Source organism: Heptranchias perlo, chromosome 23, assembly GCF_035084215.1.
Source record: "Heptranchias perlo isolate sHepPer1 chromosome 23, sHepPer1.hap1, whole genome shotgun sequence".
NCBI classification, from domain to species: domain Eukaryota; kingdom Metazoa; phylum Chordata; class Chondrichthyes; order Hexanchiformes; family Hexanchidae; genus Heptranchias; species Heptranchias perlo.
The window spans coordinates 10,485,860-10,739,960 of NC_090347.1; the positions used below are offsets into that span (position 1 = coordinate 10,485,860).

At 41.7% G+C, this 254,101-nt stretch overlaps 2 protein-coding genes across 5 annotated transcripts; both read right to left on the minus strand.

The window, feature by feature from the left end:
* Positions 1–2,182: 2,182 nt before the first annotated feature.
* On the minus strand, positions 2,183–168,503 carry rnf213a (ring finger protein 213a). 4 transcript variants are annotated; one of them, XM_068003995.1, is made up of 69 exons: positions 168,370–168,503; positions 167,212–167,332; positions 160,586–160,821; positions 157,052–157,690; positions 147,600–148,238; positions 143,162–143,800; positions 135,397–135,668; positions 131,574–131,735; positions 130,323–130,522; positions 125,222–125,508; positions 120,928–121,187; positions 118,267–118,485; positions 116,823–117,015; positions 114,015–114,070; positions 112,534–112,693; positions 111,995–112,153; positions 103,330–103,428; positions 102,275–102,397; positions 101,982–102,171; positions 97,813–97,986; positions 97,557–97,694; positions 96,470–97,086; positions 95,119–95,278; positions 93,056–93,273; positions 91,168–91,305; positions 89,229–89,393; positions 87,290–88,484; positions 85,383–85,573; positions 84,101–84,256; positions 77,616–81,215; positions 77,035–77,171; positions 75,803–75,898; positions 72,764–72,882; positions 68,446–68,568; positions 64,092–64,147; positions 63,522–63,675; positions 62,891–63,026; positions 61,470–61,658; positions 59,644–59,774; positions 58,035–58,192; positions 56,901–57,113; positions 54,855–55,033; positions 52,395–52,515; positions 51,685–51,785; positions 50,776–50,958; positions 49,747–49,919; positions 47,951–48,050; positions 46,757–46,871; positions 45,661–45,868; positions 44,915–45,111; positions 41,009–41,131; positions 38,429–38,539; positions 36,670–36,912; positions 28,020–28,101; positions 27,889–27,923; positions 27,669–27,766; positions 26,146–26,299; positions 20,593–20,758; positions 20,376–20,470; positions 15,863–16,111; positions 14,214–14,346; positions 14,041–14,124; positions 11,663–11,846; positions 10,739–10,940; positions 10,489–10,566; positions 9,361–9,558; positions 5,870–5,959; positions 3,746–3,924; positions 2,183–2,953 (listed from the first exon to the last, which is right to left on the minus strand). In XM_068003995.1, exons 2-69 carry the CDS (start codon positions 167,327–167,329, stop codon positions 2,794–2,796), a joined length of 16,956 nt encoding a protein of 5,651 aa, XP_067860096.1. In that variant the 5' UTR covers positions 167,330–167,332; positions 168,370–168,503; the 3' UTR covers positions 2,183–2,793. The 4 variants fall into 4 exon arrangements, with proteins under 4 accessions (XP_067860096.1, XP_067860094.1, XP_067860095.1 ...); XM_068003993.1 differs by having other exon boundaries at positions 160,586–160,824; XM_068003994.1 differs by lacking the exon at positions 168,370–168,503 and adding an exon at positions 167,674–167,771 and having other exon boundaries at positions 160,586–160,824.
* A 32,076-nt stretch (positions 168,504–200,579) lies between these two features.
* Positions 200,580–210,302, minus strand: btbd17b (BTB (POZ) domain containing 17b). Its single transcript, XM_068004490.1, has 5 exons — positions 210,218–210,302; positions 206,908–207,189; positions 206,597–206,608; positions 202,648–202,918; positions 200,580–201,660 (listed from the first exon to the last, which is right to left on the minus strand). The coding sequence occupies exons 1-5, from the start codon at positions 210,300–210,302 to the stop codon at positions 200,580–200,582; spliced, it is 1,731 nt and encodes a 576-aa protein (XP_067860591.1).
* Between the last annotated feature and the right edge of the window lie 43,799 nt (positions 210,303–254,101).

Here is a 254,101-nt window from a genome sequence, read left to right on the forward strand (position 1 = left end):
GATGCTGAGAGGATGTTACCCCTCATGGAAGAATCTAAAACTTGGGTGGGGGGGGCATAGTCTCAGAATAAGATGGAAATGAGGAGGAATTTCTTCTCCCAGAGGGTCGTGAATCTTTGGAATTCTTTACCCCAAAAAGCTGTGGAGGCTGAGTCATTGAATGTATTCAAGGCTGAGTTAGACACATTTTTGATCAGCAAGGGAGTCAAAGGATATGGGGAAAAGGCAGGAAAGTGGAGTTGAGGTAAAAATCAGATCTGCCATGATCTCATTGAATGGCAGAGCAGGCTCGAGGGGCCGAATGGCCTACTCCTGCTCCTCTCTCTTATGGTCTTATGGTATCACTTTTTTGTGGACCAGCTGCATAGCAACACTGTTCATTTTTGTACCAGTGATTCTCTAGAGCAAGAGCTACCACTTGCTGATTGTGAGAATGAGCACATAGCTTTTTGTTATATTTCCAAATTGGTAATTGGTAGCTTACAGAGAAGTCGTTCTTATTGGGTGATCCTGATTCTGCTCATACCTCACCTACTTAGAATGTGTTTTGTATTCTAGATTTATGAGCCAACAAATCTATCACAAAGTGGTAGCATGACTATCAGGAGCCATTTTGCCTTGCAATATATGAGTAATTTGAGACATGACATGCGGTAACTGCAGCATGCTTGGGAGGAACAGGCGACTTTGGACCTACGCTTCCCAAAGCTCTCCACCACTGCAGTTTTCCTTGCATCCTGCCTGGGTCTGTTATAGACTAATTGATAGAGATTGATTGCTATGATTAGCCAACCAAATCAATTATCATTGTATCATGCAGCTTCTAGAAGGCAAACTGGTCTTTTTCATCTAGCAACTCCTATTTCAGAAGATTGTGGTTTCAAGCATCACTATGCAGATGACCGCATAATCTAAGCTCCAATATTTCTGTGCAGTAGTGAAGGAGCACTGCTCACCTAGCTCTACTTTAGTACAGGCCTACAAAAAAAGGACCTATCATCTGGCCCCACTGGTCTCCATTCTGTAGCACAATTTCAATTTAATTTACATGGCCTTGCTCCACCCTTCAACATCCTATGTCTTTACTTGCACCTGGTTTACTGTTGTTTTGTTCTACCATTACTGGTAGGACCTTTGGCCATCTTGTCCCACATTCTGGAATTTTCTCCCTCTACTCCTTTATCTTCAAAAGCCTCTTGGCACTAGTCATGGCTTTGGCCACCTCTCCCCAATTCATTCCTACTCCTTAGGATTAACGTCCAATTGTTTGCTATGTTAAAGGCACTATATAAAGGAAGTTGATGTAACCTGAGGAGATAGTGGAAAAGGCAAGAATGTTGTGAAGGGAAAATAATCACAAGTATTAGTTATATTAATAATTTGCACGATTTCAAATTTTTCAAAATCTATTAATAAAATGACTTATGGAAATAAATATAAATCACTAGAGCAAAACCAGCACAATAAAAACTTGTAACTAAAAAATATCAAATGTGTCTGTCACAAGGATTTCAAAATGCAGTTCTGCAGTCTTTTGTTATCTTTGTGTTTATAGTGCCACCTGCTGCATCTTCAGCTGTATTACTGCAGTGATGTTTATCCTCAGTGTGCAAATGCTAATGTTAGATTGTTGGCGAGATTCAAATATATTCAAATTGGATATGCTCGGACAACATGAGTTTATTGGGCCACACTTTCAATGACTGGAAAAGGCAGGGGACAAAGGCGAGGCTTCTCCAGTATCAAATCTGCTTTAGTACAACAGGGCTTAAATATGGCATAGAGCATGAAATATGAATCTAACATATGGCCATTCAGGCTTGGTGAAGTGAACCACTGAAGTATGTAACAACACGGTGTGTCATGTAAGTTGCTATCAAATCTTATATCGTTCTCTCAACAACATTGCTTTAAGTTAGAGGGCAAACATAGAAACATAGAAAATAGGAGCAATAGGCCATTTGGCCCTTCGAGCCTGCTCCGCCATTCAATATGATCATGGCTGATCCTGTGTCTCAATACCATATTCCTGCTCTCTTCCCCCATACCCCTTGAATAGCCAAAAGCACTTTTTGTCATGATGTTACTTGCAGGTGATGTCAACATGTTTGCAATATGATTTGCTGTAACATTGTTTGCAAATAATAAAGGTTTGCCACTTTGTTGAAAATCATATCACCATTTTTAATTAACATGCTTTATTTGATTTCAGTAGAAACTTACAGCAAGACCTAAAATTAAAAGCAAACATTATGTTTTCAAAATTTACTGAAAGGTTTTCCAAAAAAATGAGCACTTGCAAGTCTTTTATTCAAATATAGTTTCATTATAGAAAGCAACATTCAAATTTCTAAGCAGCTTTTTAGCAGAAAGGCATCTCAATGAATATAGTAGATTTTATACGTTTTTCTTTATGGCACGTAGAATATATTCTAACACCCGTATTCACAAATTTATATGCAGTGCACAGCAGAATTGTAATTTCATGATGTGTTACAATGCTTCATCGACCTTGGACTAAGACACCAAGATAAGCAATGACTGACTGTAACTTTTAATAATGTAATCTGTATTTTGTAAACTTCAAACACCTCTTTAAAGTAACTTCAGGTGTAAGACAAAGGCAGTTATATCTAACAGTCCTTCATAAATCATTGCTTCAGTGATAAGTAAAAACATTTAGATTGAAATCTCTTTTAAAAAAATTCTCTATTTTATATGATCTCTATTTTATACCAGAATTATACATTTATCGCTGTGAAACAAAGATTTTGTCTAAATGGTTCTTCAAAATTATCTTGAAACCTGTGATCGTTCCCATTTGAAAGCCACGGCTGCTTTCCAGGTTGCCACACTCCTTGACAACAGAATTTTGTCTGGGAAAAGGTCATCAAGTTCTGGCAGATTATCCACTTCCTTTGTATCCATCATACTTCTCAGTGACTCTTTCAAGCTGAAAAATAAATAAAAACGAGCTTTAGATATTGGGAAACAAATCAGATTTTCCAACAATTCTTTTTTTAAAACAACAAGTCTCAAGATGCTTTGAATTAAGAAATATTAAACTGGGCCTCTCTCTTTCCCCCCACCCTAATCCATCTTCAAAACCTTTGTTATCTCCCTTTCCCACCACTAGTCCCCTCCTTTGAAATTGGGAGAGTGTAGATTATGAGCATTTCTATGCCCATCTTGACTGAGACTCTGGACAGGCCACTGATAAAATGCAGCAACTTGGCTTGCTCTAATATGTTTATTATCTGCAGAACAATAATTATGTAACCAGTTCACAATAATTATGTACATTGACACAAAAGGCTCCACAACCGCTGTTTTAAAAAGTTTCATTTCAGATTCTCTTGTTTTGCTAGTAAAGTAGTTCCCAGGTGCCACGGTCAGAAGATGGGATTTGGGAGACCCTGGTACATGACCATATCGCCCCCCTCCTCCCCAGAACGAGTAACAAAATATGGCACAGACACGATGGGCCGAATGGCCTCCTTCTGTGCCGTAAATTTCTATGATTCTATTCTATGCAACCCATCACAATTTAGCATGATCAGAATTTGCTCCATGAAGATGTCTTCTGCTCATATATAAATCGCAAGTCTTGTATTTTATCAATGTGTATATTCTACTATAAACTGTATTTTATTACAGTTTAATTATCGACTGAAAAATTGACAGTAAGAAGTTTTGACAAGAAGAGGTGATTTATAAGTACAAGTTTTATAGCACGTGTTCATACCTCCACGATGAGTTGAGAGAATCTGATGCTCGAACATTTTTGCATTTAAGGATCAACATTTCATGCAGTTCCAGTATGAATGTATCTACACTTGCTTGCAAGAAGAAGGTATGTAATTGTTTCCTTTCTTCCCCAGTGAGGTCCATTTTATATTCTTCTTTAATTCCTGAGAAAGGGTCCTGAAAAAACACACACAAAAATAATGAAGAATCTACACTTCAATTGGTACATTTTTGTCTCTCTGATTTAAGGAAAGGTTTCTCTCACTGGGGTGTCAATCAAGTTACAAAAACCTAAATGGTTGTAACCATGTGGTGTTTGAGTAAATACGAACAATAGTTAGCTATTTGATCATTCATTTTTGTCATCTGTACTACAACATTAAATATCTAATTACTCGACATTTTATGATGCACTCTGGCCTTGGACTCTCCCACTAATTAGATGCCAAATTATTTCTTGATAAATTTACAGTGACTTATCGCAACTATTAACCCTGTAGTATCAGTGTCAGGACCCTGCCATGTGAAAGTCATGACCTATCCTTTATTTTTAAAAAAGGGTATTCCTCGCCATCCCACTGTTCTTCACACCACATGGTGCATTGAGGGTAGCTGGCTAACCTGCTTCCAAACCTCGGCCAATGCCAATTGAAGCCTACTGCTAGAAGACATGCAACAATGGACTGGGGTTAAACTCACCTTCTGCAAGGAAGTGCCTTGCATCTACTCGGCTCTTCCCCAAAGAGGCGAAGATCAGCAACTCAACAGCAAGAGGAAGACTGAACCCAAAGATCATTACTGCTGTGGCAAGGCATATTGGTGCTTCAGTATACTGTGCACTGGTCATCATGAGTGAGTGGTGTGCAGTACACTGGAAGCTCCCACCAGAACTGAAAAATCTTACAATTGAAAACCGTGCAATAGGTTGGAGATCTATGTTATATAACAGACTGCTCAAAAATTGCTCTTATAGTTTAGGATGTCTTGGGACCCTTAAAATCTAAATTACGGCCTTGTAATCATACTCAAGTACCCTTGTTTACAAATAATAATCATGTAAAAATTCCTATGATTGCTAACATTACTCTGTATATCACTATCATGCATTTGGTGGTTTAACCATTTAGCCATTATTTTTTCTCTAAGATACGTTTGCCCATGAGCTCTCCCAGTGCTATGCACGCTTAGCTTTCCAAGAGGGCATCAAGGAAATCTGCCTCCAGGCACTGCATAATACTGCTCTGAATCTGACCATGCGGTGGCAAACGGGACTGCACATAGTGACTGCTCCCCAGGATTTTGCCTGCCTCCTTGTGGGGAAGCTTGTAGCCTCAGCCCTGCACCTTCACATCGTGGCCTGGCTTAAACTGTGAATCAGTCAGATGGGGAATCACGGAAGTCAACCAGCGTTTAACTACTTCAAGGCTCTGTTCCATCATATTGCTGTTTAGCTATTACACCCGATCATTTGTTAATTCATGTTTTAACAATTGATTACAATGCTTTCTCTTTGATAACATAACTGAATATGAAATTTAACTGGAAACAGACCATAAAACAAATACTTTATATATTATTGGAGAATAATATTTAAGTATCCGTGGCCATTCACAATTATGTAAATTCAATACAGTCTATGTAATGATGGGTGCAGTTGCAAAAATACTCAAGAAGCCCATCAACATCCAGGACTAGCAGTCCACTTGATCAGCACCCCTGCTGCTGAACTCAATATCCACCCCTTCCATCACAGGCTCACTGTGGCTGCTGTATGTACTATCTACAGGATACACAGCAGGAACTTGTCAAGCTTACTTCTGAAGCACCTCCTGACCCCACTACCTCCACCACCAGGAAGGTGGAGGGTAGTAGGAACGCCATCATCTCTAAATTCCGCTCCAAGTCACACACCATCCTACTTGGACGTACACTGCCATTCTTTGTTACTGGGTCAAAATGTTGGAACTCCCTACCCAAAACCATGATGGGAATGCCAGAACAAGAAATGCAGCATTTCAAGGAGAGGGCCCATCACCTCCTTTTCTAGGGAATTAGGGATGGGCAATAACAAACCCCAAGAACAAATAAAAGAATTCTTGCTGGTAAAGGCTCCAATTCATACCCTCTTCAGACGAAGGAAGCATTCCGATTTTCTTGCAGAAAGGAGTTGCCAAAGTGCTTGGATGTGCTTTAAACTGCACCTCCTCAATGCCTAGAGTAAAAAACAAAAGTATTTAACTTCCTAGAAACACTTGCAGTGCCTGCCCTCACAGTACCAAACACTTCATGTGAATAGCTTCAAACAATACAAAGATTAAAGTTGGACAAGTCTGCTAACAATAAATTTCTGATAATACTATAATGCATGCAGTCCCAGTGGTGCACCATGCTGATATGTGAGCACAGTATCCCAATGGTAGAAGATGGATTCTCCCCTGGGATTCCCCACATTGTGAGGTATCATTCTCAATTTAGTTGCCAAGAAGGGGCACAAAATAGAGGCACTTTGTTGCAGGAAGGGAAAAATCGGCCACAGAATCTACCCAGCTGCTCTTGTCGATCTACTAGTGGCCATAATCAAAGTAGCATTAGGAGGGGGGTCAGCTAATCACTTTAGTGGTAAATGCAAGGGAATCAAAACATATATTGGGAAAAGTTGTTTTTTCAAAAAAAACTCAAAAGAATACAAAATCAAATCTTAATGGTCCAGATAGCTCCCCTAGCATGGAAAATACTTGTTTTAAAAAAAGACTGATTTTCAATCAAGAATCTGTGTAAAATTCACAGTGGAGACTATCACTGCTAAAGATGGGCTTTATAGTCCAAATAAAGATGGGATTTAACAACTTGCATTTAAATATCACCTCATCACTTATCTCAAAGGTGGTCAACCACTTTACATACAATGAATTAATTTGAAGTGCAGTTACTATTGTTATGTAGGTAAATGCAGTAGCCAATTTGCTTGCAGCAAGGTCCCACAACAGAGATTAACTGATCATTCATCTCATTTGTTTTTGATGGTGTTGGTTGAGCGAGAGAATCTTAACCAGGTCACCGGGCGAACTCCCTGCTCTTCTTCAAATAATGCCATCAGAGCTCACCATTCACCTGAATCATCTGAACAGGCAGGTGTCTTGGTTCAGTGTTGATCCAAAGAATCTTATCTCCAACACCATAGTACTCCTTCAGTATTGCACTGAAGTGTCCACCTAAATTAAGTGCTCATGAATTGCAACAGTTATACATTCCTTTCTGGTGCAAAAACACAAAAGGAAAAGTGGCCCAACCATGGCTAACAAAAGAAATTAAGGATAGTATTATATCCAAAGAGGAGTCATATAAAGTTGCCAGAAAAAAGTAGCAAGCCTGAGGATTGGGAGCAGTTTAGAATTCAGCAAAAAGGACCAAGAGATTGATTAAGAGGGGAAAAAAGAGAGTATGAGAGTAAACTTGCAAGGAACATAAAAGTGGACTGTAAAAGCTTCTACAAGTATGTAAAAAGAAAAAGATAGTGAAGACAAATGTAGGTCCCTTACAGTCAGAAACAGGAGAATTTATAATGGGGAACAAGGAAATGGCAGAGCAATTACACAAATACTTTGGTTCTGTCTTCACGGAAGAGGACACAAATAACTTCCCAGAAATGCTAGGGAACCAAGGGACTAGTGAGAAGGAGGAATTAAAGGAAATTAGTATTAGTAAAAAAAAGTGCTGGAGAAATTAATGGGACTGAAAGCCGCTAAATCCCCAGGGCCTGATAATCTGCATCCCAGAATACTAAAAGAGGTAGCCGTGGAAATAGTGGATGCATTAGTAGTCATCATCCAAAATTCTATAGATTATGGAACAGTTCCTGCAGATTGGAGGGTGGCAAATGTAACCCCACTATTTAAAAAAGGGAGAGAAAACAGGGAACTACAGACCGGTTAGCTTAACATCAGTATTAGGGAAAATGCTACAGTCTATTATAAAGGATGTGATAACAGGACACTTTGAAAATATCAATGGGATTAGACAGTCAACATGGATTTATGAAAGGGAAATCATGTTTGACAAACCTACTGGAGTTTTTTGAGGATGTAACTGGTAGAATAGATAAGGGAGAACCAGTAGATGTGGTTTATTTGGATTTTCAGAAGGCCTTTGATAAAGTCCCACATAAGAGGCTAGTGTACAAAATTGAAGTAAATGGGATTGGGGGTAATATACTGGTATAGATTGAAAATTGGTTAACAGACAGGAAACAGAGAGTAGGAATAATGGGTCTTTTTCGGGGTGGCAGGCGGTGACCAGTGGGGTAGCGCAGGGATCAATGCTTGGGCCCCAGCTATTCACAATATATATCAATGATTTGGATGAGGGAACCAAATGTAATATTTCCAAGTTTGCTCATGATCCCACCTAGTTTTGTGTCGTCAGTTGTGAGGAGGATGCAAAGCAGCTTCAAGGCGATTTAGACAAGTTGAGTGAGTGGGCAAATACACGGCGGATGTGGATAAACGTGAAGTTATCCACTTTGGAAGGAAAAACAGAAAGGCAGAGTATTATTTAAATGGTGATAGATTGGGGAATGTTGATGTACAAAGGAACCTGGGTGTCCTTGTGCACCAGTCACTGAAAGCAAACATGCAGGTGCAGCAAGCAGTTAGGAGGGCAAATGGTATGTTGGCCTTCATTGCAAGAGGATTTGAATACAGGAGCGAGGATGTCTTACTGCAGTTATACAGGGCCTTGGTGAGACCACACCTGGGAGTATTGTGTGCAGTTTTGGTCTCCTTACCCAAGAAAGGATATACTTGCCATGGAGGGAGTGCAGTGAAGGTTCACCAGACTGATTCCTGGGAATGGCAGGACTGTCGTATGAGGAGAAATTGGGTCGACTCGGCCTGTATTCACTCGAGTTTAGAAGAATGAGAGGGGATCTCATTGAAACACATAAAATTCTGACAGGGCTAGACAGACTGGATGCAGGGAGGATGTTTCCCCTGGCTGGGGGGTCTAGAATGAGGGGGTCACAGTCTCAGGATACGGGGTAGGACATTTAGCACTGAGATGTGGAGAAATTTCTTCACTCAGAGGGTGGTGAACCTGTGGAATTCTCTACCACAGAAGGCTGTGGAGGCCAAGTCACTGAATATATTTAAGAAGGAGCTAGATAGATTTCTAGACACAAATGGCATTAAGGGGTATGGGGAAAGAGCGGGAATATGGTATTGAGATAGAGGATCGGCCATGATCATATTGAATGGCGGAGCAGGCTCGAAGGGCTGAATGGCCTACTCCTGCTCCTATTTTCTATGTTTCTATGTCCTGGAGTGGGACTTGAACCTACAAGCTCGGACTCAAAAAGCGAGAATGCTATCAACTGAGTCACTAAGAAACACTGAGCATCAGCAAGAATAGGCTTGAATATTACTGTGGTGCACTTTAGGCATCTTTGCCAATTATGGATAAGAAGAAAGTTGAAATCCATTTATATTTGCAGCTTTAGTATAAAAATAGAAATAATTTCCAATGGGTTCAAGGGCAAAAAACACTTAGTGTCTGTGTTAGATTAACACAAGAGATCCAGAGCAATCTATTATGCAATCAGCATAAATATGTACTTACTTCCATTACGTGAGGTGCAGTTTGGTCTCCCATTTGCAATACTTCTTTCAAATAGACCACCAGCTGTAGATTAGGGTCCCCCCCTGCCATGGCCAAAAATCCTAAAGTGACTTCCACGGCAGCAAATGCTTCGCATACATCACTGTACGACTGTAGCTCACCACTCATGGTGTTAATAACAGAGTTTGGCAGTAATTCCTAAAAGGGAAGACATTAATAGATATGAGTTTAATATGAAGATGGGCTGACAGGTAACTGGGTGAGGAAAATGCTACAAATTGGACAGGATTAGGGCACCTTTTATTTGGGAGGGGAAGAAGGAGCGTTGAGGTCTGTTGCCTTTTCATTTCTCTCATGGTTTCACAGATACTATTCTATTACATCAGGGTGACCTCTTATGTGGGAAATGGAATTACAAAAATGTCAAGTACTACAGCCGTTTCTGGGAGCATGGAATTTATTAGGGAGTACAGTTTATTTCCAACGCAGTTCTAAGTTAACACTATTTTGCTGCCTTTTCTACTCTTCTGTGTTCTTCTAAAGAATGAATTTTGCCAATAGAGAAGGCACTTCCAAAGAGCAATGAACAGAGCTCTTGAGTGCAAAACTATCAAAAAACATCTGGAGCAGTGAGACAATAAGGACCCACAACAATGAAGAACAAAACTTGAAATCCATTCTTAAATTGTTCAGAGATTTATTTTAGGTAGCTACCCTATTCATGGTTGGATTCAAACTTTGGTACAAAGTGAAAGACAACACTGTGCAAGACTCACCTCCTCTGGACAAATCTTTTTGTTTCTTTATTGACCCATTACCACTCCCTTTTGCCTTGCACCATCATCCCTTTTGTCATTTAATCACTCCTGCCCCTCCACACTATCACAGACCTTCCTTTTTGTTCTTTCCTCCCTCACCCCTTTTTCTCTGGCTCTGTATTTGCTTATAAACTGTTAAATCTCTAACTTCTTCCAGTTCTGATGAAAGGCCATCAACCTGAAACGTTGTTTATCTGTCTATCTCTCCACAGATGCTGCCTGACCTGCTGAGTGTTTCCATCATTTTCTGTTTTTATTATTGTGCTAGACTATCCTTCCAGCCCACTTGAAACATCAAAATAAGAAATACCTGAGACAGCTTGTTCTTCACATCTTTAAAGATGATTTCATAATTTCTGTCTTGTTTGTAAATCAGTGTTGGTATTCCCTGAAAAATTGAAGAAAAAGTATGTCTATGCAGAGCACCATATTATCATTCACAAGGTCTATTATTAGGGTGTAGTTTTCACAGTTGATGTAAGGCTAAGTACACGTAGGTTTATTTACAAAACTGTAGTTATAAGGAACCATTCTCACTTAAGGTTGCAATTTTGACTTACCGTTAAGCTTATAAGTGGTTTTCCTTTTAAGAATCTGTTAGTAAGTTGCTGTTCAATTCTCTTCAGGTCATACTCTAACACAGTTTCCCCTCCCTTTTCCATAGAGTATTGGCAGTTGGATGAAAGGAGAGGAATCAGGTCTCGTCCAACCTCATACTTGATTACATGCAAATCAGCTACATCCAATGGACTGACTGAGTATCTATAAAAGTCAAGAAATATGCAGTTTAACAACATGAACACAAGACTGAAAACATTTATATTTTTAAATGATTGATGATGGGTCATGTAAAACTCATGGGCTAAGAGTTTTACTCATGTGCTACATATCTGCAAACATGAGAATACAATTCACTTTTGAGACACAAATTGGGTTTTTAATCTTTATTCCATGGAACAGATATTTGCATTCTGTATACCTTCCATTATTGTGGCCTCCCAATGGTATTGGCAAATTTTCACCAATTAGTTCCAAATTGGAGGGTACTTTTTCTTTTCTAGATTTCTGAGGTCATGCCCACTGGGAAGTGACCAACCTGACTATAAATTTTGATGTTTTGCAAATTTTGGGCATGAAAAGACCCTGATGTGTTTCGCTACATTACATATAAAATTTAAGTCAATACTCCCATTTGCTATACAAATGTAAGTTGCCCTCAATTCACCCCAACTCTCAAAACCACATATATATCAATCAATTCTATTTTTTATTTCTCCCTTAGGTTAGAGGTTTCTGATATTCATTTGTCTTTTTTCAAATAAGGAAAATGAAAATTTGATTTTACATTGTTCAATGGAAACATGAGATAAGGAACAGTTGGAATGAAAGATGACCAGTCACTTTAACAGGGCAACTCCTCTTATAAGACCATAGATATAAATACATGGGTTAGAAAGCACCGGTATACGTAGAAATAAACTCACGGTGTAGATTTGCTAGTGTACTTCTCCACAGTATAAACAAAGTCATTTTGAAGAGCTATGAGGTAGCTGACTAACGCAGTGGAGCATAAGCCAAGATCCTGTCGACGGGGGAGCAGAACTTCAAGTTTGCAGTTCTGCATGTCCAAATCGAAAGCACAGTAATCCTCACGAATTTTAATTGCACCTGTAAAATAGTTTGAGATTTGCAAAAAAGCAATAGGAATCCATTATCTTCATAATTAAAAATACTGAAATCCTGGTACATGGAATTTTAGTATTTTTTGGACGCGATTAGTAATTTCATTCTGAGGTCGTCCACCTCAGAAGTGCCTAAACTTTGTTTTTGTGGGCTGCTTAGCCATATACTATGGTGCCTCAGGTGCAACATACAAAATTTATGATGTGGAGATGCCGGTGATGGACTGGGGTTGACAATTGTAAACAATTTTACAACACCAAGTTATAGTCCAGCAATTTTATTTTAAATTCACAAGCTTTCGGAGACTTCCTCCTTCCTCAGGTAAATGTTCAGGATCTCATGTTCAGATCCTGAACATTTACCTGAGGAAGGAGGAAGTCTCCGAAAGCTTGTGAATTTAAAATAAAATTGCTGGACTATAACTTGGTGTTGTAAAATTGTTTACAAATATAAAATTTAAGTCAATACTCCCATTAGCTTTGCATATATCTCAAGCTGCAGATAAAACAAATTAAATATTCTGATTTAGGATTTATCCACCAAACCTTCAGGCTCAGAAAATTGAAACCACCAAGTAATGTCTCACGAATTTGATTGAGTTTTTTGAAGGGGTAACCAAGAAGATAGATGAGGGCTGTGCAGTAGACGTGGTCTACATGGACTTCAGCAAAGCCTTTGACAAGGTACCGCATGGTAGGTTGTTACATAAGGTTAGATCTCACGGGATCCAAGGCGAGGTAGCCAATTGGATACAAAATTGGATTGACGGCAGAAGACAGAGGGTGGTTGTAGAGGGTTGTTTTTCAAACTGGAGGCCTGTGTCCAGCGGTGTGCCTCAGGGATCGGTGCTGGGTCCGCTGTTATTTGTTATTTATATTAATGATTTGGATGAGAATTTAGGAGGCATGGTTAGTAAGTTTGCAGATGACACCAAGATTGGTGGCATTGTGGACAGTGAAGGTTATCTAGGATTGCAACGGGATCTTGATAAATTGGGCCAGTGGGCCGATGAATGGCAGATGGAGTTTAATTTAGATAAATGTGAGGTGATGCATTTTGGTAGATCGAATCGGGCCAGGACCTACTCCTTTAATGGTAGGGCGTTGGGGAGAGTTATAGAACAAAGAGATCTAGGAGTACAGGTTCATAGCTCCTTGAAAGTGGAGTCACAGGTGGATAGGGTGGTGAAGAAGGCATTCAGCATGCTTGGTTTCATTGGTCAGAATATTGAATACAGGAGTTGGGATGTCTTGTTGAAGTTGTACAAGACATTAGTAAGGCCACACTTGGAATACTGTGTACAGTTCTGGTCACCCTATTATAGAAAGGATATTATTAAACTAGAAAGAGTGCAGAAAAGATTTACTAGGATGCTACCGGGACTTGATGGTTTGACTTATAGGGAGAGGTTGGATAGACTGAGACTTTTTTCCGTGGAGAGTAGGAGGTTTAGGGGTGATCTTATAGAAGTCTATAAAATAATGAGGGGCATAGATAAGGTAGAAAGTCAAAATCTTTTCCCAAAGGTATGGGAGTCTATAACGAGGGGGCATAGATTTAAGGTGAGAGGGGAGAGATACAAAAGGGTCCAGAGGGGCAATTTTTTCACTCAAAGGGTGGTGAATGTCTGGAACGAGCTGCCAGAGGCAGTAGTAGAGGCGGGTACAATTTTGTCTTTTAAAAAGCATTTGGACAGTTACATGGGTAAGATGTGTATAGAGGGATATGGGCCAAGTGCAGGCAATTGGGACTAGCTTAGTGGTATAAACTGGGCGACATGGACATGTTGGGCCGAAGGGCCTGTTTCTATGTTGTAAACTTCTATGATTCTATGATTCTATAAGAAATAAGTGCAAATAGAACTGAATTTTCTGAGCCTGGTGGGCCAGATTGGTGGGGCTCAGGGACAGGAAATGGCCTATGGGCCATTATTTGGGTACTCCGGTCTACCTGGAGTATTTAATGAATTGTTATCCCACACTTTGATCAGATATTTATACTGACAATATCATCCACAAAACAAACAAACTATGTTTTGACTAAAATACAATATTCTGTCTTTGTAGGATTACTTTCTATCAAATAACTTTGCCATTTATTTTTATTTATTTGGTGAGGCAAATAGTTAAAGATGCATTTTGTAGTTTCACATAAATTTCATAATACCAGTGACACTTACCGTTAGTAACGAGGAATGTTCGAAGCTGATTCCACACATACAGGAAGCATGAGATTCGGGATGCAAATGTACGCTTTACAGACTCTGAAGAAACCAAAGCATGTGTTGGAATAAGGACAGATACTTTGCTCAAAAAGGACTCAAGTCTGAGCCTCTTTGTAAAAGATAATTACCTGGACTAAAGTTCTGAAGAAATTCATGAACAGATTGCTCAGCTACATCAGTTGCATTCTGAAATCGTTTCACCAAGTCGTACTGAAGTGCCAGTAATTCTGGCAGGAACTTTACCAGCCTTAACTGAGCTTCCTGCACATTAGGAGATTGTTAACAGGTTACAGAAGTGCCATAGATTGTACCTAAGATACAACTTGTATCAGAGAGTTACAGTTCACTACTTTACATATAAGGAAGACTTGTACTGTTAATGATGACATGAACAGAGAAAACATCATGAAATGAGCTGTGCACATTGATATTGGAATATTCCAATTAATTGCCACATACTATAATCCTAATGTTACAAACGGTGAAACATTCGTACTCAAATCTTTGCTTTATCACTTTCAGACGACTATTCCAATGCTCTCCTTCCCGGCCTCACGTTCTCCTCCCTCCATAAACTCCAACTTGTCCAAAACTCTGCCACTCAACCATTCCCACACCAACTCCCATTACTTCAATCCTCACTGACCTTCACTGATTCCCCATCCCCCAGCAGATTAAATTTTAAAATCCTCATGTCTATCTATAAATCCCTCCAGGGGCTTGCTCCAGTCCTATAATCCCTCCCTTATGTTTTCTCCCTCCAATGCCAGCCCTGTATTCATTCTCCCATCTCATCACCCCACCATTGGCAATGCAGCTTTTAGCTGTCTGGGTCCTACTCTCTCTCTGGATCTCTCCACATCTTTCTCCATCTATAAAAACTTTCTCAAACCCCTTCCGTTTCCCAATAATTCTATTCTGACTCTATATCCATTTCCAACACCTTACTGTGAACCACTTTGGGACTTTATGTTAAAAGTACTATACTTCGTTAAAAGTACTATACTTCAAGCATTCCTCATAATTCAAAGTCTTTTTTGTGGTAATTGAATTATCTAATCATTTAAATTATGCATTTAACACATTAAAGTGTGACTTTAGCAGTAAAAGCTGAATTGTGAATTTTGAATTAAAAGTAGACTCTACAAAATAAAGTTGTTTTTGATATGTACTCTAAATGATGTATTTCAGCTGCCCCCTATTCCAGTGTTTTATGCCATAAATGAGTACTTTGAGGCAATTTATGAATAGATCTTTTGTGTAGAATTCCACCCTTCTGTGCATCATGAAGCAATACTTATCCAGCAGACTTATGACCGGTGCAGAAGCAACTTTAAGACTTAGCACGTTTGAGATTGGTGCATGGTCCCACCAAGAGGTACTTAGCGTTTTTAAAAAAAATGTAGCCATAACATTGAAAATACTTGCCAGAGATTTTAGAATGTACAATTTTAAAAAGAATGAGCATAAAGTATCTCTCTATAAGAGTCCCAAGTCTTTAGAGTTATCCTTATCCTAAGTATTGGAATGAACAGGGAAATTTCATGCTAGTTAGCAATACATTTTTCTTTCTGATGCAAACAGTGTGCACTCAGCAACTGGATTCTTTCAGCTTACACCAAGCTTCCCCCCCCCATAAGAATTTTTATGCTCATGAAGATGAAGGATGCCATTACTGTGGAGCTAGTACATCTCTCAGTGGATAAAAGAAATAGCACTTAATAAATAAATATGTATATATAAAAAAATGAGACTAAAAACAAGTTGCACCAAGTACCTTTTGTAGAAACCGCCACAGGATGGGTACAGTGTCTTTCCCATCCTTCTGTTCCACTATGTGTCTCAAATGTTCAATGGAAATTCTCTTCCTGCAGCTCCATATAGTAGAACAGTGCAAGACACTCTCTCGAGGTAATTGAAGGAATGTATGGGGGTCCCCGTACACAATTTTGACAATAGGATTTGAACTTATTCTCTTATCCTGACTTATCCGGTTGTTAACATCCACGAGCTTTCTATCCAGGTTCTGTTGAAATAAAATTCCACAGGTGAAATGATGACAAGTTGTAAATATTTTGCCACACCAATCTATGTGCATATTTCTGTGCAACACTTAAAAAAAAAAAGTACTGAAACAAAAAAGGCCAATCATCTGCAATGCAGAGAGAAATCCCTAGAATCAAAACAGAACAAAAGAATGAACTTGCATTTAGGTAGTGTCTTTCACATCCTTGGGACATCCTAGGTGCTTTGCAGACAATGAGTTACTTTTGAATTGTTGTCTTTGTTATTTTGTATGCCAACTTTATTAATACAGCATCAGAATGCCTGTGGCTGGTAAGTGACCTTAGCAAGCACATTATTTTTATTTTAAAAAAACATCCTGGAAGCTAATCTGCACCCTAAAATTTTCAACAACCTTCCAATCTGCAAACATCCATTACTAAAGAGCAATTAAACTATTATTGACTTCACCCGGTAAACTTTATAACCCTAAAGCAAACAGTATAATTTTAGCAGCAGAATAATACATTGCGCATTATATAATATAGTCATTATAAACCAGCGATTATCCAACTTACCATGAGCAATGTCAAGGGAGATTCACTAGTGTATATCATTTAATTCATTAAAAACAGTACACAAGCACACGTTTTCATTACTCTTGTATACAAATTTCTTGTACCTGACTGGCTCAATGAGAACTCTAACGATGAAGTGTTGAAAATCTACCAATGAAAAAGCAGAAACTTAACCTATCAAATCACTTAAAATCACGTGTCATGTTTTTTCCCAATGAATGCAAATATTCATGGCTCAAAATAAGGTTCCTAACTTAACATAAAAAGTACATATATTTTGCAATAATATGATTAAACCTAGCTATAAAGTGGCCGTTTCTGTCTGAGCCCCTTTAGAGATAATAATCCAGGACAAAATAAATTGGCACTTGGAAAAGTATGGGCTAATAAATGAAAATCAGCACGGATTTGTTAAAGGAAAATCATGTTTGACTAACTTGATTGAATTCTTGGATGAAGTAACGTGAGGGTTGATGAGGGTAGTGCGGTTGTTGTGTATACGGACTTTCAAAAGGAATTTGATAAAGTATCACATAATAGAGTTGTTCGAAAAATTAAAGCCCATGGGATCAATGGGACAGTGGCATCGTGGATACAAAATTGCCAAGGGGACAGAAAGCAGAGAGTAGTGGTGAACGGTTGTTTTTCAGACTGGAGGGAAGTATGTAGTGGTGGTACCCAGGGGTCGGTATTAGGATCACTGCTCTTTTTGATATATATTAATAACCTGGATTTGGGTATCGTGAGTATCATTTCAAAGTTTGCAGATGACACGAAACTCAGAAATGTAGTAAACAATGTGGAGGATAGTAACAGACTTCAGGAGGACATAGACAGACTGGTGAAATGGGCAGACACATGGCAGGTGAAATGGGCAGACACATGGCAGATGAAATTTAACGCAGAGAAGTGTGAAGTGATGCATTTTGGTAGGAAGAATGAGGAGAGGCAATATAAACTAAATGGTATAATTTTAAAGAGGGTGCAGGAACAGAGACCTGGGGGTGTATGTACACAAATCTTTGAAGGTGGCAGAATAGAAGGTTGTTAAAAAAGCATACGGGATCCTGGGCTTTATTAATGGAGGCTTAGGCTTGATTTTAGGAGGAAGGCGGGTTGGCAGTGGGGGGGGGCGGTCGACTGGGCGCGTGGGTAACCCGCCCAGTGAATTCGGGGTGCTCCGCACGCGATCGCAGCCTAATTGAAGGCACTTACCTTGGCTTCTGGGTTTCACGCTGGTAAGCTGCGCAGCGGGCGGACTGCGCAGCCGCATCATAGGCGATCAGCTGGAGGAGCCCTATTTAAAAGGGCAGTCCTCCACTGACTGATGCTGCAGAAAGGAGCCAAAATAACAGCATGGAGCAGCCCAGGGGGAAGGCTACTCCCAGGTTTAATGATGCCTCACTCCAGATTCTACTGGATGGGGTGAGGAGGAGACGGAGGATTTTGAGAGCCCCCCCGCCACGAACCCGCTGTCTCAGACGTCCGAAAATCGAGCCCATAGAGTACTAAAGCAAGGAAGTTATGCTAAACCTTTATAAAACACTGGCTAGGCCTCAGCTGGAGTGGTGTGTTCAATTCTGGGCACCACACTTTAGGAAGGATATCAAGGCCTTAGAGAGTGTGCAGAAGAGATTTACTAGAATGGTGCTCGGGACGTGGGACTTCAGCTCTGTGGAGAGACCGGAGAAACTGGGGTTGTTCTCCTTAGAGCAGGGAAGGTTAAGGGAAGATTTGATAGAGGTGTTCAAAATCATGAACAGTTTTGACAGAGTAAATAAGGAGAAACTGTTTCCAGTGGCAGAAAGGACGGTTAGCAAAGGACACAGATTTAAGGTGATCGGCAAAAGAGCCAGAGGCGACATGAGGAAACATTTTTTTCTTTGTAATGATCTGGAATGCACTGCCTGAAAGGGTGGTGGAAGCAGATTCAATAGTAACTTTCAAAGGGGAATTGGATAAATACTTGAAGGGAAAAAATTTATAGGGCTATGAGTAAGAGCAGGGGAATGGGACTAATTGGGTAGCTCTTTCGAAGAGCCAGCACAGGCACGATGGGCCAAATGGCCTCCTCTTGTGCTGTACCTACTATGATTATTAACATTTATACTCAGAGGTCTCAACCTCTCTCAAAAGCCTGTGCTCAGCATTCATGTGCTTCCCAGAATTGTCTGTCACCAACTATGCCCATGCTTTTATTTCCCAGGAAGCCACAATCTGACCATGTGCAGTGTGGAGTGTTTTCCAGCATCAGTAGCATTCTCTCAGTGCAAATGGAGGCACACATTTCCTCAGCCTACAACATTATTTGTGAACTTATTTATCCAAATGACATGGAAACAAGCTGGAGGGTGAACTTCTAATGCTTTTTGAGGTATGAAAGCTATCACGTGCTTATTTTACTTTTAAGAGAGACAGAGGGAGAGAGAGAGAAAGGGAGACAAATGATTAGAGCACCAGTGCTTCATTTTGTTTGTACTAAAAATTTGCACACACTTACTGTTTGCATCAAGATTTATTTATTTTTCTGAGTGCAAATTTGAGACGCATCTTCCCTCAGGCTAGTGTCATTTATGGGTTTGTTTGTTTTTCCATGTAATTTGAAAACAAAAAGAAAGATGAATCTCAAATATTTTGAAATAATCTATCAAGTGTTCATTAGAGAGAGAAAAAGAGAGACTAACATTAATAAACAGATAGACACTACCTGAGAGACAGACCAGAGCATTTTGCTTTATTTTGCTTACAAAAAATTCAAAAACAATTATTTTCACATTGAAACTAATCAATTTATTTTCCAAGAACCTTCTCTGGGCAAGAAATCTTAGAAATCTCTTTCCAAATTCTCCCACTACATTGTGTGTCCCTCCCCCGCTTCCACATTTCAGCATCACCTCCTTCCCATTGCAACAACGTTATCTCTGACTCACCATAAGCATTGCCCCAAGTCCGGTGCACTCAAGAGAGCAAAAAGTATTTTTTTAATAAAACAACCTTTTCCTACAGGTTTCTATTGACTGGGAAATCATAAGAACCTATGAATGTTCACATTTCCCTTATCAACAGCATCTAAGCTCTAAATGAGCTCCGGATGTGCCTATTCACAGATATTAACACTATCTAAACTTAAATTCATAAGCCATATAAACACAGCTACACTGTAGCAGCAGAATACGACATGTGACATACATGATATAACACCCATGAAGCTAGAAAAAAAAAGCACAGCATCCAGATTCAATAGACTGCATACCTGATCTTGCATGAGGTTAAATGGGTGTTGGGTTAGTCTTTTAAGGAGTACTACCCTAAAAAAAAGTTTTGCATCTGGCACATGCCCATCATATTCCAGACACCACACTTAAAAGGTGACAGTTTGTAAAGATGCAAAACAATATTAAAAAGAGAAAGAAAGGTGATTTCATGCTGCGCTCTCTTGACCTGGAGCCACAAGTTTACAAGCTGCATTAATTAACCCCAGGAGTTTACAAGAAGGAATCATTACTTGAGTTTGCCTTTTTAGACCTACCAGGATACTTGGGCAGTAGCCTTCAACGGCCAGGTTAAACATAGCTTTTAATACATTTGTGGTACTTTATTTTATAAGAAATTTGCATTATTAATTCCTCCAAAGAATCATACCCACCGTTAAAACTTGATTATACCAATTTACTTTAATATATGCACACACAAAGAAAATGACCTCACCTCCATTGTAGGGGTTATGACATTTTCCAAAATAGATTTCTCCCAAACATTTCTTCCTTGTTTACTGGAGAGTTTTGCATTTCCTGAACCAGGGACTAGATAATAAACATTTAAGAAAAATATATAGAATTTCAGTGACATGCACAAAAATTAGCTAATTATTGTTTTAAGTATTTGTGGAACTTATTTTGCTACTTTTGAAAAAGCAAATACTTACACTGCTTTTGCTGAATGAGACGGCAGAGAACGAGATGAACAACTATGGCAGTTTCATCAGCACTCTTTCCCAGGGATCCCTTGAGTTGTTCCATGTCTTTTTCAATATGACGCCAGAGAAAGGCCACTGGATTTTGAACCTGCGGTTTTATAATGTGGGCTACAGACTATGAAGAAGTAACAGAACAAATTAACAGCTGGTGTAATTTTTTGTGAAAATGGTACTTTACATGCTCAAATTATAAGTCTACTTTTGGCAGGTAATCTTGTAATTGAAACTAGGAATCATTTTGAAGGGCGTGCATTGTTCTTGCAACAAACAGGTCCCTTTCATACTGGTGCATGAGTTAATATTGTGCCATATTACAGAGGAGCACGTAATGCACGGGTGAAATACGGCTGAGCGGAACACTTAAAGTGCGAGTAAGAAGCACTATAAAACAAACGCAGCAAAAAATCTGGGGAAAAAAATTCTGAATCTGAAAGTGAAGTCAGAGCAGAGGGAGGAGCGGCAGAGCCCGAGGAATTACAGCAAAGTGTTTAATTTAGCACATAATTGAGCCAAGTGTTTAATTTATTAAATCCATCAACTTTAAATAAATAAATAATTAAAACAATCAGAATAATTAATTTGAAATCAAGCTAAATCCATCCACTAAATAGAATCTAGATCTCAAGTGATTCTATTAGCTCTAGAATAAACTACTGCTAACAATAAATAAATGAATAGTAGTGTCAGCAAAGGCAATGTGTCGGGACTGCAGTATGTGGGAGTTTGTGGACAGTGGGACTGTTCCAGGTTGCCACATCTGCAGGACATGTCTCTACCTTGAGACACCCCAGCTCAGAGTCGTTGAGCTGGAGTGCGAGTTAGAGACACCCTGACACCAAGGAGGGGGAGGAATTTCCGGATAGTTTTCTCCAGAGTACAGCCACAACTCAGAGGAAAGCACAAGAGTCCAGAAGGGTGTGTTACCTACCTGGTGCAAGGGTAAAGGATATCTCTTAGAGCAATTGGAGAGGAACTTGGAAAGGGAGGGGGAAGATCCAGTTGTCGTGGTCCATATTGGGACCAATGACATAGGAAGAGGCCCTGCTAAGGGAGTATCAGAAGCTAGGAACTAAATTAAAAAGCAGATCCTCATGGGTGGTAATCTCAGGATTTGGCTACGTGCTATTTGGCATTGGGAAAGACAGATCAGGAAGGTGAATGCATTGCTGAAAGATTGGTGTGGGAAGGAGGGGTTCCATTTCATGGGACACTGGCACCAGTACTGGGACAAGAGCTGTACTGCTGGGACGAGCTCCACCTGAACTGGAATGGGACCAGAGTCCTAGCAGAAAGTAGAAATCGGACTTTAAATCTGTAAGGAGGGGAGAGAGATCGTGCGGAAATAACATGAGCCTGAAGCTAAAAGAGATAGGAGATGAGAGGAAAGGTCGGACCAAGGAAAGGAATAAGAGCGACATAAACCGGCACATACAGTTGTAGAACACAAGCATAAAATGAGAGTTAAAAATAAAGAATGGTTAATATAAACAAATTAAATTGCTTGTACAGCAACGTGCACAGCGTCCATAACAAAACGAGGGAAGTGGATGCAATAATTCATAGCGAGGAGCCAGGTGTAGTAGGGATTACTGAAACATGGCTGCATATAGAACAGGACTGACAGTTAAATATTGTAGGATATAACGTATTTAGAAAGGATAGGGAAGGAAGGAATGGGGTTGGGGTAGCTGTACTAATTAGAGATAACAATGGCAGTAGAAAAAAAGGGACATAATTAATATTAAGATAGAAACAGAATCCATATAGATTGAGATAAAGGGTAAGACGGGATCGATCACATTAATAGGTATATTCTAAAGACCACCCAACAGTGGAAAGGAAGTGAAGGAAGAAATATGTAAGCAAATCTATGAAATGAGTAAAAGACACAGAATAATGATCATGGGAGATTTCAACTACCCCCAAATAAACTGGAAAGAGGTAGGGAAATGGGAAAAGGGAATTGAATGTTTACAGTATTCAGGACTCCTTTCTTACCCAGTACATAACAAGCCCAACCAGAGAGGAATCACTGCTGGATCTAGTAATTCAAAATGAACCACAGCAGATAAGAAAAGTAAGTGTAGGGGAACATCTAGGCAATAGCGATCATAACATAATAAGGTTTAAACTAATGATTGAGAAAAACATAAGTAAAACAAAGACCAAAGTAATAGATTGAAAAAAGCTCATTTTGAAGGGATGAGAAAGGAACTAGGGAAGATAAACTGGAAAATAATTTGGACAAAGAGATAGAACAGCAGTGGGAAATATTTAAAAAAGTGATCAAGAGTTCAGAAGAAATATATTCCTCTAAAAAGCAAGAACAAACTAGCCAATAATGAAACACCATGGATGAATAAAGAGATAAGGGTAAAATTGAAACTAAAGAAAAAGGCAAACTCAGTGCGTAGACAGTAAAAGAGAGGATGACAAAAGGGAATACAAAGAGGTTAGGAAAGAAGTCAAAAATACAATTAGGAAAGCAAAGATGAACTACGAAATTAAATTATCAAGGAATATAAAAATAGTGAAGTATTTTACAAACACATGAACAACAAAAGAAAATTCAGGATAGGGATAAGGCCACTAGGGGATGCACGAGATAAACTCACAGGTAATGACAGCAAAGTGGCAGAAATATTGAATAGTTAGTTACTTTGCCTCAGTATTTACCAGGGCGCCTAATAAGGCGGACAAGACACTAGAAGAGATCAAAAGAGATATAAAGACATTTAATATAGAAAGGGGGGGACGACGAGATAATTCATAAACTAATCAAACTTAGGATAAAACCTATCCTAAGGTAGGATAAAACCCCTGGTCTGAATGGATTGCATCCATACATATTGAAAGAAGTTAGGGAAGAGAAAGCAAAGGCACTATTACATATATTTAAAAAATCATTAGAAAAAGGAATAGTGCCAGAGGACTGGAGGACAGCTAATGTTAATCCTACATTTAAAAAGGGAGATAGAACAAATCCAGGGAACTATAGACAAGTTAGCTTAACGTCAGTGGTAGGAAAGATAATAGAATCTTTACTCAAAGACGTAAGAGAAAAACATCTAGAAGCAAAAAATATAATAAATAGCACGGATTTCAAAAGGGAAAGTCATGCTTGACCAACATTATTGAATTCTTGAAGTAATAGAAAGAGTAGACAAGGGTAATACAGTAGATGTCATATATTTGGATTTTCAAAAGGCCTTTGAAAAGGTACCGCATAGTAGACTCACGACTAAGGTCAGAGCATGTGGAGTCAGGGGACATGTAGCAGAATGGACAGAAAGCTGGCTACAAAATAGAAAAGAGTAGGGGTTAAGAGTAGCTACACAGACTGAAAAGGTGTTCCACAGGGATCGGTGCTGGGACCATTGTTGCTCACAATTTACACTAACTATTTGGATTCGGGAATCGGAAGTACAATTTCAAAATTTGCAGACGACACCAAATTGGGGGGGTTATAGTTAATACTGAGGAAGAATGAGCAAAATACAAGACGACATTAATAAACTTGCAGAATGGGTGTGTAATTTGTAATGAATTTCAATACAGATAAGATGAGATGGTGTATTTTGGTAGGAAGAATAAGGAGGCCACACATTGCTTGGATGATAAGAGTCTAAATGGGGAAGAGCAGTAAAATGGGGAATAGGAGCAAAAAGTAGCGACGCAAGTTAATAAGGCGATAAAAGACCAAACCAAGCACTGAGGTTTATTTCTAGAGGGTTAGAATTGAAAAGCAAAGAAGTTATGTTAAACTTGTACAGAACTTTGGTTAGACCACACTTGGATTGCAGTGCGCAATTCTGTTCTCCACACTATAAAAAGGATATAGAAACATTGGAGAAGGTGCAAAAAAAAAATTCACAAGAATGATGCCAGAACTGACATGATATACTTATCAGAAAGGCTGAATGGGCTGAGGTGCTTTTCCCTAGAAAAGAGAAGGCTGAGGGGTGACCTGATAGAGGTCTTTAAGATAATGAAAGGGTTTGTTAGGGTAGATGTAGAAAAAAAGTTTCCACTTGTGGGGGAGTCCAAAACTAGATGTCATAAACATAAAATAGTCACTAATAAATCCAATAGAGAATTCAGGAGAAACGTCTTAACCCAAAGAGTGGTAAGAATGTGGAACGCACTACCACAAGTAGTTGAGGCAAATAGCATAGATGCATTTAAGGGGAAGCTAGATCAGCACATGAGGGAGAAAGGAATAAGATATGCTGATGGGGGGGGGGGGGGGCAGGCTCATGTGGAGCATAAACACTGGCATAGTCCAGTTCAGCAGAATGGTCAGTTCCTGTGCTGTAGACTCTAATTCTATGTAAAATTTGTACACGATTGTCAAAAGAGGAGACTTCCATCTCAAAACTCTAGAATGAACTTGAACACGATCCTCACAGGGAAAACACCCACTGCATCACCAGGTACAGGATCTGGAATTAGAACTTGCTGCTATTGAGTGGTTAATTCAGGGACATTAAACTTGCACTATTTAGTCATATATTCGTTTATTTATTTACTTTCCATTTTCATCTTTAGTTCCTGATTTACCTCTCCTTCGTCTATGCAACCTATATTGCTTTTTTCTACGTACGACACCACTGCCAGTCTTCACAGCTCATGCATTTTATCGTATGTCTTGTGGCAATGCTGTCATGTGGAAAGCTACCACACTCCTACATCACCTCAAGTTCAGTTTAGTCATGGGTCAGACTTGTCTTGAAGCCAAGCAGCGATTTGAAGGGACAACAAATCCCTTTAGTGTTGCATGAAAGAAGGGATTTACAGAATGTATATTCTAATGTCAAATATGTAGCTCTTGCAACTATTGAATACCGATGTAACCTGCTCTCTACGAAATCTGAGTGTGACTATCAGAAAAGGTTCAGAATTCCCAAGTAGAACTCCAATATGGAAATATTTAAGTGAAAAATATGGAACTGAAATAAGAACCAAGAAACATGAACCATAATCAAGGGATGTGGGGATCGGTGAGAAAGTAGAGTTGAGGTCGAAGATCAGCCATGATCTTAGTGAATAGCAGAGTAGGCTTGAGGGGTCATATGGCCTGCTCCTGCTGCTATCTCTTATGTTAATCATCTCCTACTTTTAATTCATTCTTTCCCAGGACTGCAAAACCACAGATTTCCTTAGCTCTTCAGTCTTTTCTTCCTCTTACAATGGCTCTTACAGGCTTTTAAAACCGAAGTTTTATAACACCTAATCTCTAATTCCTGATTTGCCTCATCATCTCTTCTACTATGTGCAGCTTTATTGATGTCCCCAGGTATGTATTTTGGCTTTTAAGCAAAGTTTCTCAATAACAAAAACTGGCACTGCAGAGGAAAGTGTACACGACATTCTGGTAGCAGTTATAAAAAAAAACAGATTCTGAGAAGAAACTTGTAGTAGTGTTTATGTAACTGATGAGCTGGATTATATCAGGCACTAATAAACTGAAACCAAAATACAACTATTAAACAAATTAAATACCTGGGTATCCTCCATTGTTCCTAGAATCATAGCCGTGTGCGTCATTAGACGAATAAGTAGAAATGAAACAGAGGACATCTGTCTGTCAGGAGCAACGACTGTTTCTCTTTTGCTTGAATCTCCTAGAACATGCCCTGCTTGTGTTCTGTCCCCCCTATAAATCAGATAAATTGACTTGGAATACATTCTTCATACAAAGAGATACATTTCGGTCTGAAGAAAAATCCCTTTAGATGGGATAAACTGTGATCATTTTTTTCAGCAAAATTAACAAATTTCATTTTGGAACAAATGGAATTTAAATACAAGCTGTGCAGTCCAGTAACACAATCATTAATATTACTTCACAAACCCTGTGGTCAATAGGTTCAAACTATAAGACTGCCTGTCACTTAAAAATCTTCCAGCTATACTTACGACTTACATCAATAATCAATAAGCCGGCTGAGTGGGATGTCTTGCAAGAGAAGAATATCTAACGTCCTTTAGGAAGGAAACCGGTCATCCTCACCCAGTCTGGCCTACATGACACCAGTCCCACACCAATATGGGTGGCTCTTTACTGCCCTCTGACATGGCCTAACAAGCCTCTTAGTTGTATCAAACTGCTACAAAGAATTTACCACACGGACTGCAGTGGTTCAAGAAGGCAGCCCGCCACCACCTTCTCAGGGCAACTAGGATGGGCAATAAATGCCCACCTTGCCAGTGACACCCACATCCAGAGAATGAATTAAAGGAAAAAAAAACTTACCCCACAAAGGGGAAACAGAAACAGTAAAGTTTTTCCACAAGTAGTGGTTGGGCTAAAGTTTCTATAGCCTAACCCAACTGATTAGATTTTGCTCTTCTCATTCTCCATCTAAAGTCTGCAACAATCTTCATGTGTTAACACATGACATATGACAGCAGGTTTTACAGCCTGCAGAAAATCTACTCAATGTTCATATATGCTAAAAGGTGAAATGCATTTTACTACATCTGTACCACATAGGTATTTAGGGCCACAATTATCCTCTTCATACATAAGACAAGTGATTTGAATGGGCTGCAGCTTCTGAGTTGTTCTGAACCATTGTCTCTGCATCAAGGCAAGAAAAACTGAGTACTTAAATAAAAGTTTGGAAATTACTGTGCGCAGTGTTATCTTATCAAATTCTTCTCTCTACTATTTAATGTTTATTAATTGATTATTTTAAATGGATCCTACCCCCATTAAATAGAAGAGAGAGGAATTTAATACGAATGTGCGTATGATAACATCATTCAGTAATTTCCAGATTACAGACTTTAAAAATGGTGGACATTTTGGGATCTTCCCATCAAACTTTGCTTATTGGCAGGGGATAGGACTGAGCTATTTTAATCTGGTACATTGCGTCTACTTTTCTGTTCAAGACAAAACTAAGGGAAAGAGACCACAGGCCTCAGTGTCTGTAGATTAACACATTTCTTATCCATAATAGCTTCCTTAGTTTTAGGCAAGGCTATTCTTTATTTGACCAGTATGAAAATGTTCTTACTGAAGAGCATGACTGAATCCAGTAACTCCTCTGTGGTTATGTCCTCCAATTTCAGCTCTGCATTCAATACAGCGAGCTATTTCCATTGGTTGTCCACACTATAATTAGAAAACAATAATGCACCCAGTTCAAATACACGTTTTATTATATATATATATATATAAAATATGGCTAAAATATTAACCAAATGCAAACCAGAAAAAAATAAATGACTTCTTACCTCTCCTACAACACATGGATGTCCATTTTGGCACTCTGAGAAGGAAAGTAAAGAGATTTACCAATGATTCCTTAATAATTAAACATTTTTCAAACTAATAAATAAATTCAAAGGCAGATTTCATCACTTACGATACCACGTTAGATTCTGTAAATCAGTCCAGCCCCTGGCTTCCACAGTAATGTCCTCAGGCATTGTGGGCAAGAATGCATTCTAAATTTTAAAAAAGTAATGAGAAGCATCAGGCTTTTTTTTTCCCCAGTAGAGTTGAACTTGAATGTAACTTTTTCCCCTCTAGGTAGTGAATTTTTATACCCATCACCAGCAATTTTTTCTTTCCACCTTCAAACCTGACCAGAATGAAAACATGTTCTGCACACGGAGAGATTCTAACCTCACTTGCAACTTTGGGAAGAAGTATTGAACAGAAGTCAGGTACTTTCCCACAGGGCTGGAAAGGAGTTTAAGTCATCCTGGATTCCTCCCATACAGCTTTAAGCATTCAACTCAAGAGCACTGGCCAAGACCTGACAGTAATTCACGTGCCCAGCTGCTTGATGGGGGATATAATATGAGGAATGGGAGCCCTGCATAAACAAAGATTGGGATGCATCGAAATTAAGAAATTGCTAGTAATTGCACTTGGTTTTGAACTGCTGGCTAGATGCTGCCTGGGACCAGATGTTTTGTTCAACTATTAGTTCTGTAGCATCAAAGTCCAGCTAAAAATGGCCAGAATCCACTTTCCACATGGTTGCAGCAGTGGGTGATCTACAGAATATGGATTCACTGGCTATCTCCAGCCAGCAGTCCTAGAGGAACTAGTAAGTATGCAGGTATGCAGTATTAAACTCAAGGTCATGGAGCAATTCAGTAATCCATACATCGGTTTGTGGAGGTTTTTTTCTTTCTTACTCTCAATATTGTTGTACGAGGTAGACAGAAAAACAAAATGTTTTATTGATTTAATCTGATTTAAAAGAGGGACGATTAGCATTTACAGCAATAATCACGAATATACACAGTTCTTCCAGAAAATTTTAATACTTTGTACAGGTTGGTAAAGACAGAGAGTGAATCGCTAACAGAGTGAGGACTTTCAACTGGGAATTTGGTGAGTGTGGGACTTAGATACAGAGGGGAAAGGAGGTGCTAAGCGATTTAAACCAAGGGGCTAGAAACTAATTTATCAACTTTTAAAACTTAAATAAAGAATACATAAAATTAAAAAAAGACTAAGTCATTACTAATTATTTTGAAATCAAGCTAAACCCATTTACTAAATATATAGATCTCAAGTGATTATTAGGCCTACAAATAAACTACTGATTAAATAAATAAAAACTAGAGATGGCAGTACAGGCTATGTGTCGGAACTGTAAACTGTGGGAGTTTGTGGACAACGAAACTGTCCCGGATTGCCATATCTGCAGTAAACGTCTCTGGCTTGAGACGCTCCGGCTCAGAGTTTTTTTTAGCTGGACTGCGAGTTAGGGACATTCCGACACATCATGGGGGAGGAGGTAGAGAAGTAGATCCCGCAGACATTGGTCCTACCTAACAGTACAAGGTACTTGATACCTATGAGGATGAGGATGAAGGCTGCAGGGCGGATGCCCAAAATGCTAACCGTGGCACAATAGAGCATGAGGCTGTCCGGAAAGTGGAGGGGGGGGGGGGGGGGGGGGGGGGGGGAGGGGAGAGAATCAGAATACAATGGTTGTAGTCACAGGGGATTCTATAACCAAGGCGATAGATAGCGTCCTCTGCAGTCGCGACCGAGAGTCCAGGAGGGTGTGCAAGGGTAATGGACATCTCTGAGCAACTGGAGAGGAACGTGTAAAGGGAGGAGAAGGATCCAGTTGTCATGGTTCATGTCGGCACCAATGACATAAGGAAGAACAAGGAAGAGGTCCTGCTAAGGGAATATCAGAAGCTAAATTAAAAAGCAGGACCTCATGGGTGGTAATCTCAGGTTTACTACCCAAGCTACGTGCTAATTGGTATAGAGATAGGCAGATCAGAAAAGTGAATACGTGGCTAAAACAGTGGTGTGGGAAGGAGGGGGTTCCATTTCATGGGACACTGGCACCAGTATTAGGTCAGGAAAAGCTGTACCACTGGGACAGGCTCCACCTGAACCGGAATGGGACCAGAGTCCTAGTGGAAAGAATAAATAGGGCGGCACATAAGGCTTTAAACTAACAAGCTGGGGGGAGGCATCTGGTAACAATAACAAAAGCTTAAAGATAAAAGAAACAGGAATGTAAAGATCAGACCAGTGTATGGAATAAAGATAACAAACTGTCAAGGAAAAAATACAGTTATAAAGCAGAAGTATAAAAGGATTTTTAAAAATAAAGTAAAAGGAACAACTATTAAAGATGAATTAAATTGCCTGTTCAGCAATGTACACAGCGTCCAAAATAAAACGGAGGAACTGAAGGCAATAATCCAGTGAGGAACCAGATGTACTGGAATAACAAACGCGGCTAAGTAAAGAACAGGACTGACAACCAAATACTGCAGGCTATAAATAATCAGAAAGGATAGGGAAGGAAGGGTGGGTGGAGTAAGCTGTACTAAATAGGGATAACATAATGGCAGTGGAAAAAAGGGACAAAACTAACAGAAGGGTAGAAACAGAATCCATATGGATTGAAATAAAAGATAAGGGATAGATCACATTAATAGGGGTATACTACAGACCACCTAATAGTGGAAAGGAGGTGGAGGAAGAAATACGTAAGCAAATATGTGAAATGAGTAAAGGATATAGAATAATAATCATGGGAAATTTTAACTATTCCGAAATAAAGTGGCAAAAAGAGGTAAAGGGGTACATGGATTGGAGTTTTTACAATGTGTGCAGGACCCCTTTCTTACTCAGTAGGTAAAAATCCCAAGAGAGGAAGCACGGTTGATCTAGTAATGGGAAATGAATCCGAACAGGAGTGTAGGGAAACACCTAGGCAATAGCGATCACAACATCATAAGGTTTCAGATAAAGATTGAGAAGGACATAAGACAAAGACCAAAGTAACAAATTGGGAAAAATGCTGATTTTCAGGGGATGAGAACGGAACTAGGGAAAATAAACTGGAAAACTTTACTGATAAACAAAGAAACAGAATAGCAGCGGGAAACATTTAAAGTGGTGGTCAAGAGTGTCCAGGAGAAAAATATCCCACTAAAAAGCAACAAACTAGCCAGTAACAATACACCATGGATGAATGAAGAAATAAGGGCAAAATTGAAACTAAAGAAAAAGGCTACACTAAGTATATAGACAACAAAGGAGGATGGCAAAAGGGAATATGAAAAGGTTAGGGAAAAAGTTAAAAAAAAATAGGAAGGCAAGGAGAAACAATGAAATTAAATTATCAAGGAATACAAAATAAAATAGTAAAGTACTCTACAGACACAAATAACAAAAGAAAAATCAGGATAGGGATACAGCCACTAAGGGATACACACGATAAACTCACAGGTAATGACAGCGAAATGGCAGAAATATTAAATAATTACTTTGCTTCAGTATCTACCAGAGAGGCTAACATGGTGGGCACGACATTGGAAGAGATCAAAAAAAAATAAAGACATTTAATATAGAAAGGGGGGAGATAATTGATAAACTAATCAAAATTAGAGAGGATAAAACCATCTGGTCCGGAGGATTGTATCCACACATATTAAAAGAAGTTAGGGAAAATATAGCAGAGGCACTATTACATTACATTATATATATATAATGTAATAGTGCCTCTGCTATATAATAAAGAATATAATATAATAAAATATAATAAAGAATAGTCAGCATGGATTCCAAAAGGAAAGGTCATGCTTGACCAACCTTATTGAATTCTTTGAAGTCCTCAACATTGACTCTGGACCCCATGAAATCTCATGGCATCAGGTCAAACGTGGGCAAGGAAACCTCCTGCTGATTACCACCTACCGCCCTCCCTCAGCTGATGAATCAGTCCTCCTCCATGTTGAACACCACTTGGGAGGAAGCACTGAGGGTAGCAAGGGCACAGAACATACTCTGGATGGGGGACTTCAATGTCCATCACCAAGAGTGGCTCGGTTGCACCACTACTGACCGAGCTGGCCGAGTCCTGAAGGACATAGCTGCTAGACTGGGCCTGCGGCAGGTGGTGAGCGAACCAATACGAGAGAAAAATTTACTTGACCTTGTCCTCACCAATCTACCTGTCGCAAATGCATCTGTCCATGACAGTATTGGTAGGAGTGACCACCGCACAGTCCTCGTGGACAAGAAGTCCCGTCTTCGCACTGAGGATACCATCCAACGTGTTGTGTGGCACGACCACCATGCTAAATGGGATAGATTCAGAACAGATCTAGCAGCTCAAAACTGGGCATCCATGAGGTGCTGTGGGCCATCAGCAGCAGCAGAATTGTACTCCAGCACAATATGTAACCTCATGGCCCGGCATATTCCTCACTCTACCATTACCAATAAGCCAGGGGATCAACCCTGGGTCAATGAGAAGTGCAGAAGAGCATGCCAGGAGCAGTACCAGGCGTACCTAAAAATGAGGTGCCAACCTGGTGAAGCTACAACTCAGGACTACATGCATGCTAAACAGCAGAAGCAACATGTTATAGACAGAGCTAAGCGATTCCACAACCAATGGATCAGATCAAAGCTCCGCAGTCCTGCCACATCCAGTCGTGAATGGTGGTGGACAATTAAACAACTAACGAGAGGAGGAGGCACTGTAAACATCCCCATCCTCAATGATGGCGGAGTCCAGCACGTGAGTGCAAAAGACAAGGCTGAAGCGTTTCCAACCATCTTCAGCCAGAAGTGCCGAGTGGATGATCCATCGGCCTCCTCCCGATAACCCCACCATCACAAAAGCCAGTCTTCAGCCAATTCGATTCACTCCACATGATATCAAGAAACAGCTGAGTGCACTGGATACAGCAACGGCTATGGGCCCCAACAACATCCTGGCTGTAGTGCTGAAGACTTGTGCTCCAGAACTAGCTGCGCATCTAGCCAAGCTGTTCCAGTACAGCTACAACACTGGCATCTACCCAACAATGTGGAAAATTGCCCAGGTGTGTCCTGTCCACAAAAAGCAGGACAAATCCAATCCGGCCAATTACCACCCCATCAGTCTACTCTCAATCATCAGCAAAGTGATGGAAGGTGTCGTCAACAGTGCTATCAAGCGGCACTTACTCACCAATATCCTGCTCACCGATGCTCAGTTTGGGTTCCGCCAGGACCACTCGGCTCCAGACCTCATTACAGTCTTGGTCCAAACATGGACAAAAGAGCTGAATTCCAGAGGTGAGGTGAGAGTGACTGCCCTTGACATCAAGGCAGCATTTGACCGAGTGTAGCACCAAGGAGCCCTAGTAAAATTGAAATCAATGGGAATCAGGGGGAAAACTGTCCAGTGGCTGGAGTCATACCTAGCACAAAGGAAGATGGTAGTGGTTGTTGGAGGCCAATCATCTCAGCCTCAGGACATTGCTGCAGGAGTTCCTCAGAGCAGTGTCCTTGGCCCAATCATCTTCAGCTGCTTCATCAATGACCTTCCCTCCATCATAAGGTCAGAAATGGGGATGTTCGCTGATGATTGCAGTGTTCAGTTCCATTCGCAACCCCTCAGATAATGAAGCAGTCCATACCCGCATGCAGCAAGACCTGGACAACATCCAAGCTCATAAGTGGCAAGTAACATTTGCACCAGACAAGTGCCAGGCAATGACCATCTCCAACAAGAGAGAGTCTAACCACCTCCCCTTGACATTCAACGGCATTACCATCGCCAAATCCCCCACCATCAACATCCTGGGGGTCACCATTGACCAGAAACTTAACTGGACCAGCCATATAAATACTGTGGCTACAAGAGCAGGTCAAAGGCTGGGTATTCTGGGGCGAGTGACTCACCTCTTGACTCCCCAAAGCCTTTCCACCATCTACAAGGCACAAGTCAGGAGTGTGATGGAATATTCTCCACTTGCCTGGATGAGTGCAGCTCCAACACTCAAGAAGCTCGACACCATCCAGGACAAAGCAGCCCGCTTGATTGGCACCCCATCCACCACCCTGAACATTCACTCCCTCCACCACCGGTGCACAGTGGCTGCAGTGTGTACCATCCACAGGATGCACTGCAGTAACTCGCCAAAGCTTCTTCGACAGCACCTCCCAAACCCGCGACCTCTACCACCTAGAAGGCCAAGAGCAACAGCCACGTGGGAACACCACCACCTGCACGTTCCCCTCCAAGTCACACACCATCCCGACTTGGAAATATATCGCCGTTCCTTCATCATCGCTGGGTCAAAATCCTGGAACTCACTTCCTAACAGCACTGTGGGAGAACCTTCATCACACGGACTGCAGCGATTCAAGAAGGCGGCTCACCACCACCTTCTCAAGGGCAATTAGGGATGGGCAATAAATGCTGGCCTCGCCAGCGACGCCCACATCCCATGAACGAATTAAAAAAAGGCTAGACAAGGGTAATGCAGTAGATGTCTCATATTTGGATTTTCAAAAGGCCTTTGATAAGGTACGCATAGTAGACTCATGACTAAGGTCAGAGCATGTAGAGTCAGGGGACAAGTAGCAGAATGGATAGGAAGCTGGCTGCAAAGCAGAAAACGGAGTAGGGGTTAAGGGTAGCTACTCAGACTGGCAAAAGGTGGGAAGTGGTGTTCCATAAGGACTGGTGCTGGGACCACTGTTGTTCACATTTACATAAACCATTTGCACTAGGGAATCAGAAGTACAATTTCAAAATTTGCAGATGACACCAAATTATGGGGTAGAATTAATACCGAGGAGGACTGCGACAAAATACAGAAAGACATTAATAAACTTGCAGAATGGGCGTGTAATTGGCAAATTAATTTCAATTTAGATAAGTATGAGGTATTACATTTTGGTTGGAAGAATAAGGGGGCCACATATGCTTGGATAATGAGAGTCTAAATGGGGTGAAGAAGCGGAGGGATCTGGGGGTACGGATACACAAATCACTAAAAGTAGCGACGCAGGTTAATATGGCCTTAAAAAAAAGCAAACCAGGGACTAGGGTTCATTTCTAGAGGGATAGAATTGAAAAGCAGTGAAGTTATGTTAAACTTGTATAGAACCTTGGTTAGACCACACTTGGAGTACTATGAACAGTTCTGGTCTCCATATTATAAAAAGGATAGCAAGGCACTGGAGAAGGTGCAAAAAACCTATCAGGAAAAATTGAGCAGGCTGGGGCTCTGGAGAAAAGACTGAGGGGTGACCTGATAGAGGTCGTTAAGATTATGAAAGGGTTTGACAGAGTCGACGTCGAGATGTTTCTGCTTGCGGGGGAGACCAGAACTAGGGGCCATAAATATGAAATTGTCACTAATAAACCCAATAGGTAATTCAGGAGAAACTTTTTTTAAAACCAAAGAGAGTGGTTAGAATGTGGAACTCGCTACCACAAGGAGTAGCTGAGGCGAATAGCATAGATGCATTTGAGGGGAAGCTCGATAAACACATGAGGGAGAAAGGACTAGAAGGATATGCTGATAGGGTTAGATGAAGTAGGGAGAAGGTTCGTGTGGAGAATAAACACTGGCATGGACCTGTTGGGCCGAATGGTCTGTTTCTATGTAATTTATGTAATTCTATGTAAGAATAACAACTGCTACCTAGTGCAGACTTGATTGGAAGACTGCCAATCACCACTCGGTTAAAGACCTCGCTATAGTTTTCAAAAAGTGGGCAAATTCTTGATACAACAGAGAGTAGGAGATTTAAGTTTAAAAATTACTGTTGGCAATATTAGCACACAAAAGCCTAGCACTTTCAGCCAATATTCCTCGGTCAGCTACCTTAATGGAAACATTAACTCATTTAAAATAAAACAGGGTAACTGCTGTTAAAATAGCAGACGGAGGAAATGTTGTGAAAATGCATTGTTCACCTTTTAATATTACTGCTAATCATCTCTAGGCAATACAGGTTTTGAAATGAATACAGTCTAAGCAGTGACTTAAATGGCAGAATGACCCAAGCCAATTGGAAGAGTCTTTTCTTATGCCTGCGTTTTTGTATATCAGATAATGAATACATTTACTCCATCATGCCGAACACAACTTTACAACCTGTGCAGTTAAAAGGCCGAAAGCAGAATTTAATTCTGAAATGCACCAGCTACTTTTATTCAATAAGCAACCATTTAAAAATGTTGATTTAAAAAAACATTTTTTAAGACACATTTTTGTTCATAAAAAGTTAAATATATAAAAATAAATGCATCAGCTCCCATGGTGACTCAGCTGAGTTAGGTAGTGAACCTTACAGATCAGGTCCCAAATTTTATCCCCGGGCTGTGCTGAGTTAGCTCATCTTAGTTGGGGCAGCAACTGGGATTCTACAATTAGCCCCAGCACACCATGTTTAGGAAGCAGAAGAAACAGTCTCAATTTCACTATCCAGTGATCACTACTGGAAGTGTGCATGTGGAGGACATCAGGCGAGGCCAGAATTAGACCATGGTTCCTCCCATGGTGGAATAGCCCAATACTCGCTCACTCTTTCCCCGTAGCCCTGCAAATTTTTTCCCTTCAAGTATTTATCTGATTCCTTTTTGAAAGCCATGATTGAATCTGCTTCCACCACCCTTTCAGGCAGCGCATTCCAAATCATAACTACTCGCTGAGTAAAAAAAAATTTCCTCATGTGGCCTAACATTTGCTTCTGAAAACGTTTAAACAAAATAGGAATAGAAACCGTACCACCATAGTAGCAGGATTGAGTGCCAGATTTTGCAGTGGAGCCAGGATATTACTGTTCCCGCAGAGGAAGACTGCTGCTGCATGAATGATTATCTCCATTATTGTCCGCTGCAGGCTACTTTGCTCAGGATTGATCTGAAGTCCAGGAATGTCGTTGTTGACTAATCTAATGGCAAACTTCTTAGATATATCAGAATCAAACAGCTTTTCATTCTTGATGTACTTTTCAATAGTGTCACATTGCTGAAAAACATAAACAATGAAATTCACATGGGAAGCTGGAAAATGGAATGTGATGGAATGCTAGTGAAAGAAGCCAAGTCCTAAAGCTTGAGGACTGCAGTAACATTCCTCCATCTCAAGGAAACATGAGTTGGTTATCTAAAACAGAGGTGTGCTTGCATACTCTGCTTCTGAGTTGTGTGTTAAAATCAATGTTAATCAACAGTAAACACTTAAGATGCAAGAAATAGACAGCCGCACAATAATAGTTATATTTAGATGGTACGTAAAATAAAACTTTATTCCTCATCCACACTCCTTGGTAGAGAGCAGGCAAACAACTTGTTCGCAGCCTCTGGTAATGCCACTCTTTACTAGGAGCTCTGCAACAATGAATTAGTTCAATTCCTAAGAAGGCTTCAGATTTAAAATTAACTTTATCTAGCAATGATATGCACTCTACCTACATTTAGAAATGCTGTATTTACAGAGATTAAATAGCCTAGAACTGCTGGTTATCTAGTAGATCTCACTGTTCTTCCACTCCAAATGTTTGTATTGCATCTCTGAATGTGACCGTATAGAACGTTAAAAAAGTGTTTAGACACACACCTTTATTATTGTCCAGTTAATCACTGTTCAGTATAATTGTAGATGAAATACCCTCCCCTAAATCTACTTTTGTCTCCTTTGTTGACTGTATGGGACACTCCATTCTCCCCAAGTACATTCCATGTTGCTCTCTAGTAGATCCGATAGGTGTGCTTGAACAATATAAAAACTGCCATTCTCTCATCCATAAGTGATCATGTCAAGAAATGGCAAATTTACTGTGTAGTTGAAACCCAACTGCAAATGCCAGATGGCATAAGAATTTGAAGTCGGCTCACAGACAAGAATTTAACACTCTAGAATCAGAGCGTTCAATTTTCGTTGCGGATTGTGATGAATCAAAAAAATGCTAACAATCCTTCTGAAGACTTCTCTGTTCCTTCTGCATCATCATGTCTAAATAAATGAAACATTGGGGTTTTCCTTTATATAGCATGCACAACATTAAAGTAACTTGTGTGTTAGAACATTATCCTTTTATCTTAGGGACCTGGGGTTTAATCCATCCCAAAACTGACAATTTCCCTGAGGGCTGCAAATCTGATATGAAATAAATTTGACCAGTTTGAACCAGATTTCCAGTAGGAACAATTTTGCAAAATCAAACAACAGATAATTCATCAGCAGTCTCAAAGAGGATACAAGGATGGCTGGTGTGGGAACATTTTAGATTCATACAATGGTACACATTAAGACTGCTCTTGAGGATTGGAGGAGTTTACTCTGTATCCAGCCAAGCTGTACTTGACCTGGGACTCTGAATCTGAAAAAGCGTGCAAAAGGAGGTGCTCCATTCCCTACCACTAACGCCCTTTAAGCACTAAAATTTACCAGAAGAATAAAACAGCACTCCGTCCCTGATGCTTTACCAAATACTAAAATCATTTTAGGAATAAAATACTTCATACTTATCATCCTGACTTACAGCTTGCTTTGGATGGGCACTGGAGTTGCTTGATGCATACAAAATGGTGATCTCCCGGAATATTGCGAGGATCATGTGAACTTCTTGCTCAATGAAAGAACATTTGCAATTCTAAAGAAAAATAATTCTGGTTAAGGTTATCTTAAAGCAGAATAAAACATAGCACAGATCTGTAAGAAACGGTTAATAAATGTTTTATAGCTGACTGCTGAGTCTATTGAGAAGAAATTTTGTTCATACTGTGAAGACCCAGATTAGCACCAGATAACAAGAGCCCGGAATTTCCTGGAACATATTGGCATAACCAGGGTGCAAGAGTAGCGTTGCACCAATTCTTTGAGGAAATTTGCAAGTAAGCGATTTACATCAATTTTATGCCGGAATATTGGTAGGCGGAATTGCCATGATCGTTTGAGCCGCTTCGGGGATAAGTCTGCGAAACCCTCTGCCACTCATTAATATAACTCCACTCTCATGGAAAAGGCCAGGTCAGATGAGTTTCCTGCACTTACGCCAGTAACGTGCTGGTGTAGATTTATGTCCATAAATTTAGGCGCAGCACGGCCTGAACTCACCTGATAATCGGCGCAACTGAGATTTCAAGAGTTTGATGGTGGTTTTCTTCATGATTTTTTTTTCTTACTGAGACCTGCACTATACTTAACCAAAATGCTGTTACGTCTCAAGTGCACCTGAAATTTTATGGACCCCTACCCCCTCTCCACGCTTCCGGAAGGACTAAACAGCTGGATTAGCCTTCACAATGGGCATACCCTTGATCTGCATAATAATGGTAGCAGAAGAGGAACAGCAGAGGCAGGAGGCTGAGAGTAAGGTGCCATGACAGACAACAGCCCACCCGTAATTACCCTTATTGGTGGCGCTGAATTTCCGCTTGTTTTACATCAGATTTTACATTCAAGCGTAGGCAAATGAGCTCCGCAGGAAACTTTGGCATAAGTCTCTATCGGCAAGATCGGCACAGAAATCGGTGTAAATTTCTGCATAAGTGCGATCCAGGAAATTCCGGGTCAAGGTCTTCAACTTCTTCCAGACAAAACTTGAAACATGGTTGTGTATATATAACAATGTATTAAGAATGACAAGTCAGCAAGTGCAACAGCAGTTTACCTTCTACCTGCCTGCCTCTCCCTTCCTCTCCAAAGGATCTTCTGGACTTTGACTTAAAAATCCAATCCTCTCCTCCTCAGGGTGGGTAGAACCAAACCCAGTCCCCTCTTCCTAAGGGTGGGAAGCGCCATAATTCTATTTTCTCATAGCCCAGCCCCTCCAGATTACAACATGCATGTTTATGTTTGATTTGACAACGTTAACAGACATACATAATCCATCTGATTTTTTAAGTAACTGACTAAAACTAAGAACAAACTGTGGACACCTATGCACACGTGAAGTATTTGGTTTTCAATACAAACCCATAACAGTGAAGTATCAACATAAACATGCATTATAGCATTATACCGGCAACCAGCCATCACTCCACCAAAAGATACCACGTAAATTCTACACAATACCATTAATACAGAATAGTAAATCTATTAAAATAAATTGCTTTATATTGCTACTTTTTCCCCACTCCCTACTCCTTCTGGTGGTTATGACTCAAACATGATCACAGTTCCATGGATGCTGGAACTGTCCTGCATTTCAGCCATTCCTCGTATGTGGACTTTGATACTAGGACTGTACATTTTCCTGGACTGCACAAAGTCTAAAGTTCACTGAATTCAAAGTCGATGTGAAACACTAAACTTTATGTATGTACTTCACAGATCCCCCTCGACATCATGAATTCCCCTTAACCCAAGGAAATGTAAAGCCTAACAATGAGAGTCAGTTGATTATTTGACCATCATAGCCAACCCCAATCTTCTCAGTTGATGTCTACCTATAGAGACTTCCTGTCTATGATAGGGAAGTTTCAACCAACTGTAGCGTCCCACCACTTTCCTGGCTAGAAATCATAAGCTAACTCAGCGTAAATCGGGAACTATAAGCCAGTCACGTAAAAGCTGTTTTGCACCAGTGATTTTATGCCCGTCAGATGATCAGTTTCAGGATATTAAACTATCAATTCCTTATTAAAATAAGGTGAACAATTACAAAAGATAACAGGCATGAGTTTTCCAATTGTTTTAAATCTTTTTGCAAGGTATTCAGTTATTTATATAAAAAGAAAGTGGCCTTCAAATTACATTGTGGGACAGTAGTGTATGAAATTTTCCCTTTGCTATTTTAGTGGAGGCAATAACTCATTGATTTTAAACAGGTTAGTGCCGCAACTAAAATACTGGGCAGAGAAATTTCAGGCGAGTGTGTTAAGCATCCATCCATTATTAACAGATAGTGTAATTTCCAAGCCAATGGGTTGAATTGACTGAACAGGAAGTTGAAAGCTACCAACTAAATTCTCACATTTATCAAATACTAACTGACAGGTAGCTTTCTGTAATGTTAAACTACCAGCTTTGGGTGCTATTAGTTAGTTCATTCAATTAAAGGCAATTATTGTCCCTGGCTTCAGAGTGTTGTCTTGTTTTCTGGTGTTCTGACTCATACCTTTAGAGCTTCAGCGATACTTCCAGTCTTGCATTCAAGAATGGCCCTGGCTACTGCTTCGCGAATAAGTTTATAATTTTCGCCACACACAAGGTAACGATCAATTTGTCCAGGGCGATCTCTCTGAAAGCAAGTTCAAAAGGACAGAACAGAACAATGTCATTTTTTGCCTATGAAGCAACACTTCATGTTGCACTTGTTACTTCTATTTTTTTTTCAATGTAATCCCCTTCTCTCAAAGGCATTTCCATGAGAATCGACAGTCCTCTGGAACCTCATCTAGGTGGCTGTTTGTTAAGTGTGAGCGTGGCTGTTGGCAGGCTATTTGATCACGAGCAATACCATAGCCAAGCCCAATCCTGTCCTCACCTGACATCCACAGACATGCACTTTCCAGCAGGAGCAAATGAGATTATTTTCTCACAACTTTACACTATAGAAAGGACAAACTTACATTTACATAGCATCTTTACACCCTCAGGACGTCCCAACACGTTTCACAGCCAATGATGGACTTTTGAAGTGTAGTTGTTAGGAACGCTAACACAAAAGGTTTTATTAAAGAATGCATTTTAAGTTTAGGACTCCATTTTGTAGTTAAAAGACAGTTTTTGTGCAGAATCTGTTGAAACAGGCAATATCTGGAGATTGTTCCAAGGTGGCTCAAATCACCAAGGCTTAATTTGCAACTCCGTAACTGTCGTATTATAAACTAGCCTTGTGTAGTTCTAAACTTCTAACAGATACATCTATCTGTTTAATGACTATATGTTTAACTTTTCTGTACAAGGATAGCTTTCTTTTGAGACCCACTCTCTGGAATGCTGAGCTGATGTAAGTTAGCTAAACCAAGAGTGAAGGTCATGGAATAGTTTAATGTAATGGCTGAGGATAAAAAGTGAGACCATCGTAAAGAAATTAGGGAATACCCGGAGGGCTAATCGTATTGTGACCAAACTCAGCAACTATAACATGAGGTTTCCCGCAGCCTTTGCATCATTGTGTGTGTTGTCTGTGAGTATAATTCCCTCTAACAAATTCTATAAATGAAGACGCTGCGTTTTAGAACCTTAATTCCAGACACAGAGACAACAACTCCAAGCTGGTGTCTCTAGCAGTATTAATCAACATAGTCACCATTTTAATGAATGGAAATGTGGCACCACAAACAGCAGTGAGATAAATGACCAGAAAATCTGTTTTACTGATGTTGGTTGAAGGATAAATGTAGTCCAGAACACCAGGAGAACTCTCTTGCTCCTCTTTGAATAGGGCTATGGGATCTTTTACATCCATTGGAGGGGCCAGACAAGGCCTTAGTTTAACATTCCATCAGAAAGACAGCACCTCCAACAGCGCAGTACTCCTTCAATAGTGCACTGAAGGGTCAGTCTAGATTATGTGCTCAAGTTTCTAGAGTGGGTCTTGAACCCATGACTTACTGACTCGGAAGTGAGCGTGCTACCACTGAGCTAAGACCGGCATAATGCAGCCCAAAGCAGTTATTGGTTCACAAAGAGCAACAACCAATTCAATTAACTCCTCCCCTTCCCTGTCCACTGTGGCTTAGGCTTAGTGTGTGTCCAAAGAGCAGCTCCTTGTTTCCACAGGGAGAAAAGGCAGAGAAATACCGCAAATATCTCCAACTGGCTACCACAATCACGGGACACTAAACTGAAATCAAAAGAAAGTGCCACTCATCTACTCGTGTGCAAATCAATGGGAGTGTAAGAGTTTTCCTGGTTCTGATATGCTGCATTCTCAACCATTAGTCACGCATCAGTTCATGATACATTGGTATTATTTTTCATTACCTACACATTTTTAGATTTTTTACCTGAATCATGAACATTAAAAAAAAACAAAAATCGTAGGGCATTGGTGAATCATGGGCACTGTGACACTGAATGAAGAACACGTCTATGTAATAATGCTGCATTCCAAAAAAGAAATGGTTGTGGATTGAGTATGTTTGACACATCTAACTGCAGAAAGGTATCATCTTGTCTGTTGCACACAGACAAAAGCAAGTTCTTCCAGGGGAAGAAATGATTCGGAAATAAATATGAAAGCATTTTGTTGTAAGCGTGTCTTTGGCTGTTGTGTTTAATCATAACTGTCTTGGAATCAAAAGTAGCTGTAGTGGGCAGATTGCTCCCAAAACGATTGGGCATTTGACTCTTAAAGCAGCCAGGATTACCATTTCAATCCAAGGATATTAATACATCAGTTATCAGAGTAAGTGAAAGTAAATAAAAATACTAAAATGTTTTATCAGGGATTCTACCTTAATGGAATATAGTGGATTACCCCTGCAACTGCAATGTAGTAAAACTTGTTTTAAGATTAGAATACTGATTTTAGAAACCATGTATACAACATATAGCTGCTTCATTTGGAGCCAATGTTGCAACATCAACTTGATGAAGTTGTTATCACACATCCGAGTGAAGGGGTCCACTTTTTTCGGATGTGGGAGGACAGGGGAAAGTGTTCTCATTTTACCTTCAATTTTCTCCAGAACTACACCAACTATCCCAGGAAACATACAGCCCTTTCTGGCCAAGACAGTCCAGGTTGCGCTTTCTCCAGTTAACACAAATGCTGGCCTGTGACTGGAAAGCAAGAGGCATGATTGAACAGAACAGCCAGTCTGTCCTGCTCCTTCTCTGTATCCATGACATACTCCTTCTAGCAGTCCAGCCATGAGTTCACACAATTGCCAAATGAGGGAAGCAAGACAGAGAGAAAGGACAGCCTGATTCAAACTAGTGAGCTGCTGATTGGCTAGTTACTGCTGAAGTCAGTGATCCCACCCATAATGAAAAAGAATACTGGCCCAGATTTGGTGCCAAAATAATGGTGAGTTTACTGGCGCACGCTGTTGTTGTATAAATCGTCCAGCAACTTGTGGCAAGGAAAAGATACCCCATCAATTACGAATCTCCACAAATCGCTGGACAATTTGCACCTCCCCACCGTTAATCTTGCGAAAACAGCAGCTCGCTCTCAACCACCACATGAGTTTTAAGAAATTGCTGCATTTGCAACTTAATTGCTAATTAAACTTGCTACAGAAAGTTAGGGCTGGAACATCGCAGAAGTACTTTTTTTAATGGGCAAGATTTATGTTCCTGCAATGCCACTCAACCTCTCTGGCCCAGAAAGGGAACAATTTAAACTTTGGAGTCTCATTCCTACAGGTAGTAAATTGTTAAGAGATTTTTACATTTTTTTTTCTTACTTTTCCTTTGTCACTCTTTTTCTCTCTCTCTTAATCCAACTTTTCTTTCCCACTATTTCTCTTGCTGTACCTGATTTGACTCTAATTCACCCTACTTCCTTCTCTGGCGTCCCTCTGTTTCTTTCAGTCCTTAAATCTCATTGGTTAAGGAGATAGACTGTTGGTCCAATCGTTCACCAAGGTTCCAGATGCTGCGTTGCCCTCGCTGCAATCAGCTCGCAATTCCAGAAACTTGCAGGACAAAAAATTTGAGCTGAAAGGTGAGGAGAAAAGTCTAACTGACGGCGTGAGATGCCCCGCTCCAGCAAACTCTGGGCCATTATAATACCTATTTTCAAAAATATGCCAGGTTTTGTGTGACTTTATTCTCTATGGTCCTACACTGAACTGAAAACAATTTATACTTTTGATATTTTATTTGGGAGTTGGCGAAAAAGAAATCAGTGATATCTACATTTATAGTTTCAATATACAGTTTCATGGGAACATTTATGCCAGAAAAGTCTTACTATTTATCAGCAACATTTCAAGGCATGCAGATAACTATAGAAAAGCATTTTTAGCTTAGAGGACAAAGACGACAATTAGAGCTTGATTAGACTCATGTGATCTTGACCAAACCACCACTGACTCAAAAAATGAACAGATTACTGGTTTTGTACCTGTTGAATAATTTCCTCTGGAAACAGCCATAGAAATTGATCGTCCATCGAAAGCTGCTGGACAAACTCCATTCCATTTAGACTGCATAGCTTTCGCACAAGGTAAACCCGGAACCAACCGTTTCCACGATGAAGAATCACACGTTTTATCCACTCCAGAAAAGTTTCTTTTGCATGAACATATTGTGAATCCATAGCTGGAAATATGAATTAGCAAACATCAAATTTCAACATGGGCCAATACAAGAAAGCATTTACACCTGCCAATCACTTTTATTCTTATGTCAACAACAGTACAGTATTCAACCAAGTCATTCTTCAGATGTGAGCCTAGACAGTGAGTATCAGCAAGTTATTCACCATGGAGGGCATCACAGTTAAGCCCAATCCTGTCCTCAAAGTAACGAGGAGCAGCTACTGTGACTGATGTATCCTCATTCTAGCCCTGGCACGCTGAAGCCAACTATAATATCCTTCTTGCCATTGCTTACCCAGCTGATATCAGGTAACTTCCTACAGGCCAGAGATGACAATCCAGGCCGTTCCTGGCCTGTACATCACAGTATCATGTCATGCAGGGCTTTACTGACTGACTGATTTGGGGAGCACAGATTAGGCTCATTTGATTATTTTGTCCTGTTGACTAATCCAGTTGGATAACAAAGTACACATGTTCATGGAGGGAGGAGGAAGGTTAAAGACAGAATACTATACAAACATTATTTAAATTAAGAAACTAGCATTACCAAGTGTGTCATGTGATTCACAAAGGAGCTGAGAAGCCATGTCAAAACAAAGTCGGATTCTAGCAATTATCTGTAAGGTTTCTATTGACGTCTGATCATGCTTATGTGATCTACGTTTAATACACATCTGAAGGAAATCTTTCTCTTGGGCCAGATAATCATTTTTTTCTTGCATCGTGCAAAACTGGGATTTTTCATATATAGAATCCTGAAAAGAGGAAAAAAATAAAACTGGTTAACATTAATGTTTCTGAAACATTGATTATTTTCATTAATCATTTTGTGCTTACTTAGACATAGGGCTGCAACACTAGTACCAATTCTCTAAACTGTGTTCCCTTCGAGTGAATTTATCCTTTAATTCTTTTATTTTTCTGAAAAAGAACTGAAGCACAAAAGAAAGACTTGCATTTATACAGTGCCTTTCACGACCTCAGGACATCCCAAAGTGCTTTACAGGCAATGAGGTACTTTTGAAGTGTAGTCACTATTGCATTGTAGGGAAACGTGGCAGACAATTTGCACACAGCAAGGTCCCACAAACAGCAATGTAATATTGACCAGATAATCTATTTTACTGATGTTGGTTGAGGGATAAATATTGGCCAGGACACCCAGCAGAACTCCCTTGTTCTTCTTCGAAATAGTGCCGTGGGATCTTTTACGTTCACCTGAGGGGTCAGATGGGGCCTCGGTTTAAACTGATGCTGACTACTAAGAGAATTAAAAGTTTGCAACTATACCAATCAAGTCTCATCCAAAAGATGGTACCTCGGACAGTGCAGCACCTCCTCAGTACTGTCCTGAAGTGTCACCCTAGATTACGCACTCATTACCTGGGTTGTGGCTTGAACTCACAATCATCTGACTCAGAGGCAACAGTTAGCTAAGATAACGCAGAAAATAATCTTTGCATTCCATAGGCACCAACCTTAGATCCCAGCACCACACTCGCATGCAACTCTTCCCATTATATTTATGAGAGGTTAAAGAACTAGGAACTCATTTCAGAAGGTGTACAGAATATTTAGGCAATGAAAAGTCTGACTGTGATATAAGCTGCTTTAACTTAATACCAATGTTTAACCTAACATACCTCCAAACAACTCAAAAACAGTGCGTAGAGTTCAGTCTGATCTTCCTGATCAAGAATGTTTGTTTTTTGAACTGCAGAAAGGTACTGTTGCAAATAATCCTTAATGTCATCAAAACTGGAAGGAAAACATTTACTTCAGTTAATTTAACACTGAAAAGGTAGACTCTATGTTAAAATAGAGGAAATTTAAATCATTGCTCCAGTGGGTGAGATTGAAAATTATGGCGATAGAACTAAAAAAAAAATGGCAGAAGAAGCCATTACTGAACTTCATGGGAGCGACCACAACTTGGAAAGGAAATCACACAATGACAAGCCTACATGTTAGATCTGACATGCCTACATGTTACAACTCACTAAGAATGCTCAAAAATTGAGATAAAATGAAAATGACGCTCAGCTATTTTGGATGCTGCCATTGAAATAAATAAATACATTCAAGTTATTATGATTCTAAAAACAACAAAAAAAGTCATCTTGGGTTTTCCCTGGAATGACAACTTTCAGGAAACCTGTTCAAGGGAGGAAGCAAGGCCATGAAATCTGGTACAAGTCCATGAAACTGTGACATAGAAATGAAACTGCCAAAGGACAATGGAGAGATGGACAGTTATTGAACAAGCTCCCTGACCATTCCACTCTACTTTGATAAAGAATTAAAGATCATCTGCTGATGTTTTCAGTGTTAAGAGGGAGACCTTACTTAAATAGAAAATTCTGAAAAATACTCAAAGCAGAATCTCTACATTCATTAAACTGATGCTGACTACTAAGAGAATTAAAAGTTTGCAACTATACCAATCAAGTCATGACAAATACTATACCCATTGTTAAATTAAGACAATGCAATGGATCCAGTGAACTGCACTTGATTTTTTTTTAAACTTGTCAAAAATTGGAGTTGTGTTCAGAGATATTCTAATCCATTCACTAATACCCACCATATATCCATTTTAAATTGTTCACTAAAGAATGTGATTGTGGTTAATTTACTAAAGCCCTTATTCACTGCCCATAGTTCTCATACAGACTCAATTCGGAATTATTTGGGACCGGGAGCTGTAGTGAGAATAATGGCAGAGTGCTGAATTAATGTGCAACACCATTCCTCTTGCACAGTTATTTCCGGTTTTACAACACAGAAAACAAATGACCAAAATGCGACAAGCTCTTTAACCTATCAAGAGATTGTACCTGTACTTTAACAGCAGTTTAAGTACTATGGAACGGACAACAGGGTTTCGATCAACTGAGTCATCAAACGGTGAAAGGGTTCTGGTATGATACCGACGATCTAAAGAAAAACAAAAGAAAAATAACTGACGTAAAAAGAAAAGAAAGCTATCAGTGGAATGTTTGAGACAGATACAAGGCTTATAATAGATTTTACAATGCTGATGGTAAGATGGTATAGTTGGACAATTAGAGCATTTGCTACCCAGCAAGCTGACTTTTGATTGGAGTTGAATGTTGCAGGAGAAAGGAGTTTTGGCAGCTTTCTACCAGGCCAGTTGAAGCACCTAGCCAAATCGATTGCTTTACTGCAGGAAGAACTAACCTACAATGAAAATGGTTCCACAGCCAATATGACAGCACCTCTTGAAAGGGTGACTGCAAACAGCAAAATGCTTAACAGGCAACATTGTCAGACTCAGTCATGCACCACACCATCTCTATGGAAATGAGTACCCACACTATCAAATCTTTTACAAAGAAAGTACCATTTGAAAATAGAACAATTGTTCACATTTCTCTACACTTTCATTGTATATAGAGCACAGCCAGTCATTCTTGCGACTATTTTGAAATAGACCAATGGAGTGACTTATGTAAATCAAAAGCAAACTACTGCGGATGCTGGAAATCTGAAATAAAAACAGAAAATGCTGGAGAAGCTCAGCAAGTCAGGCAGCATCTGTGGAGAAAGAAACAGAGTTAACGTTTCAAGTCGAAGACCTTGCGTCAGAACTGAAAGATGTTAAAGAGTTAAGTTTTTAAGCAGGTACAGAGCAAGGGAAAGGGTGGGGGGGGGGGTAGGGAAGGGAAGAACAAAAGTAAAGGTCTGTGACGGGGTAGAGGGCAAGAATGATTAAATGACAAAAGGGATGATGGTGCAAGGCAAGGAAGGTTTAGTTTAGTTAAGAAACTAAAGATTGGTCAGAAGTAACTGTAAATTACAACAGAAGAACCATTACCAGCACTTGGTGTCTGAAAAAATGTCCCAGTTACTAAAAAGGGTTCCTCCCAACTCCTAACAAACTCACCCCCTATTGTCTAGTTATCTATCCCTCTTCCTTTGCTTTTCAAGGTGAAGGGTGTTACTGTTGGGTAACAGAACACTTTCCATTTCAGGCACACACCGTCAGCATCGAACACTACCAAGTCAGGTAGAGCACAGATAGATGCAGAGGAAAGCTCCCTCTACACTGTCCTAACAATGTGTCTCACCCCAACCTCAGACATGCACCCACTATGACCGTAGCTTCCTACTTCTCAACCCAGTCGCCTCTTGGCTTCCCTAACTGTGACTATAAATTTAGTACCAAATTAAGGGCAGTATTGTGCTATGCTCTCATGACCACTAGAAACTGTACTGGGACTGGCCAAACACATTTCACATGTGAAATCAGTTTCCTCTATCACAAGCACACCTCCTGTTACCATGAAGCAACAGTGACAATGGTTATTGAAATGAAAGGGAGAGGCCTCCCGTGATGGCTCAGTGAGTATGAGCCACACAGATCAGGAAGATCTGACGTTTGATTCAAAGTCTCAGCCGGTTGGGCGGTGGGGAGAAACGGTAGGGGTTGGGTTACAAGTGATCTCAGGAGCCCTGTGGTGGGGAGGGGAAAATTAACTAGGGCTCACGTCTTGAGCACTACTCAGTGATCACTGCTGCAAGTTGTGTGCGTGGATGACCACCACCCCCCCACCACCACCACCACAAAAAATAGTAGGGAAAACGGGATTTTTCAAGAAAGTATTCTGACCTGTGCTTGAAATGTTGCAAAACACATGTTTTTCAATAACCAGTAACGACAGAAGTTCAGCAACCACTTCTTTTGTTGGTGGAGAATTATCTTTGAAGCAGACCATGGAAACCAGAGCTATGAAAAATGCATCGCACCTCTTGCGAAACATAGCATTTTTCCCAACACCTTTTCTGTAATAGAAATGAGCACACATTAATGAAAATTCATGGGAACATAAATGTGCAGCTGCAAATGTAAGCAGCAGCATAATGGTCCCCATTATATCATTTCCCTGCAGCAGTACCTATTACAAGGAGCCCATAAAATGGTATTTTCTTTCAAGTTACATGTGAATTATAATGTGGATTGTAGCAAGAGAAAGTGCTGAAGTGAACATAACTGCTGCCTTAATTGGTATATTAAGGAGGCATTGCTTTGCATCGTAGATCTTAAAATGAATGTAAATTATTGGGGTCTCAAAATGTTCGTTTGAATAATACAGCTTTGGGCTCTGATAAGTAATTTTCCTTCATTAGCAAAAAATTTTGTGCAGCCACTGGGGTGGGGGAAAATCAAACAAAAAGACTTAGCGCATTAAACAGTAACAATTGACTATTAATTTTAATTAAAAATCATTTTAAAACAGAAATTTTGTATTTTGTTGAAGTGATGTTTCACATCAATGAGATAGATACATGCACCTTTAATTAGGACGTTAAGTCTCAGTTACACTACTGAGGACTAAGTATATACAAGGATAAACAAAGTGCCAGAAAGGCAGCTATAAAGGTTCCTTAAAAAGAAAGCAGCTTATTGGTTAAATGGTCTAAACCATATGCTGCAACAGGTTTGTGATCTGGTTCTAGTTTACCAGTCCAAGCTAGCAACTGCAAAATTGTAATGACAACCAGAATATCATGAAATTCCTGACCCACATACATCAATACCTTAATACTACAATCTAGATGGCTGCTCTCCATTTTTTAAATTGTTCCAAATAATAAAAATACTGAAGTCATACTTTTTTCTCCAACCTCTTAAGCATACCTTATTTCCTCAGATACCTCCACTGTATAATCATCAGGCAGATCAGTTAAGCAGACTGGGCAGGACATCTGTCCTGGAGCAAGCCATTTCTTTATACAGTCAAAACAGTAAATGTGATTGCATGGAAACAACACAGGATTGTTGAGCTCTCCTAAGCAAATTGGACATGCATTCAGACCATATCTGTAATGAAACAGAAAGACAATATTAAAATTAAATTAAATGCCGACCTGCAGAGAGCTGTTAAGAAAATAACTGAGTGAGGTCCACGCTAATAGCTCTGAAACAATTCCCTTCTGTTGGTTATTATTTGTAATATAAGCGCTGACATTTCGGTTTCTGTCATTGGTCTGGATGCTGTCTGAAGTCAGGCAACTGGAAAATGGTTAGCAGAAGCACAACTCTACCTCCAGGTTAGATAGGGAACTCTGCTAGGGAAATCCCAATCTGTTGACCAAACTAGCTGAGAGATTACTGCTAGGGAAACCATTTGGAATTTTTCTTTCTTCATTTATTTGTTTTATCCCACAACATTCCCAATATTGGGAACACTAAAAACCTGACTCAGAAGTCCCTTTTTTGATGATTCCTTTTTTGGATTCCTTTTTTGGAAGGAGGAATCCAGTGACACAGACTTTTAATAAGTTTTCTACCTGATTTAATGAGAGGAATATCTGACTTAAATCTACCCAATTTAAAATGAGGAATACCTGACTATACCAAGGAAGGAATGCTTCTGAAGTTGTGGGGAGGCTCTCCAAGATGGAAATATAGCCCCCTTTGGATCACCTCACTGATCCATGACCTTGAATGACCCAAGACCAATGGTAGATGTGGGAAAGACATCAATCTATAGTCACTTGTAGCTTTAATGTACATCCCTCATCATTATTGTACAAAATATCTTACCTAGAGTACACCTGTCCTGCATTAGCTTTACATTCCCGTAGAACCTTAATTACAGCCTGAAAGGGACCTTGAGATCTTACATCTGAGTTACTGTGCAAACACTGTAAAAGTAAAAAGAGAAATCAAGTACAAGTCACTCAGGAAGAAAAGGATGAAGAGGCCCTCACGGTATTTATAAATAAAGGTGGCCCTATTTCCACTGACTTACATAAACTGAAATTTTTAAATAATCAATCAAGTTGAGTATTTCTCAGCTGCATTTTCTGTGCAAACAGAAATTAGCATAGGAATCAGGATGTTTTGAAAAATATATCTGAAGCAAATATCTGTTAGAAAATATGTTGAACATTAAATTATATTTTCAGTGCTTCGTTAGGTAAATTATTATAAAATCCTACCCAAAGATAAGACATATTTAATATAGAGATTAAATATCAGATTAACGTCCAGATATGCATAAATATTGTGCTAGTCACAGGCGATCCTTTGCCTTGATGAATTGATGTAAAGAGCAATACTTTTAAGTCATTAGCTTCTCAATGTAAAGGATGCTGTGCAGCTTTGAATTTAACTGTGCTGCACAGTCTTCATGATTTAGCAAAGGGAAACTGCAGATGCATAAACTTCCACAAACATAACCAAGTTATTCCTGTAATCATAGGTACATAAAACACAACGTGATCGATACATACATAAAACACAGCAGATACCTTTCTAAGCCCACCAGCACATTTTTCAACCACGTCCTGCAGCCTCTTGTCTATTTCTTCAACTCCCAGCACCACATGCTCCACAAAAAGTGACAATGAAAATATTCGATTCCATCCCACTCTGAAATACAAGCACAGGCACTTGAATGGGTAACAGTACAAGATTTTCTTTCTGAATGCTGTACATACCCATTAAAGTTTACAGTGAAGAGACAGATAGTATCCTCTTAAACAATACAAGCTAATCATTTGTAAATATTATTCTTGCTCATCAATGAACCTCAAAACGTTTTTTTTTTAAAAACAGGAACTTTATATTTCATAAATACTTCAAATTCTAAGGACTAATTCTTCAATAGTTCCTCAGAGTGACCTCCAACGACTCCACTGTTTTCTACGGAGACTGTATTCTCTGATGGGCCATCTGGATTCTATAATCTGGCCTGCTGCTGCGTCCTCAGTTTCTGCTCCCCTACTGGGAATTTTTCACTCTATACTGAGCTAGCTCTCTTCAGTTCCTGCTGGTTCCTGTTCTGGATTTTGCTACACCACTGGCAAATGACTTTTGCTGCAACTTTCCGCCTGATTCTCATTGTCGCTGATGTACCTATGCTATTGTACTGGACCTGTTGGTGGGCACGACACATCACCAAAGCCACTACTTACCTCCGCTGGACCCCTGCATCAACCTATGCGGGCTCATGGTCGATCTTCCACGGCTCTTCGGCTCTCCATTTTCCATGGGATAATCTGAAGCATTGCGTCCACTGATACTCTGCTCCTCAAACAGCTCCTGGACTCACTCGCCCTCCACACCTGTCTTCGAACCTGGATGTGGGCTCGTTAGTGCTTCAGGTTGGCTCCACCATTTCTACAAGTTAACTTCATCCCACCACTGGACCTCTGACTTTAATTTTGGACTCTCTCTTATTGCCTCCTCCGTGTCCTCTGTTTACAGCCAGGACATATCTATCCTAATCTTTGCCATGCCTACGTAACCTAAATTTCTTCTGTGATCATTTGCCTGGGTATTTTGGCTGCCACCTGGGACCTCAGCCTATTACTTCTAGTTTCCTTTTTCTTTCTCTTCTTTTTACTCCTCTTGGGCCCTACTCTCTTGGCTCCTCATTTTCCGACATTATCATGAAGGGTCTAGATAGAGTAGATAGAGAGAAACTGTCCCCATTGGTGGAAGGGTCAAGAACCAGGGGACATAGATTTGAGGTGATTGACAAAAGAACCAAAGATGACATGAGGAAAAAAATTTTTACACAGCGAGTGGTTAGGATCTGGAATGCACTGCCCGAGGGGGTGGTGGAGGCAGATTCAATCATGGCATCAAAAGGGAATTGGATAAGTACCTGAAACGAAAAAAATTGCAGGGCTACAGGGATAGGGCGAGGGAGTGGGGCTAGCTGGATTGCTCTTGCATAGAGCCGGCACAGACTCGATGGGCCGAATGGCCTCCTTCCGCGCTGTAACCTTTTTATGATTCTATTCTATGATTGAAAACGCTATATAAATGCACGTTGTTATGGTGGTTGTTGTATATATTCAGTGAATTACTGGCCTCATACTGAACTGAGATGTTTCATTTACTACTGCAGATCGCTGCTTCATGTACACTAATTTGGGGCAAAACGTGCTTGAGTTGTAGTATCACAGAATAAAATCCCACAAGATGAGAGGAGCACAGGCCACAGTCTTATTTTCTTCCATTTGGGAGAAATTAAACAAAATGTATCTTTTTCATTTCATCCTTTTTTGGGGGACTGCCACAATGGCTAATTTATTTAATAACAGCCTTTTCTAACACTTAATAACAACATTAAATTTAGCAACAACATACCTAGAATTGTGGGAGAATGCCCCTTTAAATACTATGCTTTAAATTCAGATTTATTGAGTCACTGATTTAAAACAAAATGTTTGAGTATTTCTTTATGAAGAGGTACAACTGAGAATGTTTCAGGCAAAAATCTTTCAGAGTTGATTATAGGAGAAGAGGTTGCTGAGCAGGAGACAGGAAAGATTAAGGAGGAGGAGAACTGAAAGCACAGCTGAAGAGATGTATTTTTAAAGAGGCATGTGAAGGAAATGAGAGAGGTGGCAAAGTGGAATGGTTTTGGGAGAGAATTCCAAAAAAGGCTGCAGTGACTAAAGGATCAGCCATCTAGTGAAATGGAAAATGAGAAATAATCTGGTGTCAAAGGACCACAGGGTGCGAGCTGGTACACGTAGCTGGAAGAAATTGCTCACTATTACATTATAATAAACTTCACTGCTGATAGTTATGACAGTAATGTTATAGCACCTTATTACATCAAAACATAACCTTGATATGCGATCACAAATCTTAAAACTACTTTGCAATATTTCCTGCTTATGTTAAATAACGTTGCATCTTTCTCTATAAATCTGCAAACTGCACTCTAATTAAAAAAAAATATTTTTACTTACCGGACACCTTCTACAATTGCAGATTTGATTCCTTGGCATTGCAGAAATTCTTCAGTGCAGATCAGCTCGATGGGCATTTGCAGACTGTTCACCTCCTGCAGCCAGGTCTGACATGATACTTCAGTGTGTGCAGATTCCAGCATTTCAACACAGGCAGCAGCAGCATAAATATCTACGACCTGCATCAAGATAACAAAAATTAACTGACCAAAAGTTTTTAAATGGGCGAAAAAGTCCCATAGAGGCAGTCCTGCACAAATATACGGGAAACCATTAAGCAAACCACTTCTACCCTGAATGAATTAAGATCAACAGTTTAGAGAGGGAGAACTGCCTGGGGTAGTCCCCCTCTTATAGAAGTAATAGACTGACTAGATTTCTTCAAAGATGTTTTTCAAAGTTTTATTTGACCAGTGACATCCACAATGTGAAGCATTCCAGATGGGTGTTGGGAGTGGAGCAGCATGACAACCAGCCTGCATGCCACCTGACTCCAGAGAATAATCCAAGTTTCAAAATCTGCACCCCAGCCTGTAGTATGGTTTTGGAGCAACACGGAGGCCAGTTTTTAGTCCCAGCCTTGGCTGTTCGCAGAGTGGGTTGCATAACCGAAGTCACCTAACAGGGAGGGAGACCCTACCTAAGGGTCTTTATGCCAATGATAAAATTGAACCATTATCTTTTAAAAACAAAGAAGATATTTATACTTTCCTTTTTTTAAAAAAAACTCCCTCTAAATTTTCTTTTCTCCTCTAAGGACATAATTATGCTGGAGATAATACAGTTTTCAACAAAAACTTGCTCTCAAACAAAACTGCAGTTGTCACTGCAATCATTGTTGATATTTGATCTAAAAACTGGCCCATGGGGCAAATTTCTTTCAAGAAGAATGTGTTCTTAAGAAAAGGGACTCAAAACCAGTACTCACTTTTAAACATATTAGGCAAGTTTTGATTAACTATTTTTCTTTGTTGATTTTCTGAATATTTATGTTTAATAATGGATGCTGATGACATCATAACAGCTAGCTGGAAGAGTTATTCAACTCAACACTGTGACAACAGTCATTTTGCTGGACATTTCAGCTAATTTCAAACTAATTCAATTGTGTGCATTAGTTCAGCTCCTTCAACCTGTTACACCTAGTAACGCCTTGAAACTAGTTCCTCTAACAATGCTATCAGAACTCACTGTGATGTTACCCTGTATGTACCAATTCATGTTTAACATGGGATGAAACGCAGTAAAGCAGTGCAGCAAAAAGCAATGACACTTGCACTTGTCAACTTCAATCCACACATCGCTGAGCTCCCAATTTCAACCTTATTGTTATGGAAATAGGGCAGTCCTTCTCCTGCATCTCTCAATAGGCTGTTTTTCCAGTAGCATTGGTACAGCTTAGAAGCAGTTTGCCTGCCCTCTGAGCTGCTGTTTGCATGTGGCCAGGGGAACATGTGGGAGGAAGAGATTACTTGTAAAAGGATTCCTACCAGAAAAATAATCACATCGCATACGACATTATTTTTCCATTTTGAGTTCCCCACTATACTAAATGCACTACAGATATTCAGATAGTAAGCTTAAAGACAATCCAGTACAGATTGTTTTACAATAACAAATTGCTGAAACACATTCATTAATATTGGAAATTTCATTAAATGAACCCATGCACCATTTAAAATGTGGATGAAACATTTGAGGTATACACCTATTTCATGTCAGATTTTTAATTTTTAAAAAATGGAATTTCAATTCAGAGTCGGAAAGGTGATATAAAAATGTTGCTTTTATGTGGTCTATGGTACAGGACTCACTAGAATGGAATTCAATATGGAATATTATTTCCTTCTGCCTATGATAAACTTAAAGCTTATTGACTACAGAATAATGACTGCACTTCAAAAATAATGTGGTTTAGGATGCCTGGAGGATAATGATAAGGTGCTATATGAATGCAAGTTTTTTCTTCTTTATGGTTTGGAAAAACTCAAATTATGTTGGAAAATCACTCTGTAATTTAACTGAAATATTTATGAGTACTCGCACCATCTCTCTGTTTTCAGCTCTCTGAATTTCATCTTTCATCCCCTGTAGCAGCGTCAGAACTGAAGGATGCACTGCAACAATTCGTGAAAAATTCTGCAGACGATTTTTGAAGTGTTGATATGCAAAGTGCACCCAAACCAAAGACACATCATCTCCAATATTACATTGTATTTTCAGCTCATTTACACAGGACAGCAGTGCTCCTCGAAGGAACTAAATGAAACATGCAAAAAATAAGCACAAGTTAGCAAGTAACATAGTATGTTTAATAAAAATTTTCTCAAACATTTCTCAGGCTTAGCTGTACAATACTGTACACAACACAAATTAGTTCTCTGCTAAAACATTCTGGGGTAGAAATTGGACCTTGTTGCACCCATTTTATAATGATGGTCAATTCAGGGGACCAACTTCAAACTTCCCAAAGTACGCCTGAAAGATGTTTGACTCAATATTGGGTTGGGCCATTTTTCAGGCATCAGACTGCTGCCTAAAACAGGCGTTAGCCCCCTTACATATATAAATGAGAGGCCAAACACCAGTTTTAGGCCCCCTCTGAGAAATTGGATCGTGATGATCAGAGCAGGAGCCGGGGCTGCTCCACTCAGGGCACTTCAGTGGCCACCAACAAAAGGTGAGGCAAGTGGCCCGATATTTATCATCTTAAAATGGGCAAGCTGCCTGTGGAGACGTGACAAGCACTGGCAGCTCGCACAAATAATATTAAGGAGGCCCAAGGCCCAGTTTTGGGTGGGCCTTAGGTTTCCAGGTTGGAGTATGCGTGGCTCCCATTTCGGGCCTAAAAATGGGCCTAAAGGAATTATATTTAGTTATTTGAGATTAATTACAAAGCTCTGCATTTTACTGCCACTATACGTTATGCAGTTTTAATATGTTTTATCTGAGTCATTGAGTTAGATTTTCACTTTACTGCTTGTGCAGAATACAGAGAAGAAATACGGGTCGGCTCCATTATGGGTGAGAGATCCTTCCTGCCCGATTTTCTTCTCTGCTTCTGCCCAAGTGATGTTTAATGCCCAGGTGGTAAAGATCAACCTCATTTTGAACAGTTTATGTGCAACTACTTTCCGTTGTGAAAAGCTCGAGGCAATTACCTGGACTGGAACACTTTACCTCAAATTCAGGTTCGGATGAAATGCTCATGGTCATCAGTAGGAAGTCATCCAAGTACCTTAAGAAAAAATGCTGTCGCCATTCTTCACTCACATTTGAAAGGTACTTTCCAAATCCAGTTTTATTAAATATCTCATTCAGCTTTTGCTCAGTTTGTCCTGTTCATGCATTTGGGAAATAGAACAAGTAATAATTAATCCAATGGAATTATCTCAAGATTCCCATTTATTCAGTTCTGTTGTCTGATAAAATTTGATATTCACATTAGCTGCACTATACTGTGGCCAGAGATAACAATACTAAACTGAAAGGGCAGATGACTGGTGCATGTGGTATCATGGTTTCCAATGGCCCATTCTATTAGCTCAACTCTGAAGAAATTTTCACCCGAGTGTTGAAATGGAGAATTCTTATTCATGTGGTAGCTCACCTATTTCTAATGCAATACAGTGCCACAGCACTGTGCAAATATTTATGAACTGTGCAATACAAGGGTTACAAAGTAGAACTTTAAATGACTGCAAGTTCCTGCTTTCCAGTCACTCTTCTGTCAAGGGCCACCATGCTGAGCAGCAATTTGTTTGAATGCCATTCTCACAGACCTACCGTAAAGTATCTCCACCTGCTTTTTAAAAGCAAACACTTTATGGACTCTTGCAAGTAGCTGAACTTCACAAACTACAGCGGTCCCATGTTTGATCCCAAATCTCTCCCGAGTCAGCTGGTCTCAGGACACTACAATTGGCCTTTGTGAACATAGGTTACATAGAGCAAACTCAGCCACAGTTCCCACTTCGGTTGCTATCCAATGACCTCTTGAGAGCGCAGATATTAAGAGCATCACCATACTGAAATGTGATCAGGTTCAGACTGTGTGGTTATAACTTAAAATCCACAGAAGTGTAATGTGCACCTGACTTAGCACAGTGTAACTAAAATTAACACTATACATTTATCAATATTAAGGCTTGGATTAAGAAATAAATAGGACTGAATAAGTATGTTGTTTGAAATAATAACAGAAAATGCTGGAAAAGCTCAACAAGTGAGGCAGCATCTGTGGAGAAAGAAACAGTGTTAACATTTCAGGTCGAAGATCTTTCGTCAGAACATGAAGTATGTTGTTTGGTTGCTTTTAGTACCACTGCAGTTCCAAAGTACTGCTCCCTGAAGTGGTAGGAGCATGTGCAGTTCAGCACCTATGCTGCCTATTCTGTTCTCAACTGTGTCACTTTGGGAAAATGGAACACAGCCCACAGGGAGGATGGAAAAATCATAGTGACAATAAACACTGGCTAACCTCGTGCCCTGCCTGCAGACTGGTTACACAGTGCCATTGGTCCAGGTCTGTGAGTAAGTCTCAGTTCTTTGCTAGCAGTTGAGGAAGGTAAGTAGCAAGGGGAGATTTAAATAAATAATGTTTTCATATAAAATCCATAGATTCTCTTGTTATCATCTGATACTTCATTCCCATTTTCCAGTCATAAGATCGGCAGTCCATTTTTTGAGACCCTACCAATTGCACATATTTAGTGATATCACAGCATTGGCGGAGATATTTAACTTTGGCTGACTCTCCACATGAACACAGATAATTGTTATCAAATACCTTCCATGTACTGGGCCTGAACCCACAACTCATCCAGAAAGTCTTTTATTCTCCAACTGAAAGGCAGTAGATTGCCAATTTCCAGTATGTCCATCTTCATGTAGTTGTGGACAACAATTTCAGATTGTAAACTGTCAAAAGAGAAGTAAACATTTCCCTCAAAGATTATATAGAAAATGCAGACAATTTTAATGCAGATTTAACTTTTCACATGGCAGGTAAAAGGTAGGTTAGGGAAGGGGGTGGCAGAACAAAACTGCTGTTCCGAAAGCCTTCTGTGGTGCTGTTGTCAGCACCAGAACTGAACCCTACTACCAGATAAGTCTCATACCTTCTACAGTATATATCTGTTTAGGGTGTTCTCCTATTAGATACATCTGAAATCTTGTCCTCATTAGGTAAGCCAGAAAACATTTTTCTTTGAACATACTAAGGGTAAAATCCTATCTGTTCCCCATTCACCAAAGGGGACATAAGGAAAAGCTTCTTTTTTTTAACACAGCGAGTGGTCAGGATCTGGAATGCATGCCCGAGGGGGTGGTGGAGGCATATTCAATCATTGCCTTCAAAAGGGAACTGGGTAAGTACTTGAAAGGAAAAAAATTGCAGGGCTAAGGCAATAGAAGTGGGACTAACTGGATTTCTCTTGCATAGAGCAGGCATGGACTTGATGGGCTGAATGGCCTTCCATGCTGTAACCTTTCTATGATCTCTCTAACCCAGGCTCAGAAACAGGTCAATACCTGTGGCCAAGAAAGGGGAGGCATGCAATCTGTTCCCGAGTCTCTGCCAATTCCAATCTGTGCCAGGCACCAGGTAATGTGCAAGGTCCTAGAGATAACTCTATAGCCTTCCCTCTCATTAGCTGGAGGTGCCTGATTTTTGCTTAGTGTCTTTATAGCAGTGCAGATCAGTAGAGGAATTGAACCTGCATCTCACTACTCCAAAGAGCCACAAATTGGTGCTCCAAATTGTAATGCACCAGCCCAATTTCAAACATTTCTGGAACTGGGCCACATCAATGGTCCTCTGCACTCCACGAGCTGGTGAGACAAATGCCTACAGTAAAACATGAAGTCTGTTTTGCAGCAGTTTTTTTATTTGCAAGTTAATTTGCATTTTCTCTATGTCTGCCTACGATAAAAGAACATCAGCTGACAGCTTAGGCAGTAAACCTGCTCCCAGGCCTCCACCAATACAGTTTCATAACCTTCTGGTAGAAGATGCCATGAAGTGGCCTGGGGATTAACTCCTCCTCCCTGTTAATTGTATCCATGTGATTTAAATCAATTAGTGTTAATTGTATTCCGGTGGTGGATATCAATTAGGGACTCTTGTATCCATTTATAGGAGGGAGTTTATCTAAGGGGTGCACGGTGTGTAAGGGGGGATCTGAAAATAAAGGCTTGGAAGCAATTGAAGACCAGGCTCTAGTACTCTGTCTTTCACCACCTGGCTATCTGACTTTTTACACTCCCCAAATATTAAGAATCTAGGCTATGCTCAGCACTCTCGTGGCTGAGTTTGGAAACTCGTTGTGCAAGGAACTGCAGTGACAAACCCTATGGCACCCAGCAGATCTGAAATTTGGTAGTTACCACCAGGAATTAAAAACTAGGAAGATAATGAGCCATTCTGGTACTACCCAGGAGTGGGAAATCCAACCCTCTGTGTGATACATTAATGTGTTATAGGCAAAAGATGTTCTACTGCTGCAGTAGTGGGGAGGTGGGAGGGAGCTATATTCAACAAGCATTATATCTCAGGTAATGATCAATGGGGAATCTTTATAAAGAAGACCTACTGTACTTCAGAAAAATACTTACTTGAAGGTATCTCTGTTGTAAGGAACATCCAGCAAATTTGGGTCACTAAAAATGTCCATCCATAATTTCCGTACAAATGTAGGAGTATCATCAATTAACAAGTTTAGGTTACAGTCCCGGTCTATAACAGAGATAATCTGTGCCAGGAAAGGTGTTACTACTGTTTGAACTCGTTTCCAAAGTGTGTGCCTGTGAAATAGAATTTTTTTTTTTGTTAAATTGAAAAATCTAGTTGAAGAGCCATGGCCCACAATGCAAGGCAGCACATGAAGTATAGGAAACATAAGATAAATCAAGAAGTAGTAGTTAGTGAAGCCAATCTTGAGTTTTAAAAGCATGTAGATTGTTGGGGGAAGGGAGGACAGACAGTAATATTATACTACCACTTGTGTCAATGCCAATACAAAGTGGCATAATGACCCAAGACCATTCGTGCAATTAGGAAGTTAAATCCTCATCGGACTCCCAAGCCAGGAAGCAAGAGACTGCTCCTAGTAGATTGCCTCATACTGTTTGAACTTTGCAGCATGTGTAGTATAACTCCATCCAAGTATAAAGTCATGCTTTAGAAGCGTCCACTGAACCTCCTGGCACCTTTCAAATCAGAGCATGGAATTTTTTTTTTTAAATGAGAGAAATATAGCTCCATTCTCTGAACACTGAAAATTAGCAACCTATCACACATGCACAGAGCTCTTTTCTTGTTGACCCGAGTGTGAAGCGCAGCGAGGCAGATCAATGTGCTGGTACGCAGAAGTGAAGAAGGATGAAACAATAATGGAAATAGGGCAAGGATGAGGGACAGTCTGAACTCTGGTAAGATGCAAGAAAGACTAAATTAAGTGATGAAAAGTTTTGAACAGTGGGAAAGTTTCACAAAATTACATGCGATACAAGGGTAAATTCACTGATCCTGCGCTCCCAAAAGGGCCTCATGTTCAAAGGGAGATACCACAATGCTAATCGAAGAATGGGCACAACAACACCGTGGTGCTGATTCACCAACCTATGTTCTCTGAGTGAAACACTACACTGGCAGCACAGGATTAGTGAATTTACCATGTACAATTGAGTGTAATTTACAAGTATGGATCTCCATTCCATCGTGTCCTCCGGTATGAATTCAGCTAGGTGTCCTGTAATTAAAGTTAGCACCTGTGTACTTTAATTTTATACATGAAATAAACAAAATTTTGTTTCATGCTAGTATTGTTTCAGAGCAAACCACAGTGTATCATTTAGTTCTTCTGGCATATGCCTGGTGGAACACAAATATAAATTGTTCACAATTGCTTAAAATGCATTTCCTGACTACCACTAAGCTTTCAATTTCCTTGAAAAAAAGTGAGTCTTTCAACAATTTATTTCTTTCATATTTAAAAAATGGGCCTTCTTAGAACAAGGAGTAGTTTTGGGTGTACCTGAAAGTGCCACCTTCCTGAAGTGCTTCAAGGTTTGAGGCTTCCCGCACCATCCACTCAGTTGCATTGTGAGACTCTTCATCTCGCTTCAGCAGAAGAGAATGTAGCCTTTGTTTCATCATTGCCAGGAATGAAGCTAAATGAGTAAACAATATGAAAATGGATGGAGTTTAGTGAATCCACTGACACATTGTGCCATTCTCCTGTACAGTACAAGCATCTTCCAATCGATCATTGCTCATACTGTCCATTCTTGCAATAAAGAGACATAGTAAATAATGTGTACTAGATTATTATTTGAGGATCAGTTTGAAGGGTTATTTCAAAATGTCCAAATACTGAAATGAGTGTATGCATGACCAGTGTAAATGAAATGCTTTAAGCTATGCATCCTATATTTAAACAAGTTATTTAAAAATTCTAGTTATTGAAAAAGCCTAAAACCCAAAAGGTCTTTGAGCTTACAATTTCTAATGATATTTCATGATCAACATCAGCCTGTGCATGAATTTCTCAATAGCTGCAATATACTTTGTTCTACTCTGAAGCCTGATAGATATGACATTGTTAATTTGCAAATTGCTACTTTTAGACATAAAACTTTAATCAATGTAAGCAGTTAACAACAAACCTTTGAACTCAACGTCTTCTGTTAACAGTGAAAGCAGGATTTCTACTCGTGTGGTGCTGCGACTGGAACTCTGGTGCAGGTCCCTCAGCATGCCAACAGCAGACTGCACACAGCTCCTTATGAGGGAGGTCGTATCCAGTACCTTTCCTTCATCCTTTTAAAAAGGTCATTTTACAACCCAGTTTGTAAATTAGCACAGTATATATAACTGCAAAAGACACGCAGTGCAACAACAATGCAGCATAAGCTCAAATCACGAATGGCCATCAATCTTACTAATACAGGAACAACTTCTACACTTTAATTCACTAGCAAAACAAAAGTACAAATTTCCAAAGATGTTTAAGCTATTTTTACTGTTACATTACTGTACGTTTCCTTTTCTTCACAGGAATTTTGAAATGCCAACTCAAACCTGCTAAAATCTGCTTATAATCATTCATTGTTTTTAAATGATAATGCAGCTTAATTTCAGGATTTGCAGAGATATTGCTCAACATATAGTACTGCAGGCACTGTCTGTAGAAAATTTAGCGAGACATGTGATTTCAAATGAATTAAAACACTTACAAAAGGTGGTTCAGGCAAAGGTTCTTCAATCATCTCCTCCTGGTCTACAATCATGGCTGGAATACAAACAGATAGCTGTTAAGTACACAAATTTTACTTTCACAAAGCCAACTTCAGTGAACTATCACTAGCTCATTGATCAATTAAACAACTACCAACAGTTCATTTATACATGAACTGTTGGTAGGTAACTAATAAGTTAATAATAATCCAACATTCCAAAGTATAGGTTACAGCTTTATTGTACCAGTTAAGGGATAATAATTGTATCAAAAAATTGTAATTATTGAACCAGACACCTATCAAACAGATCCTTTTATTCGGAGTGCTGGAAAAAGGAAATTTAATTCATTAACTCAATTAAGATTTGACTATCAAAATCCTAAAAATATATATTTTATATATACTTTAAGGAAAAAAAGGAGGGGAGGGTGGCAGTATTGATTAAGGAGAATATTGCAGTGCTGAATAGAGAGAGGATGTCCTCGTAGGATCAAAGACAGAATCTATTTGGTTAGAGACAATAGAGTTGCCATTATACCACTGGGTGTATTCTATAGGCCACCAACTAGTGGGAAGGATATAGAGGAACAAATTTGCAGGGAAATTACAGAGAGGTGCAAGAACTATAGGGTAGTGATAATGGGGAACTTCAACTATTCTAATGTAGTCTGGGTTAGTAATAATGTAAAGGGCAAAGAAGGGTAGGAATTTCTGATGTGTGTTCAAGAGAACTTTCTTGATCAGTATGTTCTGGCCCAACGAGGAAGGAGGCATTGCTGGATCTGGTTCTGTGGAATGAGGTGGGTGAAGTGGAGCGAATGTCAGTGGGGGAACATTTACGGAACAGTGATCATAGTATCATAAAGGTTAAGATTAGTTATGGAAAAGGACAAGGAGCAATCTAGAGCAAAAATACTTAATTGGAGGAGGGCCAATTTAGGTGGGTTGAGAACGGATCTGGCCCGGGTAAATTGGAATCAAAGATTGACAGGCAAAACTGTAATCGAACAGTGGGTGGCCCTTAAAGAGGGCAGTTTAGGTACATTCCCACAAGGGGGAAACGTAGGGCAACCAAAGTTAGAGCTCCCTGGATGATGGAAGAGATAAAGAGTAAGGTGAAGCAGAAAATGTCAGGTTGATAATACAAGTGAGAACCAGGCTGACTATTGAAATTGCAGAGAAGTGAAAAGGGAAATAAGAGGGGCAAAGAGAGTGTATGAGAATAGACTAACATAGCTAACATAAAAGGGAATCCAAAAGTCTTCTATAGACGTACAAATAGTAAATGGGTAGTAGGAGGGGTAGGGCCGATTAGGGACCAAAAAGGAGATCTACACATGGAGGCAGAGAATATGGCTGAGGTACTAAATGAGTACTTTGCATCTGTCTTTACCAAGGAAGAAGATGCTGCCAAAGTCACAGTAAAAGAGGAGGTAGCTAACATACTGAATGGGCTAAAAATTGATAAAGGAGGTACTAGAAAGGCTGGCTGTCGCTAGGTCACCCAGTCCAGATGGGATGCATCCTAGGCTGCTGAGGGAAATTGCAGTGGTGCTGGCCATAATCTTCCAATCCTCCTTAGACATGGGGATGGTGTCAGAGGTCTGGAGAATAGCAAATGTTACACCCTTGTTCAAAAAAGGGTGTAAGGATAAACCCGGCAACTACAGGCCAGTCAGTTTAACCTCGGTGGAGGAGAAGCTTTTAAAAACGATAATCCAGGACAAAATTATTAGTCACTTGAACAAGTGTGGATTAATAAAGGAAAGCCAGCACGGATTTGTTAAAGGCAAATAGTGTTTAACTAACTTGAATGAGTTTTTTGATGAGGTAACAGAAAGGGCTGATGAAGGCAATGCAGTTGATGTGATGTATATGGACTTTTAAAAGACGATTGATAAAGTGCCACATAATAGGCTTGTCAGCAAAATTGAAGCCCACGGAATAAAAGGAGCAGTGGCAACACGGATACGAAAGTAGCTAAGTGACAGAAAAAAGAGTAGTGGTGAACGGTTGTTTTTCGGACTGGAGGAAGGTATACAGTGGTATTCCCTGGGGTCGGTACTAGGACCACCGCTTTTTTTGATATATATTAATGACTTGGACTTGGGTGTACAGGGCACAATTTCCAAATTTGCAGATGACACAAAACTTGTAAGTGTGGTAAAACAGTGCGGAGGATAGTAATAGACTTCAAGAGGACATAGACAGGCTGGTGGAATGGGCGGACACATGGCAGATGAAATTTAACGCAAAGAATGAGGAGAGACAATATAAACTGAATCGTACAATTCTAAAGGGGGTGCAAGATCAGAGAGACCTGGGGGTATATGTGCACAAATCTTTGAAGGTGGCAGGAAAGGTGAGAAAGCGGTTAAAGAACCATACAGGATCCTGGACTTTATAAATAGAGGCATAGAGTACAAAAGCAAGGAAGTTATGTTGAACCTTTATCAAACACTGGTTCGGCCACAACTGGAATATTATGTCCAATTCTGGGCACTACACTGCAGGAAGGATGTGAAGGTCTTAAAGAGGGTGCAGAAAATATTTACTAGAATGGTTCCAGGGATGAGGGACTTCAATTACGTGGACAGACTGGAGAAGTTGAGGTTGTTCTCCTTCGAGCAGAGAAGGTTAAGAGGAGATTTGACAGAAGTGTTCAAAATCATGAAGGGTGTAGATAAAGTAAATAAAGAGAAACTGTTCCCATTGGCGGACGGGTTGAGAACCAGAGGACACAGATTTAAGATGAATGGCAAAAGAACCAAAGGCGACATGAGGAAAAACTTTTCTATGCTTCGAGTGGTTATGATCTGGAATGCGCTGCCTGAAAGGGTGGTGGAAGCAGATTCAATCGTAGCTTTCAAAAAGGAATTGGATAAATACTTGAAGGGAAAAAATTTGCAGGGCTACAGGGAAAGAGTGGGGAATGGGACTAACTGGACTGCGCTTACAAAGAGCCGGCATGGGCTTGGCGGGCCGAATGGCCTCTCTCTGTGCTGTAGCCATTCTATGATATTTTGAAATTATAACCTCCATATTGGTCAAAATTCAATATTATATATTGATGCAAGTATTTGGGGGTACTGGTGGATAGATCATTGAAGCTATCAGCACAGTTGTGCTGCAACAGTAAAAATAGTAAATAGGATCTTGGATGGTATAACCAGGGCAAAAGAACACATATCACAGGGAACTGATTGAGTTTGTAGAGAGCACTGGACCTGCCCCACCTGCAGTACTGTATAGAATTCTGTTCAACACATTATGAGAAAGACATCTTTGCATTGGAGGGTGTGCTGCAAAGGGCAACTATATTGACAGCTAGGATTAGGCATCTGAGTTATGAAAAAAGGCTGCAGAAACTGGGAATGTTTACACTGGATAAGAGTAGGCTCAGGGTGATGTTTATCTTGTCAATGCCCTATAACATGAGTATGTTTAACATAGTCAGTTACAGACTGGTATCATGGGATTTGGAGTGCTTAGACACTAGGACTGGCCAGATGGTGACAGTGGTTCATTCTGTTCCTATATATTCCTATATTCCTTTGTGTGGCAAGCATTCTGTGCCACAGGGCAGAATATTGTTCACATCTGCAATGCCCTTTAAGACAAGGGACGAAGAATCGAAAAGATAAGGTACTTCTCAGAGGCAGAGAAGGAAGATCGGAGGGTAGGAACAACATAGACTGGGGTGCAGGTCACCTGCTAGCCCTTTTGGTCTGGGAATAGCACATGGCACATGGACCTAAAAGCGGAAAAAATACAGGATCAAGATGCTACTATATAATTCACTAAATGCATTAAACTAGAAGGCTGTACAACCTTGAGCATTTTAATTTATCTGGAAGTTAGATAAACCATTAAAAATTATTGATTGAATATTCAATTATCTAATAATCAATTGGACTGAATAAATGCGTCAATTAAATTGGCATTTAATATAATAGATCTGACATTTTTAAATGGTATTTTCCCCAAAGATGCTCACGTCCTGAAAATAACTCAGTACTCTGCCAAAAAATAGACCTGGATCAGTGATTTTAATTTTAAGTTTGAATGCATGCAATCCCTACCCCAGTAAAATGATTACTGCATGCACTAAACCATTTTACAGCACAAGGTGAGAAAAGCACACAGGCTTACTAGTTACAAAATTGTGATTGTTTTCTGCTCAATAAGAAGCCATCGAAAAGCAAATAAACCAAACACATGGGACAGTTTTCAAACCTTTCCGTTACTGCTGAATTTCTTTTAAATCAAAACTAAAAACAATTGAATGTTCATGGGGATCACGTTGAAGGGATCAGGCTCCAGAAAAGAACATGAAAAATATAATACATACATTCAGGCTCCCCAGCCTCTTTGCCAAACAGCTGGCTAATAGCAATGCCTTTGAAAGCAGTCACATCTGCAACCATGTCTTTCGACTTCCTGAGGTCATCAATATGAACTGACTGCCATGGGTCTAAAAAGAGATAGAAAAGTTTTACTTTTATATCAAATGTACAGATAATCTGAGCTACATTTTGATTAAACATTACATATATGTAACAGACAGAGTACACACAAACTCTGAATCACATATTCCATAATTTATAATTTCATAGTCACTGCTCTGATGTTGCAACAGTTTGCTCAGACATTAAGGGTATCTAAATTCAGCAGCTCAAGAATCGCTGGAATTATTAACTTTTAAATAAACTTGCTGATCTGCATAAATTTGAACACTTGTTGTCCCACTGTCAGCTCTATTGATCATGTGACCATCTGCGATTATCGAACAAACCCCTTTGCTTGTACTATGTGAGTCTATCACGGCAAAAATACTTACTACCCATTTATGATTTTAAAAGGGTTCTATAAATGGATGGGAAGCACCTGCTCCCCTGCCCCCCAAATAGCTCCCTATAGGAAAAGCAAAAACCAGCTTACCATACGGTGGCTAATTGTATAATCATTGTCATCTTCCGAGTGCTCCCAAGGCTCGAACTTTGAAATGTAGTGTTTCTTTGTTTGGCCTGCACCCCATCACCCTGTATTGTTCCACTGAAATCAATGAGCACTGTTGGGTGGGGGGTGGGCTGAAGTAACCGTGAACATCACATTACTTGTTGGTTAAGTGGAGCAATTTCTCCATGATCAGGTCATTGTAGAGACACATTCTGAATGATTCCTATAAATTAAAGATGCCAGTAGCAAACGCTCACACGTATTTTGTGGGGAGATTCAGGGTAATGTGGTTAAAAGCCTGCTGGATTTAACTATGGAAGGAGGCCATTCGGCCCATCAAGTCCATGCTGGCTCTGCAAGAGTAATCCAGCTAGTCCCACTCACCCGCCCTATCCAGCTACAACACTGGCATCTACCTGACAATGTGGAAAATTGCCGAGGTACGTCCTGTCCACAAAAAGCAGGATGAATCCAATCTGGCCAATTACCGCCCCATCAGTCTACTCTCAATCATCAAAGTGATGGAAGGTGTCGTCGACAGTGCTATCAAGCGGCACTTACTCACCGATGCTCAGTTTGGGTTCCGCCAGGACCACTCAGCTTCAGACCTCATTACAGCCTTGGTCCAAACATGGACAAAAGAGCTGAATTCCAGAGGTGAGGTGAGAGTGACTGCCCTTGACATCAAGGCAGCATTTGACCAAGTGTGGCACCAAGGAGCCCTAGTAAAATTGAAGTCAATGGGAATCAGGGGGAAATCTCTCTAGTCATACCTAGCACAAAGGAAGATGGTAGTGGTTGTTGGAGGCCAATCATCTCAGCCCCAGGTCTTTGCTGCAGGAGTTCCTCAGGGCAGTGTCATACACCCAACCATCTTCAGCTGCTTCATCAATGACCTTCCCTCCATCATAAGGTCAGAAATGGGGATGTTTGCTGATGATTGCACAGTGTTCAGTTCCATTCGCAACCCCTCAGATAATGAAACAGTCTGTGCCCGCATGCAGCAAGAACTGGACATCATCCAGGCTTGGGCTGATATGTGGTGAATAACATTCGCACCAGACAAGTACCAGGCAATGACCATCTCCAACAAGAGAGAATCTAACCATCTCCCCTTGACATTCAACGGCATTACCATCGCCGAATCCCCCACCGTCAACATCCTGGGGGTCACCATTGACCAGAAACTTATCTGGACCAGTCACATAAATACTGTGGCTACAAGAGCAGGTCAGAGGCTGGGTATTCTGCGGCGAGTGACTCACCTCCTGACTCCCCAAAACCTTTCCACCATCTACAAGGCACAAGTCAGGAGTGTGATGGAATACTCTCCACTTGCCTGGATGAGAGCAGCTCCAACAACACTCAAGAAGCTTGACACCATCCAGGACAAAGCAGCCCGCTTGATTGGCACCCATCCACCACCTTAAACATTCACTCCCTCCACCACTGGCGCACAGTGGCTGCAGTGTGTACCATCCACAGGCTGCACTGCAGTAAATTGCCAAGGCTTCTTCAGCAGCACCTCCCAAACCCACAACCTCTACCACCTAGAAGGACAAGGGCAGCAGGCACATGGGAACACCACCTGCACTTCCCCCTCCAAGTCACACACCATCCCGACATGGAAATATATCACCGTTCCTTCATCGTCGCTGGGTCAAAATCCTGGAACTCCCTACCTAACAGCACTGTGGGAGAACCTTCACCACACAGACTGCAGTGGTTCAAGGCGGTGGCTCACCACCACCTTCTCAAGGGCAATTAGGGAGGGGCAATAAATGCTGGCCTTGCCAGCGATGCCCACATGCCATGATTGAATTAAAAAAAATCCCTGTAGCCCTGCAAATTTTTTCCTTTCAAGTACTTATCCAGTTCCCTTTTGAAAGCCACGAATGAATCTGCCTCCACCACCTCCCCCCACCTGCAGTGCATTCCAGATCCTAACTACTCGCTGTGTAAAAACGTTTTTCCTCATGTCACCTTTGGTTCTTTTGCCAATCACCTTAAATCTATGCCTCTGGTTCTTGACCCTTCCGCTAATGGGAACAGTTTCTCTCTATCTATTCTGTCTAGGCCCTTCATGATTTTAAATACCTCCATCAAATCTCCTCTCAACCTTCTCTGTTCCAAGGAGAACCCTAGCTTCTCCAGTCCAACCACGTAACTAAAATCCCTCATCACTGGAATCATTCTAGTAAATCTTTTCTGCACATCTGAGGCCTTCACATCTTTCCTAAAGTGCAATGCCCACAACTGGACACAATACTCCAGTTGTGGTCGAACCAGTGTTTTATAAAGGTTCATCATAACTTCCTTGCTTTTGTACTCTATGCCTCTATTCATAAAGCTCAGGATCCCGTATGCTTTTTTAACCGCTTTCTCAACCTGCCCTGCCACTTTCAACAATTTGTGCACATATACCCTCAGATCTCTCTGTTCCTGTACTCCTTTTAGAATTGTGTCCTTCAGTTTATATTGCCACTCCTTGTTCTTCCTACGGAAATGTATCACTTCGCATTTTTCTGCTTTAAATTTCATCTGCCATGTGTCCGCCCATTCCACCAGCCTGTCTACATCCTCTTGAAGTCTATCACTATCCTCCTCACTGTTCACTACCCTTCCAAGTTTTGTGACGACATCTGCAAATTTTGAAATTGTGCCCTGTACACCAAGTCCAAATCATTAATATATATCAAGTAAAGCAGTGGTCCTAGTACTGACCCCTAGGGAACACCATTGTAGATCTCCCTCCAAAACAAAAAACAACCATTCACCACTACTCTCTGCTTCCTGTCACTTAGCCAATTTCGTATCCATGCTGCAGCTGCCCCCTTTATTCCATGGGCTTCAATCTTGATGACAAGCCTATTATGCAGCACTTTATGAAATGCCTTTTGAAAGTCTGTATACACATCCACCGCATTGCCCTCATCTACCCTCCCTGTTACCTCATAAATAAACTCTATCAGGTCAGTTAAACACAATTTGCCTTTAACAAATCCGTGCTAGCTTTCCCTAATCAATCCACACTTGTCCAAGTGACTGCTAAATCTGTCCAGGATTATTGTTTCTAAAAGTTTCCCCACCACCGAGGTTAAACTGACTGGCCTATAGTTGCTGGGTTTATCCTTACACCCTATTTTGAACAAGGGTGTAACATTTGCAATTCTCCAGTCCTCTGGCAACATCCCAGTATCTAAGGATGTTTGGAAGATTATGGCCAGTACTGTCGCAATTTCTACCCTTACTTCCCTCAGTAACCTAGGATGCATCCCATCCGGACCGGGTGACTTGTCTCCTTTAAGTACTGCTACCCTTTCTAGTACCTCATCTTTATCAATTTTTAGTCCATCCAGTATCTGAACTACATCTTCCTTTACTGAGACTCCTGCAGCATCTTCTTCCTTGGTAAAGACGGATGCAAAGTACTCATTTAGTACCTCGGCCATGCCCACTGCCCTCTAAAATAATTTTCCTCCCATAAAATGTCCCGAATAAAATGGTTCAGTAAGAATTGACAGTATTAGCAGTGGAATATTACATCAAAGAACTGGATGGCAAACCCACCACAGTACACAAATGATATACCTGCTCCAACAGCAAGGGCACTTTAGGCCCAGGAATTACAAGCTTTAGTTTTGCTTCAAATGTAAATCTAAAATATGAAGAAAAAAAAAATCAAACTGCTATAAAGTATTTTTTTTTACCTCCATGAAATCCTACGTATGTTGATCCGCCTTCCATTCTTGGCAATTTAGTGATGAAATACACATAGACTGTTCCATCATCAATTTTGCTTTTGTTGATTTCATTTATAGTGGAATACCTACCCAACGAACAGGATTTTGTATTAAAACATGTACAAACTAAAACATTTCAGTTCACTGAATAACTTTCCATATATTAAAATTTTCTCTGTGCGCTCAAGCTGTGACTGTTACGTCTATGTGCCAATTTTCCCTTCCTCATTGTAACTTTTCTTAATCAGTTAGATGTCTATTTCTATCTTTTCCAATTAGTACTTTTGGTTATTTTCTACTTTCTTTATTCATCAGTCAGTCTGGAAATATACAGGAAACCATCTTTACAAATGTTAAGAAATTGAAAATGCGTTTATTATGAAACAAGCAAAAGAAATTCATAACACAATGAGCCAAGTTAAATTAAACCAATTTTCTACCAAACACAAGTACCTAAAAACAGAATGACAAAGAGATTATTCTTTTTCAGGTTTGGGAATCGTCTAATTCTATCATCTTTTCTAATTTAAATTTATTTTTATTGTAAAGCAACAACAGCTTAAAAACAAGTATTATTGATGGAAATATTCATTTCAAATGTGAATAGCAGTAAATTAATTAGATTGCAGCTGTCCAGACATGCAGTGGGTGCAATCACAAAATATTAATGTATGACTGAACTCCTAGCATTGTGTATTCCTGCTCTTCAATGCCAGGAGAGCACAGGATTGCAGCACACAATGTATACTGAGGAAGAAAATCCTAATTCCTATTGCTAAATCCATTTTTATAAAGAAGGATATTATGAAAGGACCATTTTTAAGCCAATTCTGATGAGGTTTGGTTGCACAATACATCTGTAGGCTTTGTCACGAATTGAGACCCAGTTTAGCACTGCAGAAGTCTTGGATGGAGTCATTTCTCAGGTGAGTGAGTTTCTAGCCTTGGCCAGGCCACAAGCTGCAGCACTCTCTGCTGACCAAAAAAAGTGGGTGCAGATCAGCACACTCTCCACCTTAGGTCACACTTGAACCCTTTTTCTGCCTCACCACAATATGACATTGGTCCACAGTTGCCCCTTAGGTGCATTACCTGGAAAACTTTATCTTACCAATGCAGTGAGTATTACTAGTTATATGTTGCTGTGTGAGCCAAGACCACATAGACCCACTTGTGCACCCAGCCCTAGCCCTGACCCAACGTGTTTCTCTTGTATCTCTCCTCATGTGCTTGCTGAGCACATCTTGTCCAGGAGATCCACCTCCTGCTCCCTTCACCGTATTCCCTAGTAAACTGCTGACTAACCAACTTCTATTCATGGCCCACATGCTAGTTGACATTGTAAATAGTTCCTTCTCCATTTCAAAACAGCCATCATCAAAAAAAACCTATCTTTAACATCTCTGTCCTTGCAAACTACCGGCAAATCTCCAAACTCCAAACTTTCCTCTCCAACGTCCTTGAACGCGTTGCCGCCTCCCAAAAGTTCTTGAATGTGTTATCGTCTCCCAAGTCTGTGTCCATCTTTCTCAACAAACTCCATTTTTGAGTCTCTCCAATTATGTTTCTGTCCCTACAATGACATCCTCAGTTACTGTGGTGCATTATCCCTCCTCAAACCTTTGACGTGGTCGACCACACCATCCTCCTCCGATGTGCCTCTGTCATCCAGATCTGCTCTCACTTGGATCCACTCTTATCCATCCAACCATAGTCAGAGCATCTCTTCCTGCCCTGTTACCCCCAAGAACTTAATCTTAGCCTCCTCCTCTTCCTCATCTACAAACTGCCCCTTGGCGATATCATCCGCAGGCATGGGGTCAGTTTTCACATGTATGCTAAAAACACCCAGTTCTACCTCTCCACTACTTCCCTTGACCTCTCCACTGCCTCTATGTTGTCAGATGGCTTGTTCGACATCCAGTCTTGGATGAGCCACAGTTTCCTCCGGTTAAAGATCGGAAAGACCGAAGCCACAGCCTTCTTCCCCCGCTACAAACTGCGCCCTAAGCATTGATTCCATCGTTCTCTGCAGCCAGCGTCTCAGGCTGATCCAGACTTTTTGCAACCTCAGCATCCTATTCAAACTCAGCTGAGCTTCCGACCTCATATCCTCTCAATTACAAAGACTGTCTACTTCCAGTTCCGTAATATCACCCGCCTATCTCAGACCATCTGTTGCTGAAACCCTCATCCATGCCTTTGTTACCTATAGACTGGACTATTCCAATGCTTTCCTGGCCGGCCTCCCATCTTCTACCCTCCATAAACTTGAGCTCATCCAAGACTCTGCTGCCCATATCCTAACTTGCACAAAGTCCCGTTCGCCCATCACCCTGTGCTCGCTGTCATTGGCTCCCAGTCCAGGGATGCCTCAATTTTAAAATTCTCATCCTTGTTTTCATATCTCTCCATGGCCTCGACCCTCCCCATCTCTGTAACCTCTTCCAGCCCGACAACCCTCCGAGATCTCTGCACTCCTCCAATATTTGCCTCTTGCTCATCCCTGATTTTAATCACACCACCAATGGCGGTCGTGCCTTCAGATGTCTAGGCCCTAAGCTCTGGAACTCCCTCCCTAAACCTCTATGCCTCTCTCTCCTCCTTTAAGACGCTCCTTAAAATCCATCTCTTTCACCTGACCTAATATCTCCTTATGTGACTTGGTGTCAAATTTTGTTTGGTAACGCTTCTGTGAAGCGCCTTGGGACGTTTTACTCTGTTAAAGGCACTATATAAATGCAAGTTTTTGTTGAATGGTGATTTCAGATAATTAAAACAGACTCACTTTTCACTCAGTATCATTCATTTTTTGAAGTGCACAAGGTATAGTATGTCTACAAGAAGTTGTGAGAGGGAAGTCATATTGCTTTGTAGCTGTAGTAACCTGCTACAGGACAGCAGAAGAGCTCATAATTAGATCCACATTGTTTTAATTTATGACAACAAAGGAAGATAAAAAAGAAAACCATTGCAGCGAAGGCAGAACACAGACATGGTACTCACTTTGCAGAAGCAATCAAATTTGCACTTTGCGAACTGTTTTCAAAGTCTGTTTGTATGAGCAAGGTTTTGTTCCCTTGGCTCGAATCAACACAGTGCCTAGAGACAAAGAAAATATTTGAGGACATTTAACTAGGTCAATATTTTGTTTACATTTGAACTGTGGGGAAGCATGGATTAAGGAGGGCGCCCCTTGAGGAAATATTGACCAGTACACCAGTTATCTGATGACCCTCAGTAATTGTGTTGTAGGATCTTTATTATCTACCAGAGAAATAAGACAGGAAAACTTTGATTACATCTCATCTAAACAACAGCCTCTACATCTCATCTAAACAACGGCCTGTCCAATAACAGAGTCCCCAGAACATGTAACAGTTGTTACAATGTACATTCATTTATTACCAGCTACTTTTTAGGACACATTTCTATTACAATTATATTGTTTGCATATTCATCAGCAATATGACATTTTAAGGAAAAAATGTTTTGCGTTTTTATTCTGATCATTCATTGCACTAGTTCCCCAAATATCAACACAATTACCCTTTCACTTTAAAAGAAGAATCAATTATGGATTACACAAAAGTTTTGACTGAAGTGGAGGGATATAGCTGTTAACTACTGACCTGAAGGGCTATATGTAGAGACCCAATGACAGTGAAAGGGAATCTATTGTAATGCTTCAAGCCAAAGACTTGAAGGGGCATCTTGAAATTCAAACCAAGCCGGTTAAAAGCAAATTCAGAAAGAAAAGGTCTATGAGAACATGGAATCCATTCTATATTACAGCATAAATCCAGCACCAATTGTATTTAAATGGGAAATAAATACTTACTTAGGAAGTAAGGGTATTGAAGGATTTGGAAAAAGGGTAGAATTGTGATTAAAAAGTTAGATTTGCTATGACAAAATAAAATGGTACAAAAGACTTGATTGGACGAATGGTCTACTCCTATTTGCCTGTGGGGCATTTAGATATTTCTCAAGACCCCTTCTTAATCTCAAAGGAAATCATTTAAATTATTTTAGCTAAAAAAAGTCAATACTTGGACTAAATTTAAAAACTCAAAATGTCTTCATCCATTTTGTGCAGAATACAACTTGTGCTTTGTGACATTGGCAAAAAATGACCTTTTTGTTGCTTACTGCCACCCAGTGAAGGCAACTGCCAATTAGCAGCTAACAGCAAAACTTAATTTCTAATTTCATTCCAGTACCAGCTGAAGACAAACCTTATCTTCTTCAGAAACGAATGTTCTGTGTCGAACTGCTGCAGTGAGAGAAAGAAGACACTCTGAACACTGTCTCTTAGTTCCCTTTGCAAAAACTCATTGTCAGAAGCTGTTAGAAGCCGTGAATAAGTTGTAACCTGAAACAAAGAATAGGCAGATAACAGATAAGAGTACAGCGAAGATAAAGAGCCTCCTGTTCTGTCCCAATAAAACCCACGATTACATAGGTTTAGATTTTTCCACTTTTTACACCAGCCACGGCCCTACTAAGCAAGACTGAGATTGCCAATTTAATGCCAAATTGTGGACACGGTTAAAGTTAAATGTAGAAATCTGAGTCAGTTAAATCATCATATAATGAAACCTAATTAAGAGGTTGCCTATATACAAAGATCAAACTCCAACAATATATTAAAAGGATTCCAACTTTTAAAACTGCCTCAGTCAACAACCAACAGTCTGTCTCAAAAGTGATAATAAAGGGATTTCTCTAAATCTATTATTACTAAACTAGGAAACTGTAACCCAATAACTGAAGCTACTGTTATAGCACAGAAAATGACTTATTAAAAGTAGATTACCTCAGTAAAAACTGCTCGATATTGAACTTTGGATTTGGTGTGAGAATAGATGAAATCTGCAAGGGAATCATGATGCTGGTCTGCAAAGTACTTATGCATTACTATGTCAGCTTGATATGCAACAAACTGAGAACTAGTTAAACGAACCACAGAATCTGGGGTGGCACAATTCAACAGCACCCACTTTGCTTCTTTGAGAATTTCCTCCGAAGAACCCAGGGCGTGCTTCAACCTTTGTGTTATTTGTAAAACAACAGATGCACAAGTGTCAGAGTGATAGCCAACGAACACATCAGATGGACTGTATCTCTGCTGTCTTCCATGGATTGAAGCATGTCTGGGTGCTATGAAAGACCGCACCCACTGCTTCAAGTCTTCGACAACATCCCTTTGCTCTCTAACGAGGACTGTGTTAATATCGAGGTAATGCTTTTCAAGCCTATTGATCAGTGGAATTGGAAACTCTTTGTAGACCACCTCCTTCTCTTCAATAACTATCAGTCTGAAATTTGGATGGACTCTGCATTTGACCCTATGAGTTCCCAAACCTAAATCTACGTACTTCTGTCCTCCAAGGTACACGTAATATTGATTCAACGCATCATACAGGCTTTCGTAAAGATTCTGTAGATTTAACAGAACCACCATTTGTCCAGTTTCCATGCATATCTTCACACGGTTGATGTTTCTGCAAATCTGAGTATATTCTTGATCTTTGGGAAAACTGGACCCAAAGATTATCTCAGGCTGATGTTGATTGGAGAAAAAGATCTGCTGAAGTATTTGAAGAGCTGCATAGTTTTTGGTTAGAATGAGCAGGTACCGGCATTCACTTTCAGGAGAATCAGCGTATATGTTGTGACGGATCAGTTCCAAAGTGTTGATGCTTTCATGGGAGGCATTCTGAAGTACAGACTTGAAAACGTCCATAACATTAACATCATCGCTTCCACTAAAGTTGCGCAGCACAACTTGCACTAATTGCTCTGGGGTTGGTTCTGATTTGAAGGCTTTTGAGAGTGAAAAAACCATTTTTATTAAACTATAGTAATCGCGTAGCCCGAAAAACTCTTTATTTTGCTTTCTGCAAATATCTAGGTAAGCTTCTGCAAAACTCTTGAACAAACCAAGCACTTTTTTCTGTATCACAGGATCAGAAGAACAGATCCCTTTGGCACTTTCAATCAGTTCTTTTTTGTCAGGATCCCCTCGTGACACAAAAATTCCTCTATTCATTTTGGCAGGATCTAGAGCCCAGTTGGATATTCCAATGAAACCAACTTTTTTGTGTTTAACAGGGTCATCATCGATACACCCATCTTCCAAGAGCGGATGAAGAGTTTTCAGTGGCATTTTTGGAGAATCTTCAGCGAGGCCAATTTCATCCAAGACAACAACTGAAACATACTCATCAAGATTCTTCCCTTCTTGGAAGCGTGCACACTGCTTAAATGTATTAATAATTCCTTCAGGGGTAGAATGAGGACTGCACTGAAATGACACTAAATGGATCTGTTTTAGGTCTTTATACAGTTCAGAATGAGCTGCTTGTCCTTGCATGGCATCTGCTACAATTGTTTTTGCAAGGGATTTTGAACTGCCAGGCTTTCCAACCAAAAACAGTGGGATTTTAAGTTCAATGCAAATGACCATCATGAAAACGTTTTCTTTCAATGCGGAATTTCTTGCAATTGTTTCTCGCAGCGGTACGCCACTCAATAAAAGATCCTGGAGGAGCACAAGTTGCTCCAAGAATTTGGCAGGATGATTGTATGGTGGAGGGAGACGAGGACAAATGGCTTTCCGATATGCATTTTTCTTTTCCAAACATGCATGATAACAAACTCCTAGTGCCAACACAAAGGCCCAAATCACATCATTCCTTAATGCATTGAGTACATTCTTATTGACAAATGCAAGTTGTTGTTGTTCTAAGAATTGTTTCAATTTGTCTGACAGCATATGGCGACGGCTGTAAAACCAAACAAACACTTGCATACACCTTTCCACATCTCGAAGACTGACAAAACTGCACTCATCTTGCTGATGTCTCATGAAACATTGTGAAGCTGACAAAATATCCACTATGCATTGAATATTGGTAGAGGGAACTGAAATGGACTCTGTCAGCCTTTGGACAATTTGCTGGATGTACATCTTCTCAGTGATGTCATTAAGTTGTCCAAAATCCCACACTAATGGTATCATACTTGGAGGCAAAGCTTGTACACGATAAACAAGTTGCCTCAAAGGAATAGATCCCAGTTTATCTTCCGTTTCATCTGCTCGAACACGGTAGCCTAGTCCAGCTGACTCTAAACGCTTTATCATCGCATCTGTATGTTTTCTGTAAGGATTGCAGGCTGCAATTATCTGCAAACCTGTATTGGAAGTTAAAGGCACCCCTTCAATCATCTGGTCACAAAGAACTTCCTTAATGCAGCTTACAGCTTCGGTTGTATTGGCTTCGTCAAAAAAGAGAATGGTGTCAAAATCAAAATTCTGCTTGTTGCACGTTGCAATAGCTTCTGCATCTTTAATTTTTGAATAGATCATGTCTGCAGTTGTTCCACCGTGAACTTTCACTAGTTTCATGTTCTCAGTATTTGCACCAACTTTCCGCAACTCACACAAGAATTTGATCAGCCTGGTCTTGCCACAGCCAGTCTCTCCCATGATGATCACAGGAATGCCACACCTAAAACGCATGTGAATCGCAAGAATTTTTAAAATATTATCTGTGGTGAGCTCGTAGGTTTCGTCGGGGTCCATTGGCCACTGAATGCCCAATACTGTGCAAAGCCGCTCAATCTTTTCGCCACGTGGAAGCTGGTCAAAATCTGTGTTGAATGGGACTCTTTGTAGCAGTAAACCTTGGTACAGCGCACGTGTCATTATATTTGATTTAATAATCTTGCCATTTGATGGGTTTATAGCATCAATCCCACCATGGCCATTTTCTTGAAGGTGGAAACCAATGAAGGTCATAGATGTATGGTCATCATTGAAGAAAATGTAAGGATGTGGTTCAGATTCCCACTTTTTTCTTATAAGAAATGGTGCAAGATCTTCTTCTGTAACACCTTCTAAGTTTGTAACTTGCCTTCCTGGGCTCTGGTCTGAGATACTCAGAGAAGGTGTTGCAAAATCCCTCGCCATCAAAATCATGAAATTAACAACAAAATTTTTGAAGCCTTGCAGAGTATCCTTGATAAAATTGAAGTCACAAAACACAGAGGTTTCACAGTCCTTCAACTGCAGGTTAAGAAACCAGGCAAAATTTCGCAACTCAGACCAAGAGGGATCCATCACCCCACAATAGATCAAAAACAGCTGCAGGCACTCTACATGGCTGCCTTCAATAGTCCCCTCCAGGTAACTAAAGGTATCCAGGTTCTCTTGGTTTTTGAATCTTCTGAGATACTGATATGGTCTTTGAAATGCTTCACCTTGAAATTCTTCATCATCCACAAGAGGATCAATGTCATTCCATGACAGATTTTCAGATTTTCTTACTTCCTGTTCAAGTACTTCTTTTGGTGGGCTACAGTATACTTTTGGAAAAACATCCAGAAAGCTGTGCTTTGGCACTTGGGCCCCCTGAAATTTAAGAACAGATAACTGAATGAAAACATTATTCTGAATCATTAACTGTAAATACTCTGCTGTCTTTTTCACCTGCTCATTTCTTTGGCTTCTAACACAATTTCCAACTTTTTACAGAAAGGTACCTGAGAATAAGTAACATTTACAATTATATTTTCCTGAGGAAATAAATTTTGATATATATATATATTTGTATTTTTGAAAAGCAGGTCTTCAAATATCTTTTTTTTTTAAAAAAAAAAGTCCTATAGTATGGATATCACCAAGATTGAAGAATAGGGGAAAAGATAACATAAATCTGGTAGTGGTTAAGTAACACTATACTTGAGTTCTAAAAGCCTGTGGACTGCAAAAGAACTGAGGGAAGAAAGTACTTTTGCCATCCTGGAAAAAAATTTGTTTAGAAGATGGGACAAAAATTAGGATTTCAACACAGTGTGGTTACAGAGAGGAGGAAAAGAGTATGTATGATGGGGTATTTGGAGCAATGGAGAAGAGTATAGTGGTGCAATGACCACACATCATAGGAAAATGTCCCAGGTGCATCACAGGAATGTAATCAGACAAAAATTGACACCAAATTGAGCAAAAGGCAGCGATATTAGAAGGGGTGACTACAGGCCTAGTCAAAGAGGTAGATTTTAAGGAGGATCTTCAAAGAAGTGGTGGAAAGGCAGAAGTTTAGAGGGGGAATTCCAGAGCCTAGGGCCTAGACAATTGAAGGCATGGCCGCCAATGGTGCGTAAAATGGACTGGGGGATGTATAAGAAGTCAGAGTTGGAGTAACAGAGTTTTTGGAAGTTACAGGGCTGGAGGTTATAGAGATAGGGTCGGGTAAGGCCATGAAAGGATTTGAACACAAGGATGAGAATTTTAAATTGAAGGTGTCAGTGGACTGGGAGCCAATGTAGGTCAGTGTTCACAGGGGTGATGGGTGAGCGGGACTTGGTGCCGGTTAGGATACGGGCAGAGTTTTGGATGAGCTCAAGTTTATGGAGGGTGGAAGAAGGGAGGCCAGCCAGCTAGTATCAATTGCCGTTTGCGGAAGAGAGTTCCAAACTTCTACAACCTTTTGTGTGTAGAAATGTTTTCTAATCTCGCTACTGAAAGGTCTGGCTCTAATTTTTAGACTGTGCCCCCTACTCCTAAAATCCCCAACCAGTGGAAATAGTTTCTCTCTATCCACTCTATCTGTTCCCCTTAATATCTTCTAAACTTCGATCAGATCACCCCTTAACCTTCGAAACTCCAGAGAATACAACCCCAATTTGTGTAATCTCTCCTCGTAACTTAACCCCTGAAGTCCGGGTATCATTCTAGTAAACCTACGCTGCACTCCCTTCCAAGGCCAATATGTCCTTCCGAAGGTGCGGTGCCCAGAACTGCTCACAGTACTCCAGGTGCGGTCTAACCAGGGTTTTGTATAGCTGCAGCATAACTTCTGCCCCCTTGTACTCTAGTCCTCTAGATATAAAGGCCAACATTCCATTTGCCTTCTTGATTATTTTCTGCACCTGTTCATGACACTTCAATGATCTGTGTACCTGAACCCCTAAGTCCCTTTGGACATCCACTGTTTTTAACTTTTTACCATTTAGAAAGTACCCTGTTCTATCCTTTTTTGATCCAAAGTGGATGACCTCACATTTGTCTACATTGAATTCCATTTGCCACAGTTTTGCCCATTCACCTAATCTATCAATATCGCTTTGTAATTTTATGTTTTCATCTTCACTGCTTACAATGCCACCAATCTTTGTGTCATCGGCAAACTCAGATATGAGACTTTCTATGCCTTCATCTAAGTCGTTAATAAATATTGTGAATAATTGAGGCCCCAAGACAGATCCCTGCGGGACTCCACTAGTCACATCCTGCCAATGTGAGTACCTTCCCATTATCCCTACACTGTCACCTTTCGCTCAGCCAACTTCCTAACCAAGTCCGTACTTTTCCCTCGATTCCATGGGCTTCTATCTTAGCTAACAGTCTCTTATGTGGGACCTTATCAAATGCCTTCTGGAAGTCCATATAAATAACATCCATTGACATTCCCCTGTCCACTACTTTAGTCACCTCTTCAAAAAATTCAATCAGGTTTGTCAGGCACGACCTACCTGTCACAAATCCATGCTGATTGACAGCTGCAGAAGTATCGTGGCAAATTGAAGGCCAAAGGCTAGACACTTGGGAGTTTTAAAGTGCCGTTGGAAGTGACTTGGGGGAAGAGTTCTTTACAGGGGCGGACACAGAAGGAAGTGGGGTTGGAAGGGGGAAGGAGGATGTAAGTGGTGAGGGATACAATGAAGTGATCAGAGTTGGCCTGGTCAGTGATTGACTTGTTGGGAATAGAAAGGCCACGTAAGATAGCAAAGACACAGGGGTGGCCGTGAATGTGGGTAGGAGAACTCACATGCAGGGAGAGGTTAAGGGAAGATAGAACTGGCAGTGAACTCAGGAGAGAGGGTTAAGTGAGTTGAGATGGAGGTTAAAATCAAGGACGAGGAGTAATTCAGTGCAGAGACTGAGGGAAGAAAGGAGTGAGGATATTTTCGTGAGAAACTTAGGGTGGGTCTTTGGGTGAGCGGTAGAAAAAGAGGATTTTAAGGGAGAGGCAAGAGGGGTGTAGCAAGGTGAACTGATCAAAGCAGGAGAAGATGCCAGAGGAGGGGGGGGGGGGGGGGGGGTGGGGGGGAAAAAAGAGACCACAGTGAGATTTGGTGATGAGGACCACATGGCCATCACATCAGTTTAGGCAGGGCAGGTGGTGGCCGTGTGGCAGGGAGGTATTAGGAAAGGGCAAAGTGACAGTAATTGTCGATCCGCTGGCAGAGTCCATCGTAGTATCAATGAGATATATATCTCTCTATTATACTTACTTGTCTTGCGCGTTTCCTCGAAAGGAATCCAGATCCCTCAAGCATTTCTATTAAATACATATGGCATGGTTTGCACTTCCACATTTTTCCATCAGTGCCCATCAAGTACTGCAAGATGAGCAGTTTGAAAAGAAATTCACACAATCCTTTCTGTACCTGAAAGAAAAATACTTCCGTTACCAGTTCGAAACAAAATACTAATGTTTAGGATATGCAAACAAAGTGTTTTTTTTTAAATGTGAAACAAGATAATTTGCCTGCCCATCATAACTACATTTATTAAAACATAAATTTTAAAAATCTGATTGTCTGTGGAACAAACATAAATCATTAACTACAAAAAACAACTAGCCCTTGAATATTCTTAACTGATCTCATTTCATAATATGGCATGGAAAACTGGTAATGCAAATTTAATATATCGCCTATAAGCAGAAAACATTAAAAGCATACTGAATAGCTTGAGTAGGCACTATAGAAGCTTTTCTGCAATAGGTAACTTGTAATAGCGGTCAATTATTAAGTAAGAGGATAAATGGCTGAGAAAATATCGCATTTTTTCACCACAATAGTCCTATTCCTTAAGTACTAATTTTCAAGTAATGGAAGTAGTTAACATAATTATTTAGAGCAGGATTTACAGAATAATTGTGACTTATGGTAATGAAGTCGTACTGCAACTGCCTTCATTTATGACTGGAACATGTATCAAGTTTGTCAATTTATAGTTTATGCACTACAGAATGAACCTGCAACAATTGCTTCACGTATGTGAGATTTGTAAGTATTGGTTTTAATAAGACATGCCATGTCAGGCTGGTTAATGTTAAAAAAAACAATTGTTGAGAAAGTAGTGCAGAAGGACAGACAGACACCTGGTTTGACTTGTCCTTTTGATTTTTGCCCACTATTTCCCAGACTTGAAGTATGATTATTTTAAGACTGCAGAAAGAGTGAAAAGTTAGACAGCTTTATGCTATGGATGTCAGTCTACACAGATCCAGATTCCAAAACTCAATTTACTCAGAGCACGTCAAAGTCACCACGGAAATTCCTGTTAGCTAAACTCAGGACCAATAAGGAAAAAAATTCTATTTTTTTTAAATGAGCACAATCACAAACCATTAAGGTATTAGTAATGAAAAAAAGCTTTAAAGGGAAAAAATGTTACAACTGTTGCAAATCTGAACTTTCTAACTTGGACATACATCACACATTGAGACACAAAGGCATCATCAGGTGTGGATTCTGTGATCAGTTCATTCTTTGAAACCAAACTTACAGAAGAAGTGATGTCAAAGTGAAATATCATGGGCTCGTTCTCATTTGATGATTTTATAAATGACAAAACAGTCCTGAGAACTTTATTCTCATCCACTCGCGGCTCTATCAGGCGGACGGTTTTCAACAAGTTATCCTTCCCAGTTTGTTTCTTTAATGTTTCATGTAGTCTCTTCACATAAAGTGATTTTCCTTTTGAAACAAAGCGATTTTAAATCAGTCTCCATTTAAAAAAAACCTTCCATTTATCCTTACAATCTAATCCAGAAACTATTTAAGGACAGATCAAAGTCAGGTCATTAGCAACAACGCATCCATCCAGTTTAGGAGAGCAGGCCTGCCATTTAATCAATTACCCACAATAATGAAATTAATACTTACATTAAAAAGTAGACAACACACCAGCACATCTTCACTTCATGCAAATTTTGCATAATTTCAAAAGAATTTTGTTCCTTTTATCAATAGAAAATATTGTTTGTTCTATGCTTTGGTTCTTAATGTATTTTATTCACGGTACGCTACTGAATAGTCTGTACGTCCCTTACAAAATAAATCAACTGCATTAATGAGTATGCAGATCATAACTATATCGGCAGCAATTCACTTAATGTTTCACGCAATTAAGAGTTGCTTTTGAGCTTGTACACATCCATACTCAAACCAATGAGCAACTGTATAAATATTCAGTTCATTCCTTGCTCACTATTTTGTATATGTGCACATAGAGCACTTTATTCCTTGTTTTTCATTCTTTAAGATGTCTGGTAGGTTACAGAGGTGGGATTACAAAATAGGAAAAGAGACCATGTGTAATGGATGAAGAGGTCCAAGAGCAAAACAATAATGAGCATCTAACATCAGAATTTTAGAGAACATAATGTGGATGTTCTATGTACAAAGTTTCTAAGTATATTTCAACAAAGAGGGATACATTACTATATATATCTATACTATATTAAAAATCTTATGTCTGTGTGCACTTCCAGGTTACAAAATTCTATTGTCATTTTTTTCACACTTGTGTGCCATTATAAATTCCTAGATCCATATTTATAATGGAAGCTACCTATGTAAACTTGTCACATTGTAATTCTATCCTCTCACCAATGGTGACACTGTAGTACCTAAGTTTTGCTTCTTTCAGCAACTTAGCCTGTACTGCAGAAAATTGACTTTGCTCCAACCAATTTACTTCTCTGCTTCCCAAATTGCCTAAGTTTTACTATTTAATAATATCGAAGTATTGTACAAAAATAAGGACATAATGTAGGTCTTTAAAATGGGGTCTAAATTTCACCTGCTCACCCTGGTCCAATTATCCCCTGCCCTCTAACCCCATTTCATCTTAAAACTACACTTGGTCTTGACTCCCAATGTGTAACATTATGGCTGATTATCAGTTAAATGTAAAAGTTACAGCACTCAGTAAAACAATGAACATAGGTATGCTGTAACTAATAAGGGATGCATAAAAATAAAAATGCAAGTTTTACAGTACATTTTTAATTCCTTATGTAAAAGGAGACACTGTAACCGTAACAATTTTATTTTTTTAACTGAATATTTGTAATATTCTTGGTGAGGGATATCAATTCTCAGATGGAACACTTTTGACACCGTATTGAAGTAAAACTCCCTCTGCTCCACCTCAACCACATATTATTAGCAGCCTCAGAAAAGCATCCATTCACTAGTATGAATGTGTCTATTTCCCACCATTATTGCCTCTCAGTGAGACAGTCAACCTAGGCCTTAAAGTTAAATTGTGAATACTATTGTGCTATAGATGCACATCTAACAATTTATGAGACTACCCAAGCTCACTTCACTTAAAACTTTATAGCTAGCAAAAATAGGAAAACTTCAACATGTTTAATCATAAATCTTTATTATATAGGAACTTACCAACTCCAGCTCTCTTTGAAGATATGATCCTTACAAACATCCTATCTTTAAACACAGAAGCCGCAGATGAAACAGCTGGTGCTATTCTGTAGTGCTTCTCTAGGTAATTCTGGATTTTATCTAAAGGCTCATGCGGAATCACAGGCACTTTGTATCGACTAAATGCAGATGGAATGTAGCAGTGCTCCCTCTCACAATTGCATAATATGACCATCCTGTAATCTGACTGACTCTGCAACTCCAGAATTTTGAACTGTTCTTCACACCTTACACTGATGTCATAAGTCAGCTCATCTGCATATAGTAGTGCATATATCTTGGAACCTTTATAACTACCAGTCAAGCACCGCCGCAGAAATAACTCTACTTGCTCATATGTAGTTTCAGCTGTGCAAAGCAGTACTTCGTCATAAGCAGGCAATGGCTGATCACTGGAGTGCATATAAATGCACAGAGCAGATGTAAGCAATTCAGATTGTGGACAAAGAACAAGGTTAGGATGACCTTTCTGAAAGCCAGGTGGAAGAGTTCTTGCAACAGTTTGCTTTGTGTCAGCAACAATATCAAGAAGTTCACCAAGGGTGCTGACATCCAGACAGCTAGACAGAAAATAAGTCATATTCTTCATATAGTGCTCCCACAGCAAGTCCATCTTTTTCTCCATATCTCTTTCCTTGACTATGTCTTGGATACCTGCTTTTGTCTTCATAAAAGTTTCAATACCACTCTTGCCACCAGCTAAAGGCAGAATTTTTGTGCTCATATTTGCTCCAGGAAGTTTCTGCAGAGCTATTTTTAGGTCTTTAGCAGTGCAGTTGGGCTTAATGAAGGACAACATCATCAGGACATGCTCCTGTAGTCTGGTGCATTTCTGGTCAAATAACTGGGTGCTGAGGTAAACAACCTGTTCAGCAGTGTAGAAGTTTAAATAATAATATTGGGACCTTTGCTGATCCATATATTGCTTCCACATTTCCAGGTAGGTTTCCATCTTTTTACAGAGAACGGGAAGCTGTTCAGTGACATTTCCATTCGCCTTAATCTCACTAACTTCCTTTAAATTGAAATTCATTATCATGCAAGCCTCATTCTTCCTTGAACAATACACTTCTGCTTTCCAATTCCTAAATAGCATGTTGCCAGCAGAAGACAGACTGATGAAGGACGAGGCAAGCCTTTGGACATTGGCAAATACCTGCAAACAGAAGAATTTATTTATGGTCTGCAACTGAAATAATGGTAAGATTACATGTGTATATGCACAATAAAATAGCTAAACTCCCCAAATGTTATCCTTTCCTTTATATATAATTGACATGTTATAGTAAATAATGCCACCTTATCAACAGAGTCCCTCAGCAAAGACATAAGTAACAGCTCAACTTTCGTGTTTGGCTCTACTAACCATTGGTGTGAAGGCCTTGGTACCTTGAGAATTGTGATCTCAGCTATCTTGTAATTGTTTAAAAAGTTATCACAATATATGTTTAAAATTCATTAATAGAAAACGAGGCATAGTTTTAATCATGGACCTCCCTATAAAGTACATTTTGATTAGGATAGACAAATAGTTTTATATAAATCAATGTATCACTGTATAGTGCAATGTTATAATCACTGCATTGCCGATGAAATTCAGCTTTCTGCCATAGAACCAAGTCCTTAATACTTCTCACCTCACATTTGTGTGGGAAATGAGGTGTTCCCACCACTAGCCTAGCTGAGAATGGATAAAACCAACAAACCAACCAGATTTGACTGGAAAGTAGCCTTACGATTCAAACCACAACCTGGATTTTACCTGGCTGCTTACGAATACACTTCAGCATTCAAAAACCAATGACAGTGTCTCAGCGACATGCTTCCTACTCTCCTCGAAACTTAAAGATAAATCACTAAACCACATGGATGTAGTAAATGCTTTAAGGTAGCTGGTTACCTCTACAAATCTTTCCACTTCTTCCCGTCCATGGTCTCCCTTGCCTGACATCAGCATGAGTTTGTTCTGCAGTTCTTTCAATTCTTCGAATGTGTAACCTCGCACTTCCTCACTGTCATCGTGAACTTCGGACAAATTTAATGCGATAGCTGACCCTAATGAAAGCTGTGAAATAAAAGATTAGAACTCACCTCAAAACAGCCTTCACCTGTTGCTTTAAAACCTATTAAAAGCAACTTTTAATGGCTAATTCCCATACCCCAGGATATAGCGATATGATCTATATCTGGCGATATAGATCATATCACCAGATGTTTGCATTTGCCAGGCTCAAGATTATTAAAAATGCAACAAACAGCTTTTAAATGGTTAGATACTAATCTTGCTCTTCTAATGCATGGTGCATTTCAATCTCAAGAATGTGCAAAATTTGGGGATTGGACAGATTTAGGTCAAGAGATCTCAAACATTATCTTTAAAATCCAATTAACAAGTGAGTTTTATAAAAATAAAATTAAAACATTTTTGGTTGTACTTTGAGTGGATTGGGATACCATTAAGGAAGCAAGTAGTAATTGCGAAACGAAAGTAGCAGAAGCCGAGAGAGCAGTATGTAGGACATAAGCTAATGGCCCAGAAGTTACCACCATTGAGTCCAATTAGAACCAGACATTTTTTTTCTCTCATTTGCTCTCTTGAACACTCTCTCTAAAGTCCATGTAGGAAAAAAATACTACAAAGCATAAAAGAGATTGATTTCCCAATTTAAGGTAAACAATTATTGTTCAGATGCTTCGGAAGAGTATTTGAATCAGCGGCAGTGCTATATCAACAGAATGCCTATGCTTTAGACAATTTTTTTTAGATTATTCAGATGTACATCAGCATCTTATGCTAGGCAAATTTTACCGTAGCACACGACAGACCACATGTCCACATACTATGTACTGACCACAGGTGCTAACAACAGGGTCATCATCACAGTTTTTGTCATTGTTAGTGTAACGTAGACTAAAATTTTGGGTCAACACCCAAGCCCACAAAGTTCCACAACAATGGCAACTTGCTTCATGCAATATCTTGTATCTTTGTTTTTGTAGATCAAAAAAGAGAATATCTTAAGATTTGTAATTTTAAAGGTCTTAAAAAAAAAAGCAAGAAGAAAACAGCAATTGACCTGAGAAAGGTTACAAAAGCATAACTATACAATCATAGAACAATGTAGCACAGAAGGAGGCCTTTCGGCCCATAGTGCCTGTGCCAGCTCTTTGAAAGAGCTATCCAATTAGTCACACTCCCCCTGCCCTTTCCCCTTAGCCCTGCAAATTTTTCCCATTCGAAATTTATCCAATTCCCTTTTAAAAGTTATTATTGAATCTGCTTCCAGCACCCTTTCAGGCAGTGCATTCAGGATCATAGCTTGCTGCGTAAAAACATTTCTCCTTATTGTTCTTTTGCCATTAATTTCTTTGGAATTTTATATTAAGACTACTACAATAAGCCTAAAAATAAGTTTGTTTATTAACTGGTTTGTAAAATCAAGTCAACAAGACCAATATTCCCCTATTTTCAAACTGCAGAAACTTAAGTAGCCACACAGGTAACATTTTTAGATGTGCTCTACTTTTAAGAGTTGATGAAGTAGCCAACAAAAGCTTAAAATAAGTTAGTTCAGTCCCACTGCATACTTTTGACCAATCTTTAAAATGGATATTTTGGCCAGAAATACAAGTAACTTTGGTCACTAAAATATTGTTAAGCCTAGATTTTAAAGAAACAATGCCAACACTAATAATGAGCACATCACTATAAATCACTGGGAAAGAGAATCCTGCAAGTTGCAACAACCTGACAGTACAATGGAGTTAGACTATAAAAGTTATTACCATGAAACTTGTCAAAATAATATTTTACTCCAGCACCTCCACCCCTACTGTACCTTGTTTTTCTCCTGAGAACTGATAATATAAATCCCATTGCTGTTTATGGCTGAAGCCAGCGAGAGGGAGGACAGCTCTACAGAGCCATGGCTTTCCTTCACAGTTTTTAGCCACTCCAAATGACGAGCTGAATCTCGCTGAAAGTGGAAGAAAAAAAAAATGCCCTCAAAACTCGTTTGCAAACACAGTGACATTTTTGGGCAGGACACCATTGGTCCATCTCGCCTACTCTTCCAAAACCTTACATCAGTTTCCTTGCTGTGATTCAGGAACTAATAAACCAGTATCCCCTTTCTAAATACAAATTCATCGTGCTTTTTCAAAAAATCTGCCATGGTTTTCTGTTCCACCACCTCTGCTGATAATTTGTTCCCCAATTATATCAACCTCTTATTGAAAAAAAAATGCTGCCTAAATTTCCTTTCAACACCCTCAACTTTAAAGTGTGTCACCTAGACCTCAAATCCTGGGACTGATTGGAGAACTTGCCTGGATCCAAATTCTCTATAACCAATAAAAACGTTAAAGACCTCTATCAAATTCCCCCCCCCCCCCACCAATTCATCCTCCCCTTCACCAAAGAGTAAAACCAAAGGTTATACCATCTTTCCTCATAATTCAACACTAGTCAGCGTCGGCTCAGTGGTAGCACTCTCGCCTGAGTCAGAAGGTCATAGGTCCAAGACCCACTCCAGAGACTTAAGCACATAATCCATGCTGACACTTCAGTGCAGTACCGAAGGAGTTGGCGTCTTTCAGATGAGATACAAGACTGAGGTTCCATCTGCCTTCTCAGGTGGACGTAAAAGATCCCATGGCACTATTTGAAGAGCAGGGGAGTTCTCTTGGGTGTCCTGGCCAATATTTATCCTTCAATTAACACCACTAAAAACAAATTATCTGATCATTTATCTCATATCAGTTTGTGGGACCTTGCTATGCACAAATTGGCTGCCTCTTTTGCCTCCACTGCAACAGTGACTACACTTTAAAAGATTTTTTTTAATTTAAACATTTATAGTACTGCCTGTGATCTGTGACTTGACAAAAATTAACACCACAGTCAAGAGGCCATAAGAACTGGTGTGAGAAATGGAATGACCGCTCCTGGTGCAACAAAGGGCACTTTTGCAGGGTAAAGAGGAGCTCCATTTAATATTTGGTCTCTTTCACCTGACCTGTGAGTATTTGGAAAAGTGTTCCTATCCACAACATAAACATCCTTCAACTTTACATCAAAGTATTCCTCAAACCACCATTCCAAGTGAGCCAATGCATATCTATTTCCAACCCAGGGGTGGTTTTTAAGGTCTACTGGATAAGTATTATGAACATACGAAATTGTCAGGCAGGAAAAGACCAGCTGTTCCAACAAGCCTGCACCATACCACGATGGCTGGATCAGGATGGCTGAACACTTCTTCCCTCCCCTGATCTCATCACCCCCGCTTTACACCTATTCCTGCAGCCATGTAATCTGGAGGCAAAAAACAGAAAAAAATCCAGGGCCAATAAGGGAAAAAATACTCTAAAATTCCTCTCCAACCCCCTCAGGCGATCAAATTGGTGGAATTGTTTGGTTCATGGGCAAATAAAAGTTTGATTAAAAGAAGCTTGGGTATCAACAGAATTTAGTACACCTAAAACTCTTAGAAAAAGTATGCTCGTAACTACAAGATAAAAATCTTGAAATCACATTTTGGAAATACCCTAAGGCTTCAGAAGCAGTGGTAGCCTTGTGCAATAGACTCAGACCCATGGCTCCAAACAGGAAAAGGCTCAGAAGTTGTACTTAAATCTTACTATCATTCGCTCTTTGAGTTAGGTTTTCCATCATCTATACAATGAACCAAAATCAAGATTGTTGAAAGTTAAGATTTGATTTACCAGCTTCTTAGAAAGATCTGGATCATTTTCTAAAGCGTTCCACAAATTCTGCAGGCAATACATGAAGTCACGGAATCCGGCTGTTGGCTTTAGTTCAAAAAGTAATGTTGAGTAGCCTAATACAGCATCATGAAAGCAAGCCACACGATCTACATCAAGGTCATTTTCACCAGCTGAGATTGAAGCCAGGTCAACAAACACTTTCAGTTCATTTATGTCTGGTAAAGAAGAAACAATGGAGAAAAAGGCATCAAGTATCTTTTATGTTCATCACCAGAGGAAATTAAGCATGATAAAATACATAATAGTTGCTCAAAGCTTTTTTCATAAAAAATGTGTTTTATTCTACAGCTGAAGAAACCCTAAAAAGTAATGAAATCATGAACAGGTCACACATATTTCAAATCCATACATCAGCACATTTTCAACTATTCAGCTCATATTACAGAAAATAGGGCTTTGTGCCAGGTGCTCATTGGGTAAAGGCTTGCAGCCCTGTCTTCTCGGAGCAATGCTTCCTGTGAACACGCTACGTCCCTTGTCTCTGGCTCCCGCAGTCCAAGATCTTCTGTTTTGATTGGCTCCTCCCCTAGTATGTTAAGATCCAGACCTTCCATCATGGCCTTGTTATGCAGGGCATAGCACCTGATGACTATCCTTGCTACTCTCCCTGGGGAGTATTGGAGGACACCCCCAGACCTGTCCAAGCACCTGATGCGGCTCTTCAGCACCCTGATGGTCCTCCCAATTATGTGCCTGGTGGACACATGTACCTGATTGTACCTCTTCTCTGCTCTGGTCTATGGGACACGAAAAGGCATCAGCCACAGTAGCAAGGGGTAATCCTCATCACCGATTATCCATCTTTCCACTGGCCCCCATTCTCGAGCATGAGTGCGATGACTGAGTTGTGCACAATGAACGCACCATGACAGGCCCCCACAAGCTGCGTGTTCACATGCAGGATGTGCAGATCATCTGAACGTTAAGGGAGTGGAAGCCCTTACCGTTCATGTAGCTTTGTGGATTCTGAAGGGACGTCTTTATTGCGATGTGAGTTCCATTGATCACCCAACACTCTGAGCAAACCAGAAATCCTGCAGAAACTTAATGCCCTTTTTGCCTTTGCTCTACCGCATTCCAAATTTGATGAACTTCCCAGCCCTATGGAACAGGGTGTCGGTGACCTGCCGAATGCAGGCCCTCTCTGCCCCTAAATTAATCCTGAACAGATCCCCTCTGACTGACTGGAAGGATCCAGGCACTTAGAAGTTGAGGGCTGTAGTCACCTTCATTTCTTCAGTTAAGGCTCTGCTGCTTGCGAACAAGGGCTTTAAATCATCTCGCAGCAAGTCGCAGGGTTGAGCAATGACCTCCTTTGTAAAGCACAGCCGTCACACAGTTATCTCCTGAAACATTAATTGAAGCCTATACATTGTCTGGGCCAGTTATTTGTATGTGGGGTTGCAGTCTCTGCTTGTGATGTTTCACTCTCTGGGCCTTCTATCTCTGGCTCTCTTCCTCCCATTCCTCCTCCATTATAATAGCAAGCAGGGGTATAGCAAAAAAAATACCATTTTTATTTCTCAAATTGACTGTAAAAATCACTGTCTGAAGAGGATGAGAATGGCTTCAATGCTTCTTGGAGCAGCTGATTTGCTCCTGCTTCAGGCGACCTGAAAATTGGGTTGCAATTTGAAGATAACCTCTGAGCAAGTGCAATTGCAGGAAAATCACATCTGTATGTTGGGGGCGTGGCCATTACTATGGGCAGAGATGCATTTGGGCAGAGGGACTGATCGACATTCGTAAAAGATCGAGGAGATTTGGGCATATTGTATATCGCCCAAAATTTCTTTCAGGTGGCATATTTGCTTTGCGCCTCAATTGTGCGTCCCTAGGCGTAAATACACAGGAAATTCCGGGCCATGAAGTGCAAAGATGATAGTACAATTTACTTAAAATAACAGCCTGTTCACCCTAAAATTCAACCAGCTCACCAAAAACTACACACAAAAATCAAACCCATTTTCAGCTTGCAAAACTTTTACTTTTTTTTTTACCTTCCAACGCTTCTTTGACCCACTGTACAAATTGCTGTCTTAGAGTAAGTTCTTTCAAACATTCCCTGCGAGGCTCTGTAATTTCCACAAGACGGTTTTTGGCAAGTACAAGTTGTTCATCTATGCAGTCCAACCTTTCATTCTTATGGGATTCATCGGTCTAAAATAAAAGGTAAAATTATGTACCTGTGCTACTATCCATCTGATTTTAAATTAAACTATATATCCCATTTCCAACTGTTGTTGACAGGTGATAGCACTAATTAGAGTTCAGTGCACGATTTTAGGATTAAATCAGTTTTGCCAAGGAGAATTTTAACAAAACAAGTAGTACATTAGAAAATTAAATGAACATTTTGCAAAAGTCTCAAATGAGAACATAGTGCACAAGAAGTTTCAGAACTAGTAAATGCCATTAGTCCAGTTCCTTTTTGTTAGATCTCAACAACTTACCATATCCCTCAATTCCTTCTCTCTCCAGGTACACATCTAATTTCCTCTCAAGCACACACATGCTGTCAGTTTCACTTGTTACTTATTCTACAACTCTCATCCTTTATGTGAAAAAGTTGTGTCTCACTTCTCTTCCTACTTTTTAAACCTGTCCCATGGTATTCAAACTCGTCACCATAGTGAACAAATTATCTGGTTCAACTTTCTCAATTCCTTTCATGGTCTTGAAAACTTCAATTTAACTATCTCAAAGTTTTGTCTTTTCCAAAGATAACAAGCCCAACTTCTTTAACCTTTCCTCATAACTTAAATACATTAAAAATGTTCATAATGCTTCATTGGTTCACTAGAAATGTCCCAGATTTGATGCCAAGCAACAGTGTTATTGCTGCTATCGGCATCAGTGCGTTTGGGCTAGGGAGGAGAAAATTGAATAGGGCTCTGACTCCTGACTGTTATATTTCTGTGCAATGACAGTGCTGGGAATGTTCTTGTGTGGACATTAGGCGAGAACTTGATCAGGCATGGTTATGATGCTCTCCCTCTGCCAAACTGCCTATACTCACCTTCAAGGCTCAGACACAAATATGACAACTACATCCTCTTCTGCATCAGCTTTTTCCACCACTTTAACTTCAGCAGTTGGGCACTGTTGTTTCCAAACAGTTGCTTAAAAAAATATATTTTTCCAACTTTTGTTTGGGTTGCAGGATATAATCTTTTTGAATTATCAACTACTTGGCAACATCACAGCCACAGCACACATGAACAGTGGCCACTTGGATTAGGTATTGGAGAGAGCCTGGTTCTTTGGAACCTTAGTCTAGTGAGGAGTCAACACCTTTAGGAGAGGAGGGGAAATTAACAGAAAAGGCAAGGTTTAAATATTCACACTTACCACGTTTAGTAGTGTTTGCAGAATACTGAAGTCTCCAGTAAGATTCAACACACTCTGGGCTTTCATGATAACTTGAGCAGATTCAACAGCCAAATGTAGCTGGTGGTATTCCCGAATTTGTTGGATTCGTTTTTCTATCCAGTTGCATCTAGTACTTGTCTCTATTCTACTCATAATCTGGAAATCATTCCTTAGATACTCATATCGATCACGGTAATCTTGAAAGATGGCACTGACCTCTTCAAATGTAAGACTTCCCTCCTTCACCTTATTAAAAATTGCTTTGTACTTGTCCAAACATGGCTCCCATATCATAGTATGAACTTCTTCGAGAGACAGTACTGAAGTCAACTCTGCTGCATCATCATCAGTAGTTGGATCTTCCACATACAACTCTTTGGCCTCTTTTTCCCAGCACATATGTAAAATATGGCTATCTTTAAATCTGTGAATGTTTTTTGCCATTTCTTTCAGTTTTTCACTTAAGGTGAAGTAAGTAACCTTAGTAGGGGATGGTACCGAACATTCAGTACCAATCAGCTTTACGGTCACCACTTCATTCAGTGCTTTTAATCTAATATCGGCCGCAAGCAATTTTTCAGGTTCTTCAATTGCCACTATAATTAGAGAGAAAATTAGATTCATATTTTGCAGAAATACAACAGAAATTCTCTTCCCACATTGAAGCTTAATCATCCTTTCCAAAAAAGTGTGTTTTTTGCTCAGCAAACTAATTGTACAACGCTTTAAGCATCATTATGAAAATAATGTGGAATTTTAGAGAGATTTTTCCACAAGCAACAAAGACTGGAACTACTGCAAGCAAATTTACAACGTGTTTTTAAAAAAATGTGGGAACAATACCCTATGAAAACACATACCTCCTATGGTTATAGGTGGAAAAGCATGCAGCCTGCTCCCACTGGCCAGTCACCAGAGACTAAGATCAGCCCATTAGCACACTTCATGCAAGATGTCTGCCCTCTGCTATTGCCTCTCCACACAGGACTGCTGAGGTTGGAGACCCTGAAACCCAGTCCTCAAGTTTTTTTTTAAGATTTAAATAAAGAGTTCAAAAAAGTGGTACCTTTCATGTCATTGATTTTTCTGCACATTTTCAAGAGACTGTCCATCCAATTTTTTTCCTCATTGAGTGCATCTAGTTCATTTTCTCGCCAAGTCAACACCTGATCCAGGTTTTTCACTTTGAATGGCCCATTTCGTTCTGCAAAAAAAACATTTGCATTAAAAAAAATTCAAAAAGTGTCCTTTAGGTATTTTCATATGCAAGTTTTTTGTGTGTTTTTTTTTTAAGTGTAACAGTTTATACAAAAACAACTTACTTGTGTCGTGCAGAGCTGTAAAGCTTTTCTTATTATTTAAAATCCACTCCAAATGTTTTACTCTTACGGAGCCATCTAGAAGTTTGCCCATCACATCAATGAATACGGAATCTGCCAATGCCATCAAATGTCTAGCTTCATATGTCAGCTGATCAATGAGCTTGCTATCCATTCCTATTCACACAAATATTGTATGAAATTATACCAGATGAAGGACAGAGACACAAAAATTAAGGTTGATTTCAATTTAAAACAATAAAATTAGCAGGACAATTCGGTAAAAATGAATGTGTTGGCACATTTAGTTTTGTTCAGGAATACTGCTACCTCAATTCCTATCTGAAGTTAAAATATAACACATGAAATACACATAAAACTGTTTAGACAACAGTTTTGCAGGCATTCGAAGATAAGGACAAGCATTTTGAAATTGATGCAGAGGTGCACAGGGAGCCTGGTGAGAACTAGGGTGATGAGCGTTCAGGGTTTTGAGCAAATAAGAGCACAGCACCAGATTTCTGATTAAGTTACAATTTATGGAGGGTGGAAGCAGGTTTGGAGAACGATAGAGAAGTTGAGCTTTGAAGTGATAAAAGTGGGGTTAGAGTCTCAGCAGCAGCACATAAGAGTTGGAGGTGGGCAATGTTTCAAAGGTGGAAGATGGTCTTGGTGAAAGAATGGATGTGGGGAAGAAATCTAAACTCCACAACCAGCACCAACAGCCTGAGCTTGAGGTGGCAATCAGGGTGGTTGATGTAGTTAAGAGAGGCACACAAGTGGAAAAAAAGCTAAAAAAGAACATCTTCGGTTTTGCCTACATTGAATTGGAAGAAATTTTGATTCATTCGAGACTTGATGTCAGACAGACAGTTGGATAGTTGAGAAATAGCTTTGAAAAGAGTGAGTGGAAAAGTTGCATGTCACCAGCACACACAAGGAACCTTGCTTGTGGATGATGTCACCAAGGGGCAGCATTTAGACAATGCTGAGATGGGTGACGAAGGATAGAACCCTCAGGTACACCAGTGGTGATATGCAGGCAAGAGAAGACACTCTACTAAGATACATTTAGTCATCCTTGGGATAAGTATTTTAAAAAGAGACTTTGCAGGAGGATAAGAGTGATCAATGATGTCAAAGGCAGCAGTTACATAGACACAGAATAAAAAGGGACAAAAAAGTAGTTACCATCACAGAAGAAGTCATTAGTGACTTTGACCAGACCAATCTGTTGTATGGGCAGGACAGAAACTAGCTTACAGTGACTCAAACGGAGTAGCAGAAGTGGGCACAGTACATCAAGGCAATGTATTCCAGGACTTTAAGAGGAAGGCAAAATTTGAGATAGGCAACGTTTAAGGCAGGTTTCTCAGGAGGGGTTGATGACAGCTAGTTGAAAGAGGTAAGGATGATACCAAAGGATAGAGATAGATTGATGATTGTGACAAGCGGAAGGCAAGTGGATGAAAAGTTGGAATGTGTGAGTCAAGGGAGCAGATGGTCATCTTCAAGAACAAGATGGTGAGAAATAGGAGGTAATGGGAGAGAATTCTGGAATAAGACTAGAGATGGGGATGATTTGGAAGAGGGAAGGAGCAAGGGATTGGAGCCAAGGGATAGGGGGAAGATGGCTTCAATTTTGGATATAAGTCAACCATAAGTTCTTCAGACATAAGGGGTAACTAAAGTAGTAGACGGGGAATGTCTACGGATGTAGTTTATGTGGACTTTCAGAAGGCATGCAATAAGGTTCCATATAGAAGACTGTTAGCTAATTGAAGGCAAATTATTGACCTGGTTAGGAGATTGGTTAGGCGGTAGAAGACAGAGAGTAGGGATATTGGGTATGTACTTGAATTGGAAGGAAGTGATGAGTGACGTCCCACGACGATCAACTATTCACTATATTTATTAATGACATTGATGGTAACACTAGAGAGCCAAGTATCCAAGTTTGCCGATGACAAAGATTGGTGGCATAGTTAAGTAGTGTAGATTGGAGTACAAAATTACAAAGAGACATTGATGGATTAAGTGAGTGGGCAAAACTGTGGCAGATGGATTTTGGCGCAGGTAAGTGTGAGGTCATACATTTTGGACCAAAAAAGGATAGATCTGAGTATTTCTTAAATGGTGAAAAGCTAGGAACAGTGGAGGTCCAAAAGATTTAGGGATCTATGTACACAGATCACTAAAACGTAGTCAGGTACAAAAAATAATCAAAAAGGCTAATGGAATGTAAGCCTTTAAAATTAGAGGGCTGGAATATAAAGGGGAGGAAGTTGCTATAGCTATACAAAGCCCTGGTTAGACCGCATCTGGAGTATTGTGTACAGGTCTGGGCTCTGCACCTTAGAAAAGATATAATGGCCTTGGGAGAAGTGCAGAGGAGATTCACCAAAATGTTACCAGGGCTCCAAGGGTTAGATTATGAGGAGAGATTACATAAACTAGGCTTGTATTCCCTGGAATACAGAAAGTTATGGGGTGACTTAATTGAGGTTTTTAGGATTTTGAAAGGAATTGATAAGGTAGAGATAAACTTTTTCCGCTGGTGGGGGAGTGTAGGACAAGGGGACGTAAGCTTAAAATCAGAGACAGGCCATTCAGGAGAGAAGTTAGGAAACACCTCTTCATGCAAAGGGTGGTAGAAATATGGAACTCTCTCCCACAAAAAGAAGTAAAAATTAGTTCAATTAATAATTTTAAATCGGAGATCGATAGATTTTTGCTAGTCAAGGGTATTAAGGGATATGGAGCCATGGCGGGTAAATGGAGTCAGAGTACAGATCAGCCATCATCTCACTGAATGGCGAAACAGGCTCTAGGGGCTGAATGGCCTACTCCTGTTCCTAGGTTTCAATTTTGCGCTCCCAGTATGCAAGGCTCCCCACTAGAAACTCAAAGTCAAAACATTATCCCATAGGAATGCGATAAGATGGAGGAAGGAGATGACAATGCAGGAAACAGTTGACAATGGAGAATAGAAGAACTAGCTCCCACGAGCAGAATTGGCATTAGTGTGACTGTGAACAGCTGAAGTAAAGAACACCGGCCATTCCACAAAATACCTGAAAAGGGGAAATCACAATTCTAGATTTTAAAAATCTCTTACATATATCAGGTGCCCTGTGGCTCACAAGTAGGATCTGCCCTGTACACCGTCAATTTTAACAGCCAGGGCACAAAGCAAGGGTAAAGGCCATCCATGATTACTTAGAATCATAGAATAGTTACAAGCAAAGGAGGCCATTCGGCCCACCGAGACTGTGACAATTCTTTCTAAGAGCAATTCAGTTAATCCTATTCCACCACTCTTTCCCTGTAGCTCTGCAAATTTTTTCCCTTCAAGTATTTATCCAATTCCTTTTTAAAAGCCACGATTGAATCTGCTTCCACCACTCTTTCAGCCAGCGCAGTCCAGATCATAATTACTCGCTGCGTAAAAAAGTTTTACCTCTTGTCGCCTTGGTTTCTTTTGCCAATCACCGTAAATCTGTCCCCTCTGGTTCTCGACCCTTCCGCCAATGGGAACAGTTTCTCTTTATTTACTTTATCTACACCCTTCATGATTTTGAACACTTCTATCAAATCTCCTCTCAACCTTCTCTGCTCTAAGGAGAACAAACCCAACTTCTCCAGTCCGTCCACGTAACTGAAGTCCCTCATCCCTGGAACCATTCCAATAAATCTTTTTTGCACCCTCTCTAAGGCCTTGACATCCTTCTTATAGTGCCGTGCCCAGAATTGGACACAATACTCTAGCTGTGGCCAAACCAGTGTTTCATAAAGATTCAACATAACTTCCTTGCTTTTGTACTCTATGCCTCTATTTATAAAGCCCAAGATCCCGTATGCTTTTTTAACCGCTTTCTCAATCTATCCTGCCATCTTCAAAGGTTTGTGCACATATACCCCCAGGTATCTCTGTTCCTGCACCCCCTTTAGAATTGTACCATTTAGTTTATATTGCCTCTCCTCATTCTTGCTGCCAAAATGTATCACTTCTTACTTATCTGCGTTAAATTTCATCTGCCATGTGTCCGCCCATTCCACCAGCCTGTCTAAGTCCTTTTGAAGTCTATTACTATCCTCCTCACTGTTTACTACCCTTCCCAGTTTTGTACTTGTTTTTAAGTAAATTAAACAAACCAAAATTGTTGCCATACCTTGCAATTTAAAGATAGTTTTTGCAGCTGACCAATCAAGTAAATGGCGGACAACTGAATCACAATCTTCTGAAAAGCTTCCATCATGGTCTTTATGCCAGGATTTTTCAATTATTGTTGATAACAATTTTCCAAATCTGCTCAAATCGTAATGAATCAATTTATCTAAAAGTTGAGCCTCAGACTTGTCCTAGAAGGGGTAAAATATAAATGTAATGTGCAAAGTATGAGCCAGTCTTTGAAAGATTCAAATACTAACCATATTTTTAAGAACTGTTATATACTGCTGATACCTGACATATAGAATGGACGGCATCAAGTGCACAGTTCTCAAAACGTTTTGCAACCAAAGGCTGCAAGCTGCTTAACTCTTCAATCTCTTTGCAGTAGATTTCTATCTGCTGGTGCGGTGTCTCCTGATGAAAAGAAAAGGAATATTATTTATTTTTGTCTCACTCAATCTGGAATAGGATTGCAAAAACACAAAAGATGGATAAATGGCAATTCATGCTAACCAAGTCCCTGTATAACATTTGAGAATATTTCAGCTCTCAAGAATCTGCACAACAAAGTGGGTGCGACATGGATAATGCATTCCTCCAAAAAAGAATTAAGAGCCTGCTAACTTTTCAGGAACAGTTCCCCAATTCTATTCCTTCCAATCAATAAATATTATATAAACTGTTTCCAACAGATTAATCAGGACAGCTGGTGTTCTGCGAAGCTGATGTAAATGTTACTCATCAGCAAGTACTAACAAATCACACAAGAGCATGAATATGAAGTGCAAGACTTCTGCACAGTTAAGATTCTTTCCCTTTCCAAGTATGTGCTTTAACCATGCAGAGTTCTCACAATGGCTCCGTAGCTAAATGTACGCATGTGATATGCTACAAAGTCATACAAACCAGGAATGCCTCAGGTTGAATCCTTGGTCTGTGTTGAGTTACCTGGCCTCTGTCAGTGCAACACGACAATAAGCCACAGGGTTTCCTAGGCTAGGAAGGGGATTTTCTTTTAATTAAATCAGCCAGCATTTTGATTCCAATTTCTACCTAGTGACACTGTTGGGAAGTGCATGAGAAATATCAGCTGAGAATAGGGTCCGGTTTCATGTTATGCTCCCTCCCTTCTCATTACAATTGAATAGCCTGACAACATTCTTTGTTCATGCTTGCACCTGGGCAAGATAACAGAGGGCTACTGGCACTAATGGAATTTTACCCAAGCATTAGTCACTGTTAAGGAAAGGAGGGGAGAAAATTGGAGAAGATAATTATGCAAGTTTAGCAAACTATCTTAACAACATTCGTACATTTGACCTGCATTTAGATAGCTGATACACTACCTGCTTTATCCGCCCTTCCAGATCACTCAAGAGTCCTTCACTCCAAATGGAAGCCCATTCTTTATCTCCAAAGTCTAAGGTTATAAGCGTGACCCACACCTTTTGTAAATGAGTAAATAGAGAATGCTTAATTCAAATATAGCTTTATTTTGCAAATGTTTAAAAACAAGTCACTGCAAAGTAAATCACTGAGTGACAACAGACTGCGTAACCAAGAGGGCATGTTATCATGCAACAACTTGCATTTATATAACATCTTTAATGTAAAATGTGCCAAGGCATTTCACAGAGGTGTAAGGGAAAAAATGGACACTGAGGCAAAGTAGGAGATGTTAGGAGGGAGTGATCCAAAGCTTGGTCAAAGAGGTGAATTTTAAGGAGGATCTTAAAAAAGGAGGAAGGTGTCAGGGTTTAGGGAGAGAATTCCAGAGCGTAGGGCATAGGCAGCTAAAGTCACGGCCAACGATGGTGAAGCAAAGGGAGCCCAGAGTCAGTAACAGAATGTTTGTGTGTGTGTGTGGGGTGGGGGGGGGGGGGGGGGGGGGGTGAGTGAGTGACAGAAATAGAGAGGAGAGAGGCCAAGAAGGGATTTAAACATGAGGATGAGAACATTAAATTTGAAGTATTGAAGGATTGGGACCCAACTTACGTCAGTAACACTGGACAAACAGGGGGCTCTAGGGGGGGAGGAGCTAAATACGATTAAAATCACTAAGGAATTGGTACTCAGTAAATTAATGGGACTCAAGGCGGATAAATCCCCTGGACCTGATGGCTTACATCCTAGGGTCTTGAGGGAAGTGGCAGTAGGGATTGTGGATGCTTTGGTAATAATTTTCCAAAATTCTCTGGACTCGGCAAAGGTCCCGGCAGATTGGAAAACTGCCAATGTAACACCCTTATTTAAAAAGGGTAGTAGGCAGAAGGCTGGAAATTATAGACCAGTTAGCCTAACATCTGTGGTGGGTAAAATTTTGGAGTCTATTATTAAGGAGACAGTAACAGAACATTTGGATAAACATAATTTAATAGGACAAAGTCAGCATGGCTTTACTAAGGGGAAGTCATGTCTGACAAATTTGCTTGAGTTCTTTGAGGATATAACGTACAGGGTGGATAAAGGGGAACCAGTGGACGTAGTGTGTTTGGACTTCCAGAAAGCATTCGACAAGATGCCACATAAAAGACTATTGCTCAAGATAAAGAATCACTGGATTGGGGGTAATATTCTGGCATGGGTGGAGGATTGGTTATCTAACAGGAAGCAGAGAGTTGGGATAAATGGTACATTCTCGGACTGGCAACCTGTAGCCAGTGGTGTTCCGCAGGGGTCGGTGCTGGGTCCCCAACTCTTTACAATCTATATTAACGATTTGGAGGAGGGGACCGAGTGTAACATATCAAAGTTTGCAGATGATACAAAGATGGGAGGGAAAGTAGAGAGTGAGGAGGACATAAAAAACCTACAAGGGGATATAGACAGGCTGGGTGAGTGGGTGGAGATTTGGCAGATGCAATACAATATTGGAAAATGTGAGGTTATGCACTATGGCAGGAAAAATCGGAGAGCAAGTTATTATCTTAATGGCGAGAAACTGGAAAGTACTGCAGTAAAAAGGGATCTGGGGGTCCTGGTGCAAGAAAATCAAAAAGTTAGTTCGCAGGTGCAGCAGGTGATCAAGAAGGCCAACGGAATGTTGGCGTTTATTGCTAGGGGGATAGAATATAAAAACAGGGAGGTATTGCTGCAGTTATATAAGGTATTGGTGAGACCGCACCTGGAACACGGCATACAGTTTTGGTCTCCATACTTAAGAAAAGACATTCTTGCTCTCGAGGCAGTACAAAGAAGGTTCACTTGGTTAATCCCGGGGATGAGGGGGTGGACATATGAGGAGAGGTTGAGTAGATTGGGACTCTACTCATTGGAGTTCAGAAGAATGAGAGGCGATCTTATTGAAACATATAAGATTGTGAAGGGGCTTGATCGGGTGGATGCGGTAAGGATGTTCCCAATAATGGGTGAAACTAGAACTGGGGGGCATAATCTTAGAATAAGCGGCTGCTCTTTCAAAACTGAGATGAGGAGAAACTTCTTCACTCAGAGGGTAGTAGGTCTGTGGAATTTGCTGCCCCAGGAAGCTGTGGAGGCTACATCATTAAATAAATTTAAAACAGAAATAGACAGTTTCCTAGAAGTAAAGGGAATTAGGGGTTACGGGGAGCGGGCAGGAAATTGGACATGAATTTAGATTTGAGGTTAGGATCAGATCAGCCATGATCTTATTGAATGGTGGAGCAGGCTCAAAGGGCCGATTGGCCTACTCCTGCTCCTATTTCTTATGTTCTTAGAACAGGGGTAATGCTGAAGGAAATGATACAGACAGCAGAGTTTTGAATGAGCTGAAGTTTTTGGAGGTTGGATTTGGGAAGCCAGCCAGAATAGCATTGAAATACTTCAGTCTGGAGGTGACAAAGGCACGGAGGACAGGGTTTCAGTAGCAGATGGACTAAGATAGTGGTAGAGGCAGGAAGTAGAAGTAGGCAGTCTTTGTGATGGAGACAACATGGGGCTGGATGCTCAGCTCGGGATTGGATAGGATGCAGAAGTTGCAAGGCAGTGGAGGAGTCAAAAAGTGTTGGAGAAGGTTGGATGACATTAGTGTATGTGTAGAAGCAGACCTCACGTCTGTGGTTGATGATGCCAAAGGGGAGCGTGTAGGTGAGGAAGAGGAAGGCTTAAGGATGAATCTTTGGGGGACTTTCGAGGTGACAGTGTAGATGTGGGAACAAAAGCCATTGGTAGAGATCGTCTGGTTACAATCAGATAGGTAAGAACCAAAAGAACAGTCCCACCAAGCTGGACAATGAACAAGAGACACCGGAGGAGGATGGTATGGTTGTCAACGGCTGCGAAGAGGTTCGAGGAGGGATAATGCAGCACTATCACAGTCAAGTGAATGATGCAGCCCAATATCAAATTGTTTTGCACTGAATTGCAACTTACAAGTGTTACATATCTTACTTAAGCCACAAACTGTATAGTTTTGGGGTTCAAATTTTCCAAACAAAATTATTTTATACCTGCACCATTTGTATTGAATGCATTGTAGCAGAGGCAGGAGAACACATAGCTTAACACAGGTCTGATAGTGAGGGAAATGAGTATAGGACACTCTAGTCAACATCAGGCTTCATTTTGATGTAGGCAGTGTAGAACAGCTCAGCTGAAGGGTACCCTTTGTGGGCAGATAGAAAGAGAATGGTCGATAAGAGATGGTCTTGGAAGAAGTCAAAATATTCAGTGATTATGTGACAGATGACAATTATATAGACTGAAGAGCAGATAGGAGGAACAGGTTAAGAGCAGTGCAAAGACAAGAATACTATCAATCAGAAACAGAGCAACATAATAGCCACGCATCGAATATGAACCATACAACTCTATCTAGATATAGAATCATACAAATTTTATGCATGAGACGACCATTCAGCCCATTGTGCCTCAGCCAGCTCGCTAAAAGAGCTATCAACCAAATCCCATTTCCCTGTCCTTCCCTATATTCTTTGCATTTTTAATTTTTCAAGAAGCTACCCACTTCTCTTGTAAAAAGCTAATATGGATTCTGCTTCCACCACTGTTTGTGGTAGCCATGATGTGGAGATGCCGGTGATGGACTGGGGTTAACAATTGTAAACAATTTTACAACACCAAGTTATAGTCCAACGATTTTATTTTTAATCCCACAAGCTTTCGGGGGCTTTCCCCTTCCTCAGGCAGTGTGGAAAAGACAATTTCGAATCCTTTGCATTTTAAGATCACAGAACAAAGCCTGGTGATTACTGCCCGTTGCCAAGGCAATCACAGTGAGCAGACAGAGAGGTGTCATCTAAAAGGCCACTGAATATACAACCCCGGCATCACCTTAGTGAATCTCTTCTACACCTTCTCGATGGCCTTTACAACAATGATTTGTATTGGTTTGGTATCACTGCTTTGCTTTTGTGCTCAATAAACTATTTATAAATTTAGGATCCCATATGCATTGTTTTATAGTTTCATCAACTTGTCCTCCCACTTTTAAATATTTGTGTAACTGAGCCCCTAAGTCTCTGATTCCTTACTCTTCTTAAAATTTTACCATTTAGTGTATATATTCTCTTCTTCATCCCAATCACCTTATATTTCTCCATATTAAACTTCATCTGACGTCAATGGCCCAATCTATTAATTTGTCTATGTCTTCATGTGGCTTCTTCAAAATTGGATCATTTATAAATATTAAAAAGTACAATGGTCCCAACACGGACCCCTGGAGGACACCACTGTTTACATCCTTCAAGTGCAAAAAAAATCCAATAATCACTTTTGTTTTCTGTCCTTTAACCAGCTTCCTATCCATGCAGTGTCACTCCCTATAATACCATGTGCCTTCTATGCAGCACCTTACCAAATGCTTTTTGAAAATCCATATACACAACATCAACTCCATTTCCTTTATCAACAAGCTCAATTAAATTTGTCAGACACAAACTGATTTTTACAAATCCATGCTGGCTGTCCTTAATTAAGCCATGTCCTTTCATGTATTAATTCTATCCTGTATTATGGGCTTTAGAAACTTACCAGTGAATGTTAGTCTGACAGTTTCCCGGTTTACTCCTTTCTATCTTTTAGAGCACAGATGTGCATTCGCAACCCTTCAGTCCTCCAGCACAACTTCCATAATGAAAAATGTTTGAAAGATTTTAAATCAGAGTCTTTTTGTTCTGACTTCTTTGGCACTCTAGGATAAATGCCACCGGGTCCCGGTGCTGTCCCCACTTGGACTTCCATCAATATTTTCAGTACTATTTCCTTATCTATAGTTATCCACCAGGAATATTTGCAGGGCTTCTCCTGATTTCCCACTGTAACTTCGGCGGAAACCCTGCAAAAATGGCACAAGTGTTTTCATGCCATTTCTCCCGGATTTCCACTCTGGATCTCCTAAGATTTCCGTGAAAACTCTACTCCATCTTACCTAAATGCTTCACTTCCTTCTCTTGTACCCTTTCATTCCCAGTACCACACTCTATGGTAACCAAGGCAGAGTACTCATTTAATGTCTCCATCAGTCATACCTTTTTTTTTAAAAACTTTTGTACATTTATAAAAATACTTCACTATTTCTCTTACCAATCTTTCTTCTTACCTTCCCTTGGTCTTTCTAATCTCTTTTTTTGCCTAACTGCTTTATTCTTTTCTTTTGTATTATTAGCCCCAGATATGCCTCTTTTTAAGTCTCATTTTCATTTTGCTACACAGCCAAGAAACTCCAGCTTTTGCTGCATGCCCTTTACTTTTTGTGTGAATTTGTCTCGTCTGTAGCCTAATCATCTTCTGTTTCAACATTTTCCTTTGTTTGTGCACTGTTTTACTTAGCAATTTCTTTATGGGCTCGGGATGTGGGCAATGCTAGCAAAGCTGCATTTATGGCCATATGTAGTTGCCCTGAGATGGCGGTGGTTTTGTCCTTCTCCTTGAACCATTATGGTCCTTATGCTGATGGAGCTCCCACAATGGAGTTAAGTAGGAAATTCAAGGATTTTGACCTAGCAACAGTTGTATATGTCGAAGTCAGGATGGTGAGACTTTTTTAAAAATTCGTTCATGAGATGTGGGCGTCGCTGGCAAGGCCAGCATTTATCGCCCATTCCTAATTGCCCTTGAGAAGGTGATGGTGAGCTGCCTTCTTGAACCACTGCAGTCCTTGTGGTGAAGGTTCTCCCAAGTGCTATTAGGAAGGGAGTTCTAGGATTTTGACCCAGCGACGACGAAGGAACTGCGATATATTTCCAAGTCAGGATGGTGTGTGACTTGGAGGGGAATGTGCAGGTGGTGTTGTTCCCATGTGCCTGCTGCCCTTGTCCTTCTGGTGGTAGAGGTCATGGGTTTGGGAGGTGCTGTCAAAGAAGCCTTGGCGAATTACTGCAGTGCATCCCGTAGATGGTACACACTGCAGCCATGGTGTAGGGAGTGCATGTTTAGGGTGGTGGGTGGGGTGCCAATCAAGCAGGCTACTTTGTCCTGGCAACTCTTGGGACACTCTCCTGGCAACTTGGCTAATATTTATCTGTTAACCAACATTGCTAAAAAAGATCATCTAGTTATTACCCCATTGCTGTTTGTGAGACCTTGCAGTGTGCAAATTGGCTGCCATCTTTACCTACACTACAATAGTGACCACACTTCAAAAGTATTTAATTAGCCATGATAAGCCTTGGGACTGAGGGAGTGCTGCATTGAAGCAATTGCCATCTTTTAGATGAGGCATAACACCGAAGCCCCATCTGCCCTCTCAGGTGGATGTAAAAGATCCCATGACATTATTCGAAGAAGAGCAGTTGTCCTGGTATCCTGGCTGACATTTATTTGTCCGCTAACACACCAAAAAACAGATCATCCGGTCATTTATCTCACTGCAATTTGTGAGAACTTGCTATGCACACATTGGCTGCCACGTTTGCCTACATTAGAACAGTGACTACACTTTGGAAGAACTTCATTGGCTATGACTCACCTTGGGACATCCTGAGGATGTGAAAGGCTCTAAATTCAAGTTCTTTCTATATCTCTCCCTCCATTTTCTTTCCACTATTCAGTGTTCTAGAAATGTACTTTCAATAGAGTAACAATTCCCTTCCTATTTCTTAACTCTGAACCAATAAATTCAGTTTTTGCACCATCCCCTACATTTTCCCTATGTTTTAGTGCTATAACAGAATCTTTGATTTACACTGCCGTTTCTCTTCCCTTTTTTCTTACTCTATCCCTCTTGAATATTATGTAAACAGGAATGTTCAACTTCCAGTACTGCCCTAGCCTAAGCCAAGTCTTTATTAATGCTGTTGTATCATAACCCCCAATAGCAATTTGTGCCTTTTGCGCATCAATTTTATTCAAGGTACTTTGTGCACTTACATACGTACAACTCAACAATTCCCCCCCTTCCTCCACACGCATTTGGCAATCTTACTCATTTCACACTCTTTTCTCCTTTTGATCTGTTTTTCTCTTATCTTTCGTACACCGCTAGTCCCTTTTGCTCCCCTTTCTAGTTCCTCATTTTGCTTTCTCCACCCCCCACCCCACCCCACCTTACCCTTGCCATATTAGTTTAAACCCTCCCCTGCAGCACTAGTCTCCTAGCTATGACATTGGTTCAGCTGAAACCTGTCCATGTCACTTCTGCCCTAGAACTGGTCTCAATGTTGCAGGAATTTGAACTCTTTCCTTTTATACCAGTTCTCCAGCCATGCATTTAACACCCTTATTTTACTATTCCTATGCTGACCAGCACATGGCATCAGGAGTAATCAAGGGATTACTACCCTCAAGATGCTACTTGTTAATCTATCTCCTAATTTCAGAAACTCCCTTTGCAAGACGCTAATTCTGTTATTGGTTCCGACATGAACTTCCAGCTGCCTCCCATTCCTGTCTAAAATCTTTTCCACCTGCTCTATGATATTCCTTACCTTGGCACCTAGGAGGCAACACATCATTCAGGACTCTCAGTTGCAACTGCAAAAGCTCCAGTCTACTCCCTTGATTATGGTACCCCCTATTACTACTGTGTTTCTTCACTTGAATCTTCACTCTTTGGTAACCACATGCTTCATGGCGCCGTGGTTTTACTCATGGTTGACCTCTTCCAAATTGTCACCGTCACAGGTATCTGTAGGTCAATTCAACACTCCCAAAGATCTCTGCATTGCCCCCTCTCTACACTCCTACCTCAATGGATGATCACCCATTTTTCTTCCTCATTAACTCTCTCCTCTGCCTGTGGAGTGATCACCTCCTGTAACGGGTAAGGAGCAGTGCAGATGATCAGTATTTTTTTAATAGACAACCTGCCCTCCCATTCTTTATTCCCTCTGCTCTGCCCTTTGGGCAAACACAGGGCATCCACTTATCATGGCTGAGCTGTCCTGTCAGGCAGTGCAGACCTGACCCTATGGCTTACCAGCCTTGCACAGAGCATAGGACTGCTGGCACGTTGCAGACTGTAAAATCTGGTATACAAGTCACACCTATGCACTTGACCTTCTCCTCAAACTCAATCACAAGCACGGAGACACTTGATCCATGTGTGGTCATCCTAGACTGACCACATTGCACAGCTACCACACATCATGGAGTCAGCTGTCCTTGAGGGTTTTGGTTAAAGATTCAATAAACTCAAACACAATAACAGAACAGTTTAATCCATCAAGTATAATTTTATGCTAACTGCACCTCAAGGCTGAACTCCCACTGAGGCTAAAGTTCACACTCTCCTGGCCTCTCTCAGCTCAAAATTAATCTCTTTTAATCTCAGATTTATATTGTCTTACTTACACAACAGCCCAACTTCTACAGAAAAAAAAGCTGCCACTTATGTAACCATTAATTAACCTATTACTGGCTCAAACCAATTCAGTTAAGGTACCAAATAAACAAGTTTAAATAGTTCCTAATATTGAACAGTTAAAATGAAGCAAATTAAATTCAAAACACAACAAATTAGTAAGTTACAATTTTAGCATTTATGTCCCAATCACTCCCATTGAGGCTAAGCCCCATACTTCACTGCTCAAGATATATGTTAGTTTCGGTACTATTACAAAACTGCCTTACCTGGAGTTCAGATCGATTGATTGAAGTACCAAATTCAAATAGTTTTGTTTTAAGGACATCTTTTAGCCAACTTCTTGTCATTGTCAAAGTCATTTGTAAGAATGTTTCAGTGCTTGGCATCATTGGGGCTTCCTCATTTTGAGATTTCTCACCCGCGACCTAAGTTTTAAAAAAAATCTTCATTGTTTTCCCCCTTAAGGATTGAGTTAAAGCACTATCGTAATAAGTGCATGAATCAGAGGTAGCCAGTCAAAATCTAATTGTTATTTTATTTTACATTATATTATACTATCTTATATATTTTAGTTTAGTAATAATGACCTGCTCTCCATCCTATACAACTTTTAAAAATATCATAAAAGTTTCTAGTTTTCCACATCATCTAGTTTTAGATAGAATACCAAACATTGCACCCAAATAAGTTTAAGGAAATCACTTTAATTATAAAACATAAATATCCAATTATGTTAAATTTCAATGAATTTGAATCGAAAGTTATTATATTGGCTGTTTCACACGCGTTTTTGTTTTACTGATACCTTCAATGAAGATTTTTTAAATTCAGCAAGCTTGCTAATTAACCCAACAGAAATGGCGATGATTTCTATAAACCGCAATGCTTTTAGACATTTACAAATGCTTTCATGGATTTTCAAACTGGTCTTCATGCATGCTTCTACACGTTCATCATCGAGATCCCTAGAAGTGGAAATATATTGAAATTAATTTCTCTTCACAACAAAATACACAAAAAATACATCTGCAATTATCACTATAATGTAAAACATGAAAGACCAATTGATTCAAAACTTGCAACTCTCTGTCAGTGACCAGATACATATTTTAGATTCAAAGAATACTAATAGAAAAAAAATGGTAATACACTGCAATGTGCAATGAATGTATGGGGGACTATTAAATCAAGGGCTTTAAATCAATTAACACCCAACATTACCACACTGAAATCTAAAGTGGGCAGAATGAAAATCAGAACATGGTGAAAGGGGGCACCTAATTGTTACATTTCATGTCAGTGCTTTGCTCACATTGTACTTTATCCCACTTCACCCAAAGAAATGCAATATATACACACCCACATTCCTATACACTGATTGTGTGTGTATATATATATATAAAAAAAAACACATTGTATATTATATATGTATAAAATTATACACACACAATCTCCCTCAAAAATTAAAACATCAATGTCTGTTTACAAAACAAAGAATTGATGGCTATATTTTGGCAAAACATCCTCGATTCTGTTGCCAACACTTTCTCCCACTCTGATTTGCTGCGTCTGGAGTAAACATTGATCATTCTTCAAAGCTGCAATGCCTAAAATGCTGTATTTGAAAATATTATCATATTTAAACCAAAATTCAGTTCTCTATACTGTTACAAGTTTTTTTCACTTTTTGACTTGCATAAGAAGTGTTCTCCAAATGTTATAACTAGTTTTGGTACAACCTGAGTTAATTCAGCCACTGCCTTTGAGAGGGACAATAAATGCCCATTATTGTGGAATGGCTTCCTGCATCTGCTTTCTCTCTCAATCTGCTCGGCTCTCAGTTCCAAAGTACGCTAAAACCATTATTATATTGCAAGGCGTGCATGTCAAGTAACATTAGAATTGACAAGAGGGGAACTAAAATGTGAGAAAGATTTAAAAGTAAATTGCTGAAAGTTGCTGCCTTGCAACTTAAAAAAATGAATGTGTACATGTACCAAAATCAGCAACTGTTTTACACAACTATCTGATTATTATTTCCTCAATGAAGTTGGCTGCCAGATCCATCCTGTGTTAATTGCTGGGCATCAAAATACATACAAGAAATGCAATAAGCCTCTTCTGGATTCCCAATTAGCCACATATAGCTAGTGGCTAATGTATTGGACAACACTGATTTAAACCAAAGTGTGACACATTTAGAATGCCATGGACACATTTACGGTAACAAACAATCTAGATGCAAGACAGATCAGATAAATATATTTGGTATTAGAAACTGTGTACCTGTTCTGCTGATTGTCCACGTTTTCTTTCACATGTTTCAATAGATTATACAATTTCTAATGAGCATAATAAACAAATAAAAATCAAAAACAGTAGAATTAATTCCAAGTTTACTAAATAGTGTCTAAAAATGTTTTTTTTAATGATAAAGACTAATTATAAAGACCTCTCCACCGCAGCGAGTATAATAATTTGTAACGTTCACAATATATCATAACTCAATGTTTAGATAACTAAATATATACTGTGTAAATTAACTGAAGGCAGTTCTTTGAGTGAAGAAGTGTTTCCTAACTTCTCTCCTGAATGGCCTGGCTCTGATTTTAAGGTTATGTCCCCTTGTCCGAGGCTCCCCCACCAGCGGAAAAAGTTTCTCTCTATCTACCCTATCAGTTCGTTTCAAAATCCTAAATACTTGAATCAAATCACCCCTTAACCTTCTATATTGCAGGGAATACAAGCCTACTTTATGTAATCTCTCCTCATAATTTAACACTTGGAGCCCTGATAACATTCTAGTGAATCTGCGCTGCACTTCTTCCAAGGCCAATATATCTTTTCTAAGGTGCGGTGCCCAGAACTGTACAGAGTAGTCCAGATGTGGTCTAACCAGAGCTTTGTATAGCTGTAGCAAAACTTCCTCCCCTTTATGTTATAGTCCTCTAGACGTAAAGGCTAACATTCCATTAGCCATTTTGATTATGTTTTGTACCTGACCACTACATTTTAGTGATCTGTATACATGGATCCCTAACTGTTCCTAGCTTTTCACCATTTAAGAAATACTCTGATCTATCCTTTTTTGGTCCAAAATGTATGACCTCACAATTACCTGCATTGAAATCCATCTGCCACAATTTTGTCCACTCACTTAATCTATCAGCGTCTCTTTGTAATTGTGTGCTCCCATCTACACTACTTACTATGCCACCAATCTTTGTGTCATCAGCAAACTTGGATGTATGGCTCACTATTGTGTTATCTAAGTCATTAATAAATATAATGAATAGTTGAGGCCCCAGCACAGATCCTTGTGGGACAGCACCAGTCACTTCCTTCCAATTCAAGTGCATACCCATTATCCCTACTCTGTCTTCTACCACCTAACCAGGTCAATAATTTGCCTTCAATTCCATGAGCTTATCAAATGTCTTCTGGAAGTCCATACAAGCTACATCCGCAGACATTCCCCTATCTACTACTTTAGTTGCCTCAAAAAATTCAATTAGGTTCGTTAGACACAACCTATCATTTACAAATCCATGTTGGCTCTTTCTAAATCAGCTCAAATTTCTCTAAGTGCTCAGTCATTCTGCCATCGAGTTACAGTCTACAACACAAAAACAGGCCATTTGGCCCAACTGTTCCATGCCGGTCTTTATGCTCCAAACGAGCCTCCTCCCTCCCTACTTGATCTAACCCTATCAGCATACCCTTCTATTCATGTCTGTGCTTATCTAGCTTCCCCTTAAATACATCTATGCTATTTGCCTCAACTACTCCTTGTGGTAGCACATTCCACATTCTTACCACTCTCTGGATAAAGAGGTTTCTCCTGAATTCATTCGTGACTATCTTATATTTATGACCTCTAGTTTTGGTTTCCCCCACAAGTGGAAACATTTTCTCTACGTCTACCCTATCAAACCCTTTCATAATCTTAAAAACGTCTATCAGGTCACCCCTCAGCCTTCTCTTTTCTAGAAAAAAAAGAACCCCAGCCTAATCAGCCTTTCCTGATAAGTATGTGCTCTCAGTTCTGGTATCATCCTTGTGAATCTTTTTTGCACCTTCTTCAATGCTTCCACATCCTTTTTATGATATGGAGACCGGAACTGTTCACAATGCTCCAAGTGTGGTCTAACCAAGGTTCTATACAAGTTTAACATAACTTCTCTGCTTTTCAATTCTATCCCTCTAGAAACGAACCCCTGCGCTTGGTTTGCCTTTTTTATGGCCTTATTAACCTGCTTCGCTACTTTTAGTGATTTGTGTACCCCTAGATAGATTCCAATAACTTCCCCAAAGCAGATGTTAGACTGAAGGACAGTCACGGTTGGTATGTAGGCAAACATGGAAACCAATTTGTATAATCATGGCAACCAACTTGCACATCGCAAAATTTAAACTTTCCCCCTCAAACAATATCATCAAAACAGATTAACTGATGTTCATTCATTTGCTATTTGCTATTTAATAATAGTTCATTCATTTGCTATTTTCTATTTAATAATAGCAAATAGCAAATGAATGAACATCAGTTAATCTGTTTTGATGGTATTGTTTGAGGGGGAAAGTTTAAATTTTGCTATGTGCAAGTTGGCTGCCATGATTATAAAATGCTTTGGGACATTTTGAGGTGGTAAGGCACTATATACACGGAGGGCACCTGGAAAATTCTCTGCTCTTCTTTGAATAGTGCCATGGGATCTTTTACATCCACTTGAGCAGGCAGGTAAGGATTCTCATTTGAAAGGGAAGAATAACTGGCTGGAATATCAAGCCGGCCTAGTACCCCATGTTTCTTAGCAGGTAGCCAAACTAGGTACTGGCAGAGGTCTGGAGGTAGCCTGCCCACTGAGCCTCTTTGTGGAAGAGACCCAAATTCAGACAGACTAAAAACACAAGGATAAATTATCAATAAAGCAAACTATCAAATGTTGCCATTTACACTGGGCTCAGAATTGGGATCAAATGATCAGGACTAAAAAAAAATGGGTATGAGAAGGAATCCGTAATTTCTATATACTTTAATTGGCTTGCCCTGAATAAGCATTAAACAAAATACTGGTTTTAGCAAACACAAACCTCATTGCTGTATGAAATGCGACTTTTCTTCAGTCTCTGAATGATTCCTTGTAAAACGTCGAGCAGATCAGGAGTCATCATTTTCAAGTATTCTGGCAAAGCGTCCAATGGCAATAAGCTGAACCAAGATCGAAGTAAAAGTCTATCCACCTCCGCCAAATGCTTATTTTTACACATTAGATCAAGGAGCTCCCTTAATAAAATCATTCACAAAAAGTTAAATATATCATGTCATTGTGTACACTTAAACACACTATGAATCACAATGCCTTTTAAAGAGTTTATTTTAAGGCATACCAAAAATATGAAGATTTTATTAAAAAGTGTACGTTAAAAAGATTGATCTATATTGTTAAAAAGGTACATTTATCGGTGTTACAAGAGTTTCAAATGCCTCTTTAACATATGAAACAGAATTCAGGCATTCTTGAAAACAAAATGATTTTGTTGCCTGAGGCAATCAAAATTTCCTCCTCCCAACCATTCAGTTTTCTCTCATCCTCTACTGACTGCAGTATAGTTACAGGCATTGCCATGAGGCCATTCATCCCATGAACCTTTGCAACAAATGCAATCAAGCTTTTGAATGATATGGATCATCACATCATATCCACAAGCATGCACTTTCCAGCAGGCATCATTGGATTGAGACAAAGAGCAGAAATCTTGGCTTACTCTCCCATGGTCTGGAGACACATTGGCTAACTGCAGTGCCCACCATTACTGAGATCAGCTAACTCAACATGAATTGGCGATCAAAACTGGGATCTTCCTTCCTGCATGGCGCAGTCCCACGTCAAGTCCTATCACATCAGGTGACCTGGTCATTTTTTTTTAAAGCACCATACACCTTAGAGAAATTTATGCATTTTCTGCTAGAACAAGCATTTATACCCCTACTTCTCTAAGCTGCAGTTGCATTTCTTGGACACTGAACATATTCACAAAGCTAAAGTTCACAGAAATGCACTGCCAAAGATCACCCAAAAACACAGACAAGCAAAGGCGGGTAAATGGAGTTGAGGTACAGATCAACCATGATTTAGCTGAATGTCGGAACAGGTTCGAGGGGCTGAATGGCCTATTCCTATGTTTCTATTTCCTACTTTCGCTCTCATATTATATATATATATATATATATATATATATATTATATATATATAATATACATATATTTATTCAGTATATAAAAATATTTACTCTACCAAAGAACTCTATGAAGACCTTCTCTGCAGATCAGAACATGGATCAAAATGACAGGGAAAGAGGGATGTGTTGACCATTCTTTTCTTGTACCCAGGTTCTCAATTAGGGACATGACTGCCACTTAACAAGCCAATTTAGCATCAGACAATGTAACAGTCTTCTCGACTACATGCCCATAGGGATACTGTGTAAGGACTGACTGATCTACTGTCATATAGTGGGTTCAAAAAAGGCCTACCGTGGGGATCTATAATGAAATTGTTCTCTGAAATTAATAATTGGAAGCCCTTCGAGTTCAGCCCAGCTGTCTTCAGATTTAAAACTGGTGTCCAAAAGATCTGTGCTCGCTGGGTTGGATGACAGAATGAATAAATGGAAAACAGGAATCACTTGCACCCATTTTATTATATCCTCATCAATACATCTGACCATCATCTGCCACAGTAAGGCTGCAATGCTATAAAAAAAAATTCAGATATATTAAATAAAACCCAGAAAAAAACATTTACTTAGAAGTAGCATTACTGTAAGTTGACTAAACACAAGTCGGATAAAATTCCTTTAGGTCACCCAGACAGACTCACCACACACTGCTATATTTATGTAATTATAAATTCTGTATGAAATCAGAAATCAACATTTTTGTTCAAGCAAATCAGCAGTGAGTAAATGTTACTTGGAAATGGGGAGGTTTTTAAGCTTGAGCATCAGTTAGTTGGTCAGTTGGCTGTATTAAGCTACTTACAATAACAACTTGCATTTGATATAAATTTAACAAATGCTACAACTGCCTCCCTGTATGTAACAAATGTAAGACAGCACTTTCAAAATACATTTTCTTTTGCCCAGAAAAACCTAGACAAAAGTGGTAAAGGAATGAAAGCATACCATGACAAAAGGTCAACAGCATGAGAATATAAAATTGGAGAAAAAGTATTCTATTTCAACAGTAAAAAACAATGCAAGTGAAGAAATTCTTACCAAGTTGGAATGGCCCACATATCTTTACAGATAAAGTATCATCTGTGGTCCACCAAATCAAATGCCATAAACCCAAAGGAAATGACATTTTTAAATGGGTGCACATGAACCGACTCAAAACCTACTGTCCTCACAAAAGAATTCAAGTTACCGGTTCAGAGGATAAGGAATGAATTGTTACCTAGCATTGTGATTATTACATAGTTTTGATGTTAGACATTTGTGGAAGGCACTCAATGTTGACTAACCTTTCCTTTGCCACATTAATGCATTACCCACTGATGTTAACTTGCAAGGTTTGGAATACAAAAGGTAGACCTTTTCACCCTTGCATCCTAAGAAGGGGGAATTGCATAGTAAAAATACATATAACAAACAAAAGTTATGTATAAATGGGTAACAATAGAGTCCAGATGGGCTAAAGCAAAAAAGGCTGCTGAGTTATGCCTCATGGTTGATACAGAAGAACAGACCACCATAGGAACTTGCATAACTTGGCGCTGGACCGACTGAAGACCTACATAACCTGGCCGTGAGTATACGTGGAACTTTCGTTTAAGGGGTTAGTATAGGATAGGCCTTTGCTTTCTAATTTTTTTCTATATATAATGTAGGAAAAAAAATGTATAAAATTGTTGTTAAAGCAATTCTAAATTGTGCATAAACTGAAGATATTGTTGAATTCTAATGCCATATTTTTCTGGTATATAATAAATGATCCTTTTCTTTATAAAGAGCCCGCTAACTTAAATAGAAAATTTCGGTTGTGTGAGGATAAAAAGCTATTTCCCCAAATTAAAGAACAAAATCACATTGTGCCTTTTATCCCTACAAAGCCCAAATCCCTCAACTCTTGGAACCACTGTTTGATGGGTGTGATGTGTATCTTCGTTGCAGTCAGTGGGATGGTGGTAACGCACTCACATTTTATGCTGAGTTATGTTGCACACTGCCACTTGGGAGGAATTCCTGTTATCTGCAGTCAGCCTAGTTGACAGCTCAAACCAACTAATCAGTTCTCTAGTGACTAACTACTGTCTATCCTCCTTGTGAATAGCGGGGTGGGTTAGGCCAGATGAATAGGGCCTTTTTGGGATCAAATTGCAGGCTTGTGATTGGAAATTGGAACCAAAATAATTCTCTGTGGAAGTCTCAGTAACCTGATAGCAGAGGCAGGCAGATCCACAGACGTAACTGATGATTAACCAGCCAGGCTAGCTTATTGATGAGACCTGTTATTGGAGGCTGGGATTCTTCTACTTGGTTTCAGATAACCCTGCAAGCCAATGCCTTGAGATGTAGAGTTGTCCTAACTGGGCAAGATATGGTAAGTTTACCAGTGCTCTATTCTGGTAAATGTGCTTAAATAAATGGGTGCACTCCACATCAGGTAAACAAAAACTCCACTACTGTGGATTTTGTCAGTAATTTGGTTTGGAGGCGCAAGACAGTGGATTTCCATGTATGTTAAGATACTCAGCTGGCCAATTAAAAACAATCCCTTGCAAAATTATAAGTCATGAGTTCAAACCCCATGTCAGGACTTCAGCACATAAATCTAGGTTGACACTTCAATACTGTACAGAGGGAGTGCTGCATTATCAGAGGTGTAGTCTCTCCAGTCTGCCTGTTCATGTGGATGCAAGAGATCCCATGACACTATTGGGATGTCCTTCCGGTGTATTATTTAAAGCACATGAACTATAAACAAGAAAAACTACAATATGCAAGAAAGTTTCTTTTTAATTTGATACGCGCAAAAATATTTCAATTTTTTTTTACTGAAACTAGAGATTGCATAACATCAATTATTTAAACTATTTTATCAGACCAATGAGAATTGAGTTTTCAACTATGGAACAGCCAATATATGTTTTTAAATCTCTGAATACTCGTATTTTATTTGCACAGTTCTTACCTGTTCCCAAAATGGAAGCTTTCTTTAAGTGTCTTGAATTCCTTGGTAAGGGTATTCGTCGATTTTTGTTGTACACACAGAAGATCACAAACTGAGAACAGATCATGTCTACGTATTTCAAGATCATAGACGTCAGCCAGGTACAATAGTAGCACGCCTGTTCGCAGACGGCTTATCACAGAAGTTGTCTCTGTTTTTGAAGCTTGATTATTTTGAGACTTAGCCCTTTCTTTCAAAACCTTGTACAGGAGACTCTTAACCTAAACAATAAACAATCATTATCTGAACTTATTTTCAACAGCAGCTCCAGTCAATATAGAGAGAAAACATTAAATATGGCATAAGGGTCTTACTACAAAAACAGTTCTACTTGAAATAGTGCTTCAGATTAAACTTTTCCACTCAATTTAGGAGGTAACTTACATACCTGTAAGGTCCCACCTTCTCCACTTCTTAAGGTTTGTCTAATTTTTTTCTAACATGGAGATGTTAGAAAAAAATTAGACAAACCTTAAGAAGTGATTGTGCAAATAATAGGGTAATAATAGTGGGGGATTTCAACTTCCCCAATATTAACTGGGATACTCAGAGTGTAAAAGGCTTAGAGGGTACAAAATTCTTAACGTGCATCCAGGAGAGCTTTTTGAGCCAGCATGTAGAAAGTCCGACAAGAGAGGGGGCGGTACTGGACCTAATTCTAGGGAATGTGGCCGGCCAAGTGGAAGAAGTGCTAGTAGGTGAGCACTTTGGTGACAGTGACCATAATTCGGTGAGATTTAAGGTGGTCATGGAAAAGGATAGGGAGGGGCCGGAAAGAAAGGTTCTAAATTGGGGGAAGGCCGATTTTAATAGGATAAGGCAGGATCTGGCCAAAATGGACTGGGATCAGCTGCTTGTAGGAAAATCCGCATCGGAGCAATGGGAGTCTTTCAGAAGGGAGATTGAGACCATACAATGGCAACATGTTCCCGTAAAGGTCAAGGGTGGTTCCAAGAACTCCAGGGAACCTTGGATGTCAGGGGATATACGAGAATGGATTAGGAAAAAAAGGAGGGCTTTTGGCAGATACAAAAGGCTAAAGACGGAGGAAGCCCTAGAGGAGTACAAAAAGTGCAGGGGGATACTTAAAAAAGAAATTAGGAGATCAAGGAGGGGCCATGAAATAACACTGGCGAGCAAAATAAAGGAAAATCCTAAGATGTTTTATAAGTATATTCAGGGTAAGAGGATGACTAGGGAAAAAATAGGGCCCATTAGGGACAAAAATGGCAATCTGTGTGTGGAGCCGGCAGATGTAGGAGGGGTTCTAAATGAATTTTTTGCATCTGTTTTCACTATGGAGAAGGACGATGTAGACATAGAAATACGGCAGGGGGACTGTGATATACTCGAACATATTAACATCGAGCGGGAGGAGGTATTGGCGGTTTTAGCAGACCTAAAAATGGATAAATCCCCAGGCCTGGACGAAATGTATCCCAGGCTACTGTGTGAGGCAAAGGAGGAGGTTGCGGGGGCTCTAACACATATATTCAGAACCTCTCTGGCCACAGGGGATGTGCCAGAGGACTGGAGAACCGCTAATGTAGTACCATTATTCAAGAAGGGGAGTAGGGAGAAACCGGGGAACTACAGGCCAGTGAGCCTAACATCAGTGGTAGGAAAATTATTGGAAAAAATTCTGAAGGACAAAATTAGTCTCCACTTGGAGAAGCAAGGATTAATCAGGGATAGTCAACATGGCTTTGTCAAGGGAAGATCATGTCTGACTAATTTGATTGAATTTTTTGAGGGGGTGACTAGGCGTGTGGATGAGGGTAACGCAGTGGATGTGGTATACATGGATTTCAGTAAGGCCTTCGATAAAGTCCCCCACAGGAGACTGGTCAAGAAGGTACGAGCCCATGGAATCCAGGGTGCCTTGGCACTTTGGATACAAAACTGGCTTAGTGGCAGAAGGCAGAGGGTGATGGTCGAAGGTTGTTTTTGTGACTGGAAGCCTGTGGCCAGTGGGGTACCACAGGGATCGGTGCTGGGTCCCTTGCTGTTTGTGGTCTACATTAATGACTTGGATATGAATGTAAAAGGTATGATCAGTAAGTTTGCTGATGATACAAAAATTGGTAGGGTGGTAAATAGCGAGGAGGATAGCCTCAGTCTGCAGGACGATATAGATGGGTTGGTCAGATGGGCGGAACAGTGGCAAATGGAATTTAACCCGGAAAAGTGCAAGGTGATGCACTTTGGAGGGACTAACAAGGCAAGGGAATACACAATGAATGGGAGGACCCTAGGCAAGACAGAGGGTCAGAGGGATCTTGGTGTGCAAGTTCACAGATCCCTGAAGGCGGCGGAACAGGTAGATAAGGTGGTAAAGAAGGCATATGGGATACTTGCCTTTATTAGCCGAGGCATAGAATATAAGAGCAAGGAGGTTATGATGGAGCTGTATAAAACACTGGTTAGGCCACAGCTGGAGTACTGTGTGCAGTTCTGGTCGCCACACTACAGGAAGGATGTGATCGCTTTGGAGAGGGTGCAGAGGAGATTCACCAGGATGTTACCAGGGCTGGAGCGCTTCAGCTATGAAGAGAGACTGGGAAGATTGGGTTTGTTTTCCTTGGAGCAGAGGAGGCTGAGGGGGGACATGATTGAGGTGTACAAAATTATGAGGGGCACAGATAGGATGGATACTAAGGAGCTTTTTCCCTTCGTTGAGGGTTCTATAACAAGGGGACATAGATTCAAGGTAAAAGGCGGGAGGTTTAGAGGGGATTTGAGAAAGAACTTTTTCACCCAGAGGGTGGTTGGAGTCTGGAACTCACTGCCTGAAAGGGTTGTGGAGGCAGGAACCCTCACAACATTCAAGAAGCATTTGGATGAGCACTTGAAATGCCATAGCATACAAGGCTACGGACCAAATGCTGGAATATGGGATTAGAGTAGACAGGGTTTGATGGCCGGCGCGGACACGATGGGCCGAAGGGCCTCTATCCGTGCTGTATAACTCTATGACTCTATGATTCACCCAGCAGATGAAGATACAAGGAAAAAGTTTATCTGGGGTAAATAGATCGCCCATGGTAATGCTCAGTGAGTCAGAGGGTGTTTATACCATGCAAGGGATAAATGAGGTTCACTAATTTACAGTGAGAATAAGTCCAATTCTATTTTTAATAAAATGATACTGGGCTTTTTTTTAAACTGATGCTTTGCGGATTGAATTTCACAACTCTGTAAACGAGTAATGTTTTATATAACACATAAATAATATTATGTTATTATTTATATAATTATATTATTCCTTTACCCATATATTTAATTTTTATCCTTTAACATTCTTAAAGTTGAGAATTCGCAGTAAGATGGAATCCGAGATGGATCAACTGGAGGTAGATATGATATTTCGCAGTACTGGGGAGGAATGAATGAGGTTTATCTGCATTTGGGGGCAGTCCTGCACTTTAAAGCACAGGGGAATGATCTTGGATTTGGTAACAATGGGGAACTGTCCTGGATTTTGGCAGGACCAGGGTGGGAGTACTTTGATCTAGCATCACTGTAGAGGGGGAACCTGGGGTTTGGCAGAACTATGGAAGGTGAAATTGAGGTTTGCCACAACTGGGGAATGAATGTGAGGTTTGGCTCACTGGTGGATTCTTCGTATCTGTCAGCAGTGAGGGGACATCATTTAGGGGCGACCGGGGTAAGGAATCCAAATTTGTCGCAGCACTGGTTTGTGACTTTCTACGGGATTTCTGCAAACACTGAATGTGAAGTTCTGTGATTGGTTCCTGGCTGTGTATCTGCACCTGCCTTGCTCAATCTCACGGCTTAAGAAAATGTAAACATTCCAATTACTATCAACACAACGCAGTTGGTAATTAGGGCTTTCAGAACCCAATTCATTTGTTTTTTTATTTGTCAGAGAGAGACAAACAGTATCGTTCTACATTTAATTTTTTTTTCCAAATAAAAAAACAAGATGAGTTGGGTTCTGAAAATGGTGCCAGAGTTACAAAATCATGTAACTCATGAGGCTACCATCAGGAGGAAGGATCCTGTGATTGCCTCCAACCTCCTGCAATTTATCTTTAAATGAAGAAAGAATGAGGAAGAATTTTTGATAAAAATATTTCCATGTAAAGATTGGCCTGATCTAGTTAGATTAACATTCATTTCATTAACATTTTCTCAGAATAAGCATCCTTTCTTCAAAACACAGGTTAATTTCTGTATATTATCGTACTGCTGGAGTGACTAATTAATTGCAACAATGAATAATCCTACTCACTTCTTTCTCCCCAAACAAAAGGGCATTCCAGTGAACTGGTATTCTTCCATCAATAACCATAGGGCGTTTATAAACTTCAAAGAATTGCCGCAGTTGACTCAGAAAACACTTCAAATTCCTTTCATTCCATGTTGAAAGGATATTAAACATTGACTGCACCAAGATTTCCCCAGCTAGTACTTTTCCTTTTGTTACATCAGTTTTTTTATTTTTGAATAAGTTCTTAACTCTGGCTGTCAAACCTTCTTCGGGTGCTGCACAGATAATATCATCGTATTGATGCCATTCTGAATAAATAAAAAGGCTCTTTTAGAAGTGAAGAAATACATAAAAGTACCAAAAATGCATTTGAAGTTTTCTCAGGCCCTATCTTCAAGTGTTTATCTACTCTTCTATTCTACTCTACTATTCAAGGCTGAGATAGATAGATTTTTGGACTCTAGGGGAATCAAGGGATATGGGGATCGGGCTGGAAAGTGGAGTTGAGGTCGAAGATCAGCCATGATCTTATTGAATGGTGGAGCAGGCTCGAGGGGCCGCATGGCCTACACCTGTTCCTATTTCTATGTCCTTATGTTCTTCCCTGAAATGATGCAGTGGTCTTGCCTTAATTACTCCCTGTGGCAAAGCATGCCCTAACATCTCTCGGTATAAGGAAATTTCTCTTCATCTCTCTTCATCCTCCCAAAATTAGATAATCAATGCTGATGAATGTGTATAAATGCAAAAAAAATTGAGGTGAAGGACTAAAACAGGAATGTATATGTTTAACAGAATATTCACACAGCATGCTGATCAGGAAAGAAATCTGGTTCATTGCAGATAAATCTATTAAATTAGTTAAGCTACCAGTTTTATGTCCGTATGATGATAGTTTGGTGAAAATTTAAGTTTATAAAGTATAAATGGCTACAGTAACAATGAGGTAGCAAAGGGATAGAATACAGATTAAGAGATTATATTATTGCTGTATAAAATGCTGTTCTTCCCCCATCTGGAATACTGTGTGCTATTATGGTCACCTAATCATTGGAAACATATTGCTGCCCTTGAGGGTAGACAGTTGAGCAACCAGACTATTCGATTTATCTGAAATATATAAATAAAAAGAGTAAGGAAGTTTGGCTTGTTCCCTTTGTAAAAGAAACTACTTTATGCTAACCTACTTTGAATTGAGAAGGCGGGTAGGTCAGATTGAGATCAATCAAAAAAAGGGCTGGTTTGTTGGGGTTAATGACTTCTTTCTGTTGTTAATTTTCTTGCATTCTTTGGACTCTGAATTGTTTAAACTTTCCTTTGAGTTCCATGTAGAATTCCTCTAAAATGTCGTTGGAAAGAATATTTGTTTCAAAGTTGAAGTGCGAGTAGAATTATGAAAGGAGTCTTGGCTGCTGTGCATCGCACCAGATAAATTGGAAGAGTTTCATGCCCTTGATAAGTGTGCAGGAACTAGTGATTTTGCTTGCATTGAACAGAGACAAGAGTCAAGTCTTGGGCATGTGGCAGTGGACTGGCTTTGAAGTAGTGCTGGCAGAAGTCTAGGAGCAAGTCCCTCAGCCACTGGGTGATGTAGAAAGACACTGCTGGGGTGGGGGTGGGGGGGTGCGGTGTTGGGTGTATGAAATAAGAAAATTGCATCTACCTGAGCTGGCACGGACATATAGCCTCTTTCTACAATTTTATGGATGAGAGCGGAGTAGGTCCCCAATCTCATTAGATTCTTCCATTACTGATAGTTACTGTTACAATTTGGGCTTTTAAAATACAATTTTCAAGTGACATGACGACAGTTTCTGTAATCAGGCTGTATCACTTACAATCAGATATCCCCTTCTTTTGTGTTCTGCCCTTGCAGAGATAACACATCTTTGATCTAACAGATTGAGTTAAATTGCTTACTGGAATTTATGTAGGATTCTCACTGTGGTCTTCAATCTATCTGATGTCAAAACTTATCACATACTAAACCATGTGTGCACAGAAAAACAACTACTCATTTATTTATACCTTAACACACAGAAGATAGCAGCAAATATATATATTAAAAAATTTCTATGTGGCACACACTTGTCCACAAACGTTATTTCCTATAACACTCTTCATCTCAACATTCATAATGGGCAAAACCAAGTGCTGTCTGTAAAATCATTCACAATGCTTTATCAAAAAAAAATGTTGTCCACCATTTTTTCCTCAGTAACTGAAATTTCTACTGTCCAAAATAAGGTTTTAAACAAAATAAAATATTAAAAATTACTATCTCATGATATAACATGATTAAATTTATCCATTGAGTTGTCTTTTGTATCTTTTAATACTTTCACTAAAGATTTACATGAAGACTTCAGCTTATCTCAAAATCCTAGGCTTTGAATGGATATTTTTACCTCAACAATTGGAGAGGGTTCAGACATTCAAACACATCTATACATTCTGACCATGTGCAGTTTGCAGAATTTCTCCAACAGCATGTAATCAATCAGAAGTTGAAGGGTGTGTCCCCTCATCCTGTGAGGATTTAAGTGTTTCTTACTTTCTTTAAAAGTCTTTTGGAAAAAGCAAGATTGAATTCTCAAAGTTTTATTCCTAGCAAATCTGGTAGTATTAACAAATGCTGCATTTAACAAGAACTAGACAGACAATATCTGTGATCAGCACCTTTGATCGCAGTTTCTTGGTTTTCTTTCAACAGAGGTTGTTTCCCAAAAACAGATTTTTTTGTTGGTCACTTGCCTGTTTATTGCTGTGAAATTTCCATCAAAAAATCTCTCTTTTTGAACCATATTTGAAGCTTAAAGGAATTTTTAAACTTTAAAAACTCAGAAACTGTAAATTATGAACTTTTCAACATTTTTGGAGGTAATTTTTTGCTTCTAGAAATTTGTATTTACTAAAGACTATATAAGCACAAACTTACTAAAAATGTATTAAACAGGTAAGTTTTCTGTTTCTGCACTTCTGACACATGCTGGGGGCATATATGGTCAAATTCTTCCCCCTATAACTTTCTGCCCATTAATTTTAACAAGCAGAAACTTTACCCTTAAACACTTAAGACAAGAACATGAAAACAGGAACTGGCTAATAATGTGGACAGCAGTGGTGGAGAGGGGATAACTGATGGTGCAAAAGAGGGTGCAGATGGGGAGGGAATGGAGGCTAATGGACTGGAACACAATGGGGGAATTGTGGCTCGATAGTTCAAAAGTGGCCACGGGCAGTTCAGGTCCCATTCTCCCGGGCCCCTCCTCACCCTCAGTGGTACAGAGTCCCAGCACTACCAAACTCTGCTCTGCCCCAATGCTCCAAAACCGCCTCTCCAGTCCTGATGGGCCCCAGGACTTGCTCCACAGATTTCCTCCTCTGCCCAAACCCAGAAACCCTTTGGCAGATTCCCAGTGAACCCAGATCCACCCCAATGCTCCCAGATTCCAGGGCACCTCTCTGTAATCCCAGATTCTGCCCCAGTGTTCCCAGACCTCCCTTTCCAGGTAGGGCTAGCGATGGCAATGAGGAGGGGATAGGAAGGCAAGGGATGCAATGGGAGCTAGTGGGGGAGGGGGTGGGGGGAAGCATGTGATTGAGAAAGGGTATGAGAAGGGAACCAGTGAGGGCCACATTTGATCTTCAACCACAAATGTAGCCTTCAGCTATCAGTGGCCCATTTTCCCTGGGCATCACACCATAGCAATTCCACCCGAGAGGAAGCTAGTCCTTTACCTTAGTCGTAGCATTGCTACCTCTGAGTCAGAAGATGCAGGATTCAGAGCCCACTCTAGACAGCCCCACTGAATGGAGACCGGAGCTCCAGCTCTGAATTCTGGGTTGACATCCAGCAGGATACTCCCATTCGATGGGTGTGGTGGTTTCCCCCTCATCGTATGGGTTGTGGGAGCCCATAAAACCCTCCCACTCTATAGGACTAGCCACCGTATAGCCTTGTATAAAGAGGGTTACATCCATGGAAGGAGTGTTCACGTCATAGCCAAACAGGCTGTTAATCAGCCTGCAAATCCTTCCACTACTTCACGCTATTCTCTAAGGGAAGAATGTGAAGATACAAAAGCAACCATCTGAGAGGGAAGAAAAAGACAGAGAGAAGCAAAAGAGAGAAAGAAAAGCTGAAGATGAGAAGTAGAGAGAAACAGCAACACAAAAACAGACATAGGTAAGACAGAGACCATATTCTCTGACTTGCCATGTACGATACCACAGGAGGTAAAAAATATAGATTTATTTCACAATTTGCGACAGGTCTTGAGGTGCACGGTGTTACGGTTCAGGTTTTCTCCCAACTCTCCTGTTGTGTGTTCATGGCAGAGAGGCCACTTCCATAAGTGAACCAAGGCTCCTAGGAACCAAAATCTGCACCTTTATGAATGCCGTGAGAAGGGTAAAATGCAAACGGGTCTGACAATTAACCCTGAATTATGAAACAAAGTACTAAAGATTGCGCAGGATGCTCACCATATTCTCCTGTCTTTGCACAGAAACAGGCCATTTGGCCCAACAAGTCCATGCTGGTGTTTATGCTCCACGCAAGCCTCCTCCCTCCCTCTCCACATACCCTTCTATTCCTTTCTCCTTCATGTGTTTATCTAGCTTCTCCTTAAATGCATCTATGCTAGTCACCTTAACTACTCCCTGTGGTAGCAAATTCCACATTTTAACCACTCTCTGGGTAAAGACGTTTCTCCTGAATTCCCTATTGGATTTATTAATCACAAGTAAGTTTCTTAAGTCTTTATTTAACAATGGATTTCGATACTTCTCTAAAAGGATTTCAAAACCACACTTTGAGTAAAATAGCCAGGTTTATTTACAAGCTATATAGTACACAGAATAAAGCTACAGCAAGTTAGTGAAAGTACAAATACTGATTTGCAATGAAATGTGAAACCAGAGCAGGATTTGCTTGCAGCTTAACTGATGAGCTCACGTGCCAACTCCAAGAATAGAGGATAAATAGGATTTTTATCTCCCTGCACAAATGCTGTAACAGGACAGTATCAAGTTTATATAAAAAGAGTAATGTCACTTTAAAAACCGGACTGGTTATGGAACCAGCAATAAAAGAGGCTAATAGTGAACAGCTACTTACCTCCTTCATTAAGCAAGTTTTGCTTAATATGTAAACAGCGATTAGTGATACATTCATCAGGTGTATCCCACTTATAAATGAATTCATACTCCAATTTATTGTCACGCATGACTGCATATTTATAAGGAAGCTTATTGTCAAGGATGCGTTTGTGAGCAGAATGGCGTCCTTCAATTAAGTATCCATGTTCTCCCAAATCCCTATTGATACGAAGCAGAAACAAATAAATAATGTGATAATTGATTTATATGGACAAGTAATGGAGACATATAAACAATTTAGATCTTTATTGATGATTTAATGGAATGCAATCACTCTAGCTTAAGGATTATAATGGAATCTTAACCTGGACAGGAGAAGTGTGCTTTAATTGCATCAAAACTCTCAGAACGCCAATGCAACACGCTACAGAAATCAGAAAGCCACAAAACACTCATCTATTCATCCTTTATAAAAATGGAAAGAATCCAATTTGTAACAATCCATCCCTGCAAATGTGTTTAAATGGCGTTGCATTTGCACAAAATAAGGGTGTCATTTTAATCCTTACTTTATTTTTAATTTTAGTTTTGCACTACTGCAGTGTTTAAAAATAGTTTCTAAAATACATGAATAAAACAAGATAATTTTTCAAAACTACAGTATCTGAGGAGAAATGGCTTGCAAGTTTGGCGAAAACAGAATGTCAGAACACAGCACTGAACTTCTTTTAAAAAAGGACTCAATTTCTAACTCATCAGATATTAAAAAGAACCAAGATTTTAGTGGTGGAAAATTCTGCATTAAAACTCATTACAACGTGAGGTGTCAAATTAATGTTGAAGTGCGTAACATGTCTGACAGAGTCCAGTGCACAGTGTTCCCCACTATGCATCAATTCTAAAACAATCCAGACTTTGAGACAAAAATCCTTGTATGAATTTAAGTAAAGTCTAAGGAAAAGTTTTTAAACAGAGACACAGAGGATGCATTGCAGAATCGAAGTTTACCGATTTTCAACAGGAAAACGGAAGACAATTTTGAAATCCGGTTGGATTTTAGTAAACAAAATCTTCAGCTTACTTGGTGATTACACACAGATGTACCATGACATAAGTCAGTCCTTCCAATGGATTGGGCTTGATTGGTGCAAGGATAAATATGCAAATATTTTCTTTATTTTTCTCAAGAAATAAATTCAAACAAAAAACTGCCTCAAAACAACTCAAGCAGTTAAATCTCTCAACAAAGTGGAATAAAATGGAAACCTACTTGAGCACAGTCATCTCCAATACATTCCTGTTCCAATCATCGGCAAGACCATCAGATCTCACAACTACCACATCTTTATCGGGAATGAATTTAAAATCCTTCGATAATATCGCATGAAAATAAACAACAACAGTGTCTTCACGCTTTAAAACCTGTGTGTAACTGTGGATTAGAAAAAAACAATTTTTTTTAAAAAAACACACTAATCCTTGAAAGGCTCAAAATATTTGGTATTACATGTTACTACTATTTTAGATTTAGTCTATTTTAATCCCTGTTTTTATATTCAGCTTAAAAATACAAGAGATATAATTGCTGTAAGGTCATAATCTACAGCTGTAATAAACTCAACCATCTGAACTTAACTGGTCACAGCTGTGATAGGCTTTTGTCAATGGAGGAGCTGCAGACAGAACAGAAGACATTTGGAACACAGGAAGCTGGGTGTGGTGATGATTTTTTTTTAAATGGATTGAGCAGGGCGAATGCTGGCGGCAAGGCCTGAAGCAGGCCAGAATTAAAATAAGCAGAGCAGATGGCTGTGAGAGGAAGCAAAGAGAAAGTGGAGAGGCTTGAAGGATATGAGGCCGTGAAGAAAAGCAGGTGGAAAGGACAGGGAAAAAAAACCCAGTTGGTGTCTGCTGGTAGCAGGGCAAGAAGTGGCAAATAGAATGGGGAAGCAACTCGGACAGTCTAGCATGGAGTGGGTGACCGGGGAGAAAAGTAGGAACGTCAGAGGGATCAGAGGACAGCAGGAAGAATGAAAAAAAATTGCAGAGCCCCTGAAAGAATGGAAAATGGATACGGAGGTCTAGAAGGGAGAATTGAACGTTGTTAAAGAAAAACAACATAGTGAAGAAATTACATTCCTGAAAGCAGAAAACATAATGGCAACAGAGCTGGGAAAAAGAGAAATTTGTTCCATACGCCATCTACTGGCCAAAGCATGTAATCATAGTAGTTCAACTTGACATAGGAAACTTCAATGGGAAATGTCAGAAAAAATTGACATAAAAGTGAGACCAAAATTCAGGACAACAGGATATAAAGTTGTTGGACAGGAAGTGCATGGCTTACACAACATTTTTAATATATTGCAATTTGATCTTCTGCGGTAGAATCATAGAAAGGTTACAGCATAGAAGGAGGCCATTCGGCCCATCGAGTCCACGCCGGCTCTATGCAAGAGCAATCCAGCTAGTCCCACTCCCCCGCCCTATCCCCGTAGCCCTGCAAATTTTTTCATTTCAAGTACTTATCCAGTTCCCTTTTGAAGGCCATGATTGAATCTGCCTCCACCACCCCCTCGGGCAGTGCATTCCAAATCCTAACCACTCGCTGTGTAAAAAAGTTTTTCCTCATGTCACCTTTGGTTCTTTTGCCATCATCTTAAATCTATGTCCTCTGGGAACAGTTTCTCTCTATCTACTGTCTAGACCCTTCATGATTTTGAATACCTCTATCAAATCTCCTCGCAACCGTCTCTGCTCTAAGGAGAATAACCCCAGCTTCTCCAGTCTATTCACGTAACTAAAGTCCCTCATCCCTGGAATCATTCGAGTAAATCTCTTCTGCACCCTCCCTAAGGCAAAAACATCTTTCCTAAGTGTGGCGCCCAGAACTGGACACAATACTCCAGTTGTGGCCGAACCAGTGTTGTATAAGTGTTCATCATGACTTCCATACTTTTGTACTCTATGCCTCTATTTATAAAGCCCAGGATCCCTTTTTTTAATCGCTTTCTCAATCTGCTCTGCCACCTTCAACGATTTGTGCACATATATCCCCAGATCTCTCTGTTCCCATACCCCTTTTAGACTTGTGCCCTCTAGTTTACATTGCCTCTCCTCGTTCTTCCCACCGAAATGTATCACTTTTCTGCATTAAATTTCATCTGCCACGTGTCTGCCCGTGCCACCAGCCTATCTATATCCTCTTGAAGTCTATCACTATCCTTCTCACTGTTTACTACACTTCCAAGTTTTGTGTCATCTGCAAATTTTGAAATTGTGCTCTGTACACCCAAGTCCAAGTCACTAATATATCAAGAAAAGCAGTGGCCCCAGCAACGACCCCTGGGGAACGCTACTGTACACCTCCCTCCTGTCCGAAAAACAACCGTTCACCACTACTCTCTGTTTCCTGTCCCTTAGCCAGTTCTGTATCCATGTTGCTACTGCCCCCTTTATTCCATGGGCCGCAATCTTGATAAGCCTACCATGCGGCACTTTATCAAACGCCTTTTGAAAGTCCATATACACATCAACTGCATTGCCTTCATCTACCCTCTGTTACCTCATCAAAAAACTCAATCAACACGATTTGCCTTTAACAAATCCGTGCTGGCTTTCCCTAATCAATCCACACTTGTCCAAGTGGCTGTTAATTCTGTCCCAGATTATCGTTTCTAAAAGTTTCCCCACCACTGGGGTTAAACTGACTGGCCTATAGTTGCTGGGTTTATCCTTACACCCTTTTTGAACAAGGGTATAACATTTGCAATTCTCCAGCCCTCTGGCATCACCTCCGTATCTACAGATGTTTGGAAAATTATGGCCAGCATCTCCGCAATTTCCACCCTTACGTCCCTCGGCAACCTAGCACACAGTAAGACAAGATCAAGTGTAGCCTTCAGGTAAAGAAGAGCTATAGAATAGGTGATAACTTGATGGAGGCGTGCTGTTGTAATTGTCTCTTTCTAAAGTCATATGTTTTGTCCTTATTTTTATATAATATTGATTTTATATTATATAACTAAATAGAAAGAATGTGCATTTATATAGCGCCTTTCACAACCACTGGACGTCCCAAAGCACTTTTACAGCCAATTAAGTACTTTTGAAGTGTAGGCACTGTTGTGGTGTACGCAAACATAGCAGCCAATTTGCACACAGCAAAGTCCCACAAACAGCAATGAGATAAATGACCAGATAATCTATTTTAGTGATGTTGGTAGAGGGATAAATGTTGGCCAGGACAACAGGAGAAACTCCAAGTTCTTCTTCAAATACGCCATGGGCAAACGGGGTCTCAGTTTAATGTTTCATCTGAAAGATGGCACCTCTGACAGTGAAGCACTTCCTCAGGACTGCACTGATGTATCAGACTAGGTTATGTGCTCAAGTCTCAGGAGTGGGGCTTGAACCCAAAACCTTCCGACTTAGAGACAAGAGTGCTACCACTGTGCCAAAGCTAAGAAATAGCAACCCATACAGTAATCTGGGAAAACAAGGTTGCTGAATTGGGGTTTGTCTGCCATACAGACTGAGGAGCTCGGAAATGTAAAAGTGAGGAACTAAAGTGCCACCAGCAGTAAGAGGATGTAATTACAGAATGATAAGTTTACCTAGGCGGTTTCAATTATAACTGTGAATATGCAAATTTATAATGGAAAAGCTGACACAATAGTGAGACAGAAAGTCTGCTTTTTATTATATAATTAGATATGGACGTTACAAAACAATTTAAAATAAAAGGTATTTGAGGGAAAAAAGTAATGTGGTCTCTATTCAAATGCCTCCAAGATATGGCAATTATTGTTACTTTTTTAAAATTGCAATTTTGATGAATTTTGACAGAGCCAGAATAGATATTTTGAGAGTAAATCCTCCTTTAATTAATAAAATGTCGAGTTCACATTCAAAGCAAATTATAAAATTTGGCTCCTCATCTAGCTGTATATCAAGAAACTGCAACAAAACCCAATTCTAGGAGATTTTAGAAATCTAAGTTTAAACTTAGCTAATACTTAGCATTTGTTTAGTAAACAGATGGGCTTTATTTTAAAATAAACAGTGAGCTAACTCTCTGGTATATTTCCCACCTTTGGAGAGGAGACTGGTCACTTAATCCTTTTTTCTTATTTTGCTTTTTTTCTCTCCTGGTTAAACTACTCCCCTCAGTTTTGGTGTCTTTCTCATCACTTTTGTTGTCTGTTGTCGTAGCAGACAATTCTGAGCTGCTTTTCAGCTTCTTGGGTGCCGATGGATTATCGGTTCTCTCCTTTTCTTCCACAACTTTGGAGTCATGCTCGAGTCTTTTCTTTTCATTCTGTTGAACTTGATTCACTTTATCATCAGTTCCTGAACATGTACCCTAGAGGGCACCAAATAAAGGAAAAATTACCAGTCTGAAAACACTTGCCTTCCTCTGATGTTTTTACACTACATATTTTCTTTGGGTTTAGCTTAAGTAGGCCTCCTGTCTTCTTGCGTTTTTGAGTCTTTTCCCCCCTGCATCAGTCATCTTTCCACAGATGACACGGTCATCATCCATCAAAACAAAAAGATCAAGCTCCGCCTCGCTCAAACCACCAGGAATCTTTTCATCAACCTCTTCAATTTCGACTAGGTCATGTTTTCCTTGCGAGAAACCAAACCACAGTTTCTAAAGCAGTTACAGATGCAGCTGTGCATCACTGCATTTCAAGATCAACTGGATAAGTACATGGCATCCAACACGCTATAGTTTTACATACCTTTGAAATACCAGTTTCCTCAGTGGAATCTAAAACAGAAACCACCGTACTCAGGAATTGCAGGAAAGGCCACCTTACTTTCACGCTATTGTTTCCTATCCCCGTTCTCATTTCTTTCCCAGCTCTTCAAGACGTCTGCTTTTTTTTTCAGAATTATAAAAACCCGTGAATCAGAAATGCCATGCCTCTGTGAGTCTAGCTTTTGAATCCGCCATTCCTTCAAACTCTTCAAATTATTCACTTGCTCGCACAATGACAAGTCACTGAGCTTTTTTTGTTGCGACATCTGGAAATTCAACTTCAATTCCTCCCTCACCCACACAACACTAACAAACGGGTGGAAACCAGATCAAACCGCTTCTTAGGCACGTTGACCACTGAACCCAATCAGATTGAGAGGTGAAAGCCTCAGCTTCAAAGGTGCTAAATCTCGTTAAAGTGAGTTTCAGGCGCCATACTTGCATATAAGCGGGAACTGCATTAAAGCAAACTTTTCACACCATTGAAAGTATAGGGGGAAACTGGACTTTAGAAATGGTTGTGTAAAATCATGACTGGATTTTAATTTAAAGGCATAAATCAGATCAGTCATTGGTCATCTCTTATAGATAGGCATACGAAACAACCAGCCAATAATTTCAGTTGTTTAACCCCTTGGTGTAGACCAATCACAGAATCATTTTTCAAAGTCGCAAAGCAAAGTTTAACATATTGAAATAATTGTTATGAAAATGTCAAAGAAACCCATGGCCTATTTTACATCAGGAGACTGAAGCTATTTACTGAAAACAGAGATAAGGACCATGGTGCCAGTTATCAGTAAAATGGGGGTGGGGGGTGGGTAAGGAGAAGGGGAAGGGGAAGAAGAGTTTAAGAGTTCTCTTCAAGAGAAATAAACCTGGTTTCAGAGAGGGGTGGAAAATGTAAAGGGTAAAAACAAACTCAGCAAAGAAATGGAGAAAGAAACCTATAAACAGAGGAAATAAAAGGGAAAGGCAGAAAAATGATACTAAAGATAAAGGAAAACAAGGAAACAGCTACATTCTCCTTTACCCTCGAATCATTTTAAAATGTGGTTGATTAAATTATCAGGAAGTATATGAATTCTCAGCAACCCACAAATCTGGCCTTCAGTTTGAAGTAATCAAATGAAACTGAATATTTCAAAATGCTTCACAAATTAACCTGGACTTCTAAAGGAATCCTTCAGGTCACTGATAATTTACAGCACTCTACATTAGGGAAGGGATCTTTCACATTAACCAAACTGCCCAAGTCACCAGTACATGGTCCAGATCGGTGATGTTCAGCTCAGCAAAAGTTTGTTTTAGTCAACTTTTCGTACATACAGAGATTATTGCTGTGAGTCATCATATCAGCATTAAATAGATCAATTTGGGCTCCAATGAGAAAGGCCACAAGTAACTGAGTCACACTGACCAGAAGGCGTTACTTTTAATTCCTGGTCTGTGCTGACGTAGCTGATCTTGGTTCACGTGGCAGCAGGGGGCTCAGCTCACTTAGGCTATGGAAGTGAATGATTGCTAACGAAGGAAGTCAAGGATGGTATCAGGTTAAAAGAAAAAGCATACAACATGGCAAAGATTACTGGTAAGCCCAAAGATTGGGAAAACTTTAAAAACCAGCAAAGGATGACAAAGAATAATAGAGGGAGAAAATAAATTATGAGAGTAAACTAGCAAGAAATATAAAAACTGAAAGTAAAAGCTTCTACAATTTTAGAAAGAAAGGAAGAGGGTAGCTAAAGTAAACATTGGTCCCTTAGAGGATGAGACTGGGGAAATAATAATGGAAAACAAGGAAATGGCAGAGGAATTCAACAGATATTTTGTATCTGTCTTCACAGTAGAAGACACTAATAACATACCGATAATAGTAGAAAATCAAGGGGCAAAGGGGAGGGAGGAACTAAAAACAATCACTATCACTAGAGAAAAAGTACTGGGTAAACTAATGGGTCTAAAGGCTGACAAGTTCCCTGGACCTGGTGGCATGCATCCAAGGGTCTTAAAGGAAGTGGCTACAGAGATAATCGATGCATTGGTTGTAATCTTCCAGAATTCACTAGATTCTGGAAAGATCCCAGCGGATTGGAAAACCACAAATGTAACGCCCCTATTCAAGGGAGTGAGACAGAAAGCAGGTAACTATAGACCAGTTAGCCTAACATCTGTCATTGGGAAAATGCTAGAATCCATTATTAAGCAAGTAGTAGCAGGACAGTTGGAGACTCATAATACAATCAAGGAGAGTCAACATAGCTTTATGAAGGGGAAATCATGTCTGACAAATTTATTAGAGTTCTTTGAGGAAATAACGGGCAGGGTGGATAAAGGGGAACCAATGGATGCAGTATATTTGGATTTCCAAAAGGCATTCGATAAGGTGCCACATAAAAGATTACTGCACAAGAGCTCATGGTGTTGGGGGTAATATACTGGCATGGATAGAGGATTGGCTAACTAACAGAAAACAAAGAGTTGGGATAAAAGGGTCATTTTCAAAATGGCAATCTGTAACTAGTGGGGTGCCGCAGGGATCAGTGCTGGGGCCTCAACTATTTACAATATATATCAATGACTTGGATGAAGGAACAGAGTGTCTTGTGGCCAAATCTGCTGATGATACAAAGATAGGTGGGAAAGCAAGTTGCGATGAGGACACAAAGGGTCTGCAAAGGGATATCGACAGGTTAAGTGAATGGACAAGAATTTGGCAGATGGAATATAATGTGGGAAAATGTGAAGTCATCCACTTTGGGAGGAAAAATAAAAAAGCAAAATATTATTTGAATGGAGAAATACTACAAAATGCTGCCATACAGAGGGATCTGGATATCCTCGTACATGAAACACAAAAAAAATCAACATACAGGTGCCGCAGGTAACCCAGAAGGCAAGCGGAATATTGGCCTTTATTTCTAGGGGGATGGAGTATAAAAGCAGGGAAGTCATGCTACAACTGTACAGGGTGCGGGTGAGACCACACCTGGAGTACTGCGTACAGTTCTGGTGCCCTTATTTAAGGAAGGACTTACTTGCATTGGAGGCAGTTGAGAGAAGGTTCACTAGGTTGATTCCAAGTATGGATGGACTGTCTTATGAGGAAAGATTGAACAGTTTGGGTCTATACTCATTGGAGTTTAGAAGAATGAGAGGAGATCTTATTGAAACGTACAAGATTCCGAGGGGACTCAATAGGGTGGATGCTGAGAGGATGTTGCCCCTCATGGGGGAATCTAAAACTAGGGGGCATAGTCTCAGAATAAGGGGTTGCCCATTTAAGACAGAAATGAGGAGGAATTTCTTCTCCCAGAGGGTCGTGAATCTTTGGAATTCTTTACCCCAAAAAGCTGTGGAGGCTGAGTCATTGAATATATTCAAGGATGAGTTTGACTCCCTTGCTGATCAAAAATTTGTCTAAGGATATGGGGAAAGGGCGGGAAAGTGGAGTTGAGGTAAAAATCAGATCAGCCATGATCTCATTAAATGGCGGTGCAGGCTCGAGGGGCCGAATGGCCTACTCCAGCTCCTATCTCTAATGGTCTTATGGTCTCTTATATATTGGCCCCTGCTGTACAGCCTGTGGCTATCAGATGAAGACAGGATTGGATTTGGCCTCACCCATTAAATGTCCTGCCCAGAATCATTTCCCAATATTTTCCACTGTTTATAATGTGTTTACGGATTCAATGAAACTAACACACAAGACAAAATAATCAGGCGCTGTTCTAGGCTCACACATGAAGAATGGTAGATTAGATGAGGCAGCAGCATCGATAGGGGCTTGTCCCAGCAGGAGTCAAGGAGGGAAGGAGGAAAATTGGTTTAAAAAATCATCTAGATTTTTAGAATTTCCTTGCTTCATTGACTATATCTATTCAACATAAAATATAACACATCAAGCAGAGTATCTCCCTTTTCAACATATGTTCTCGTAAGCCAAGTTCCTGAGCAGGGAGACAGAGGAAAGCGTGTCAGGAAGGGACAGAAGGTATGGAGTAAAAGGTAAAGTGTTAAAAAAGGAAAAAGCAGGAACTAAGTGACACAAAACATATTTGAAAGTTCTTTATCTGAATGCACGTAGCATTCGTAACAAAATGGACGAGTTAACGGCACAAATAACTACGTATGGGTATGATCTTGTGGCCATTACAGAAACATGGCTGCAGGGTGACAACGACTGGGAATTAAATATGCCAGGGTATTTAACAATCAGGAAGGACAGGCAGGAAGGAAGGGGAGGTGGGGTGGCTATGTTAATAAAGGAAGGAATCACTGTAATACAGAGAAATGATATTGGGACAAAGGATCAGGATAATGAAACAGTTTGGGTAGAGATAAGGAATAATAAGGGGGAAAAAAACACTAGTGGGCGTAGTATATAGGTCTCCTAATAGTTGCAACTCTGCTGGAAGAAGTATTAATCAGGAAATAGTCGGGGCATGTAATAAGGGAACAGCTTTAATTATGGGGGATTTTAACTATCATATTAACTGGACAAATCAAATTGGGCAGGGTAGCCTTGAGGAAGAGTTTATTGAGTGTATTAGGGATGGATTTCTTGAGCAGTATGTAACTGATCCTACAAGGGGGCAAGCAACCTTGGACCTGGTCCTGTGTAATGAGCCAGGATTAATTAATAATGTCCTAGTTAAGGATCCCCTTGGAATGAGTGACCATAACTTGGTTACATTCAATATCCAATTAGAGGGTGAGAAGGTTGGTTCTCAAACAAGCGTACTGAGCTTGAATAAAGGAGACTATGATGGTATGAGAGCGGAATTGATTAAAGTGGACTGGGAAAATAGATTAAAGGGTAAGATGGTACATGAGCAGTGGTGTTCATTTAAGGAGTTATTTTACAACTTTCAAAAAAATATATATTCGACTGAGGAAAAAAGGGTGTAAAAGAAATGACAGCCAGCCGTGGCTAAGTAAAGAAATTAAGGATAGTATCCGACTAAAAACAAGGACATATAAGGTAGCCAAACTTAGTGGGAGGATAGAAGATTGGGAAGTCTTCAAAAGACAGCAAAAAGTAACTAAAGGATTGATTAAGAAAGGGAAGATAGATTATGAAAATAAATTAGCAAAAAATATAAAAACAGATAGCAAGAGTTTCTATAGTTATATAAAAAGAAAAAGGGTGGCTAAGGCAAACGTAGGTCCCTTAGAGGATGAGACCGGGAAATTAATGGTGGGAAACAAGGAGATGGCAAAAATGCTGAACAAATATTTTGTTTCAGTCTTTACGGTAGAGGACACTAAGAATATCCCAACACTGGACAAACAGGGGGCTCTAGGGGGGGGGGGGGGAGGAGCTAAACACAATTAAAATCACTAAGGAATTGGTACTCAGTAAATTAATGGGACTCGAGGCGGATAAATCCCCTGGACCCGATGGCTTACATCCTAGGGTCTTGAGGGAAGTGGCAGTCGGGATTGTGGATGCTTTGGTAATAATTTTCCAAAATTCTCTGGACTCAGCAAAGGTCCCGGCAGATTGGAAAACTGCTAATGTAACACCCTTATTTTAAAAGGGTAGTAGGCAGAAGGCTGGAAATTATAGACCAGTTAGCCTAACATCTGTGGTGGGTAAAATTTTGGAGTCTATTATTAAGGAGACAGTAGCAGAACATTTGGATAAACATAATTTAATAGGACAAAGTCAGCATGGCTTTATGAAGGGGAAGTCATGTCTGACAAATTTGCTTGAGTTCTTTGAGGACATAACGTACAGGGTGGATAAAGGGGAACCAGTGGACGTAGTGTATTTAGACTTCCAGAAGACATTCGACAAGGTGCCACATAAAAGATTATTGCTCAAGATAAAGAATCACTGGATTGGGGTAATGTTCTGGCATGGGTGGAGGATTGGTTATCTAACAGGAAGCAGAGAGTTGGGATAAATGGTTCATTCTCGGACTGGCAACCAGTAGCCAGTGGTGTTCCGCAGGGGTCGGTGCTGGGTCCCCAACTCTTTACAATCTATATTAACGATTTGGAGGAGGGGACCGAGTGTAACATATCAAAGTTTGCAGATGATACAAAGATGGGAGGGAAAGTAGAGAGTGAGGAGGACATAAAAAACCTACAAGGGGATAGAGACAGGCTGGGTGAGTGGGCGGAGATTTGGCAGATGCAATACAATATTGGAAAATGTGAGGTTATGCACTTTGGCAGGAAAAATCAGAGAGCAAATTATTATCTTAATGGTGAGAAACTGGAAAGTACTGCAGTAAAAAGGGATCTGGGGGTCCTACTGCAAGAAAATCAAAAAGTTAGTATGTAGGTGCAGCAGGTGATCAAGAAGGCCAACGGAATGTTGGCTTTTATTGCTAGGGGGATAGAATATAAAAACAGGGAGGTATTGCTGCAGTTATATAAGGTATTGGTGAGACCGCACCTAGAAAACTGCATTCAGTTTTGGTGTCCATACTTAAGAAAAGACATTCTTGCTCTCGAGGCAGTACAAAGAAGGTTCACTCGGCTAATCCCGGGGATGAGGGGGTGGACATATGAGGAGAGGTTGGGTAGATTGGGACTGTACTCATTGGAGTTCAGAAGAATGAGAGGCGATCTTATTGAAACATATAAGATTGTGAAGGGGCTTGATCGGGTGGCTGCGGTAAGGATGTTCCCAAGGATGGGTGAAACTAGAACTAGGGGGCATAATCTTAGAATAAGCGGCTGCTCTTTCAAAACTGAGATGAGGAGAAACTTCTTCACTCAGAGGGTAGTAGGTCTGTGGAATTTGCTGCCCCAGGAAGCTGTGGAAGCTGCATCATTAAATAAATTTAAAACAGAAATAGACAGTTTCCTAGAAGTAAAGGGAATTAGGGGTTATGGGGAGCGGACAGGAAATTGGACATGAATTTAGATTTGAGGTTAGGATCAGATCAGCCATGATCTTATTGAATGGCGGAGCAGGCTCAAGGGGCCGATTGGCCTACTCCTGCTCCTATTTCTTATGTTCTTATGATAGTTTCAGATTTTGCTGTTGATTTGAAACAGCATTCTAATTTTTTTTAAATTTGGAATAGTCTTAAAAAGTTTGTTACATATAAAAGTTATAGTGAAGTTGTAACCTGAGTGAGTAGAACGTCCTTTTCCTTCTTCATGTCATATTGCTTGGTACTTTTTTCTTCAACAGAACTACTTAAGTCACTGTCTCCTGTATAACGTTGCTCACTGTCAGTATTAGTGGCTGCTGATCCAGATTCACCTGCACCGTCTTCTCTTCCAAGTTCAATGTCATCTTTCTCACTGCTCTGTTTTTCAGGGATTAAAATTCCATCACCCATAAAGTAGGCTGATTTGTTGCTCTTGTTTGATTGAAGCAGGCCACTTTCAGTAGTCGATTGGGCTGCACCATCTTTGTTCTCAGCAGTTACAATGCCGCTTTCAGACGGTGCCAAGCCTTGATTTAGCTGATCTTTGATTGGACTACAACTACCTGGAGTTTCCTCCATACCTGTTGACTTGGGAGGATGTCCATTGCCTACAGCACCCTGCAGATCATCAATATCACTAGTAGAGGTTAGGTCACCGGCCCCACTAGTGTCAGCAGAGTAACCACTAGTTTGATTACCAACTTTATTGTATTGTACTGTTTCTGTGTCCTTGTGTTCAGTTTCTGAATACAACTGCTCAAGTTGAGAAGGAGAGGGAGTCTCTTTACATTTATCAGCTGCACTCAGTTTCTTTGTTCTCTTTTTTCTCTTTTTCTGTATAAACAATAGAAGATATCACAGTCAGAACGGGGGAATGATGGCAATGAAAACAAATATCAATATTCTGGACTCCAGGTGCTTTATAGATTTTAAAACTCCATCCCTCTTCAGACACACAACTGCAAAAATTCTCTATTTTACCCAGCTAAATATTGTTAGATTAGAAAATTGCACAGAAATATAAACATTTCCAAACTATACATTTTTAAAGTGAAAAACTTGTGTTCAGTGCAAAATTTAACATAACATGAGCGTTTAATCCGAACACGTAAACAAACATTTTGTTTCATTTCACTTTGGCTCAAAACTTTACTGCACCTTTCTAAACTTCAGTAAGAAACAGCAAGGATATTAATTACTTACTCCTCCAATTTGGATAATAGTTCTTTTAAATAAGCTACTTTTAATTTACTGTGCTCATATTCTCCATCCATTCCCGTTCTATTTGAAAGTAACAAGGCTGAAGGTTTCGACACGTCGTAAACACTGGTTCACCTATCAATCAATGTGGCCTGAGCTTTCCTTATGTCAGTGAAGGACAGATGAGGCAGCTGTTCTTTTACATTCTAAATATCAAAGCCCAATCTTTCCTGCTTTGCTTTAAGATAAATATGAACCAAATGGATTTTAGGTAGACAAATTTTAGAAACAAGTATATTTGAAATTTTCAATTTTCTAAGTGAAAGATGCTGCTTTTTTTAAAAAAGAGGGATTCTCAATCGGTGCCCTAATAATGTTTTTTTTTAAATATATAAAAATGTTTTTAAAGCTTGGAATGCTGATAACGTAATTGGGAAAACTCATCAGGAGTAGCTATTGAACTTGACAGCATGATGAAGGCAAATTACCAGTCATTACCATTATATTACTTACCAGTATTACTTACTCCCATGACATGGGCTGGCTCCAGAGTTGAATTGAGGTGCAAGAGGGATGGGTACAGAGTTGCACCAGGAGCAAATAAGAAGGCTGCAGAGTCAGATTAGGCTTGGAGAGGGCAGTTTAAAGGGAAGTTGCAGGATGCAGTCACAAGTTGGGGGTTCAATAGCGAGTATACAGTCCTACACAAGATTCCTCGTGGGGGGTACATTTCCACAGGTGCTAGTTACCTTGCCCAAGTAGCCATTACTCATGTGTGAGCCTCAACAGTGAGAGGATGTGCTATTCAACATTGGGAAGCATTACAGCCTAAACAGGTTATGTCCTCACCCCACAGCCAAACACACATTTCCAACAGAGGTTGCTAGACAGCAATCAGGAGCTTTGGCTGAATTTCCCCTCCCCAGCCTTGAGCACAGAAACAGGTTGTACAGTCCCCTATTGCTTTCCCAGCTCACATCAGCTAAATCAGCACAGACCAGGCATCAAACGGATAAACCTATTGAGCCATTGGGGAAATAGGAAACTAATTTTAATGCCTTAAGTTCACATCATTTTTAATGCATAACTATATTTCTTTCTTTAATCTTTATTAATTGAGGGAGTTAGCTAGTCCACCTTATCTTTCTGTGGCATCTTCAATCTGCTCAACTAAGCTCCATTGCCCCATGGTCAAAATCCTGGAACTCCCTATCTAACAGCATTGTGGGAGTACCTTCCCCACACGGACTGCAGCGGCTCAAGAAGGTGGCCCACCACCACCTTCGAGAACAACTAGGGATTGGGCAACAAATGCCGGCCTTGCCAGCAACACCCACATCTCGAAGGATAATTTAAAAATTCATGCTCTATGTTTTGAACCAAGTATCCCATCCCTTCCAAAAGCTGCCGAAGAATTCAGTTAAAACATCTTAATAGCTGCATTCAATATAATGGACCAGGCAATTATTGAAATCCAATTTACGTGCATGCGTCCCATACAGATGTTAGGAGACAGTCGTCAGGCTTTATCAAAATGCTAGTGCTATCTTCTGCAAATTAACCTTGGTTTAACCCCGAAACAAAAACAGAAAATGCTGAAAGCACAAAGCAGGTCAATGAGCATCTGTGGAAAGAACATATATTCGGTAATCTTTCGGAAGATTTCTTTCTTTCTTCCATCCATCCTCAATTTGGTTCTGATTCTATTTAAATACTTGGTCATTTTTCATTCTTTCAGTTCTGTTGTAGAGTTACACCTGAAACATTAACTTCTCTGTTCTTTCCACAGATATGGACTGTCCTGTTGTCTATTTCCAGCATTTTCTGTTTCTGTTTCAGATTTCTAGCATTTGTTTCTTAGTTTAATATTGTATGTACTGAGACCAAGGAAGATTCCAACAAATAATCGATCACAGACAAAAATACTTCATTTTTTTGCCACATCCCACAATTATAGCAGGTTTAGGGAAACAATTAGCGTCTGTACTGCTAGCTGGCTGGTTAAAATTCTCAATCGTCTCAAGTAGGAAAACAGGCCCACTAGCCAAACATCTAGGAGTGACAATAAACATGCAGAGTCATCAGCATTATATTCAATGCATTTTTCATACAACACATACATCAAAACACCATGGGATGCAGAAAATATTCCAGTCAACATTAATAAGCAATGAAATGGTCTGTGAGTCAAGTGAAAGTCAATATTCTAATGGTGAACTGTGCAATCATATGGTGTTCAAAAATATATTTGGTTTAATAGAGAACAGAAAACATCTTTGGATAGGGCAAGAGTGGGGATAATGCAGTGAACCTCTCCCTCGCCAATACAGTGCATTTGACTAACACAATATACTGCGTTACAGCCTAGTAAACAACTGACAAACCCATCACAATTAGATGACAAAAGAATTGTGTTAATTTTAACATTCCTACAGCAGGCTCAGATAATTTGTGCTGGAACACTAATATTTAAAATGATTCGAGTTAGTGGCAGACCATATTAGTACTAGCCCAAAAGGTTTGCACCTGGAATTCTCCACATAAGTTCTCAATCTGAACAGCCGATATGAGGGTAGAGGCCATCATGCTTCCAGGAAAAGACTGATAGCCACACTGTAAGTTGTAGAATCAGTTGAGGATTTGAGAAATTAAAAGATATCGAAAAAGGAGAAAGAAACTGTTCCATGTGGAATCTAATTCCCAAACTTTTAGTGTTTATAACTGTTATGACAATAGAACAAACCTCCCATCCTGGCTTTGTGCAAATTATCTCTCTCTCTTTGTGCTTTCTCCACTCTGAAGGTTGGCAATCAGTACACACCATACTGCCCAAGAAATTCTCTAGGTCTACAGATTCCCTTCAATATTTCAAAAATTTTAATGAAATCACTCTCAATGTTTTCTTCAACAAGATTTTATTTATGTTAATGCCTCTACATAGCCTTATACTCCTTCTCCAAATCCCTATGACTGCCACAACACCACAATACCCTGTCAACAGTCAGTACCCAATATTTTCCTCTATGTTTATAACGTGTTTACAAATTTGTTGAAGCTAACACACAAGACAAAATAATCAGGCACCGTTCTAGGCTCACGCATGAAGAATAGTGAATTAGATGAGGTGTCAGAGGCTAGCCAGCATCCTTATGGTTGTGTCCCAGCAGGAGTCAAGGAGGAGAGAAAGGATGAATGAAGTGGTTTAAAAAATCATCTAGAGTTTTAGAATTTCCTTGCTTCATTGACTATCTATCCAACAAGAAATGTAACACCATGCAAAATGTCTCCCTTTTCAACATTTGTTCTACTAAGCCAAGTTCCTTATGATAGTTTCAGGCTTTTCTATTGATTTGAAACAGTATTCTAATTTTTTAAACCTGGCTTGGTCCTAAAAACAGTTTGTTATATATAAAAGTTATAGTGAAGTTGTAACCTGAGTGAGTAGAACGTCCTTTTCCTTCTTCATGTCATATTGCTTGGTACTTTTTTCTTCAACAGAACTACTTAAGTCACTGTCTCCTGTATAACGTTGCTCACTGTCAGTATTAGTGGCTGCTGATCCAGATTCACCTGCACCGTCTTCTCTTCCAAGTTCAATGTCATCTTTCTCACTGCTCTGTTTTTCAGGGATTAAAATTCCATCACCCATAAAGTAGGCTGATTTGTCGCTCTTGTTTGATTGAAGCAGGCCACTTTCAGTAGTAGAATGGGCTGCACCATCTTTGTTCTCAGCAGTTACAATGCCGCTTTCAGACGGTGCCAAGCCTCGGTTTACCTGATCTTTGATTGGACTACAACTACCTGGAGTTTCCTCCATACCTGTTGACTTGGGAGGATGTCCATTGTCTACAGCACCCTGCAGATCATCAATATCACTAGTAGAGATTAGGTCACTGGCCCTGTCACTGTCAGCAGAATAACCACTAGTTTGATTACCAACTTTATTGCATTGTTCTGTTTCAGTGTCTTTGTATTCACTTTCTGAATGCAACTGCTCAAGTTGAGAAGGAGAGGGAGTCTCTTTACATTTATCAGCTGCACTCAGTTCCTTCGTTCCCTTTTTTCTCTTTTTCTGTATAAATAATACAAGATATCACAGTCAGAATGTGGGAATGATGGCAATGAACACCAATATCAATTTCCTGGACTCCAGGTGCTTTATAGATTTTAAAACTCCATCCCTCTTGTCACGCAACTGCAAAAATTCTCAATTTTTCCAAGCTAAATTTTACATAGAATTACACAGAATGTGCAGCACAGAAACAGGCCATTTGGCCCAAAAGGTCTATGCTGGTGTTTATGCTCCACACGAGCCTCCTCCCACCCTTCTTCATCTAATCCCATCAACATACCTTTCTATTCCTTTCTCCCTCATGTATTTATCTAGCTGCCCCTTAAATGTACCTATGCTATTTGCCTCAACTATTCCTTCTGGTAGCACATTCCACATTTTTACCACTCTCTGGGTAAAGAAGCTTCTCCTGAATGCCCTATTGGATATTTTAGCGACTATCTTATATTTATGACCTCTAGTTTTGAACTCCCCCACAAGTGGAAACATTTTCTCAATGTCCACCCCATCAATCCCCACCCTATCAATCCCCTTCATAATCTTAAAGGCCTCTATCAAGTCCCCCATCAGCCTTCTCTTTTCTGGAGGCCTGTTCAGCCTTTCCTGATAAGTATATCCTCTCGGTTGTGGTATCATCCTTGTGAAACTGATTTGTAACTTCTACAATGCCTCCATCTTTTTTATAATATGGGAACCAGAACTGTTCACAGTACTTCAAGTGTGTTCCAACCAAGGTTCTATACAAGTTTAACATAACTTTTTTGCTTTTCAATTCTATCCCTCTAGAAACAAACCCCCAGAGTTATCTTTGCTTTTTTTTAAAAAAAAAAGAATGGCCTTATTAACCTGCATCACTACTTTTAGTGATTTGTGTATCTGTATCCCCAGATCCCTCTGCTCCTCTACCCCATTTAGACTCTTATTTTCCAAGGAATACGGGGCCTCCTTATTCTTCCTACCAATACTGTTAGATTAGAAAATTGCACAGAAATATAGAACATTTCCAAAATATATATTTTAAAGTGAATAACTCGTGTTCAGTCCAGAATGTTTACCAACGTAACATGGGTGCTTAAAGTCTGAACATATTGTAAACATTTTGTTTCATTTCACTTCGGTACAGAGTTGGATCAGGAGCAAGTAAGAAGGCTGCAGTCAGGTTAGGTTGAGAGTGGGCAGTCTAAAGGCAAGATGCAAGGTGCAGTCACAAGTTTGGGGTCCAATAGCAAGTACACAGTCCTACAGCAAGAAATGGCAGAGGCCACTTCCTTTCTTATGGATTCTGAAATCTGAATGGACCCAAGACCTAACGGATCCCTGCTAACCACATGATGGATAACACCAAGTGGCTATCACAGACCAATCAGAAGGCCAGGAAGAATTTTACATTCATTCAAAGAGGTAGTTTTAAGGAAGAGAGAGAGGTAGAGAGGTGGAGGGGTTTAAGGAGGGAATTCCAGAGCTTCGGGCCTAGGCAGCTGAAGGCACGGCCGTCAACGGTGGAGCAATTAAAATCGGGGATGCGCAAGAGGCCAAAATTGGAGGAGCGCAGAGATCTCGGAGGGTTGTAGGTCTGGAGGAGGTTATCTGTGCAAAACTTAATAAAAGAAAATCAAAGAAGCTGGATGATAATACAAGCCACTCGAGTAGTTTTTTTCTTGATAATTGTTATCCCCTCTCAAGGCGTTGATTCCTCATGGGGGGTACATTTCCACAGGTGCCAGTCACCTTGCCCAAGTGGCCATTACTCATGTGTGAGCCTCAACAGCAAGAGGGGATGTGCTATTCAACATTGAGGAACATTACAGCCTAAACGAATTCAGTCCACACCCCACAGCCAAACACACATTTCCAATAGAGATTGCCGGATGGCAATCAGGAGCAGGAGTCTTGGCCGATTTTCCCCTTGGACATGGAAACAAATTGTAGCATCCCTATTGCTTTCCCAGCTCAGATCAGCTAAATCAGCACAGACCAGGTATCAACAACAACTTGCATTTATATAGTGTCTTTAACATAGAAAAACATTGTAGGGCACTTCACAGGAGCGATTTTCAAGCAAAATTTGACACCAAGCCATACAAGGAGATATTAGAACAGGTGACCAAAAGCTTGATCAAAGAGGTCGTTTTAAGGAGGAGAGAGGTAGAGGGGTTTAAGGAGGGAATTCCAGAGCTTAGGGCCTAGGCAGCTGAAGGCACGGCCGTCAACGGTGGAGCAATTAAAATCGGGGATGCGCAAGAGGCCAAAATTGGAGGAGCGCAGAGATCTCGGAGGGTTGTAGGTCTGGAGGAGGTTATAGAAATAAGGAGGGGCAAGGCTATGGAGGGATTTGAAAACAAAGGATGAGAATTTTAAATCAAGGCGTTCCCAGACTGGAAGCCAATGTAGGTCAGCGAGCACAGGGGTGATGGGTGAACGGGACTTCATGAGAGTTAGGATATCGGCAGCAGAGTTTTGGATGAGCTCAAATTTATAGAAGGTATCAAACAGATAAATTTATTGATCCATTGGGGAAACAATCGGAAAATTTGAGGGTACGGTAGCATAGTGGTTATGTTACTGGGCTAGTAATCCAGAGGCCTGGACTAAAATCCAGAGTCATGAGTTCAAATCCTGCCACGGCAGCTGGCGAATTTAAATTCAATTAATTAATTAAATTCAATTAATTAAATAAAAATCTGGAATTAAAATACTAGTATCAGTAATGATGGCCATGAAACTACCAGATTGTCGTAAAAACCCTTTAGGGAAGGAAGCCTGCCGCCCTTACCCGGTCTGGCCGAAATGTGACTCCAGACCCACAGCAATGTGGTTGATTCTTAATTGCCCTCTGAAATGGCCTAGCAAGCCACTCAGTTGTAAAATCTCACTACGAAAAGTCATAATAAGAATAAAACCGGACGGACCACCCGGCATCGGACCACGAGGCACCGGACACGACAACGGAAAAACACCAAGCCCAGTCGACCCTGCAAGGTCCTCCTTACTAACATCTGGGGACTTGTGCCAAAATTGGGAGAGCTGTCCCACAGACTAGTCAAGCAACAGCCTGACATAGCCATACTCACAGAATCATATCTTTCAGCCAACGTCCCAGACTCTTCCATCACCATCCCTGGGTATGTCCTGTCCCACCGGCAGGACAGACCCACCAGAGGTGGCGGTACAGTGATATACAGTCAGGAGGGAGTGGCCCTGGGAGTCCTCAACATTGACTCTGGACCCCATGAAATCTCATGGCATCAGGTCAAACATGGGCAAGGAAACCTCCTGCTGATTACCACCTACCGTCCTCCCTCAGCTGATGAATCAGTCCTCCTCCATGTTGAACACCACTTGGAGGAAGCACTGAGGGTAGCAAGGGCACAAAATGTACTCTGGGTGGGGGACTTCAATGTCCATCACCAAGAGTGGCTCGGTAGCACCACTACTGACCGAGCTGGCCGAGTCCTGAAGGACATAGCTGCTAGACTGGGCCTGCGGCAGGTGGTGAGCGAACCAACACGAGGGAAAAACTTACTTGACCTCGTCCTCACCAATCTACCTGTCGCAAATGCATCTGTCCATGACAGTATTGGTAGGAGTGACCACCGCACAGTCCTCGTGGACAAGAAGTCCCGTCTTCGCACTGAGGACACCATCCAACGTGTTGTGTGGCACTACCACCGTGCTAAATGGGATAGATTCAGAACAGATCTAGCAGCTCAAAACTGGGCATCCATGAGGCGCTGTGGGCCATCAGCAGCAGCAGAATTATATTCCAGCACAATCTGTAACCTCATAGCCCGGCATATTCCTCACTCTACCATTACCAACAAGCCAGGGGATCAACCCTGGTTCAATGAGGAGTGTAGAAGAGCATGCCAGGAGCAGCACCAGGCGTACCTAAAAATGAGGTGCCAACCTGGTGAAGCTACAACTCAGGACTACAAGCATGCTAAACAGCAGAAGCAACATGCTATAGACAGAGCTAAGCGATTCCACAACCAACGGATCAGATCAAAGCTCTGCAGTCCTGCCACATCCAGTCGTGAATGGTGGTGGACAATTAAACAACTAACGGGAGGAGGAGGCTCTGCAAACATCCCCATTCTCAATGATGGCGGAGTCCAGCACGTGAGTGCAAAAGACAAGGCTGAAGCGTTTGCAACCATCTTCAGCCAGAAATGCCGAGTGGAAAATCCATCTCAGCCTCCTCCCGATATCCCCACCATCACGGAAGCCAGTCTTCGGCCAATTCGATTCACTCCACGTGATATCAAGAAACGGCTGAGTGCACTGGATACAGCAAAGGCTATGGGCCCCGACAACATCCCAGCTGTAGTGCTGAAGACTTGTGCTCCAGAACTAGCTGCGCCTCTAGCCAAGCTGTTCCAGTACAGCTACAACACTGGCATCCACCCGACAATGTGGAAAATTGCCCAGGTATGTCCTGTCCACAAAAAGCAGGACAAATCCAATCCGGCCAATTACCACCCCATCAGTCTACTCTCAATCATCAGCAAAGTGATGGAAGGTGTCGTCGACAGTGCTATCAAGCGGCACTTACTCACCAATAACCTGCTCACCGATGCTCAGTTTGGGTTCCGCCAGGACCACTCGGCTCCAGACCTCATTACAGCGTTGGTCCAAACATGGACAAAAGAGCTGAATTCCAGAGGTGAGGTGAGAGTGACTGCCCTTGACATCAAGGCAGCATTTGACCGAGTGTGGCACCAAGGAGCCCTAGTAAAATTGAAGTCAATGGGAATCAGGGGGAAAACTCTCCAGTGGCTGGAGTCATACCTAGCACAAAGGAAGATGGTAGTGGTTGTTGGAGGCCAATCATCTCAGCCCCAGGCCATTGCTGCAGGAGTTCCTCAGGGCAGTGTCCTTGGCCCAACCATCTTCAGCTGCTTCATCAATGACCTTCCCTCCATCATAAGGTCAGAAATGGGGATGTTCGCTGATGACTGCGCAGTGTTCAGTTCCATTCGCAACCCCTCAGATAATGAAGCAGTCCGAGCCTGCATACAGCAAGACCTGGACAACATCCAGGCTTGGGCTGATAAGTGGCAAGTAACATTCGCGCCAGATAAGTGCCAGGCAATGACCATCTCCAACAAGAGAGTGTCTAACCACCTCCCCTTGACATTCAACGGCATTACCATCGCCGAATCCCCCACCATCAACATCCTGGGGGTCACCATTGACCAGAAACTTAACTGGACCAGCCATATAAATACCGTGGCTACGAGAGCAGGTCAGAGGCTGGGTATTCTGCGGCGAGTGACTCACCTCCTGACTCCCCAAAGCCTTTCCACCATCTACAAGGCACAAGTCAGGAGTGTGATGGAATACTCTCCACTTGCCTGGATGAGTGCAGCTCCAACGACACTCAAGAAGCTCGACACCATCCAAGATAAAGCAACCCACTTGATTGGCACCCCATCCACCACCCGAAACATTCACTCCCTTCACCACCGGCGCACTGTGGCTGCAGTGTGCACCATCCACAGGATGCACTGCAGCAACTCGCCAAGGCTTCTTCGACAGCACCTCCCAAACCCACGACCTCTACCACCTAGAAAGTCAAGGGCAGCAGGCGCATGGGAACAACACCACCTGCACGTTCCCCTCCAAGTCACACACCATCCCGACTTGGAAATATATCGCCGTTCCTTCATTGTCGCTGGGTCAAAATCCTGGAACTCCCTTCCTAACAGCACTGTGGGAGAACCGTCACCACACGGACTGCAGCGGTTCAAGAAGGCGGCTCACCACCACCTTCTCGAGGGCAATTAGGGATGGGCAATAAACGCCGGCCTTGCCAGCGACGCCCACATCCCGTGAACGAATAAAAAAAAAATTATTTTAATGCCTTAAGTATCCATCAATTTTAATGCATAACTACATTTCTTTCTTGTAATCTTCATTAATTATGGGAGTTAGCTAGCTTACCTTATCCTTCTGTGGCATCTTCAATCTGCTCAACTAAGCTCCATCGTCCCATGGTCAAAATCCTGGAATTCCCTATCTAACAGCATTGTGGCAATACCTTCCCCACATGGACTGCAATGCCACAGAAGATGGCCCACCACCACCTTCGAGAGCAACTAGGGATTGGACAACAAATGCCGGCCTTGCCAGCGACACCCACATCTCAAAGAATAATTTAAAAATTCATGCTCTATGTTCCCAAGGAGAAATCGTGGAACAAAGGACATTAAAACAATGATGTTGGGTCCATCTGAAACGTTAAACTTGCCTATTCTCTCCACAGGTGCTGACTGGCCTGTTGAGTATTTCTAGCACTATGTTTTTGTTTAAAACCATGTGGCTTTCCAATTCACAGCTGCCAAACACAGGATACTAATCTTTAAATTTAATAGCTTCACCTCCCGCCTGTGAAAAAAGTATGCCATCCCTTCCAAAATCTGCCCATAGAATCCAGTTAAAACCTCTTAATAGCTATATTCAATTTAATGGATCAGGCAACAATTGTATTCCAATTTACAAGTATGTGCCCCATATAGATGTCAGGAGACAGTTGTCTGACTCTACCAAAATGCCTGTGCCATCTTCTTTAAATGAACCTTTGTTTAACCCCAAAACAAAAAGTGCTGAAAGCACAAAGCAGAGTTACATAGAGACTGCAGCACAGAAACAGGCCATTCCGCCCAACTGGTCTATGTCTGTGTTTATGTGCCACATGGGCCTCCTCCCTCCCCTCTTCTTCTAACCCTATCAGCATATCCTACTATTCCTTATTCCTCATCTGCTTATCTCCCTTCCCCTTAAATGCATCTATGCTATTTGCCTCAACTACTCCTTGTGGTAGTGCATTCCACATCCTTACCACACTTTAGGTAAAGAAGTTTCTCCTGAATGACCTATTGGATTTATTAATGACAACTTCTAGTTTTGGACTCCCCAAGTGGAAATATTTTCTCTACGTATACCCTATCAAACTCTTTCATTATCTTAAAGGCATCTGTGGAAAGAACATATACAGTAATCTTTTGGGAGATTTCTTTCTTCCCTCCACCTTAATTTGGTTCTGATTCTGTTTAAATGCTTGGTCATTTTTCATTCTTTTAGTTCTGTTGTAGTCACACCTGAAACATTAACTTCTCTGTTCTTGCCACAGATACGGACTGACCTGTTGTGTATTTCCAGCATTTTCTGTTTCTGTTTCAGATTTCTAGCATTTGTTTCTTAGTTTAATATTGTACGTACTGAGACCAACAAGGAAGATTCCAACAAATAATCGATCACAGACAAAAATACTTCATTTTTTTGCCACATCCCACAATTATAGCAGGTTAAGAGAAACAGTTAACGCCCATACTGCTAGCTGGCTGGTTAAAATTCTCAATCGTCTCAAGTAGGAAAACAGGCCCACTAGCCAAACATTTAGGAGTGACAATAAACATGCAGAGTCATCAGCATTATATTCAATGCATTTTTCATACAACACATATCTCAAAACACCATGGGATGCAGAAAATATTCCAGTCAACATTAATAAGCAATGAAATGGTCTGTGAGTCAAGTGAAAGCACAGTTCACCATTAGAATATTTACTATCATATGGTGTTCAAAAATATATTTGGTTTAATAGAGAACAGAAAACATCTTTGGATAGGGCAAGAATAGGGATAATGTGGTGAATAGTAACAACCTCTCCCTCGCCAACGCAGTGCATTTGACTAACACAATATGCTGCATTACAGCCTAGTAAACAACTGACAAACCCATCACAATTAGATAACAAAAGAATGGCAGTTTTCATTATTTGTTTTCATTTTAACATTCTTACAGCAGGCTCAGATCATTTGTGCTGGTACACTTATTTAAAATGATCCAAATTAGTGGCAGACCATATTAGTACTAGCCCAAAGGTTTGCACCTGGAATTCTCCACACAAATTCTCAATCTGAACAGCCGATATGAGGGTAGAGGCCATCATGCTTCCAGGAAAAGACTGATAGCCACACTGTAAGTTGTAGAATCAGTTGAGAATTTGAAAAATTAAAAGATATAGAAAAAAAAGAGAAAGAAACTGTTCCATGTGGAATCTAATTCTCAAACTTCTATTGTCAAAACAAACCTCCTATCCTGGCTTTGTCCAAATTATCTCTCTCTTTATGCTTTCTCCACTCTGAAGGTTAGCAATAACTGCACACCATACTGCCCAAGAAATTCTCTAGGTCAATAGATTCCCTCCAATATTTTAAAAACTTTGATGAAATGACCCTCAATGTCTTCTTCAACATTTTATTTGTGCAAATGGCTCTTCATAGCTCAATGATCCAAACCTGAAATCAACTTCACTTCCCTTCTCCAAATCCCAATGACTGCCACTACACAATACCCTGCAACAGTCATTACCCAATATTTTCCTCTATGTTTATGACGTGTTTACAGATTCACTGAAACTAAACACACAAGACAAAATAATCAGGTGCTGTTCTAGCTCACAGATGAAGAAAAGTGAATTAGATGAGGCACCAGAAGCTAGCCAGCATCTTTAGGGTAGTGTCCCAGCAGGAGAAGCGGGGAGGAGGAAAGGATGATAAAAATGGTTCTTAAAAAAATCTTGATTTTTAGAATTTCCTTGCTTCATTGACTATTCCACGGAAAATATAATGCCATACTGCCCAAGTACTGCAGAGTATCTCTTTTCAACATTTGTTCTACTAAGCCAAGTTCATTACAATAGTTTCAGGCTATTGCTATTGATTTGAAACAGCATTCTAAGTTTTTTTTAAATCTGGCTTGGTCCTAAAACAGTTTGTTATATATGAAAGTTATAGTGAAGTTGTAACCTGAGTGAGTAGAATGTCCTTTTCCTTCTTCATGTCATATTGCTTGGTACTTTTTTCTTCAACAGAACTACTTAAGTCACTGTCTCCTGTATAACATTGCTCACTGTCAGTATTAGTGGCTGCTGATCCAGATTCACCTGCACCGTCTTCTCTTCCAAGTTCAATGTCATCTTTCTCACTGCTCTGTTTTTCAGGGACTAAAATTCCATCACCCATAAAGTAGGCTGATTTGTCGCTCTCGTTTGATTGAAGCAGGCCACTTTCAGTAGTAGAATGGGCTGCACCATCTTTGTTCTCAGCAGTTACAATGCCGCTTTCAGACGATGCCAAGCCTCGGTTTACCTGATCTTTGATTGGACTACAACTACCTGGAGATTCCTCCATACTTGTTGACTTGGGAGGATGTCCATTGCCTACAGCACCCTGCAGATCATCAATACCACAAGTAGAGGTTAGGTCACTGGCCCCGTCAGTGTCAGCAGAATAACCACTAGTTTGATTACCAACTTTATTGCTTTGTACTGTTTCAGAGTCCTTGTGTTCACTTTCTAAATGCAACTGCTTGAGTTGAGAAGGAGAGGGAGTCTCTTTACATTTATCAGCTACACCCAGTTTCTTCGTCCTCTTTTTTCTCTTTTTCTGTACAAACAATAGAAGATATCACAGTCAGAACGAGGCAATGATGGCAATGAAAACGAATATCAATATTCTGGACTCCAGGTGCTTTATAGATTTTAAAACTCCATCCCTCTTCAGTCACACAGCTGCAAAAATTCTCTATTTTTTCCAGCTGAATATTGTTAGATTAGAAAATTGCACAGAAATATATAACATTTCTAAACTATACATTTTAAGTGAAAAACTCGTGTTCAGTGCAGAATTTTTATGAACATAACATGGGCGCTGAAAATCTGAATGAATTGTATGTACTTTGTTTCATTTCACTTTGGTTCAAACTTTTGATAATTTCAATAAGAAACAGCAAGTATTAAATTAATTATTTACTCCTCCAATTTGGAGAATAGTTCTTTTAAATAAGCTACTTTCAATTTATTGTGCTCATATTCTCCGTCTATTCCCATTTTATTTGAAAGTAACAAGGCTGAAGATTTCGGCACATGGTAAACACTGGTGCACCTGTCAATCACCGTGGCATAAGCTTTCGTTATGTCAGTGAAGGACATATGAGGTAGTTGTTGCAGTCACATTCTAAATATCAAAGCCCAATCTTTCCTGCTTTGCTTTAAGATAAATATAAACCAAATAGATTTTAGTCATACAAATTTTAGAAACAAGTATTATTGAAATTTTCAATTTTCCAAGTGAAAGTAACTGCTGGGTTCTTAAGAGGGAATCTCAAACATTGCCCTAAAAAGCAGTCAATATTGGGTTCTTTTAAATATATAAAATTTTTGTTAAAACTTTGAATGCTGATAACATAATTGGGAAAACTCAGCAGGAGTAGCTACTGAACACGACAGCATAATGGAGGCAAATTACCAGTCCTTACCATTATGTTACTTACTCCTATAACATGGGCTGGCTCCAGAGTTGAATTGGCACGTAAGAGGGATGGGTACAGAGTTGGATTAAAAGCAAGTATGAAGGCTGCAGTCAGGTTTGGTTGGGAGTAGGCAGTCTAAATGCAAGGTGCAGTCTCAAGTTGGGGGTCCAATAGTGAGTACACGGTTGTATAGCAAAAAAATGGCAGATGCAGAAAGTCCAGGAATCAGACTTTCATAGCCACTTCCTTTCTTATGGTTTCTGAAATCTGATTGGACCCAAGACCTAACAGATCCCTGCGAACCACATGATGGATAACACCAAGCGGCTATCACAGACCAATTAGAAAGCCAAGAAGAATTTTACATTCATTCGTGGTGTAAAACTTAATAAGAATATTAAAGAAAATCAAAGCAGTTGGATTACAATACAAGCCAGTCCAGCATTGTAGTTTTTTTTCTTACCAGTTGTTATTCCCTCTCAAGGTGTTGATTTCTCTTGGGGGGTACATTTCCACAGGTGCCAGTCACCTTGCCCAAGTGGCCATTACTCATGTGTGAGCCTCAACAGCGAGAAGGGGTGTGCTATTCAACATTGCGGAGCATTACAGCCTAAATGGATTCTGTCTTCACCCCACAGCCAAACACACATTTCCAACAGAGATTGCTGGATAGCAATAGGGAGCAGGAGCTTTGGCTGATTTTCCCCTCCCTAACCTTGAGCACAGAAACAAATTGTAGAGTCCCTATTGCTTTCCCAGCTCATATAAGCTAAATCAGCACATCAAACGGATAAACCTATTGAGCTATTGGGGAGACAATAGGAAAATCATTTTAATGCCCTGAGTTCACATCATTTTAATGCATAACTACAGAAATAATCATCATCTTGGGAATACTATAAACAAACAGGACACCTCATGGCTGGAAGTGTGCAGATGGACCAAGATAATAAGCTACTGTGCCACCTTTGGAAAACAGCTACACTGACCAGAAGGCAGTCATACGAAAGAACTTGCAGTAAAAAAACTCTTAAGCTGCAAATTCAAAAATATTAGTTTGCAAATATAGGATTAAGATGGCAGTAAGGAACATGAACTCTCAGTGTCACAGAATGGAACAATGCGCCATGATCCTCAACTCTGGATTCCTGATCTTGTTTACCAAGATTGTATTGTGATGCAATTTTACATCACAACATAAACATGCTGATACAATGAACCAGTTTAGCACGTTTAGCAGCACAACTGTGGAATTGCCAGATCTGCAGTTGAAATCAAGGTCCATGAACGTCATGCTGAAGGCGGGTCTTTGGTGATCACCGTTTTTAATCTTTAGACTGTTGTTCACAGAATCTCACAGCACACAAGGAAGCCTTTCAGCCCATCGTGCCTGTGCCAGCTCTTTGAAAGAGCTATCTAATTAGTCCCACCCCTCTGCTCTTCCCCCATAGCCCTGCAACGCTTTCCTTTTCAAGTTTGTATCCAATTACCTTTTGAAAGTTACTACTGAATCTGCTTCCACCACCCTTTCAGGCAGTGTATTCCAAATCATAACAACTCGCTGCATAAAAATAATTCACCTCATCTCCCCTCTGCTTCTTTTGCCAATTACCTTAAATCTGTGACCTCTGGTTACCGATCCACCTGCCAGTGGAAACAGTTTCTTCTTATTTACTCTATCAAAACCCCTCTGAATTTTGAACACATTAAATCTCTCCTCCTTAGAGCAGAGACAGTTAAGAACAATCCCAGCTTCTCTAGTCTCTCCACATAACTGAAGTGCCTCATTCATGGTATCATACTGATGACCTCTATGTCTACAGCCAACAGCATTCAAGTGATATAAAAGCGGCACCGATGTCGCCAGCTACCATCAATCTACCTTTCCAGCCACATAAGATGTACCTGGCACCTGCAAAAGGACAACACTTCTTAAAAGCCTTTAGAATTTGAGAAAATGTTATTCAGTATATTATCCTTGAACACCACTTCAGAAATTGTGAATTAGTGGGCGTGTTTAACCAGCTTACCTTTTTATTTGAGTTTTCCTTTCGCGGATGCTCAGAAGTTTCATTTTCCTTTTCTAAAATGTTCCCCAGGTCTAGGTTTTGGCCACACTGCTTCTTACTAGGAGGAGCCTCTGGTTCCAATGAGGATTCTTCACATGCAGCAGTTGTCTGGGAGGCAGAAGACACTTCCAGGCTTACATCCATTGATGTTAATAAATTTGGAGCGTCTGCTTCAGTCTTCCCACTAATCAGGGCCACTGCTTTAGGTGAATAATCAAAAACAATTAACTGAGTAAACCCAAGCCATGAAGTAAATATCTAAAACAGAACTTACACGCATGGTTAAAAATTTGTTAAACATTTCAAGAAATCTTCCCAAATTAGGAATTTTATTACAAATAAGAGATGCTCCTAGATCAGAATTTACTCCCACATCCACAAAGCATTTCAACAACCTCTTAGAAACCCAAGATCCTAGCCACCCTGCATATCTAAGGGCTTAGAATCACTGATAACCCCATTCAACAAGAGACTGCCAGGGCCCCTAAATTCATCAATTAACGTGTCAAATCAGACACAGAACAATGAATGTCTATTGGTATCCCAGATAGGGAGTGAACATGCAAGCAATGCGTTTTAAAGACACAGTACAGAACATAGGTTGACTTTGGTTACATTATGTGGAGATGCCGGTGATGGACTGGGGTTGACAAATGTAAGGAATCTTACAACACCAGGTTATAGTCCAACAGTTTTATTTGAAAATCACAAGCTTTCGGAGGCATTCTCCTTCGTCAGTTGAAATGTGGGATTCCTTGAAGGTTACCGCATTTATAGTCAGAGAACAATACTTGCCCGTTGTCAAGGCAATCAAAGTGTTCAGACAGAGAGATGTTACATACAGGACCACTGAATATACAAACGGCCAGAACAAACGTTGGTCTCCGACTATAAATGCGGTAACCTTCAAGGAATCCCACATTTCACCTGACGAAGGAGAAAGCCTCCGAAAGCTTGTGATTTTCAAATAAAACTGTTGGACTATAACCTGGTGTTGTAAAATTCCTTACATTGGTTACATTAGACTTTAAAACTATATACACAACCACCAAAGGGATATAATTTCTATTTTTAACACAACCACCGTTGCTATAGTAATAAAGCAGAGGTACCGTGCCGTTTGTTTGTGCCTAATTGAAACTTCTCTTCTCAAGTTTCCAAAAAATTTGTTTTATTTATGTTCGAGGCTATAAATCTCACTTTGTGTTCTGCTAAGCCAGTTCTCAGGACTTTCCTTAAATTGAGCCTCCGCCCTCCACAAACTATAACTCATGCAGAATACGCATTCGATAAGGTGCCACACAAAAGGTTGTGACACAAGATAACGGCTCATGGGGTTGGGGGTAATATATTAGCATGGATAGGGGATTGATTAACGGACAGAAAACAGAGTAGGAATAAATGGATAATTTTCAGGTTGGCAGGCTGTAACTAGTGGGGTGCCACAAGGATCAGTGCTTGAGCCTCAGCTATTTACAATCTATATTAATGACTTAGATTAAGGGACCAAATGTAATGTATTCAAATTTGCTGACAGTACAAAGCTAGGTGGGAAAGTAAGCAATGAGGAGGACACAGAGTCCACAAAGGGATATAGACAGGTTAAGTGAGTGGGCAAGAAGGTGGCAGATGGAGTATAATGTGGAGAAATATGAGGTTATTCACTTTGGTAGGAAGAATAGAAAAACAGAATTTTTTTTTAAATGGTGAGAAACTATTAAATGTTGGTGTTCAGAGAGATTTGGGTGTCCTTGTATGCGAAACACAGGAAGTTAACATGGAGGTACAGCAAGCAATTAGGAAGACAAATGGTATATTGGCCTTCATTGCAAGGGGGTTGGAGTACAAGAGTAAGGATGTCTTGCTACAATTGTACAGGGCTTTGGTGAGACCACACCTGGAGTACTGTGTATAGTTTTGGTCTCCTTACCCAAGGAATATAATTGCATTGGAGGCAGTGCAATGAAGGTTCACTGGAGTGATTCCTGGGATGAGTGGATTGTCCTATGAGGAGAGATTGAGTAAAATGGGCCTATATTCTCTGGAGTTTAGAAGAATGAGAGGAGACCTCATTGAAACGTATAAAGTTCTTAGAGGGCTTGACAGAGTAGATGCTGAGAGGCTGTTTCCCCTGGCTGGAGAGTCTAGAACTAGGGGGCATAGTCTCAGGATAAGGGGTCGGACATTTAGGACTGAGATGAGGAGAAATTTGTTCACTCAGCGGGTTGTGAATCTTTGGAATTCTCTACCCTAGAGGCTGTGGCTGCTGAGTCGTTGAGTATATTCAATTGTAAACAATTTTACAACACCAAGTTATAGTCCAGCAATTTTATTTTAAATTCACAAGCTTTCGGAGATTTTCTCCTTCCTCAGGCAAAAGTATATTCAAGGCTGAGATAGATACATTTTTGGACTCTAGGGGAATCAAGGGATATGGGGATCACGCAGGAAAGTGGAGTTGAGGTCGAAGATCAGCCATGATTTTATTGAATGGCAGAACAGGCTCGAGAGGCCATACGGCCTACTCCTGCTCCTATTTCTCATGTAATGCCGCAGTCTGCACCTTCACAAGTCTTGCACTTTGGTCATACCCATCTATTTTCTCCCTTCTCTGGAGGTCTTCTGAACATCAATCCCCGTTCCCTAACCAAGATCTCTACTAATGTCACTCTAACTGGCACAAGGATAATAAGTGGCTTGGAAGAAAGAGGGACGTGCATTTATTTAGAGTCTTATCAGGTCTCTGAGGGCTTGAAAAAACTAATGGGGCAAGGAGCAAAGAACAACCAACAGATCCTGAACAAAGATATTGGAGAAGAAGTTTTTCAAAAAAACAAGCAGGGAAGGAGAAAAGCTGGGGAAAATTACCTGGGGAGAGCTGCTTCAGCCATGCCTTCTGACCATGTCATGCAATCTATTTCAGCCAATAACAGGAAAGTATAAGCAAAGAGTATTGCCACAGCACCACTTAGCTTGGAGGTTCAACTAGGAGAACCAACTCAGCACCATTAAAGTAAATAGGAAAAATGTGACAGAAAAGGTGTGGCAGAATGAAGTGTTACAGAAGTAACAGTCGACCCTACAAAGTCCTCCTCACTAACATCTGGGGACTTGTGCCAAAATTGAGAGAGCTGTCCCACAGACTAGTCAAGCAAAGAGCCTGACATAGCCATACTCACAGAATCATACCTTTCAGCCGACGTCCCAGACTCTTCCATCACCATCCCTGGGTATGTCCTGTCCCACCAGCAGGACAGACCCACCAGAGGTGGCGGTACAGTGATATACAGTCAGGAGGGAGTGGCCCTGGGAGTCCTCAACATTGACTCTGGACCCCATGAAATCTCATGGCATCAGGTCAAACATGGGCAAGGAAACCTCCTGCTGATTGCCATCTACCGCCCTCCCTCAGCTGACGAATCAGTTCTCCTCCATGTTGAGCACTACTTGAAGGAAGCACTGAGGGTAGCAAGGGCACAGAATGTACTCTGGGTGAGGGACTTCAATGTCCATCACCAAGAATGACTCAGTAGCACCACTACTAACCGAGCTGGCCGAGTCCTGAAGGACATAGCTGCCAGACTGGGCCTGCGGCAAGTGGTGAACGAGGGAAAAACCTACTTGACCTCGTCCTCACCAATCTACCTGTCGCAGATGCATCTGTCCATGACAGTATTGGTAGGAGTGACCACCGCACAGTCCTGCTGGAGATGAAATCCCGTCTTCACACTGAGAACACAATCCAACATGTTGTGTGGCACTACCACTGTGCTAAATGGGATAGATTCAGAACAGATCTAGCAGCCCAAAACTGGGCATGCATGAGGAGCTGTGGGCCATCAGCAGCAGCAGAATTGTATTCCAGCACAATCTGTAACCTCATAGCCCGGCATATTCCTCACTCTACCATTACCAACAAGCCAGGGGGATCAACCCTGGTTCAATGAGGAGTGTAGAAAAGCATGCCAGGAGCAGCACCAGGCATACCTGAAAATGAGGTGCCAACCTGGTGAAGCTACAACACAGGACTACATGCATGCTAAACAGCGGAAGCAACATGCTATAGACAGAGCTAAGCGATTCCACACCCAACGGATCAGATCAAAGCTCTGCAGTACTGCCACATCCAGTCGTGAATGGTGGTGGACAATTAAACAACTAATGGGAGGAGGAGGCTCTGTAAACATCCCCTTGCTCATGATGGCAGAGTCCAGCACGTGAGTACAAAAGACAAGGTTGAAGCGTTTGGAACCATCTTCAGCCAGAAGTGCCGAGTGAATGATCCACCTCGGCCTCCTCCCGATATCCCCACCATCACAGAAGCCAGCCTTCAGCCAATTCGATTCACTTCACATATCATCAAGAAATGGCTGAGTGCACTGGATACAACAAAGGCTATGGGCCCCGACAACATCTCGGCTATAGTGCTGAAGACTTGTGCTCCAGAACTAGCCGCGCCTCTAGCCAAACTGTTCCAGTACAGCTACAACACTGGCATCTACCCGACAATGTGGAAAATTGCCCAGGTACGTCCTGTCCACAAAAAGCAGGACAAATCCAATCCGGCTAATTACCGCCCCATCAATCTACTCTCAATCATCAGCAGTGATGGAAAGTGTCGTCGACAGTGCTATCAAGCAGCACCCACTCACCAATAACCTGCTCACCAATGCTCAGTTTGGGTTCCGCCAGGGCCACTCGGCTCCAGACCTCATTACAGCCTTGGTCCAAAAATGGACAAAAGAGCTGAATTCCAGAGGTGAGGTGAGAGCGACTGCCCTTGACTTGCTATATTTGACCGAGTGTGGCACCAAGGAGCCCTAGTAAAATTGAAGTCAATGGAAATCAGGGGGAAAACTCTCCAGTGGCTGGAGTCATACCTAGCACCAAGGAAGATGGTAGTGGTTGTTGGAGGCCAATCATCTCAGCCCCAGGACAATTGCTGCAGGAGTTCCTCAGGGCAGTGTCCTAGGCCCAACCATCTTCAGCTGCTTCATTGATGACCTTCCCTCCATCATAAGGTCAGAAATGGGAATGTTCGCTAATGATTGCACAGTGTTCAGTTCCATTCGCAACCCCTCAGATAATGAAGCAGTTCGTGCCCGCATGCAGCAAGATCTGGACAACATCCAGGCTTGGGCTGATAACTGGCAAGTCACATTTGTGCCATTTAATGACCATCTCCAACAAGAGAGAGTCTAACCACCTCCCCTTGACATTCAACAGCATTACCACTGCCAAATCCCCCACCATCAACCTCCTGGGGGTCACCATTGCCCAGAAACTTAACTGGACCAGCCACATAAATACTGTGGCTACGAGAGCAGGTCAGAGGCTGGGTATCCTGCAGCGAGTGACTTACCTCCTGACTCCCCAAAGCCTTTCCACCATCTACAAGGCACAAGGAGTGTGGTGGAATACTCTCCACTTGCCTGGATGAGTTCAGCTCCAACAACACTCAAGCAGCTCATCCAGAACAAAGCAGCCCACTTGATTGGCACCCCATCCACCACCCTAAACACTCACTCCCTTCACCAACACCTTCCTGTGCACCATCCGCAGGATGCACTGCAGCAACTCGCCAAGGCTTCTTCGGCAGCACCTCCCAAACCCGCGACCTCTACCACCTAAAAGGAAAAGGCGGCAGGCACATGGGAACAACACCTGCATGTTCCCCTCCAAGTCACACACCATCCCGACTTGGAAATATATCGCTGTTCCTTCATCGTCGCTGGGTCAAAATCCCGGAACGCCCTACCTAACAGCACTGTGGGAGAACCTTCACCTCACAGACTGCAGCAGTTTAAGAAGGCGGCTCACCACCACCTTCTCAAGGACAATTCGGGATGGGCAATAAATGCTGGCCATTGCCAGCGACGCCCACATCCCATGAACGAATAAGAAAAAAGCATCAGATTAACAGGAAGTGAGCATATTTGCAAGACTTTTAAGATGTACTACTAAACTGCCCCAACCAATCGATGAATTGAAGCTTTTTGTATGTCTAATAAATAGTTGTGACTGCTGCGCTAAACTATGTAATATATAATATATTTAAGTAGCATTTTTTCCCTTTTCTCACAATCCAAGAAAAGCTAACTTGTCTAACTCTCTCCAAAGGTTTCAGGCAGTCTCTCCAATTTGAACCGGACAGGCAAAAGATATTTTCCCCCCAAAAAATAGGCCCAATTTAAATAATTTTAATAACCACATAGACTGCAGCAGTTCAAGAAGGCAGCTCATCACCACTTACTCAAGGGCAATTAGGGATGGGTAATAAATGCTGGCCTTGCCAGTGACACCCACATCCTATGAATGAATTAAAAAAATCAAATAGATTCAAACCAATTCCAAAAGATTAGTATTTGAAATGAATGGGTTAACGTCTCCAGGGGCCACTTTGCTCAGAACTATTAACTCAAAATAAACTAGGGCACTGTTTTTTCCGTGGGCCAAGCAGGTTTTTAACCCCTTATGCACCATAACAAAATTAAAGATGCCAAGCTACAATTTAGACAAAACGCTTCATTCGGGTCACAATCTTTCTCAGCAGCAATCAATTAAATGGTTCACTTCCCAATTCTTACCGCTCCCCACAATGTTTTCTATCAGTCTGGTCCCACATTCGCTGCAGAATTTGGGCGATTTCTCTTTACTAACGTAGCCACATTTGTGGCATTTCATCTTCACCCCCTCGATGTCCATCTCCTGTGTCAGGTACAAAAGCAAAGAGTGAAAATCAACAAGGCTCCAGCAGCATCCCCACGAACACCGGCCTTTAGGAGGCGGACTTTTGACAGAATTGGACTACTCGCCTTCCATTTTTTTTCTCTAAAGGTTACCTGAGTTGATCCGGTACTTATTTACTAAGCTCGGCCTCTGCGTTAAAATGTACCGCACACTCTGTGTTACATTATTGGGTGTGGGGTGGAGGGATCTTGCTGCCCCTCGTAAAACTATTGCAGTCAGGCACCCCTCTCGGACTCAGCTGCGTCAGACCCCCCCCCCCCCCCCCCACCACCACGAACCGTCCCCCTCAGTCCCCTCACCTCACGACTCGCCACCTCCACATTATTCCCAAACCACCAGCGGGCAGGACATCGGACGACAGCCCCCTCACTGGACTGACCGCACAAAAACAACAAAACGATGAGGAAAAGCCGACAGCTACCGGGCAACTGGGAGGGAGGAGGGGGGGGGGTGGGGGAGCGCGCACGCATGCGAGAGAAAAAAAAACCCCGGTGTGGTGGGCTCGAGCGCCGTGATGCGCGGGCATATGAAAGCGCGCGCAATCGCACTCGTACGCCGCGGGCAGGGGGCCGCGATGCGTGCACGCACACGGCAGTGCGCGTGCACGCACACACACGGCAGTGCGCGTGCACACACGGTCCTGCGCGTCAAAAGGCGGGTAGCGGATCGCGCGCACGCATGCGGGGGGGGGAAACCCCCGGTGTGGTGGGCTCGAGCGTCGTGATGCGCGGGCATGTGAAAGCGCGCGCAATCGCACTCGTACGCCGCGGGCATGGGGGCCGCGATGCGCACGCGCACACAAGGCAGTGCGCGTGCACACACACACACACGGTCCTGCGCGTCAAAGGCGGGTAGCGGATCGTGCGCTTTGCTCCCGCGAGGCTGTGGGTTTAAAATCTGCGCGGCAGGTGCACCAACGTTATACCGTTCATGTGAGAGAGAGAGAGAGAGAGAGAGGGGAAAAAAAAAATGTTTTTTTTCATGTCGGAACCGACCTGCCCGCTCAGGACCCGTCTAGCTTCGGAGTTGGAGCATTTCCACTGTTTTCGCTAAAGTGGCGACTGTCAATCCGTGAGCGAGTCTCCTGCCGCACTTGTCACTCGCTGCAGGTCCGGCCGCTGTCTGGATGATGGGTTTCGTTTCATCAGTAGATGCTGAATTGTACTTTCCTTTTCGAGTTGCGCAACGTCATCTCCTGGAAATCAACCGTCCAACTGTAAACCGTAACTTAGCTCTACCACTTTCTTATTTCAGATGCTCTCCACCCCCCCCCCCCCCCGCGCCAAGCGGGAAAGGGGAATTCCAGGGTTTGGGTTGCTGGAGTTCAGCAAATTCTGCTCCCGGTTTGTGCAGTGTGAGCCAGAAGGAGCTGTCAGGACCTGCATTCCACCGGTCACACACACCCTGCACCGAGTTATCAGCGCAGATGACCGACTGCGCCAGGAAATTCTGGCCCCACATGGGCCTGAATTTGCTAAAAACTTGTGCCATTACTATGGTCCAGGGCTTACACCATTATTATGGTGCAGAAATTCCAGGAAATCATGGCACGAGTGATCATTAAAATCAATGGCGAGATTGAGTTTGCTGAATTAACGCCGCTGTGATAGCCACTTAGACCATTACAGAATGGCACTGGATGGCTCAAAATCAGTAAAGTATTCAATCTCTCACCAGGTTGCCTGACGGTAACGTTTTTACTGACTTGTTCTCGGAACTTTATTGAAATCTTAAACCTCAATTAAATAATTGCCCAGATTTTGCTGCCAAAACAACGGCGAGTTTAATGGCGTTTGCCGTTATTGATGTGTAAATCATCCAGCAACTTGTGGCGAGGAAAAGACACCCCATGAATTGCAAATTTTCACAAGTTGCTGGATGACTTGCATCACTCCGCCATTAGCCTCGTGAAAATGACAGCTGGCCCTCAACCTCCCCGTGAGTTTCATGAAATTGCTCTAATAAGAACCACAGGAGCAGAAGTAGGCCATATGGCCCCTCGAGCCTGCTCCACCATTCAACAAGATCATTGGTGATCTTCGACCTCAACTCCGCTTTCCCGCCCGATCCCCATATCCCTTGATTCCCTGAGTCCAAAAATCTATCAATCTCAGTCTTGAATATACTCAACGTCTGAGCATCCACAGCCCTCTGCGATAGAGAATTCCAAAGATTCACAACCCTCTGAGTGAAGAAATTCCCCCTCATCTCAGTCCTAAATGGACGACCCCTTATCCTGAAACTATGCCCCCTAGTTCTAGACTTTCCAGCCAGGGGAAGCAGCCTCTCGGCATCTACCCTGTCAAGCCCTCTCAGAATCTTATATGTTTCGATGAGATCACCTCTCATTCTTCTAAATTCCAGTGCGTATAAGCCCATTCTACTCAATAAGTGGGCATTAATTGCCAATTAAACTCGCCGTAGGAAGTTCGGGCTGGTAACAGCGTAAGTACCTTTATAATGCGATTTATGTTCCTGCACTGCAACTCAACCTCTCTCTTCCAGGAAGAGAACAATTTAAACTGTTGAGTCTCATTCCTACAGGTAGTAAATTGTTCTTAGAGATTTTTAAAACCTTAAATTTTTTTTTTCTTACTTTTCTATCCCTTTTTTCTCTCTCTTTTAATCCTGTATTTCTTTCCCTCCCTTTATCTTTCTGTACCTGATTTGACTCTCCTTCTCCATCATTCCTCTGTTTCTTACTCAATCCCTAAATCTCATCGGTTAAGGAGATAGACTGTTGGACCCGTCGTTCACCAAGGTCCCAGACGCCCTGTTGCCCTTGCCGCGCCGTTATCAGCTCGCACTTCCGGCAAGTTACAGGGCAAAAAAAATTTGGAGCTGAAGGGTGCAGGAAAATATCTAACTAACGCGGCACGCAGCGAGATGCCCCACTCCAGCTAATTCTGGGCCAATAAAACAAGTGTTTTGACAGCCAGGCATGTTCTGATTTACCCCTGACCGATATTCTTATATTATGATTTATTGAGCTTGTGCACTAAGCAGGGATTGAAACTGGTAATGAGATATGACTAGGTTCGGGACTATGCAGTTCGGGAGACAACCCTGTGCATACGGGTCCCTTCTTAATGTCGATTTATACACTTATACTTTACTATAGTTTCAGTACAAACTCATCAATCAAATTAAACCCGACCTAGACATTCTATCCGTACACACTGCGACCCGTCCCCGCTTTATCAGACGGAACCATTGCTCCTAAACACGTTCCTGTTTAATAACCTGTTGTTCCATTCTGTATCGAACCCCGATACCTCAGATGCGTGTCACACATTGGCCACCCTAAGTGGTACTACTAAGTGTTGCGTTGGTTCATATGACTAAAAACATATACTTCTGCCATATTTTCTATGCTATACTTTGAAAGGTTTATCAGATCCAGACATTTTTTCTCCAGTAATCACCTAATAAAGCATGAGAACTGCAAAATCTTAACAGCTAACATTTTTGCCAATGAGGATAAGGGCAGTGAAATTGAACAGCCTGTGATTCCAGCCGGTGACCTTCAGGCTTGACCCTGCCAGAATATGCAGGGTCAGTGGACATGTGACCACTGTGGACCACGTAAATTGAACATTCTTGGGAATGTTGTGCCTGCAACCTTTAATTGGAAACCCCCTGAGAACAGGAATCCTGTCAAAGTGGGCACGCTGAAATCAAGCTGGGATTTCCTCATGTTGACCCTCCACCACTGCTGTCAACTTGGTAAATCTGTTTTCAAACCATTACATTTTTCATATAACTGCTTTTTACAAAAGCCTAGAAAAAGAAAGAGAAAAGCATTTCAGGAAATCGAAAGCCTTGAATTTCTGTAATGACTGATAAATAATTCACTGATGAGTCATAACCACAAGTCAAGATCATATGATTGCTTAATCATACAGTGGAAATGATACACCAAACAGCTTAAGGAACAAGATATTGTAGATTTCTCAGACTCGCACCTAATTTATGCCAAAATACATCGCAAAAAAGCTGCTGATGTTGAGGATTCATGCTCAAATTGCGTGACAATGGACCTGAACTGCTCCAGTACTGGGTACAGATCCAGTATTGTTGCATGTAATCTGAAACTACCAGAGACTTGAGCATATAATCTAGGTTGACACTCCAGTACTGAGGGAGTGCTGCATGTCGGAGGTGCCGCCTTTTGGATGAGACCTTAAACAAGGCCCCTTCTGCCTTCTCAGGTGGACGTCAAAGATCCCGTGGCACTATTTTGAAGAAAAGCAGGGGTGTTCTCCCCGCGTCCTGGCCAATATTTATCCATCAACCGATATCACTAATACAGATTACCTGGTCATTATCTCACTGCTGTGTGGGACCTTGCTGTGCGCAAATTGGCTGCCTCATCTGCCATATTACAACAGTGACTGCACTTCAAAATATTTCATTGGTTGTAAAGCGCTTTGGGATGTTCTAAGGTCATGAAAGATGCTATATAAATGCAAGTCTTTCTTCTTTCTTTACTGGACACACTTCAGTTTTTAAGAGTAACCCAATTCTAATATTAAGGAATGTTAACAATTTCACCTCCTCTGCAGCTACCATGAAGCTAACCTCAGCCATCAGCACTGCCATTTCATGATTTTCTTTTATGTACATGCTCAGTCAATATCTTGCTTTTCAGTATCGGAATTTATGAGGGGGGGGGCAACAGGTGGTGGGGGGCGCGGGGGGTGGATGCAGTCGGAGGGCGGTAGGTGGGGATGAGATTATCAATTTCCACCCAATCGGGGCGAATAGTCAGCAGAACGGGCGTGTTGCTCACCCGAAGCCAGCTTTGGGAGGGCCTAGCCACGCTCAGGTTCGAGCCTCATCAGCATAGTTCGGGTGAGCCGCCAAGCGCTCGGTGAGTTCTAGTAGGCAGTTTGCCACGCTGGCGGGGGAACAGCTCGCCACAGTGGGGGGTGAAGGGATTTGCAAAATTTCACATGTTTCCCCCCCCCCCCGAAGATTTATTGGAGTTATTAAAAAATATCCCTGGTGTGACTGTGTTCTAAACAAGCCAGAGCCTCTCAAAATGGCTGCAGTCAGACACATGGCCAAAGGCCTGCAGCATTTGAAACTGGACACCTTTCCGCAAGGTCAGACAGGGATTTTTTTTTGAACAATGCAGGGAGACAAGCAGTTGCATTCACGCCCTGAGGCAAGCCATCAGAAGTAATCCCACCTAAGGTGAACCATCAAGGAACATTCAGGAACAATGGAAAGCAGTTATGGAACTCATCAGTACAGATACCAGCCATTACGTAAATGGGCCAGAGATTGGGGTCTTACGTTTTCGTGCTCAAATCAAACAATGGAGCAAGCTGATGAGGCACGAAAAAAAAAACTGATACCAGGAGGATATAACTGGGGCTTCCCAGAATCTCTCGCTCTCTTCTCTTCGCCTCTTGGCCCGGTGTCCTGTCTGCCTGCTAGCAACATTTCTTCCACCCCGTTAAGTGTAAGACTGTATTGTATCCATAGCGATTTCTTTTTATCTTCTGTATAATACTGTTTACCTTGTAGTTTTAGTTTTCTTATTAATAAACATTGGTTTTCCTTGTACCAATCCACTGGTCTGTTCGTCTGTCCTTGTTACCGCCCGATAAGTCCTCAGCTCAGAATCAGGAAGGGGAAAGCGATTCGCAACCGCACAGCGGGCAGGGCAGCTCAGGAAAAACATAACTGGCTGACCTATAATAAGACTGAGAAACAGTAAAAAAAACCCTTACAGAAATGGCGAGCCAGCCAGGAGCTGAGACGAAAGTGTGTAACAAGGCAGACAGTGGTGCGGAGGAGGAATCCGCAATGGAGGAAAGGTTGTCTGCCTATGTGTGCGGCAAGGTAAATATCGCGAAAAAATGGGTGGGCGATATGTTAAAGGCCGAGCGTCCCATAGATGCAGCCATCCAGTGGACAGCAAGTGAACAGGATAAGAAAGGTATTGAGAAGGCGGTCTGGCTCTTGTGTTTTAAAAAGCAGGTCTTAGTACTAGACCGTGCTGTAGCAGCGCGAGCAGCCAAGATTAAGCAGTTGACCCGAGAGCTGCAGGAAAAGACAGCAGTGGAAGAGAAAGGGGTAGCGGCGCTCCAGGCAATAAGCCAAGAAAGGGCGCAGATGGCAAGGGACCACCAGGCAAAGGTAGAGCGCCTGGAATACCAGATCGCTGAGCTCAAAAGTAGCGCTAGAGGTAGAATGGAACACCTGGAATACCAAGTCAGAGAGGCAGTGAGGTTAGGTTAATGGATAAGATCCACAGCCTCACGCAAGAACTAAAAGAGCAGGAGGAGAAAGTAGGCGAGGTAAAGGCAGCATATAAGCTGGCCTGCGCCCAGGGGTTTGAAGACGCAGATCATGGCCCCTGCAGGCAAGAAATAGAACGTTTGGGCATGGCCTTAGCGAGGGCGAAGGGCATGGTATGCCTCATTAGCCCGAAGGCGGGACAGTCGGATTTTACCGGCAACCCAAGCAGGGAAGTCCCACAGGCAGCTCCCAGAACAACACTGGTTAGGGAACCAGAGGCTTCACGGCCATCACCCATAGCCCCGAGTTTTCAGGAGGTCTGGCAGCAAGAGGGGGGTGGAGGATGAAGCATTAGGGGAGACCCAGCAAGCCCTGGTAGATAGACCAGGACCGGGACCAGTGTACCCCCTCCGACAACGGAGGTACGGCCCGCCCGCCGATGGCGAGGACCTAGGGGCCATCCAGAACCAGTTTGTAGTGCTGCATGGCACCCCACAGCTCAGGGCCATGGTTAGCCACATCCCTAAGCTTACAGTGAGGGGAGACCCCTCTCTACACTTCCGTGAGATAGAGCAGGCAGCATGTGTTAATGACTGCGATGAAGCAGAACAAGCAAAAATGCTGCTGTTTTCTCTGGGTGGTGACCTCTTCCAAACCTTATCAGATGAGTGCAAAAGGGGGCAGAAGGATTACGAGGAGTTAAAGGAAGAGATATTGGAGGCCATGGGACTCAATGACGGGAGTCCGTTCGCCCGGGTGGAAAAAATGGTACAGCTTCCCGGGGAGTCCCCACAGGCTTTTGCAGACAGGCTGTGGCCAGTCTACCGGAGCGCATGCCCGGGAATGCCAGGGCGGACACTCCTGAACAGAGATCAATTGGCCCACTGGCTCCGCTGTCTCATGACAAACTGCCTGCCCCAAATTCGAACTTGAGCTGCGGCCTGGTTTGACACCCGTAGCCCCCAGACCACCGAGGAAACGGTGATCCGCCAGCTCACGATAGCATTTAAAAATATCAGGGGTATCGAGACGCCCCAACCCAAGGGGAAAGTCCACGAGGTTAAATCAGGGGCCCAGCATAAAAGGGAATGGCACCAGGAAGGGAATCGTCCCGCCCAGGCTAAGTTAAACTGCTATGGGTGCGGGAAGGACGGCCACTGGCGCAAAGATTGTAAAAACCCCTGGAAGGATACCAAGGGAAAGAATCCCACCGCCCCAGCCCAAAAGGCAGCGACGGGGGAGGCAGAGACAGGAATTGCCCCCGCTGCCATGGAGTCATTTTTTGAGGCCATGCGATCTTTTATGGCCAGCCAGGGAAAAATAGCAGCTACTACCGGTGTGGTAGCTCCCTCAGCCCCACCTGACGACGCCCCGAAATGACTAGAGCCCGCACAGCCTGTCTACCTGTGTGCTCTCAGGTATGATGGATGGAAGAGACCGCTCGTGCAGATGGAGGTAGAGAAGGTTAAAGGGACTTATCTGCTGGATACGGGGACATCATGCACTGTGATCCACGCAGCTAATCCCACCACCTCACCTCTGTCTAGCGGAGTTCCATACGTTCTATCGGGGTTCACCGGCAAGGAACAGGCGGGAGCCTTCTCCAAGCCGCTCTCAGTCCGCCTGGGCCCACTCCAAACCAAGTGGACGTGTGTCCTGGCGAGGTGGGAAGCGGAGGGAGGAAAGGAGATCCTAGGGGCCAACTTCATCATGGGCCACGGGATCCTCGTGGATCTCCGCAACCATTGCCTTTGGGGAGCCGACACGGATGAGGAGAATGGCGTGGTAGTTATCCCAGGAAAAGAAGGGAAGGGAACCCTGTGTACTGTGAAGCCGAAAGCAGGTTATGACCTCAGGCTCATGGTGGAGGGTGTCCCGGAGGAATTTAAAGCAGTCGTGCAGGCTCGCATGGCTGCGTTCGCCACGCACAAACACGACTGCGGGAGGGTCACCGGGTTTGAGGTCAGGGTAGATGGAGACCCCATGGCCCGGTCCCAGAAGCAGTATAACTTTCCTAGAGAAGCAGAGCCCGATATGGAGATGGCCATATCCTCGTTGGTGCAGCAGGGAGTGCTGAGGCCCATAGCCACCCATGTTAATTCTCCGCTTTGGCCGGTCAAGAAACCGGACAATTCATGGAGAGCCACAGTGGACTATCGGGTGCTCAACAGCAATATCCCCGCGTGTGCCCCCACAGTGGCAGCAGTTGCTGACCTCATCAGAAGCATTCCAGCATCCGCGACTACGTTCACGGTGCTGGATATTTCGAATGGGTTTTGGTCGATCCCCTTAAGGAGGGAAGACCAGTATAAGTTCGCTTTTACTTTTAAAGGGCAACAGTATACTTGGAACTGTTTGCCGCAAGGTTTTCATAACAGCCCCAGCATCTTTCACCAGTGCATGGCGAGTAGTTTAAAGGAATTTAGCCAGCCCACCCAATTGGTGCAGTATGTAGACGACCTGCTCTTGTTTACCGACTCAGTCGGGGAGCATGGCCCGCTACTGGCCGAATTGCTGGAGCTGCTGCAGAGTAAAGGGTTCAAGGTCAACCCGAAGAAGGCGCAGATCGGCCGCCGGGAAGTTAAATTCTTGGGCCTGACCGTCCGCGCAGGGGAACGAGCCATAGACAAGGCTAGGAGGGAAGCGGTCCAAGAGCTACCAGTCCCCAGTACTGTGAGGGGTGTGAGGTCGTTCTTGGGGCTAACGGGCTACTGCAGAGATTTTATTGAGGATTATGCGGCCACGGCAGCCCCTCTGCTCCAACTCCTACGCAAGGGAGTGGAGTGGTCTTGGGATGAGGGGTGCCAGGCAGCATTTGTCCAGCTCAAGAGGGACCTGCAGACCGCACCAGCCCTGGGAGCGATAGATGGAGGGAGAGAGTTCTTTCTGGAGGTAGCGGCCAGCGGGGATAATCTCAGTGCTGTGCTGCTCCAGGAGCAGCATGGCAGGCTAAGACCCGTGGTCTACTCCTCCAGAGTACTCACTGACGTGGAAAAGAGCTACTCAATTTGCGAGCGGCACCTTTTGGCACGTACTGGGCTGTGAAAAGATCCTCGATCTTCACAGGCACCTCTCCTATCACCCTCCTCACACATCACACGCCCACCCAGATGCTTCTGGACGGGAGGATCAAAGATGGGACAGTCAGCAATGCCCACATTGCGCGCTGGACCCTCCTCCTTTCCCAGATGGATCTGAGGGTGAGGGGCCTTTGCGAGCCAAAGCTCGCGGCTAACATGGTATATCCTGGAACAGCCCATCATTGTTCCATAGAAGGGGTGTGGGAGGCGAACATTGGTCTACGGGCCGGGATACATCCCACAGGCCGCGAGATCTATGTAGACGGTTCCAGCATGGTATCCGCTGGTGAACGTCTCACGGGATGTGGAGTCTATGACCCATCGGCTAACATTGCCTTGGCGATCAAGCTCCCCAGCACCATGAGCGCCCAGCAGGCTGAACTGTCCACGGTGGTGTATGTGGTTACCCACCCCGAAATCCTCACCACCCCATACACGATTTGCTCGGACAGTATGTTCGCTTGCAACTCGTGCACGGAATACCTGGCAATCTGGTCCCGTCGCGGATATACCTCTGCCGACGGGAGGCCCTTAACAGTAAAACCCCTGCTGGAGAAAATCCTGGCAGCTGTGGGGGAGGAAGGTGAGGTCTTCATCCACAAAGTGAAGGCCCACTCCTCCACAGAACCCCACAGCCAGGGCAACCAGCAAGCCGACACGCTGGCCAAGGAGGGTGCCCGCACCGGCATTTTCTGGGACCCCTATGGGTCCGGGCCCGTGGCGGCAGTTAAAGGCAGGGGTGGGACCCAGAGGAGCTTAGGGGTAGCATTAGCCCCGGATCTTAAAACAGTCCAAGCCCAGGACCCCGTCCTGAAAACGGTCACTAGCGCAGTGAGCGAGGGTAGGAGGATAGAAGGCCCTTACGGCGCGGCAGCCCTCTCCATAAGAGAGGGCATGCTGTTCAAGGAAGGACAGTGGGTACTACCCCAGCAGCACCGGAGGGAGTTCCTTCAGCTGGCCCATGAAGGGCCGGGAGCAGGACACCCCGGGCCTGAGGCCACCTGGCGGCGGGTGGAACAGGCGGGATGGTGGCCAGGACTCCGGGAAGATGTCCGCGAGTTCTGTGCTAGCTGTCTTGTGTGCGCTGCAAATAAACCCGACCCCCACAGAAGGAAGGTGCCCATGGGACACGTTAGGAGGGTAGAGGGACCATGGCAGTCGATCCAGATCGACTACATCGGGCCCCTACCCACCGCCCAGGGAGGCTACAAATACTGCCTCGTCCTGGTGGACGTGTTTTCCAAGTGGGTCGAGGCCTTCCCCTGTAGAAAAGCCACAGCATTAGGGACTGCAAGGATCTTGGTACGGGAGGTGTTCTCGCGGTGGGGACTACCCCAGTTTGTGGAGTCCGACCAGGGAAGCCACTTCACTGGCCAGGTCATGCAGAATACACTTATGCTGCTCGGTATTCAGGGGAAGTGGCACGTAGCCCACAATCCACAGTCCTCAGGGATTGTGGAACGCATGAACCGCACCGTCAAAGAAAGGCTGAGGAAGGAGACAGCGGACTCACCCCAAAAATGGGCAGAGGTCCTGCCTCTAGTCCTCATGGGGATCCGGGCCAGTCAGTCAAAGAGTACGGGGTATTCCCCGCACGAGCTCATGACCGGTAGGGTCATGAGAACCCCCACCCATGTCCTAGCCCCAGTTCTTACTGAAGGGCAGCTTTGGGAGGTAAACCGGGATAAATTCGCCCGAACACTCCTCGAGCGCCTGAAGCAGATTTACGAACAGGCAGCAGGTAGTCTGGGGAAGCAGCATCGGAATAACCGATTGCTGCTCGAGCCTAACAAAAGTAATCAGTGGGAGATAGGGGACCAGGTAATGGTGAGGAACTGCGCCCGAGTGGGGAGTTTGGAGCCACTGTACATGGGACCCTATAGCATAGTAGATAAAGCCAGCCCCATGGTTTACGCTGTAAAATTGCCCCGGCGGACTAAATGGTTTCATATAAACCAGTGTAAGCTGTTTAGATCGGAGGCGAAAAAGCAGGCAGCTGGGATCTAACCCGAGGTTAGAAATCCCCAGCTCCCAGCAGGTCCCAGCTCACAGGCAGCACATGCAGGCGCAGTCACGTGCGTCAGGGGAGGAGTCACCCAGACCCCTGTCCAAACCATTCCTCCTCTCTTCTGGGACTCAGGTGGGGAGGAGGAGGAGCCCGAGGCAGGTAGCCCCGCCCCTGACCCAGGTTTTGAACCTGGAGAGGAAGACTCTCAGCCACCGGCAGCAAACAGCAAGGGGTTGCCTGTCCCCAGCTCAGACTTGGGAAGGGAGGAGCCACAGGGGAAAAGCCCCCAGCCAGCGAGGACTGCGACCCACAACAAGGGTCCGCTCTCCAGGGTAGCCCCACCAACAGCACTTCCTAGGAGGTCCCCTCGGACACCCCAGCCTAGGAAGACATGGTCGCCGGCTCCCCAGTTTAAAAGGGCTACCTCCCGCGTTAAAGTTAAGTCGAAAGACAAAGGTCCTCAGCCAGCAGTCGCGGGCTGTGAGGGACCGGAAGTAAAGGTCAGTACAGCCACGCCGCAGGGAGCAGCCTGCAGCAGTCCTGACAGAATTTGAGCTGGCCGCTCGGAGACGGGTGGCGGATGTATATAACTTTAGCAGTTAAGTTTGTAGTTTTAAGTTAAGATGTATAGGTTTATTATAAGGTGTGGAACCGTAATGTAATTTTAAGATGGAACCGTTCCAGTGTTGTCTACGTGAGCCGAGGTCCAGGGACCCGCTCACACTTCACCCAAGCCAGGCAGCCTATAGGGAGCCCGGCTAGATGTTCTTTATCTTTTACAGGGAATGTTCGGAGGCGTGATCCTGCTCGCCCTGTCTGGGCTGGACCTCGCGAGAAGGGGCGACACCAAGGACCACCACATCTTCGGATGCTCCGGAAAAACGGCGCCCCTAGCCCACGATGGGAGTGGCCTACGCGAGGCGGATGAAATCGCCTTGTACACTCACGAGGGGAGCTGGCCCGGATGGCTGGGGTCAAATTCGACCCAGTACTCGAGCCAGACTGGTTTTTCATACAGGGAGACCTCCCTCCAGTGCCCGAGGATACAAATTGTCACCCCAAGGATTAGCGTCACCGCGGGAAAAGGAATATGTTTGTCATGTAAAGGCAACGTTCCCCTGGATAGGTGGTGGTGGCTTAGAAAATTAAGTAAGGATATGGGGAACCCCAGGGTAGAGTGGGAGAGGTTAGGGAATAACACCCACAGGACCATCACAGGGACCCAGGGAGGGTTAAGTGTATGCTGGGACAAATGGTGGGAACCGGATCAGGGGATCGATATCTGTATGTGGGGTTCAGAGAAAGTCTGCCCCACAGGCATTTCCATCATTTTCCACAGCCAGTGGCAAGATGACGGGAGGGGGATGGACTGGGAATCGCACCTGGGCGCATGCGCGATCCCATACTCCCCAATCTCAGTTAATGCCACTGAATTAGTAACCCGCCCCCGACAGCCCCTGCCCATGACTGCGACATCACGTATGATAGTAGAGGGATGCCCCGCCACCACCAAGGGACCAGGGAATGGCTTGGTGCTAGTACCTACAGACCAGGTGCTGTATCAAGGGGTGCACTACGCGGTAGCCTCCGTGATTTTAAACCTCACCGAGGTACACCTACCCGCGTGGTGCCCCAGAGACCGCGCAGTTGTATCAAGCCCTCTTAAAAGAGATGTTCCGTAAATTTTATCAGTTTGATTTTTCAGACGTTGACAGAACCAGACTATACACCCACGAGCTTTTGGACGGGATTGGGAGACAAAGAAGGGGTGTTTTTAACGATGTCTTAACTGGTTTTAACACGGGGTCTTCTGTCATCAACAGCTTAGATGACATCGAGCTGCAGACCCAGATTAATGGTTTAAAAACGCAATTAAAGAAAATATTAATCGATGCGAATAAGGTGGTGGGTTCGGAACTGCACGAAGATCAGGCCATGACTCTCCACTTAAAGGAGATCACAGCGGAGCTGGAAAAGCATGTAGAGATGGTGAATGCGCTCATTAGGGAGGGTCGGAATGCGTCAGACCAGGCCGCGCAGAATGAAGTGTGCGTGCTGTATGGGGCATGGTTGCTGGGTGAGGCCCGCGGCAATCTGGAGGATTTAAAGCAAGGTTTAGTCCACTCCTGGATCAGCAACAAACACCTCGCAGCCCTCCACCCTTTTGAGAATACATTAAGTCCGTGCCAGCTCCGCCGAGCTTCTGAGGCCTACTCAGTCCCTGTGGACTGTGGGCGTTCCAACCACACCATCGTAGGGATAGTTGTAAGGATGCCAGTCATGGGCGGGACGGCCCGACCCGCGCCGGTGTACAGGGTGGACAACATTGGTGTCATTCAGGGGGGTGCACACATTCATTTCACAGCGGTCCCGCCCTACGTCATAAAGTGGGAGCACGCTATGACGGGTACTGATCTCTCGGGGTGCCAGAGCCGGGGATCACACATAATCCTGTGTCCCCAGCACTTGAACACCTATTCAAAACCGCAGTGCGGGTTCAGAGCTGCTGACGCGAAGCCTCTAAACTGCACCATGGAAGCCATGGCACAAGGCCATGTTCCCCTACAGGTGGCGTATTTAGGAGGTGGGACCTATTGCGTCACCACAGCAGCATCTCACTACCAGCATGGTCAGCACAGCTGGTGCGCGGTGAGTGACAGCAGTTTCTGCTTTAAACCCGAGGCAGAAGTTCAAGTGGCACAGATACGAATTGTCCCCATCCCTGAACCATCCACTGTGAAAGAGAATTTCACTAACCTCCCAAAAGTATGTAGCCCACTTCGGCTACCAGATCCCCCCTCTCCCAGAACACCTCGTTAAATTATTAAAAGCAGTAGGGGTGTCCCAAAAACACTTTTATACGCTGGAACAGAAGACTGTCCAGATAGGGGCCGATATTCTGAGTATTACGACCCCACCCTGGTGGGACATCTTTGAGACTATAGAGGTCCCCTCCTGGATTCGTCTGGCATCACACGTGCTAGTAATCTGTCAGCTCGGGATCGTTCTCTACCTGGTTTGCGTCCAGTGTAGGAATAGGGGTCTCGAGGTAGTAGTTAGAACACAAAGGGTATGGAAGGACCAGTATGCTCGGGTAGACGAAACACCCGTGTGAGTTCAGGGACGCATCCCTTGCGAGTGATGGCAGCCTGTTTCATTATTTTAATAAAGATGGTCCCTTCCGTTTGTTGTTTTCAATAAAGTAAGTTTTTGTTTTGATGTTGTTTTGAATAAAGATTGTTCATCGTTGTGTTGTATAGTATGCGAAATACTGTTTCATCCCAAGTGGTGCAGGGGTATTTGGACCCCTCCATGCTGGGATTGTTGTAATTCAACCTTGTTTTCTATCTGAATGCCTGCCATACACTGGGGTTCTCTCCAAGTAAGGGAATGTATGTGTCGAGGTAATTAGGGATAGGTAAATAAAGAGGAGGGTTGTTTGCGACGGTCAGAAATTTTGCTCATCTTGCATGGACACTTCAAGCAAGTTTAAGTATCCACAGGGGGGAGTGAAGGGATTCGCAAAATTTCACATGTTCCCCCCCCACCCCCCCCTGAAGATTTATTGGAGTTATTAAAAAATAACCCTGGTGTGACTGTGTTCTAAACAAGCCAGAGCCTCTCAAAATGGCTGCAGTCAGACACATGGCCAAAGGCCTGCAGCATTTGAAACTGGACACCTTTCCACAAGTGTAAACAATTTTACAACACCAAGTTATAGTCCAGCAATTTTATTTTAAATTCACAAGCTTTCGGAGGCTTCCCCCTTCGTCAGGTGAACGATGTTTACAAAAGAACCCCAATCTCTGGCCCATTTACATAATGGCTGGTATCTGTACTGATGAGTTCCATAACTGCTTTCCATTGTTCCTGAATGTTCCTTGATGGTTCACCTTTGGTGGGATTACTTCTGATGGCTTGCCTCAGGGCGTGATGTTTCACATCGTTCACCTGACGAAGGGGGAAGCCTCCGAAAGCTTGTGAATTTAAAATAAAATTGCTGGACTATAACTTGGTGTTGTAAAATTGTTTACAATTGTCAACCCCAGTCCATCACCGGCATCTCCACATCATGACCTTTCCACAAGGGCAGACAGGGATTTTTTTTTGAACAATGCAGGGAGACAAGCAGTTGCATTCACGCCCTGAGGCAAGCCATCAGAAGTAATCCCACCAAAGGTGAACCATCAAGGAACATTCAGGAACAATGGAAAGCAGTTATGGAACTCATCAGTACAGATACCAGCCATTATGTAAATGGGCCAGAGATTGGGGTCCTTTGTCTTACGTTTTCGTGCTCAAATCAAACAATGGAGCAAGCTGATGAGGCACGAAAAAAAAACCTGATACCAGGAGGATATAACTGGGGCTTCCCAGAATCTCTTGCTCTCTTCTCTTCGCCTCTTGGCCCGGTCGGTCCTGTCTGCCTGCTAGCAACTAAGAAGGAAGGCCATCCAGTAAACCTCGCAACCACATGTCGACGGCAGCAGCAGGGCACACGGGCCAGGCCTTTTCATCTGTTTCACCGGTGAGCATTAATTTTCTGGCCGCCACAAGACAACCTAGCTAGGTGTAAGGGTGGGAGTTAAAGGGGTATTGCTAAAATTGTGATTTTAGAATTTTCCCTCGATGTGTCCGTTTCTTCCACCCCGTTACGTGTAAGACTGTATTGTATCCATAGCGATTTCTTTTTATCTTCTGTATAATACTGTTTACCTTGTAGTTTTAGTTTTCTTATTAATAAACATTGGTTTTCCTTGTACCAATCCACTGGTCTGTTCGTCTGTCCTTGTTACCGCCCGATAAGTCCTCAGCTCAGAATCAGGAAGGGGAAAGCGATTCGCAACTGCACAGCGGGCAGGGCAGCTCAGGAAAAACATAACTGGCTGACCTATAATAAGCCTGAGTAAAAAAAAACCTTACAGGGGGCAGCTCGCCACACTGGGGAGGGGGGCAGCTTGCCATGCTGGCAGGGGAGCAGCTTGCCACAATGCGGGTTGGGGGGGCAGCTCGCCACACTGGGGAGGGGGGGCAGCTTGCCACACCGGGGTGGGGGGGGTTGGGACAGCTCGTCACACTGGGGGCGGGCGGGCAACTCACCATACTGGGGGCGGGGGGGCAACTCACCATACTGGGGGTGAAGGGGGCAGCCCGCCATACTAGGGGGGTGCGGGGGCAGCTCACCACACTTGGGGAGGAGGGGCAGCTTGCCATACTAGGGGGGGCGGGGGCAGCTCCCACCTCGCATTGCTGAACAGCTCCGCTCTGTCCACAAGCATGACCCTGACCTGCCAGTCGCCTGCTGTTTTAATTCCCCTTCCCACTCATGCTCTGACCCCTCTGTCCTCGGCCTCTTACACTGTTCCAATGTAGCTCATTGGAACAGCATCTCATCTTTCATTTCGGCACTTTACAACCTTCCGGACTGAACACTGATTTCAATAACTTCAGATCATAACGACTGCTCCCATTTTTTCGGTCAGCTAGTGATGGTAATGGTTCTGCTGCTGTTTACAGCTACCCCTGATCAATCTTTAGTTTCTTAACTTGTCCCATTACCACCTTCCTTGCCTTGCATCATCATCCCTTCTGTCATTTAATCACTCCTGCCCTCTATCCTATCACAGACCTCCCCTTTTGTTCTTTCCTCCCCTCCCCTCCCCTCCCCCCTTTCCCTGGCTCTGTACTTGCTTAAAAACTTTAACTCTTTTAACATCTTCCAGTTCTGACGAAAGGTCATCGACCTGAAATGTTAACTCTGTTCCTTTCTCCACAGATGCTGCCTGAGCTTCTCCAGCATGTTCTGATTTTATTATGAAGAGATACACCGCAAGTTGCGAATCTCCAAGACTTGCTGGTCGATTTACACCATTCCGCCGTTTGCTTCACACAAACGGCATCTCGCCCTTAGCCTCCCCGTTATTTTTAACAACTTTTAACAGGGTTCGCACATTAATTGCTCATTAAACTCGCCATCGAAAGTTAAGTCTGGTAATTAAGATCGTAAGTAGCTTTTTAACGATGTGATAATTGTTGATGCAAAGCCAATCAATCTCTCTGGACCAGAAATGGAACAATGGAAACGGTTCAATCTCATTCCTGAATGTAGGCAATTGTTTGAGATTTTTTAAAAAGTCAAATTTTAAATTTTAAAATTTTTTTCTTACTTTTCCTTTCTGTCCCTTTTTTCTCTCTCTCTTAATCCAATCTTACTTCCCTTCTCTTTATTTATCTTTGACTCTAAATCACCCTCTGTAAATCACCCTCCATCTCTGTCGTTCGTCTGTTTCTTTCTCAATCCTTAAATTTCATTGGTTGATGGGATAGACTGTTCACTGAGATCCCAGATACCCTGTTTCCCTCGCCACGCCATTATCAGCTCGCACTTCCAGCAAGTTACCACGCCAAAAACATTTTGAGCTGAAGAGTGTGGAAAAATGTCCAACAGGGCACGTCCAGCAAGATCCAGCCCAATGTACTTAGAGGTAACAGTGTCACCTTGTGGAAGAACTAATAACAACAGGTATTACCATTACCCTTGCACTTACTACAACGTTACCCATTGATATCAATAGACTGGAGCACTACATAGTTATCAACTCAAGGATTTTGTTTTAAATAGGTAGGTAGATAATATTCTGAACAAGATAAAGAAATATCCTACAGTTCTATAAATATTTCCGGTTCTACTTTTGTTCTAATGGATAAATGGACTGTTGTGATGCATAATTGTATTTTATATCATATTTTGTATCAACTGAGGTTGTTGTCTTTTGCATTTACTTAATTGCATTACTTCAAGCTAGTTGCAAACTGCGAGAACAAATGAAACAGTGAGAACAAATACTTGTGCTCTGTATTCAATGAATCATAATGGAATTACTTTCTATAATGTAAAACATATGAGCAATACCTTTGAAATGTAACTCTAATGAGATAGAAAGCTCTTTAGAATCAATTTTGGGAAAGAAACAATTAAAACTGACAAAATTGTAAAATGAACCTTCAAAGGGCTAACGAGGAATGAAGATAAATCACTCCTGAATGTTTGGATTAAACTGAATCCCATTGTTCAAACTATGATAATTGGGAGATAAATAGCTGCTCTAAAGAGGAACAGATAATGACTGCCTAGGTTGGCAGATTGCTTTTTTTATGTCAGGTTGTTGTTATAAACAAATGGGAGGAGACATAAGAGGACAGCCAGGTCTGCAGTTGTTTGTTTAAGTTAGTTGAGATAAGGAGACAAGTGGCTTATAAAAGGGTGACATATTAGACTGTAGGGGACTTACGTCCTTACCAGCCAGAGAGTCTCTCTTAATCCAATCTTACTTCCCCTCTCTTTAACTCTAAATCAGCAGAAGGGTTGGCCATAGAGATATTGTCCTAGGTCAAAATAGGTGACTGTCAGTGTTGATTGAATATAATTATAAACAATTTTACAACACCAAGTTATAGTCCAGCAATTTTATTTTAAATTCACAAGCTTTCGGAGACTTCCTCCTTCCTCAGGTAAATGTTCAGGAGCTCCTTGAAGCCTATGCATTTATACATATAGAACAATACATGAATATAATTATGATATTCATGCTAAGCAAGTAAGTGAACTTTGATTAATAAAATCTGTTAATAAATTCTGGTCATAGTCTCAAGATAAGGGGTCGGTCATTTAGGACTGAGATGAAGAAAGATTTCTTCACTCAGAGGGTTGTGAATCTTTGGAATTCTCAACGCCAGAGGGCTGTGGATGCTCAGTCGCTGAGTATATTCAAGGCTGAGATTGATAGATTTTTGGACATTAAGGGAATCAAGGGATATGGGGATCGGGTGGGAAAGTGGAGTTGAGCTAGAAGATCAGCCATGATCTGATTGAATGGCAGAGCAGGCTCAAGGGGCCGTATAAGAACATAAGAAATAGGAGCAGGAGTAGGCCAATCGGCCCCTCGAGCCTGCTCCGCCATTCAATAAGATCATGGCTGATCTGATCCTAACCTCAAATCTAAATTCATGTCCAATTTCCTGCCCGCTCCCCGTAACCCCTAATTCCCTTTACTTCTAGGAAACTGTCTATTTCTGTTTTAAATTTATTCAATGATGTAGCTTCCACAGCTTCCTGGGGCAGCAAATTCCACAGACCTACTACCCTCTGAGTGAAGAAGTTTCTCCTCATCTCAGTTTTGAAAGAGCAGCCCCTTATTCTAAGATTATGCCCCCTAGTTCTAGTTTCACCCATCCTTGGCCTATTCCTGCTCTTATTTCTTATATTCTTATGTTGAGACTAAATAAATTTCTTGTTTTACGAGATATGGTGGTCTGGTGAGTTTGCCTTTGGATTCAAACCCTCCTTAAAACCCACCTCTTTGATCAAGCTTTTGGTCCCCGTGCCCCCCTCCTAATATCTCCTTCTTTGGCTCAGCACCATTTTTGTCTGATTATGCCTTTGTGAATGGCATCGGAATGTTTTTCTATATTAAAGTTGCTATATACATGCAAATTGTTATTGTTGACAGCTGTGCCTTCAGAGCAAGTGCTAAATGGAGGCTAGGTGTGTGGTACACATGCCTGCCTTAACTTTAAGTGATTTTCAATAGGGTAAACCCTAATTAGGAAATGACTTCAACCAGCTGTGTCTCTGGGAGGTATGTACAAAGATCACTTTGTTCTGCGAAAATGTGATTCCCATTGTCCTGACAACCTGATTAACTTATGCCTTATCAGAAAAGGTGTGTTAATTCTCAGTGACTTGAAATCACTTAATTAAGCAGTCAAAGTGCAGTTTCTCGTGAGTATTAGAAAAGTTCCAAAGATAATCTGCAGTTTTTAGTAAAGACTAATAAGGCAACACTCAGTATAAAGCCTGCAGGCGAGTTCTGGATATACAAAGCACAATGTACCTAAATGTCAACTATACCTCCAAACCAACACCCATCTCCGCCCCTGCCTCAGCCCATCTGTTGCTGAAACCGTCATCCATGCCTTTGTTACCTCTAGACTTGACTATTCCAATGCTCTCCTGGCCGGCCTCCCATCTTCCACCCTCCATAAACTTAAGTTCATCCAAAACTCTGCTGCCCGTATCCTAACTCGCACCAAGTCCCGTTCACCCATCACCCCTGTGCTCGCTGACCTACATTGGCTCCTAGTCCGGGGACGCCTTGATTTTAAAATTCTCATCCTTGTTTTCAAATCTCTCCATGGCCTTGCCCTTCCCTATCTCTGCAACCTCCTCCAGCCCTACAACCCTCCAAGATCTCAGCGCTCCTCCAATTCTGTCCTTTGGTGCATCCATAATTTTAATTGCTCCACCATTGGCGGTTGTGCCTTCAGCTGCCTAGGCCCTAAACTCTGGAATTCCCTCGCTAAACCTCTCTATCCCTCTCTCCTCCTTTAAGACGCTCCTTAAAACCTACCTCTTTGACTAAGCTTTTTGTCACCTGTCCTAATATCTCCTTATGTGGCTCGGTCAAATTTTGTTTCAGTATCGCTCCTGTGAAATGCCTTGGGATGTTTTACTACATTAAAGGCGCTATGTAAATACAAGTTGTTGTTGTTGCATCAGTGAACACATAGAATGGTTACAGCACAGAGGGAGGCCATTCGGCCCATTGAGCTCATGCTGGCTCTTTGTAAGAGCAATCCAGTTAGTCCCTATATCCGCTCTTTCTCCGTAGCCCTGCAAATTTTTTCCCTTCAAGTATTTATCCAATTCCTTTTTGAAAGCCACGATTGAATCTGTTTCCAGACATGATCAGAGTTTAAAGGTACTTTCACATTGGTGCATTGTTGAGGTCAGTTGGTGGGAGAGGATATTTGTACACCAACTCCTTGCATTTACATCACTTAAACCAGCAGCAGAATTGTAGACTCGCAAACATGGGGGATTTAGCAATGTATATGTGGGGAGCCCAAGTAAGGGCACTGCTCCCCTGCAACTCAAACTCAACAAACACTGGTATAAAAATGCCATCAGATTTCTGCACTGACACCTCAGGTACCGTTGAGTAATGAATCCATACAAGTAAATGCCACTGAACATTAAAGATTATTGAATAGCGGTGTCACAAATTGTGACGTTTATGCTGTTCCATTATAACGTAAAAAATTCCAGCCCGGTGGCTGAATCATAGGCCCACACTTCCATGGATCTACAGTGCCATAGATGTTTGAAACCTGAGCCTGCTTATAGAATGCAGCTGCTGGAAACAGACCCACATGCCTGCCATAGTTAGCTATGTTGTAAAAGCACCTTAAAGGTCCCCATCTATTATTCAATTGCTGCTAGTTCCTCCTGTTGCTGCAAAGTGCTGCCATTACTTCATTTTAAAGTGCTTCACGAATAACCGATTTACATAATAAATTAGCTTTAATTACAGAGATAACGTCATTTAAAGAATGTTACTTTGGGTATCATCCAACCACAAGAGGGGAAACTGGGGCCTCATTGTGATGGCAACAACTAATCCTGGTAATGCAAACATGATTGATTCACAGTTATAATTAATGAGCTCCAATAAAGTGAAGATTATGTGCAACAACTTACATTTTGATAGTGCCGCTAATGCAGAAAAAACATCCCAGGGGCGTAATCAGACAAAAAATGGATGCTGCGCCAAAGAAGGAGCTATTAGGAAGCATTTGGTCAAAAGGGTGGGTTTTAAGGTCTTAGAGGAGGAGAGGAAGGGTGAAGGGGTGGGGAGGTGGGCCTTGGTGTGGGTGAGAATATGGGCTGTAGCATGCTGGAATTCTTGTAGTTGATAGACAGTGGAAGTGGGGATGCCAACAAGAATAGTGTTGGAGAATCCAGCCTCTCGGTGATATAGGCATGGATTAAGGTTCCAGCCCAAAGGAGAGGTAAAGTTAGAAGCAGGTGACGCTTCAGAGGTGAAAGAAAGTGGTTTTGGTAGCAGATGAGATGTGAGATAGGAAGCTTGAAGTTGAGCAGGGTTCACACCACTGGGCTTAGCCTGAGAAGGAAGCTGGGGATGTTGATCCATGGGGAGGAGGGGAGGGAGGGGCAGTAGCATGTAATTGATGGAGGAGAGGACAAAATGAAACCTTGAGGCACACCAAAGGTGACCATGCTGCATAGGAGATGAAGCCTTTTATAACTGAAATTTAAAACATAAATTTATAGACACCAGTCTATATATTTGGACCGAAAGCTTGTGAATTTAAAATAAAATTGCTGGACTATAACTTGGTGTTGTAAAATTGTTTACAATTGTCAACCCCAGTCCATCACCGGCATCTCCACATCATGGCTACCATCGACACCACAAACTGCCGGCTCACAGTGGAAAGGATATCCAAGAAGATCGCGCATTTAGACACAGACATCAAGTTTTTACAGAGCTGCAAGAAAGCAGACAAGATCCCGAAAGGACTACAGATCACGAACCCACTCAAGTCCACATACAACTCGGATTACGCTGAGAGACTTTGCCGCCGTACCTCACGCACACTCCGCAACCATCTCATACACCAACTCTACAGCAGACGCCACAACCTCGAAACCAAGATAGAGTCCATACTCTCAACCTGTACTCAGGACACAGCAGACCAGCTACGATATACCGCCAAACAGACGAGGCAACGGAACTACGCTGCCTACATGAAAACCAAGAGCAGGAAGCTTGAGAAACTCGGCATCACCACCAGCATCGACCAAGCTTCCCCTGGTACCACGGTTGCAACCACAGGGAAGTCTATTGTCAATTTGTCCGACCACACCCTTCAACCAGACGAAATCGAAGTTCTCAGCCGAGGGCTCAATTTCTGCCCCACTACCAAAATGGACCCCACTAGTCTCGCGGCGGACACAGAGGAATTCATCAGGAGAATGAGGCTCCGGGAATTCTACCACAAACCCCAAGATTTCAGCAGCGAACCCAATGAGACAATCGACGATCCGGAACAGCAGACAGAGGGATCCGCGGTACAGCAACCGAAGAGGAAAGAGTCAAACTGGACTCCTCCGGAGGGTCGCTGCCCTCAGCTGGACATGTATGCTCAAGCTGTCAGGAAATGCGTCAATGCCAGATTCATCAGCCGCACTCAGAAGACAGTCCAGAATGTCACCCGAGCACAACGCAACGCCATCAAAGCTCTCAAGACCAACCGCAACATCGTCATCAAACCAGCGGACAAAGGAGGAGCCATAGTCATACAGAACAGAACGGACTATTGCAAAGAAGCATACCGACAACTGGACAACCAGGAACACTACAGACGGTTACCCGCAGATCCGACCAAAGAACACACCCACCAGCTCAACAAACTGATCAAGACCTTCGATCCAGACCTTCAAAGCATCCTACGCACTCTCATCCCACGTGATCCCCGCATGGGAGACTTCTACTGCCTCCCAAAGATACACAAAGCCAACACACCCGGACGTCCTATCGTATCAGGCAACGGAACCCTGTGTGAGAACCTCTCTGGATACATCGAGGGCATCCTGAAACCCATCGTACAGGGAACCCCCAGCTTCTGTCGCGACACTACAGACTTCCTACAAAAACTCAGTACCCACGGACCAGTTGAACCAGGAACACTTCTCACCACGATGGACGTCTCGGCACTCTACACCAGTATCCCCCACGATGACGGCATCGCTGCAACAGCCTCAGTACTCAACACCAACAACAGCCAATCTCCAGACGCCATCCTACAACTCATCCGCTTCATCCTGGATCACAATGTCTTCACCTTCGATAACCAGTTCTTTACCCAAACACACGGAACAGCCATGGGGACCAAATTCGCACCCCAATACGCCAACATTTTCATGCACAAGTTCGAGCAGGACTTCTTCACTGCACAAGACCTCCAACCAACACTATACACCAGATACATCGACGACATTTTCTTTCTATGGACCCACGGCAAGGAATCACTAAAGAGACTACACGATAACATCAACAAGTTCCATCCCACCATCAAGCTCACCATGGACTACTCCTCAGAATCAGTTTCTTTCTTGGACACACGAATCTCCGTCAAAGACGGGCACCTCAGCACCTCACTCTACCGCAAGCCCACGGACAACCTCACGATGCTCCACTTTTCCAGCTTCCACCCTAACCACGTCAAAGAGGCCATCCCCTATGGACAGGCCCTGCGAATACACAGGGTCTGCTCAGACGAGGAGGAACGCGATGGACACCTACAGACGCTGAAAGACGCCCTAGTAAGAACGGGATATGACGCTCGACTCATCGATCGACAGTTCCGACGGGCCACAGCAAAAAATCGCATAGACCTCCTCAGGAGACTAACACGGGACGCAACCAACAGAGTACCCTTTGTCGTCCAGTACTTCCCCGGAGCGGAGAAACTACGCCATGTTCTCCGCAGCCTTCAACATGTCATCAATGACGACGAACACCTCGCTATGGCCATCTCCACACCTCCACTACTCGCCTTTAAACAGCCACCCAACCTCAAACAGACCATCGTTCGCAGCAAATTACCTAGCTGTCAAGAGAACAGCGTCCACGACACCACACAACCCTGCCACGGTAACCTCTGCAAGACATGCCAGATCATCGACATAGATACCACCATCACACGAGAGGACACCACCCACCAGGTGCATGGTTCATACTTCTGTGACTCGGCCAACGTTGTCTACCTCATACGTTGCAGGAAAGGATGCCCCAGAGCATGGTACATTGGCGAGACCATGCAGACGCTGCGACAACGGATGAACGGACACCGCGCAACAATCGCCAAACAGGAGGGTTCCCTCCCAGTCGGGGAACACTTCAGTAGTCATGGACATTCATCCACTGACCTTCGTGTAAGCGTACTCCAAGGCGGCCTTCGAGACACACGACAACGCAAAATCGTCGAGCAGAAATTGATAGCCAAGTTCCGCACCCATGAGGACGGCCTCAACCGGGATCTTGGGTTCATGTCACGCTACACGTTACCCCACCAGCGAACAAATGTTATCTGTTTTTAATATAACGGGTCAGTTGCTGTCTTTTCTATGTTTCTACCTCTCTATCTCTGTTTTTATTTTGTTTGTTGTTTTTTTTGGTGATTTGTATATTCTGAGACCTTGCAGGTAACACCTGTCTGTCTGCACACTGATTGCCTTGGCAACGGGCAGTTGAAAAAACTGTCTGTAATCACCAAGCATTGTTCTGTGAATTATAAATGCGATTTCATTTCGAGGATTTCATTTCGACATCGTTCACCTGAGGAAGGAGGAAGCCTCCGAAAGCTTGTGAATTTAAAATAAAATTGCTGGACTATAACTTGGTGTTGTAAAATTGTTTACAATTATATATTTGGAAATAGTTAATGGATGATATTTCTCTTTCAATGAGTTGACTGAATCTCAGTATGCAATCAATAGTATTTAGTCAGATTTGGTCATTGGAGTTGTCAGCAATAGAGTTTGTAATGACATGAAATTGTACTTGTAACTGGGGATGCTGTTCCTTTTCTTGGACAGTAGAAGGCAGCAGCGACACTTGCCAACTTCTTGATCTCCTGCCTCCAATTCTCCAGCAACTTGCACCTCTGGTTAGTTAGCACAATTTATCAAATCTCAGGCTCAGCACAAAGGGAATTTATTCCAAAGGTCTTGTGCCACTGTCCGTGAGTGAGGTCTAGAAATGTAAGCCGGGAAATTCCTCAGAGCTGCTCCCACTCTGCCGGCGTGACTTTGCCGGAGGCTTCCGTCGCACTTCCAGTGAAGTTAGTCTCTTTTTGGTTGGTCTCTAGTTATTAGCCTTCCAGTTTCTGGTTGATACGGATTGATTTTTACATACTGTGAGGGTGAGACTCTTTCAGTAAGGCATTTTGTACCTTTTTCCTTGTTCCCATTCTTGTTTTTCCCTCCCGTGTCACACAGCATGAGAGAGCGGACAGGGGATCTGCTCCAAGATCGGCCATCAGTGGGACACTGAATCTCGTCAGTAAGAGGCCAATGTGTGAGAGTAGCACGTGGCAGCTCTCCTGATTTCACTGTCCCTCCAGGTGAGGATGGGTCTTGCCACAGCTCGCCACCAGTCCGTGCCAGCACGGGTGGGATTGGCAACTGTGTGGGTGAGAGAAATCATGGGTATGTGTGCGTGCCCACCATCCCCTGTCACCATTGGTGTGTGCAAATCTCAAGAGAGTTGCACTTTGTGACTGACAAGATTTTCTTTCAACATTTTAGAAACATTTTGAAAATAGGTTATGTCAGAATGAGTTTATTATAAAATGGGAATGTATTGATACATACCTCCCACAAGCATCATGCAATCAAAATGCACCTTGGCTTCATAAATTATCGATATATGTGAATGTGCTTCATTGAGAATTTAATAAATTAGAAAGCACTGTGTGTGTACAAAAGTGACTTCAAACTCCGATTTGGAGTTTATGCATTTTATTCCCAGGAAGGAACCATGCTTTCAGTCAAAGGTTGTGGAATTTATTTTTTTTCAGTTCAACAGCAAAGACTTGCTCCGAACAATTAGTTTTTCATTTGACGAGACATGACTGTACTTGGTATGTGCGTGCACCAATCGATGGGAAAGGCCAATTAATGTCCTACCCCACCCATGTTTTCTCAATCTATTTCCAGCTGTTTTGTAACAGCAGCTCATTCAAGAAGAATAACTGGCAAGGTTATTCTGGGAATCTAAACATTAAGGTATGGAGATAGGTTGACAGAAGTTGACTTGTTCTCACTAGAGAAAAAAACAGTTCTTACAGTTCAAATAATGAAAGACACAGAAAATATAAAGGTTATTTAAATTAATCTCTAATCACAGGAAAGTTCCAAACTGGCAAGTCTGATGTGAGACTAGAAATGAGAGGAAGATCTTGCATGTGTCATCGATGGAATGTAAGCAAATATAAATGGTATATCTTTCATACATTTTGGATTTTTCTCATCCAAAACTCTGCTTGCCCGTATCCTAACTCGCACCAAGTCCCGTTCACCCATCATCCCTGTGCTCGCTGACCTACATTGGCTCCCTGTCCACCAACGCCTCGATTTTAAAATTCTCATGCTTGTGTTCAAATCCCTCCATGGCTTCACCCTTCCCTATCTCTGTAAACTTCTCCAGACCTACAACCATCCAAGAACTCTGCGTTCCTCCAATTCTGGCCTCTTGTGCATCCTCCACTTCCTTCACTCGACCGTTGGTGGACATGCCTTCAGCTGTCTAGGCCCCAAGCGCTGGAATTCCCTCCCTAAACCTTTCCGCCTCTCCTCCTATAAGACGCTCCTTGAAACCTACCCCTTTAACCAAGCTTTTTGATCACCTGTCCTAATGTCTCCTTCTTTGGCTCGGTGTCAATTTTTGTCTGATTACGCTCCTGTGAAGTGCCTGGGGACGTTTTACTACGTTAAAGGTGCTATATAAATGCAAGTTGATGTAGCCACAATTACCCTCTTGATGAGACTTGTAACGGTTGTGGAGCTTTTGTACTTTTCAGAAATAAGGTACCATTGTGGCATTTGTATGAACTATGCTGCCTTTAAAAAGCAATTTTCTTTTGAGAAGCAGCGGGTTCTCCTTTCAAGGCTGTATTTTGGAACGATTAGAAGAAGTGTGGAGGCCAATGCTTTTCTCATTTCTTGTAAATTAGTTGGCAGAACCACAAGTTGCAGTTGGAAACAACTGTAATAAGGTGGCATCATCAGCAAACAGATCAATGCTACTTAGATTAGTACATCATTAATGATAATGAGAAACAGGGTGGACCTGAGCATGTTTCCCTGAGAAAATGTTGTGTTGCAATAAAAGGAATGTTTTGAATTTCATGACCTGTTGTTTGCATCCTCTGAGAAAGTCGTGTATCCAGTTCAACAGCTCATCATACCTGCCATAAGAACCCAGATTCTCAATGAGGTTGGGACACCATGTCCTACTAAAGGCTACAGAGATGCAAGGGCTGCCATCTAACTTCACGCTGGGCATCAAGAGGATCATTTTCTTTCTGATTGAGGGTATCACGATTTGACCGATTTGCCAAATTTACAAACCCACAGCATCTTGTTGTGATGAGATGCTGCAACAGTTTCTCATTCAATGTGGCTTCCATGACCTTTGAGGCAGTAGGGATATTGGTCTGTAGGTGACAGTCTGACCTTTCTTGTGATGATTCAATATTTATTCTTTTTCACTCAAACGTGGCAACACGAGGTGACAGGAACCATTGAAGGAGGTAAAACACCCCTGTAGCTAATTCCTCAGACAGGGCTTTGACACCTATTTGGCCAGTAACCTTTTTGAAATCAAAATTTTGGGAGGAGATGTTTAACTTCCTTGATTTCAGCTGATTGGGGAGCCATTCCATGATGAGACCTTTGGAACCTAACCTTGTTTTTCAGATGACTTTTCAGCAAATATGTTCATCTCATCATCAGACCCATTCCATCATTGGAAACACAATTTCATCATTTTCCACCAATCGTTTGACAATTGTGTAGTTTGGACCCAATCTCAGGGTCTTTTAGTGGGACTGAGCATGGAGATTGGCTTCTTTGTCCTCTTGGTTGTTTGATCTTCTTGAACTGCCAAAGTATTTCTGTTATTTTTCTAATGTAGCAGTACACCTTTCATTAGAGCAGAAATATGTATTAATTGCAGTGTTTAGCTGTTAGGATGGAATGTGGTCCTCCATAGTACTAATTGACACCAACTTAGTGAGCTCACTTTTTTACAAAGAGAAACAAGGGTTGGGTGCATGTAGTTATAATATTGTGTGTTATGACTAGGGCTGACATACAGAATTAGGATGATTTAGAGGAAACGACAAAGCATAACATGTCTTGTATATGACCAAAGGCTGCTTGATCAAGTACAAAATAATAAAAACGTTCCATTCCTCAGCACTATCGTTTCTCACCTTGATGAGTAGGGAAAGTGATTTGAGGTAGTGCAATATTCCATGACAAATCCTGCAAGTTTCTATTCTTCCGCACTCCTCCAATTCTGGCCTCTTACGCATCCCCGGTTTTCATCGCTCCACGATTGGCGGCCATGCCTTCAGCTGCCTAGGCCCTAGTCTCTGGAATTCCCTCCCTAAACCTCTCCGCAACTTTACCTCTCTCTCCTCCTTTAAGATGCTCCTTAAAACTTACCACTTTGACCAAGCTTTTGGTCACCTGTCCTAATATATCCTTATGTGGCTTGGGGTCAAACTTTGTTTGATAATCGCTCCTGTGAAGTGCCTTGGGTCGTTTTACTATGTTAAAGGCGCTATATAAATGCAAGTTGTTGTTGTTGTGTAATATGATCTGCTGCCTGAGTACTGAATAAACTATCCTGGAGACAGTGAACATGTTAGGTTCTGAGTGGATCTGAGTGACAACAAATCACTAGGCCCATTGATAAGTACCTACAAAGAAAAGAGCATCAGCATTCAAATATGTGAGACACAGGGTACTTTTACCAATATAAGTTATTTATTGCCAGACTTTTATTCATCACTACAAGGTTTCCTTTCATGGGACAGAAATACTGTACTTTAGAATTCTTGGATTTCAACTACAATCTTTAAAAAAGTTTTTTTCAGCTTCTGTGCTGATTTCATACACAACTTTATCTAAATGTAATCTTATTTTTGACACAACTATTTTTGTTCTGCAGTGTAACAAAGTTTTATATTGGCATCAGGAACTACTGAGGGATGCAGTGTTGCCAGAATTTAACTAATTAAACTTTCAGTCAAAACTTTGCTCGTGGATTAGCAGTTAGAATTGTCACTTTAAAGAGTAGAAATTGGTCCTGGGCGGTAGTGTAAAACAGGAGATATCACTCCGCCCGATATTCAACTCCATTGAAGTGAATGGAACTAGATATCGGGGCGGACGTATATCGGGCGGCCCAAGCACCCAACACAAACTTCTACCCTAAATCTGTCGGTAGTTACCACACATGGGAAGAATACCAGGCTATGAATCACAACTCGTTACAAAAAGATTCTCCACGTGATTACTTAGCACCTCCTGGTCAAGTACTGGGCGTCAGCATGTACCACACTACAATAAACACTGAGACTGCATTCCTTGCAGTTCATTATTTTTTATGTAAATCTCTGAAAACTGTGGTACCCTTTTCTATCCGCAGGCAACAGACTAGACTCCTTATAAATTGTTTTATAAATTTTTTACAGGCGCGAGTTCCTTTTGCTTGTCAATAATACTCGTAACGAAGTTACAAAGGAAAAGACTAAGAAGGAGGATTCAGTGAGAGAGAAACACTGATCCATTGCAGCGAATCTTTCTGCGTTTTCAATCTCCTGCCTCTACACGTGTTGAAGATATCAACATTTCGTCAAGATTTACAGATTAATCTTCATTGGTAAAGAATTTTCTCTAACAGCATTTATGGAACTGCGAATAATCTGTTTTCTCCTCTCTTTAAACTACACCTTTGGTGATGGTGCTGTGCTGATATTTTTGCATGTTGGTGATCAGAGGATAGTATAAAGCTGATGAAGGCTGGTATTGGTGTGGAGGAGAGAAACACCTGGAGCTGGAACTGCATCTTTTTGCTTTACACCAACAGCAGTATAATTGCCAAGGTTGTGAAGCCCATTTTTCAATGAACCTTTCTTTAAAAGTTTTATATCGAAAAACCTTGGCAGTAAAACAATCTGCCTTTCAATTGATGACCAGAAAGGGCTGACTTACCCATCGGCTGTTCTCAATTGGTAGATACTGACCACATACTGTTTCTAATCTACATTGATGACCTCGGTGCAGAAACCCAATGCGAATTGGTTAGGTTCACAGACAACACTAAACTGGGAACAATCTGTCCAGACAAAGCAGCCAGGGACCTACAAAAGGAGTTCGATAAAATCTGAAATTGTGTAAATCAGTGGCAGATGAAATTCAGTGTAGGCAAGTGCAAGGTACCACACATGGCCAAGAGAAATGGATGTCACAAGTATACTATGGATGGTGTAGAAATAGCTAAAAGTGAAGCAGAAAGCAATCTGGGCACGATAGTAGTTTCAGCACTTAACTTGTGAAATCATTGTGGGGCAGCAATAAACCAACAGAAACAAATGAATGGAATGCTTAATTATATTGCTAGGTCAGTTGATAATAAGTCGGAAAATGGTATGCTAAGATTGTATGATACCCTGGTCAGACCACACCGTGAGCACTGTGTTCAGTTTCAGTCACAGAGAGATTAGAGAGACAGTCAAGCCCTGGAGATGGTGCAGAGAAGAGCCACAAGGCTGATGATCCCCAGCATCAAAAGATTGAGTTACAAGAAAGGATTGGAGAAACTGGGGGCTCTTTGGCCTTGAAAGGAGACAACTGGGAGGTGACGTTATAGAAATGTATAAGATAGTAAATGGTACAGATAAGATTAATCTGGCACACTACTTCAAGGTATGCCAGGATTCTAGAACAGGTTGGCGGGGGCAATAACTTAAAACTGGCAAAAGAACAGGTGTCAAGAAGGACTTCTTCATACAAAAAGTGATCAATAATTGGAGTGGTCTTCCTGGTAGGGTTGTGTGAGCAGAAACCTCGCCATCGTTCAAGAGACAGATAATATTATGGAACACTGTAGGTCTTTTGTCTGGATAAATGAGCTTAGATGGGCCAAATGGCCTCGCTCACCTGTATCTATCTTGTGGTCAGAGGCTGGACTCCTTGTATTCATTTGGATGTGTAGAGCTCTGCTTGCTCCACTCCATGGCCATACAAGTGGATATTGGAACCATGGCTCCCTGCTCATGCGACTGCTGAAATACTGTCAGTACCAGTCCAGTAACAAGGCAACTTTTGTATATCCACTATTAGAAATGTCTTGTTGAAAAGGCCTAAAGGATCAAAATAAAATAAATGGTTATAGCTTCCTATTTACAGTTAGCAGAAATTTAGTCAACCTATTTGATGATTTGCCAAATGCAAAACAAATTGAGTTTGCAAAGTGTGGCCTATTCAAATAATCACTGCCCTGATATTCTCACACATTCTTGAGTTTGATCCATAAGTGCAGGGGTTAGAGGAGCGGTTCTTAAAAATGACCCTGAAAGAAATACAACTACTATACATGCAGGGGTCTGTCTCCCATTCATTCAAACTGAATTTGGACAAAAACACAAAGATAGTCTGTATACTGTTTAGTGCATCAGCACGTGTTTTGTTAATAACCAAGCCAGGTGCTGAAATGGACACTGGTATGAACCTCCTAAATAGATGCACATGTTAGATGGTCGTTCTTACAAATTAAGTCTTGAGTTGCCACTTTTTTTCCATTAAAATCAGGGAACTTTGATTATCAGGATTATGTCTCAGTAATTCACTTACATCACCAATTTATTCTTTCATTGCAGACACGTACTTTAGTTGAAGGAAGCAACCAGACACTGATATGATCTATGGGAGCTAAGATCAAGAAGACATCATTCATAGAAGGCCACAAATATTGGCCTCAATTTTCATTACCACACCTCTCTGTCAATGTTAAAGAAGATAATAGATGAATGGAGATGAATGAAGATAATAGATGAATGCAGTTCAGATTAAAAATCACTGAGGTATCTCAGTTACTCAACTATTTTTTTGTATTCACTCCCATCCATCTCTTAATGTCTAGGTAATAAAATATATAGTCCAGATTTGATTGATAACAGACTCTAAATTGCTGAAAGACATGGGTAGGTACTATTGTATATCAAAGTTAAATATGTATAGATCAATCAAGGAATTTTTGGACTATCAGTAATGGGTGTGAGACAGACTCCTTATATGTAAGGTCACATTTCAGACAATGAGGGGATTCTCTTTTTATAAATCTTGACAGCTTTATACTTCACTACATGCACTAGACATTATTTACTGAGATTGTTTTAGACACACCTCTTCCATAGAACAGAATCATTTTATCGCTTTAATCAATGATTGGTAAATTGGTTTAATGATAATATGAAGGTAAAGGGAGTTGTCAATCAGGTACTCTGAGGAACGTTTCTGGAGATCAGCCTGAAGGAGAAAGTTGCCTATTTCCTCTGTACTTTGATGGATATCATAAACGTGTTTCACATACGACCTGCCATCCCGCTTCACTCTTACCAGGATTGTCTTCTGAAAATTGACTCCTGCAAAGCTAACGCTGTTAGTAGCTGGGGTGATTATTATCCTTGGCCTACCATCTTCAGGATTCAAGGCCTGGACTGCTCCATAACCTGAATAAGAGTAAGAGGGCCTCAAGCTGACTGGCAGCCACCTTGGCGAAAACAGGGCATTCCAGGTCACCTTTTTGCTGGCATCATAATTACTGGGTCCCAGTTGGGTTTGGAAGCTAGTGCTACGGTCATCTCGAGCTGGGTTATTGATCACCCACTGGGAACCCCAGGAACTAGACAAATAATTTCTTGGTATAAATAGGCTACAGTTGACATCAAAATATTTGGCGAACAGCAGGGGAGTAGTAGAATGAAACTGAAAGGCAAGGAAAAGTAAGTTGTGGATTGAACTGTAATGTTCATTCATGACAGAGGATTGCTTCTGAATGTGGAACAAGTGTTGGGGGCTGATCATGGTGTAACGAATCGATTTGAGAACGGTCTCTGTTACCATGATGTCAGGGTGATTTTTCTTTATCCACTCTTCGACGGCATAGTAAATCTCTAGTTCGTTTTCCACAACCAGATCAGAGCGTTGAAGCAAGGCGATCATCAGGTCGTCACTAATAGTTTGCCACTCTTCACTGTGAATTACAGTGGACATATTCCAAGCCAGAAACTGCTTGCATCTTTCCTGCAGGTCTTTGTCTTCTATTCTGAGTGAGTAGTGGTACCAACTGACCACGTGACCTCGGGGAGACTCGCTGGCGAGATGTTGGCTCATGTATTCAGTGATGCCTTGCTGGAGGGCAGTAACGTGGTACTTGCTGGCTAATTTATGCATAGGGACAACTTGATTCAAAAGGATGGTGATTTCGCCACAGTACAAGTATCTGGAAAACAAAGCAGAGTTTTCCTGTTACGTGTTTTGAATTTTATTTTATTTACACTAAGTTGTAGTTCCACAAATAAAACTCAATGACTGTATTTTGAGAACCATAGGTTTTTACTGCTTCTATTTGCCTTTCACATTCTTTCTAATGAATGTTTTCAGTAGTCTGGTTCCCTTTCACGACTTGAACAATCAAGAAATACATGCTGTTACAGGTGTATGTATATTAACTCAACTGATGGCATTAGGTTTAAAAGTTGTCATTAGTAGTCTTTTGAAATATACCATAGAAGAAATTGGTCCAATTCTCCTTGTGCTTTCACTTAGTGATACACTTGGTCAATCTTTTTAATTGTAAAGATGTTAATGATTGATTTAAGAGGTGTCTCAGACAACGTGAATGAACATGGGGTCGGGGGGATTGGTGGCGGGGGTGGTGGGGAAATGATCGTTGACCAGCGGAGGGGAGCAGCCTGCATTCTTTTAATCTGGAGTCGGGATGAGCACTGCTGCTTCTCCCAGCACCAGAGTCAGGTAAGTATGGGGAGTCTTCCTGCCGGTTAGCGCCACGTTGTGCTGTGCAAGTTCAGCACATGGCGAGTGAAGCATGGGGGCGATCGAAAATCTACAAGACGTCCTGCAAGGAGCACAGGAACCTCATTTGCATAAATTATTCTTCACTTTCAATGTTGCCGGCGTGCGCTCCAGCCGCCAGGGCAACCTCCTTTCCCAATACGGCGGGTGATACACTTCCAGCTGGAAACGTGCTCGTGCCTCCTGCCCGCCATATTGGGGGCTTAGTCGGCCGGTTAGCGACCAAAAAAACAGGTGCTTTTCGGCCAAATTTATAGGCCCCTAACTTTTAACAGGTCACTCAGTCAGTTCTGGTGAGTCCGAAATCCATTAGAAAACTCAAAGTGGATAAAATACTTGTTCATTATGGCTGTATTTCAGCACAGAGTCACAGGAACGCCTCGGCTTCAGTTACCTGATCAGCTTCTCAAAAAGGGCAGCACATTCAGATGTTTCCCGTAAAATGAGTGTGGTAACACTTTGATTCAGCAAGAGGTCCTCAAAAACATCGCTCTGCAGGGTGAGAAGGAGATGATGAGTGTGGAACACCTTGACTTCATCCGAGTTACCCGTGTAGACTTTCAGCATGATGTTGCTTGAGTTGGAATTCTGCAGCAGGTCCTGGAGGTGATCAATGAGGATTGAAGAATGGTTGATTGTTGCAACGGAGTTATCACCATTTAGATCTATTTTCTGAGCTATGAACAAAATGACAACAATGGAAATGTAAATCCTTTTAAAAAGGTTAACAAATTCTGCAAATTTGATTTGATCATGGTGTTATTTCATTCAATTTTTGAATAATGAGGGAATCAAACCACACACACACTGGACATTTTCCACAGCAATAGTTGTGTGTGGACAATATGCACAATTAGTCAAGATGCCCTTAGATTTGTTTTTAGTTTCTCCCATTTGGCCCTTTGAATTATCCACCATGTAATACAAAAGAGAATGATTTATATATAAATTAAAAATATATTCCACCGATTTATGAACATTTTTTGTGTAGCACAAGAATCTTTAATCTGAGTAAGATCACTGGAGTCCCTTGTGTGCTATTGGTCCTTTCATGCTGGTCTGACCTCAGTCATCACTCCCTACTAATCAATCATTTATTCGTAAGAGAAAAAAAAAATCTATTTTTCAACAATCTACTTTAAAATCGGTTGCTCACTGTCATAACCAAAAGATGCACTAATAAAGTTTAAAATACAGAGAACTTAATTAAAATTAAAATTAAATTTTTCATAGGATTGAATGCTTGAATTTCTGGGATAGAAGCATTGGTTTAAGCAGACCTGTAAGGTGCAGTGCGTTAAAACATTAGGGTAGATGTTATGAATTTGTGCTCCTGGTGCACATCAGCAGTTTGGGCACAGAGGTCAGTGGCTCCCACGGGACTTTCAGTCCATTAAAGCTAAACTGGGAGCATGTATTCATAAAATCCACCCTATTGTCTTTTCACATGGAAGTTGGTACAAGGTCAAATCAAATTGAAAGGCTGAAAGTCCATTCTCTTCACAGCTTTCAGAATTCTTCAGTAGAAAGAATTTGGGGAGTTTCAACCTCGCTCCCAGCAAATGCAACTTAATGGCCTGAAACTGTCTTTAAAAGAGCAGTAATTAGGGAATCTCATCCAACTGCACTTAGTGGCTTGGGAAGGATGCCTTTCAAAAGGGAATTGTATATATACTTGAAAAGGAAAAATATGCAAGGCTATGGGGAAAGAGCAGGAGAATGGGAGTAATTGGATAGTTCTTTCAAAGAGCCAGCACAGCCACGATGGGCTGAATGGCCTCCTCCTGTGCTGTATGATTCTATGGGCTCAATTTTAGCCCCCAAGATCGGGTGGGTTGGGGGCGGGGGGAGACAAAATCGATATTTTTGGGAGCGGGCAGACATCCCGGCTAGAACCCGTCCATTTTTGCATTAGACTCAGGTAAATCTGTGCGTGCGCACAGCAGTCACCAGGAAGTCCCGCCCCCCCACTTAAATCCGGCAGGCCAATACTTGAAGGGGCAATGTACTTAAGGTACTTTATATTTTTTGTATTGGACACTTAAAAAATGATTTTAACCTTACCTGGGCGGCTTTCCCATCGCTTCCGATTCACGCCTGGTGAAAGCAGGTGGGAAAGGGCTGGATCATTGAAAAAAACACTAAATAAATTAAATGAAATGACATTTTCCATTGTAAAAAATGTTAACAAACATACCTTAAAACTGATGCTGCCTGGACCCCCCCCCCACCACCCGATCTCCGATGTTGCCTGGACCCCCCCCCCCCCAATCTCCAATGTCGCCTGAACCCACCCCCCCCCACTTCGATATCCGATGTCTCCTGCCCCCACCCCCCCCAATCTTGGATGTGTGCTTCTCTCTGCTGTCAGGCAGCCAGCCTGTCAATCAGGCTGGCTGCCGGGCGTGAAACCCAGAAGTGGCATTGATTAGCCTCATTAATGTGGAGATGCCGGTGATGGACTGGGGTTGACAATTGTAAACAATTTTACAACACCAAGTTATAGTCCAGCAATTTTATTTTCAATTCACAAGCTTTCGGAGGCTACCTCCTTCCTCAGGTGTTTCACATCGTTCACCTGACGAAGGAGGTAGCCTCCGAAAGCTTGTGAATTTAAAATAAAATTGCTGGACTATAACTTGGTGTTGTAAAATTGTTTACAATAGCCTCATTAAGGTCACGATCTGCCTACTTCCCTTCTGGGTTTCGCCGCACCCCCCACCCCCCACCTCCCGCCGGCATGATAAAATCGTGCCCAATGATTCTATGACTAGTGTAGAAAATGGATTGGTAACACTAGTAGCGATTGCTCTAAGGTAAAAGTCCACATCAGTTGTTCCATGCTATACCTGTCCTTAAGATTCTTGGTGTTAATATTGTGCAAAAAAATAAAAATCATGCACAAAGAGTAGGGGAAAAGAATGGCTTACTACACGCAGACAGCAGTAGAGTGAGAGCATATTACAGTCCCATTGGTGCTGATTAAATCCTGATTGGTGCAGAGTTTAAATACAAATTGAACTGATGCTGTAAACGATGTAAGTTTGATTAGATTTTTGAGTATCTGGGAATTTAAATAGTTAATGGTTCTTTTGGCTCTTCCAGCATCTTCTAGCAACACTTTTAGCTTTCGGACTATTTCAGCAAATCTGGCTCATTTGTACTGGTCTTGCCACATTGAGGGTTGAATCAGCAATGTAATGCTCATTTGAATATCCAAGGACACCCTTACAGACGCACACTATAGACTTGAATAGATTCAAGCTCTTTTGCGTTGAAAACTGACTATACATCAGCCCCACATTTAGCTGAGAAATGCCATTTACATAAAGCAACATGACTTGAGATTTCTATTGCGATCAATAGCAGTGCACTTAGCAACATAAGTACTTAATAGCTACATGAAAAGAACAATTTACTTCTATTTAACTTTTGAGATGCAAAATAGGAGGGTTTGCTGAACTGACTTTCAAGTGATTTGGTTCTCATTTCGTTGCTGCTCACACTTCAGCTTTTCAATCGTTATATCATTGTACTGTGGGTTGAAGTACTTATATGTTGTTACTTACCAGCATCGGCAATTTCTACTTTATCTCTTTGAGCCTATTCCAACTCAGATACCTCAAATATAATTTGATGGAAGCAGCATTGCCTATAACTTTGAAACAATTCTTGCAGATCACGCTTGCTTAAGAGACTTAATTTTACTTTTTGTTTCTCTAGATCTGTATGCAGGTAGGATACTCTTATAGAATCATAGAATGGTTACGGCACAGAAGGAGGCCATTCGGTCCATCGAGCCTGCGATGTCCTCCTCCCACTCTCAGCATCTAAGAGACAGTCAAACTGAGACACACAACTTAGTAAATGTATGCTGTTCTTGAATAATTTCTATTTGCAACAAATTTGGTGTTAAGAAAAACACTAAGCAAAAAGGGTTACAATCATTACTTTATTCAGTGGCTATAACTACATTAATTATAGTTTTTTTTCAGATGTAAACTCACACTTGTGAATTTGAGCTGGAGCAGGATACTTGGTTGAAGTAGACAGGTCTACATATAGGGCAGCCAAACAATGATTGGTGCTTCCAGAACTGGTTTCCACCTTCTAGAAAATGCTGAGGTCATTCAATTGGTTCTGGAAGGGAGAAAGGCTGTCTCGGCACCAGAAGGTTCTGGAACTCTGACTGCCAATGTTTGACAGTCCACAATAATATGCACAGGTGGTTTGTGCTGATGTATGGTATTTGTAAAAGTTGGATAGCCAGGTGGTGAAGGATAGAATACTAGAGCCTAGTCTTCAGTTGCTTCCAAGCCTTTATTCTCAGAGCTCCCCTTTACACATCGTGCCCCCTTAGATAAGCTCCGTCCTATAAACAGATACAAGAGAGTCCCCAATTGATACCCACCACCTGAATACAATTGACACTAGTTGATATAAATCATATCAATGCAATTAACAGTATTCACCATGGCGATCAATTGGTAGGTCAAGCCAGCTACCCTACTGCACAGTGTTGAAAATTGTTTTGCATCCTGTCAACTATCTGCTATATATGGATGCCCATAAAAGCCCTTAACTGGCACATGCCATTATGCACAATGGCAATACCCTACTTCTAAAAGCACTCCGGAGAACACCACAGACTCACTTCTAGCCCAGGGAGGTGATCTCCTGCCCGCCATCTTATGCCTCAATGTATTCCAAGAAGTCACCTCTGGGGAAGGAATACCGGAGGAGCCACTATGACTTTCATCATCATCGTTATAGACCATCTCTTTTTTGTTTGCCACCTTAGTGTTCTTTTCCTCCTCAGCCAGAGGAGTTTCCCATGTTGTTGTATCCTTTGGCACAGCTGGGACGTCAGAGTTGTCTTTCTGTGTAGGAATGTCACTGCTGGTTTCTGGTTGGGAAATGAATGGTCTGCTGGAACCTGCAGAAAACATGAAGAAAACCTTGAAAAAGTGAAATATGGCTTATGGTAATATTTTTCAAAGATTTACAAGGGACAATGATGTTGGCTTGAGCTGAGAATCCATCTTTACAGTTGCGAACCCATCTACTACACTCGGCAATTTGATTTCTGCCCTTGGCTACCTTGTATTGTAACTGGATAGGGCTTATGTGCATACTTCAAACAAAAGACTTTTATTTATTAGGTTAAACTATGCATTTTGTCTATGCTTGCAATTTGAGCCCATTGTATGTGATTTACATTTAAGGGCCTTTACAGTTTGGCCATGTAGGGACACTAAAGACATCAGCATTTGTGATGGGTCAGGACCATATTGGGCAAACAATAAGGGTAACCTCAACCAAAGACAACATCAGATAATAAAGCCAGACTTACCTTCAGGAGTTCTTCTGTATGCTTTTTATCACCTACTTCAACATTTCCTAATCCAAAAATGATTTCTGCAGTGGTGAGATGGGATGTAGCCCCTTAGCCTGTGACAGCTGTTCATCAATGGCTTGAACTCTATTAGAAGTTTGTCCTTGGTCATATTTCTCACATCAATGAAGCACTTTGGGCACTCCTACCAGCGTTTTTGATAGGTGGTATTTCTTTCCAGCCGAGCTCCTTCCAAACCCTCCAGGTTGTCTAGTGTTTGAATGGATGCCTCTTTGTTGTCAGACTTTTTCTTTATTCCTTTGTGTCTCAAGAAAAGCAAATCTCTGCACATCCATGTGAAAAATTTCATCTGTTTGCCCTCCCTTCCCTGCCATGACAATGACCCGTTTCTGACATCCATCTTTCTTCTCCATACTGGACATTTCTGGATGTTTTTCTCAGTTCAGCAATACTGTTGCTCGATCCACAAATTAGTTTTTTGGGTTAGTTTTAAAGAATACACTACAAGATAACTGGAATCTGATCTTTGAAAAGTATGATAAATGGGAAAAGTATTCACAAGCGTTCATACTACACAATGAAAAGTAGACTGACTCCAGAGTAATCTGCAGATTCTCAGATTTCGGCAAATATGCCCACCTGTTTCTTTGGGCTATGTGTGAACAGAAAAAATACTTAACAGAACTTTGGGACCAAAGTAAGATAGTCTTATGTAAGAACACAGTCTTCATCAGCTATTGTATGGATTGTACATCAGAGAGTCAAAGACTATACAATACAAAGGTAGAGTATTTGATGTAGTACACACATTCTTAAAATTGTTACCCTTTATAGCCTAACACTGTCCTAACATTCCCATGTAGCAAGTGTGGTGTTGAATATTACATTTTGTCCACGTCCCAAAACTGGATTAAGTCTTACACAAACAATACACTACCAGATTATTAATCTTTAGGATTAACAATTTAGATGTGACTGCTGCCAGGTTCTTATTAATAGAAGTCCCTGTTTCTGTTATAAACATGTTGGGAAATAGCAACTGTAAAATTGGATACTTTGAGACTAGAGTTATGTTACAATACAGACCTTGATCTGTATCAGAAAGTTGTGATTATCTCAAAGAACCTCAGATAGCGAGAGGTTAGGGGCATAATGCTTATTTTAGGCGGCCGCCAGGGATGCCTGAAAAATTGTACGACCCAATTTCGTGTTGGATGTTTTTAAAAATCTCCTTAGGGCTCAGGTCATTGGTCCCCGGCGCGGGACTCGTTGCACCCATTTTATGGGCGTAAAACAGACGGAACAAGGTTCAATTTCTACTCCTTTGTTTTAAAATCTTGGAATCAATTTTGAGCTGAGGTCACAACAACAATAACCTGCATTTATACAGTGCCTTTAACATAGTAAAATGTCCCAAGGCGCTTCACAGGAGTGATTATCAAACAAAATTTGACACTGAGCCGCATAAGGAGGTATTAGCGCAGATGACCAAAACCTGAGTCAAAGAGGTAGGTTTTAAGGAGCGTCTTAAAGGAGGAGAGAGAGGTGATGTGGCAATGAGGTTTAGGGAGGAGTCCAGAACTTAGGACCTGGGCAGCTGAAGGCATGGCTGCCAATGGTGGAGCGATGAAAATCAGGGATGCGCAAGAGGCCAGAATTGGAGGTGTGCAGAGATCTCAGAGTGTTGTAGGGCTGGAGAAGGTTACAGAGACAGGAAGGGGCGAGGCCATGGACGGATTTGAAAACAAGGATGAGAATTTTTAATCGCGGCGTTGCCGGACAGGGAGCTAATGTAGGTCAGTGAGCACAGGGGTGATGGATGAATGGGATTTAGTGCGAGTCAGGATATGGGCAACACAATTTGAATGGCTGAAAAGGATGTTTAACATTGAGCTCCTCTGTTTTCACTAAAGTTTAGCTACATTGGAATATTCATGAAATATCATGATTGGGACATTTATATATACTCTTGAGATGGCAATCTTATTATGGAAGAACAGGCACATTTAAACACAAAGACATACTTACCATTTTAAATTGTCCAGCACCAGACCTGTTTGCAGTCTTTAGCCAGGGCTACAACAGTGCCAACCTATTTTTTTCCCAAATGTAAATTAAATATGGGGAAAGCATAACTGATGTATACTGCCACCATCTTTATACAACGCAGGTCCTAGTAATGTAGAAGGAGCTTTTAAGCTGACAAGTTTAACATTAATCATAGTAATTGAAAACAATGATTGTGGACCATCTTTTTGACTCGATGAATTATTGTATATTCAAATAGCATTCTGTCCATTGTTATCATTTTTAAAATGGAAAAAATTTGGTTTTCAAAATTTAGGATGTCCACTTTCCAGATATTTGTAAAGTTTTTGCTCTTTCAAACTTAGGACGTTTTTACATGACAAACAAGCCAATATTTCTGAGCTTCCCAAATAAAGAAAATATTGATTTAAATCCCATCTCGCTGATACAACAGCGAAAACATATGTTGAACTCTGCTTCACCAGCAAGGCTTGATGTACAGCCCTCTTCACAGTTCCCTACAAAGCAACAAAAGAACGATTCAGACGAGAGCGTAATACCTCTACAACATCACCCCTACCTCCTTCAGCGATGGCACTCAGGAAAATCAAAGTAGCAAAGGGAAGAAGGCAGCTCATTTTGCTCGGACTTTTACTGCAGAACATTGTCACGATAAACTTTTCCCAGCGCCCAGGCAGAATAAAACCTTACTTGGAATACATCTGGATCACTGGACACTTATGTAGGACACAGCTCCTTTTCAGCTACCCATCGCTGAAATGGCTCCTTTAATTGGTGGAATCTGACCTTTGCTGCCATGGTAACTGGTTCGATTCTGATTTCTGTTCATCGTTCCGTTGTGTTGGATGATTCTGCACAAAGGATAGTGGAGGAGAGTTAAAAAATGTGAATACATTCAGAACATACAGAAGCAATAATTTTCCCTCTCTTTTAACTTTGGTAAATAAATAGATAAGAGAAAGCAGGTTTTTGGCTGATTGTTAGAAAAAGGTGAATGAAAATTAATATAAGGGACAAGTGCTACATTTAAACATTCAGTTAGTTAAACAGAAAATATGCTCTTTCACTGGCTGCAGCAGACTGTGCAAATAAATATTAATACTAGCATTCCTACAAACTTTCAGAGGTTTGCACTGGTGCTACTCTTAAGGAACATTCATTAAACAACATTTCAATTTCAGTACATCTCCATGCAGCCTAGTTAGCTTATTTCAGATATGTAATAATTCACCTTTGCATGTCTGATTTATTATCTAGTTTCCAACTAAAAAGTTCAAATATAAGGCATTAAAAGTTACTGATGTCAGAGTAATTTCAGAGTGTTAGAGCAGTGTGACTAGTGCAGTGCTGCCTGCTTACAGCACTTGGAAAACTGTACTGGAGTCAAACCAATACAGGCAGTACAACCACACCATTAAACACAGTGCCAAATTTGAGAAACACCCAGAAACAGAGTGTCCCAGGAGAACGTGCATTGGCATACTAATGCATCACATCACAGAGCAATAAGACACTAATCTGCACATCAAAACATCACAGGGCAAGTCACTGTCCTCTAGTGCAACTCCAACTAGCGAGTTTCAAATCTGCACTTGCTGAAATTTGAGAAGAGGCCATCCATCTTCCCATCTGAAATCAATCTTCAAAAGGGGGAATGGGACTAGCTGGATTGCTCTTGTATAGAGCCGGCATGGACTCGATGGGCCCAATGGCCTCCTTCCATGTTGTAACCTTTCTATGATTCTGTGATTCTAATTCATTTTTGAGGTGAATAATTAACATTTTAAAAACCTGACAACATAAAAGATATTACATGGAATGTACAGCACAGAAACAGGCCATTCAACCCAACAGGGCCACACGAGTCTATATTATAGCGGTCGATTGTCCTGCCCCCTTCGCTTTCCCCAACCAGGTGCTGGACAGGTGCAGCATGTGCAAGGTGCGCTACACCTGTCCAGCTGTGTCAAATTTGGTGGGCCGGGCCATTAACGTGGCTCGGTCGCACTCCTGGGACAGGTTTGCCCCTCTGGTAGGACCTTGCTCTGGAAACTGCAGGCAGAAAGAGGCATGAGCCTGCCCAGTGGCCTCAGAGCCATCCGGCTACTGTTGGAGATGAGCAGCCAGAAGGCCACTGTGCCATAACTTTCCAATAAGGAATGTCACTTACCTTCAAGTCTGAGGGGGGGGTCCTCATGCAAAGTCCAACACCAGCCTCTTGCAGCACCATTAGCAATGGGTGTCCAATGGATGCAATTTAAGGAAATTGAGATGGGCAGCCAGAAAGCCACCTCCCACCTCATCAGTGGAAGCCCTGCTCTGTCCGTCAGGGATCCCTCGGAAATCCTGGGGCAACATAAAGGGACCTGGTGTTAAGTGTTCCTGTCTTTTTCTATCTTGACTGAGATATAGGTATTCCCTGGGGAGGGGGGTGGGGGAAGGTCAGGACAATTGGTCACATACCATCTATTGGGGAAAAATTCAACTAGTGCAGGTTGAATCTCTATTAAAAATGTTTTCTTACCTTTTTCTGAGCGGCCTCCGCTCAAAACCTGGAACAACTAGGCGGAGGTGCGGGTGCAATCTCCGCCCATTTCCTGACCAATTTCAATCGGGGTCCCACAACCAGCATTAGGACCTCAATTTGCATATGCAAGGCACCCAACGCCTGTTTCAGGCAGGCGCACTGGACACCTAAAAGTTGCCAACTTCCAATTTGGCAGCCGGCACAATTCCGGGGGAGATTGGACATTAACGGCCACAACTTGAAATTTGTCCTTCCCAAACGACTTAGCGCCTAAAAAAACGGGTGCAACGATATTGAATTTCTCCCCCCTATGTGCCACATTTCAGAGAACCACAGCACAAATATTTTGGTACACATGAATATTTTTTATGAGTGCAATTGCTTTAAGCCGTATTAAAGGAGCACCTACCTTTTTTGTGGTTGCTTTGAGCAGCATACCATAAAAACCCATTTTGCACTAAATGAGAATGAAGTTTCAGGAGAAGCTCATGAGATCAAACAAAGTGTAAAACCAATTCTGCAGGAGGAAAAAAATGCCCTCCCCTTTTGCCCCCTTCCATCATTCCTTATTTCTGTCCATTAATAAAATACACTGGTGCAAATCTTTTCAAAACAGACCTTGTAATTTGGTCTTTAGGACCATTAGTAATTTACAAATATTCACATGAAACCACTGTCTATTGTAGTTAAGAACTGAACTGATGAGAATTCTACTGTTTTAAGTGCGTTGATAATATGTTGTGTTTTTATGGAAATGGTTTTTACTAGAATTATAGAACAAACACTTCTTCTAAAAGACTTGAACTCCATGGGTACTAATCAATGTTAATCAGATTTCTAACACATACAGTTGATTTGACACAGGGACACATGCTCTTGGTTATTGACTAACTGTCAACTTAAAAGTAATTTCTTTTGGCAGGTTTTTCCCATTTCCTATTTGAGATAGATAATTCCGCTATTGAGCTATCTCTGCTGTACTGAAGGCAACAAAATGCACCACTAGCTGTTTGTTTATGTAACGTTAATTCTCATTTTATCACAGGTTATTCTTTAACCCTATTTTTTTCCGGATCGAGCATTAAAACACAGAAAAAAAATGTCTTGTAGTAGGGATTGAAATCAAATGATCTTTGCTGTCAGGCTGCTGAAATTTGCTGCAAATCTTTGGTTGCCGTGCATTCCATTTAATATTTATCATTTTAAATTGGTTTAGTAACCTTAGGATAGCAATGCTTGCTACAGAAACTATTCCATTCTCCATATTTAGGTTTCATTGAACTTGACTCTCATGATTTGCTTCTGTTATTTTGGGTGACAATTCTGAGTTTCTCTATCCCTGAGGGTTTATTTAGCCGTTATCTTCTGTTGGTTGTGAGATATCTTTGGAAAGACAGATATAGTGTTCAGCTCCATTCACAACTCTTCCAATAATGAAGCAGCCCATACCAGCCTACAGCAGAATCTGGATAACATCCAGGCTTGGGCTGACAAATGGCAGACAACATTTGCACCATATAAGTGCCGGGTAATGATCATTTTGAACAAGAGAAAACCCAGCCATCTCCCCTTGACTTTCAATCGCACCACCACTGCTGAGTCCCCCACCATCAACATCTTGGGAATCAGCATTGACCAGAAGCTGAACTGGACCAATCCTATCAATACCATGGCTACAAGAGCAGGACGGAGACTGGGTATTCTGGGATAAATGAATCACATCCTGGCCTATCCACCATCTACAAGGCTCAAGCCAGGAATGTGATGGAATACTCACCACCCACCTGGATGGGTCACTTGATTGGCATCCCTGTCACCAGGCTCAATATATCACTAGCACACTGAGTACAATATGTTCCATGAACTGCAGCAACTCACCAAGGTTACCTTAACAGCACCTCACTCTCCTGTGATCTCTACCATTGAGAAGGACACGAATAGAAATGTCAACAGGAACACCATCACTTTGAAGTTCCCCTCCAAATCACCAGTCTGACATGGGCATTTATCACTGTCCCTTCATCGACGCTGGGTCAGTGTTCCCTATCTAATACCAGTGTGGGAGTACCATCACCACAAGGACTGCATCAGTTCAAGGAGAAGGCCCACCACCTCTTTCTACAGGCGGGCAATAAATGCGACCTTGCCAACATCCACATCCCGAGAACAAATTTTAAAAATGTAATGGACAAGAATTATTTATTCTCTTCAGATAGGAATGTAGCATTTTTCCAACATACAGTATGGATGGTAAATGTGTAGGGATAAATTATCAGATATCTATCATCAATTTCTATGAAAGCTTCAGAAATTAACTTGCTGAAGCTTGGAATGGTTCCAGCTTTGTTCAATCAGCATTCCCTTTTCATGTTTACATAGTAGCACAGAAGGATCTTTTCAGACTGCCATTATCAACTCAACTCAAAATGTTTTGTCACATATTGAGAAGCAGTGATCCAGAAATTGAATGGTGGCTAACAATGATGAACTAGCAATACGTGAATTCTAAAACATTACTGGGGGAGTAAAAGGGAGATGTATGAGCTGTATGAATTTATTTTTTGCTATTTTATATGAACTTTCTTTTAACTTTTGGATGTGAATGAATTAGATATTACACATTTCATGGAGTTTTCTAACATTGTGTTCCATATTAATCTATTAGTAGTGAGTTGGTTGACAAAGTTTAACATTTTATGCTAATTTGTTTGACTTTGGCACTGTGAAAGAATGCCTTTAATTATACTAGAGGTACATGTTTCCTTTTGGGTCTAAAAACTCATTTGAGTCTATTAAAACAATGCTCATAAATCGACAAAAGCAACTTGTAGCCCCATATATTCACTTTTTAATTGGGATAAATATTATTTTATGCAGTTACTTAAAGCAGATCACATGAATGTTTCTTTAAAATGATTTTACTGTGTGTCAAAAGTTATGCTTATCCTTCAAATTGATTAATAGTAATTTGTGATTTATAGTGGCATATTAGAATTGTATTAAAAGCTCAAACTGTTCTATTTTTATACACCTATGTATCAGAATTGTTGACCAGGGATTATGAAGGGAAGGTAAATATTTTGACTTTAAAAATAATTCATTGATTGTGAATATTTGCACATTATAAAGTCTAATGATTGCATTATTGATTCTTTAAGAAAATCAGCTGCTAATAGTCCTAAACCATTCCTAATCCAATCCCCTCAAGGATTCTATCAGTTCCAACAGTGACTACACTTCAAAAATAATCCATTGGCTGTAAAGCGCTTTGGGAAGTCTTGAGGTCGTGAAAGGTACTGTATAAACGCAAATCTTTCTTTTGTTCCCCGTTAAAATAAAACTATTGAAAGAGAAAATAAAAAGGGCGGCAAGACTCTCTCTTTTAAAAGAATGCACGCCATTATATTTAACTGTCTTCGTGAAAATATTTTTGGAAAACTTTTTTTGGGGATGAAATTGGTCTTCGCCAGTAGCGCAAAATGGGCTCAGAGCAAATCACCAGCCCCGTTTCACACCGTGCCTGATTTTCTTTTCCATTTCAAAGCCGGGGGTAAAAAAGATCGTCTCTATCATCTGCTGGCTACAGGGGCTGATTTTACAGGTGCTGCTACCATCTTGGAATCCTCGCCAACTAGCTGTGCATCAAGGGTACACTGCCCACGATTATCCGTTCATTATGTAGCGCGTCACAATTGCCAGGCCAGCAAGTGAGGCTCTCTGCAGTGGTACATATTCCGAGAATCCACCCTGAAATGCGTCCATTAAATAAAACATGAGCTGGTACACGAGGAATCACCAATAGTAGATTTTCAGTAATTACATAGAATTACAGAGAATTTAGAGCACAGGAACAGGCCATTTGGCCTAACTGGTCTATGTCAGTGTTTATGCTCCTCATGAGCCTCCTCCCATCCCACTTCATCTAACCCTATCAGCATATCCTTCTATTCCTTTCTCCTTCATGTACTTATCTAGCTTCCCCTTAAATGCATCTATGCCAGTCGCCTCAATTGCTCCTTGTGGAAGCACGTTCCACATTCAAACCACTTTCTGGGTAAAGAAGTAAGGAGAGAGAAAATGTGTCATGGTTAATACTAAATACTACTTTGGCCTATTGCTAGCTTGAATAATTATTACACGTGGTGAAAAGTACTTACCATTATATCCAAAGCACACAATATTCAAGACTCTAAACCACACTGAAAAAAATTAATTGGTGTTGACAATAAAGTAAATATTAGCCACTTTCACCAGCTAATACAAATGAGCTCGGGATGAAAAACAGCTCACCTGCTAAATGGCTGCTTGCCAACACTAAGTTCTGTCTGTATTTCATCAAAGGATTCCTTAAGCTACCTCATAATAATTGATCAAACCTTTAAATGTAGCAGAGTAAAATTATCCATATTACTATTAGTTGGAATATATAATAGACAATAATTTTGCAATTTTTCATTCTAGTTGAAACAATGAAAAATCAATCAATAGACCAATCTCATCCTTTGTTTCTCTTTCTAAATCCTGTTAACTCAGTTACAAAAGACATCAACATTTGAAAAATTATTTGTATTTTAGCTAAATGTATTCCAGATGTCAAACACTTCCAACAAAATTAATTCTGTTTAATCAACTTATTCCCTATTAAAGAGCAATTTGTTAATATTCCCATTGCATTCCTTGGATTTTCAAAGACGCCAGGTGTTGTCATAGAGCAACTGTGTGGATAATTAACACATTTACGTGCAAAGGATACATCAATTTTACATTAATATCAACACATTACAAATCATCTGAATTAGGTACCTGACCAGTCCAGGCCTGAAGTCAATGGCCCAGAGTAGTAAAGCTCCTGCTGACTCAGGACTCAGAGACTCTTTTTTCCATTTTGTTGAATTTGTCCTCAAGACAAGAGACGTCATAGAATATTTACTCCCTTTTCTAATCCAACATCAGGACTAAGGACTCCTGGGTCAAACAAAACGTGAATTTAGGTGAATGGCCAGAAAACTGAGAGCACCTCAAGTCAGGCACCTTGACCACTACGCCTGATTTTCTAATATGTGCTCATGCAACACCTTGATTTTAAAATTCTCATCCATTTCAAATCCCTCCGTATCTCTGCAGCCTCCTCCTGCCCTACAACCCTCCGAGATCTCTGCTCTCCTCCAATTCTGGCCTCTTGCGCATCCCTGATTTTAATTGCTTCACCATTGGTGGCCGTGCCTTCAGCTGCCTAGGCTCTAAGCTCAGGAACTCCCTCTCTAAACCTCTCCGCTCCTCTCTCCTCCTTTAAAACGTTCCTTAAAACCTACCTTTTTGACCAAGCTTTTGGTCACCCTGTCCTAATACAATGGCTCGGTGTCAAATTTTGTTTGATAATCGCTCTTACGTTAAAGTCGCTATATAAATGCAAGTTGTTGTCGTTGTTGTTGCACAGCAAGACTTCCTGTTGGGTGTGGAGTCTCACCAGTTGAGGATGAGGAGTTGCCTAGCTCACAAAGATGTCTCTAAAGAACAAGAATAAGTAAATTAATGAAAGTCAGTAAAAGCACAATAGGAATTCAAATAGTTAAAAGAATATTTAGCCACTAAAACAAGGATTAGAAAAGATACCAGCAGATATTTTGGTTGAAGAAATTAATTTTCAGGAAAATATGAAACTCTGTTTGGAAAAGTTTGGATAAATTGAACATCCCAAACACATGGAAACACATTTATGACAAGGTCAGTATTTGTTGATAAAATTGCAATTTGATATTTGACAGTTTTGTAACTTGCTCAGGCTGATAAGGATGACCATAAAAGCTTCTTAGCAAAGCAGACCATCGGAAACAATCTAATTCTACATGTGTCACAACAGCTAAATATAATAAAGCTGTCTTATCATAAAGCTCAGTCAACATAAAATAAATGTATTGTAGCATTTTATTGGCTAAGAAACTACTATTTTAAATGAGATCAATCACTATGGGGCATGATAGCTCCAAGTCAAGTCCTGTATCTGGTGTGCTTTTTAATATATATTATCACAAACACACATGTTGTCCCGATGAGCGAGACTCAGCACTGGCAGCATGCGTTCACAAAACCTGCCTGCAGATATTTCTTTTGCTGCTGATGAACATTCACTGAAAACCTTGTTGACCTTAATAAATGATGGCTGTGTATCTCAAGATAAAAGAAAAGAAAGACTTTGCATTTATATAGCGCCTTTCACCACCTCAGGACGTCTCAAAGCGCTTTACAGCCAATGAAGTACTTTTGAAGTGTAGTCACTGTTGGTAATGTAGTAAGCGCAACAGTCAATTTGTACACAGCAAGGTCCCACAAACAGCAATGAGATAATGACCAGATAATCTTCTTTTGTGGTGTTGGTTGAAGGATAAATATTGGCCAGCATGGGGAACCAAAGGCAAAATTGAAGAGGAAAGTTTTGAGGAGGACTTTGAAAGCAACGAAGTAGGTAAGAAGGTGGAGAGGACTGGGTTGGGAATTCTAGAGGGCAGGAGTGTAGCGGCTGAATGACCATCCACCAATGCTAGAGCAAGGGACGAGGAGATGTCTGGCATTAGTGGAACAGAGTTGTGCACATGGACATAAGGCAGCAGGAGATCACTGAGGCAGCATAGGTCGAGGCCACAGAGTGATTTGAAAACAAGGGTAAGAAATTTGACATCAACATGCTGAGGCACAATGAATCAGTGAAGCTCTCATCCTTGTTTTCAAATCCCTCCATGGCCTCGCCCCTCCCTATCTCTGTAACCTCCTCCAGCGCTACAACCCTCCGAGATCGCTGCACTCCTCCAATTCTTGCCTCTTGCGCATCCCCGATTTTAATCACTCCACCATTGACGGCCGTGCCTTCAGCTGTCTAGCCCCTAAGCTCTGGAATTCCCTCCCTAAACCTCTCTGCCTCTCTACCTCTCTCTCCTCCTTTAAGATGCTCCTTAAAACCTACCTCTTTGACCAAGCTTTTGGTTACCTGTCCTAGTACCTCCTTATGTGGTTCGATGTCAAAATTTGTTTGATAATCGCTCCTGTGAAGTGCCATGGGATGTTTTACTACGTTAAAGGTGCTATATAAATGCAAGTTGTTGTTGTTGGAGAGTAAGGTGATAATGGGAGTGTGTGACTTAGTACCAGTGAGGATGTTGGCTGCAGTGTTTTTGATGATGTGGAGATGCCGATTGAAGCTTGTGGTGGCTTGACGGAGGGAGGCCAGATAGGAATACATTGGAGAAGTCAAGCATTGAAGTGATGAAGTCATGGATTAAGGTTTTGACAGAAGGGGTGAGATAGGGTGGAGCTGGGTAATGTTGCAGAAGAAAGTGGGACAAATATAGGGGAGGAAGCTGAGCTCAGTATAGCTGGAGGAAATTTTGGCTCATCCAGCTGGCAAGAAAACAAAATATAAAAATTTAATGTTATTAGAAACATATCTTTAACAATGTTGGAAGGTTGCCTGAGGAATGAGTTAAACATTTTCCACATAAGAAATATACACAGTTGTTTTACAGATCTATTTGAAAGGCTTAAATAGATAAATAAGGTGAAAATTCCCCAGATCCAATGGAGTTTTCTCATTCGGAGGTAAGCTGACGTTTCTCAGACAAACTAGAAATTATGGTTCGCAATATTAACTAACAAATACTTAACACATTTATACGATGTTTCTTTTTCCACGGACTCAATGGAGACACTGTTTTGTTTATTTGAAATGGGTTATACCTCTGTTAAAATAGCGAGCAGAGGAATATCATAGTAGGTTCAGTTCACGAGGAGGCCATTTGGCCCATCATGCCTGTGCCGGCTTTTTGAAAGAGCCATCCAATTAGTCCCATTCCCCATCTCTTTCCCCAAAGCCCTGTAATTTTTTTCCCTTCAAGTATTTATTCAATTCCCTTTTGGATGTTACTATTGAATCTGCTTACACTGCCCTTTCAGGCAGTGCATTCCAGATCATTACAACTCACTTATTTGCAACAGTAATTTCTATCCTATAAATTCTAGCATGCAATTAAGCTTTCCTCGCATGTTAACCTCTGCATGATGCTTTGCTCTGTACATTAACTGTATATACTGAACTGGTTACAAGATCGGTCCATTAGGCCATCATAAGTACGTCTAATAAATACTAACTGATTGGCCTGATTTCCCTGTACAATACCACTAGGTTGATCTTGTCCTCACAGAACCTCTATTCAGCTGTCTCCTTATTCACCCTCTAGCTACGAATTCTACAAAAATTGCATTACCATAATTGAATAAGCTCAATATTTGCCAATAGAAAAAGTGACATTTGTTTTACAAATTTTATGTTCCAATCAAAAAAAACCCCATGTGCATTAAAAGGCAGATGGCAATATTCCACCAGTTCAGTATCAGTGGCCGCAGCCAATGATAATTTTATTCAATTTTGAGATGATTCTTCTCATTATAATAGTCTGCACTGAATGAATCACAAAAGTATAAGCAAATTGACTGAAGTACTGGAGCTCAAATTGAAGTCTGCTGCAAATGTGACAATGGGGAGAAACCAAAATGTTAAATCAAAATATGTAATGTTATTAGGTAAGTGCCTTGGCAAAGTCAGAAGGTCCACTGAGGAATGAGTTAAAATGAGAAATGCATCTAATATCTCCTTGTGGTACTAAACTACCCAACTGTTTGAAAAAGGAATAGGCAAATGGTGATACAGACCATTTCACTAGACAAGAAGATTTCCTGGACAACCTTTTAGCTCAGAATTGCTGTGACAACGATATCAATTTGCATTTATATAGCACCTTTAACATAAAAACACCCAACCCACCAGAATGAAAATAGATTGTGGAACAAATGCCGAACCATGGAAGGTGACCGAGAGCTTGGTGGAAAAGTTGGGTTAAGAGAAGGTTTTTAAAGGCAGCGAGAGGAACAAGGAGGATGGGTTTAGGGGTGGAGTTTCAGAGAATAAAGTCAAGAGCTGGGTGAGTTTATGGTGGTGGATGATGGCCATTGGAATAATCAAGTCTAGAGCTTACGGAAGGGTGGATTTCGGTGGCAGAGGTGCTGAAGTAGGGAGTATGTGGTCCATGTTACAGAAATGGAAATAAGTGGTCATGGTGATGGATAGCATGCGGCGATTAATACTGAGCTCCGGGGCAAACAGAATGCCAAGATTTCACACAGTCGGCGCGGACACGATGGGCCGAAGGGCCTCTATCCGTGCTGTATAACTCTATGGTTCAGTGCATAGCTTGTGGATGATGCCACTAAGGGGGAGCATGTGGATGTGGAAGAGGAGAGGTCTGAGGATAAATCCTTTGGAGACTCTGGAGGTGACAGTGTGGAGGCAAGAAGGGAAGCCATTGCTGGAGGTGCATTGCCTACATGGAAGTGGATCCACGCAAATTATCAGTCACCTTTTTTTTATTCGTTCATGGGATGCGGGCATTGCTGGCAAGGCCAGCATTTATTGCCCGTCCCTAATTGCCCTTGAGAAGGTGGTGGTGAGCCGCCTTCTTGAATCGCTGCAGTCCGTGTGGTGAAGGTTCTCCCACAGTGCTGTTAGGAAGGGAGTCCAGGATTTTGACCCAGCGACGATGAAGGAACGGCGATATGTTTCCAAGTCGGGATGGTGTGTGACTTGGAGGGGAACGTGCAGGTGGTGTTGTTCCCATGTGCCTGTTGCTCTTGTCCTTCTAGGTGGTAGAGGTCGCGGGTTTGGGAGGTGCTGTCGAAGAAGCCTTGGCAAGTTGCTGCAGTGTATCCTGTGGATGGTACACACTGCAGCCACTGTGCGCTGGTGGTGAAGGGAGTGAATGTTTAGGGTGGTGGATGGGGTGCCAATCAAGCGGGCTGCTTTGTCCTGGATGGTGTCGAGCTTTTTGAGTGTTGTTGGAGCTGTACTCATCCAGGCAAGTGGAGAGTATTCCATCACACTCCTGACTTGTACCTTGTAGATGATGGAAAGGCTTTGGGGAGTCAGGAGGTGAGTCACTCACCGCAGAATACCCAGCCTCTCACCTGCTCTTGTAGCCACAGTATTTATTTGGCTGGTCCAGTTAAGTTTCTGGTCAATGGTGACCCCCAGGATGTTGATGGTGGGGGATTCGGCGATGGTAATGCCATTGAATGTCAAGGGGAGGTGGTTAGACACTCTTGTTGGAGATAGTCATTGCCTGGCACTTGTCTGGCGCGAATGTTACTTGCCACTTATCAGCCCAAGCCTGGACGTTGTCCAGGTCTTGTTGCATGTGGGCACGGACTGCTTCATTATCTGAGGGGTTGTAAATGGAACTGAACACTACAATCATCAGCGAACATCCCCATTTCTGACCTTATGATGGAGGAAAGGTCTTTGCTGAAGCAGCTGAAGATGGTTGGACCTAGGACACTGCCCTGAGGAACTCCTGCAGCAATGTCCTGGGGCTGAGATGATTGGCCTCCAACAACCACTACCATCTTCCTTTGTGCTGGATATGACTCCAGCCTCTGGAGAGCTTTCCCCCTGATTCCCATTGACTTCAATTTCACTAGGGCTCCATGGTGCCACATTCGGTCAAATGCTGCCTTGATGTCAAGGGCAGTCCCTCTCACCTCACCTCTGGAATTCAGCTCTTTTGTCCATGTTTGGGCCAAGGCTGTAATGAGGTCTGGAGCCGAGTGGTCCTGGCGGAACCCAAACTGAGCATCGGTGAGCAGGTTATTGGTGAGTAAGTGCTGCTTGATAACACTGTCGACGACACCTTCCATCACTTTGCTGATGATTGGGAGTGGACTGATGGGGTGGTAATTGGTCGGATTGGATTTGTCCTGCTTTTTGTGGACAGGACATACCTGGGCAATTTTCCACATTGTTGGGTGGATTTTTTTTTCAAAAAATATACTTTATTCATAAAATTTGTAGCAAAAACATACAATACATTTGTCATATCACATTCCAATCGTACGCAATACAGATTATACAATTTGCAGGTTAAATCAAGTACAGTTCAATGAACACATTGTGCATAATTACAGTTCATGACACTCTGGGGTGTCTCATTGAATTATACTCAAAACAGATTATTGATTTCAGGTTCATTTCAGGTGCATTACAGATTCATTACAGGTACATTACAGCAATTTGAATTTTACATTCTGCCCGGGGCGGGGGGGGGTGGTTTTCCCTGATTGCAGCCCCTCGGTTGATAGGTGGAAGAGACTCCCAGGAAAGAGGTCATTGTTGATTCATTTTTTTTTGAAAAGGAGCTGAAGATCTACCTGGCTAAGGATGACTAAAGGCTCAAAATGAACATAGATGGTGAAATAATCTGTAGAGCACTATCTGAATGGGCAATGGAGGAGTTATCCCTAGAATGTGACTGGCCAGAGTTGAGTGGTGCGGGATTAGATTGATGTTTTGGAATTTTAGTTAGAAAGGGAGAAAATTCACAGTGCTTTATCTGCTTGGCGGGTCACCTCCCTCAGCACATTGGATCGATTTGGGTAAAATCCATGATGTGGCAAATTGTATAAGTCAATGCAAGGCATAAGCTTGATGTTCTGCATGACCTCTTTGTGCTCCATGCTCGTTCTATGAAGCAGGGTAATTTGATATGGCATGGGATACTTTAGAATTTTTTTAACCTTTGCAACCTATGGTTTGAAATATTAGTGTATGACTGCTGAACGTGTTTGTATGACTTTGTCCACTATTTTAATGAAGGTCCTCACCCGTTTATTGGAGCCTGTTAACCGGTTTAATACTTCCATTAAAATACTGTAATACAAAGTAATGTTATAAATGAAGAGATATGAAGAGAGACTGGGAAGATTGGGTTTGTTTTCCTTGGAGCAGAGGAGGCTGAGGGGGGACATGATTGAGGTGTACAAAATTATGAGGGGCACAGATAGGATGGATACTAAGGAGCTTTTTCCCTTCGTTGAGGGTTCTATAACAAGGGGACATAGATTCAAGGTAAAAGGCGGGAGGTTTAGAGGGGATTTGAGAAAGAACTTTTTCACCCAGAGGGTGGTTGGAGTCTGGAACTCACTGCCTGAAAGGGTTGTGGAGGCAGGAACCCTCACAACATTCAAGAAGCATTTGGATGAGCACTTGAAATGCCATAGCATACAAGGCTACGGACCAAATGCTGGAATATGGGATTAGAGTAGACAGGGCTGATGGCCGGCGCGGACACGATGGGCCGAAGGGCCTCTATCCGTGCTGTATAACTCTATGACTCTATACAAACATGTTAAGCATTCACACTAATATTGCACCGCATAATTCCCAGGCTTGTATAATTAACCTGAAATCCTAGCAAATAAGGGAATGTCATAAGCATTGAAGAAGGTAATGATTGCCTCCTTTTCAGATCAAGAATTTTCAAAAGGTATTAATGATGCTCAATTTGAGGCAAGACACATTTTAGAGGACTCTGCTTAGCAAGGGTAAAGCAAAGGTTAATATGTAAGAATTGTTTGATTCTTATGCCTTTAAATTTTACTTGTCTTTGTTTGTATACCAATTATAACATAGTAAAATACCTGATACTAAAATACTTTTTAAAAACTCAATAAAGAAAAATATGCATCGGAATGAACGAGCTGATGGAGATCTGGTTCAGACTCCTCCTTCTCTGTTTAGTTGAATTCACACAAAATCCTGTCACATGCCACTTAAACAATAAAAGTCACTTTTAACATACTGCCTTCAAAGTTCACAGTCAATAATTTAATTTGCTGCAGCCATTTTACAGCTAAGTCCAATCGATAGAACCATATGGAGCAAAAAGAGATTAAATCAAAGTGCCTGTCTGAGTGACAATATACCACACATTTCATGCTGGTACAAAGGATATCAGTGGAAGTAACTGGGAGTCCCGACTTGCTCCCAAATGAGCTGCAGTGACTCGCACTGGTGGAGGTGTCCACTATTAAAAAAACAAATTAATAGTGAAACTTGATTACAACAATAGCTGACCTCAGGACATATATTTTGCTTTGTTTACAAGGTTAAAGAAAAATTATTTGACTAAACTAGGAGGATTTATAATGACAGTTTAGTAGAATTTTCCTTTAGCATTACACAGACCAGACCTGAGGTACTCTCATAGAGGGGTGGAGTGGAATTTTCTCCATGTGTAACAAATGACCTTTGAAGGTAAATTTAATGTCCCATTTACCTAGTGGTGCTAAGTCTGATATGAATGCGGTCGAATGCAATCCCCCAGTATAGACAAGGCAGCGTTAATGCCTCCAGAGATACAGAAGACCATCTCATAGGCTTGTTTTGCTTTCTGTCTTCAGAGCAAAAGCTCCAGAGGTAAGCTGACACCTCTGTCAGTGCGGCTCACCACTGCCCGCTACTTCTTCTGCTCATCGGTGGACTGAACTCTCAGCAAAGTCTTTTAATCATGGCTGGCTTGTATAGAGCTTCCTCAACATTGGGGAAAGGTCCGCAACCAGAAACTTCGTCGCAAATCGAGACTTGGAATCAACTAACCGTGCATAATTGTTTCTCAGTTGCTGCTGGTACTTGAATTCCATTCACAGTGTAAACAAGCTCATTCATATGGTAGCCTAGTGGTAGAGGTCAAGAGTTCAAATCCCACCATAATAAATTGTGAAACTGAATTCAAAAAATATAATAATTTGTGGGCTGGCAATCTACTGGGATTGTCATAATAATCCAATTAGGTCATTAATGCCCTTCAGGGAGGGATCTGCCACCTCTAATCCCACTAATCAAATGTGACTCCAATCCCCCACTACATGGTTGACACTTGATGCCATCAGGGCATTAACTAGGGATAGGAAATAAATACTGCCACTTCCCAAAAACAAACAAAAATAACTCAGGACATCTAAAGCCAACACATATTGTACAATAGCTTCAAGTGATACAAATAGGGTACAAATTTGAATTATTTACATGACATCGATATGGTCATTAGCGCTCTCTATGTTCAGGCATCCTTCAACAGCTGTTTGTGGTTCTGGAACATGTGTCGATCACTAATTATTCCCTGATGTTACTAGGATCCACAGACTAGTTAAAACCAGGCAGGTTTCACAAAGTAATCAGTCTTTGTATCTGCTTAATTATAATAATCCAATATCAGTTCTCTCAGAATGCTTTGTCATTTGAAGTTTCTCACCACATGTAACTGATTGAAACTGAATGTAGTTGTCAGTGATCTGGACATTCAATGTTGTTACTTATTTATCTACATGCTATTTTTATTCATTGACCTTCCTGCTGGTGTTATGCCTCTGTGCAAATTGGATGCTGCGATGAGCCTGCACTCCCTCCTTTCACTTCTGAGACTGGATGTGAATGCACCTCAGGTCCTCTCTGCCAAGAGTAAGGGTTTTACATTAAATGAATGTGGGCAGTCTTAACCTGTGTTCTTGGTAGGAAAGAGCTCACAGCACAAAACTGTCCACAATTCAGCACTCAGTGGAGTAGATCTTGACTTTGTGCGATGGTGTAAAACGGGTGACAACGAGTCGGCAGCCTGTTTTATATCTCTCCCGATTTTTATTTCCATTGACTTCATGTACAGCAGTCTGCCGACTCGCTATCACCCATCAAAATCTTTCCTATTGTCACTGAAATGCAGCTTCAGTCACAGAGGCTGCATTGATGGCTGGTGTGGGAAGTGGAAATGTCACACTGGTACAGTTCTGGATCTCTTCTGAGAGCAGCCTTATTGTTTTGGTAGGGTAGAGAGAGTCCATTCTGCATCAGGCATCCTTGGTTTGGGAATGCTTGATACTGACACTCCATATGACTGATGAAAACAAAACTTCACAAGAAGAAATAAATTAAAGAACTTAACATAAAAAAGTAAAGAAAATTGGTCGAATCTTTAAGTGAATTTGGGTAGTGATAATTCACTGCAAATTAATTGTCTAGATAATATCACTGACACTGAGAATGAGATCAGTGAACTTGTTAGTATTTTGAAGCTGTGAATGAAGCTTAGTGAATAACGAAATAAAACCAGAAAATGCTGGAAATACTCAGCAAGTCAGGCAGCATCTGTGGAGAAAGAAACAGAGTTAACGTTTCAGGTTGATGACCTTTTGTCGTCATTGAACTGAAACATTGGGCCCGATTTTACCAGGGGTGCGGGTTTCCGGCGGGTTGGGTTTCGGGAGCGTGGTCAACACGCTCGGTGAAATTAGTGGGTTGCCCGCGCGATCGTAGCAGGCAATCCACTAATTGGAGCCACTTACCTGCTCTTCCGGGCTCCGCGCTGCTGGTCTGCGTGTCGGGCGGGCTGCGCATGCGCAGTACGATCTGTCAGCTGGAGGCTTTCTAGTTAAAGGGGCAGTCCTCCACTGACAGATGCTGCAACCAATAGAACACATTACAGCATGGAGCAGCCCAGGGGGAAGGCTGCTCCCAGTTTAATGATGCCTCACCCCAGGTATCATCAGATGGGGTGAGGAGGAGGGGGAGGACAGAGCTCTTCCACCCGGCGGGCGGGAGGAAGCGGCCTGCCTCTGCCACCAAGAAGGCCTGGCTCGAGGTGGCAGAGGAGGTCACCTGCACCACCAACATATCGCCCACCTGCATACAGTGCAGGAGGCGCTCCAATGACCGCAGTAGGTCAGCCACAGTGAGAACACGTAGTCTTTCCCCTACACTCCGTCTGCCACAACACTGCCCCCACCCCACATCTCCTTCGGCACCGCCAACACCACTCTGTCACATCACCCCTCATACCCACTCAAACCCCATCCTCATCTTACCTGCACCTACTCACCTCGCCAGTACTCACCCCGCCACTAACACGCAACCCAATCCTCATACAATCTCATGGCTCTATCCCATACGCACCCTCTCGTGCATCTCCCTCACGGCCAGCCTCACTCAACCTGCCACCACCTGTGCTGCAGCCACAGGGCATGCATCACATATGTGCAGTAGGCAGCGTAAGGCAAACGTGTCGTGAGCATGAAGGGGATGCACAAGGGTGTTTGAGGGTTTGTCATGGGTGTTACCTATATTGAATTTCAGAACAACTCACATCACACATTATATTGGCACCACCACTGCCATGTCTCCGCGAATCCTGTCTGTTTTGTGCAATAATGCCCGCTCCTGGGTATCACTATGAGGACCCACCACTGATGCCACCCATTGTGTTACTGCAGAGTAGGTGCAGGTGTATTTGCAGGGCTCTTCCGCGCAGACGACTGAGAGACATCGGCGGTGTAGCCGGCTGCACCCTGGAAGGATGCGGAGGAGAAGTTGTGGAGGGCAGTGGTGACTTTGGCAGCGACAGGTAAGCAGATGGTGCTGGGGCCAGCCAGGAGCAGCTCGGCATGAAAGAGGCTGCAGATGTCCACGACTACATGTCGAGTGAATCTGCGCCTCCGTGTGCACTGCTGGTCAGAGAGGTCCGGGGAGCTGCGCCTCGGTCTATGGACCCTGTGGCGAGGGTAGTGCCCTCTGCGACGCGTCTCTCTCTGCGGTAGCCCTCCCTCCTGCTGTACAGGTGGATGTGTCACAGCATTCTGTTGTGGAGCTCCACGTGTCAGAGGTGGACGGCGTGGATGGCGAGGCTGGCGATGTTGTGCGCCCTCCGAGGAGGTCATGACTGCAGCTACGGCGGCCCCCATCCGCAATATGTACATCTGAGGGGGTCCGCAAGGTAGGCACATGTCTCCGGACCCCGGGGTGAGTGTGCAGGTTGGTGACTTTGACCGTCAGGCCACACTTTGTCCCAAGTGACAGAGCGGCCTCCTGCAATGGGTGAGGGTCTCCCCCCCCCGCCACCTGTCAAATGGACCTTTGCAGCTGCCACAGGCTGACGGCTGCAACACGTCCAGTTCAACTAGGACTGTTTCCCCCAGTGTGTGAAACAGTCCCATGTTTCTCCAAAATCACACACAGTCCCTTAATCAGGTCAGTTAATGACCTGAACAAGCAAAATAAATACACTCAAGTGGCATCCCGCTGGCTTTAATTGCCTGCGGGATTCCCACCAGCGGGGGCTGCGCTCGCACCCCCGCACGTCATCGGGGAACCCGGAAGTGGGCGGGATCGTGGTGCGATCCGGTCACGTGCCTGGATATTGGGATTTTCGGGGCCCCCCCCCGCTGGAAACACACACGAAGCCTGCTGGTAAAATCGAGCCCATTAACTCTGTTTCTTTCTCCACAGACGCTGCCTGACTTGCTGAGTATTTCCAGCATTTTCTGTTTTTATTTCGGATTTCCAGCACCTGCAGTATTTTGCTTTTGACTTAGTGTATGAAGTTTACTTCCTTATTGCAACTCATCACCTGAACGTTTTGCTATACAGTTCAAATGTTTTTCTACATTTTTGAACAAATATTAAAGACACGATGACATAAATGTTCAGGCCCACCAGATGGCTTGTCAACTTACAATACTAGGAGCAATACATGCCCACATTTAAAAAGCTTGAGTGTATGAATAATCCAGGACTCACAGCAGCTCCCTTTCACAGACTGTAATATTGTTTCTTCTATTATTTTTAATTGTTTTGTTATAGATACAGATGCATCTTTAATTTCTGAGGGTCTACTGGTTAATTTCAGGATAATTTTGAACGTTGAATGATGAACCCTGTGAGGAACCAAGACCTCAAACAGACGATCTGGTCATTTACCTCTTCGCTGTGTGTGGGAGCTTGCTGTGTGTAAAATTGGCTGCCGCGTTTGCTACACTACAACAGCGACTACACTCCAGATGTACTTCATTGGTTGTAAAGCACTTTGGAATGTCCTGGGGTCGTGAAAGGCGTTATATAAATTTAAGTCTTTCTTTTTCTTTCTTTCTTAGAAGTGAGATTGCTTGTGAAACACATACTGCAGCAGCGTGGAGCATTTGGAATGCTTTCGGCAAATTGTAACACTTAAGTAAAAACATTGAAAGTTTGAACAATGAAAAACAAACCATGAATACCATGTAGTGAGAACATTTTTGCAGGACAGACTTTGCTAGAATTGTACATTAGAAAAATTGACAGAACAAAACCTTGCAGATATTAAGCAGAAACAAATGTGTTTATTTTAACAGTGTCGAAACACATTCAATTCTTGAAAGATTAAAGAACTTTCAAAATGAAAATGAAAATATATAAAATTAAATATATTCACATCAGTAAATTCTTGCTTAATGTACATAAACTGACCTCTTGTAAATAAACAGCCCATTGGCTGGATTTAACAGACAGTTAAACACTTAAGTACAAGAACCCTGATAACAATACAAAACTTGTTGTTTCTTATCTGGCTGGTATTTATGCGTTCATAATGGGATGGATGGGGCTGTTGCAGAATCAACCCAGGAGTGACAGTAAATGCATAAGCTGCACTGTCTGTGCCTGAGATTGTAAAACTGTGTGATGTTACTGCAATACGTGCTTGTATCGACAGCATCTCCCAAACCCACGACCTCCACCACCTAGATGGACAAGGGCAGCAGTTGTATGGGAACACCATCACATCCAAGTCTCCCTCCAAGTCATTTGCCATCCCGACTCGGACATATGTCGCCATTCCTTCATCATCGCTAGGTCAAAATCCTGGAACTCCCTACCTATCAGCAGTGTGGGACACAAATGGCCCATAATTCACCATAAACTGACACTAAATTGATAATGCCACTCAGAGATGGAAGTAGAAAGTACCACTCTGAGACATCACCACATCTCTGGGTGGCTAGCAAACATGTGACCAATTATACTGGTGATGAATGTACATTGATAAAACAGACTGCATCTAATCAGAAAATAAAAAAATACTTCCACAACTCTTTTTTTATATGCATTACACAAGTGAAGTTTGATTTTTGCAAGAGTTTGCTGCAAGCAGGGTTTCAGGGGAACACTGATCACATTTTTTTTTTAAGTTGGTCAGTTGGACGCAATGCAAGGAAACCTCATGATGTGTGTGAAGTGTGATTTGTGGGACATTGTGGATCTTCAGTGTATCCAGAGGCAGTACGTTTGCATTAAGAGTCGGAAAATTAAATCTTTGGAACAAAGATCTCTGAGCTCAGGGAACAATTGACCACACTGCGTAACAGCAGAGAGGATGAGGAGTTTCTGGATTGTACTCTCCCAAATGTGGTGACCTAGACAGTTCAGGACACAAGGTTGGTGCAGGAAGAGAGAGGTGGGTGACTACCTGCATGAGCAGAAGAGGGAAATAGGAGTCTGAGGTGCAGGGAAGCCCTGAGTTTCCTGAACCCCTGCTGGTGAAGTGGGGCTGGGGATTTACCGTCCCAAGAGTCTATTAAATTGTAATGAGCTTCTAGAGAATGAAGATATTAGCTGCAGGCCATAGACAAGCCTAGGGGTGGGGAATATTCTCTGGTTGTTCCCAGGGTGTGGTGCAGCATTCATACCTAGAACAGACTCTGTATGGACTTTTTTTTATCACTTAAATTTCAAAGTGCAAATATGGTTTAAGAACATAGATGTGACACATACACAAAGCTTTGTATACACGCACTCACATTATGTACACACAATGTATTTGACTATTTCTGGCTATCTGTTTCCTGTAGGAGAAAATTTAGTGACACAATTCCCTTAGCCTGGCACAGCTAATAACTAATGGCTAAATTAACCGATAAACAAACTGACATATTAATCACAGCCAATGGATTTATTCTGCTGCAGTGGGACATTTTGCAATTTAAGAACTATGACCTTTACATTATGGATTCACTCTTCTTTAAAAACTGCCACAATTTACTCACTTTTTATATTCAATTAATATATAGACACACAAAAGAGACAACAACATATTGTACTAAAAACAGAAAATGCTGGAGAAGCTCAGCAAGTCAGGCAGCATCTGTGGAGAAAGAAACAGAGTTAACGTTTCAGGTCGAAGAACTTTTGTCTGACGAAAGGTCTTTGACCTGAAACATTAACTCTGTTTCTTTCTCCACAGATGCTGCCTGACTTGCTGAGCTTCTCCAGCATTCTCTGTTTTTATTTCAGATTTCCAGCATCCGCAGTGTTTTGCTTCCAACAACATATTGTGCTCCTTTGGTCTGCTTTAGACTGGCAAAGTCTGCAAGTATTAAATTGTATAAGTATCACTGACTACATTTTATATAATAAATACCTAAATCATATACACTGATCAGAAACAATGACTGTGCTGACTGGATTGCTACTAGGTCCATTCCCCAATTAACCTCCCTTCCTCTCTCTTTTCACTTTGTAAATCTGTATTTTCTGGTAATATAATTCTCCAATAAATATACTGTTAAAGCTAACTACATGAAGACAGTTCCAAATAGACAGCATTTAATTAGATGCATCACCTATCCTCCTGCCTTATGTCCACATTAAATCTTTCTGTTACATTGTGTTTTCCCAGATTATTCCATCCACACCTTACACTCGTGGCTACTTTCAGTGGTGCCCTGTGTAATAGCTGACAATTAAACTGACTCCAGAGATCAAAGCTTCAACTACACCACGTAGACATTTAACCATCACCAGGGAGTGCAGGGTAATTACAGCGGCTTTGACTTGTTTGTTTCCAAATGATTTATTAAATGTTCCCCAGTCATTTGTTTTTGTGGTGCAGGGTACAGGTATGCTTGAGATGCTTTGAAAACCTGACTGTTATTGATTTGTAAAATTCCTCTAACTTGTTTTGCCAGAAAAATGCAACCAAGCAGTTTTATGGTGTTGATCTTTAGCTCAGGAAGGATCTAGGTGAAGCTGAGTGTAAAAATTGCTTCTTGATTATTCAGTGAATTATGTCAAGTAAATATGGTTTTACTGAATCTTCACAAACAAAAGTCCCATCATCGAAGTAACTTAGTTATATCCTGAATAATTTGGGGTGTCCTTATAAACTCAGTTAGCATCGCTGGGTCAAAATCCTGGAACTCTCTACCTAACAACATTGTGGGAGTACCTTCACCACACAGACTGCAGCGGTTCAAGAAGAAGACCCACCACCACCTTCTCAAGGGCAACTAGAGATGGACAATGAATGCCGGCCTTGCCAATGACACCCGCAACTCCAGAATGATTTTTTAAAAATTCCAGACCCGATTTTAGTTTTGGAAAAGCACCTGTTTTTTTTATCCTATTGAAGTATGACAAGGGAAAAGAGCAGTTTTTCCAGAGCATGTAAGAGACTCCATCCATGGAAGTTCTATGGTCATGTAATGAAAATGGAGGACAGATGTTTGTCTAAGCATGCCTTGGTCTGGCAACCCCAGGGAAGAAGATGCCCTGGAAGATTGAAAGATTTATGGTGCAGAACATTTTGACAGATGTAAACAATTATAGAGAGGGTGGTTTTCTGAGTTTGCTCTGGCGGTGAGGAACCTTACCATTCACCAGCATGAGATAACAAAGAGGGTTGATAGACTGGAGAAGCTGGGGTTGTTCTCCTTAGAGCAGAGAAGGTTGAGAAGAGATTTGATAGAAGTGTTCAAAATCACGATGGGATTAGATAAAGTAAATAAAGAGAAACTGTTTCCATTGGCGGAAGGGTCGAGAACCAGAGGACACAGATTTACGGTGATTGGCAAAAGAACGAAAGGCGACATGAGGAAAAACTTTTTTACGCAGCAAGTAGTTATGACCTAGAGTGCGCTGCCTGAAAGGGTGGTGGATGCAGATTCAATCGTGGCTTTCAAAAAGGAATTGGATAAATATTTGAAGAGACAAAATTTGCAGGGCTTCGGGGAAAGAGCAGGGGGAACGGGACTAACTGGATTGCTGTTACAAAGAGCCGGCACAGGCTCGATGGGCCGAATGGCCTCCTTCTGTGCTGTAATGATTCTATGATGCTATTCTATGCGATTAAAAAAAAAATCACTGGTGCATTGCCTCTGATTTCCTGCCCATTTATTTATGAACAGAAAATTACAGAAAGCATGTCTACGATTTTCCAATATGTGCAGGTGGTGGACAAGGTTCTTTGTCACCAGCACAGCTCAGAACATTTAGGCTGGAGCCCGGGATACAAATGGATGGCGTCACTTCATTATTGTCCTTAAGGCCATCGGAGGTCTACACTCTAGAAGGATTAAAGGGGCTAAAATTCAAATCCGCCCATCCTCGCTATGTGTTGCGAATGCATGTCACAAAATTGCTCCTGACATGAGCCACAGAGACACACAGTAGAATTCTTATCACAAAGTAAATCTTCAAAAATTCAGAACCAGGTTTTATTTTCCAATGTCATTTTTTTACTGCATTCTCCAAAAATGGTCCAGGAAGCCAATACACCATCATTTATTTGCATGTGGAAATCTTTAGAAAATTTGAATGCTAAACAAAAATGTTAATGTTTTCTTCATGTTATCTAAAGCTAATTAATATGCTTTTGGTTATTAAGTGGTTTAATAACAGGGTGCAGCTAGAGGTAACTGTAATCTTTGCCTCTGATTCCTTTCCCTTTACCCTCCATCTGCCAGCGGAAGCCTCTAGTCTCTGCCATCTCCCATTGTGACGCAGACGATACAGAAAACTCAGCAGCGTGGTGAATGACCCCATATCCCACTGCTACGAGGCAATGCACATTGGTTCTTTAACACACTACTGACTGTGCAACCCAGCGTCCAATATTTTTCTTCTCTTTTCTTGCCAATCCACTAATCCTTCCTTAGGATCATAGGAACAGGAGTAGGTTATTCAATCCCCCTTGAGCCTGTTTCGCCATTCAATTAGATCATGGCTGATCTGTACCTCAATTCCATTTACTACCTTTGAGCCATATCTCTTGATACCCTTATCTAATAAAAATCTATCTATCTCAGTCTTGAAAATTTCAATTGACCCAGCATCTACAGCCTTTTGGGAAATGTAATTCCAGATTTCCACTGCTGTAAATCAGATATTTTGGATACTTTCCATTGCATTATCTGTCCCTATGTGTTGTGATCCTGCTTGATAGTTTAGTCGGTTATGAGAGCACCCAGCATCTGAAGTAGTGTGGGTGTATATTGTCTTCTGAAGTAGTGTGGGCATATATTGGAAATCCTACATATAAATCCTGAGACAGTAAGTGAGTCACTTGTTTGCTCAGGGCATACAATCCCAGATTACTCTGTGCACAAGGTCTCACTTTAATTCATAGGAAACATGGGCTTGTCTATGGGAGCTGACTTTTGTGTAGGACACAAGGAAAAGTCTGAATCTTAACTGAAGTATTCATATACAGGCACTTCCAGCACTTCAGGAAACTTTGCTGATATTTCCCTTCTATAACCGAGGTCACTGAGGTCAATTATGGTGTCCCTTGGCTGAGCTCAGTTAACTCAGAACAGACCAGGGATTGAACCTCAGGTTTCCCAGTGTGTTTGCTTCAGTTATGCAATTGGCAAACTCACTGAGGGAGTCTTTCCAAATGTTTTTAATAGAAAGATCAAGAGGTACATTTTGGGCTTGGCTTGTGGTAGCCTAATAACTCTAAATTCACAATTTTCTTGGAAAATTGGCACTCCAATTAATAGTTGTTCTTCAAAACATATTGGGCGCTATGGTAAATTACACACAAAGTCACATATAAGTTCATCTCTATGGATATAGACTTTGAACTTCTCATTTCAGCGTGTAAAGTATCATGCTATAGAGAGATCACCAGATATGCAATGTAAACTGTCGTCCTGTTATAAGGCTGAAATTAAACAAAAGTGAAGCTATCAATATAAACGAAGCAACACGTTCATTATGTATTAGAACATAAAATCAATCCGCAATTTTTTATTGCAGGCTTTCAGGGTTAGCAGCTACCCTCTTGTTCAAACTGGCATTGAAGTTCAGAGTACTAAAAAAAACAAATTTATACCCATCTTTGTTCTAGAGAGATTTTCTAAAGACGAGAGGTGGGTTACCAAGATGAAAAAGTAAGTTAGAGAGTAATATCTCAAACCAATTTGTGCTTCAGATCAACGGATCAGAATTAATAACAAAATGGTGTGAGCACGCTGAGTTAATTTATACTCAGTGTGCATTCTAAAAATTTATACTAATAACAAGGATAGGTGTAAATGTGGTGAGAAAGGAAACTCCTGGAAATTACAGGATCTCAATTTTCACTAATAAGATTTTCCTCCCAAATTATATTTTATTCCTGAGCTTTCTTAATTTTAATTGATTTGCGTATAAACTTTTCTCCTGTTGTTTACCTGACGTAAGTGTTTAAATTGTCCCAAGCAATTTAATTGAGTTTCTTTCACTCATTCTCATCCAAACTGATTTCTCCATGCTGCTTAATCAAGCAATTTTTTTTTTATTCGTTCATGGGATGTGGGCGTCGCTGGCAAGGCCAGCATTTATTGCCTGTCCCTAATTGCCCTTGTGAAGGTGGTGATGAGCCGCCTTCTTGAACCGCTGCAGTCTGTGTGGTGAAGGTTCTCCCACAGTGCTGTTAGGGAGTTCCAGGATTTTGACCCAGCGATGATGAAGGAACGGTGATATATTTCCAAGTCGGGATGATGTGTGACTTGGAGGGGAATGTGCAGGTGGTGTTGTTCCCATGTGCCTGCTGCTCTTGTCCTTCTTGGTGGTAGAGGTCTGGGTTTGGGAGGTGCTGTCGAAGAAGCCTTGGCGAGTTGCTGCAGTGCATCCTGTGGATGGTACACACTGCAGCCACTGTGTGCCGGTGGTGAAGGGATTGAATGTTTAGGGTGGTGGATGGGGTGCCAATCAAGCGGGCTGCTTTGTCCTGGATGGTGTTGAGCTTCTTGAGTGTTGTTAGAGCTGCACTCATCCAGGCAAGTGGAGAGTATTTCATCACACTCCTGACTTGTGCCTTGTAGATAGTAGAAAGGCTTTGGGGAGTCAAGAGGTGAGTCACTCGCCGCAGAATACCCTGCCTCTGCCCAGAGGCTGTGAAAGGAATGGTTTTATTTTTATCACTGAAAATACAACCTTATCAGCAAGTACAATACATTGATGTTTGGAGCAATATCTCATCAATTTGGGAATTTCACTGTTAAGGCCTGGAGACTGACTGCTGACAATTTATTGAAACAAGGAAAGAAGTACATTTGAGTTTAGTTACTTTAAAACCACCAGTCTCAGTATCACAGCAGTTTTCTGAGACACAGTCAGATGATTATGATCCTGAGAATGACTGCTATCTCGCTGAATGTAATTAAGGGACTCAGGCAGTGTACAAAAGCAAGCACACTTGAACTGGAGACAATAGTTTCTGTTGATTTATTCCTCTCACAGTAAATGACTTCATCCTAATCCCTTGGATGGAACAATGCAAACCTTAATTCTTTCAATTCTTCCAAGGCACAGTTTCTTTGTGTTTCTTGCAAATCCAAATTATGACAATCACCTTATTCTTTGGACATTTACTGCCTCACTATCTCTTGACCTCTGTGGAATTCCCACATCTCCTCCATTGTTCAAACTGCTTGTAAGAAGCTCGCTTTTTGTTATGCCAATTGGCAATTCTTAAATTAATATAAAACCCAAGTTCATCCAAGGCTTGAATGCTACCTGGGGAGACTCTTCTAACACCTCTCTCACACTTCCGAACGAGTTACAAGTATTGCTTCTCACCTGACACTTTTTCATTTACTCTCTCCTATTGTTTCAATCTTGATGGTGTTCTGCACTACGGCCTTCACCAAAATTCCTTAATGATAAAAAAAACAATAATGGTAAACTAGAGCCCAGCCACTTCCAATAAGCATATTTAACACAGATATATTTTACTTTTGGTCTGGTTTGCCTTTAGAAAACTTCCACCAAAACAAAACAGTTAAAGGTTTTTCTTTGTGATGAATTACAGTAAATCTGGAAAGAGTGTTCAAATTTCATATTGAGTTTGAGAGTGATGTAGTTAAATCCGATCTAGGGACTTAAATTTAAACAAGGCTAATTATGTAAGTATGAGGGGCGAGTTGGCTAAGGTAGATTAGGAAATTATCTTAAAAGATATAACAGTAAATAAGCAATGGAGAACATTTAAAGAAATAATTCATAATTCCCAGCAAATATACATACCCTTGAGGAATAAAAACTCCACAGGAAAAATGATCCAACCGTGGTTAACTAGGGAAGTTAAGGATAGAATCAGATTAAAAGAAGAGGCTTACAGTGTTGCCAAAATGAGTAGTAAGCCTGAGGATTGGGAGGCTTTTAGAAATCAGCAAAGGATAATCATGAAATTGATAGAGGGAGAAAATTGAATATGAGAGTAAACTAGCAAGAAGTATAAAAACACGTTATAAGAGCTTCTACAAGTATATAGAAAGGAAGAGATGAGCGAAAGTAAATGTGGGTTCCTTAGAGGCAGAGATAGGAGAAATTATAATGGGAAATAAGGAAATAGCAGAGATATTAAACAAATATTTTACATCTGTCTTCACGGTAGAAAACACAAAAAATATACCAGAAATAGTGGGGAACCAAGGGTCTAATGAGGGGGAGGAACTTAAAGTAATTAAGATTAGTCAAGAAAATGTTTTAGAAAAATTAATGGGACTAAAAGCCAACAAAGCCCCTGGACCTGATGGCCTACATCCTAGGGTTTTAAAAGAGGTGGCTGCAGATATATTGGATGCATTGATTCTGATCTTCCAGAATTCCCTAGATTCTAGAATGGTCCTCGTGGATTGGAAAGTAGCAAATGTAACCCCGCTATTCAAGAAAGGAGGTAGAGAGAAAACAGGGAACTATAGGCCAGTTAGCCTGACATCAGTAGCAAGGAAAATGCTAGAATCTATTATTAAGGATATTAAAGCAGGACACTTAGAAAATCATAATATGATCAGGCATAGTCAACACGGTTTTATGAAAGGAAAATCGTGTTTGACAAATCTATTAAGAGTTTTTTGAAGGTGTAACTAACAGGGTAAATAAGGGGGAACCAGTGGATGTAGTATATTTGGATTTTCAAAAGGCATTCGATAAGGTGCCACATAAGAGGTTGTTACACAAGATTAGGGCTCATGGGATTGGGGGTAATATATTAGCACGGATTGAGGATTGATTAACAGACAGAAAACAGAGAGTAGGAATAAACGGGTCATTTTCGGGTTGGCAGGTTATAACTAGTGGGGTGCTGCAGGGATTAGTGCTTGGGCCTCAGCTATTTACAATCTATATTAATGACTTAGATGAAGGGACCGAGTGTAATATATCCATGTTTGCTGATGATACAAAGCGAGATGGGAAAGTAAGCTGTGAGGAGGATGCAGAGAGACTGCAAAGGGATATCGACAGGTTAAGTGAGTGGGCAAGAAGAAGGTAGACAGAGTATAATGTGAGGAAATGTGAGATTATTCACTATGGTAGGAAAAATAGAAAAGCAGAATATTTTTTAAATGGTGAGAAACTATTAAATGTTGGTGTTCTGAGGGATTTGGGTGACCTTGTACACAAAACACAGAGTACAGGTACAGCAAGCAATTAGAAAGGCAAATGATATGTTGGCTCTATTGCAAGGGGTTGAAGTACAGGAGTAAGGCAGTCTTGCTACAATTGTACAGGGCTTTGGTGAGACCACATCTTGAGTACTGTGTACAGTTTTGGTCTCCTTATCTAAGGAGGGATATATTTGCCCTAGTGGCAGTGCAACGAAGGTTCACTAGATTGATTCCTGGGATGAGAGGGCTGTCCTATGAGGAAAGATTGAGTAGAATGAGCCTATACTCTCTGGAGTTTAGAAGAATAAGTGTTGATCTCATTAAAACATATAAGATCCTGAGGGGGCTTGACAGGGTAGATGCTGAGAGGATGTTTCCCCTGGCTGGAAAGTCTAGAACTAGGAAACATAGTCTCAGGATAAAGGATCGGTCATTTAGGACTGAGATAAGGAGGAATATCTTCACTCAGAGGGTCATGAATCTTTGGAATTCTCCACCCCAGAGGGCTGTGGATGCTCAGTCGTTGAGTATATTCAAGGCTGAGATTGATAGATTTTTGTACTCTTAGGGAATCAAGGGATATGGGCATCGGGCTGGAAAGTGGAGTTGAGGTCGAAGATCAGCTTATGATCGTATTGAATGGCGGAGCAGGCTCGAGGGGCCATTTGGCCTACTCCTGCTCCTATTTCTTATATTCGTATGTTCTTAAATGAGAGTAATATGAAAAAAATCCTGCATTCTACCAAGTAAGATTCTGTTTAAAACACTGCACTTCATAGTTCTCAGATTGCTTGTTGGACTATTGTAGATCATTTTGCTTTTGCATCTGGGACTTTGATTTGATTTGATGGTGATTTGCTTTGTTTGAAAACCAAATGCCTTCATGGATCCTAGAGTGCCTCAGTGAAACCAAATGGAAGGCAAAGGAATAGAGATAAAGGGATGCAATAGATAATGTCTTCTATTGTCTGGTTTAAAGTACTGTACATTGTCATGACAGTACGAGGTGAGTACTGCACTGCATGACCCATGTTATATCTGCCGAGTGTCCTTCATGTTTACTATTTCTCATTGTTTCCAGCACTTTCAACTCTAAACTTGATAAATGCAGGCAGATTAAAAAGAACAAAAGTCTACAGATGCCAGGTGTAGCACTTATATTAATTGCACTTTTCTCGAGAAATCGTTAATCCCTTGAAAGCAGGCTAAAGAAGCAATCTTTGAATTCTATTTCCAACAGCTTTCAAATGACTCTGTGCTGCTCTAGTTAAGACTGTCGAAAACATTACTGTGTTATGAAAGCTACAGTGACCATACTTTGATAAATTATGACTATGCGTCTGGGATGGTCAAGTTTCGTTCTGAGAAACACTGAATCAGTGTTCTGACTAATGAGTGAATTTATTAAAAGTTTTCACCTTTTCCTTCCCCATGGAAACATAAGCTACATTACCTATGGCCCAGCTGTGTAAAGTCGTATTAGGAATAGCTTCATTACCTCACTAAATGGCTCTGCACGTGGTTGCTAAATATAAAACATATTCATTTTCTCATTGGAAAAGATTTCTCTCAAAATCCATCAAAGTACCATGGGAATCTAATCTTGATTGTCACGTGTGAGATCATGCTTATTTTTAATTTAAACTGCAGTGTAGAACAACTTTTATAAGACTATGTATGACTATGTCAAATTTTGTTTGATAACACTCCTGTGAAGCACCTTGGGACGTTTTACTACGTTAAAGGTGCTATATAAATGCAAGTTGTAGTTGTTGTTACTGTCTGCATTATGCCACTTTAGAAAGAAAAGTAATAATTTCCTGTTACTCACATTTTGTGGTTAGTTTTGCATGCGCCACTTTTTGTTGCAGTGTGTCGCCATGCAAGAAGCTACAACCTTTAATGTAAAAAGACAAGTTTATTGAGAAGGTTCGATTAATCCTACTGTTACCTGATACAGGATATGTGTAAGGAATCTTACAACACCAGGTTATAGTCCAACAGTTTGGACTATAACCTGGTGTTGTAGCTGTTGGACTATAACCTGGTGTTGTAAGATTCCTTACATTTGTCCACCCCAGTCCATCACCGGCATCTCCACATCATGATACAGGATATATTCACTGATATCAGAGAGGTCAGGCTGCAGTGACTGCTAGGCAGCCCAAGTGCGTCTGTTCATAAATTGTCACTTGATTCTGAGTATAACTCAGTTTTGAATACTGATCCCTTATCAACAGCCAGACTCTAAGAGCTAGGAGCTTTTGTTAACATAAAGGTGGTAGTCAGGAGCAAGTATTATACATTTCATTTTTAGTTTTGGAAGTACTTATCTCCCCTCTTCAATCAGCTTCTTTTGTCGCTTTTTTCTTTAATGTATTTTTCAGGAACAATTTCCAGATTCTGGCTCCAGTATTTTGTGCTCCTAGGGGGTCCCATTGATAATACTTTTTTTGAAGAGTGATAATGAATTTGAGTGTGAGACTTGCAGTGTGACATCTATTGTTCTCTGTAGCACCTGGGAAATGCCTACAACATACACAGGATGTGGCAGCCATGGAAATGAGGCAGGAGGGGACATTCCTGGCTCTGCCGCCTCCGTTTCCTCTCTGTGCAATGGACGGCTGCCCACTTTGAGGGGTACCCGAAGAAGCTGATGATAGGCCTTGCTCCTGGGCCCCCTCAGATCAGAGGGTCAGAGGATAGCAGCAAGGCGAGGGTGGCCTCAAAAGGTAATAGAAACTTTCTTTTTGCAGCTTCCCGTACAATCTTCTCCAATATCTTCACTGTCCCTGGATCAAAATCTTGGAACTCTTTACCTAACACCACATGGAACGCAGCGGTTCATGAAGAAGTCCCACCACCACTTCTCAAGGGGTGGGCAATAATTTCCGGCCTTGCCAGAGACGCCTACATGCCGAGAATTAATTTCAAGAAAAGCAGACCGATGGCCCTGAGGCCAGGTGCCAGTCAGACATCTGCTGGACATTCCTCTCTCACCTGCAGCTGCACCTGTCTTCCCAACATTGTCCGCTACTTTAATGGAGATGCATACCAATATTCTAATTCCATAGAGTAATTTTACCTCATCCACATTTAAGTAGCCCATTCATACACGGAGAAAGTAAGAATGAGACAAGGCTGTTCATCTATTCAGCTCATTCTTGTCAAGACTCTATTCACACTACTCATTTGCACCTTCCTCCTGCCTGGCACTAAGATTGACAGCACCCTCTGTTCCCCATTAAGTGAAGAAATCAGTCCTGGTTTTTTTTGAATGCTTCAAACTGAGCCTGCATCACTGCACTAGACAGCATTCAATTCCAGGGCTTCAACAACTGTATGTGTGAAGTTGTTAGTCGTCTGCACATTTTGCTTGTGGTATCTTTAGCTCATTTCTCCATTACTAGTTCTCTTGTAGTTCAGCACAATTCTTCCACATCTCATGTATTCATTCCTTTAATGATGCAGGCACTGGGATGAAATACTTCCCTCCTGAGTCTTCTATTCCCTTCTGAGAAAAGCTTTATTTCCGAATATCTCCTCATAGCTCATTGATCCAAGACCAGATACCATCCTTATTATTCTTCTTTGAACTTTTTCCAATGCCTCTATATTTTTTTGTGAATATAATTTCATATACAATAGCATAACGCAAAGTGGGAGGGGGAACCTAAAGAGAATACAAAAGGGAGAAAGAATAAGGTAAAAAAAAAATACAATTTACCTAAAGGTCATGCTTGTTAGTACTGGGTTGGAAAATGTTTTTATTCTGCACTATTAATATATTTTAAAATATGCTTAGAAGGTTTAAGTGACGGTTGCACAGTCGTGATAATTTAAAATTGGATTTTAAGGTAAGTGGGACCATAGCACTCAGTGACAATCATAATGTTGCAATTCTCTGATAAAGGTTTTAGTCAAACAGAAATGGCAAATCTTGTATTATTTTACAGATGGGGCAACAGGAAGCCAGGTCTGTATCTATTCTGGCAATTACTGTCTGTACACATTCATTACTGCTATTTGCTTTCCCAGAGGCGCCATGGTCACTGTCCTGTGAGCAAACGATCACTGGTGCCTTGTATCAAACTATCAGCTCATGCTTCACATCAATGATAAAAAGAAAATGATAAACCAATGGGGGAGTGAAAGGAACATTCACAAACACAAGAAACTCAAGAAATGAACCTAAGGGTCAGTTGAATACGAAGTCCAGATCCAGACAATTCAGAGAATTGTTGCACGCTTAAAATCTTATCAGCTGTTTATGGGTGGGTTGGGGGGGGGGGGGAAGGGGGGAAACAAGCAATTTTCTTTTTGGATTGTGAAATACCTTAACGACAGTGATCACTTTTAACTGGCTACTCCAGGTGAGTACGTTAGCCCACCTGTGTGAAACTTCACCAATGTTTATTCTGCATTACAACAGTTGGGTTGATTTTAACACGCTGAAACCAGTCTTAATGAGCCTGTAAGGGTCTCAAAATGGGTCAGTGCACTTACCGCTCCATTAATGAGGACACTCCGCCCGCCGACATTTTGAACAACATTATAGACCCGCAAAAAATCTGACCTTAAGAAAGCGCTGTCGAGTTACTGGAACCAGTTTCAGCAAACAGGTAGCCAGTCCACTCAATGGCACTCTATTAAGCAAATGGGTCTCTGCACTGTGCAGCAGAGCCCAGTGTAAGTGACATTCAACTGAAAATATAAAGAGGAGTGAGTCAGATAGAAATCACTTTCCCCGGACAGGAACGGTGGGAAACAGGCAACAACAACAAACACTTGCATTTATATAGCACCTTTAATGTAGTAAAACAACCCAAGGCGCTTCACAGGAATGTTATCAAACAAAATTTGACACTGAGCCACATAAGGAGATATTAGGACTGGTGAGGTAGATTTTAAGGAGCGTCTTAAAGGAGGAGAGAGAGGTAGAGATGCGGAGAGATTTAGGGCGGGAATTCCAGAGCTTAAGGCCCAGCACGGCTGCCAGTGGTGGAGCAATTAAAATCAGAGATGCGCAAGAGGCAAGAATTGTAGGAGCGCTGAGATCTCGGAGAGTTGTAGGGCTGGAGGAGGTTACAGAGATAGAGAGGGGCGAGGCCATGGGGGGATTTCAAAACAAGGATGAGAATTTTAAAATTGAGCGAACTTGGACCGGGAGCCAATGTAGGTCAGCGAGTACAGGGGTGATGGGTGAACGGGACTTGGTGCGAGTTAGGATACGGGCAGCAGAGTTTTGCATGAGTTCAAGTTTATGGAGGGTGGAAGATGGGAGGTTGATCAGGAGAGTATTGGAATGGTCAAGTTTAGAGATAACAAAGAACATAATAACATAAGAAATAGGAGCAGGGGTAGGCCAAACGGCCCCTCGAGCCTGCTCCGCCATTCAATAAAATCATGGCTGATCTTCGACCTCAAATCCACTTTCCCGCCTGATCCCCATATATCCATGATTCCCTTAGTGTCCAAAAATCTAGCAATCTCAGTCTTGAATGTACTCAACAACGAAGCATCCACAGCCCTCTGGGGTACAGAATTCCAAAGATTCTCGACTCTGGAATTCCTCCTCATCCCAGTCCTAAATGTCCAACCCTTTATCCTGAGACTATGCCCCCTAGTTCTAGATGCTCCAGCCAGGGAAAACAACCTCTCAGCATTTATCCTGTCAAGCCCCCTCAGAATCTTGCATGTTTCAATGAGGTCACTTCTCATTCTTCTAAACTCCAGTGAGTATAAGCCCATTCTACTCAATCTCTCCTCATAGGACAACCCTCTCATCCCAAGAATCAATTTGGTGAACCTTCGTTGCATCGCTTCCAAGGCAAGTATATCCTTCCTTAGATAAGGAGACCAAAACTGTACACAGTACTCCAGGTGAGGTCTCACCAAAGCCCTGTACAATTGTAGTAAGACTTCCTTACTCTTGTACTCCAACCCCCTTGCAATAAAGGCCAACGTATCTATTTGCTTTCCTAATTGCTTGCTGTACCTGTATGCTAACTTTTTGTGTTTCTTGTATGAAGACACCCAAATCTCTCTGAACACCAACATTTAATGGTTTCTCACCTTTTAAAAATATTCTGCTTTTCTATTCTTCCTACCAAAGTGAATAACCTCACATTTCCCCACATTATACTCCATCTGCCACCTTCTTGCGCACTCATTTAACCTGTCTATATCCCTTTGCAGACACTTTGGGCTCGATTTTCCCGGGAAATTGAGGGTGCGTTGGGGATGGGGAGGCTCTGAAAATCGGGGAAATCCCGTTTGGGTTCGGAGCCCGGCTTCAACCCGCTGACGTCCGAGTTCCCCACGGACGCACCTGTGTGCGCGCGGGCTTCCCGAATCTGGAAGGCCCACCGGCAATTAAAGCTGGTGGGATGATAATTAAAGAGCTAAATGTACCTCATTGAGGTACTTAGGGCACTTTACCTGTGACAGATTATGTGGTTAGAATGATTTTTAACTTACCTGGGCGACTTTCCCACGGCTTCTGATAAAGGGCCGGATCAGGCAAAAAGAAACAAAATAAATTACATAAAAAAACCATTGCACGCAGTTAAAACACAAAATCAACCTACCTTTCCACCCTGCTCCGATGTCCAATGTCACCCTCTCCGATCGCCCCTTCTTCACCCCCCTGATCTTCCCCTACCTCCCGATCTTCCCCGACCCCCCTGATCTTCCCCTACCCCCCGATCTTCCACCTACCCCCCGATCTTCCCCTACCCCCCCCGATCTTCCCCCGACCCCCCGATCTTCCCCTACCCCCCCGATCTTCCACCTACCCCCCGATCTTCCCCCTACCCCCGATCTTCCCCCTACCCCTCGATCTTCCCCTACCCCCCCGATCTTCCACCTACCCCCCGATCTTCCCCTACACCCCGATCTTCCCCTACCCCCCCGATCTTCCCCCTACCCCCCGATCTTCCCCCTACCCCCCGATCTTCCCCCTACCCCCCCGATCTTCCCCTACCCCCCGATCTTCCCCTACCCCCCGATCTTCCACCTACCCCCCGATCTTCCCCCTACCCCCCCGATCTTCCCCTACCCCCCCGATCTTCCACCTACCCCCCGATCTTCCACCTACCCCCCGATCTTCCACCTACCCCCCCGATCTTCCCCCTACCCCCGATCTTCCCCCTACCCCCCCGATCTTCCCCCTACCCCCGATCTTCCCCTACCCCCCGATCTTCCCCCTACCCCCCCGATCTTCCGTTCCAGTGCCGGATGACGTCTCGCTTTCTCTCTTTCTCTCCCCCCCCCCCTCGTGTTGCAGCTCCTGTCAATCAGCCTGGCTGCCGGGCGCGAAACCCGGAGAGCACGTTAATCACCATCAATTATGATGCGATCATGTCAGAAACAGTAAGGTTTGTTTATTTGGGTTTGGCACGCGCACCTTCACCCCCTCCCCCCACCCCCCCCCCCCCCCCCCCGCTGCCAACCCACCACCATTTCAAAATTGAGCACTTGGTGTCCTCCTCACAGCTTACTTTCCCACCTAGCTTTGTATCGTCAGCAAAATTAGATACATTACACCCTGTCCCTTCATCCAAGTCATTAATATAGATTGTAAATAGCTGAGGCCCAATCACCGATCCTTGCAGCACCCCACTAATTATAGCCTGCCAACCTGAAAATGATCTGTTTATCCCTACTCTCTGTTTTCTGTCCGTTAACCAATCCTCTATCCATGCTAATATGTTACCCCCAACCCCATGAGCCCTCATCTTGCATAACAACCTTTTATGTGGCACCTTATCGAATGCCTTTTGAAAATCCAAATGTTCTACATCCACTGGTTCCCCTTTATCTACCCTGCTGGTTACATCCTCAAAAAACTCCAATAGATTGGTCAAACACAATTTCCCTTTCATAAAACCATGTTGACTCTGCCTGGTCATGATTTTCTAAGTGCCCTGTTACCACTTCCTTAATAATGGATTCCAGCACTTTCGTCGGGCTAATTGACCTGTAGTTCCCTGTTTTCTCTATTCCTCCTTTCTTGAAAAGTGGGGTTACATTTGCTACCTTCCAATCCGCTAGGACCATTCTAGAATCTAGGGAATTTTGGAACATCATAACCAATGCATCCACTATCTCTGCAGCCACCTCTTTAGAACCCTGGGATATTGGCCATCAGGTCCAGGCGATTTATGGGCTTTTAGTCCCACTAGTTTCTCCAGTACTTTTTCTGTACTGATATTAATTACTGAAAGTTCCTCACTCTCATTAGCCCCTTGGTTCCCCACTATTTCTGGTATGCTTTTTGTGTCTTCTACTGTGAACACAGATACAAAATATTTGTTTAACGTCTCTGCCATTTCCTTATTCCGCATTATAATTTCACCTGTCTCGGCCTCTAAGGGACCCAGGTTTACTTTTGCTAAGGCATGGATGAGAGTTGCTTCCTGGCCCCCATGTTAGCTGATATTGTTAACGGTTTCCTCGCCTCAGGTACTGTCCTGCTCCTCTTCAAATCTGCCGTCATCACCCCCTCAAAAAACCCACCTTTGATTCCTCTATCCTTGCAAACTACTGCCCCATCTCCAACCTCCCTTTCCTCTCCTTGAGCATGTTGCCTCCCAAATCCATACCCATCTTTTCCACAACTCCATGTTTGAATTCCTCCAATCAGGTTTCCACCCCTGCCACAGTACTGAAGTCAAAGTCGCAAATGACATCCTATGTGACTATGACCGTGGTAAACTATCCCTCCTCATCCTTTGCGATCTCTGCACCCTTTGATCCGGTCGACCACACCATCCTCCTCCAGCCATATAAATACAGTGGCTACAAGAGCAGGTCAGAGGCTGGGTATCCTGACTCCCCAAAGCCTTTCCACCATCTACAAGGCACAAGTCAGGAGTGTGATGGAATACTCTCCACTTGCCTGGATGAGTGCAGCTCCAACAACACTCAAGAAGCTCGACACCATCCAGGACAAAGCAGCCCGCTTGATTGGCACCCCATCCACCACCCTAAACATTCACTCCCTTCACCACCGGCGCACTGTGGCTGCAGTGTGTACCATCCACAGGATGCACTGCAGCAACTCGCCAAGGCTTCTTCGACAGCACCTCCCAAATCCGCGACCTCTACCACCAAGAAGGACAAGAGCAGCAGGCACATGGGAACACCACCACCTGCACGTTCCCCTCCAAGTCACACACCATCCCGACTTGGAAATATATCGCCGTTCCTTCATTGTCGCTGGGTCAAAATCCTGGAACTCCCTTCCTAACAGCACTGTGGGAGAACCTTCACCGCACAGACTGCAGCGGTTCAAGAAGGCGGCTCACCACCACCTTCTCAAGGGCAATTAGGGATGGGCAATAAATGCCGGCCTCGCCAGCAACGCCCACATCTCATGAACGAATAAAAAAACCCACCTCTCCTCCATCGTCCAGTTGGGTAGGACTATGCTTCCTAGTTCCATTCTTATCTATCCAGTTGTAGCCAGAGATTCACCTGCAATAGCTTCTCCTCCCACTCCTGCACCATTACCACTGGATTTATCCGATTTTAGTCCTATTAGTTTCTCCAGTACTTTTTCTCTACTAATTACTTTAAGTTCCTCACTCTCATTAGCCCTTGGTTCCCCACTATTTCTGGTATGTTTTGGGGACTCTGGAGTCAGGTTCCACATGTACGCTGATGACACCCAGCTCTACCACCTCCCTCGACCCCTCCACTGTCTCTGATTTGTCACACTGCTTGTCCGATGATCAAAAATGTCCTCCAACTAAATATTGGGAAGACCGAAGCCATTGTCTTTGGTCCCTGCCACAAACAAAGGTATGGATGAGGGTTTCAGCAGCAGATGAACGGAGGCATGGGTGGAGATGGGCGATGTTACGGAGGTGGAAGTAGGCGGTCTTGGTGATGGAGCGGATACGTGGTCAGAAGCTCATCTCAGGGTCAAACAGGACGCCAAGGTTGTGAATGGTTTGGTTCAACCTCATACAGTGGCCAGGGTGAGGGATGGAGTCGGTGGCTAGGGAACAGAGTTTATGGTGGGGACCCAATATTTAGGCAATGTGGAAGGGCTATACCTGCTCGCTCTCTCTCCAGGAATAGCTAAGAGCAAGGAAACCATCTTTGCAGGGGGAATTTTAGCAGTTTGATTAGCAATTTGGAGGACAGCTACCATGTACATCAGTTGATGTCATGGCGATTCTGCTATAGGACGCAAGTGGTAATTCTTCAATGTGAATTTCTTATTAATCCTAACCTTGTCATGTAGACAGGAGATTAATGTATTTGATACAACAAATGCTGTGATGTTACTTTTCTTTAAATAAATACAATAGCAAAACAAAATGATTCACTTGATATAACTGAACTTTTATTTGTAGTGCTCTCCACAATGGGGATGAGGTGAAAATCATCGCAAGTTGATTGGAGAGGACAAGGAGACAGGCAATGTTGCTGAAGCCCATGTCAATAGATGGAAAATACCGTAGGGATAGATGAAAAGGAAAAAAGGCAGCCCAAGAAATAACTAAGGAAATTGGTAGAAGAGCTAGACAGTAGCTGGATACCAAAGAAACTTCTGACCAGAATAATAAAGCGGGGGAATACTGGACAATTTGCTCTGAAGTTATTTATGGTATTTTCAAAAAGCATATTTTAAACAAGACAGTATGTGGACTCTGTGATTCAGTTGACAGACAATTTTAGGTTCTGCTTCTAGTGAATGTGCTGCCATGTTAGAGAAACTGTTTTCCAGTGGATTTGATTTTGATTTTATCACAGTAGGGAGAGGAAAACTCAGCGTTTTATTAATTCCTCTGAGTGTCAACATAGGAATAATTTTGCTTTGCCATATTTTAAAATGGTCCACATTTTGCTGCTTCTTATATTTATTGTCTCCCCTTCACTGTTTACATTATCTTGAGCAGAATGACCCATCTTTTGCTTCATCCACCCTGAATGCAACCTGCAGCTTAACATCAAATTGATAATAAATCACTGACTTTGCTTATTGTGGAGAATTGAAAATTTCCTAACTTAATGAGTGTAGGCCATTGATCACTGAATAGACTGTTCAAATGAATAAGCCAATTTTCTGTATAATTAGGTTGGTTACCGCTCTGAAATATTCTCAAGACAACAAGGGCATGTACTTCGTATTCATAGGATTTACCTAATGACTTCTATGTATCATCAATGCTCTGTAGCACCCAACCAAATTAGACGCATAGGAAACAATAATAGGTTATAAAAAATCAGCAATTCATAAGAACAAATGGATGCTTCTTCCCTTCCACCTTTCCCTGCCGACTAGTTTAATGACACACACGACTACAGCGTTGCCGTTCTTCGTCCACTTAACCATGGGAACAGAGTTGAGCCCTGAACTCCCTATCCAGCAAATAACCTGAAGAAAGGATGAAGAAGAGCCTTTTCACCTACCTCTCCACCTCTCAAGTGCCATTAAAATAAAGTTAAGCATTATTGTTAATATTAGTAGCAATATCAGTGCAAATTGCTCCTAGAAGACAAACCATACCTGTGTGATTTGGGAATAAATTCGTTTATGGAGGACAAATTTAACTGTGTTGTGATTGACCAATGGTACAATGTAAATACAAGCTAAACCTCTGAAGGTTACTTTTTCACCCACATTCTATATTTTTTAATAAAAGTTTACACTTTCAGTTTGTAGACAACAACTGTTTCCAACATTCGCTAAATATTCAATTACTCAGATTTAATTGAAACAAATGGAGAAAAGCTTCATTAATTTCACATGCTCACCGTAATTAGTTGTTGAAAAAGCTGCTCGTCCTTTCTGCAACAACATTACACATTTGGATTTTAGTGAGTTGCGCCCTCCACTTCCTCCTCTTCCTCCTCTTCTTCTTCCACCACTAGTACAGGAAGTAGCATGAGCATTCAAGCCGAGTCCATGTCTCATTTTTTTTTGTACATTATGTGCCTGACAACAACAAAGATCTTTTGAGGAGGTAACATCGCACCTTAATAGAGGGAAGACATACGATGTAAAGAAAGATCTTGCGTCTTTTACGACCCCAGGATGTCCCAAAGCGCTTCACAGCCAATGAAGTACTTATTTATGTAGTCACTGTTGTAATGTAATGGCAGCCAAATTGCACACAGCAAGCTCCCACAAATGGCAATGTGATAATGACTAGATCATCTGTTTTAGGTGTTGGTTGAGGGATAAATATTGGCCAGGACACAATGCACCCTGACTTCCAAAAGGCCTTTGCTAAAGCACGGCGTGAGAAACTGCTTCACAAACTAAAGTCAGTGCATATCAGGGGTAAGATACAGACATGAATTAGTAAAGGTTAGTCGTAAGGGTGTTGTGGCGGGGTGGGGGGGTGTTAGGACACAATGTGGGATGATGTATTTGAATAGGGTGACCTGGGTATCCATGCTAAGCTCTTTCGTGTTCCTGATATAGATCTGGAATCACAATAATGTAAGGTAACTGTAAGAACTCATTGCTCACAATGAAAAAGACACCATCGAACTTGGTCTACTCCATTTGGGACAGTGCAGGCTGTTTTAAGAACTGGCTACCTCCAATTCAATAACTTGCATTTATAAAATGATCATCATGTAACAGAAACGTAAGGGTACTGTGTAAAATGAGTGACGGCAATCTTAGCCCAAGTTCCTAGCACTTATTCGCAATGCCTCTGGGAAAAGGAAAAATTGGATCAATATGGGTGCCCTTCCAAGTTTGGGCTGAGGCACATTTCTGGGGCAGACTAGAGGGAGTTAACCAAGCTACTCCTAATGTAGGAGTGGGCCTATAATGGAGAGTATTCCATTTCCCAGCACTAACTCCCCTCACAATGACCAGCGCAATTTAGCTACAAGTACTGTAACACTGAAAGTGGCATCTCAAAGTGATATTATCAATCCCTGCATGTTACTGATTATCTAATTACAAGTTACTGCAGTACATTTTGCCTATCGTTACTCTGCTTACAGTGAAGCTTTGGTTATACTGAATGTACCACGTTACTGAATGGACTGCCACCGCTACAGTGAAACTACTGCCTGCTGCTGTGACGGTCTGAATGTTAATCTTCCGCTGTTTAGCTCACAAGGAGCAGGGGAATGTGACTCAACATTGACGAAAATGGTGGTGCTACTGAATGAGCACTTAATGTCTGTTTGTTCACTGACTGATTTTGAAATTACACTTTTTAAAAGCATTCAAGTTCAAAAACAGGAAGTAATGTCACGATTACAATCTTGAAATGATGACAGCTTGTCCTGGAAAAGATGAGTTCACCATGTTAAGGTTTTCACACTATATCTAGAGGATACACACTGAAAAGTGGTGAACTTTCAGAGGCAGTTCATCATTTGCCATGTGCCTAATAATGCCAGGTACAATTTGAATGGTTTGTGTTTTGCAATCCACTATTTTCTTCAGTATTCTTAACATAAATATTACAACGTGCGACGTAAGAGTTTCCTTAACATACTAAAATAAGATAAAGAAAAAAGGAAAGACTTGTATTTATATAGCGCCTTTCACAGCCTCAGGATGTCCCAAAGCACTTTACAGCCAATGAAGTACTTTTGAAGTACAGTCACTGTTGTAACGTAGGAAACACAGCAGCCAATTTGCGCACAGCAAGGTCCCACAAACAGCAATGAAATAGATGAATAGATAATCTATTTTTGATATTGGATGAGGGATAAATACACCGGGGAGAACTCCCTTGCTCTTCTCTGAATAGTGCCATGAGATCTTCTAGGTCCACCTGATAGGGTAGATTGGGCCACAGTTTAACACGTCATTCAACAGTGCAACACTCCCTCAGTACTGCACTGGAGTATCAGCCTAGATCTTTGTGTTCAAGTCTCTGGAGTGGGACATGAACCCACAACCTTCTGCCTCAGAGGCGTGTGTGCTATCCACTGAGCCACGGCTGACACACTAATGCCCCACATGAAGTATTCATATACTAATATCATGCACAGTAAATTCTAAGCTCTAATTTTTAACAGTTGGTACATATTTTTTTACCAACTTGAGACTAGTACAAATGCGCTTGAGGCTATGAAGTGATGAAGATGTTAGCCTGTTTTGAAGAAGATGAATGCAGAAGGAGAATCTTTCCTATGTGTGTTGGTGTGTCTTTTCTTCTTTGACAGGCCCATACATTTAATATTCTTCCAATATGCTGTCTTATTCACTTCTCCTCTTCCCTGTATCCCCCAATGTGGTTTTGTATTCCATATCTCCACAAACTTCCCTTTGGAGTAGTGGAAGGATTCCCAAGCTGATCAACAATCTGTCAGGTCGCAACGTGAACGCTTCTTCCACGGTTATAACCATTGTTCTACCAGACGATAGGGTGGCTAGTCCTGTATGACAGGAGGGATCTTTGGGCTCCCACAACCCATACAATGAGGGGGGGGTGGGTGGTGGAGGGCTTCAATACCCACCAGACGCGAATATCCTGCTGGATGTCAACCCAGAATTTAGAGCCAGAATTGTCTGGAGTCGGGTTCAAACACTACACCTTCTAACTCAGGGGCAGGAGTACTACCACTAAACCAAACGCTTGCTTCATCCCC

Bases quoted from the DNA above. Each gene is read 5' to 3' on its own strand.
- rnf213a (XM_068003993.1), bottom strand. From the start codon at position 167,329: ATGGACATCGAGGGGGTGAAGATGAAATGCCACAAATGTGGCTACGTT. The intron at 103,429-111,994 runs GTAAGGCAGTTT...CATTTACAAAAG, and splicing joins TCAATCGATCTGAACTCCAG to GTGTGGGTCACGCTTATAAC. The intron at 95,279-96,469 runs GTAAGTGTGAAT...CTTTTATTTTAG, and splicing joins TGCAAACACTACTAAACGTG to ACCGATGAATCCCATAAGAA.
- btbd17b (XM_068004490.1), bottom strand. From the start codon at position 210,302: ATGTTCTGCAGTAAAAGTCCGAGCAAAATGAGCTGCCTTCTTCCCTTT. The intron at 207,190-210,217 runs GTAGGGGTGATG...TGTTTTCTGCAG, and splicing joins GAGTGCCATCGCTGAAGGAG to GTTCCAGCAGACCATTCATT. The intron at 201,661-202,647 runs GTAACTGAAGCC...TTTGTTTTCCAG, and splicing joins CTTTTTGAGAAGCTGATCAG to ATACTTGTACTGTGGCGAAA.